The following is a 288,358-nucleotide window of genomic DNA, read 5'->3' on the forward strand; positions in this document are numbered from 1 at the left end:
TTTCTTCCTACTTTCTTTCTGAGTAAAGACTGGTTAAGTTCTAGCTCAATGATTACGGCAGAGCTGTCTAAAGTATCATATGTCCTTTCTACAAGTTAAAGTATTGACTGTATATATGTTTTTAATTTGAATTTTTATTGCATGTCTAACTATTATATGGACATCACAGATAATTTTGAGAAAGTACCAGGAAGTTCATTTCAATGAAGATGAAAAGACCCACAATCCCACTACTCAGAAAAAACCTGTAATATTAATAGTATATATTCTTCTTGAACTTGTTGCACATTAGCATATTAAGGGTTCTGAGCAGAAAAGAAGAGAATAATTTACCTTTGTTTCAAATAATGCTTCCCAAATTCCTTTGACTATGAATCCTTTGATGGTATAATACCTATTAGAAACCTGAAGAACTCAGGATCTAAGGAACATATTTTATGATTGCCACCTTAATGAATGTATCAATGTGCACAATCTTCAGCCATATTAGTAATCCAGAGTTAATCAAATTCAGAAACGTTCACTTTTCTACCTAAACTCACACTGAACTAAAATTGAATAATTTAATGATAAATATTTACTTCAGGTAAGGAACATGCATGGGAACTTTTATTATATGTGACTTGTAACTCAATAAAGCCTTTTTAAAAAAGAAACTAATAAGCTTGTGTTTCATGAAAACTGAGAAGTAGAATTACTCGAGGAATGCAAGATCAGAGCAAAGGAAGGATAGTTTTAAGGAATACTTTATTCTGGCAAAAGTGACTCACTATTCCCAAAAGGCAGGCTACATCTTCAGTTCCATAATGTCTCCCCAGATTGATATGATACATTTCTACCTCTTCCACCTTATCCTTTCAAACGTGCTGGCAATGCTTATAAATTAATCTGTTTAAGTCCTCCTGTAGTACTAAAGAGTGAATGCATATTCCGGAATAGAAGTGAACAGCAGCAGCCATAGTCTGAAAGAGTCCACTGTAAGTACAACATTTATTTTAAATTTCATGCTTTCCCTAGCAAATACATGTAAGAAAGAATTTTTTAAATGCAAAGAGTAAAAATATTAATTCCCAATAAAGAACAGTCTTAATTTCACAAAGGAATAACTGACAGGTAAAAAATTTTACCTATTTACCTGTGATTTCATATGCCTTAAAACACATCAAATATATCTTGCTTGAGAAGTAAAGCTCAAAACTAAATACCTCCCTTCTATTCTTATTATCGATTTCTAGAAGCAAAAGTTGGCAAGGTTGATAAATGCTAAATCAGAATCATACTCCAAGCATGCCTCCTAGGCTTGACATATGAAAAGATGATAGCATTTGCTGCCACAGACAGATTATACCAACTAAATGAATAACAATAGCTACTTTTAGTTTGTTTTATCTCCTGGTTCTCTGAGACATTTTTATCACCTACACAAAACAAATCTAAATAGAGATGATACTTTTTTAATACATAAGCTATTTATTAAACTATTATACTATTTAAAGCATTATTCTTCGAAGAGGCCATGAAATTACACCTTTCAAAATTTTTAGGTAAAACTCGTCAAGGGTAAGCAATTTTTTTAATGGCATGTACAATTTAGCAGCAAGAGAACATTTCTATAGAGACTTGCAGTTGGTTCAGACTCAGTTTCTGCTCATGCTATGCAGAGCATCCACGATGCTTTTATTATACTCTGCAATCTGCTTGGACACATTCTTCATAATCGACCGGTAATCACTCTCTTGACTCTTGGTTGCTATGACTAAGTACATGAGTTAAGAGGAACAATATCAATACAAATATTAATCTAATTCTGTCATGTGGAAAAGACCCAAATTACACTAGTATTTTTCTTACTGAAAACTGAAGATGGCACAAAAAAGCACAATTAGAATAGTTTCAAACAGTATTTTAACAGATTAAGCATCAAACCTAGAAGGTCTAACCCTAAAAGGCCAGGCCAAACTTGTTTCAAAAAAGGTCACCTATGGTATACAAACATTTTTAGAGTTAATATGTTATTCATCTCAATCTGGTCATAGAACAATTCAATGTTCAGAAGAACCACATTCTTTAGAGTACCACACAGAATTTCAGGCAAGTTTCTAGACGTCACTCTGCTTCAAAATCACCTACTTTGTGTCAGAGAAAACCAGAGTTCTGGACTTTAACCAATTGTGAATACAAATCTGCTTTTAAAATAAATTGCACGACCACTGGGAATAGAACCTTTAGCATCTCATCTGGAGGAAAGCTGGGTCCAAGCTGCCCTGAGAGGATGTTCAGTAGCATCCTAGAGAACCTATGCAACCAATGAGTTAGAATCTAGTTCTCTAATCAGAGTTGCTCTTGAATAGGTCAAAGAAGGGACTAGGAGACCACCTTTGGGGAAACGCTTCTTACACTCCACAACACCTGTTGTCAGTTGCTGCTTCCATCTATGATTACACAAAAAGATGAGCAAAAAGACTGAATGTAAGTACTATCTTGATAGAAATAAGATAGGACATAAGTACTATCTTGGTAGATGAGATTGAAGGTCAAATTTCTCATGACATTTCTTGGTTATCTCTCCCTTTGCTTCCCAGATATCTAAGGTACAGCATTATAAATAACAACAAATGACCATACATACACACATATACATATATATGGTTATATGTAATTCTCCCAACAAGTCTATGAGAAGGAAATATTAGCTGTATTTGAGATGATAACATTGCAGTTTAAACAGTTAAGTAAACTGTCCATAAACTATACGTAGTAGCATCAATATTTAAAATTAGATCTCCTGACTCTAAAATCTGAGTACTTAGTCACTATGCCACAATGTGGCTTTGTATGGTCTGCCTTCTATTAGTTACACACACACACACACACACACACGCACACACTATTGTAGAATGGAAACTGTCTTATTCATTTCCCACAGTTTAGCCAGTATTTTGTACATATTAGGTATTTTATGTTGAACTGAATATTATTTCAGTCTTTAAAGAAATTCCTAGAAAAAAAAAAACCCCTCAGTCAAGTCCATTTGCAGTTTTTTAAAGGATACATTCTTTCATCACAAAATTATTTTGCTCATGGTGTTGCCACTTCCTCTCCAAATTTGTGAGCTAAAAACACAAAAGAAAAATGTTCACCAGTGCCCATATTCAAAACAATTATACACTCCTTTGAGATATAAGAAAAAAACCCTCAATTTTAAATCTTTTCAACTCCTGCATTTTACAGAGATAAAGCCATGACAGACAAGAAATTTAGAAAAAGTTAAACAACAGTAAATATAATACTAAATAGAACGTTGAATTCAACAAGTTTACTCTGTTTACTTTAATTGGAACATATTTATTATACCAATGAACATACCAACTGAAAGACAATTTATATTTCCCTTCCCTAAAAGAACTTTAAAAAGAAGAATGGGACATGATAAGAATCTCTCCTTGAAATCTGAAGGTCTAATGCCATGAAAGTACTACATATTCTAACACTGTCAAAGGTTCAGCTATATAGGAGAAACTTCCTTATTTCCAGGGCTAAATTTCCTGTCTAATTTCACAAGCTGTGATAAGAGCAGAGCTGCAGTGTAAAGATTATAAGAGGGCTGGTAAAAAGCTGGCATTCTTACAATAATTTCTGCATCAACAGGAAGCTAATGTGGATATTATATTGACGGTTGCTTCCTCCAAAGACAATTTTACTGTTATAGAATTAAATTGTTTTTCTGATTTAATTAACCTTGCAACTCTGGGTTATGGTCTTTTTAAGATGCACATAGTTTTTTTCCTAAGCAAAGGAAAGTCTGAAAAATGAAACATTAAAATAATGTTCTGCCTGGATATTTCCAAGAAGTAATAATCATTTAAAAAAATCTGATAACTGAAACAGCATTCATATTTCTTCCTAAACTCAAGTTAAAATTATTTTCAGGGCATAAGTTCAGTATCAGAGTAGCATCTATCCCATTGTTTCCTCCAAGGAGATGAATCTAGATATTAGGATGAGTCATAACTAATTATATGAACTGTATGTGCTGTGAGTTAATGCTACGAAATCAGATCTAGCTTCCCCTGATAGAACCTTGAAGTTCAGATGGACTTAAGGAAGTAGTCAGCACTTTTGGACAATAAATCTCAAATAACCTTTTGCAAAGTCAAGTACCAAATTTTCCCTCTTTGTTTCATATAAAGGGGTGGCCTTCTTATTTTGCAGCAAACCTCTTAAGTGCTACATGAATAATGCTATAAAAGCAACTCTATGTCACATGGTCAAATTCCTTCTATACCATACATTTATTTATTTCAGTGATGTATTTAAACTTTGCCTTTAAACCCCCAAGGATGTCAAGAAGCACAAATCTCTTTTCTTCCTACAACTTCTTTTAAGTCTATCATGAGTTCTTTATACTATGCTTTGTATAACCCTGAAACATGTGACTTGCAAATATTTTCTCCCAAACTGCAAACTGCTTTTTCATTTTGTTGATTGTTTCATTTGCTGTGCAGAAACTTTTTAGTCTGATGTGGACCATTTATTTATTTTTGCCTTGGTTGCTTGTGCTTTTTGGTGTTAAAATAAAAACCTGTTGCCAAGACTAACGTCAAGGAGCTTTTTCCCTATGTTTTCTTCTAGGAGTTTTGCAGTTTGTTCCAATATAAATATGTTTAAATGATATCAAATAAATAACCACTCAAAAAAGGTCTGTTATGCCATGTTATTTATAGATGTCAAAGCCAGTTTTTAAGAAAATAACTTCAAAAAATAGGGAGACCAGGATTTGATTCAAACAACTGGGATTCATAAAAGGCAACCCATAATACAGAGAAGCATTATGAATTATGGTTTATGTTACAAATTCCTGTAGATGGGGTTAAGAATAAGATTAGCACTTAATGTGGGAATAAACAAGGTAGCCACGGACTGGCTCTAAGAAACTGTGTTTATCAAATGTTTTTCTCTTTAAATCATCTATTCAGTGAAAGAAGAGGGCCGAAATCCATATGAAGTATCAATGCTCTTTCCTATGAACCATAAGACAATGGCCTCATTAACTTTTTCTTAGGTTTACTTCTCCAGTATCCATTCCAACTCTAAACAGACAAGGATAAATTTGTTATTTACAAGACTATAAATAGGCTTATATATTATAAAGCAGAGACAGAGTAATTGACTAATAAATTTGAAACATGTAAATTAGTGATTTCTAAGTTTGTGGCAAACTCTGATGAGAGTCCATCCCTTTTATGAAGAATATAAGGTTTATCTTTTTTTAAAAGGTACATACAAAAAAAAAAAAAGGTACATACATACAAAGAAACAGCTGACATCCTAAAAATATCAAAAAAAGAGCTTGAAAACATTTAAGTAAGAAAAGAAATGCTTAAAGACTGTATGCATAGAATGATTTCATTATTTGTAAGAACAATATAATTAAGGATGTATAACTGCAAAGGAAAAAAGTTAACAGGATATTATACCAAAATGTTAATGACGGCTGTCTATCATGATCATGTTACCACATGAAGAAAAAATTTAATGCATTTAGCATTAATAAATCATAGCTGCAAATTGTTAACATAGACTAATTTGATGTGAGAATAACCAACCTTTATCAGACCATAATAACTGATTTTGTATATGACACGCATGCTTCATTTAATCCACCAAAAAATACTTATTGAACACTTATCATGTGCCAACCACTAACACAGTGCTGGGGAGAAAGTGAGGGACAGAGACTAGGCTTCTGCCCTTCAATCTGGAAGACCTCAGACCTTGTTGAGGTAATTATCAGCAGGATGTGTGATATTGAAAAAGGGTTTGCCTTTGCAACCTGAGTAAATCATCAGAAATGTAAATAAAGAAATTAAAGAATAGGACTGCTCTTCATAGCATTATTTGAACAGTTTTAAAATGAGAAATAATCAAAATGTCTTAACAGTTTAGAACTGAGTAAATCATGCTATAAAATTATGCTATATCCAAAGAGTCAAATATTATATAGAATCATATTTTTAAAAATTTACTGACAAGGGAAAGTATAGGTAATAATGAAAAACAAGTTTCCAAATAATAGGTACAATATAGTACCATTTCTATAAATATACAGAAATAATGTACACTTATGTATATGTATAAAGTGAATGTATTCATACCACATACATATAGACTAGAAATATCTATCCACATATGCATAAAGTCATCTCTTCTGGGTGGTGGGATACTAGTCATTATGGCTCATTTTCATTATCTGTGGCACTGATGTATTAGCAATGTTTCTGCATTTAAAACACTTTACTTTTGATATTTTTAAAAGCTATTATCATAATGGCTGTGTCCAGAATAGTGCCAAGCCTAGAGCTGGCCTTCAATATAGGTTTATAGAAGGCAGGAAAGCAGGAGTAAACTCATTCTGAGTGGAGACTGTACAGAATCTAGCTATCTTCAAAGCCAGAAAATCTGGTAGGTAAACAAAGCCGAATAAAAAAAAGGAATGGGTTGCTTTGAGGGTGAAAATACACATTAACAGGACATGCCAGATAATCTAAAACTAGAAACGAATTTCAGTCCTTTCTCCTTTTTTACCTGAGAATGTGTCTCGTTTTCTTGCAGCTGTGTTTTTAGTGTCTCACATTCTGTGTTTAGTTTCTCCATTACTTTTTTAAAGGCATTTCTGCGAGTTGATAATACTGTTCTCTCCTGATGTAACTTCTAGATAGATCCAAATGGAAGTAAACAAAAGGCTTTAGCAGGTATCTAGTAAATCAATAAAAATAGCATTTGACTTAAATAATATCAATAATATTCTAATAAAATCCTACCAAGGCTAGAAAACCTGTTTGTAAAAATATCCTTCTAACTATAATAAGCTAAATTGTGTTTGTGTTGTTTAGTCCCTAAGTTGTGTTCAACTCTCGCAACCCCATAAACTGTAGCCCACAAGGCTTCCCTGTCCATGGGATTTCCAGGCAAGAATACTGGAGTGGGTTGCCATTTCCTTCTCCAGGGGATCTTCCTGACCCAGGGATCAAACCTGAGTCTGGTGGGTCCTGACCGGTGGATTCTTTAAGCCGAGTCACTGAGGAAGTTCATAATAAGCCACATTAATATTAACAATATAAATAATAACTTATCAGGGCTGCCTTATGTGTTTGTACTCCACCAGATTTACTTTAAATTAATGTAAATAGCAATGAAAAGCCACTGAGAAGTCTTAAGTAGAGAAATATCCTAATCAAATTTGCATTTAACAAAGTTTATATTTGTTGAAGGGCTTCCCAGGTAGTGAAGTGGAAAAGAACCTGCCTGCCAATGCAGGAGATGAAAGAGATGCAACTTTGATCTCTGGGTTGGGAAGATCCCCTGGAGTAGGAAATGGCAACCTGCTACAGTATCTTACCTAGAAAATTGCATAGACAGAGGAGCCTGATGGTCTATAATCCATGGGGTCTCAGAGAGTCAGTAATGACTGAGGACACAATTATTATATTTGTTGAAGCACTCTATCCCTTGCTTTTCAATTTTTGTCTTTTGTTTTGAAACTTAAATCACTCTAAATTCCTACTTTGTATGTTAAACATTTTTATTTTTTCCTTATAAATCAAGTAATCAACTGAAAATAAACTTACAAAGTTTTAAAAACACATATATTATTAAATTTAATCAAGAAAAACAATTTGAATTACAATTTCATAGCATTGTTACCATTTACCTTTTTCTTTTCTTCACCTGATGATTTTAAAGCTGCCAAATCATTGTATGTCTCCAGATCAGTTATCATTTGCTTAATTTTGTTTTTTAGAGACTGTTGTTCCTCAGTCATTTTACTTTCCAGAAGCTCCATTTTTTGTAGATCCAACTGTAGCCTCTGACTATCTGAAATGCAGGAAAATTCAAATGCCATACTTAGTCGAAACTTTAGTTCTTTCCCGAAAGGAAATAAAATCACTAAAAATCATGGTTTACAAGAGTGTCTGCACCAAAAACATGTTCATTGTAACCATTAAGACAATATAAAATTTTTAAAAATTACTCACCCCCTAGGTAACCAACATAACCTGATATGTATTAATCACATTTGTGTCCATACTCATATAAACATAAAGAACACATATAGTTCTTTTTCTTACTTCATAATTAACATATAAGATCAATACTCATTATTTTTAGTATGTGCATGACATATATACACAGTTATGTGGGGGAAAAAAGCAAGTTATGAAACATTATGAGCAATATTTTATAATTACATATACAGTCAGCTCTCATTATTTGTGCTAGTTATATTCTGTAAAATCACTGTACACAGAGTTAGCAAGCATTTAACTCCTACAGGAAATACAGAGTTAGTTTCTGTGAGCCTCTGACAATATTTTTATCAAGAAACTAACATAACTTTGTTTTATGTATATTTCTCTTAAAATATACTTTATTTAATATATATTATTAATTTGTTAAGACTGAACTAAAGGTCAACCACGTAGAGGCATAGCTCTACGAAGGTTGTTCTAACAGACACATTTTCACTGTAAGGCATATCACAGCCTTCCGCTTAGAAACACTTGTCAACACTTCAGCACTATTCTTGGGGGCCATTTTAAAAAGCAAAAGCATGAACAAAAATACATAAAAATGTGATTTTAAAAAGTGACATTAAATAATGTACCATGAAAAGAATGCTTTTAAGTATGTGAACTAAAGCAAGAGGCATGGTGTTGCCTTATTCAACCTCCACTGAGAACTTGAGCATTCAAATTTTTCACCTCTGCATGTGTTCACAAAGGACCATGAAAGTACTACACATATGAATTTGGGGTTAAAAATTAATTTTAGTGAGAAAGTAAATTTACAAATACAGAATCCATGAATAATGATGACTGCACGTGTGTGTGTGTGTGTGTGTGTGTGTGTGTGGGTGGGTGTGGGTGTGTGGTGTGTAACTCTATGGCTGATTCATATCAATGTATGACAAAACCCACTGAAATGTTGTGAAGTAATTAGCCTCCAACTGAAAAAAAAAAAAAAAAAGAATTAAAAAAAAAAGAAAAAAAAAAAGCATTGAGCATCTACTATGTGCCAGGAGCTGATGGAAATCAAGAAAGACACTGTTTTCACTCAAGAAGCTATATTCTAGGGGTTAAATTAGAAAATAAAAGAAGCATTTACAATAAACTGGATAACTACTATGAAAAGATTACAGGATACAGGATACTTTTTACTATAAAAAGATAAAGGATATTGGTCAAAAGAATTCTCTACAGCTATGCCTTATAACTGTTGCCTTAAGCATCAGGAATCAGCCACACAAAGGAAAAAGTGAGTTTCCAGAGAAAATAATCATTATGTGCAAAAATGTCTAGAGGTAAGAAAGTATAGTATTTCTGAGCAAATAACAGATGTTTGGTATGCCTAGAACTCACAGTTTGAAATGGTTGGTGGTAGGAGATAAAATGGAAAAGTTGAAGGATCAGTTCATGAAGGGCTTAAGTCAAGATAGGGAACTGGGACTTTATGCTAAGGGCTATGGCAAGTCATCAATGAGTTTCAAATGAGAGAGTGACATGGTTAAATTTTAGAAAGTTCATTCTGGTTGCCACATGGACAGTGAATTGAAACAGCATAACTATGTGCAAGAAGACCAGTTGATTCAGTGATCTAGGCAAGAAATCTTATGCTGCTGAGAATTTGTTTTTTCATTAAACAATATTTATTAAATGCTTTCTATGTGCCAGGCAAATAGAAAGGCATGGAGGATATAGCAATGAACAAAGAACTTATAGTTCAGTGGAATAAGGCTATACATATGTTTGATAAAATATACAATTAGTGAAAGTGAAAGTCAACTCAGTTGTGTCCGACTCTTTGCGACCCCAAAGACTATACAGTTCATGGAATTCTCCAGGCCAGAATCCTGGATCGGGTAGCCTTTCCCTTCTCTAGAGGATCTTCCCAACCCAGGGATCGAACCCAGGTCTCCTGCATTGCAGGTGGATTCTTTACCAGCTGAGCCACAGGGGAAGCCCAAGAATACTGGAGTGGATAGCCTATCCCTTCTCCAGGGGAGCTTCCTGACCCAGGAATCGAACTGGGGTCTCCTGCCAGATAAAAATAATTGAAGAAACAAAGCAGAAGAGATCTGGAGGGACTAAGAAACATGAGGGATTTGGGATTAACAAACAGGCAATCGACCAAATACAGTGGTTGAGTGAGAGAAGTCAGTGCAGAATCCGATTTCCAACTTGAATAAATGAGTATACGGGAGGGTAGGCAGAAAGAGACACAAATTTTTGTCTGTAGGAGGGAGAGATGATACACTGAAGGTGATTTAGGATTTGTTGAGTTTGAGAAACCTCAAAAACATCCAAATAAAGATAAGTAAATATGCCCATATAGAGAAATACGGGTTGAAAGCCCAGAGAAAAATGTGAGATCAGAAGATAGTTTCTAAAACCACCAGCATAGACATGGCACCTGAAGCTATGGGAGTGGTTGAAATCATCAAGAGAAAAGGATTCATGACTGCACTTACAAAAATACCAAATTTTAAAAGGCTAAACATGAAGGATCCATATAGAATAAGAAGTGACCAAAGAAATAAAAGAAAAATCACAAGTCATGGGGAAAAAACATTTCAAGAATAAAGGAGTGGTTTGTAGTGCAGAATATTAGAGATTTTTTTTTTTTAAGATAGCAAAATATGTGTTGCATTTACTGACCAGGAGAACCTGGGTATATATCCCCTGAGAATAGATTTTTATAGAAAGAAATGGAACCAAGAATGAGATGATTTTAATAAATCTAGCTGTGAAACCTTTGAGAGAGAGGAATAGCTGGGCAGAGAACACTTGGGAAATGCTTTTTTTCCCCCAAGATGTGATAAAATACAGAAAAAAGACTAAAAGGATACCAAAATTTTAATAGTAATAAACTTTTGATAGTAGGATTATATTTTTAATTTTTATTTATGCTTGCTTATATCTCCTAAATCCTCTATAATGACTATGAATTACATTTATAACCAGAAAACTGTATTTTAAAAACTTCCATCTCATAGAATTAAATATTAATAATACCAACCTTCTCTATTTCAGAGACTTAACTTTGCGATGTTGGCTTTAAAAGTCTCTTTTTTAAAGGGAAAAGAAAGGTATAAAAGGAAACCAATATTACTGAGAACCTGGAACATGCCTGGCTTTATATATTATCTGATTTACTTTTCATAACAGCCCTGAGATGAGTTGGAGGGGGTAAATGTTATTATATAAGGAAACTACTGAAGGCAAAAGGAGAAAGGGGAGATAGAGGATGAGATGATTAGATAGCATCACCATCAATGGACATGAATTTGAGCAAATTCCTGGAGATATTGGAGGACAGGGGAGCCTGGCATGCTACAGTCCCTTGGGATGCAAAGAGTCATACATGAGTTAGCTACTGAATAAGAACAAAAAGCTTAGATAGGTAACTGCCCAAGGTCAACAACCAGTCAAGCTTTGGTGCTGAGTGATACTATCATCATCTTTATGAAATATTCATTTTTAAGATAAAAGATATCACTTTATGACCCAAAACGCCTGTATGAGCTACAGTGAGCTATGGAAACAGCAACAGTAATACCTGATTAATTTGCTATTTCAGGCTTCTTTCCCCAGGCATCATCCATTGTTCTGGAAATCTTATTCCAGCTAACTCAAAAACAGATACCAAAATGGAAGTGAAATATATGTCCTGTATATCAAGATGAAGAAACCTGAATTCAAACCTGCCTTAGCCAGTTTCCTCTCTCCTGTACTGCCAGAGACTGGCATGGGAATAATCTGATACATACTGTAGTTACTTATTTGCAGAGGCATACAGTGATACAGTTTCATTTTAGAATATTTTATCTTTCAGCTCAGTTCAGTTCAGTCACTCAGTCGTGTCCGACTCTTTGCGACTCCATGAATCGCAGCACGCCAGGCCTCCCTGTCCATCACCAGAGTTTACTCAAACCCATGTCCATTGAGTCGGTGATGCCATGCAGCCATCTCATCCTCTGTCGGCCCCTTCTCCTCCTGCCCCCAATCCCTCCCAGCATCAGGGTCTTTTCCAATAAGTCAACTCTTCACAGGAGGTGGCCAAATACTGGAGTTTCAACTTTAGCATCCATCCTTCCAGTGAACACCCAGGACTGATCTCCTTTAGGATGGACTGATTGGATCTCCTTGCAGTCCAAGGGACTCTCAAGAGTCTTCTCCAACACCACAGTTCAAAAGCATCAATTTTTCGGCGCTCAGCTTTCTTCACAGTCCAACTCTCACATCCATACATGACCACTGGAAAAACCATAGCCTTGACCAGACAGACCTTTGTTGGCAAAGTAATGTCTCTGCTTTTTAATATGCTATCTAGGTTGGTCATAACTTTCCTTCCAAGGAGCAAGCATCTTTTAATTTCATGGCTGCAATCTACAGTGATTTTGGAGCCCAAGAAAATAAAGTCTGACACTTGTTTCCACTGTCTCCCCATCTACTTTCCATGAAGTGATGGGACCAGATGCCATGATCTTAGTTTTCTGAATGTTGAGCTTTAAGCCAACTTTTTCACCCTCCTCTTTCACTTTCATCAAGAGGCTTTTTAGTTCCTCTTCACTTTCTGCCATAAGGGTGGTGTCATCTGCATATCTGAGGTTAACCTTGATATTGATATTTCTCCCAGCAATCTTGATTCCAGCTTGTGCTTCATCCAGCCCGGCTTTCTCATGATGTACTCTGCACATAAGTTAAACAAGCAGGGTGACAATATACAGCCTTGATGTACTCCTTTTCCTGTTGGGAACCAGTCTGTTGGTCCATGTCCAGTTCTAACTGTTGCTTCCTGACCTGCATACAGGTTTCTCAAGAGGCAGGTCAGGTGGTCTGGTATTCCCATCTCTTTCAGAATTTTCCACAGTTTATTGTGATCCACACAGTCGAAGGCTTTGGCATAGTCAATAAAGCAGAAATAGATGTTTTTCTGGCACTCTTGCTTTTTCGATGATCTAGCGGATGTTGGCAATTTGATCTCTAGTTCCTCTGCCTTTTCTAAAACCAGCTTGAACATCTGGAAGTTCATCTTTACTTTTGCTCTATTTTAAAGTAGGGATATGAATACCCCCCAAAAATATAGTGGTATTTCAGAGCTGTTGTTTAGTCGCTCAGTCGTGTCCGACTTTTTGCAGCCCTATGGACTGCAGCATGCCAGACTTCCCTGTCCTTCACCATCTCCCAGAGTTTGCTAAAACTCATGTCCACTGAGTTGGTGATGCCATCCAACCATCTCGTCCTCTGTTGTCCCCTTTTCCTGCCTTCAATCTTTCCCAGCATCAGGGTCTTTTCCAGTGAGTTGGCTCTTCGTATGAAGTGGCCAAAGAACTGGAGCTTCAGCTTCAGCATCAGTCCTTCCAATGAATATTCAGGACTGATTTCCTTTAGGATTGACTGTTTTCATCTCCTTGCAGTCCAAGGGACTCTCAAGAGTCTTCTCCAACACCACAGCTCAAAAGCATCAATCCTTCAGCACTCAGCCTTCTTTATGATCCAACTCTCACATCCATACATGACTACTGGAAAAACCATAGCTTTAACTAGACGGACCTTTGTCAGTAATGTCTCTGCTTTTTAATACACTATAGTATAGGTTTGTCATAGCTTTTCTTCCAAGGAGCAAGTTTAATTTCACGGCTAGAGTCACCATCTGCAGTGATTTTGGAGCCCAAGAAAATAGTCTGTCACTGTTTCCACTGTTTCCCCATCTATTTGACATGAAGTGATGAGACTGAATGCCATGATCTGTGTTTTTTGAATGTTGAGTTTTAAGCCAGCTTTTCCTCTCTCCTCTTTCACCTTCAAGAGGCTCTTTAGTTCCTCTTCTCTTTGTGCCATAAGGGTGGTGTCATCTGCATATTCGAGGCTACTGAAATTTCTCCTGGCAATCTTGATTCCAGCTTGTCCTTCATCCAGCCTGGCATTTCACATGGTGTACTCTGCATAGAAGTTAAATAAGCAGGATGACAATATACAGTCTTGACATACTCCTTTTCCAATTTGGAGTCAGTAAGTTGTTCCATGTCTGGTTCTAAATATTGCCTCTTGACCTGCAAACAGTTTCTTAGGAAGTAGGCAAGGTGGTCTGGTATTCCCATTTCTTGAAGAATTTTTCAGTTGTGATCCACACAGTCAAAGGCTTTAGCATACGGAATGAAGCAGAAGTAGATGTTTTTCTAGAATTCTCTTACTTTTTCTATGACCCAACAGATATTAGCAATTTGATCTCTGGTTCCTCTGCCTTTTCTAAATCCAGCCTGTACATCTGGAAGTTCTCAGTTCATGTACTGTTGAAGCCTAGCTTATAGAATTTTGACCATTACTTTGCCAGCATGTGAAATGAATGCAATTGTGCAGTAGTTTGAACATTCTTCGGCACTGCCCTTCCTTGGGATTGGTATTTCAGAATGTCAAAAGCCAAACACAACATCTTTCTAAAAATAATTATATTTAGGGACAGAAGATTTTTATATTAAAAGTAACATATTTCAGAGTAAAATACAAAATTCAGAATGACTGAGAAGTATCATTCCCTGTATATACATATTATTTTTCTCTGGCTCCTTTTATTTTTTACTCTTTATTGTTGCATTTCAGCAGTCATGAAATGCAACTTACGTGAGTAGTTTTTATATTAACTCTGTTTGGGGTTTGAAGAGCTTCTTCACTTCAGTTCAGTTCAGTTGCTCTGTCGTGTCCAACTCTTTGCGATCCCATGAACCGCAGAATGTCAGGCCTCCCTGTCCATCACCAACTCCTGGAATTTACCCAAAACTCATGTCCATTGAGTCGGTGATGCCATCCAACCATCTCATCCTCTATCGTCCCCTTCTTCTCCTGCCCTCAATCTTTCCCAGCATCAGGGTCTTTTCAGATGAGTCAGCTCTTCGCATCAAGTGGCCAAAGTATTGGAGTTTCAGCTTCAACATCAGTCCTTCCAATGAACACCCAGGACTGATTTCCTTTAGGATGGACCAGTTGGGTCTCCTTGCAGTCCAAGGGACTCTCAAGAGTCTTCTCCAACACCACAGTTCAAAAGCATCAATTCTTCTGCACTCAGCTTTCTTTATAGTCCAACTCTCACATCCATACATGACTACTGGAAAAACCATAGCCTTGACTACATGGACCATTGTTGACAAAGTAATATCTCTGCTTTTTAATGTGCTATATAGGTTGGTCATAACTTTCCTTCCAGGGAGTAAGCGTCTTTTAATTTCATGGCTGCAATCACCATCTGCAGTGATTTTGGAGCCCAAAAAAATAAAGTCTGACACTGTTTCCACTGTTTCCCCATCTATTTCCCATGAAGTGATGGGACCAGATGCCATGATCTTAGTTTTCTGAATGTTAAGCTTTAAGTCAACTTTTTCACTCTCCTCTTTCACTTTCATCAAGAGGCTTTTTAGTTTCTCTTCACTTTCTGCCATAAGGGTGGTGTCATCTGCATATCTGAAGTTATTGATATTTCTCCTGGCAATCTTGATTCCAACTTGTGCTTCTTCTAGCCCAGCGTTTCTCATGATGTACTCTGCACATAAGCTAAATAAGCAGGGTGACAATATACAGCCTTGACGTACTCCTTTTCCTATTTGGAACCAGTCTGTTGTTCCATGTCCAGTTCTAATTGTTGCTTCCTGATCTAGGTCTGTAAAATTTTTTTCATCAAATTCAGAAAAATTTCAGCCATTATTCCAACTACCTTTTCTCCCCCATTTTCTGTCCCTTTCTTCTTTCTGGGACTCCAAATACATGTAAGTTAGACTGCTTAAAATTGTTGCACAGATCATGTAGGCTCTACTCTTTCTTTTTTCTTATTCAGGTTAGTTAATTTCTATTTATTTATCTTTTAAGTTCACTGATTCTCTTTTCCTATTGTCTTCTATATTCTGTTATGATCAGTAAATTTTTCATTTTAGTTATATTTTCAACTCTAGAATTTGCAGTTGGTTTCTTTTTTTTGTTATATTCATTTCTCTGTGGGATTCTCCATCTGTTCATTTATTATGATTTTATTTTCCTTCAAGCCCTTAAATATGCTTGTAACTTTTAAAGTCCTTTTCATTTTAATATCTGGATTATATCAGGTTTAGTATATAGTGACTGCTTTTCCTCTTGACTCACACTTTCTTCTTTCTCTACATTACTAAATTTTTATGGTATAATGGACATTTTAAATGATGTTAGAGACTCCATATTCTGCTCCTTTGACGACTGTTGATTTATATTATAAATGAACAATTAACTTTTCCGAACTAAATAAAACTCTAAACTTTTCTCCTTTGGAGTGCATCGCATCTGAAATCTCTGTATTCAGTTCTTTCAAATTCTGCTTCTTCCTAGGTCCCATAAAGTCCACTCTATGCATATACATTTCAGTAGCCAGGTAAGTATCTGGTTAGTGTTTATACACAGATTTTTGGCACTTCTTACCAGGATATCTCTCTTATACAGGGCAGGCAATGGGTAAGTAAGTTGGTTTTTTCATGTAAGATTTATCCAAATTTCCTTGGAATTAATTTTTATTATCTATACAGATTCCCTAATAGAAAAATCAAATACAAAGCTGCTATTAAACCTTTCTCTACTACCTAAAAAATCAGAAAGATTAAAATATACCTGGAAGGTGACATAATAATAAAAATATGTTCAAGAACTAAGTGACTGATAGCTTATTATTATGACAAAATCACATAGGATATTAAATATCAAACAGTAAAAAAAAAAAAAAAAGCTTCAGAAGACACTGATTTAAGAAATAAGAAAGAAGGTTGTTACCAACCAAATTTGTCCTAAGTTGGTATAATTAAATGTGAACATTTCCTCTGTTCCTTTAAAGAATCTAAAGGCTCAACAATATTGACATTATAAGATATACATGGACTTAAGTGTTGTTGAGAGGCCTTTTGTTTTGTTGGATTCATATTTCTACTAGGGTTGGAAATAGTTAAGATGAGAATCAAAGCAATGAATCAAAGTCACTGAGGCTTATGGTGTTTCAATGCTCCAAATAGGAAATGTACTTTGCATATTTTGACTGTTCAGTAAAAAGCTACATAAATCTAACTACAAGTTTAATTTAAAGATATATTAGGGAAATACATTTAAAAACTACATATATTGCTCTTCCTAGAGAAAGGGAGAAAATGGCTGGTTGGTATAAAGTTTATCTTCCTTTAACAGCAGGTCCCCATGAAAAGCTAAAACCTTCTCCAAGAGAAGAGACAGGAAGAGGATGCAGACTAGTTCCTTCTGATATGCTATGAAGTTGAAAAGTTTACCAAGCAGTGTGTACATAGTAGCAAAATCTCAGAAGGAGCCACTTTGACCTGGGGAAATGTTCCTGAAATATTCTGCCATCAGTGCATTTGTTTATTCTCTGGAGTTTCCTTTCCAAAAATATAAATAAAAACTATTGCTGACAGGTTCCTTGCCTCTTCACTCATGCAGTTTATCAGTGTTTCTTAATCATTTTTTTCCATTGTTGTCCCCCAAAGGAACTGTTTGTAGACTACTGTTTTCTCAGTCACCTCCATGAAGTTTTTATATTATAGATGTGCATCTGTTTATGTACAACGACCCTCTGGAGGAACACAAACCATTATAAAATTAGTGTCTAAAATTTTTTTTCACCCTCCTCCCAAGAAGTAATTTTCCCCCTGGGGAGTGATTTTCCCCATTAAGAAACATAGAGTACACTAAGAAAATTAGGTAGGTGAGTTTCAATCATAAGTTCAAGGGCCAAAGGAAGGCAGTTCACAAAAAGGGGATGTAAAATTCATTATCTCTGAAAGATGAATCAAAATATTCTAAACCTCTTACGGTGATATCCAGATAGAAGTTTCTTATGGGGGATGGTGTTAAGAAACTATAAGAAAAACAATGTATATGCATGGCTTAAATGAACACTTGAAAACACCTGAGGACAGTACTGCTCTATTAATGTCTAGAATGGATAACCAACAAGGACCTACCGCACAGCACATGGAACGCTGCTCAGAGTCTGTGGCAGCCTGGGTGGGAGAGGGGTTTGGGGGAGAATGGATACACGTACCTGTATGGCTGAGTTCCTTCTCTGTTCACCTGAAACTACCACACCATTGTTAACTGGCTACACCCCAATACAAAATAAGTTTTTTAAAAAACGTAACTGAGCACAGAAAATGAAATTGATTGTAGGGGTCAGATAATTCAAGCGTTAAAAGGGAAAATTTCAGTAAAATCCTTATCAGAGTAATAAACTGAATTTTTATCTCCACTGAAACTCGTTCTCATTTTTTTATTAACTAGGCTTTTCAAAGACATATAAATACAAAATAGAAAAATATAAAAGGAATATAAGGTTCTGATTATTGAATTCATTTGCTAGTTCAGATATTTACCCTTTAAAAATGTATGTTTCTTATACAAAGATAGCTTAAAGGGGGCAAAAACTTGTTGAATTAATACTGAACTTAGACAATGAAAAATTTTAAACTATGGCCTAAAACACAAAAGAGAAGTTTCTTAGATGAAATAATTAAACATAAAATACTTCAGCTTATAGAAAAAAGAAAGTAAAGTTGTAACAATATTCATAGTTGTATACATCCAAAATAGTTGAAAAGACAATTGTGAAGAGAGATTTGCACACTCATGTTCACTGAAGTATGATTCACAATAGCCTCGAGGTAGAAACAACTTGAATGACAACAAATGAATGAATGAGGAAAACGTGGCAGCTACCACACACACAGCTCAGAACATTTCTCAGCCTTCAAAAAAAGGAAACCTGTCACATGTCACAACATAGATGAACTCTGAGAAACATCATGGTAAGTGAACTACACCAGTAACAAAAAGTCACATATTGCATGATACCATTTGTAAGAGGTGCTTAACATAATCACAGAATGTAGACTATGGTTAGCTGGGGCTCAGGAGGAGGAGGAAATGGGGAGCTGCTGTTCAATGGGTATAAATACCACTTTTGCAAGATGAATATGTTCAGATATCTGTCACATAACAATGTACAGATAATTTACTATACTGTACACTTACAGATGTACTTACTCTTAGGACGGTAAATTTTATGTGCTTTTTACACTGGGTTAAACAAAATATATTATTAACAATCACCTGTCCCTTTTTTGCTTTGAAATGTAAATCATATATGTGGCTAGCATCACATTTCTTGCCGACAGTGCTGCTCTAATCTCATGTTAGTCATAATGATTCAAACTAATTATAATGAAAACATTGCCACCTGCAGGACCTCTCCTAATTACCCAAGACCAGAGGGATACCAGCCCTGTGTACCTCCATTGCTCTTTATGCTTATATCAAAGTACAGTTTCATAATATTTCAATTGTTTGTCATTCTACCAGATTGAAAAGCTTCTTGAAGAAATAGACTGGATTTTTTAAAAAAATCTCTGTTGCTATTGTTCAGTTGCTCAGTTGGGTCTGACTCTTTGCAACCCCACGGTCTGCAGAATTCCAGACTTCCCTGTCCTTCACTACTTCCCGGAATTTGCTCAAACTCATGTCCATTGAGTTGGTGATACCATCGAACCATCTCATCCTCTGTCATCCCCTTCTCCTCCTGCTTTTAACACCAGCATCAGGATATTTTTCAATAACTTGGCCCTTCACATCAGGTGGCCAAAGAACTGGAGCTTCAGCTTCACCATCAGTCCTTCCAGTGAATACTGAGGGTTGATTTCCTTTAGGACTGACTGATTTGATCTCCTTGTTGTCCAAGGAACTCATTAGTCTTCTCCAGCACTACACTTCAAAGGCATTGATTCTTTGGCACTCTGCCTTTTTTATTGTCCAGCTCTCACACATCCATACATGACTACCGAAAAAGCCATAGCTTTGAATAGACAGACCTTAGTTGGCAAAGTAGTCTCTGCTTTTTAACACTCTGTCTGGGTTCAGTTCAGTTCAGTTCAGTTGCTCAGTTGTGTCCGACTCTTTGAGACCCCATGAATCGCAGCACGCCAGGCCTCCCTGTCCATCACCAACTCCCGGACTCTACTCAAACTCATGTCCATCGAGTTGGTGATGCCATCCGCCATCTCATCCTCTATCATCCCCTTCTCCTCCTGCCCCCAATCCCTCCCAGCAACAGGGTCTTTTCCAATGAGTCAACTCTTCACAGGAGGTGGCCAAATATTGAGTTTCAGCTTCAGCGTGAGTCCTTCCAATGAATACTCAGGACTGACCTCCTCTATGATGGACTGGTTGGATCTCCTTGCAGTCCAAGGGACTCTCAAGAGTCTTCTCCAACACCACAGTTCAAAAGCATCAATTTTTCGGAGCTCAGTTTTCTTCACAGTCCAACTCTCACATCCATACATGACTACTGGAAACCATAGCCTTGACTTTTGTTGACCTTTGTTGGCAAAGTAATGTCTCTGCCTTTTAATATGCTGTCTACGTTGGTCATAACTTTCCTTCCAAGGAATAAGCATCTTTTAATTTCATGGCTGCAATCACCATCTGCAGTGATTTTGGAGCCCAAAAAAATAAAGTCTGACACTGTTTCCACTGTTTCCCCATCTATTTCCCATGAAGTGATGGGACCAGATGCCATGATCTTAGTTTTCTGAATGTTGAGCTTTGAACCAACTTTTTCACCCTCCTCTTTCACTTTCATCAAGAGGCTCTTTAGTTCCTCTTCACTTTCTGCCATAAGGGTGGTGTCATTTGCATATCTGAGGTTATTGATATTTCTCCCAGCAATCTTGATTCCAGCTTGTGCTTCTTCCAGCCCAGCGTTTTTCATGATGTATGCTGCATATAAGTTAAATAAGCAGGGTGACAATATACAGCCTTGACGTACTCCTTTTCCTATTTGGAACCAGTCTGTTGGTCCATGTCCAGTTCTAACTGTTGCTTCCTGATCTGCACATAGGTTTCTCAAGAGGCATGTCAGGTGGTCTGGTATGCCATTACTTTCAGAATTTTCCACAGTTTATTGTGATCCACATAGTCAAAGGCTTTGGCATAGTTAGTAAAGCAGAAATAGATGTTTTTCTGGAACTCTCTTGCTTTTTCGATGATCCAGAGGACGTTGGCAATTTGATCTCTGGTTCCTCTGCCTTTTCTAAAACCAGCTTGAACATCTGGAAGTTAACGGTTCATGTATTGCTGAAGCCTGGCTTGGAGAATTTTGAGCATTACTTTACTAGCATGTGAGATGAGTGCAGCTGTGTGGCAGTTTGAGCATTCTTTGGCATTGCCTTTCTTTGGGATTGGAATGAAAACTGACCTTTTCTAGTCCCGTGGCCACTGCTGACTTTTCCAAATTTGCTGCCATATTGAGTGCAGCACTTTCACAGCATCATCTTTCAGGATTTGAAATAGCTCAGTGGGAATTCCATCACATCCACTAGCTTTGTTCGTAGTGATGCTTTCTAAGGCCCACTTTACTTTGCACGCCAGGATGTCTGGCTCTAGGTGAGTGAACACACCATTGTGATTATCTGGGTCATGAAGATCTTTTTTGTACAGTTCTTCTGTGGATTCTTGCCACCTCTTCTTAATATCTTCTGCTTCTGTTAGGTCCATACCATTTCTGTCCTTTATCGAACCCATCTTTGCATGAAATGTTCCCTTGGTATCTCTAATTTTCTTGAAGAAATCTCTAGTCTTTCCCATTCTATTGTTTTCCTCTATTTCTTTGCATTGATCACTGAGGAAGGCTTTCTTATCTCTCCTTGCTATTCTTTGGAATGCTGCATTCACCTGGGAATATCTTTCCTTTTCTCCTTTGCTTTTTGCTTCTCTTCTTTTCACAGCTATTTGTAAGGCCTCCTCAGACAACCATTTTGCCTTTTTGCATTTCTTTTCCATGGGGATGGTCTTGATCCCTGTCTCCTGTACAATGTCACGAACCTCCGTCCATAGTTCATCAGGCACTCTATCAGATCTAGTCCCTTAAATCTATTTCTCACTTCCACTGTATAGTCATAAGGGATTTGATTTAGGTCTTAACTGAATGGTCTAGTCGTTTTCCCTGCTTTCTTCAATTTAAGTCTGAATTTGGCAATAAGGAGTTCATGATGTGAGCCACAATCAGCTCCTGGTCTTGTTTTTGCTGACTGTATACAGTTTCTCCATCTTTGGCTGCAACAAATATAATCAATCTGATTTTGGTGTTGACCATCTGGTGATGTCCATGTGTAGAGTCTTCCCTTCTGTTGTTGGAAGAGGGTGTTTGCTATGACCAGTGCGTTCTCTTGGCAAAACTCTATTAGCCTTTGCCCTGCTTCATTCTGTACTCCAAGACCAAATTTGCCTGTTACTGCAGGTGTTTCTTGACTTCCTACTTTTGCATTCCAGTCCCCTATATTGAAAAGGACATCTTTTTGGGTGGTAGTTCTAAAAGGTCTTGTAGGTCTTCATAGAACCATTCAACTTCAGCTTCTTCAGCGTTACTGGTTGGGGCATAGGCTTGGATTACCGTGATATTGAATGGTTTGCCTCGGAAACGAACAGAGATCATTCTGTCGTTTTTGAGATTGCATCCAAGTACTGCATTTTGGACTGTTTTGTTGACCATGATGGCTACTCCATTTCTTCTAAGGGATTCCTGCCCACAGTAGTAGATATAATGGTCATCTGAGTTACATTCACCCATTCCTGTCCATTTTAGTTTGCTGATTCCTAGAATGTTGACATTCACTCTTGCCATCTCCTGTTTGACCACTTCCAATTTGCTTTGATTCATGGACCTAACACTCCAGGTTCCTATGTAATATTGCTCTTTACAGCATCAGACCTTGCTTCTATCACCAGTCACATTCACAACTGGGTATTGTTTTTGCTTTGGCTCCATCCCTTCATTCTTTCTGGAGTTATTTCTCCACTGATCTCTAGTAGCATATTGGGCACCTTCAACCTGTGGCGTTCCTCTTTCAGTGTCCTATCATTTTGCCTTTTCATACTGTTCATGGGGTTCTCAAGGAAAGAATACTGAAGTGGTTTGCCATTCCCTTCTCCAGTGGATTAGGAGATTAACTCTGTCTGGGTTAGTCATAGCTTTTCTTCCAAGGAGCAACTGTCTTTTAATCAAATGGTTGCAGTTGCCATCCACAATGATTTTAGAGCCCAAGAGAATAAAGTCTATCACTGTTTCCATTGTTTCCCCATCTATGTGACATGAAGTGATGGGACCAAATGCCATGATCTTCATCTTTTGAAAGTTGAGTGTTAAGCCAGCTTTTTCCCTCTCCTCTTTTACCTTCAACAAGAGGTTCTTTAGTTCCCCTTCGCTCTCTGTCATTAGAGTGGTGTCATCTGCATATCTGAGATTATTGATATTTCTCCCTGCAATCTTGATTCCAGCGTGTGCTTCATCCAGCCTGGCATTTCGCATGATGTACTTTGCATAATAGTTAAATAAGCAGGGTGACAATATACACCCTTGACGTACTCCTTTCCCAATTTAGAACCAGTCTGTTGCTCCACGTCAAGTTCTAACTATTGCTTCTTGACCTGCATACAGGTTTCTTAGGAGGCAGGTAAGGTAGTTTGGTATTCCCATCTCTTTAAGAATATTTCATAGTTTGTTGTGATCCACACAGTCAATGGCTTTAGCATATTAATGAAGAAGTAGATGTCTTTCTGGAATTCTCCTGCTTTTCCTGTGCTGTGCTGTGCTGAGTCATTCAGTTGTGTCTGACTCTTTGTGACCCCATGGACCATAGCCCACCAGGCTCCTCTGTCCATGGGGATTCTCCAGGCAAGAATACTGGAATGGATGCCATGCCCTCCTCCAGGGGATCTTCCCAACCCAGGGATTGAACCCAGGTCTCCTACATTGCAGGTGGATGCTTTACCGTCTGAGCGACCAGAAAAGTCCATGCATATGGAGTGGGTAGACTATCCCTTTTTCAGGGATCTTCCCGAGCCAGGAATGGAATCAGGGTCTTCTGCATTTGAACCAATGGATGTTGGCAATTTGATCTCTGGTTCCTCTGCCTTTTCTAAATCCAGCTTGAACATCTGGAATTTCTTAATTCACATAATTTTGAAGCCTAGCCTGAAGGATTTTGAGCATTACCTTGCTGCCATGTGAATTAATGCAATTGTGCAGTAGTTTGAACATTTTTTGGCATTGCCCTTCTTTGGGATTGGAATGAAAAGTGACCTTTTCCAGTCCTGTGGCCACTGCTGAGTTTTCCAAATTTGCTCACCTAGATAAGCACGATGGTCTTATCACTCACCGAGAGCCAGACATCCGGAGTGTGAAGTCAAACAAAGCTAGTAGAGGTGAAGAAATTCCAGCTGAGACATTTCAAGTCCTAAAAATCTCTGTATACCGAAATTATAGCAAAGGCACAGAGAAAATATTCAATAAATGTTAAATGAATGAGAATATGCCAATGAATTACTATGAAGTGGATACAAAACGTCACACAAAATTCTGAGCCTATGAATGACTGCAGCAATAGGCAATCATAAATTATATCCTCAGTCTTTAAAAAAAATCAAAGAGAATAAGAGATTTTTAAAGTTTCAATTTGTTACAGAAAAAAAAGGACATTAAAATCTAGTGTTTTCTCACCTGAAGTCAGATTCCTAGCTGTACTCTGTGATTTCTGCATTTCAGTAGATTTAAAATTGAGATCATCCTGCATCATCTTCAGCTCTTGATTGGTGATAGAGGATATCTGTTTCATACGATTTATATTCTGTATTTGCAGAGACATAAAAGTGGAAAAAATTCCATTGATTTAACTTTCCAAGAAAACTCTTAAAAATTCTGCTAAAGGACTGGATGTTTTGAAAGGGAGTTCTTTTTTGAAATACATCATTCATTACATATATATATTTTATAAAAGAATACATGATATTCAAAGTCAGATTTCTCAGTAAGGAGAGGTTAAACTAAAATTCAGAATTGTTTCTTTTATATTTGCTTTATTTCACTGTAGAAAGATTCAACTATACTATTATAGGAACTAACTGGATTTTTCAAACACTTAGGATGTTGAGAAGAGATCGTGTATTTCCCTCCTATGGTGCCACACAGCAGGGGCTGCTCAGTGAACATTTCTGAGGAATCGAGATAGCCATCAGGTCCCGTGCTCTTACACAACCGCGAATATCTGCGGTCTCTGAGTTGCATTTATAAGGAACCACAGTAAAAACAGTGAGGCAGTAAGATCAGCACATGGCACTTACTCGACTACTGTGCTCCAAAAGCGAAACAATGTTGGCTTCTATCTGTGCCTTCCTTTCCAGTTCCTGGTTCTTAGATTCCTCAAAAGTCTCAATAAAAGCTGTCGAGTGAAAAATATGATGAAAGGCTACTGTTGATACAACCTCTGATTTGTAGGCCTGAGGTGTACTTTTTAGAAGTTCAAAGCAAATTTTTAACTATCACTTTAATTTTTTAACCCAAGGGTAATTAAATTACTCAATAAGAACATTTCTACATACTTTCAAACTTTTAAAGTTTAACTAGTATGATCTTAATACAAGTACACTAAATATTTATAAATGCAGGCTCAGAAGCAACAGTTGATAAGATGGAGATAAGAAAAATTCCTATGGTTTTACACTACGATCTCATTGATACAGCTGCAATTATTAACATCTATAATTAGCCACTAACTTTACTTCTGAAAATACTACTATACCTTTTTTACCTGAAAACTGAGCATTTTCGTTGTAATGCCAAAATAGTCTCAATTAAATAAGTTTAGTGATTTATTCAGATTATAAATAGATATTCTAAGAAATCATTCTTTTCCTTCTCTAATATAGAATTAGTATATAATTTGCTCTTATTTACATTCTTAAAATGTTTCTATGGATCTTCCAAAAATTAACTTAATATAATTTTACTATTTGCATGAAACAACAAATTAATTTTGAGGTAGTTTTTGGTACTTGTTGAGATTTTTAAAGTAGTCTTGGGATATTGTTAAACCAGAGTTGGCCATTACTGATTCATAACATGATTCTATGAAGGTAACAACTGACATCAGACTTACAAAAATGTCAAATTATAGAAAAATGATAATTTAAAAGAGACTAGTAATCATTAATATAGTCAATTTTTATAAACTTTTGAATGTACAACATAAGTTAAAGTGAACATCTATTTACAAAGTTAAAATTCAGATTTTTTTTTTTTTAAGTGAATGAGAAGCCACCAGCCCAGGTGGGATGCATGAGACAAGTGCTCAGGGCTGGTGCACTGGGACAACCCAGAGGGATGGGATGGGGAGGGAGGTGGGAGGGGGGATCGGGATGGGGAACACATGTAAATCCATGACTGATTCATGTCAATGTATGGCAAAAATCACTACAACATTGTAAAGTAATTAGCCTCCAACTAATAAAAATAAATGGAAAAAAAAAAGTGAATGAGAAGCCACAACAGAAGTTTCAGTTAGTGACAGAACCAAGAAACAAAATCAGAGATGAGGGCTAATACATAATGAGATAAGTATTATGAAAAGCATAAAAAAGGTGAAAGATATTAAAGGTAAAGCATGTAAAGGAGAACATCCAATGTTCAATCAACGAGTGCTCTATAGACTCTCTATACAGATATCAACATAAATATTAGCTTTAGAATCTATCCCTAACATACAGTCATACACATATATACACATGTACAAAATCTTTCTATAATTCTCTACCCATCCCTGACATATGCTAGATATTTAGTAATACTTCAAGTCAAATGCTTTGAATGTACACACTTATGCACTTATTATTAGTCACTGCATCTTCCCAAAGTGAGATCTCTGATTTAGTATAAATGAACAACTATCTGAGAATATAACATTTTCACATCTATAAGATTATCACTTACTGTCCATATTTTCCTCCCTCTTTTTTAGCTCCTTGTACTTCTGATTCATTTCACCTATAAGCAATAAAAGAAAACAACATTAATTTTAAAAACTCCAGTTACAGTACTCAAAATTAGAAATATCTCTTAGGTTCTTAGTCACTGACAATGCCATTAGTCACTACATATTCAGTGTTTAATATTAATGTTCAATTAGGTGAGATTCATTTAAATTGATTTTATTTTAAAAGTTATATATGTATATGCTTGACTACTTGGTAAAAAACAATCTCCTTACTGGAAAGAACTGAAAAGGTCTCCAAAGTTTCCCTATTTTAGTTCCAATTTCAACCGACACATGAACACACTGGTGATGGGAAATATATGCTCCCACGAAAGTTTATTTCATCTCTGAATAGCTCACAACAGCAAACAAAATAGCAGGGTTAGATTCCTCACAGAACTTAAAGTCTAAAGATTTAACAATTAAAATGTACTAAATGCTATTAGATGAAAGTAAAGGATATAACAGCAGTACACAGCAAAGACAATCTAGTTTGGAGATTCAGGAAATTTTTCTCTAAAGAAGTAGTATTTAACATGTGTGCATTATAAAGAAAGGATGAATAGGAGTTACTGGGTCAAAATATAGAAGAAGTTCAAAATGAAAGCATTATAAGTACTGAAATTTGAAAGTGAGGATGAATATGGTAGCACAAAGAACTGAAAGAGAATATGAAGGGGAAAAGTGGTCCAAAGATGAGGTAGGAGCGGGTGGGATGAACTGCGAGGGTAGCATTGACATATATATATACCACCAAGTGTAAAACAGATATCCAGCGGGAAACTGCTGCACGGTACCGGAGAGCTCAGCTCGGTGCTCTATGATGACCAAGAGGGGTGGGACGGGGGAGGTGAGAGGGAGCCCCAAGAGCGGGGGGGAACATGTGTATACTTACAGCTGGTTCACACTGCTATACGGGAGAAACTAACACAACATTGTAAAGCAATTATACTCCCATTTAAAAAAAAGATGAGGTAGGTTATGAGAGACCTTATATGGCATATGTTATAAAAGTTTGGATTTTCTCCTAAGGACACTGGTAAGATTACTGAAGAATTTTAAGCAGAGGAATAAAATTATCGATTTGCATTTCTAAAAAAATATTTCTGATCAGGAGAATAAAAGAGAAGATTGGAGACAATAAGACCAGTTAGGAGGCTGTCACAATGATCTAGTTGACAGATGAAGACTGACTGGTGGCAATTAGGATGTAAGGCACAGACTTTTTTTTTTTTTGAGACATTTAAGAGCTAGAGTAAATTGACTGTGATGAGGGTTGGAGATGGAGAACTCAGGTATGACTCCCAGGTTTCTGTCTTGGGCAACAGAGGACATTGTCGTATTAGTTACTGAAAGAAAGAAAAAAGTAAGTTGAGGAAGAAGTTGCTTGAAGTAATTCTAGACAAGTTGCATTTAATATATGTGAAAGACATGATTAAAAGGGCAAAAATCCAAGGCCCAAACACAAGGATGAAATCTGACACTTTATAGCTGCATAAAGGGATCATTAGTAAAACTATATCATGATTATTTTAGAAAAACAGGATTTTTAGTAAAACAAAAATTGAGATTCGGAGGTCCAGGGCTATTTTCCTTAACTAGTGAGATGGCTGCAGTTCTGTGCTCCCAGGATCCCAGGTAGAGAAAATAGAATAAATTTGTGCTTGCTCCAATCTTTAGTTTCTTCATTAAAGTCATTTGGTTCTTAGCATTCTGGAGAAGCTAAGGAAGTTTACTAAGATGATGCCCAGCAAAGATGGAGAGAATAAAAGATTTCTAAGGGGGCTCCTGGTAAGAAGCTGACATTTAGAATGACTTTCAGAAGAAGGATTCAAAGAGAATGGGGGAGTCAACAGTTAAAATGTTCAGAGGTTAAAAACCCACTGGTCAGCCTGTGTTCTATATAGCCTCCTATTAAATATACGGTTTTGCCAGGTGCCAACTAAAACAGCAATAACGCTAGGGAGTGAAGTAGATAGAGTAGAACCCCTAATTACATGGCAGCTATGGATTTCCACTTGTATACTTGCTTGGGTAGGAAGTGGGTTACCAGTATATAAAGGTGATGACGAAGTCAGAGACCCAAGTCAGCAGACAGCTTTTCTGCTTCCAGGTCTGAAAACACTTTCCCTAAATTCGTTAAGGATAGCCCTTACACAGGAAAAAAAAACTTGTCAAGGCCCCCACAACAGTGTGTGTGTGTGTATGTGTGTGTGTGTGTTAGTCAGTCGGTTGTGTCTGAGTCTTTGTGACCCCATGGACTGTAGCCTGCCAGGCTCCTCTGCCCATGAATTCTCCAGGCAGGAATACTAGAGTAGAGTAGGTAGGTGGCTATTCCCTTCTCAAGGGGATCTTCCTGACTCAGGGATTGAACCAGGTCTCCTGCATTGCAGGCAGATTCTTTGCCATCTTAGCTAGCACGGAAGCCCACAACAGTACTCGTAGTAAAAAGCTGAAAGCAACTGAATAAGGATAGTAAACACCCAGAGGTCATGAATTGCCAGCCGGGGAATACTCAGAACCAGTGGGAAACATTTGGTTCAATCTGACTAAGGCTTTGGATGCATTAACGTTAGTGAACTACTACTCAGTTCAGATGAACATCAGTGGTCTCAGCATACTGATGCAGCATGATTAGTTTCATAAGGGGAAGAGGAGGGATCTTTTTAACTTTTAATAATAAAGTTTGCGTATGATTAAAGTTTTTAAAAAGTACATTGTAGATGGATTAAGATTAGTCTTAAAATGATGTTACCATTCAGTTATTTGTAACATTAGTTTTTGGACAAGAAACACACACAGAACATGAACTTATTATAGCATACATGATCTGGAATATCCTCACAGCAAGCTGATACGCATGCATGTTAAATAACATGTGCGAAGTAGCAGAAAAGTTAGTATCGGCTAAATTGGTCATGGCCTAGGTTTCTAAGCAAGTCCTAGTGCTTGTGTGGCTGTGTGAGAAGTTGTCCTCTTGGGAGATTGGTCAGGCATTAAGGGATTAAAAAAGAAGGCCTGCATCACAGGCTTTACAGGAATTTAATGACCATTTTATCTTTCCTCTTCTAAACTTAAGAGAATTTTCTACACAGGATGTTTTCAGTTCCTCAATCTTGCTGTTAGACCTCAAGACACATAATCAGGCTTATCCTCCTGCCACTTAAATGAAACTGTTCACAGAAAGATGATGATTCCTCAATTATCAAATCTAACAGGCAGCTTTGAGTTATTTTACTCTTCAATATCCGATACTACTGATACATCTTCCTTCTTCCAATTCTTTCCCCCTCGTGTTTTGCTGCTTGCAGAGGCGGCTTTTCTGGTTTTTCTTACTTTCAGATCTTTCCTTCTCTGTCTCTCTTCACAGATTTCCCTTTCTTCATTTAAATTCCAGATTCTTCTCTTAGTTGACTTCTAATGCTACGTTCTTTCCTTTTCTCCTTTGCCTTTCGCTTAAGTAACAGACAAAGGAGAAAAGGAAAGATATACCCATTTGAATGCAGACTTCTAAAGAATCGCAAGGAGAGCCAAGAGTCTTCCTCAGTGATCGATGAAAAGAAATAGAGGAAAACAACAGAATGGGAAAGACTAGAAATCTCTTCAAGAAAATTAGATACCAAGGGAACATTTCGTGCAAAGATGGGCACAATAAAGGACAGAAATGGTATGGACCTAACAGAAGCAGAAGATATTAAGAAGAGGTGGTAAGAATACACAGAAGAACTACATAAAAAAGATCTTCATGACCCAGATAATCACGATGGTGTGATCACTCATCTAGAGCCAGACATCCTGGAATGAGAAGTCAAGTGGGCCTTAGGATGCATCACTAAGAACAAAGCTAGTGGATGTGATGGAATTCCCACTGAGCTATTTCAAATCCTAAAAGATGATGCTGTGAAAGTGCTGTACTCAGTATGCCAGCAAATTTGGAAAACTCAGCAGTGGCCAGAGGACTGGAAAAGGTCAGTTTTCATTCCAATCCCAAAGAAAGGCAATGCCAAAGAATGCTCAAAGTACCGCAAAGTTCCCCTCATCTCACACACCAGCAAGGTAATACTCAAAATTCTCCAAGCCAGGCTTCAACAGTATGTGAACCATGAACTTCCAGATGTTCAAGCTGGTTTTAGAAAAGGCAGAGGAACCAGAGACCAAATGGCCAACATCCGTTGGATCGTCAAAAAAGCAAGAGAGTTCCAGAAAAACATCTATTTCTGCTTTATTGACAATGCCAAAGCCTTTGACTGTGTGGTTCACAACAAACTGTGCAAAATTCTTCAAGAGACGGGACTACCAGACCACCTGACCTGCCTCCTGAGAAATCTGTATGCAGGTCAAAAAGCAACAGTTAGAACTGGTCATGGAACAACAGACTGGTTCCAAATCGGGAAAGGAGTACATCAAAGCTATATATTGTCACCCTACTTATTTAACTTATATGCAGAGTACATCATGAGAAATGCTGGACTGGATGAAGCACAAGCTGGAATCAAGACTGCCGGGAGAAATATCCATAATCTTAGATATGCAAATGACACCACTGTTATGGCAGAAAGTGAAGAAGAACTAAAAAGCCTCTTGAGGAAAGTGAAAGAGGAGAGTGAAAACGTTGGCTTAAAGCTCAACATTCAGAAAACTAAGATCATGGCATCTGGTCCCATCACTTCATGGCAAATAGATGGGGAAACAGTGGAAACAGTGTCAGACTTCATTTTTTTGGGCTCCAGAATCACTGCAGATGGTGACTACAGCCATGAAATTAAAAGACGCTTGCTCCTTGGAAGAAAAGTTATGACCAATCTCCACAGCATATTAAAAAGCACAGATGTTACTTTATCAACAAAGGTCCATCTAGTCAAGGCTATTGTTTTTCTAGTAGTCATGTATGGATGTGAGAGTTGGACTACAATGAAAGCTAACTAAGCACTGAAGAATTTAAGCTTTTGAACTGTGGTGTTGGAGAAGACTCTTGAGAGTCCCTTGGACAGCAAGGAGATCCAACCAGTATATCCTAAAGGAGATCAGTCCTGAATATTTATTGGAAGGACTGACACTAAAGCTGAAACTCTAATACTTTGGCCACCTGATATGAAGAACTGACTCACTGGAAAAGACCCTGATGCTGGGAAAGATTTAGTGCAGGAGAAGAAGGGGACGACAAGAGGATGAGATGGTTGGATGGCATCACTGACTCAATGGACATGAGTTTGAGTAAACTCCGGGAGTTGGTGTTGGACAGGGAGGCCGGGCATGTTACAGTCCATGGACATGAGCAACTGAACTGAACTGGAGGCTACATTATATCCACAGAAATCCCACTCATTCTTGTGGTTGAAGAACTCTTTAATTTGTCTTCTTCCTAACTTTCAGATTGTTTTATCCAATTATTTATTAGATATATTCTTGTGGATACGTCTTAGGACATCCTAACACAGCATGTATGCATGCATGCTAAGTCACTTCAGTCATTTCCAACTCTTTGCAACCCTATGGACTATAGCCCGCCAGGCTCCTCTGTCCATGGGATTCTTTAGGCAAGAATACTGGAATGGGTTGCCATGCCCTTCTCCTCAGGATCTTTGCAACTCAGGGATTGAACCCATGTCTCCTGTGTTGGCAGGCAGATTCTTTACTCCTGAGCCATTCCACGGTTAAATGCATCAGTCTTCCCCCTCAAAGTCTGTACCCCTCTCTATTCCCTACTATGTTTGAAAGCCCTTCACCATCATCATCATGCAAGTCAGAAACCTGGGCGATTCCTACCTCCTACTCCCCTCAATCCCATGCTCCAAGTTACCAAAAGATGGAGCTGAAAGATATATCTGGTCAATGTCTCTGGCTATACAGCTGGTCAGCTGCATTAGATAAGACAGAACCCCTATATATCTTAGCAGATTCCCAAGTTTCATAAAACCTCCTCCCCCATATCATTGCAGCTAAAAAGAAGAGATCAGAGCCCTAGTGAACTTCTCTGTTTTGTAATTTCTCAGTTGGTGGGTTAATATCTGCGCTTCTCATGAGAGGCAAAGTGCAGACATGGGTAGTCCTAAAGTAGGGAAAAACACAGAGCTTGTTTTACCCCAGGAAAAAGGTATCTGCCCTTAGATCTCCTATTACAGAAGAGAACAAGAGCACAGATGAGGGAAGCTAATTGGCTATCACACTGGAGGTGTAAAAAAAGCAGGCCAGCAAAAGGGTCTAATGAAGAGACCAAAGGAGAGGGAAAGAACACACTCATAAAATGAGCGTTATTTCAGAGCTACTCTCAAACTCTGAGTATTTGATGTGACCTTGGAGAAGGGTCTGATCACCATTTTCCAGAATACGTAGCTACCCCAATCTTCTCTCCAGTGTACAACAAAGCATGTGGTAGTGACTCCCTGGTCACAAGGCCCCCAAGTCAGCAGACTTACTGATTTTAGAGAAAAAGCAGCAGAGAGCAAATAAAATTAATGCAGAAGGGCAAAAATTAACCCTGAAGGACTTTTGCTGGGAGGACTTTTTCCTTTCTAGCACTTGGGATCCTTCTGAGGCAAGCTAAACCTCCCAGTACTGTCGATATTCAGTACCATCAAGTGTTCCTTATTTAGCATGGTTTCAGCCCCCTTATCATCTGTTCATTCTGCTCTTAGTGAATTCCAATCCTTTATTCCTTTTAAAGTATGATGCCAAGAAACAGGATTCCAAGCAGACTATCACTTCTCATAGTCTATATATTCATCTTTTGTTAATGCAAAAGGATTAGGATTCCAGCTGTTCTGGAGGCTATATCACATGAATTCACATTGAGCTGTTATCTAAATCCCCTTTAACATTTTCACATATTTTAGTAAGCTACAGCACTTCCTTCTCCCCAACTCCTGCTTCAATTTTAATTAGTTTTGTAGTCCTATTAAACTTCATCTTTTTATATCATCTCTCACCATTTTGTGTATCACTATAGCAGTAAGAAACTAATATATCAAATACTACTAAACTGGTAGGTTAAAATGAGTACATATAAGTTTGTTCTAAACTAACTTTTGGCTTCAGTTCAGTTCAGTTAAGTCACTCAGTTGTGTCCAACTCTTGGCGACCCCATGGACTGCAGCACGCCAGGCCTCCCTGTCCATCACCAATTCCCGGAGTTTACTCAAACTCATGTCCACTGAGTCGGTGATGACATCCAACCACTTCATCCTCTGTCGTCCCTTCTACTCCCGCCTTTAATCTTTCCCAGCATCAGGGTCTTTCCCAACGAGTCAGTTCTTCGCATAAAGAGGCCAAAGTATTGGAGTTTCAGGTTCAGCATCAGTCCTTCCAATGAACATTCAGGACTGATTTCCTTTAGGATGGACTGGTTGGATCTCCTTGCTGTCCAAGGGACTCTCAAGAGTCTTCTCCAACACCACAGTTCAAAAGTTTCAATTCTTCGGCGCTCAGCTTTCATTATAGTCCAACTCTCACATCCATACATGACTACTGGAAAAACCATAGCCTTGTCTAGACATGCCTCTGTTGACAAAGTAACATCTCTTCTTTTTAACATGCTGTCTAGGTTGGTCATAACTTTTCTTCCAAGGAGTAAGAGTCTTTTAATTTCATGGCTGCAGTCACCATCTGCAGTGATTTTGGAGCCCCCCAAAATAAAGTCTGTCACTGTTTCCACTGTTTCCCCATCTATTTGCCATGAAGTGATGGGACCGGATGCCATGATCTTCGTTTTCTGAATGTTGAACTTTAAGCCAACTTTTTCACTCTCCTCTTTTACTTTCAAGCTTCACCCAATTTATCAATCGTACATTCTCTACAAAATGTTTTAAATTTTTCCAAGAAAGTTTCTTTACAGCTATGCAGACAAAGCCTGGTAATTCTATCTACTAGATGGCATTTAAAATATATACAATAAAAATCCTCTAAATATGTAAAAGTTAAATTATTGCCTAAAGTCTCACCATTTCTAAAGAAAAGAGAAAGGACCATTTTAAAAAGTTTGTTTCAACAGAGCAATGTCAATAAAATCATATGGTCTAATGAGTAATCCTTGGCATGTATACTAAAAACCATGTTAAGTTCTTAATTATTTCCTAAAGCAGTGGTTATCAAACCTTAGCATGCATCAGAATCATCAGGAGGGTTTGCTGAAACAAACTGCTAAACCGTATTCTCAAGGTTTCATGTTTAGTAGTTTTGGGGTAGAATCCAGGAAGTTTCATTTCTAACAAGTTTCAGATGATGTTAATGTGCCTGGTCTGAAGATAACACCACTATACTAATGAATAAGTTTAACCAGTCTCCAAATTGAACACCAAGAAATGACTCATTCTTCACTGAATGTGTATTGAGAAACTAAAGAATAACAGCATAAAGATGTCATTTGAAATCTCAGATACCAGATGGTAAGCTGAAGACGTTATCCTGTATGTTCCAGAGAAAATACTAATGGGAAAATTCTTTCCAAATATGTTTTGAGAAAATCTCCATGACAGTTATTCAAGTTTCAGTTTATAAATTAATAGCATTAATACTACCAACCAATAACTAACATTTATGCACAATTTTAAAACTGCATGCTATTCTGAGTCATACACATACACACTCACACACTGTTCATTTAATCCTCATAGTAACCCTAAGAGGAAGGTAGGTACTGTTATTATCTCCCTTTAAAGACGAGGAAACAAAGGTATAGAAGGTCAAATAGCACCATTAAGATCAGCCAGTAAAATAGAACAGCCCAGATTTGAATCCTGGCATTCTGGTTGTAGAACCTATGCTCTAAAACAAAACTATTCTGTCTTCATAAATTCTATTTTACATGACAAAATCATAGAATAAAAGCTTCTAACCTGGGCCTTGGAACTATGAGTAGGAAGAAGTAGCCTACAGATAAACCAAAGGGTTGTATTTTATGTTTTCACTATTCTTTTTTTTGGGCACTCACTAGACATTTAATGGTTGTTTTTCTTTACTGTTCTTGAAAGCGGTATATAAATCATGGAGTAAATTGAAATGAATTCATTTGAAATTTAAGACAGTAATCTTATAATCTTATAGCATTTTATTATGACACATATTTATCACATTAGAGCTGTTAGATATTTAGATGTCTGTGATATACTGTATCAATTACCACATGATAGTTCGTTTAATCAATCTCTGGGAAAATATCATACTCTCAAATTGAAGGAATAATTTATAGTTAGTGACGATGTCCAAAAATCCTTCTTGGGGAGATACTGTGACTGTACTTTGTAAACTGCGTTCCTTAAGCCCAGTCTGAGTATGTAGATGTCTAGAAAATTAGCCCCACCTTGTGGATCATCATAGTAATACAGATTCAGGCCTTGGAGAACACTGAATTGTCAGAGAGTTATGTATTATCTTGACTGACAAAAACTAATAACTAGCTGGTGAGGAAACACCTTTACACACTGCTGGTGGTTGTATAAAATGGTACAACCTTTTCTGGAAAGAAATTTTGAAAAATAATAAAAACTGTATACATAAATAACATTCTATTCAAAATTTCACTTCTAGAAATTTAGCCTATAGAAATAAACAAATTAACAAAAATATATGTATCAAGAGGAAATTTTCAAGGTTATTTACTGCAGCATTATTCTTGGTAGTGAAAAATTAGAAACAACCTAATGTCAATCAATGTAGGGGCTTCCTTGGAGGCTCAGTAGTAAAGAATCCTCCTGCCAGTGCTGGAGACCTGGGTTCAATCCCTAAGTTGGGAAGATCGCCTAGAGAAGGAAACGGCAACCCATTCTAGTACTCTTGCTTGGAAAATCCCAGGGACAGAGGAGCCTGGCGGGCCACAGACCATGGGGTTGCAAAGAGCTGGACACGACTTGGCAACTAAACAACAACAACAAATGTCAATGTGGATATAGCTAATGATATTTAACAACCATATCAACATGATCACAGCTAATAGTTTTTGTAAGCACAAAGTTAAAAGACTCAAGCTCAGAACAACTTTATAGTATCACTTAATTAAATACGTAAAATATATACATACAATTATATATATGTGTGCTGTGTATAGAAAAAAAGTCTAAAAGGCTATGCTATAAACAATGATTACCTCTGAAGTACGAGTGTGAGGAGAAAAGCAATAAAGGATGAGTATGAAGAGAAAGGAGATGGCTTTTTACTTTATACACTTTGGTACTGCTTAAATTTTCCCCATGATAGTATATACCAGATTTGTATTTAAAAAGTATACAATTAAAAAAAAAAAAAAAAGTATACAATTAAAAAATAAGTTATTTGGAGTCTTTAAAATAACTTGAACTAGTTTAAGGAAAATTTTTAAAAAGCGGGAATGGGTATCCTTGTAGATGCTGGTTGATAATTGCACAGTTAATGAAAACACATGAGAATGGTCTTTTGAGGCAAAACATACACACCCACAAACCAGTAAAATGAAGAACATTCAAGATGATTAAAACTCATTAAAAATTCTGGATAAATTTATAACTTGTGATTTTTTTATAAAGGTTGAATGTGCATATCTAACCCCTTGCCCCACCCCACCCCCAAACTCCTCTAAAATGACAGTAAAAAGAATTTTTAAAGGTCAAACTCGTGGCAATGAGGAATATAGGAAAGGAAACAATAATAATAAAGATCCCCTGGAGGAGGGCATGGCAACCCACTCCAGTATTCTTGCCTGGAAAATCCCATGGACAGAGTAGCCTGGCGGGCTACAGTCTATAGGGTCTCAAACAGTCAGGCAATGTAACTTTAAGCAAATTATAACTTTAAGGACTTAAAAATGCCTAAAATGATGAATTTAAAGAAGCTGTAGGATTACAGGACCACCATTAATACCTAGCAGAGAACATAACTATACCTAAACCAATATCAAAAGATGCCTTTATATTTAGAATGAATTATGCAAACCTTTAAAAAGTTTATTTGAAAATCAAAAGGTTGGAGGAGTACTAACAAAGTCAGACATGAACAAACACATTTATGGTTTAAATGCTATCTTAACCAGAACCCCTACAAGGCAAAAGGTAGCCACGCTGGATTATATATAGATGCCATACATGGAAGAAACCAGGTAACATCTAAGAAATTAATAAAATGGGTCAGAAGGAATGAAGCTGGGGCAGAGATGAGTATGGACCAGAGAGTCAACCTGATAATCCTCCACATCTTAAGGAGCAGATTATCCACAGTCTTGAGCTAAGGGACTCCTGAGAATGCACACATAGAATCCACCTCTTTATTGAAAATCATAAACTGCGAAGGTAGGAATCCTCTAGAAGGTAATAAAACTGTTGCTAATTAATCAAGCTCTCTCTGCGTATAAGAGTGTATTCGTATATCTTCAGAACTAGAGGGCCAGACTTCCCTGGTGGTCCAGTGGTTAAGAATCTACCTGCCAAAAAAAAAAAAAGAATCTACCTGCCAATGCAGGGGACATAGGTTCGATCCCTGATCTGGGAAGATGCCATATGCTGCAGAGCAACTGAGCCTGTGCATCACAGCTACATAAACTCTCGTACCCAGAGCCCACAGCCAACAAAAAGAGAAGCCACCACAAGGAGAAGGCCCCATGCCACAACTAGAGCATAGCCCCACTTGCTGCAATTACAGAGAGCCCACACACGGTAATGATGACCCAGTGCAGAAGGAAAAAAAGATTAACTTCTTAAAAGAGAACTGCAGGGCCCAAAGAAGTGACTAGAGGCCAATTATCACCTTTAATTGACTCTACAAATCTTTCCCTTCTAAAATACAGGACTGAAAATTCCCTCGTGGTCCAGTGGTTAGGACTCTGTGCTCTCACTGTGGCAGGCTGGGGTTCAATCCTTGGTTGGGGAACTCAAATCCTACAATCTGCAAGGTGTGGCAAAAAATTAATAATAATTTTAAAATATTTAAATAAAATAAGGACTGTTTGATTCATTCCACAAAGATTTATGGAACGCTTATTTTCCCAGGCACTGTGTTGATGAAAGAGGAAACAAGATGCAGTCCCTGTCCTGGAGGACACACAGCCTAAGAGAAAGACAAATATCTAAGTAGAAAGTGGTAGTCATACGGTCAATGCGTTTATGCCATGTGCTCTGATAACAGAGGGGGCCATTCACTTAGCCCAGCCCAGAAGCAGGTCAGGGAGGGAAGTCAGGGTTAATTACACTGGACATGAAAGGATACCTGAGCTAGATCTTAAAAGATGAGAAGTTAGGGAGATAAATAACAGGGAAAAGAACATTCAAAATAAGGGAACAAATAACAGGAACAAAGGATTGAAGGTGAAACAATACTTTGATATATGGTAAAGGGGGTGAGGTGTGAGGTACCACTGGTATAATAGATTATTATTATTATTACTAGAATGTAAGCATAGAGATGACGAGAGATAGAAAAGGAGATTGACAATGTACAGGCCAGATTACGGAAGAACTAGAATGCCATACAAAGATTCTTAAATTTTATCTTGTAGGTCATTGAGAACCACTGTTCAGTAGGAGAATGACAGAAAATCACATTTCACAAAGTCAGTCTGGCATACTGTGGTGGATGAATCTGAGAGGAAGCAAGAATGGAGGTGGAAAGACCAGTTAGACTATCGCAGTAGTTCAGGCAAGAAACAATGAGATCCTTAACTAACAAAAATCCCTATGCTGTTCACAATATTCAAGGATGATCACAAGGTAGTAGTAGAACAGCAAACTAATCCATTGATAAATATATATATATATATATATACACACATATATATATATGAACACATAATACTTATATATTACATATATTCTTATATTTACATATATAAATATGGGCTTCCCAGGTGGCACAGTGGTAAAGAGTCCATCTGCCAATTCAGGAGACACCAGAAACACAGATTTGATCCCTCAGTTGGGAAGATCTCCTTAGTAGGAAATGGCAACCAACTCCAGTATTCTTGCCTGGAAATTCTATGGAAAGAGAAGCCTGGCCGACTATAGTCCATGGGGTCACAAAGAGTTGGACATGACTGAGCAACTGAGCATGCACGTACACACAGAGACACGTGTGTGTGTGTGTGTGTGTGTATAAAATAAAAAAGCATATGTATATATACTTTTTTGCTACTATTACATTACAGATTGCATCTTTCTACATCAATCAAAAAGGACAGGGAATCCCTTGGTGGCCCAGTGGTTGCGTCTCTGTGCTTCCACTGCAAGGGAGACAGGTTCGATCCCTGATTGAGGAACTGGATACTGTAAGCCACACAGCATGGCAAGAAAGGACAAAGAATTTTTGAAAAATAATGTTCAAAAACTAAAAGGAGAAAAGAAGCTACAATTCAAAGCATTCTATTTATTTTAGAACTGGGATTCCCTGATGGCTCAGATGGTATAAGAGTCTGCCTGCAATGCGGGAGACCTGGTTCAATCCCTGGGTTGGGAAGATCCCCTGGAGAAGAACAGAGGAACTTTTAGAACTAGCAATTAATAAATTTAAATTTAGAAGGTGGAATATTATTTAAAATGTATCCTATAAAGTATCTGAAATCAAGAACATTACCAATTTCTCAGAAATCTGCAATACTAGATCTATATAAATTAAAAGCAATAAAATAATTTAATAGAGAAAATAACATGACCTTAGTGAACCTACCTTGCCATGTGTACCATTTAATATTCATAAACCTTAGTGAGGTAGGACCATTATATTTATTTTGCAAATGAGAGAATGAAAGCTCAGATAAGTTTACTTTCCTAATAATCAGGGCTTAAAGTCTGTCTGTTTTTAGAGATCTCATTGACATGTAGCCACATATAAATAAGACTGTAAGCATTTCACAAGAATATTTTCATTTCACAAATATGGCACTTCGTATCAGAAAGCCAAGATTAGGTTTGGGCAATAAAACTAAGACTTTGGGGCCAAAGAGAACTTGGCATATATCTAGACTCTACCCGTTATTAGTTGTGAGAATATGAGTAATTTCTCTGAGCTTCAACAAGTATAAAAGAGGTTAACGAGGCTTCAAAGGGTTTCTGTAAAGATCACAAAGTAACCAGTCCAGATAAGTAATCAACAGTCGCTAACACTATTACTCATAAGTCAAGAAAAAGTATAAATAAAACTAATAGACTGCATTAAAGTTGAAATAAAATATTTAGGAAAAGTACCCCCGTTTCCCCTGCTATAAATGTTTCTTCAGCCATTATTGTTGTTGCAGTCGCTAAGTCTTGGCCGACTCTGAGACTCCATGAACTGCAGCATGGCAGGAGGAGAAGTTTGCTCAGATTCATGTCCATTGAGTCAGTGACGCTATCTAACCGTCTCATGCTTTGCTCCTCCAAAGGATGAAGGAACATCCTTGCATCCCCTCTTTCTCCTCTTACTTTCTCAGCATCAAGGTCTTTTCTGCTCTTTGCATCAGGTGGCCAAAGTATTAGAGTTTCAGCTTTAACATCAGTTCTTCCAGTGAATATCCAGGGTTGATTTCCTTTAGGACTGACTAAATCAATCAGTGCAAGGAGTCCCTTGGACTCCTTGTAGTCCAAGGGACTCTCAACAATCTTCTCCAGCACCACAATTCAAAAGCATCAATTCCTTGGTGCTGACCCTTCTTTACAGTCCAACTTTCATATCCATACATGACTACTGGAAAAGCCACAGCTTTGATTATATGGACCTTTGTCGGAAAAGTGATGTCTCTGCTTTTTAATATGCTGTCTGGGTTTGTCACAGCTTTCCTTCAAAGGAGCAAGCATCTTTAAATTTCATGGCTGCAGTCACCATCTGCAGTTGATTCTAGAGCCCAAGAAAAGAAAATATGCTACTGCTTCCACTTTTTACCCTTTTATTTGGGGCTCGATGCCAAAGATCTTCATTTTTTGAATGTTGAGTTTCAAGCCAGCTTTTTCACTCTTCTCTTTCATCAGTTCATCAAGATGAAAGGCTTTCAAGCCTTTCATCAAGGGGCTCTTTAGTTCTTCACTTTCTGCCATTAGAGTGCTATCATTTGTACATCTGAGATTGTTGATATTTCTTCTAGCAATCTTGATTCCAGCTTGTGATTCATTCAGTGTGGCATTTTGAATGATGCACTCTGCATATGAGTTAAATAAGCAGGGTGATAATATACAGCCTTGACATACTCCTTTTTCAATTTTGAATCAATCTGTTGTTCCACGTCTGGTTCTAACTGTGCTTCTTGACCCATAAACAGGTTTCTCAGGAGACAGATAAGGTGGTCTGGTACTCCCATCTCTTGAAGAATTTTCCACAATTTGTTGTGATCCACACAGTCAAAGGCTTTAGCATAGTCAATAAAGCAGAAGTAGATATTTTTCTGGAATTCCCTTGCTTTCTCTACGATCCAACGGATGTTGGCTATTTGATCTCTGGTTCCTCTGCTTTTTCTAAACCCAGCTTGTACATCTGGAAGCTCAGTTCATGTACTGCTGAAGTCTACCTTGAAGATTTGAGCATAACCTTGCTAGCATGTGAAATGAGCACAAAATGTGAAAGTGAAGTCATTCAGTCGTGTCTGACTTTTTGCGACTCCATGGACTATACAGCCCATGGAATTCTCTGGACCAGAAATCTGGAGTGGGCAGCCCTCCCCTTCTCCAGGGGATCTTTTCAGCCCAGGGATCGAACCCAGGTCTCCCGCACTGCAGGCAGATTCTTTACCAGCTGAGGCACAAGGGAAGCCCAAGAATACTGGAGTGGGTAGCCTATCCCTTCTCCAGCGGATCTTCCCAGCCCAGGAATCCAACCGGCGTCTCCTGCACTGCAAGTGGATTCTTTACCAACTGAGCTATCACAGAAGTCCCAACTGTATGCTTAATTGTACAGTTTAAGATTCTTTGGCACTGCCCTTCTTTGGGACTGGAATGAAAACTGACCTTTTCCAGTCCTGTGGCCACTTCTGAGTTTTCCAAATTTGCTGACATATTTAGTGCAGCACTTTAACAGTAATGGGCTTCCCTTGTGGCTCAGCTGGTAAAGAATCCACCCGCAATGCGGGAGACCTGGGTTTGATCTCTGGGTTGGGAAGATGCCCTGGAGAAGGGAAAGGCTACCCACTCCAGTATTCTAGTCTGGAGCATTCCGTGGACCGTGTAGTCCATGGGGTTGCAAAGAGTCAGACATGACTGAGCGACTTTCACTTTCATTTGAACAGTAACATCTTTTAGGATTTTAAATAGCTCAGCTGGAACTCCATCACTTCCAGTAACTTTGTTAATAGTAATGCTTTTGAAGGCCCACTTGACTTCACACTCCAGGATGTCCAGTTCTAGGTGAGTGATCACATCATCATGTTTATCCAGGTCATTAAGACCTTTTTTGTATAGTTGTTCTGTGTATTTTTGCCACTTCTTCTTAATCTCTTCTGCTCTACTAGGTATATTATTTACAATACCATACCTAACTCTTAAGAATATATAGTCGTGTTGATAATCCAATTAACATATTAACTGGTTTGCAGTTAATATGTGATTAAAGTGCCACAGCAACCCACATTCCCCCTTTATTAGAGAGAAGTTGGTTAGAAATCTGTAATGCCCAAAGTCTTCCCCCAAACACACACACACTGTAGCTCCCAAATTCGTACCACAGCATTTCCACCCCAAGAGCTCTGGTTCTTGCCTTGGCTCTTCAAAGGCCACTGCTAGGGAAAGGTGACAGAGAACTGGAATAATCAGTATTTGCCACCTCATTACTGGGCCCTCTGGGGAATAACTGCCTGTACCTTTTGTGACATTTAAGACTTGATCTTCACTCCCCCACAACTCTAGCCCATGTAGAAGAAGTATAACTTAGAATCTGTGAGCAACTTTAACCCATTTTACTTGATTAAAAAAAAAAAAAAAACTTCTTGGCAAAACAGAATAAATTCTTGTTATTATACAACCATTTTAATTACACAAAAGCTTTTAGCTGGCTTTAATTCAATACTAACTATATTTATTATTGTAGTAGTTTAGCACTTTAGCAGTTAAACTTAGTGATATCACAAAGAATTAAATAATAAACCCCAGGCAAAGAGTCTCTGAGACCCTAGTACTATATAAATACTGCTATGTATCTATTTTTTAGTCTATTATTATATATCATAAAAATATAAAAAAATTACCTTGGTGTTCTTCTAAATCCATGTCAAGTTGTCTAATTTCTTCACTAAATTGATTTATTTTTTCTTTTATATCTGTTAACCTGTTGAAAATATTATTTAATTAATCTATGGCAGATAATTTTGCCAATCAATAAAACATTTAGTGATGATATTACAAAATCTTTAATCTTTTCTAATCTGCAGAAATAATATTGATAAAAATATGCTTTATTCTGAGGACAATACTATAAATTTTGAGAGAAAAATATTTTTTCATGATTCATCTTTAGAGTACAAGTGTATTCTGAGAACGTCAGCTTGCCTGACTTCAACAGCAGGCACTTCCCCAAAGTTCTTTTGAATTTTACCTGTGATACTAAGAAAATAAAAAATCTTTAGCAACCTTCTTTATGTAGGTTTGTATAAACTAAACTAAGTCAGCAAGTTTGTCTTAAAAGTTGGAAAATAACAGCAAATTTACCATTGAGAGCAGATTATATGGGTTAAAATTTTCACAAAAGCAGTTGTACTTATTACAAAACTATAGTAGTCATTAGAAAAAAAACGAAGATCATAGCATCTGCTCCCATCACTTCATGACAAATAGAAGGGGAAAAAAATGTAAGCACTGTCAGATTTTCTTTCCCTGGGCTCCAAAATCACTGCAGATGGTGACTGCAGCCATGGAATTTAAAGACGTTTACTCCTTGGAAGGAAAGCTGTGACAAACCTAGAGAGCGCATTAAAAAGCAGAGATGTCACTTAGCTGACAAAGGTCCGTATAGTCAAAGCTATGATTTTTCCAGTAGTCATGTACAAATATGAGTTGGACCATGGACCATAAAATAGGTTGAGCACCAAAGAACTGATGTTTTTGAATTGTGGTGCCAGAGAAGACTCTTGGGAGTCCCCTGGACTGCAAGGAGATTCAACCAGTCAACCCTAAGGGAAATCAATCCTGAATATTCTTTGGAAGAACTTATGCGGAACCTAAAACTCCAGTACTCCGGCCGCCTGACGTGAAGAGCAGACTCACTGGAAAAGGCCCTGATGCTGAGAAAGATCAAAGGCATATGGAGAAAAGAGGAAGCAGAGTATGAGATGGTTACATAGAATCACCGACTCAATGGACATGAATTTGAGCAAACTCCAGGAGATAATGAAGGACAGAGAGCCTGGTGTGCTACAGCCCATGGTGCTGCAAAGAGTTGGACATGATTAGTGACTGAACAATAACAACAAATAGTAATCAAGACAGTATGGTACTGGAATAAGGAAAGACATATATAGCCATGGAATAGAATTGTTTTGAGTCTAGAAAAAGGACTATATCTATATACATTGATTTTTGACAAAGGTGCCAAAACAGTTTAACAGAGAAAGAACATTAAACAACATTTGTTGAAAGAATATTTCAACAAATGGTACTGGGACAGCTGGAAATGCATATGGAAAAGAATACAACTGGACTCCTACCTCATACCATTCACAAAAGTTAATGAATCACAGATCTAAACATAAGAACTGCACTATAAAACAGTTAAATAAAAATAAAACATAAGCATAAGTCTTTGTGAACTTGAATTAGGCACTGGTTTCTTAGATATGACACCAAAAGCACAAGCAAAAAAAGAAAACAACCAACCAGATACCATCAAAATTTAAAACTTCTGTGTTTCAACGAACACCATAATGTAAATAAAAAGAAAATCAACATAATGGAAGAAAAATTTTGCAAGTCATTGATCTGATGAGAGAGTCTATTTAGAATATATAAAGAACTCTTACAATTCACTAATAAGACCATAAGTGGACTCCTTTGACAGTCCAGTGGTTAAGACTGCACTTCCAATGGAAGGGACTCTAGTTCAATCCTTGGTCAGGGAACTAATATCCCACATGGCACAGTCAAAAATAAATTAATAACCCAATTTAAAATTGGGAGCACTTCCCTGGTGGCCCAGTGGTTAAGAATTTACCTGTCAATGTTGGGGACATGGGTTCAATCCCCAGTATGGGAACTAAGATCCCACATGCCATGGGGCAACTAAGTCCATGAGCCACAACTACTGAGCTTCCACACCCTAGAGACTGTGCTCCACAGCAAGAGAAGTCACTGTAAGGCTAAGCCCATGCACTGCACCTACAGAGCAGCTCCCGCTCTCCACAACTAGAGAAAGTCAGCATACAGCAACAAAGGGCCCATGTGCTGTAAGAAAGACCCAACGCAGTCAAAACACAAAATTTATAAAACTGAATGGAAAAAAAATGGGCAAAGAATGTGAACAGATATTTTTCCAAAGAATATATACATATGACGAATAAGTGCATGAAAAAAGGTTCAACATCATTCGTCATCAGGAAAATGCAAATCAATGAGATACCACTTCACACACACTATAATGGCTATAATCAAAAAGAAAAGGTAATAACAAGTGTTGATGAAGTCATGGAGAAACTGGAATACTTAGTCACTGATGGTGAAAATAAAAAATGGTTTAGCAGCATTAGAAAATAGTCTGGCACCTCCTCAAAAAGTTAAATATAGAGTTATTGTATGAATCAGCACGCCTAGGTAAATACCACTCTTGGTAAATACACAAGACAAGCAAAAATATATGTCCACACAAAAATTTGTAAGTGAATGTTCATACCAGCATGATCCATCATAGCCAAAAGACAGAAACAATCCAAATGTCTATCAATTAATGAATGGATAAATAAATATGGTATATCCATGCAATGGGGTATTATGTGGCATTTAAAAGAAATGATATAATGATACATACTACAACATAGATGAACCTTGGAAATATTCAGTTCAGTCACCCAGTCGTGACTGCAACACGCCAGGCCTCCCTGTCCATCACCAACTCCCGGAGTTTACTCAAATCCATGTCCATTGAGTCAGTGATGCCATTCAGCCATCTCATCCTCTGTCATCCCCTTCTCCTCCTACCCTCAATCTTTCTCAGCATCAGGGTCTTTTCAAATGAGTCAGTTCTTCACATAAGGTGACCAAAATATTGGGAGTTTCAGCTTCAGCATCAGTCCTTCCAATGAGTATTCAGGACTGATTTCCTTTAAGATGGACTGGTTGGCTATCCTTGCTGTCCAAGGGACTCTCAAGAGTCTTCTCCAACCTACTGTTCAAAAGCAACAATTCTTTGGTGCTCAGCTTTCTTTATAATCCAACTCTCACATCCATACCTGACTACTGGAAAAACCATAGCTTTGACTAGACAGACTTTTGTTGGCAAAGTAATGTCTCTGCTTTTAAATATGCTGTCTAGGTTAGTTATAGGGCTTCCCTGGTGGCTAAGAGGGTAAAGCGTCTGCCTGTAATGTGGGAGACCTGGGTTCGATCCCTAGGTCAGGAAGATCCCCTAGAGAAGCAAATGGCAACCCACTCCAGTATTCTTGCCTGGAGAATCCATGGACGGAGGAGCTGGTAGGCTATAGTCCACGGGGTCACAGAGTCAGACACGACTGAGCAACGTCACTTTCTTTCCTTTTCTTCCTTTCTAGGTTGGTTGTAACTTTTCTTCCAAGGAGCTAGTGTCTTTTAATTTCATGGCTGCAATCACCATCTGCAGTGATTTTGGAGCCCCCAAATATAAAGTCTGACACTGTTTCCACTGTTTCCCCATCTATTTCCCATGAAGTGATGGGACCAGATGTCATGATCTTAGTTTCTGAATGATGAGCTTTAAGCCAACTTTTTCACTCTCCTCTTTCACTTTCCTCAACAGGCACTTTAGTTCTTCTTCACTTTCTGCCATAAGGGTGGTGTCATTTGCTTATCTGAGATTATGGATATTTCTCCTAGCAATCTTGATTCTAGCTTGTGCTTCATCCAGTCTGGCATTTCTCATGATGTACTCTGCATATAAGTTAAATTTAGCAAGGTGACAATATACAGCCTTGACATACTCCTTTCCCGATTTGGAACCAGTCTGTTGTTCCATGACCAGTTCTAACTGTTGCTTCCTGACCTGCATACAGATTTCTCAAGAGGCAGGTCAGGTGGTCTGGTATTCCCATCTCTTGAAGAATTTTGCACAGTTTGTTTTGATCCACACAGTCAAAGGCTTTGGCACTGTCAATAAAGCAGAAATAGATGTTTTTCTGGAACTCTCTTGCTTTTTCCACGGTCCAACGGATGTTGGCCATTTGGTCTCTGGTTCCTCTGCCTTTTCAAAATCCAGCTTGAACATCTGGAAGTTCATGGTTCACATACTGTTGAAGCCTGGCTTGGAGAATTTTGAGCATTACTTTGCTAGCATGTGAGATGAGGGGAACTTTGCGGTACTTTGAACATTCTTTGGCATTGCCTTTCTTTGGGATTGGAATGAAAACGGACCTTTTCCAGTCCTGTGGCCACTGCTGAGTTTTCCAAATTTGCTGGTATACCGAGTGCAGCACTTTCACAGCATCATCTTTCAGGATTTGAAATAGCTCAACTGGAACTCCATCACCTCCACTAGCTTTGTTTGCAGTGATGCTTCCTAAGGCCCACTTGACTACACATTCCAGGATGTCTGGCTCTAGATGAATGATCACACCATCGTGATTATCTGGGTCATGAGGATCTTTTTTGTACAGTTCTTCTGTGTATTCTTGCCACCTCTTCTTAATATCTTCTGCTTCTGTTAGGTCCATACCATTTCTGCCCTTTATTGAGCTCATCTTTGCAAGAAATGTTCCCTTGGTATCTCTAATTTTCTTGAAGAAATCTCTAGTGTTTCCCATTCTATTGTTTTCCTCTATTTCTTTGCACTGATCACTGAGGAAGGCTTTCTTATCTCTTCTTACGATCTTTGGAAGTCTGCACTCAAATGGGTATATCTTTCCTTTTCTCCTTTGCCTTTTGCTTCTCTTCTCTTCATAGCTATTTGTAAGGCCTCCTCAGACAACCATTTTGCCTTTTTGCATTTTTTTTTCCTTGGGGATGGTCTTGATCCCTGTCTCCTGTACAATGTCACGAACCTCTGTCCATAGTTCTTCAGGCACTGTGTCTATCAGATCTAATCCCTTGAATCTATTTGTCACTTCCACTGTATAATCCTAAGGGATTTGATTTAGGTCATACCTGAATGGTCTAGTGGTTTTCCCTGCTTTCTTCAATTTAAGTCTGAATTTGGCTTAAAGAGTTCATGATTTGAGCCACAGTCAGCTCCTGGTCTTGTTTTTGCTGACTGCATAGAGCTTGTCTATCTTTGGCTGCAAAGAATATAATCAATCTGATTTCGATATTGACCATCTGGTGATGTCCATGTGTAGAGTCTTCCCTTCTAGGAAGAGGGTGTTTGCTATGACCAGTGTGTTCTCTTGGTAAAATTCTATTAGCCTCTGCCCTGCTTCATTGTGTACTCCAAGGCCAAATTTGCCTGTTACTCAAGGTATTTCTTGACTTCCTACTTTTGCATTCCAGGCCCCTATAATGAAAAGGTCATCTTTTTTGGGTGAGTTTTAGAAGGTCTTGTAAGTCTTCAAAGAACCATTCAACTTCAGCTTCTTCAGCAATACTGCTTGGGGCATAGACTTGGATTACTGTGATCCTGAATGGTTTGCCTTGGAAAGGAACAGAGATTATTCTGTTGTTTTTGAGATTGCATCCAAGCACTACATTTCGGACTCTTCTGTTGACTATGATGGCTACTCCATTTCTTCTAAGAAATTCTTGCCCACAGTAGTACATATAATGGTCATCTGAGTCAAATTCACCCATTCCAGTCCATTTTAATTCACTGATTCCTAAAATGTCGATGTTCACTCTTGCCATCTCGTTTGACCAGTTCCAATTTGCCTGGATTCATGGACCTAACATTCCAGGATCCTATGCAATATTGTTCTTTAGAGCTTCGGACTTTACTTCCACCACCAGTCACATCCACAACTAGGTGTTGTTTTTGCTTTGGCTCCATCTCTTCATTCTTTCTGGAGTTATTTCTCCACTGATCTCGAGTAGTATACTGGACACCTACCGACCTGAGGAGTTCCTCTTTCAGTATCCTTTCTTTTTGCCTTTTCATACTGTTCATGGGGTTCTCAAGGCACAAATACTGAAGTGGTTTGCCATTCCTTTCTCCAGTGGACCACATTCTGTCAGAACTCTCCACCATGACACATCTGTTCTAGGTGGCCCTACGTGGCAGGGCTCATAGTTTCATTGAGTTAGACAAGGCTGTGGTCCATGTGTTCAGATTGGATAGTTTTCTGTGATTATGGTTTTCTGCCCTCTGATGGAGAAGGATAAGAGGTTTATGGGAGAGACTGACTGAGGGGGAAACTGGGTCTTGTTCAGATGGGTGGGGCCATTCTCAGTAAATCTTTAATCCAATTTTCTGTTGAAGGGCAGGGCTGTGTTCCCTCCATGTTATTTTTGACCTGAGGCCAAAATATGGTGGAGGTAATGAAGATAATGGTGACCTCCTTCAAAAGGTCCCAGGCACTTGCACTGGTACACTCAGTGACCCCAACCATAATGGAAACATTATGCTAAGTGTAAGAATCCAGCCACATAGGACTATACATTGTATGCTCTCATTTATATGAAATGTCCAGAACATGCTAACCTATAGAGACATAAAGCAGAATGGTTGCCTAGGGCTGGGAATTGGGGATGAGAGGTGTGAAGGAATATGTGTTCTTAGTGGGGTGACTGAAGTGTTTGAAAATTGACTGAGGTGGTGGTTACACAATTCTGTGAATATACTAAAAACCTCTGAATTGTACACTTTAAATATGTGAATTGTATAGTATGTATTACATCACAATAAAGCTGTTTTTAAAAAGTAATTATACTATGTAATGGCTCCTAACTAAACATTCAAAGAATTATTTAAAGCTATAAATAAAACAGAAAGCTGCACTGTCACTATGAACCACTGAAAAAAAAGACTAACAATATGCATCTCTTATACGCTTAGACTACAATTTAAAAGATGAGAAATGAATGTAAAATGTCCTAATGTAAATGTACTTACTGCCGCTCCATGCTGGCTATTTCCTGATTATCTTCTTTAACCTATAAATGTATAAAGAGAAAACAGAATTTAAAGAACTGTTCATTGTTGGGCCATCTTAAAGAGATTTTCCTTCTAAGGCATGTACTAAAATGTCAAATCTAGTCTCTTTCTTTTAACTAATTTCTTAAAATTCAACCTTTTAAGTTAAAAGGAACATCACTGGGGAACTAGTCACAGATTTTTCTTTCCTCCTCAAAGGAAGAGTGGTGACTGATATATCCATACCTATCCAACAAAGCACAATGAAATTAATACATTTTCAGGACCGAATCAGTTTAAATAAATATCTAGGATGCTTGAGCCTGTCTCCCTACCCCTGGCTCCCCCTGTTACCTACTCCCATGCCACACACAAAGTAGGGTTGCCAGATTTAGCAAACCCCATTACATTTCAATTTCAGAAAAACAATGAGTACCTTTTGTGGTATGTATATACTATGCAGTATTTGGAAGACACTTATCATCTTTACGTATATATTTATTCTGAAAGATTATTCATTGCTTATCTGAAATTCAAATTTAACTTAATCATTCTATATTTTATTTAGCAATTCTATCCTGGGATCACTCTTTAGTCCCCTGCCTTCAATGATCTCTTTCCAAAGAGTTTCAGAGATTCTAGATTATAATACCTTTATAGAATGATTCTTAATACTTAAATAGCTCCTGTGTGCTAAGTCACTTCATTTGTGTCTGACTCTTTGTGACCCTATGGACTTAGCTCACCAAGCTCCACTGTCCATAGGATTCTCCAAGCAAGAATATGGAGAGGGTTGCCATGACTTCTTCCAGGGGATCTTCCCAACCCAGGGATCGAACCTGCACCTCTTGTGTCTCCTACACTGGCAGGCAGGTTCTTTACCACTAATGCCACCTGGGAAGCCTGAGGTGATCCTTACTGTTCTTGCAAACCCATTGGATTCAATCTAAGACCACAAAGGAGTCCCATTTACAGGTTATTCACTCGATCTGTTTCCCAAATATATAGGCTCCTAAGGGCTGTATGTTTAGGGTGTTTTAGCCTATAATTTAACAGGCTAAATTAAAGCCAGCCTTGGGGCAGTAAGAAAACTACTGAACACATGTGATACAACATGCTGACATACTATGATCTCACAGGACATTCTAAATTCATTCACTTTCATCAAGGCACTGATAGAAATAACCACACAAAGTCATCAGCCTTGGGGCACTTAATTTTCTACATATGAGGCCTAAAGCAAATAATGTAATACACTTTCAGTAAGATTGTCTAATTATTTACTGACCAATAAGAAGAGTTTTTCTTGTAAGGAACCAAAACATGAAAAAATGATCAAATATGTATGAAGACCATAGAAAATTAGGATTTAAGTAAAAAAAATAAAAAGTCTCTATGTTAGAAATTACTTTTATCTAGATTTTCTTGGTCAAGCAGTTCATATTAATTTAGGTGGAGTCTGCTTTTCACTGTTTTGTTTTTTAAATAAGCTTACTGGCTTTCTGTTCAATGCATATGCCTTAAATAAAACAAATGGATACATTTACCAAATCCTGACATTTTAAAATAAGTATGTTTGTTTTTCCTACCTGCTTGAGCAATCTCTCTCTTTCTTCCATTGGAGATCCCATATTTTTGTCTTCTGCAATCATCTGATCTCGATGGGACTCCAACTCATAAAGTTTTTCATGTAGCAATACAGCCTCCTGTTTAACCTGGGAGTGTGCTATTTCCTAAAGAGAATTAAAAAAAATAATTTTAGTATTTTATCAAAAACTATTCAAATAGTTTCAGTTTATAACTAAGGACAAATTTAAACTACCAGCTTCCTTAAATAGAGATATCAAGTATCTAGAGTACTCAAGAATGCTACAAATTCTAAATACTGAAGAATAAAAATAAATCCCTATATACGTTTGTAAGCTATTCAGTCTAAGATTCACAAGAAGTGGTAGCTTTAGTTTTAGTTTTTAAATATAAGACCTAAACAAAGATACAGACATCTCTACCAGTGGGAAGATAATAAAGAAAACGAAACGATAATATGTATAACTTGAACCACAAAACTCAATTCAAAGTCCAAAGAACTGATCTCTAGAGGGAAGATATTTTCCCCTAAATAGATCATATATATGCTTTCCTACAATGTTAAAGGTTGAATTATATCCCCCCAAAAATATACGTTGAAGATCTAATCTCCAGCACCTATGAACGTGACTTAATTTGAAATGCAGTCTGTGCAGATTTAATTAAATTCTGATATCTTGAGGTCATTAAGGTGAACCTTAATCCAGTATAACTGCTGTCTTTATTGGAAAAGATAAAAACAGATACATGAAGATAAAAACAGAGATACATACACACACACACACAAACAGAGATACATGAGGAGAATGCCATTTGATGACACCAGCAAAGAATAGATACAGATACAAGTTAAGAAGCAAATACCAAGGATTGACAGCCAGCACCAGAAGCTAGGAATAGGCAAGGAAGGATTCTACCTAGTGTTCCAGAGGAAGCAAGTCTCTGCTGATACTTTGATTTTAAGACCTTTAGCCTCGAGAAGTATTAGAATATTTTTTCTGTTGTTTTATGTCACTCAGTTTGTAATACTTTATTACAGCAGCACTAGAAAACTAGTAGAAATGAGTAGTAAAATTATCATGTATTCACCACTGTTCTACTGTTCATAAAGAGAAAGTAAGGGATAGGATAATTTCAAAAGAAAATAAAAAGAGCTAGGGGTGTTAGTGGCGATTATAATGAAAATGACATTTGAAGCTACTATTTATTGAGCATGTACTCTGTGGTGGGCACTATACTTCAAATTCTTTATATACCTTATATATATACTTTATACATAAGTATATGTACTTATGTATAAAGTATAGACTTTATACTTCATATTCTCTTAACACTCAAAGCAACTCTGTTAAGACAGTACCATTAATTCTGTTTTACAGATGTGAAAACTGATTATCTGAGATCTAAAGAATTTTTCTAACAAAAATAAAAGTTAATGCTGATATCTGAAACCAGGCCCACAGCTCTAACAAGATTTTTAAGAGGGAAGAGCTCCTCCTTTTTGAAAGCAAAAGAGAAAGAATAATAAAAAAAGGAAAAAGTGAACAAGAGGAAATGTCTGAAAGTCCATAGGCAAAGGGTTATATACACAGCTTAAGTATTAGGTTGGTACAGAAGTAACTGCGGTTTTGGACCATGAATTTTAAATCATTATAACTAAGCTCAAACACATCTTTATTAATGAAAATAGGAACAACACATTTTTGCTAATGAGAAAAAGGTTTATTCCTGTAGCATAAAAATTCGTGCTTCAGGATTCAACTAGCTCTTGGAAAGCATTTTCTGCCTCCTAATGGTCGTGGAAGCATTTTCCCTATAAAAAGTTGTTGAAATGCTTGAAGAAGTGGTAGTCGGTTGGTGAAAGGTCAGGTGAATATGGTGCATGAGGCAAAACTACATAGTCCAAATTGTTCAATTTTTGAAGCATTGGTTGTGCAACATGGGGTCGGGCATTGTCATGGCAAAGAATTGGGTCCTTTATGTTGAATCCTTTCTCGATTCAGAAAGCTGTAGAGGATCAAATGGGCTGCAGACCACCAAACAGTGACTAAGATCTTTTTACGGTGTAAGGTTGGTTTGGGGAAGTGCTTTGAAGCTTCTTCTCAGTCCTACCACTGAACTGGTTGTCACCAGTTGTCACATAAAATTCACTTTTCATTGCATGTCACAATCCAATCAAGAAATAGCTCATTGTTGTTGTGTAGAATAAGAGAAGACAACACTTCAGGATGATGATTTTTTGATTTTTGGTCAGTTCACAAGGCACTCACTTATCAAACTTTTTCACGTTTCCAATTTGCTTCAAATGCTGAATGACTGTAGAATGGTTGATGCTGAGTTCTTAGGCAGTTTCTTGTGTAGATGTAAGAGGATCAGCTATGATGATAGGTCTCAATTGGTTGTTGTCAATTTCCAATGGCTGGCCACTGCACTCCTCATCTTCAAGGCTCTTATCTTCTTGGCAAAACTTCTTGAATCACCACTGCACTGTATGTCTGTTAGCAATTCCTGGGTCAAATGCAATGCTGATGTTGTGAGCTGTGTCTGCTGCTTTATGACCCATTTTGAACTCGAATTAAAAAATCCCTCCAATTTGCTTTTTGTCTAACATCATTTCTATATTCTAAAATAAATACAAAATAAATAGCAAGCAATAAGTCATTAGCAAGAAAACATGAAGTGAGAAATATGCATTAAAATGATGTATAACAAAAAAAATAAATGATGTATAATATAATCACATTTAAGAACATAATCCAATATCAAATGGCAAATTTCAACAATTCAAAGCCACAATTACTTTTGTACCAACTTAACAATATATTAGCTTTACATGAAAAGTCATGATAATAAAACATCAATAGAAAAAAATGCAGACATTTTGAGGTATCCCTCTTCACAGTATCTTCCCCTTCCATTTTACTTAACCACTTATAGACATGTTCAAATTTCATCTTGATAAAACCATTCCTGAAGACTCAAGCTCATGTTGATCCTTCACCTGATTCTTTTCACACCCCTATGAACTGAATCAACAATACTTAGCACAGTAGTGAGCATACAGCAGATATTAAATAAATACTCATTGACTGATATTTGACATAATGTTGTTTTAAAGAACAAGTCCACCACCGTCCACCAAAAAACCCACAAAGGAATCCAGCTAAGGTTAAATAGAATTAGGATTTACATTTTCTTCGTTTGAGAATATTGTAACATTTCTTTAAATTCATGCAGTTTTAGGCATATATGTACTAATGCCAAAAAGAGTGAAATAAAAAATTTACTTCAAAAAAGAAATAAAAGGAATCCAGATCAGAAAAGAAGAAGTAAAGCTCTCACTGTTTGCAGATGACATTATACTATACATAGAAAACCCTAAAGATACTATCAGAAAATTACTAGAGCTAGCCAGTGAATTTAGCAAAGCCACAGGATACAAAATCAATACATAGAAATCACTTGTATTCCTATATACTAACAATGAAAAACCAGAAATAAAAATTAAGGAATTCACTATTGCAACAAAAACATATAAAATATCTAGGAATAAACCTATCTAAGGAGGCAAAAATAACTGTATACAGAAAATTATAAGACACTGGTGAAAGAAATCAAAGACAACATAAACAGATGGAGAGATATTCCATGTTCCTGGGTAGGAAGAATCAATATTGTGAAAATGACTATACTACCAAATGCAGTCTACAGATTCAATGCAATCCCTATCAAATTACCAATGGCATCTTTACATAACTAGAAAAAAAAATTTCACATTTCATATGGAAACACAACCCCAAATGCCCAAAGCAGCCTTGAGAAAGAAGAATGGAGCTGGAGGAATCAACCTTCCTGACTTCAGATTATACTACAAAGCTACAGTCATCAATACAGTATGGTACTGGCACAAAAACAGAAACACAGGCCAATGGAACAAGATAGAAAGACCAGAAATAAACCCATGCACCTATGGGTACCTTAATTTTGACAAAGGAGGCAAGAATATACTTTTGTATATATTTGTATATTTTGTATATATTTTGTCAAGAATATATTTTTGACAATGGGGCAAAGATAGCCTCTTCAAAAGTGGTGCTGGGAAAACTGTACAGCTACATATAAAAGAATGAAGTTAGAACACTTCCTAACATCATACAGAAAGATAAACTCAAAATGGATTAAAGACCTAAATGTAAGACCGGAAACCATAAAACTCCTAGAGGGAAACATAGGCAGAACACTTGATGACATAAATCAAAGCAAGATCCTCTATGACCCACCTCTGAGAGTAATGGAAATAAAAACAAAAGTAAACAAGTGGGATTTGGTTAAATTTAAAAGCTTTTGCACAGCAAAGGAAACTATAAGCAAGGTGCAAAGACAACCCACAGAATGGGAGAAAATAATAGCAAATGAAACAACTGACAAAGGATTAATTTCCAAAATACACGAGCAGCTCATACAACTCAACACCAGAAAAACAAACAACCCAATCAAAAAGTGGGGAAAAGACCTAAACAGACATTTCTCTAAAGAAGACATACAGATGGCTAACAAACACATGAAAAGATGCTCAATATCACTCATTATTAAGAGAAATGCAAATCAAAACTACAATGAAATATCATCTCACACTGATCAGAATGGCCATCATCAAAAAGTCTACAAACAGTAAGTGCTGGAGAGGGTATAGAGAAAAGGGAACCCTCTGGAGAAAAGAGGGTTCCCTTTTCTCCAAACCCTCTTGCACTGTTGGTAGGAATGTAAATTGATACAGCCACTATGGAAGATGGTATGGAAATTCCTTAAAAAACTAGGAATAAAACTACCACATGACCCAGGATTCCCACTCCCAGGCATATACCCCGAGGAAACCAAAACTGAAAAAGACACAGGTACCCCAATGTTCACTGCAGCACTATTTAATATAGCTAGAACATGCAAGCAACCTAGATATCCATTGACAGATGAATGGATAAAGAAGTTGTGGTACATATACACAATGGAATATTACTCAGTCATGAAATGGAACACATTTGAGTCAGTTCTAATGAGGTGGATGCACCTAGAGCCTATTTACAGAGTGAAGTAAGTCAGAAAGAGAAAGATAAATATCATATACTCTAACGCATATACAGAATCTAGAAAGATGGTACCGAAGAATTTATTTGCAGGGCAGCAATGAAGAAACAGACTTATGGACACAGGGAGAGGGAAGGAGAGGGTGAGATGTATGGAGAGAGTAACATGGACACTTATATTACCGTATGTAAAATAGATAGCCAATGAGAGTTTGCTGTATGTCTCAGGGAACTCAAACAGGGACTCTGTATCAACCTAGAGGGGTGGGATGGGGAGGGAGATAGGAGGTTCAAGAGGGAGGGGACATATGTATACTTATGGCTGATTCATGTTGAGGTTTGACAGAAAACAACAAAATTCTGTAAAGCAATTATCCTTCAATTAAAAAGTAAATTAATTTAAAAAAAAACAAGTCCCCCCGCAAAAACCTCACAAAGGAAATCTAGTTAAACAGAATTAGGATTTACTTTTTCTTCATTTGAGAATATTGTACATTTCTTTAAATTCATGTAATTTTAGGCATATATATACTAATACCAAAGAAGAGTGGCATCAATACAAACACAAAAAGGAAGGTTATACCTTACACCTTTCTGTGGAAACTGAATCTGCCAATGAAATAAGACCCAACTCTCTCCTACAAACCCTAAAAAAAAGATGGTGATGAATTTGAGAACTGGCTATATTAACACTAAATGCAGTCCTTATTTCTTGAAGCATATTCTTATTACCATAGAGATAAAAGAAAATAAAAATTATGTGTATCCACATATAGACAACTGGACAGGGAAAATCATCTTAATATTTTTAAGCAAATTATTTTTTCAATAACAAACTTCCAAAAGAAGGATTACAAAACATTCATGTTTATTTCTTTTGCAAGGTAGGTGACAGCAATCTTGTCAATGTACAATTGTTACTAGCCCTATCATCATGATAGCTACCTGAATACAGAAGAAATCAAGAAAGGCAGGTCAGATTTGATAGACAGACAGTGGGAAGGTAGTTGGCAGAAAAAGAGTACATTGGTCAAGAAATAAAGATACTCCACCTTTTGTATAAATAAATGAAAAATTAAAATAAGATAATTTTAAATTATTAAACTAGCAAAAATGCAAATGATGGATTGATAATGCATGCTGTTAATGAATATACGGGGAAATACACACTTTCACACATTGGGATTAGGAGTATAAAATGAAACAAGCTTTTCAGAAGGCAATTTGGCAATGTCACATTTTAGAAGTTTGTAACTTTTTACCCAATGTGAGAAATTTATCTTAAGATATAGTAACTCAGCAAAAAATGTATATTTTTACTACAACATTGTTTTATAATCTCAAAAAACTATGAAAAACCTAGTCATCTAAAAGGCTGTGCTATACATAATCATACAATGTAGTACAGTGCAGTAATTTCAAATAATGAGGGAGATATCTTAAGAGCTGATGTGAACAGACATTTGAGAGAGAATGTTAGATTAAAAAAAAGAAAAGTTGCAGACAGCATATCCAATGTACATCCGACTTGAGGTTTTTCTCAGCAGTAAAACAAAGACAGGATTATAGGATTATTGTGAAGGTAAAATGACAATGCTGGTGACACATATAAAGAGCTCAAAAAAGCACATAATAAGCACTCAGCAAATATAAGAGAAACTCTGTCTAAAAAGAAAGAAAAGAAATAGGCATTTTTACATTCATCTTATTTAATATTTTATAACAAATATGTTTTGTGAACTTTAAAATGCTTTAGATAAATAATAAACCAAATGTGAGTTTTTACATCTTTAACGAACTGACCTCCCCTTCTTCATTTGTTTTTAGTCTCTTGTTCACATGTTTTTAAATTACCATTAGATTTTGTGTGCCTCAGCAGGCACCCTGATTTTTGTACAGGTAGGTACTCAATAACTGAATCTGCCATGATGTGCTAAGTCGCGTCAGTCATTTCCCGACTCTTTGAGACCCTTTGGACTGCAGCCTGCCAGCCTCCTCTGTCCATGGGTTCTCCAGGCAAAAACACTGGAGTGGGTTTCCATGCCAACTGAATCTACTTTTTTACTAAACTAGGATAGTTGAAGTCCTGAATGGGAAAAAAATATATTATACCCCTGTTAGTAAACTACTAATATATACCTGAATGAGTTCCATTAATACACTCAACTGAATTACCTTTTGTAGCTGAGTAATATGAAAACTTTTACTTCATTTTATACTTACAGATTCCAAGCTCTCTTTTTTCATATTCAGTGAATCTAGCTGTTGCTGAAGTGTATCTAATTTCTAAGAAGAAGGGAAAAAAGCACATATATATGCAAATTATATTAAGAATAATTTATTTATCAACATTTCAAATATATGTGTTGAAGTAACTTTTGTAAACATTTTCAGCCCATATCTTATAATTTGACTAGAATTTGTTAACTTTATTTCCATTTTGCCAATTTATTTCATTATTAAAACCTTACCATGATCTATCTTTTAAATGCTTCATCAATTTTTAAAAAGGGAGCCAGAACTTTTCAGTGAATCATCACTGTGTTCTGAGAATATCAAATATCAGAAGACTTTAAATTAATGATGTTACTGTTTAAAGTTATAATTTTTATTTGACTTTTTAACCATGTTTCCATATTTTTTGACCATTTTCTCTTAAGGCCAAGACCTATAGCAATTTACATGGCTCACTCTTAGGGATAAGACCCTTCAACTGTTTACCATTGACTCTTGAACATAACAGGTTTGAACTGCATGGGTCCACTGACATTCAGATTTTTTTTCAAGAAATATGTACTACTCAGTCCAAAGATAGTTGAATCCGTGGATGTGAAACCTCAGACACTGAGGGCAAACTATACGTTATACACAGGTTTTAAACTGCACAGGGGTTGCCGTGCCTAATACCCAAGTTGTTCAAGGGCCAACTAGACCCATTCAAAAACCCCTGTGCAATATTAGCTATACTTTGATACTATTTCAGCATTTTAATAACACTCTTTCATCAATGTTTTACCATGTTTCATAATGTGTCTGAAATAAAAAGTTAAATTGTCAATAAAGGATTATCTGAGAAACTAAAACTACATTCACTGGTATTTGTTGGGACGAATTCTCTTTTAATTGCTTGCTTAAGGAAAATCTAGGCATGAAAGGGCAATAATACCTTGCAAATCTGAGTCACCATTATGTCTGAATGCTGAGAGCAGTCTCAGTAACCCCTCAGTGGGCATCCAAATTGCTTACCATAATTAGGGGACAACAGCTGTTCAAAATGAGGACATAGCAAGTAAAAGGTGTTTATTAGGAAGCAAGGAAAGGAAAGAAAGTAAATATCCATATGGCTCTGTTGTATATGGCCTTTTAATGTTTTCATTAAAAGCTCATTAAAAAACAAGTGCTTCATGTACTGATATCTTTATGATATGCAAAAATGAATGATGCATAGAACTGAATAATATAGTAAAAGTTATGTCACTATACAACATAAGAAAACAAAGTTTTCTAGATGAGTGTTTCCCAAATTTAAAGATTTGTATAAATCATCTTGTTAAAATAAAGACTCTGATCAGTAAGTGTAGTCAAGCTCTCAGGGGATGCCAATCCTGCCCACTTTCAGAACATATTTTCAGTAGTAAGATTGCTGTAGCCCAGCACAGAGTAGTAGCTAGTATTACCTGCAATAATTTCTCATTTGTGGTTTTCATTTCTATATACTTGTCTTGTTTTTCAGGAGACATATTTTTGATTATACCCTCTGCTGCTTGTTTTCCCTGTTCAATTTCTTCTTCTACACTTCTAATTTGTTTTTCCTTCCTGAAATCAAAAGTATGCAATATTCCTCTTACTATATTGAAGAGAAAATCAATTAACTTTACTCAGTCTCAATTACATAGGACACTTATAAGTTATTCAACCACAGTTTGTGATAACTCCTTTGCTGGTGGTGTTTAGTTGCATAGTTGTGTCTGACTCTTTTGCAATGCCATGGACTGCAGCCTGCCAGACTCCTCTGTCCATGGGATTTCCCAGACAAGAATACCAGGGTTGCCATTATCTTTCTCAGGGGATCTTCTCAACCCAGGGATTGAACCCATGTCTCCTGCACTGCAGAAAGACAAGACTCTTCATCACTGAGCCACCAGAGAAGTGCACACAGATGAACACAGAAATTTGGCCCCATCAACACAGACTTTTTTAGCATCCTTCTCTTCTCAATCCCCAAATCCTTCTATTTTCTTATTCTTCACTCTACTTTCTTGTAAGAAAATACAAAGTTTATCACAGAAAATCCTTAAAGTCTTATATATATATATATCAGAATGCATTTGTACTTCTTGTTATCATATCCTCAAGGTTTACAAGAAAGTTAAATTTTAAAATAGTGGTTTTCAAGTATCTTTTAGCTATAGAATTCTTTGATATCTTTGAAATCTTGTATGGAAGTTTACCAAATCATTTAAAAGTAACACAGCTCTGATTACACTGCAGGGTAAGAAAATCAACAGTGCAATCTGATTTTAAAAGTTCATGGCTTTAGATGAATATATTTTCTTTAAATTCTTCTTTATCTACTGCTTTAATTAAAATTGGTATTTCAAAATTATCAACTTCTTTAACACTGTAAAATAATCAGCTAACTTCCTTGAGAATATAATAGGAACATCACAAGCCTAATTATATAAGTAGTAGTATGATATTAATTACAAACAATAACCATCTTTATCAAATAATCACAAAAAGTACCAGTGATGTGCACTTACTACCTATGCAAGATCAATTATACATAGGGTAGAGAAAAATTCTGAAAAAAATAGAGGTAGGATGCTAGTTATCATCTAAATACTTCAAGATTACATATAAAAAGCTTGCTTGAAAATAAATTGTTTCAATATCATAAATTTCTACTTTAAGTTTAAAATATAATTATTCTATTCAATCTCTTTCAAATACAAATACAAACTTTGACAGTTTTCACAATCACTAGCTAAGCCTCATAGATCCAAATATCTATCCTCCACACACTTTACACACTCATGCCCTAATACCTTAATAAAATAATCTAAACTCAGAAATTCTCCTATAGACAGAATCTCATAATAACCAAATAAAAGATAACCATAATGAAACAGACAACCTGGAATTTCTATTTATTTTTGTCTCATTGCTAAACAGAAGTAATGTCTTCACTTTGAACCTCAATTACTGTGGCATAATAAATGTGTATGCTGCTGCTACAATTTACATGGGTATATCTCAGATATGCAGATGATACCACCCTTATGGCAGAAAGTGAAGAGGAACTAAAGAGCCTCTTGATGAAAGTGAAAGAGGAGAGTGAAAAAGCTGGCTCAAAGCTCAACATTCAGAAAACTAAGATCATGGCATCTGGTCCCATCACTTCATGGCAAATAGATGGGGACACAGTGTATGCAGTGTCAGACTTTATTTTTCTGGGCTCCAAAATCACTGCAGATGGTGATTGCAGCCATGAAATTAAAAGACGCTTACTCCTTGGAAGGAAAGTGATGACCAACCTAGACAGCATATTAAAAAGCAGAAACATTACTTTGCCAACAAAGGTCCGTCTAGTCAAGGCTATGGTTTTTCCAGTGGTCATGTATGGATGTGAGTGAGAGCTGGACTGTGAAGAAGGCTGAGCACCGAAGAATTGATGCTTTTGAACTGTGGTGTTGGAGAAGACTCTTGAGAGTCCCTTGGACTGCAAGGAGATCCAACCTAAACAGATCCAACTAGTCCATCCTAAAGGAGATCAGTCTTGGGTGTTCATTGGAAGGACTGATGCTGAAGCTGAAACTCCAATACTTTGGCCACCTCATGCAAAGAGTTGACTCACTGAAAAAAGACCCTGCACCCTGATCCTGGGAGGGATTGGGGGCAGGAGGAGAAGGGGATGACAGAGGATGAGATGGCTGGATGGCATCACAGATTTGATGGACATGAGTTTCAGTAAGCTCCAGGAGTTGGTGATGAACAGGAAGGCCTGGCGTGCTGCGATTCATGGGGTCGCAAAGAGTCGGACATGACTGAGCGACTGAACTGAACTGAACTGATGCACTCACAGAAATTTCAAACATAAAAGAACATCTATTTCAATCTCTTTGTTTCACAGATTAGGGATACTGAGTTAAATCTGTTAGAACTAACTCATTCTGAACCCCATATTACTTACTACCAACAATGAATTTTAACTATGTTTTTATCTGATAGATCTACTACAATTAGATGGGAACGAATGTTATAAAGTATTCCATTTTACACAGGGGAAGTTACACAAGGAAGCACAAGGAAGGTACGGATTCTTTGAGGGCCACATAATGGCCAAGGGGTGGGTCTTTTGATGCTTTGAGCAGTCTGCTCCTGTTACAACTTGGCAGTAAAACCACCAATGATGGTGTTATAAAATGAGTAAACAACAAAGGTGAAGCTCACTGGAATACAAAACTTGGTGCAATCTTTTCAACTTGAGTCTTTCAAAATATAAAATACCTTTAGGACTAACATTTAAATAACTTTAGCAATGCATCTTTCAAATTATGCATTCTCAATATTATATACTTTAACTCACAGGTAAATTTGTTAATATTTAAATTTCTCAAGAGAAATTAAGAAACACAAAGATTAAGCTAAAGCCACCTTACTTGTTACACTAAAAAAAGTCAAAGATGACTTTAAGAAATTATTCTTAGAGTCAATCTTTTGCTAAGGAAATCTAGCTTGTTTTTTTCTTCCACCTGTTCAGTGAGTACAAAGGTTAAGACAAAGTGAAATAAATCACATGATATGCTTTTTTTTTAATGGTGTAGAAGAAAGACAGCAGATTCCTTACACACCAGTCTCAGAGACAAAAGAAAAAAGGAAAGGTAAGATCCTATATATTTATAGGTTTGGTGATTGTTGTTGAATTTTTAAAAATCATATTTAAGCTTGTTAAGTCTACATAAAAATCTTTATCCTTAATAAGTGATGAAAGAGCAGAAAATATAATTGTATATTCATGACAGCTATCTTAGAAATACAAACCTGGGCACGGCCAAAAAATCTTTTCCAAATAGAGTAATAACGTAAAGCAAAGTAATTTGGGGGGAGGAAGATTTCATCTGGCCAATCAAATTTATAAGATCTTTTAATTTTGAAGTATATTAATCACAGAGCAATCGGAAGTGACATTAACCTAAAAACAAATTTATAAGATGAAAAAAGACTGGATAATAGGTGATAATTGTTAAAACTGGGTGACGATTCTTTTCCTGAGAAGTTTTTTCCTTGAAATTTTCCATTATAAAACTTTTTAAATTTGAAAAAAAAAAATAGAAAGTTAGTTCTATGATATTACAAGAGAAAAGTTAACTGTGAGTTATTAATACCTTACTATAAATACATTGAATTCTGGTATAAATATCTAAAATATTTAATGGAAAAACTGTATTACAGTATACACACTTTATTTAACCAAGCCAAAATAACAGCAGTGTCTTTTTATTTCAGAGAATATAACAGTCATATAAAGCACATGATCAAAAACTCAGAAATTCTCACTTGAAACTGTGCTAAGAAGAATACTGTTTCTTTCTCAATATATACCATTTCCTTTTGTGTGAATCTCTTTTCCTATAATATAGGGTATAGGCTATATAAAAGAACATTTAATCTTGTAAAACAATTTTTTTAAAAAAACCTGATATTCCATTTGTTCTCTATTTTTTAATCACTAAACTCAAACCAAAATATCATTTCAAAATAAATTTCAAATTGAGAAAAAAATCTAAAGTGAGAAAAAAGTAATAATAACTTTTCCTCTTAAATCAACTTTTTAAATAGGGTAAACTGACTCAAGAATAATTTCTGCTATCAGCTATTTATTTCATCAATTTGATTTCTTCAAGATAGCCATTGTGTCTGTTTAAGGATTTGTTAGCAAATGTTTCTGTCTAAGGATTTGTCTATGTAGTGTTGTGACAGTCAACATCAATCCCCTTTATCAATCTTTTCCCTCTCAAAAGATGTACAAATACAAGAAAAGCTCCATGGCTAGTGTGGCTCAATCAATGCATTTCATAGCTTTAGACCTACTAATGCTTTAGATTTTTTGACTGTTTTCTTGAACAAAATCTACCTTAAGCTCTGAATATGTGTCTTTTCTAACTCTAAAATTTATCAAATATAAATTAAAAAAGATTCCTTTTCTAACCCTTATGATTTTATCCATTTAAGCATAATAGTATAAAGTAGCTGATAAATATAATAAATACTTGACAATCCTCTGTCTCCATTTCCACAGTCTCACAATCCTACCTGATCTCCAATACCTTTTCTAGCTGCTTCTATTTTGTGTCAACCCTTTTCTTTATAGATTATCTGCTTCCTTTATTCATCCTTATCCTGTTTATCTCTTTAAAAAAAAAGGAACTTCTCCCTTACCTCTATATTACTCACAAGGGCATCCTACAAAAACATCAGTAAGAATTTCACTACACCACTGAGAAATACCAAAACAAACCACTGAGGAGGTTGCACACTAACTCCAAGAGATCACTAAACATGGGTACGTACCTTTTATACACGATTCAGGGATCCCCTTTTGTGGGCAGTGGTCTGGCATAAGTGATAGCTTGAAATCATTTCTGGCTCTAAAAGGGATGTTATTATGATCTACATTCAAATTGCAAAATCTAGGAGAACAGTGGCTTTCTCTTATAATTTTGATTTAGCCATGGAAAGAAAGAAATTGGAAAGGGAATTAACATAAACGGATCAGTGAGGAAGGCAATGAGGAAGTTAATTAGAATACACCAGTATTGACATAACAATAAATTTCTCATTGCCAGTGCGGCAACACACTTTAGTAACTTGAAATGAACCTTGTTAACAGTAGTTTCTTACTCCCTGCTTTGAAGGAATAAACTGCCCTAAAAAATCGTAAGCAACTGATTATACTAAGTGCTATAAGAAGGCTCAAAAGACTAAATTTTTAAAAATCACTAAGGATGATAATAACATAACATATTCATACCCTTTCAAACAGCTCATTTGCAGCAGTTTCTTTTTAATATTAATTAACTAATAGATAATTTTAAAATTAATTTTTATTGGAGTATAGTTGCTTTATGCAGAAGTGTCTAACATTGATTTTAAGAAAACAAATAAAAATAAGAAACATTAAGGTCATGAATAAAATGGCTAAATGGAAAGTATTTAGTGAGAAGAATTACTGAAATAAATGAAATTTCTAGTTAGGGCATGTTGAATGTACCCAGTAACATTGACTCCTGTTCAAAAACCCTACTAAAATGAAAATAAAAGGTAATATGGCGTACAGAAACTTATAATGACAAAATGAATAGAAGAGGAAACAGCAATAAAATCTAGAAACTAGAAAGCTAAAAGTTAAGTGGAAACTGACTAGGAAATCAAAATTTTCTGAAGCCAGCAGTGGGGAAAGCTGAGAAGCTACTTGTTTTATGCTGCAGAACCCCTAGATGGCTCAGAGATTGGCAGCACCAGGAATTCTGGAAGTAGAAAAGGAGAGAGGCTGAAACAGCTGAAAGTCTTTCTCCCAGACACTGCCCAGTCAGGTAAAGTCCCCCTACTACCTAAGCAAAAAATGAGGGTTTTTTTTTTTATGCTGGGGAGAATAAAACTAATGAAATCTGGGCATAAGTGACTACAGGGATGTTATGTCAAAAGCAGGGAAAATAACATTAAATACTAATTACTGAGCTAAACCCAACTTTTTCACCACTCAGCTCTCAGAACGCTGGCCACTTGGTGTCACCTTTTCAGGCAGTAGATCAGGAGTCATTTTGAGGAATCTAAGCAGCCCAAAAGGAACAATCTAAAGATAATGATGTTAGGGATGCCCCAAGAAAACAGCGTATTAAGGTCACTCCATAGTAAGGTCTAAAGTTGGGTAAGAGCTGGGAAGTCTCTGGAGGTCAAACAGTTAGGACTCTGCCCTTCTACACCAGGGGGCATGGTGTTCAATCCCTGCTCAGGGGGCCAAAGAACCAAAACATAAAACAGGAGCAATACTGCAACAAATCCAATAAGACTTTAAAAATGGTCCACATCAAGAAAATATTTTTTTAAAAAAGAACCATATAAATGCAGTTTCCAATCAGTTTTTTCATTTCCCATTCTTATATGTAAGTCATAAACCAAATATTAACAGATATGGGAAGTTTAAAAGAAATCCTCTAATAAAATGGATACTTATCAAAAGAAACTGGAAAAACATGACCTTAAGACACAAAGACTTTTCTTTTTTTTTTTTTGACACAAAGACTTTTCAAGGGGAAAAAAACCAAGAGATACAACAAGAAGAAACAAGAAAATATATTCCTATGACAGTATATTACAAAAGAAATTTTCAGAGAATTAAAAAGAGCTCTGAGAATTAAGAAGATAACAGGAAAGAGAAAACTTTAATAGAAGAGTTTGAAGATAAAGTTCCAGAGAGCAGAGCAAAAACACACAGAGATGAAATGCAGACGAATAAACATAAAAGATTAGAAAATCATACAAGGAGATCCAATTCCTTTTAGAATTAAAGGAGTTCTAGAAAGGGAAGTAAGATTTTTTTAAATGGGAAGAAAATTATCAATATCATCAATGAAATAATTCAGAAAGATTCCCACTGTTTTCCAATTGAAACCACCCACCAATTACCTATTTCATAGACTTTCACAAAATAGACTCTCACAAAGGATCATGAAATTTCAGAACAGCCACATTAAGGCTATATTGTACAGCACAGAGAATACAGCCAATGTTTTAATACTAACTATCAGTGCAGTATAATCTTTAAAAATTCTGAATCACTATACAATATACCTCTAACTTCTATAATATTGTTCAGCAACATACTTCAGAAAAACATCTTTGAGGTTAAGAAGTGGCAAGTTACATAAAAGGATAAAGAATTAGAATGGCACAGCATCTCATTTCTTAACAGTAACACAGTCATGGTTGGTTGAATCCACAGAAGTAAAACCTGTGAATACAAAATCAGGCCCTTTGTAATGTATATTCATTACATTACACCATTTTATATAAGGAACTTGAACATCTACAGATTTGGTATCTGCAGGGGCTTCTAGAAACCAATCCCCTGCAGATACCAAGGGATAATTGTACTAGAAATCCAAAGACAACGGAGCAATGCCATCAACCATTTGAGGGAAAATAATTTCCTACTTAGAATTCTAAGAATTCTAAGAAATCCTACTTAAAATTTCTAGCCAAAATATCTTTCAAGGTCTAAAAAGTATTTCCTCCTATGGACCTTCTCAGGAAGCTACTACAGGAAACTCCATGGAAAAAAGGCAGTAATCCAAGACAAGGCATTCTAGAAAACAGGAATCCAATAACAAGGGCAAAAGAGAATCTCTACAATGAAGATAGAAGGAGAGTGAAGGTCAACAACTCCATAGAGGGCCTAGTGATCAGCTCATCCGTATCAGAGCATGGCAGCAGGCTCTAGCAAAGACTTTTTCAAGCAAATGAAATAGATTAAAATATCTAATATACATAAACTATTGAGAGATTTGCTAAGAGTGTTTGAGTATAAATTAATGGGGGAAAAAACCCTAAGCACAGGAAAAGAAAACAAACACAATTAACTAAAGAAAAACGTATGCAGGAACAGAATAATAATCCTGTTAACAGGGCTCAGTCTTTGACAGTTTTATACATTCCTGAAGTACAAACTGAGTTATATAAACTGCAGCTGCTGCTGCTAAGTCGTTTCACAGTCGTCTAACCACAATACAATTGACTATGTTTGGAAAGTGAAGAGACACTAGATATATATTTGATGCACTGAAGATAAGGAAAGTGAAGAGATAGTAGATATATATTTGATGCACTGAAGATGAAGGTAATGAGTTATTTGAAAGCAAGCTGAGGACTCTCATCTCCCAAAATGTTAAGTCAAAGGATAATATGAATAGATAATGCCTAAAGTCGAAAAGTCAAGAAGTAGCAATATGAGTATATACTTAAAGATATATTAATATATACATACGTAAGTATATATATCCTTCTAGACTTTCTTTTGTGCATATATATTAAAATTTTAAAATGCACAACCACTTCAGTTGGTTTAAAGTTCCTCTCAATAGATCTAGGAACTAAAGAGATATCCTGAAAATTACTGTCGTTCATTCTCTCCAGGAGCATTTCAGTTTCTAAGATCAGAGTGCAGGGAGGGTGAAGGGATCTTTACTTGTTTCCTATTTTACATATTTTAAGAAAAAATAGACTTAAAAGGAGTAAAAAGGAAATCAAAATGTCCTCAAAAGACTAATGTTCTAGTCTCCTAACGAGATGTAAATACTCTCTTTTCCATCAGGTTAGCAGTATGAAAACCAGGAGCATCGCAACCTTGTTTTGGCTGCTCTCCACGCTATTACTAGCAGAAGAAAACCAGACTTCTAAAACAGTAAGTTTTTACAATCAAAGCAGTGAAAATATTTTCAAAGGTACACTATGTGTAAATTTAAATTGTAAAATGTTGAAGGCCTTAAAAACAAAAAAAAATCAAACTATCAAAATAAACTCTTTAGTTAGTAGGGTATATTCAAAACATGTGATCTCTGAGCCAGATTGTAAGTGGACAAAAGCAGTCTTCATTTTATAAAAAACTAAGTTCTTTAAAAGCAAGAAATAATATAAAATTTCACTGTAAGATCAGAGATTAGTTATGACATAAAAACACTTTAAAATGTACAAAACTTCTTTAAAAACCACATATTTATGAGGGAAATTGTTGTTGTTACATTATTATTATTATTACTATCAGGGGACATTTCAACTGCAAAAACAGTCAAAACAAGAACTATTTCTTTGGATCTATATCCACATAGGCTAAGCACTTCTCGTCGGCTGACTTTAACACATGGCTCAATTTCTATTACAAGATATTTTCTTTTAAAATACCAAAGTTTGAGTTGTTAACCCTATACAGTTATATACCGAATATTGTTTTTTAATTATTTAATAATCTTAGATGTAATGTTGGTAGCTCTACTGATTTTTTAAAATTATATATTTTTACATTATTTTCTCACTATAAACATCAATCTTGCATACTAAAATACTAAATAAATTAACAGAATTATTTACCATTTATTGCCACATAATAAATGGTAATATATCAATATTCTTTCAATAATAATTATTTACTAACTGTTGGAAGATACTTATATGACATCAGAATTGCCTTAATCTTCAACACTCCATCCCAATTTTTAAAAGGAGTATTTGCTTTACCTTTTTACATATTTTAACATCAAAGTCTTAGATAGTAGACTTTTTTCCTAAAAAAATTTCTTTCCAATGTCTAATTGCCTAGATATGAAAATTTGGGAAATTCTGTCAATATTTTTCCTTATTAATGCATTTCTAATTTTCTCTTTTTTAGGAAGTCAAATGTAATTCTAGTGCAAAGAATTATTCTTGGATTCCAGCAAATATCAATAAAAATGTTACTATACTTGACCTCAGTTATAATCAAATTACTCTAAATATTACAGACACAAGAGTTCTACAGACATATTTTTTACTCACTGAGCTCTATTTGATTGAGAACAAAGTCAATATCCTACTCAATAATTCTTTCAGTAACCTGTCCAATCTAGAAATTTTAAATATCTGTAGAAATTCCATCGACACAATTCAACAGGGTGCCTTTACAGGATTACATAAACTGAAAAAGTTATATCTCTGCCAAAACAAAATAGTTCAACTGAATCCTGATACACTTTTGCCTCTTAAAAACCTGATACTATTGAATTTGCATGGCAATTTGATAAGCTATTTTGATGTACCACAACTGTTTCATCTGGAATTCATAATTTTGTATGGAAATCCATGGAACTGCTCCTGTAGTCTACTGAACTTGCAAAACTGGTTGAAGACATCGAATGTGACACTAGGTAAGCATTCATAATTTAAATTAGTTAAAACCAAAATGATTGATTTTGGCTTGTTCCACCCTAGAAGTGTCTCTCATTTCAAGTCTTAAAGCAAAGGAAACTATTCCTGTTTAATGGAAACAGGAGAAACACTGAAAAGCAATTGCTGAATACAAGCTCTCCCTCTGCCTCTCCAGAAAAAAAGAAATAAGAGAATAAGCTTGAATGTTCTACATATGTAAGACGAAACTGTCACTCTGCATACTGTTTGCAGTTTCAACACATAAGACTAATTTTTTTTACTGTCTTTTTAATTTGTTTTTAATTGGAGGATGATTGCTTTACAATATTGTGTTGGCTTCTGCCATACAACAAGGTGAATCATCCACAAATACACATATGTCCCCTCCCTCCTGAACCTCCCCCTACCCCCCATTCCATCCCACCCTCTAGGCTGTCACAGAGCACCAGGCTGAGCCCCCTGTGCCCACACAGCAGCCTCCCACTGGCTATCTACTTTACATTACTCCTTGGGAGGAAAGTGATGACCAACCTAGACAGCATATTAAAAAGCAAAGACATTACTTTGCCAACAAAGGTCCGTCTAGTCAAGGCTATGGTTTTTCCAGTGGTCATGTATGGATGTGAGAGTTGGACTGTGAAGAAAGCTGAGTGCCAAAGAATTGATGCTTTTGAACTGTGGTGTTGGAGAAGACTCTTGAGAGTCCCTTCGACTGCAAGGAGATCCAACCAGTCCATCCTAAAGGAGATCACTCCTGGGTGTTCATTGGAAGGACTGATGCTGAAGCTGAAACTCCAATACTTTGGCCACCTCATGCGAAGAGCTGACTCATTGGAAAAGACCCTGATGCTGGGAGGGATTGGGGGCAGGTGGAGAAGGGGACAACAGAGGATGAGATGGCTGGATGGCATCACCGACTCAATGGGCATGAGTTTCAGTAAACTCCGGGAGTTGGTGATGGACAGGGAGGCCCGGCACGCTGCGATTTATGGGCTCACAAAGAGTCGGACACGACTGAGCAACTGAACTGAACTGAGTGTACATATGTCAATGCTGCTCTCTCAATTTGTCCCCCACTCTCCTTCCCCTGCTATGTCTAAAGTCTGTTCTCTATGTATACGTCTCTATTTCTACCCTGAAAATACCATTTTTCTAGATTCTGCATATATGCGTTAATATGCAAAATCTGTTTTCCTCTTTCTGACTTACTTCACTCTGTATAATAAGCTCTAGGTTCATCCACCTCACTAGAACTGACTCAAATGCATTCCATTTTATGGCTGAATGATATTCCATTATATATATATGTACCACAATTTCTTTATCCATTCATCTGCCAATGGACATCTAGCTTGTTTCCTAAATATTGTAATTTTTAAAAGTACTTCTTTTCTAAGGATATCCTGTCAGAGAGTAGGTGGAAGTAGGTACCCTACTTTCTAAACTACATACCATGTTCCAGATGCTCACCACAATCTAAATCACAACATCTTTACTTTACTAACACAGACAAACTGAACAATACACAAGAACTGCACTTAAACTGTATCTATAAAATAACTTAATAGACAGAAAGAGGCATCTTTCTTCATTTTGTTGCTAGCTTCTTTCTTATACCTTTAATGACAGATATGTCAAAAAATTATAAGATTTTTTATTCCAGGTAAAAAATTATAAGATGTTTAACCATAATATTTATTAACCATAATAATCTTATTTTCCATAATAAATCTTATTTTTTCTAATCTACTAGAAAATGAGAGCATCACCATGTGTAGTTATCCAGATATCCTGAAGTGCTACAACATCAAAACAGTGCCTTACAAGGCTGAATGTTACTCAAAATTTCCTTCATCTATAACTGAAGACCTTCACATTCATTTTCAGTCCATTTGCAATTCAACATTTAATAACTCTTTGAACAACTTGACAAGAAATTCAGGTACTGTATTTGTTTTGAATATTAATATTGCTGAGGATAGCATACTAAATAAACTGAGAGAGTTCTCATTTTTCTCATTTTAAATTTCTTGAAACAGTGTAAAAGAACAATTCCTCCACTCAAGAAAAGATTAACAAAATATTGGGTTTCTTAAGTAGGCTCTGCTAGTTATCAGTCAAATGCCATTATGCAAATTATTTAACTTCTCTGAGCCTTGGTATTAACTAGTTAAGTCACAATACTTAACAAGTATAAATCAATAATGTTTCTGAGTGAATGGATAAACAATGCAAAGACAGGTAGTTATTTTGAAAAAAGGTATTCTTGCACCACAATATGAAATATATTTACTGCAGTTTTAGTAACTTTTGCTTAAGTAAGATCATGTATATTTACTTCTAATACCAATACTGGGGAGTTATTAGGATATGTAATTATGATTATTTTATTTTTGTCAATTTAACAAAATTCCTCTCCCACCCTTTCTTTCTCGTTATTCCATTTAAGAAAATGAATCTCATGGAAAAAGCTGGGCTTTTCTTGTCGGTGTTGTCATCACTGTAGTGATGACTTCACTCCTCATTTCAGTTGCTATCAAATGTCCAGTATGGTATAATTTTCTGCTTAGTTACAATCATCATCGTCTGGAAGAGCATGAAGCAGAAACCTATGAAGACGGTTTTACTGGAAATCCAAGCTCTCCTTCACAGATACCAGACACAAACTCTGAAGAAACTACAGTAATATTTGAACAACTACATTCTTTTGTGGTAGATGATGATGGGTTTATTGAAGACAAATATATAGATACTCATGAATTACGTGAAGAAAATTAATTTCTTTCAATGTCTGATTTTTAAAAAAATGTTACCAACTCACTCACATTTTAGGCATGGAAATTTTGATCAATGGTATACTGAACTACGACCAGTAGACCATCATATTAATTGCAACACATAAATATCATAAAATTACACTCCTCTCATTGACTCAAATACAGTAACTGCCACTCCTTGGTACCTAACAGTTAAAATACTAGCATTACTATTATTAGCAGTATATATGAGACCCAAAATAATAGTAGGAAAAAAAATCTACATTATTCTTTAATTAAAGTGAACAGATTCTCATATTAGCCAGATATTTGATGTAACACCTATTAAAGTTTTACTGATCGGAATCAGTAAAGAAATAAAGATTTTGGAATTTTATCATGAGCTGAAGTGAAGAAAAGAGATAGCTTAAACTGACAACACATTAAGATTGATTTTATGCCCACAGAATGAATTCATGAAATTGGAAAATGCTTTTTAAATCTTTTTAAATGCTTCCTGAATTGGCACAACAAATTTCTGAAAATTTAGCAGCAATTTAAAGCACAGGCACAACGTCTGGGCACAATCTCTTGATTTCAGTTATGAAGAAAGATTGTCATCAAAATAAATGACTGTTGCAACTGAATAATACAGTAACTTCCAAAGTGGAAATTATCTATGCATCTTGTTTTAAAAAATACCTATTCTGCTCCTTTGGAGGACATTTTTATTCAAGTGATTCTGTTCTGGAGCTGAGGAATCTTCAGTTGGCCTATGGTTAGTTCTTTGGGATGCTGTAGGCAGAGCAATGTTTCCAAACTTGTTTTCTAGAACATTAACTTCCAGAGAGACATTCAGAAGTATTTACAGGATGGAGGATTAAAAGGTACATGGTCAAAGTGATAGTTGCTCAGTTGTGTCCAACTCTTTGTGACCTATGGACTATGCTGTCCATGGAACTCTCCAGGCCAGAATACTGAAGTGGGTAGCCGTTCCTTCTCCAGGGGATCTTCCCAACCCAGGGATCGATCCCAGGTCTCCCTCATTGCAGGTGGAAACTACTATAGAATTATGAGAAAATACTGGGTTTAAACAAAGTCAAACAAGCTTCTTTACTATAGGACTTATAGTAAGGAAGGACTTCTTTGCTACCCAAGACTTTACTAAGCTAAACTGCTTTCTGCTCTTCAAGAGCATAATATTAAGAATTTGCCAGATTTCCTGACAACAAAACCTTTTCTTTGATGCATGGCTACTAACAGATCATAGCACAATAATGGTCCAAAGAACACTGGCTTTGAAACTATTACAAGAAAAGTCTAAAGTGAATTATTTGCTAATTCTTTATCATCAACTGGCTACAATCATAATTTTAACAAGTTAATGTAAATAGTAGCACTAAAAACTGTAAAAAAAAAATCCATCATTTTTACTTTTCATATGTGGGGTAATTTAGTATACAGTATTTTATCTATATATATTAGAAAAAATTTCTAAAACACTGAAATATATTTACAGATTAAATAATATGGTGTTTTAGATTTTCTTCATTATACAAGGAAGAGAACAGCATCCAGTGGTGTAGATGGAGCAGGGTTGGATAAAAGTTGATGGAGATGGGTGCTTAGGAGTATGTTATTTTATTTTTGTGTATGTTCAAATTTCTCTATAACATAAAGTTTCAAAAATGTGTATAACTGATAGTTGCTTAGAAAAAAGAGACTAAAAATAATGTAGATGTATATTATTTTCTAACAATAGTCATTTTTAAGGTTATATAAATAGTAAATTCTGTTCAAATGTCTACCGAGGAAAATAAAAATTGTTTAGGATGATATACTCTGTGAAATAAAATAACTGACTCATTTGTAATGCATATCTGCTTGTATTTATAGGAACATGTTTTCAATAAAGGATATAAATGCTTTATGTGTGGTATTTCCTGATAACATAAATTATATAAATGTTATAATTTTAAATCTCAATTATAAGAGTGAGATAACTATATAAACATAAGGCATCTTTTTCTACATAACCTATCATTTTACAAAATGTTATTTCCTAATTTAAGAAGCAAATGTTCATATTTTATAAATATAGTAAAAATGAAATATAACTATGAAAAATAGCAAAGACTACAACAAATCTCTTATATTCAAAAGACTCTTATAATTATGTATATTTTTAAAAGATAAATGATTTTGGCTAATACAAAACTAAAAAAGTATAGACATTAGAAATGGAAGAAAATCATTAGTTCAAGCAGGTGTGTAAAACTGAATTAAAGCCAGGTACCATAGTAACATATTGAGCCTATATACTACAACCACTTTATTATAAGTAGGTGTTCCATAGTAAAACATAGGGTCCCATGCCACAGTAAATGGTGGCACTAAAGGAGAAGAGAAAGAAAACACAGGTTTTTTATACCTGCTTTCTCAAGGTATGGCATTTCCTGCTCCCTTTAAATGTACAGGATAACACAAGGTATATTCTTGCATTATTAAGATGTCGGCCATCTGATTAACACATGAAATAAATCTATCCTCCTGGTATATATAAAAATAAACTTTATAAAAATAATTTGTCTTTAATTTAAAATTCCTCTTAAAGGGTCAAGTGACCCTATCTCACTCAGCCTTAGTTACCAACTATAGATTATTAAGTTTCGAAACTGCTAACATTTTCAGGACAAAGTACCATATTTTAAGACCATTTTCCTTAATCAAAGAACCTAATAGACATAGAAATTTACATCATCATTAACTTTATAATCTGTGAGTTATCTTTTTGGATAATATATCTATAAAACACGCACATGTAACATTTACAAATCTGACCAGTGCATCACATAGGTTTGTAGATAAATGCGAAAATAAATGAGGACTAAATGTTCTAATGCTCTCTTGGAGTTGAAGCTTCAATACTTTGGCCACCTGATGTGAAGAACTGACTCACTAGAAAAGACCCTGATGCTGGGAAAGATTGAAGGCAGGAGGGGAAGGAGACGACAGAGGATGAGATGGTTGGATGGCATCACCGACTTGATGGACATGAGTTTGAGCAAGCTCCAGGAGTTGGTGATAGACAGGGAGGCCTGGTGTGCTGCAGTCCATGGGGTCGCAAAGAGTCAGACATGACTGAGCGACTGAACTGAACTGAAATGTTCTAAACTATATAAGGTTCTCAATGGGTTATAGTTTATTATATCTTATTTTTTAGACACCAAAGAAAGTATTTTATATGTAGTAAATGATGAATATTTGTTAACTGGTCTAAAACCAGAGCAACAAAAAGGAAGTTTTCAAGTATGTGTCTGGTTACCATGAATATGGGATTTTCTTTGTAAAAGGGAAGAGACTTTCAGTATATTTGTAATTTAAGATAGCACTTTATAGGAGCATCAAATGATAGACAGGGGAAGGAGAGTTCTTTGTTTTTAATGAAAAGAAAATTCTTCCTTTACCTTTCAAATAATTCATCTTTATATTTTAACATCCTATTTTTCATCAAGTATTTACTGTACATGTGGAGGTAATATGACAGTATTTTTGATGTTATAGAATTTTGGTAATTTGGGTTAATTATTATCCTTGCTCTCAAGGAAATTAATATTGATAAGTTTATGGAACAAAATGTGTACAGTTTGTACAAAATAGTTCATCTTCTGTTTGCGCTGCTTTAGACAATAATTAAGGTCAAAAAGTCAATAAAGAATAATTACGTTAACTACTGATAATGTCTGAATATTTGTGTCCCTCCAACATTCATATGTTGAAATCCTAACCACCAAAGGTAATGGTGTAAAGGCTGGGAGGTGATTAGGTCATGAGGGTAGAGTCCTCATGAATGGGATTAGTAAGTACCCCTTAAAAGAGATCCCAAAGAGCTTCCTAGCTCTGTCTACCATGTGATGATATCACAAGAAGGTATGAACCAGTAAGAGGGCCTTCATCAGAACAGGACTATACTGCTGCCTTGATCTTGGACATCCCAGCCTTCAGAACCCTGAGCAATACATTCCTGTTGTTTATAAGTTACCAAGTCTATGATATTTTGTTACAGTGGCCCAGATGGACTAAGGTCACTATATTACTTCCACTTATCTTTGTAGGCATTACTATCACTGCCACATTTACCTTATCATCAAAGTCAAAGTTACTTGGGAGCTTCCTGGGTGGCTCAGTAGTAAAGAATCTGCCTGCCAATGCAGGAGACCTGGGTTCAGTCCCTGATTTGCGAAGATCCCACATACCACAGAGCAAATAAGCCCATGCACCACAACTATTGACCCTGTGCTCTAGAGCCCAAGAGCAACAATTACTGAGCCCAAGAGCCACGACTACTGAAGCCTGCATTCCATAGAGCCTGTGTTCCCCAATAAGAGAACCCACCACATGAGAAGCACAACTAGAGAGCAGCCCCCATTTGCTGCAACTGGACAAAAGTTCACACAGCAACAAAGACTCAGTACAGCCAAAAATAAATAAAATTATTGAAAAAAAAAGATTTAAAAACCAAAGTTACTTGGTATTTGGTCTTTGACTAGGTTATATATATAAAGATGCACATACAATCTACATTTATAAAGTAGATTACTAATATAACAATTATCAATTAGTAAGTGAGTAATAAAATAATATAAATAGCCCATGGAATAATAAAGTGCATCTCATTAGACTGGGGCTTAAATCCCATAATTTGAATTAGTTAAGAAGTTCAAGTTAAAATTGCAAATGGTAGAGATGTTCTTATCCACCTTAGATTTAAAACTCAGACAGGTAGAAATTTTATCTAAATGAAGACAACAGATACATTAACAATGCAGTCTGTATTGCAAATATTCAACTTTTTAAAATTAAAAAATGCAACAGGGAAAAACAATGAAGAAAACTATAAAGAAATAAATGGTTCAGAAGTTAAACTACCTATACAGGTCACTTATAAATCTGTTTGACTTCTAAATGGATTGTACTCACGCTTGTCTTTCGGTAAATATAATATCCATACTTTGTGTTTCTCGATCATTTTGAGCTTTAAGCTGAAAAAAGAGTTAACTGAAAGTTAGTGATAAAAAATTACCATTAAGCCAAACTATCTATTTAAAGGTCATTCTGATTATGAATCAATTAGAGATTATAAAAATAATCCTAATGCCACAGGCAAAGTTTTAAAAAATGCATATGCTTAACAAACCACTACCAACACCAAACACAAAGAAACACTCTTTTTCACAGGCATTATAATCTCACACCAAAAATATTCATTGTTTACTGACTGTCAAGTAATCTAACGTAAACTTTACTTATATAAACAGAATTTCAAGATTTCATTAAATGTTCAATAGTTGATTAGTAATATGTCAAATCTAGACCCAACACAAGTTTTATTCTTAAATCATTCAGGATTTTACCTGAGTACTCCTATTTGACTCAACCTGCGCATAGTCAGTCTAGACTTTGGACCTATCTCTCATAACTAAAAAAACATTAAGTTTTCATTTTTTATATTTGGCATTAAAAATACAGATTTTAAATTGAGAATTCTCCTGTGTTTTAAAGTTAAGAAGTTATATGACGCAGCAATCCCACACCTGGGCATACACACCGAGGAAACTAGATCTGAAAGAGACACGTGCACCCCAATATTCATCGCAGCACTGTTTACAATTGCCAGGACATGGAAGCAACCTAGAGGCCTATCAGCAGACAAATGGATAAGGAAGCTGTGGTACATATACACCATGGAATATTACTCAGCCATTAAAAAGAATTCATTTGAATCAGTTCTAATGAGATGGATGAAACTGGAGCCCATTATACAGAGTGAAATAAGCCAGAAAGGTAAAGACCATTACAGTATACTAACACATATATATGGAATTTAGAAAGGTGGTAATGATAACCCTATATGCAAAACAGAAAAAGAGACACAGATGTACAGAACAGACTTTTGGACTCTGTGGGAGAAGGCGAGGGTGGGATGGTTCGAGAGGACAGCATCGAAACATGTATATTATCTAGGGTGAAACAGATCACCAGCCCAGGTTGGATGCATGAGACAAGTGCTCAGGCCTGGTGCACTGGGAAGACTCAGAGGGATGGGGTGAGGAGGGAGGTGGGAGAGGGGATTGGGATGGGGAACACATGTAAATCCATGGCTGATTCATGTCAATGTATGGCAAAAACCACTACATTACTGTAAAGTAATTAGCCTCCAACTAATAAAAATAAATGAAAAAAAAATAATCAAGTTAAGAACTTCACTACATTATTATTGCTTTTGTGCTTATTTGCTCAGTCGTGTCCAACTCTGTGATCCCATGGACTGTAGCCCACCAGGCTACACTGTCCATGGGGACTCGCCAGGGAAGAATATAGAGTGGATTGCCATGCCCTCCTCCAGGGGATCTTCCCAACCCAGGGATCGAACCCAGGTCTCCCACATCGCCAGCGGGTTCTTTACCAGCTGAGCTGCCAGGGAAGCCCCAAAATTTAGAAGAGTCATTTTATAAATCCTATGCTTTTATATTCTTTGAATAAATAAATGATAAACTATATAAATTTTATTTATTTTCTTCCAAATATTTATAATCAATTAAGCTAGCTATTATCATTATTTTCTACCAAATACTCATTAAGAACATTGAATACAATTTCTCATTTACTAATCAAAAGTACTGTTATGTCTGGCATCATATGGTAACTATTCATTTTCTCCTTTTCTAATACAATTCTTCACTGAGTACTCAGCTCCATGTGCACAAATATTAAACCAGAAGTACTGCAAACTAATTTACATACAAGGATATATGGATGGGACTCCCTAACTAATACTGAATGAGAGACCAGTTCAAACACAGCCTTGCAGAAAGACACTAAATCATCCACTTGAGAGAGTCAACCAACAGGAAGAAATTGTAAAAGAGCAACTAAGGGAACTTAAATATAACAGTAGTATTTAGGATCAGAGTAATACCTATCTTCATGGTACATAAGGTTTTATCAAGTTACTTCCAGATATAAATGCTTTATTTTAGAGGCTATACAGATCAACTGCTTATAAATTTTCTTACCATGTTGTAATCATTCATTACTTCTTCCATTTCAGTATTGGTATTAAGTTTATCTGCCAACTAAAATCAAGAGTACAAAAAAAACATTCTATTAGTCTTCATAAATTCTTTCTATAATCTATAATATAGGTATTCAATCTTACAAATAAATAGTTATTTAAGTATTACTACTTCCAAGACAAAACAAATATTGAGCTACTTAAATAAGTACATTCTATGCATTAGGGCAATCAACAAACTACATTTTTTGGAAGGAAACGTAAGCAGTAAAGAACTATTCTTTCTGCAGATAATAGCTCAAGAGTGTTGCCTTCTCTGAAAAGATGTCTAAGCTTATAAAGAAGGATGTTGAAAAGACAAAATCTGGGGGAAGATCTTTCTCCTTCTTTTACCCAAGGGGAAGAAATGTTAATGGATTTACAAATTTACACCACTGAAAATGTAAAATGATTTAGTCTTTTAAAAATTATAAAAAAATTAAATTGAAAAAAAATCAACAGGGCATGGCACAAACAGAACACTTCAAACAGAAGCATACTTCAAAAAGTCAGGCAAAGGACATGGAAGCAACCTAGATGCCCATCAGCAGACGAATGGATAAAGAAGCTGTGGTACATATACACCATGGAATATTACTCAGCCATTAAAAAGAATTCATTTGAATCAGTTCTAATGAGATGGATGAAACTGGAGCCCATTATACAGAGTGAAATAAGCCAGAAAGGTAAAGACCATTACAGTATACTAACACATATATATGGAATTTAGAAAGGTGGTAATGATAACCCTATATGCAAAACAGAAAAAGAGACACAGATGTACAGAACAGACTTTTGGACTCTGTGGGAGAAGGCGAGGGTGGGATGGTTCGAGAGGACAGCATCGAAACATGTATATTATCTAGGGTGAAACAGATTACCAGCCCAGGTTGGATGCATGAGACAAGTGCTCAGGCCTGGTGCACTGGGATGACCCAGAGGGATGGGGTGGGGAGGGAGGTGGGAGGGGGGATCGGGATGGGGAATACATGTAAATCCATGGCTGATTCATGTCAATGTATGACAAAAACCACTACAATATTGTAAAGTAATTAGCCTCCAACTAATAAAAATAAATGAAAAAAAAAAAAAGTCAGGCAAAAAAAAAGTTAGACAGTGACAGCAACAGCAAACATATTTATCGATTTACCTTGTGCCAAACCTTGTTCTGAGTCTATTATATGCATTGTTTCACTTAATTATCACAAGTACACTATGAAGTAGATATTATTATCCACTTTTTGCAGATACAAAAATTTAGCAAGTTGTCAAAGCAGAATTTGAACAGGAAGGCTACTAAAAGCAAACTATCTGGATGTAATTGACTCTAAAAGACTAAACTTTCCTAATGTAATATATATTACTATACATAACATTTTCTATTGTGATATGGATAAGTGCTTTTGTTATTGTTATTGTTCAGTTGCTAAGTTGTGTCTGACTCTCTGCGACTCCATGGACTGTAGAATGCCAGGATTCCCTGGCATTTACCATCTCCCACAGTTTGCTCCAACTCATGTACATTGAGTCGGTGATGCCATGCAACCATCTCATCCTGTCATCCCCTTCTCCTCCTGCCTTCAATCTTTCCCAGCATCAGGGTCTTTTCCAATGAGTCAGTCTTCGCATCTGGTGGCCCAAGTGTCGGAGCTTCAGCTTTAGTATCAGTCCTTCCAATGAATATTCAGAGTTCATTTCCTTTAGAATTGAATGGTTTCATCTCCCTGCTATCCAAGGGACTCTCAAGAGTCTTCTCCAGCACAACAGTTCAAAAGCATCAGTTCTTCAGTGCTCCACCTTCTTTATGCTCCAACTCTCACATCCATTTATGACTACTGGAAAAACCACAGCTTTGACTACAAGGACCTTTGTTGGCAAGGTTATGCCTCTGCTTTTTAATACACTGTCTAGGTTGGTCATAGCTTTTCTTCCAAGGAGCAAGTGTCTTTTAATTTCATGGATGCAGTCACCATCTGCAGTGATTTTGGAGCCCCCAAAAATAAAGTCTGTCACTATTTCCATTATTCCTCCATCTATTTGCCATGAAGTGATGGGACCAGATGCCATGATCTTAGCTTTTTGTATAATAATGCTAATAAGATCTAATATTTACTGAAAACTTACTCTGTGTTAGATAACTGGCTAACTGTGATTATACTAGATGCCCTATTGTGACAGAAGACAAAACACTGCATTTTGAATGAAATGGAAGGATAAAGGCAAGCTTGATACTAAGTAACTAAATTTTTAAAACATCATGATGACAACACTCTGTAGAAAGATAAAAGTATTTTTAAAGCAGTGACATTGCTAATACTCAATACATTTTATCTACTCTAAAAAATATTATTTTTAAATTGTTAGGGAAAAAAGTATGCATGTTCTGTATTTTTAAGTGTTTTTCTTTTAAAGCTGGAAGAACACCTATTAATCTGTAAAGCCAAAATATTTCTCGGGAGGCAAAGTAGGGAGAAAGCAAATATATACTTTAATCTCTACACTTGCTATGGTTTCAATCTTTTTCACTATGTATGTATTCATGCATTATTTGGTATACAGCATTTTCTAAAGTGGTAAAAAGCAATGAAAATATTCAAAAGAAATTCTCTCAGAAAAGACCAAATACCATGTTGTAGTCTGCTAGTTGTCCTTGAAACTCTTTTATTTCAACAGCTAGAGTCTCAGCTCTGTAAATATAAAATACATTCATAAATACATAAATAGGCAGATGAACATTATGAATATTATGTTTAACTACAAATGTAGTACTAAAATTCTGAAACATATTACATCAAATGTTATTCATAATAAAAATATACCTTGCATACTTTAACTGCAAAATTACTCACCTCTTTTCATATGACAAATATACTGAATTCTCTTGATTGTACATTTCTATTTCTTTCTGAAGTTTATTGATTTCTGTTGTAAGTTCACTTATTTTACTTCTAATGGAAAGAAATAAAGAAATTAGTAATACTTCCAATCCAGAAAAGTCTTTCTAGTTAAACAAAATAAACTTTTCATAAATGTGTAACAATATAAATGGTTTTGTGAAATTTCACTAAAAAAAGAAAAACAATTTAAGCAGCTTATTTGATTAAGGTGGTATACTCCAACTGAGAAATTGATAAAAGTTCTTTATTCATTAAAAAAGATGAAACAGTATTAGAATGGAAACCTGGGCAAACTGGTACAATCTACAGACAGAAGCAGACACCTAACTGTCACTCTCACAGTTCTTGCTACCCTCTAGGATAGGATTTTTCAAGAGCAGCACTATGGACATTTTAGGTCTTTGAATAATACTTAAAACAATACTTTCTGTGCACTGTAAGATGCTTAACCATCTCTCTGGTATGGATGCCAATGGCACATCCCCCAAATCCAGTTATGACAACAAAAAATGAGTCTAAAAATTGCCAAATATTCCTTAAGGGGGCAAAATCAATGCCAGTTGAGAACCACTGTTCTTCACTCAATTAACATAAATAGATAATTGTAATTTTTAGTAAAGAAGTACAAAACTTGGAGAAGAGAGGCAATGTGATGGTGAGAAATAGCTCTATCACCTTACCTTCTTTTGATTAAAAGGTGACTATATATCAACACTGATGGCCTCACCCTCATTCTTACTGATGTCGGCTTTGAGGACAGATGGGAGAAAACCTTCCCTTCTCTTACTAACTTCTAGGAGTTTGAGGATCAAAAGGACTCAAGTAACCGAACAGGAAAAGAATTAAGAAGGACTAAAAGAAAGAAAACAGAGATTTCAGGATACAATAGAAGGATACATTAAATAGAATGCAAGTAATTGGAAAAGACCCTGATGCTAGGAGGGATTGGGGGCAGGAGGAGAAGGGGATGACAGAGGATGAGATGGTTGGATGGCATCACCGCCTCAATGGACATGAGTTTGAGTAAACTCCGGGAGGTGGTGATGGACAGGGAAGCCTGGTGTGCTGCGATTCATGGGTTCACAAAGAGTCGGACACGACCGAGCGACTGAACTAAACTGAAGAAAGAAAGAAGACACAGAGGATGAACCAACCAGAAAATAAAGTAAAATGGAAAAATAGAGATAGGCTAGATAGGCAGAGAAAAAAGTAGGTATAGAAAGAGAAAAGAGTTCTTAATTTAGAGCTGCATACTTAAGAGATATATAACAAACTTATGAATTAAATAAAATTAGGCCACATGTATAGCAACTGACTAAATATATACTTATGTAAAACTCTGTAGTAATTATTATAAATAAGTATATATATTTTATGGATAAGGAAATGGCAACGCCCTCCAGCATTCTCGCCAGGAGAATCCCATGGACAGAGGAGCCTGGTGGGCTACATACAATCCAAGGGATCGCAGAGTCAGACACGACTAAAGCAATTTAGCAGGCACTAGCAGGCACGCATATATATTTTATCATTCATACACCTATCTATGAAGAATATATTTCAGAATAATTAGTGAAAGAAGCATAAAATATTCTTCTCATTAGATGAAAAATAGTGAACTGGAAATATATAGCTCACATACATTCTAATACATAAAATTTAACATCTCAGCCTAACTATACCACCACCATTTGTGATGACATCTATTTAGAGCCAGATTAACCATAAATTATGTCAGAACACAAAATAATCTTAACAATTAACAGATACCTAATTATCTCAGTAAGTACTATAATTAAAACTTCATGATCATTCATAGAAAAAAAAAGTATATAACATACCGAAGAAGTCCAAGATAGTAAGATTTGTCTAAAATTTGCCTCTGGGGACCTAAAAAAAATTTTTAGGTATTAGTGTTCAGTTTGAAAATGCCACCACATTAGCAAATCCAAAGCGCAACCAGAATTACACTCAACAATTCTCTAACAGCCCTCCCAGTAAGTCTAAAAATCTGAAAGAAGCAATGAAATAGAAAAGAGAACTAATATCTTAGCATCATGACATAATGGAAGCCTGAATTAAGACCACAAAGATGGGACTAGAGGTTGGGCTGTTAAGAGAGTGGATTCAAAGAACCAACAAAAACATTGGACTCTACTGGTTAGGGTCACTGAATGGAAACTGGGCCTAACGGGGTCTAGAACAGGACTAACCAAGAGAACGTTCTGCTACAATGGAAATATTCTATAGCAGCACTGTCCAATAAAGTAGCTACATGGGAATACTGACCACTTGAAACATGGCTGGTGGTATGTGAAAAGAAGAGAAGCGAAAAGCAAAGGAGAAAAAGAAAGATACACCCATCTGAATGCAGAGTTCCAAAGAATAGCAAGAAAAGATAAGAAAGCCCTCCTCATGATCAATGCAAAGAAATAGAGGAAAACAATAGAATGGGAAAGACTAGAGATCTCTTCAAGAAAATTAGAGATACCAAGGAAACATTTCATGCAAAGATGGGCTCAATAAAGAACAGAAATGGTATGAACCTAACAGAAGCAGAAGATATTAGGAAGAGGTGGCAAGAATACACCGAAGAACTATACAAAAAAGATCTTCCTGACCCAGATAATCACAATGGTGTGATCACTCACACTCACCTAGAGCTGGACATCCTGGAACGTGAAGTCAGGTGGGCCTTAGGAAGCATCACTAAGAACAAAGCTAGTGGAGGTGATGGAATTCCAGCTGAGCTATTTCAAATCCTAAAAGATAATGCTGTGAAAGTGCTGCACTCAATATGCCAGCTCATTTGGAAAACTCAGCAGTGGCCACAGGACTGGAAAAGGTCAGTTTCCATTCCAATACCTAAGAAAGGCAATCCCAAAGAATGCTCAAACTACTGCACAATTGCACTCATCTCACACGCTAGTAAAGTAATGCTCAAAATTCTCCAAGCCAGGCTTCAGCAACATGTGAACCATGAACTTCCAGATGTTCAAGCTGGTTTTAGAAAAGGCAGAGGAACCAGAGATCAAATTGCCAACATCCACTGGATCACTGAAAAAGCAAGAGAGTTCTAGAAAAACATCTATTTCTGCTTTATTGACTATGCCAAAGCCTTTGACTGTGTGGATCACAACAAACTGTGCAAAATTCTAAAAGAGATGGGAATACCAGACCACCTGGCCTGCCTCTTGAGAAACCTGTATACAGGTCAGGAAGCAACAGTTAGAACTGGACATGGAACAACAGACTGGTTCCAAATAGGAAAAGGAGTATGTCAATGCCATATATTGTCACCCTGCTTATTTAACTTATATGCAGAGTACATCATGAGAAACACTGGGCTGGAGGAAGCACAAGCTGGAATCAAGATCGCCGGGAGAAGTATCAATAACCTCAGATATGTAGATGACACCACCCTTATGGCAGAAAGTGAAGAACTAAAGAGCCTCTTGATGAAAGTGAAAGAAGAAAGTGAAAAAGTTGGCTTAAGGCTCAACATTCAGAAAACTAAGATCATGGCATCCAGTCCTATCACTTCATGGCAAATAGATGGGGAAAACAGTGGAAACAGTGGCTGACCTTATTTTTCTGGGCTCCAAAATCACTGCAGATGGTGATTGCAGCCATGAAATTAAAAGACACTTGCTCCTTGGAAGAAAAGTTATGACCAAACTAGACAGCATGTTAAAAAGCAGAGACATTACTTTGCCAACAAAGGTCCATCTACTCAAGGCTATGGTTTTTCAAGTAGTCATGTATGGATGTGAGAGTTGGACTACAAAGAAAGCTGAGCGCAGAAGAATTAATGCTTTTGAACTGTGGTGTTGGAGAAGACTCTTGAGAGTCCCTTGGACTGCAAGGAGATCCAACCGGTCCATCCTAAAGGAGATCAGTCCTGAATATTCATTGGAAGGACTGATGTTGAAGCTGAAACTCCAATACTTTGGCCACCTGATGCGGAGAGCTGACTCATTTGAAAAGACCCTGATGCTTAGAAAGATTGAGGGCAGGAGGAGAAGGGAATGACAGAGGATGAGATGGTTGGATGGCATGATGACACAATGGACATGGGTTTGGGTGAACTCCAGGAGTTAGTGATGGACAGGGAGGCTGTGATTTATGGGCTCACAAAGAGTTGGACACGACTGAGCGACTGAACTGAACTGGTAAAATACTTTTATTTTAATTAATTTTAATTAATTTAAATAATCACAAATATTTGTATTTGTAAAAATACAAACAATTTATATTACAAATACAAATAGCTATTGGCTATCACAATGGACAGTGTAGGTTTTGACTATAAATTTCTCAATCTAGGCCAGAGATTATGATTTTATATAATTTTTCAGAGACTTTTCAGGAACACAATCTTACATTTCAGTAGGACTAAAAAAGCCCATAGGTTAAATGTCCCAAACCTTGAGAGAGGTGAAGTGCCCTGCATGGCATGAGGAAAAGGCTAGGAAATATTGACTGAAATCCATGCTGAGAAGAGGGAGAGAATGTCTCACTAGAATGGGAAATGAGGCACTGGAACAGGTAACAGCAAAATCACAGCAGATAGTGGTACATGCTGGTAACAGAACTTTTCACATAAGGCTTTGAACTATATTTGTAGAAAATGACTATTTTCTTAAATAATACCTAAATACTATTTAAGTATTATTAAAGTATTATTAAATAATACTTAAATTATTAAATAATACTTAATATTTAAGTATTAAATATTAAATAATACTGGTTATTATTTAAATAATACTGGTTATTATTTAATCTTATTTAATCTTAAATAATTAAATAATATTTAATTATTAAATAGTTAATAATACTGATTCTGTTTTAAAGGAGAAATTAATACAGTAATAAAATTTGATGAATTCTCTTAGAATTGCACCTTTAAGGTTTCTGCCCTTAAGGTTTTTAAATAAGAAATATTAAACACATAAATGATTCTGTGAATACACTTTTAAAGACTAAACAACTACAAAATTTTGAGTCATTTTCCTCTATAGCACTGATAATTATTAAGCAAGTATTTCTAAACTACTGATTTTTTTTCATCCTTTGGCCACCCTGCATGGCACATGGGATCTTATTCAACCAGGGATCAAATCTGTGGCCCCTGCACCAGAAGTGCAGAGTCTTAACTACTGAACCACCAAGGAAGTCCAATAACCAACTGGTTTTTAATATTTAGTGAACTAAGTTGTATCATAAGTAAGAAAATTAAGTTTGCTGAAAGGTAGGATATATTATATTATAGAAATCGGTATATCACCTTATAACTAATTTCATGCTAGTATGTTCATCCCTGATAAGTCATTTGCACATATACATAAAATTTAAAAACTCAACATGAAACAGTTCCCTATGTTTTGATTTATATATATATAATAGACCAACTTTTTGAATCAAAACATATAGTGTTATTATTATTATGCATTTCTAAACACATAGAGAGATAAGGAGAGATGTAGTATAAATCTGCATGTTAGCCTCACTTCCTTACTTAAGCATTATAATGGAATAATAATTATTACCAAAAGTAACACTTCTGGTCTCACTTCTCATAAATATACAAATACCTACCATTGTCATTTTGATATGAAAACCAAAAAAAACTATTTCAGAATATTTCTATATGGTACTAGAAATCTAATTTTCATTTCTGAGTTTTCCTTCAAATTTCTTCAAAGAAATTATAGCAAAGTTCACCAACAAGGACCTATTTGCTCTATAGCATAGAAAACTATACTCGATATTTTATAATAACCAAAAGGGAAAAGAATTTGAAAAGAAATATACATGTATATGTAAATCAACTATACTTCAATTTTAAAAAGTTATAGCAAAGTTCACCAGAAAAATGATTAAAATAGCTCATACATGTATATAACTCCATAGTTCACAATGAATTCTCATATTCATTCTCTTATTTAACCCTTAAAATTTTTGAATCAAGGAGTAAGAACTGAGAAAGATAGCCTTTCACTGTATAATTCTGATTTAGCAATACACTGTAATAGCTCCCAGGTGGCGCTAGTGGTAAAGAACCTGCCTGCCAACACACAATGTAAGAGATGAGGGTTCCATCTCCAACATCTTGGGTCAAGAAGATCCCCTGAAGAAGGGAAGGGCAAGCCACTCCAGTATTCTTGCCTGGAAAATCCCATGGACAGAAGAACCTGGAGGGCTACAGTCCATGTGGTTGCAGAGTCAGACATGACTGAAGTGACGCAGCACTAATATACTGTAATACTTCTTATATACAATATGCTCATCTTCTTAAAATAGATACCTTTCATACCAGTTTTCATTCCACTCAAACCTTGTTGTGTTACAGGACGATCAGCAACTCTGATTTGAGAAGACAGAACTCCTCCTGTCCCTATGGGACCACCACGAGAGCCTGGTCTTCCTGTTCCAGGTGGCATCTAAATGACAAGATTCAGTTTCAATAAAATAGAGAAATACTGTGCCTCTAATATTAACATTATATGAAGAATATTAAAAATAAAACTGATTCTATATAATATGTAAAATTTTCCTTACATTTTTAAATGTTTGAAATAGTACATAAAATTAATATCTAAAATTAATGATAAGTAATATTTTTCTTTAAAATGTAAAATTCTATGTGTTAGACATATTTATACCACTTCTAAACTGTAAAGGAGCAAAATGTCCACATATTTGTCCTTATTTAACAACAGGACTAATGGTGAAGCTGAAACTCCAATATTTGGGTCATCTGATGTGAAAAACCAACTAATTGAAAAGTGTCTGATGCTGGGTAAGAGTGAGGGCAGAGGGAGAAGAGAACATCAGAAGATGAGGTGGCTGGATGGCATCACCAATCAATGGACATGAACCTGGGCAAATTTTGGGAGATGGTGAGTTTATACAATATACTTGCCTACATTTTCCGCTAATACATTTATGATTTCATTTTTTAATATAAAATTTTGAAAATATCTAGGACTCTGTGTGAGGGTGGGATTTGGTTTATAAAAACAAATGGTTTACCAATTATTCAGCAGTACTGAATACTTCATGCTTTCCTACTAATTTGAAATGCAACCTTCATCACTAATTAAATTCTTCTTGCCTAATTCCATTTCTGGTCTATTCCATTTCACTTGGTTTTGGCACCAATATGCTATACCCCTAAATTGTTGTAGCTTTAAAATAAATTTCAATATTAGTATGAATACACATCGTCTCTTAACATTAGTCTTTTAAACATTCTCCCACATTGATACAGTTGTGTCCAACTCTTTATAACCCCATAGGCTATACAGCCTGTGGAATTCTCCAGGCCAGAATACTGGAGTGGGTAGTCTTTCCCTTCTCCAGGACATCTTCCCAACCCAGGGGTTGAACAAAGGTCTCCCATATTGCAGGTGGATTCTTTACCAGATGATCCACCAGGGAATCCCAAGAATACTGGAGTGGGTAGCCTATCCCTTCTCCAGCAGATCTTCCCAACCCAGGAATCGAACCAGGGTCTTCCGCATTGCAGGCAGATTCTTTACCAATTGAGCTACCAGCGAAGCTCTTTATACTTCTAGACATTTAAAAAAAAACCAAACACATATAATAGTATGCTTATAGCATAAAGAAAAACAAAGAAGAATCTCTATTTATTATAGACAGGCTTTTCAAATTCTACCAGGATATACACATAATAGTTCAACAATTTGTTTTAAACTTACACCAGTTGCCACTCGAATATTTCCTGACGGGGGTCGTATTCCAGAAGGAGGCCTTCCTGTCAATCCAATCCCACCTCGAGAAACAGGGCGAACTGCTGAAGGTTTGTGATTACTGGCCATTATTTGCTCAGTTTAACCACTGCTTGGAAACAAGAATAATTTAATTCTACTTTGATACCTCCTGTAGCAAGACAGGAGTGAACCACATACCCTTTCAAACATTTAATCCACTGTGACTTTTCTTGCAAATTGATATTGTAGGTACCACCATGTACAAGGTTAAGCCTGCTTTAATTTTGTTCAGATTTGACATAACTGTTCCATTCAGAAGCATGGAATCATTTATTATAACATGCCCTCCTCATTTCCCTACTATCTTATCAAAATGCAAGTCCCTCTACTTACCTTTCTCTCCTGGGCTCTCATTCATACTCTAGTTAACTAAAGTTTTCTCTCTCCTTACAAAACCAGTATCTTTCTTCTCTGACAATTTTTATCTGTGCTTTCTGGTCTATAGTAAATTCCGTTATATTCTCAACCCTGTTATAAATACTTCCTTGTACTCGTCAACTTAACAGGATCCTGTCTTCTGAAAATACTTTTGGTAGTGAAGGCTGTCTTAGCTTCTTGTCCAAGGCAGAAGGAATACATGGCACTCTCCTTGCTCCACAATGTAATTGGCAAACGTTATTCTTCAAAGTTTAAAAAAAGTAATAAACAACATGATTCTCTTCCATTGAGGACCAAATAATGCAACTATATTGCCTTGGATCTTTTCTGGTTGCTTTTATATAGGAGCCACCTAATCTCTCCCCCATATTTACTAAAGTCTTGTGTATCTTGTTCAGTCTCTTCATTCTAGTACCATCAACAACCTGGATGATTTCCATATGGATACTGGATTCAATATGTAACATTCTAGCTTCACAGTTCCATGACCCAAATCCCAGCAACCATTTCAATTCTAATTCATGGCCACGGCCAGAGCTGGAGCTTATCATCTGGAATTGCTTCATCTCAAATATCTTAATGAGATACTTTATTCTCTGGCCTTAATCTCCTCTCCTTCTACCTTTTTCTCACCTTTATTCTCACAAAAGACTTTGATGCTGGGAAAGATTGAGGGCAGGAGGAGAAGGGGATGACAGAAGATGAGATGGTTGGATGGCATCACCGACTCCATGGACATGGGTTTGGGTAGACTCCGACAGTTGGTAATGGGCAGGGACACCTGGCGTGCTGCGGTTCATGGGGTCACAAAGAGTCGGACACGACTGAGCGACTGAACTGAACACCTCCCCTTAAACTATTCCCTTTATTCATTCTCTCCTAGTTTATCAGCCCCCTCCTGTACTCAGCAGAATAAAATATCATTCAAAATTTTGACTATTTAAAATAGCATTTTAAAATTATGGTCATAATCTATTAGTAGCTTATAAAAACAACTTAGAGGGTTATGACCAATTTGAGTTAAATATGAAATAAAACAGAAGATATAAGAGGTTTCACTGCACATGGGAAGGGTACTGTTTCATTAAATTTTTGTTTCAGTTACATTTGTGTAAATTTACACATATGTGTATACGGGTCTATAATGTAAGATATATGTCCTATTATGCATAATGTTCAAAAGAGTTTTAAAGATTCTGAACTAGAGAGAGAATATGGAGAAAAAGAGTACCTAAGACTCTGGCCTGAGGAATGTAAATATATACAGGTTGCACAGAAGAGGGAAAGCTTGTATAAGAGACTGAAAACAAAGACTAAGAAAGCTAACAGAAAAGCCAGGAGTGTGTGTCAGAGATGCCAAAAGGCAAGAATGGTCAGCCATGACATTTTCTTCTGGGAATTCAAGTAAGATGAACACTGAAATGTCCACTGAAATCCCCACTGAAGAAGCCATTAGTGACCATGATGGTCATTTTCAAGGATTCCTTTTCTTCTCAACATTAAATTACTGTCTCATGAGCACCATCAACTAATTTACATCCTTGAACACTTCTTCAACCCACTTCACAAATCAGAAACTATTCTCTACATTCAACCTGGACTGCGGAACACCATTGATGGAAATCTCACAGCTGTATAGACTGGAGAACTGCAAAGTCATAGTCACCAAATTTAGATGGATCTTCATATCTCTGAAATTATTTTATTTATCCTTGATAAGCTACTCTGTCCTTGATGATTGCGATTCTTAACAACTTTTCTACTCCTACCTCTCTCAGCAGATGACTCAATTTCATAATTACGAAAATTAAGATATGAAAACCATCATATTTGGAGCAAATCAACTTACCTATATAAATGCTGCCTTCCAATCTCAACAGCCATGACTTCTCTCATTCAAGATCAATCTCTATTCCGATTTATCCTCTTAATCCCACCCCTCTGGGACATTAGCTTCCCTCTTCTTGCCAAACTCCTTCTCCCTAACCCCTGCCCCAAGCTCCTTCGGAGCATTATCCAGCTCCTGAGAAGGGGACAACAGAGGAAGAGATGGTTGGACGGCATCACCGACTCGACGGACTTGAGTTTGAGCAGGCTCCAGGAGTTGGTGATGGACAGGGAAACCTGGTGTGCTGCTGTCCATAGGATCGCAAAGAGTCGCACACGACTGAACAACTGAACTGACTGACTGACTGACTATGTCTAAACTTCTTCCTTTCTTTGAGTCTGTTGTCATGTTCCATTCTTTCCTAACCCTAAAAACTAATTTCTTGATCCTGAAACCACCTTTAATTCTGTCGTATATATTCTTTTTCTACACAGGCAAATTCTAAAATATCGCGACCATCTCCGGGATACTCCCCTCTTCTGTTTCTACTCTTTCAGTCTCCTTCATCTTATTCTACCTGCCCCTATTGTCGCATTTCTCAAGATATGAACCAGCCTATTTTTCTTTTTCCTCTCTACCATCTCATTGATCCACCTCATCTATACTCAGGGTTTGAGTGATTTAAGCTGATGACTCACAATACTGAATCTCTAGTCCTGACTCCTCACACTCTCTCTGAGGTGTTTATATCCAAATAATTTACTTGCCATTTTTACTTCAATATAGTATCAACATTTCAAAACAAATGAAATGTAAACTCACTGTCATCTCTCCTGAATTTATTCTTCCCCCTGGAATACCTCCTAATCACACAAGCCAGAAATTTAGTCCTTGATTTCTCCCTCTCCCTCATTTCCCATGGCTAACCACATAATCCTACTTTTATTCCTAAATGTTTAAAATATAACTTCCTCTCCATTGCTATAGTACTGTTCAGAGCCTCATGGACTCAAGTAGATTATTATATTGGCCTCCTGACTTGTCCCTTGTGTAACACACAACTTGCCTGTTATACTCCCTAGGAATCCATCAACCACCAGTTCATAACCACCCTGCTGCTGCTGCTGCTGCTGCTAAGTCGCTTCAGTCATGTCCGACTCTGTGCGACCCTACAGACAGCAGCCCACCAGGCTTCCCCGTCCGTGGGATTCTCCAGGCAAGAATACTGGAGTGGGTTGCCATTTCCTTCTCCAGTGCATGAAAGGGAAAAGTGAAAGTGAAGTCGCTCAGTCGTGTCCGACTCTTAGCGACTCCATGGACTGCAGCCCACCAGGCTCCTCCATCCATGGGATTTTCCAGGCAAGAGTACTGGAGTGGGTTGCCATTGCCTTCATCGAATAACCACCCTAACCTTCTTCAATTTGAATTTACAGGGCTGTCTGAACTGCTACTATGCATCTGTACACATATCTATCCCAGGACCTATCACACCAATCTGCTTAAATACTTCTCCACCTTGAAGGCAAGACCTGGATCTTATTCATTTTTACATCCCCAGCATTAATCTCAGTGCCAGGCAAAAACTTTTTTTTTGGTACCTTCTGAATTTCCTTCCACATGAAGGCACTGCCACCTACAAAATCCAGCTACAAAAATTTACTAAATTATCAAAAAGAAAACAAATCACTTCTTAAACCAAAATGGCTTCTCAGTTTCTGTAGCCCCTGCCCAGTACTTCTCTGGGTTTCCCTGGCATTATTCATGATCAATCCTGGAATGGTTTCTCTCCTCTCCATAATATTTTGTTTTCATTTAATTCTAATTAGGCTGATGACTCACAAATCAGTATCTACAGTTCTGTCCTTAAAACTGGACACCAATTCTGAGTTTTCAACTACTGGGGGGGAGGTGGATTTCTATTCAGATATCCCATTATTACTTTATATTTAATATGTTCACAGCAGACTTAGAATCATCCCATTCCAACTAGCTCCGTGATTCTATTTTCTGGCCATTTTGAACTCTTCGGACAAAGTAACAGAATTATTACTATTATTTCAAATGGAAAAGTAAGTTTTATAAAACGACTTTTTCAAAGGCAGACGAGGTCTATGGTCCAAACAGTTTCTACCAGGGACTTCCCTAGCAGTCCACTGGTTAACTCTCTGTGCTTCCACTACAGGGGGCACCAGTTCCATCCCTGGTGTTGGAACTAAGGCAGTGGCAAGGGAAAAGAAAACAAAACAAAACGGTTTTCTCTCAGAGAAAGTTAAGACAATAAACCTTCCTTTATTCAGCAAAAATAGTTGGGGTTACTCTAGCTTTCCTGAAAACTTTAAGAAAATGGACAATACATAGAATTCCACCCCATTTTCTTTGCCACTGCTTTATTACAGGGGGAAAAAATTTAGTTAACATTTGATCAGTTCCACAGGGTAAAATACAAGGGAGGAGCACTAGTAACAAACAGGCCACTAACTCCGGGGTTAGTCTTTCAAATATTCGCATCATCTAAGGGGTTATTCACACAACCAGAGAGGTCCCAGAAAGACTAGGGATACTAACGGAGCTCCGACAGTTACCAGCCGTACACCCTAAGGGCGTGTTTTTTTACTGTAGTCTGGCGAGAGCTCCAGCTTGCAGTCTTTGTGACGATTTCAGATACTGAAATACCTGACTCCTAATTATTATCCCAATCATTATCCTCCCCAAACCAACCATTTTAATATATTTTGAAGAAGTGGAAAGTTGCTAAGTCCCTTCTGCTATGACCAACAGACAGACAGCTATTATTACTTCGAGTAAAACTCAGCCCACAGTTAATTTTCTGAGGCGCTCGGGTCGTTCCCTCTGGTCCCCTGGCAGGTCTGCTTAGGGGACTGTGTGAGAAAATCTTGTCTCATGTTCTGCAGGACTAAAAATTGGCCTTCCTTAGCCCGGCGTCGGGCTGGAGGAGAACTCCTAAGAGCCGGGTTTATTTTGTTTGAAGCGCATCAGCATCGTCCAAGCTAAGACAACCAGTAACGGAGGCAAGGAAAAAGTTGGGACCGGGGATTTCTCACCTCAGCCGGCGCTGAGGGGTGCGAAAGGAGCGAGGTCGCACCACCCAGGGGCACTCGAACTTCTTGCGAGCCCTCCACCACCGCGTAGCCCACCGGTAGGGCCCGCGAACCCGCTCCCTAACTGGAAAGGCCGCGCTCACCTTCGTGCAGCTTTCCTAGGCCCTCAAAGCCTAATCTCTGGTAGCCGCGAGCCTTTTCGTCGCCCGGCAACAGGGGGCGGGGTGCCTCCATTGGATTGGCCAATCCTCGGCCTCCGCTCAGTGACGCGAGAGTGAAATGTTCTCGCGATATTTGACGGCTAACTTTCGTTTCCTCGGTAGATCCGAGCTTTTCTGGAGGAGATGGAAAACGGCGTTTTGGCTAGGAATGAATATTTTATTTGGAAACTGATTTGCTTTCTAATCAGAATAATCTCTCTGATTGTGTACCTGACGTGAACTCACTCTAGCGAGTTTTATTATATCGCTGTGTAACGTCATTTGTACTCCGTCAGACTTTTTAATGAGAATTATTTCAAGTTATTCCGTGGTAGGCAGCATTCGTGGTACAGTCTTTACTTCTAATTAGCGGTAGTTTCCTTTTCATTAGAAGAAAGGAACGCAACACATATGATACAGCATTAAGTCTCGATGCGATTCTGGTAGCATGTTCTCACTTCATTGAAGGCTTTTATACCTTTAGGCTTCCTTTCACAGTGATTCTGCGAGGAGGGCTGAATTTAAAGCGAATTGGCTTAAAAGAATTATTTTATTTTCAATTTTTTTTAATTAAGAAAAATGAGAACTACGTCGTCTCAAATCCTACTTCTCTAATAAAAGGAACTTTAAGTTTGTTTTTTTCCAATTTTCCTATAGTCAGCTTAAATGTGACGGGAGCTCTAATTTTATATGTGTGTGTGTGTATATATATATAACTTTTAACATTTTCACACTTTCCATCTTGCATACATTACGTCCAGGTTTACTGTTGTATGCCTACCTTCAAGTAGGTTAAAATCTGTGCAATACAAAATGAAATAATGTTCTGTGACTGAGTTCTCAAAGTTTGTAAAGCATTTTCGTGTAATTACTCCACTTGAGATCAACATATTTGTAGTGGTCATTTGTTGTCTTTAGGGTCACTTTAGTGAAAGGAAGTAGAATTTGCCATCCCAAACTATGCCACGTTGGTAAAAGGCTTATTTTGAGTGGAAGGCAATTGAAAAGATGTAGATACAAGAAAAGCTCTCCATTCCACTACTTGCGTAAAAACAGAACATAAATTTTCAAAGTCTCCTCTTCTTGCTTCTTAAACAGGAAGGCCAAAAGTTAATCATTGGAGACCTTTATCAGCCTGGAGACGGCACCAGAGGAATCTACTAAAAACAATTAACCAGCCTTTACTGTTAGTTTCCCATCTAATTGCCTTCCCATAATGCTACCTCTAAAGAGTCCTTTTACCACTTGTGTAGAAACTTATCGTTCCTTTGTTAAGATGCTGTATAAGCCCAAACTTTAGTCACCGAGCTACTCATCTCTGAATTTCTTTGTATATATAATACATGTAACAACAACAACAAAAACAAAGAACGTTTTTAATCTTCTTAATCTTTTACTACAGAGCCCCAGCAGAAACGGTAGAAAGAAAAACCTTCAACTTCTAACGTCCAACTATTTTATATGGTCTCATAGAGAAGCTACTGACGTGCCTTTTCCGTCGGTGTTTTCAGACATAAGGGAGACCCAACATTTGCCATTTGTATAGAGCTGTGACAGTTTGAGAGAAAATCTTAAAAAACAAAACTTTCTCTAAAGTACCAAGAACCCAGTTTAGTATTCTCAGAATTTAAGGCAAGTGATTGTCTCCAATTTAGTCCCAAGATCTCTCGTCTTAGATTTAAAAAAAAACAAAAACAAACAAACAAAAAAACCTCAGGAGACTACGCCGAGTTTGGGGAAATCGGAGTAAGATTGCTCCCAAGACAACACGTGAAGCGAACTCAATTAGCCAGGCGGACCAAAATTTAAAATACCCGGATTTGGCGCTCCTGGGACTCACGCCCCGCTTACGCGTGGCATTGTGGGATTTGTAGTTCGGACCATATCCGGTATCGAAATAAAAAGCTCAGCCAGGGCTCGGAGAGGATTCAGGCTCAGAAAAGAACCAGATTCGGGCGCCCAGACAGAGAGGCCGGCGGTGGTATTTCTTCCTCGCTGGCGGTCCAAGCGACCGTCGCCTCCGCGTTGGCCTCAGCAGTCAGGACGCACACACTCTGCGTCATGGCGGGCTGAGGCCGATGATGAATTCCGGTGTGCATGTCAGGGTTGCTGTGTCACTCGGCCCGCTCGGCGCGCCCCTTCCCTGCCGCCCTTCCGCACCGGCCCTTGGGCTCTTCCGGGCCCGGCGTCCCTCACCTGCAGGCGCTCTCCAGCCGCCCGCCCGGCCTCTCCGACTGACCAATCTCGCGCCGTGCCCCGGCCCCGGGCGCCGGACCCACCAGGGCCATGGCGAGCGGCGCCTGCAGGTACCGGCTGAGCTGCTCGCTCTCGGGCCACGAGCTGGACGTGAGGGGCCTGGTATGCTGCCTCTATCCACCGGGGGCTTTTGTGTCCGTGTCCCGAGATCGCACCACCCGCCTCTGGGTCCCAGACAGGTGAGCGCCCCGAGTCCCGTTAGCCCCCACTTGTGCTGCAAGCTTCCTGCGGAGTCCAGGAAGAGAGTGCCCCCTCCCTGCCCTCTTCCCTCTCTTTCTGGCCTTCCCTGCGATCCGCGCTCCCTCCCATTTCTGAGGTAGCTGGCACTCTGGGTACGCCGTGTAAGAAACCTGTGAGATTTATGTGAAAAGAGTGCTGGGTTAAGGGAACAGAGACCTACTTTCTTGCCCTAACTTGACCACTAAAAAAGTGAGTGACCTTGGATGAGCCTTTTATTTTTTGTGGCTTCAGTTTGTGAACGATGATTTTCCCGTGTTTTCTATTTGAAAATTTTTTGATGCCAGGTGCACCCTCATTAATGAGGTAGTGTAAAAGCATCTGGCATGTGATTGAAGTAAATCCTCTTCTTTACTGAGAATTTGCTCTGTAGTCTTCCCTCAAATTTGAGAATTAAGGTTCTCAAAAATTGTATTGCAGGAAGGTGCCTTGGCTCCTCTCCACGTTATCCAATTCAGAGTTTCTTAGTCCCAGTTAGGTGATGGACTTGAGTGGAGGGGAGAAAACTCCTCAACTGTTTTATGGATGTGGGGAGAGGGTGTTTTCTTGAGAGAAAGCCCACTGCCTTCAAAAGATTTTCAAGAGATTAATCAAGTTCAAGGGTTTAGCCCTGATTTAGCTGGTTGTAACAGGAAATGCTTCAACAGTACCTGGACCGTGAACTTCCAGATGTTCAAGCTGGTTTTAGCAAAGGCAGAGGAACCAGAGATCAAATGGCCAACATCCACTGGATCATTGAAAAAGCAAGAGAGTTCCAGAAAAACATCTACTTCTGCTTTATTAACTATGCCAAAGCCTTTGACTTTGTGGATCACAACAAACTGTGGAAAATTCTGAAAGAGATGGGAATACCAGCATACCTGACTTGCCTCCTGAGAAGTCTGTATGCAGGTCAGAAGCAACAGTTAAAACTGGACATGGAACAACAGACTGGTTCCAAATAGGAAAAGAAGTACCGCAAGGCTGTATTTTGTCACCCTGCTTATTTAACTTAGACGCAGAGTACATCATGCGAAATGCCAGGTTGGATGAAGCACAAGCTGGAATCAGCATTGCCAGGAGAAATATCAATAACCTCAGATACGCAGATGACACCACACTTACGCAGAAAGTGAAGAAGAACTGAAGAGCCTCATGATGAAAGTGAAAGAGGAGAGTGAAAAAGTTGGCTCAAAGCTCAACATTCAGAAAACTAAGATCATGGCATCTGGTTCCATCACTTCATGGCAAATAGATGGGAAAACAATGAAAACAGTGAGAGACTTTATTTTGGGGGGCTCCAAAATCACTGCAGATGGTGACTGCAGCCATGAAATTAAAAGACGCTTCCTCCTTGGAAGAAAAGTTAACGACCAACCTAGACAGCATATCAAAAAGCAGATACATTACTTTGCCAGCAAAGGTCCATCTAGTCAAAGCTGTGGTTTTTCCAGTAGTCATGTATGCATGTGAGAGTATTGGACTATAAAGAAAGCTGAGTGCCGAAGAATTGATGCTTTTGAACTGTGGTGTTGGAGAACTCTTGAGAGTTCCTTGGACTGCAAGGAGATCCAACCAGTCCATCCTAAAGGAAATCAGTCCTGGGTGTTCATTGGAAGGAATGATGCTGAAGCTGAAACTCCAGTACTTTGGCCACTTGATACGAAGAGCCAACTCACTGGAAAAGACCCTGATGCTGGGAGGGATTGGGGGCAGGAGGAGAAGGGGACGACAGGATGAGATGGTTGGATGGCATCACCAACTCAATGGACATGAGTTTGAGTATGCTTCAGGAGTTGGTGGTAGACAGGGAAGCCTGGAGTGCTGTGGTCCATGGGGTTGCAAAGAGTCGGACACAACTGAGTGAACTGAACTGAACAGGAAATTTGAGACCTAGAAGGCAGATTTCTTTTTAGAAAGGGAAAAATTAGATGAGTTAGTTTATGTAGTAATTCTCACATCAGATATTTCACTCAATGAAACCATACATTTTCATCCATAAATTCAGATGATCACTATTTATTGAGAGCCTCCATTTTGTTTGTGATCCTGAAGAAGAATAAAAAGACAAGTTTCCTATGTTTATATATCTTAGCTACAGTCTGGGCGAGAAGATGGATGAAGAAAACAACCAAATAATTACACTTTGGCATGTGTACTGTGAAGAAAACAAATAAAGAGTTGAGTGGAGAGAGATGCTAAAGAAGGAGGCCTCTCTGAGGAAGGTGTTTTGGGTTTTTATTTCTTCTTAAAAAGCACTGAGCTGGAGGTAGTCAAGGGAATGAGGAATGGAAGTGAGTCAATTGGAAGAGTACTGTAGGCAGTAGGAAGAGCAGACACAGCTCTGGACTGAATAGGAGAATAGTCCCTGTGTTCTGGGGGGAATGAGCTGTGAAGTGCAGGCAGATCTTAGAGGCTGGCAGAAGCCAGGACATGCCTGGTAGAGGGCTGAGGAAAGGAGTTAGTAGGTAGAAGCCCCCAAAGAGTTTCATCAGGGAGCAGCATGATTTGATTTACCTGTGGAGAACTTTCTGCTAGCTTCATGTGGAGAATGAATTGCAAAGGGATGAATGTGGAAGGAGATCTGTTTAGAGGCTTTTGCAGTCCTGCAGCCAAGAAAAATTAGGGATTTATAGAGCAAACTCCTTTATTTAGCTGGATCAGGTCTACTCTAACTGTTCGAGATTTATGATATTCCAAACCGCTTGGTAACACTGATATGTAACTTCTTGTGTATTTGAGTACAAATTACTGACTAAACTTCTGCATTTAACGTTGAATTCAGTAGAAGCACATGCCCAGTAGGTTAACAATGCCGCAATAAGGAGTCATTAAAGAATGCTTGTTGTATTAGTTGAAATCTGTTGAATAGCTGAATCCTTAAACTTTCACATGTTTTATAGGACTGTGCTCGATTGCTGAGAGCTTAAATCACTGGATCACAAAAACATGAGGAACTTTGAGCTGAAGTGATCTTCTCTTTAATAACTAGTTCTTCTCACTCAATTCATATTGTCTTTTGGTTTTGTTTTTTAGAATTTATGTGGTTTTCAACTAACACTGAGTATTTCCAGGCACAGGGCTCAAAAGTGGGATTGGTGTGATAAGGTGGTTTTCCTCTCGGTTCCAACTGCTATGGTAGAGCATCTCATAGTCACTCTTTAGGCAGCAGAACTAGTGTCTCAGCCATACCTTTAGTGTCATGAAAAGTGTCCTCAAGGCTAACATCCTGACAATTTCTGTTTATTTCATAGGATATTAATGAAATTAGTAAAGTGCAATAAAACGTTTGGAGCCAGCGAGTACACATTTTCGTTTTCTCATGTGCATTGTTGATAGGGTTCTGGATTAGGGCGGATAATGTAGGGATGGACTGGTAAAGAAGGGGAACGTTAGTTTCAAGGAGGCAAAATAATTCTAGTGTGGACTAAATCAGATACCTCATCTTTCACAAGGACCCTCTGAAAACCCAGAAAGCCTCCAGGCCTTCTGAAGGTGCTTCAGATTGGAGACTTTATTTTTCGGTTGTACATTGACCTGAACCAGTCAACATGCCATTATTGCAGATGGCTCCAAGCCTCTGGAAGCCCACCTCACAGTAAACTGGATTTCCCAAGTCTATCACACCAATGATTGCTTTGCCTTTTAAAAACTATCCATGTTTGAAAGACTCCAACTTCAGATTCCGCCTCATTCATTAAATCTTCCCTGACCATGCCAAGGCTGGAGTAACTTCTCCCTCATGCTTACTCAGCACTTGGGTCCTTAGTCAGGTGGAGTTTATTAAGAAATTAGAGCCATTACTTTCTACCCTCCAAGCCACAATTCCCTTTTCTTGGAGGCAAAATTTTCATGTCTTTTAATGGCTTATTTTTAAATTTTTCTTCCATATTTGTATATAAAGTGCTGTACTGCTGTTTCTTTAAACATTTGTTTAGTTCTCTGTTTTAGTGTTTTCTGTTAGTTCTTATCAGGGAATATGAAAATATAGCTATAGCTCTCTCTTCTGCTTTCTGCCAACCCACCTCAAATAGGCATCCTTTCTATGTCCTGACCCTCATAGTTTAATTTTAGACTAAATCAGTATTTTGTGACTGTACAGAATCTGTCTACACCTGAGGTGTGGAATAAACTATGGTAGCTTTTCCTCATCAATTTTATGATTTCCTTGTAGTTAATAATTGTCTTTTTTTGTTGTTTTTTTTTTAAATTTTCTATGAATGTATCACTAATTCAACTTTATATTGTTTGCTAATCGTCTAAATCTCCTTTCAAGACCTCTAGACACATTGGATATTCTACAGTTTCTCTTTCTCAGCTAATCGTCTGCCTCTGGTGCACAACTAATCCTGGGATCTTCTTTCACTGTCCTCTTAAGAAGCCATTTTTGGACTCTTCTGTTGGGTTTCTTCTATCAGTTATCCTTAAACTTTCTTGGTTTTCTTCCTTGACAACTTATTAGAACACATCCTCCAGGAGCTTCCTGAAATACAGTGCAGTGATAGTGTATTAAGACCTACATTTGGAAAATGATTTTATCTTGCCTAGCTACTTGAATAATAGTTTAAAAGTTTGTAGCATTGTAATTTCCAAATAATTTTTCTTCAGAATTTTGAAGCCATTATTCCATTGTACTCATTGTGTTACAGTAAGTCTGAAGTCATTGTGACTCTTGACCTATTATTTTTTTCTCTCTGGAAGACAGTCTACATTCATTCATTTTTCAGGTTCATTAAATGTGGCCTCTGAATGTGAAAACTCATATCCATAAGTTCTGGAACATTTTCTTAAATTCTTTGGTTTCATTGTCTCCATTTTCTCCCACTTCTTTTGTGGAACTTTTTATTCATATATTGAACTTGTTCCTAAATTGCTTTTTTATTTCTCTCTGTGTATCTCTTTTTTTCTCTCTCTCTATTATACTTTCTCAGAAATTGCCTTGACTTTTTGTGAAATTATGTTTTTGTTTCATGGTTGCAATATCTTATATCTCTAAGGATGCTAATGCTGATTTTTTTTTTTTTAAGTTATTTTCTCCCTGAGTGATCTGTTTCCTCTAAATTGGTTATTTCCCCTCCCTGTTGGTTTTGGTCGGTATATTACCCCCAAATGTCTAGTAATTCTTATTCTGTGCTTAGTATTAGGGTGTGTGTGTGTTCAGTTGTGTCGACTCTGTGACCCGGTGGATCATAGCCCTCCAGGCTCTTCTGCCCATGGGATTCTCCAGGGAAGAATACTGGAATGCGTTGTCATTTCCTCTTCCAGGGGATCTTGCTGACCCAGGTCTTCTGCATCACAGGTGGATTTTTCACCCATGTGCCACCATACCCCAAGGCTCAACTGTGGCTTGTGTCACCACCCTCTCCTTCCAGCCAAAGACTTTTCTGCAGAAAAAACTTCAGGCTTTTGCTGGGTACAAGGGGCAGTTTTGTGTTTTGTTTTTTTCCTTGATGCTGTATGCATTTTTTTTTCTCTCCCCACTGATTCAAGAAGTACTTAGTGATTACCATGTAGAATACTGTGCTGCAAACTTAGGAAGATGAAAAGAAGAACCAAGTCTGGATTCTGCCAAGAGCTTCACAGAACACTGCACACAAACATTGATACTAGAGCGTGCTAAGGGACACGTTTAGATAGATTTAGTACTTTGTATAATACAGACTTTTAGAGACGTCTTATCTTTTACATTTCTTTAGACTTACTGATAAAATGGTTTCTGAAACCACATTTTGAAAAAAACCACACCAAAATAGACAAGTTAAAAATAGCTCCTACTACATGTGTATACCTATGGCCAATTCATGTTAATGTATGGCAGAAACACCACAATATCACCATAAGGTAATTATCCTCTAATTTAAAATAAAATATTTAAAAAAGAAAAGATTTGGAGAAAAAAAAGAGTAACTACTACCAAATACCTTCCTTTGAAGATTTTTTGAAATGATTCCACTTGTGACTCTGAAGACTTTCAACTAGCTTTCCTAATTCTAGTTCCTACCTTTTTTTGTCCCCATTTCCTAGAGATACATAGTGGTGCTCATTCTTGAGCCTTTTGAGGGTTCATTGGTAAATTGGGCCTCTTACTTTCCCTGTTCCTGCTTAGAACTCATTTTATTCAAGTATCCTAAGGCTGTTACTACATTTCTGTCAGTTTTCGGTATTCAATGTTATAATTGTTCCTTTTTTTTCTTATTCTCTCTGACCTTGTGGGTTTAATGCCTTTCTTAAAATAAACATAGATAGAAACAAAATATGCATTATACAAAACAATATGTATTGTTGTAATGGTGTTTGGAAAAGGAATGAATATAGACAAGTGTGTGTGCAGTATTTATCTAGGACTCTTCCCTCTTTATGTACACTTGTGTTATCTCCTTTAGCTGGACCACAAACTCCTTGATTTAACTTGAGTCAGAAACATAATTCTTTAATTCCCCTCAGCAGCTAATTTATTGCCTTCCGCATGGTATATATATCTGTTGTTTGTCTTGTTATGTAAGGCAGTGATGCCAAGTGAATGATATGTAAAACAACTTGGTAATTATTCTAATCAGTTATTATTATCCTGTGTCCCTAGAGCAGTCATTTATATATCCCTGTATTAGTCCCTTTAGTTCACATATTGAATGTGATAGTCTAGCTACTTAAATACACACACCATACTAATGGATACTAAGTTAATGTTTCATAGTATGAAAAGGTCCTCAGTGGTTTTAGGCTTATAGATAGTAGATTCCATTATCCCAGTTGCATGAATGTTTCACTTCACTCGAGATTCCTTAGGGTAACAACGGCTGATAAGTAGAAATAAAGTAAGGGGACCAATGTATATCTTGTTAACTGTCATGTCTTTCCAGTCCTAACAGGGGTTTTACAGAAATGCACTGTATGAGTGGCCACTCCAATTTTGTCTCTTGTGTATGCATCATACCTTCAAGTGACGTGTACCCTCATGGACTAATCGCCACTGGAGGAAATGACCACAATATTTGCATTTTTTCTCTTGAGAGTCCAGCACCACTTTATGTACTAAAAGGTCACAAAAACACTGGTGAGTGTAACACTTTGGCATTTTTATGTTTGAATAAGTGTCATCTTTTTTAAGATAAAATTCTTATTGTCTGCTTTCCCTAGTTTTTTAATTATTATTTTTACCTATCACTGTGGCTTGATACAGAAAACCTTTTGAATCATCATTGTTCTATAAATTCTGTTACAGACTTACTGTTATAAGTAAGGGCTGACATACCTATATATGTAAAAAGCAAAGATTTCATTTATAAAAGAAAGAGATTATAGTTTTATATGCTTTGTAATTTTTCTTCTTCAACTTTCTTTTGCAAGGAATTCACTTACTCAGGAAAACTGAGAGCACTTCCTTTATCTTTGGACTGTTATTTCTGTATTTGTGCAGCAAATCAAGTCCCAGAAGGAATGTATGTAGGGAGTCTGGTATCATTATTTGAGAGTATTTAATGCTTTTGAATGGTGTTTTCTGTGATTTGTATATATTTCTGATTCTGTTGTATTCCTGGACTTGTGTTTGCTTAACAGCTCTTTGTTATAAAATGATAGTTAATCAATGCAGTATGCGTACTTTCTGTTGTTGCTGGAATAGTTTGGGATATCTGTAAGCAAATAGTATGGCCCATAAGTATTCTAAACTTAATTCCTTTAAGGAGTTTGCAAAATGCTTTGTGTGTAGGTATGGAAAATCTTCAATACAGAGTGACACAGATTTTTTTTAAACTTTTTAAAGGAGATCTTCTAATGTATTTAAAGTAGAGACAACATATTTTAAGGGAAATACTATAATGATCTCTTCCACCCATGTATTTGCATAGCTTTAAGGATTATCAACACCTGGCCTATTTGGTTTCTACTTCTGCCCCTTCCACAACATTATTTTAAAGGAAATTTCCAATATACTATTTCATTTGTAAATTGTTCAATATGTAGCACTATAATAGGGTTTGGCAAACTTTGTCTGTGCAGGGCAAGATAGTAAATATTTTAGGATTTGCAGGCCATGCAGTCACTTTCATAACTGCTCACCTCTGCTGTTACGTGGAAAAGCAGCCATTGACAGTAAATAAATGAGTGAACATGTCTGTGTTTCAGTAAACCTTTATTTATGGACACTGAAATATGCATGTCATATAATTTTCATATGTCAGGAAGTGCCTTTTTTTCCTCTCACCCACTTAAAAATATAAAAACTACTCTTAGTTTGTGCACCATACCAAAAACAGGTGGCCCACAGGCTGTAGCTTGCTGACCCCTCAAAAAAAATAATTTACTCTAACTCTGCCATTATTTCTGGATTTAATACCTAGCGTTTTTGTTAAGAACCTTCCACATCAACTGTTTGGTTACCCTGTGGCACACTCACACAGAAAAGACAGGGTAAATACTTACCTTCTGCCCACCCCCACCTCTTTCAATGGTTTCAGAATGAGTTGATTTCCTAACATCTTGTTTTGTTTTTTGATTCTCAAACTGTCCCAATTGAAAGCCTCTTTAAACAATTGGTTCCTATGACGGCTTCTTTTTGTTTAATTTATTTTTTTATTGAAGGATAATTGTTTTATAGAATTTGTTGTTTTCTGTTAAACCTCAACATAAATCAGTCATAGGTGTATGTATATCCCTTCTCTTTTGAACCTCCCTCCCATGTCCCTTCCCATCCCACTCCTCTAGGTTGATACAGAGCCCCTGTTTGAGTTTCCTGAGCCTAACAGCAAATTCCCGTTGGCTATCTATTTTACATATGGTAATGTAAGCTTCCATGTTACTCTTTCCATACGTCTTACCCTCTCCTCCCCTCTCCCCATGTCCATAAGTCTATTCTCTATGTCTGTTTATCCATTGTTGCCCTGTAAATAAATTCTTCGGTACCATTTTTCTAGATTCCATATATGTGCATTAGAATACAATATTTATCTTTGTCTTTCTGACTCACTTCACTCTGTATAACAGATTCTAGGTTCATCCGCTGCATCAGAACTGACTCAAATGCATTCCTTTTTATGGCTGAGTAATATTCCATTGTGTATATGTACCACAACTTCTTTATCCATTCAGCTGTTGATGGACCTCTAAGTAGCTATTATAAATAGTGCTGCAGTGAACGATGGGATACATGTGACTTTTTCAATTTCGGTTTCCTCAGGGTATGTGCCTAGGAGTGGGATTGCTGGGTCATATGGTGGTTTTATTCCTAGTTTTTTAAGGAATCTCCATACCATCTCCCATAGTGGCTGTATCAATTTACACTCCCACCAACAGTGCAAGAATGTTCCCTTTTCTCCACACCCCTGTGGCTTCTTGATAAGCCCTTACTTTTGGTACTATAGAATGTTCTAGACCTGAAGTCAACAATTTTGCCAAGAACCTTATGTTTTTCTTTTAGTGGGAAGTAGTATTTAGAAACCTCTATTTGAGTTGTGGTCCAGGATTTTTTTTTTAATTAATTTTGTTTTTTAATTACATAAAACATAGTTTATAAAGAAAAATCTGTTTAACACGGTGAGTTCAAAGAAGTCTGTATTGCTTTCTCACACCATCCTTTTCTTATAAGTAATTTTTTGTATTACTCTATTTTCATGTGAAATTTTAATTTATTTTTTAATTGGAGGAAAATTGCATTACAGTGTTGTGTCAGTTTCTGCCATACAGCAACGTGAATCAGCCGTAATTATATATATATATCCCCTCCTTGTAAGTGACTGGTTTTTCATTATTAATAGTTCTGTTCTTTCTGAAAAAAAATAGCAAATATGTATGTATATCTGTATTACCCCTTTCTTAGAAAGAAGGTAACATACTGTATTTAGTTTTCTACCCTGGCTATTTTTACTTCATAATACTGTCCTGAAATACTTTATTGCTATATATAGAAATCTTTGTTCATTTTTACAGTGGCATTATATTGCATTGTGTAGCTATACTAAAGCTATTTTAGCTTATTCAACTGGTCTCCTGTTGATGGATATCTAAGTTTCCAATCTTTTGCTCATGTCTTTTGGTTGGGTTTTGTGTGTGTGTGTGAGTGTAATTTAGGTATGATATCCAGTTCTGGATCAAAGGGTAAATGTATATGTAATTTTATGAGTTATTGCCAAACCCCCTCATTTGGTGTCATAACCTTTATTGCATTTCCAGCAGCAATATTTGAGTCCCTTCTTCCCTTACCAGTCAAATATGTTGTCAGATTTTTAGATTGTTGCCAAAATGATAAGTGAAAAATGACATTTTAGTATGGGGTAATTTGCATCTCTCATTATGGAGGGGGGCATTTTTTAAAATATGGAAGGCTTATTGACATTTTGTCCCCTGAGAGCTATATTCTTGCCCATAAAATATAGGGTTATTGACTATTTTACACTTGATCTTAGCCAAAAGGCCGAGAAGCGATATTGACTATTTTAAAAGTCCTTTATAAATTAGTTATTAACCCTTCAATACAAATTGCAAATATTTTTTCATATCGTTATCTTTCTTTGCTTTATATATGTTCTTGTTCTCCTGCTTTTGTAATTCAAAGGTTTATTTTATGTAATCATATGTATCTTGATTTTGTTAAGGTGTTTCTCATAGAAACCTGTGTAGTAAAAATATTGCTTCATATTTTAAGGGTATGTTTACTGCTTGGTTTATTTCTTCTTTATCATAGGTTATCTTTTATTATTTTGTTAAGTTGCTTGATGATTTGGGGCCAGTGTCATTTCTTTGTTTTTAACTTTTTCTTTTTAGTTTGAAAAATACTACATCAGTGAGTCGGGGATGAAGAAATTAATGATTGACATCCTTATGTCTTGTTGTTTTTTTGTCAGCTTTCTAGCCCAAATTTTATGTTCTAAATGGTAGAGTGGTACTGTTTTTTAGTCAACATATGTATAACACTTTCCAGTTACATTAGTTAACTGGAAAAGCTGAGCCTTTAGGTTCTTTTCCCTGAGCTATTTTCCCAGTTGAAAGCGTTTATTTTCATGGCAACAACCTTAATTTTCTTTGCTTTGAAAATACTTTAAATCCATTTGGAAGTTTTGGTACTGCGCAGGACAGATGGCCGTGTTTCTGAGTTGTACCTGTTATGTAGCTGGATGTCAATTGTCCTTTGGTGCTGAAAGGATTTCTAGGGTTTATATTTTTCATCTGGGCTTGAGAAGCAATTGGCTCTTCCAGCTCTGCAAATCCCTAGGTTTGGATTCTTCATTCCTGCTTGGGAGCCAACCAGTTCTTGATCTCATTCCTTTCTTTTACTACCTAGCCAGATGCGTCCAATAGTAAATGACACCTAACGCTGGAGTCCCATTTTCCAGCCTCTAGTTTATCGTGTCCTGAGTTAATGCCGGTGGCAGCTTTACCAAATGTTCCTTACTGCGTAATAAGGATCATTGGTCTTCTCTTCTGTGTTAGCAATCTCCTCATCGCCTGTCTGTTAAACTAGTCCCATATATTTCAGGTACTTGCTTTAGTGGTGCCTCGCTTTTGCTGCTAGTTCTGACTCCGTAGGTGACGTTGCGGTGACAGACAGCCCCAGTGTCACAGTGGCTTAATGCAGTCAGCTGGCTTTGCTTCTTGCAGCTCCAATGCAGCAGGTATCCAGATGACAAGCTCCAGTGCAGCGTGTGCTTTCACAGATGCTGGAGCAGTGGGGAGGAGCATGGCCTAATTGAGCTCCTGTTCTTAAAGCTTCCACCTGGAAGTGACATGATTTCTGCTTAATTTTTCAATGCCAGAACAAGTCATGTAACATGCCTAAGGCTAAAGGAACTGAAGAAGTTCAGTCTTATAATTTGATTAGAAGGTAAAGAGCAGAAAATATTTTATGAATATCACTAATGGCTACCATGCATATTAAAATCTTTACATGTTCCGTGTGCTTCCTGGAAACCTCCCTCTTGGTACCTTTTAGCTACCTGTTGCATTCATACTCCCTGGGTTAATGTCATCTCCAGATTTCCCTATTTCCTAGATCCCTTGTTTTCATCATTCTTAGCTTACTGTTTATTATAATACAGCTGTTGCAGCTTCCTAAAAAGCTGTAACATGGGGGTTAAATATATTTTGTATTTGCATATTGGAAAATGGCTTTATTCTAGTCTTATATTTGACTGTTAATTTGGCTAGATGTAGAATCCTGTGTTAAATCCATTTAACTTCAGAATTTTGAAGGCATTGCTCTGTTGTCTTTTCATGAATGGTGTTATTTAGAAGTTTGATGCCGTTTCCCCTATCTTTTCTATGGGACACTTCTGGTCCCCTCCCAAACTTTTGGGATCTTCTGTATTTCTAATGTTATGAAATATCACAGTGCATCTCTATATTTCTTAAAGTGCCTTTCACTGGACACTTTAGTAGGTTCATTCAGTCTAGATATCTTGACCTTCACTTTGAGGGAATCTTTCTTGTACTGTTTCTTTGTTTTCTGTCCCAATTTCTCCTCTTTCCCTAGTTACTTCTTTTTGGAATCTCTGTTACTTAGATGTTTGACATTCTAAAATTATTTTCTAACTTTCTTAACTGTCCTTTCCTGTTTTCTATATCTTTGCCTTTTGGGTCCAATTCTCAGACTTTCCCCCCTGGTTTTTTAGTTTGATTCTTCTATTTTTAGCATTTATTTTTCTTGGTGTCTCATTAGTTCTTTTTTTATATAATACCTGTTTGCAAATAATATCAGATTGAAGATTTTTCTTCTGCTTTCTGAAATTGGATTTGTTTCTTATGGATCTCTCAAGCCCTTTCCCCACTTATTTTTCTGTTTCTTTGTTTTGGTTTTTCTCTCATGTGGATGGAGCTTGGTGATTGGTGGTCTTTTTAGAGGTTGAGCTGATGGCCTGACCTTTTAGATGGAAATCCTCTCAAATGTCTGCATCTGGAGTTCTTTAACATTATTCAGTCCTCTAAGAATGCTCCTGCCTCTTGCCTAGGTGGATGGGGATCGATATATGCCTGACTGCTGGTTTTGTGGGAGCAGGTATAGGTACCACATTTTAGGATGGAGACTTTCTGCTTATTCCCCCTGTGTTTCTTGGGGCTCCTTATTCCAGCTGTTTATTACGCCTGGTGACCCGAGTCTAGAAACTCAGCTGCAGTTCCTCCAGAGGATAAACCTCCAGTCTCCTTCCTGCAGTGGGTGAAGATGTACTTTCGTGACACTGTAGGCTGAGAGGAGAGTTCTAGTGTTTCACTGCATTGCATGCAGGCTTTGAATCGCTGTTCTCATTTCTTCGGTTCTCTGCTCAGTCCCGTCCTCTGGAACCTAGTGGACACTAAGTCTCATAGTTTTGTGGACCAGTTACTCTGCTAATCTTTCTGTGTAACCTCTTCCTTTTTGCTAAGTCAGTTACATTGTTTTGTCTTCCTTGTCCTTGTAAATTAAGACCATTTATAGCATTACTGCCGGCAGTCTGCCATTTTAAATCCGAACTCTTGACTTTTTTGTTTCCATATTTTCAGATAATTTTTCATATTTATAATTTTTGGCTTGTACAGTTTTACATCAAGATAAAGCATTTAATTAGCCGTCTCATTACTGTTGAACACTTAGCTTGACTCTATAGTTTTTTTGTCATGTTGACTAGCGTGACCCTAAATAACTATATAGTGTTGCAAAATCTTTTGCATTATTTTTCTGTATAGTTTCTTAGAACTGGAAGGGGTTGTGCAACCCACTTAATCCTGCTCCCTCCTTTTACAGATGAGGAATCTGATGTTAAATAATATGCCTGTGGTCAGACAGCTCCTAAATGGCATGGTTACGACTTGGATCCAGGGGGCCTGGCGCCAGAGTCTGTGCTCTTCTGTATTTCCATTGAGTTAAGCCTTAATTAGCTAAATACCCCCACCTCATAAAGTATATTTAAAATCGTAGTGTTTTAGTAACTGGCAAGATTGAGCATTTTTCTCTATGAAAATATGTTAATTAACCTTTTTTTCCTTTAGTTTGTAGTCTTTCCTCTGGCAAATTTGGGACATTACTTAGTGGCTCATGGGACACCACTGCCAAAGTCTGGCTGAATGACAAATGCATGATGACCTTACAGGTACAGTAGTTCTATGTGAGTATGTGATAAAATAATTAAATATGGTGATTCTGCGGCAACTTAACTTAATACCCATTTTCCTCACAGGGTCATACAGCTGCAGTTTGGGCAGTAAAGATATTACCTGAACAGGGCTTAATGTTAACTGGATCAGCAGACAAGACTATTAAACTGTGGAAAGCTGGAAGATGCGAGAGGACTTTTTCTGGTAAGGTCGCAGTAGACAGCTTTTATAATCTCATTGCTTCATATTTGCATAGATGATTTTTTTTTAAATTTAGAAGTTTTAAAGTGATACTTGAAAAACATCAGTGTATTTCAGCCATGTAATTTGGGTGAGTACAAATTTTCTTACAGTTAATACGTCATATCTTTTTAAAAGCTGTACTGAGATCTGTCATAAGACAACCAGATATGGGCTAATGAATAGCTACTTCATAAGCTATAATATAGCTGTGTGCTTCTGTGTATGTTATTTATGTAATTTTTGGCACTCAGTTATGTTTTGGTTGTCATTTGAACGATTTAGCCTGAAACTTCCAAGCGTAAGTCTTACTAGGGTCAATTGAGTTACCTTCATATGTGAGGACAACCTCACTCATGCTTTTATTAATATTGAAATACATTGTTTAATAATAAGAATTTTCAGGCTTTGTTTATGTTGTACTTTTAGGTGGGTAGTCTTGTAAAACCTCAGCTATTAAATAACTCCTAAAATGAGGAATCGGCTGTCTAATACTAGTACTGATGATTTATTTGTGTGGCACTTAAATTTTTGATGTGATCTTTGTTTGTTTTTCCTTGCTTCTATTTATTCCTTAAAAGTTGATCAATCCTGGATAATACTGCGAGAAGTCCCTTGTGCAGATAAAACTACCTGTAGGTGGAAAATGGACAATGAGTTATAACCAGACATCCCTGTTTCTGCTTCCACACATACACTATATGTGTCAAGTTTTATTAATCTGTTATAGGTAATCTAAATCAGCAAATACTGAGCATGGGAAAGGTTTAGATGTCTGATCTCCTTTATTAGTTTACAAACTTCTGAAAATGTTTTGTCCTTCTAAAAAACATTGTAGCGACATCTACAGTGCCTCAATTAATATTGAAAAAATGAAATCTTATTACGTTTTTAAAAACATTTAATGTCCTTTGAAAGGATTAAATACATACACGTATATATATCTGGTTACACAATTAACACAAGTTTTGATTCAATAAATTCTTGCCCTTTTAAAAAAATCAAGTCCTTAATTTTTATTTTATCATTTTAATGCCTGCATTTATATAAATCAAGAAATATTTCCCTTGGTAAAGCAGCAATGTTTGGCTTTATATGTTTTGGTTGAATCAAAAGAGTAAGAGAAGTGATTATTTGAATCAAAAGAGGTAGGAATAAGAGGCAGGAAACTTGAATTCTTGCTTAACTCTGCCACTAACTTTGTGGTTTTAGATAAATTAATCTCTCTCAACCTATTTCACATTTGAATAAAGTTTATCCTATGATAGATTTTATTTCAAACTCTTAAATAATTGAAATCTTTTTTATAATCCTAGTTTTTCTTTTCTTGGTGCTTTATAAATACTAATGTTAGTATTATGTAGTAAGAAATTGAGGGGCTATTTACTTTGTTATTCATCTGTTATATTTGAGCATTGTGTATGTTATGAATAATAACTCGTGTTACTGGGAAAGAAAAGTTGAAATGAATTCTCAAGTAAAAATCATGGGGGAACTTCCCTGTTGGTCCAGTGGTTAAGACTTCACGCTTCCACCACAGGTGATCAGGTCTGATCCCTGGTTGGGAACTAAGTTGCCGTGTGCTGAGCAGCCAACAAATAAATAAGGGATTTTCTTTTGAAAAAAAAAATCGTGTGGATCAAAATCCTATTTCTGGAGGGTTTTAAGAAATAATGTAGAGAAGATATGATAAATATAAAATAACTTCCTAAGACTGGTGATTAAAAAATACTGCCAAAACTACACTACCAATTTTGGCTACCGTGCTTTTCTATGGGGAAAAAATGTATTTCTCTAACTTGAAAATCAGTTTTAAATATTCACTGGTATGTTCAATAGTGTTAGTAAATTAAAATACATAAAGCCATCAACCAAATGATCCATTTTTGTTGATTTTTATATATATACATATATTTTAATATAGGGCATGAAGACTGTGTAAGAGGCTTGGCAATTTTGAGTGAAACAGAATTTCTCTCCTGTGCAAATGATGCTAGTATTAGAAGGTGGCAAATCACTGGCGAGTGTCTTGAAGTATTTTATGGTCATACAAATTATATTTATAGCATATCTGTCTTTCCAAATTGTAAAGGTAAGATTGTCTTATACTACATATTTAAAATTTTGTGTTGAGTGTTGTTCTGTCCTATCTTGAGATTGGGGAGGTGGTGCAGAGTGCTAATGGTTTAAATCAGTTTTCAGTTTACTAACTATAACTTGAATAATATATTAACTTTATTTCATAAATATATTTTTCCTAAGGAGAAAACTATATGATCATCTTTATATTAATTCAGACTTGATGGTTGTGTTGTAAAAAGTTCTTGGGCATCTGAAGAAAGATTTCACATAATTTATTGGTGTAAAGTATAATAAGATGTGACTATACAAAAATGTAATTTTTTGAACTTGTATATGGTATAAGTGACATATACGTAAAATTTAGAACTATGATTTATAAGTACTTTGGGGTTTAAAAATCAGTATGCCTATTTAGAAAGGTAGTGTATGTAAATGTACTGAATTTTATTTATTCAGGCTAATTTTTCCCGTATTCATTAATTTTAGATTTTGTGACAACAGCAGAAGACAGATCTTTGAGAATCTGGAAACACGGGGAATGTGCTCAAATAATCCGACTTCCAGCTCAGTCTGTCTGGTGCTGCTGTGTGCTGGGCAATGGTGACATTGTGGTTGGTGCGAGGTATTCACATTCTAGTCAATCAATCAATAATATGTGTCTAGGCCTTGGGTAGGGTGCACAGAGGTAAGCCATAGAATTTCAGGTCAACTGGGAGATCACAGGCATATTTATATTACTAAACAAAACAGTAGTAGGTATAACAGCTTTTGCATTAATGATACTTGATATATTACACTAGTATTGTATTACAGGTTGTACAGTTGAAACTTGAAATGAGAGAAATTACAAATTGGTGTGGGCAAACCTTTTGGAGAAGAAATTTGAATTGGGTTTTGAAAGATAATGAATAAAAACAGTAAAGAAAATTTCTGTCAAAAATAGAAGTACAAGTAAAGTGTGGCATGGGACCAGGAGTGGTGTGTGTGGGAGATGAAGGGAAGTGGTGGAGGACCAGTTCTAGGGCGCAGTGGCTGACAATGGGAAGGTGGTAGGGTGGGGCTTAGTCATGAAGAACCTGGAATGCTCGGCATTTGTTAGATTCAGTGCTTGGGGTTAAAGAGTTATAGCTCTTGAGTAAGAAGTGATGAACAGAACTTAAGGAATTACTAAATATGTAGGTTAGATTTAACTAGTGGTGACAGTGGACAGGAAACCAAATTAATAAGCAACTGTAGGAGTGGGATGTAAAGTTACGAAATATTATTACCCCCACAGTATTAATGGATAAAAGACCAAAAAATGAGATAATGCAGAGGGAAAATCAGAAAGGGGATGAAAGGAAAGGATAAAGTTTCAAAGTTTGAATGAGTAGAAGTCCACATTAATAAAAATGTAGAAGTGCGAGAACTGGTCTGGTGAGAAAGGTGATAACCTCCTGGGATCTGTGCTGTTAAGTCACAAATCAGGCACTGGGACTGGATCCCAGTGTAATAGCTGAGATTGCAGATCAAGATTAGCATCAAACTCCCAGAGACCAGGGATAGGGCATCTGAGAGACGAAACAGAAGGGGAGGAGCAGTACTAAAGGCTGAATTTGTGGTACACTGTGGATAGAGAAAAAAAGCCAGTAGCCAAAATCAGAAAAAACAATCCAGATGTTGAAATTCAAACTTGGAAAAAAAAAGATTTTGGAGGCCAATTGTGGTCAGTGTCAGTAAGTACATGAGGGGTTAAGGAATGAAAAGCTAGAAAAGCTTTTGGATTTGCTTTGAAAGATGTTACTAGTGACTTTTTTGACATCACATTTTGATAGAAAATGATAGAAAAAGGTAGTAAGAGGAGACAAAGACTTTTTTGAAGAAATGGATAAAGGAAAGGATCACAGACTACTCTGGCATTGAAGGCAAGAGGAAAGAGAGAGGGACAGCCATAAGAGAATACGGGGTCTACTAAAGCATGTGTCTTTTACTCCTTGGCTGGGTCAGGGTTATGTTGGTTTAGTTATTTTCACCCTAAACTTATTTAAAATTGAAGAAAAATAAATAAAGTGATAACGTTTACTGTTAGTAGAAAGTTAAGTAAGAAAGTTCACTATAGAGCTGAGTGAGATTAATACAGTTGAAAGTGGGTAACTTGCCTCCCTCACCACAAAATTTTGAAAAGAGAAATTACGGAAACCAAGTCATTTTCCCAAGAATAGAATTTGGGCCTGCCATCTAGTCCAGAGGTGAAGTTATTTTTTTTTTCTTTTTTGGGGTAACATTGCTAATTAATGGCATAGCAAGAACAGGCTCCATATGTTTCTAATGAATGGATATCGAGCATCTAGTATTTTCTAAGCCTTATGTTGGGCATTTGAGCCCTTTGTAAGTGAAACAGTTCACCACTCTTCTGTATACTGTAATAACTGTGTAATACTAACTTTGAAAGTGTATACTATATCTGTAGATTTTTGTGATGGTAAATATTTAATTTGGAATTGAAAATTGTGTTAAATATATATCTGTTTGTTCTTTGCCAGTAGCTTTTTTCTTAAAAAGTCTTTTTCCATCCTTTATGTTGCCTTTGGAAAGAGAGTAGTGTGCTGAAATCAGCATAATTCTATATTCAGCAATAAATATGTAGTAACATTTTTCATATTCACATATACAGATTGTTTTTGCTTTGGATCTTTTAAGTGTGATAATGTTAATACATTGTGGTAATGACTTAAAATCAGTTTCTGTTTCATTACAGTGATGGTATTATTAGAGTGTTTACAGAATCAGAGGATCGGACAGCAAGTGCTGAGGAAATCAAGGCTTTTGAAAGAGAACTCTCTCAAGCAACCATTGATTCCAAAACTGGTGACTTAGGGGACATTAATGCTGAGCAACTTCCTGGGAGGGAACATCTGAATGAACCTGGTAAATATTTCAGTGTATCTAGTAGTAAAAAACGGTACCATGTTTGCCTTTTGGAATAATGAATGACAGGAAAAAAAGATTGTTTTGTGAAGTCATTCAGTATTCTCATTGCCAGGTACCAATTTCTGAGAATTTTTATTATGCATAATCACAATGAGAAACCATGTTCTTTTTGCTTCTTCCTTGTAGTTTTAAAGACTTTGAGCTAAGTTCCCCATAAATAGTAATCTTTTTTTTTTTTAAATACTTAGTTCGTATATATGGTAGGTGTTCAGAAGTCACTCATTTAATAACTTTTGGTTGACTTGATTCTCTGAGAGGCTGTATAGACTAAAAAATGAGTTTAAATAAATAATGCAATGTCTGTTTAATGAGTTAGGCGTCATTTGAGCTTAAAAGCAGGATAGTGGTTGTCTCAAATGAAACCTTGTGTTGGATGGATCCATGATCCCTTGGTCCATGGATCCCTGGGGATTCTGAGATCCTTTCAGGATATCCATATGGTCGTAACTAGTTTTGTAATACAAAAATGTTATTTGACTTTTAACACTGTGTTAACATCTGCAGTTACGGTATAAAAACAGTGGTGGGTAAAACTGCTGGCTCCTTAGTACACAGATCGAGGCAGTGGCACCAAACTGTTCAGGTAGTCATGGTGTTCTTCGCTGGCATGCAGTTGTTGTTTTTAAGAAAAAATGCATCTGCTCTTAGGCAGATGAAAAAGCATTAAAAATTGCATTTTGGCCCTTTAGTACATGTCTTTAACGTTCTGGATGACAAGATGTAAAGTACACCTACAGTGTACCAGAGCACCGCATGCCTCCGGGATAAGTACTTCTGCAGTCATTGGAGTTGCAGGCTGAACTTTCCCTTTCTTCATGGAATGCCACTTTTATTTCAAAGAACAGCTGAAGTTATTCAGACTTAGGTATTTGGAAGGCCTTTTTTGGAAAATGAACAAAATGAGCATGTCCCTTTAAGGAAAACAATTGACAGTGTTGCCAAAGATAAAATTCAAACTTCCAACTGAAAATTGAAATTTTCAAAGACTTATAACATCAGTGGTCATATTAACAAATGCGACTTTTTAATATTGAATAATAAAATGTGTAGTCATATGGAAGATCTGCATAGATCAGTGGTTTAATCAGTGTTTTCCAGATGACCAGTTTGTGGTCTAACAGAATCATAAATGAGTAAAAAAATTGTTCAGAGTTTAATGGACCAATGGATTTTATTATAATAGAGCATGACAAGTTCATTGATAGGATTGTAGATTCTAAATTTGTAACCTTTTAGGATCTGCCCTGTAGAATATCCACATTTTTCTGAAAAGGCTATTAGACCAGTCCTGTCTTTTTCAACTGTATTATCTGTGTGACGCGGGATTTTCATAATATGCTTCAACCAAACAACAGATTACAAAGGTTAAATGCAGGGGCAGGTATGATAATCCAGCTGTCTTCCATTAAGAGAAACAGTAAAGAGATTTACAAAAACATACAACAATGCCAGTCTTCTCACTATATTTCTAAAACTAATTTTTCATTAAACTATTACTTATTCAATATGTAATGGATCTATTGGGCTTCCCTGGTGGCTCAGTGGTAAAGAATCTGCCTGCCAGTGCAGGAGGCGTAGGTTCAATCTCTGGATCCAGAAGATCCCCTGGAGAAGGAAATGGCAATCTACTCCAGTACTTTTGCCTAGGAAATCCTATGGACAGAGGAGCCTGCTGGGCTACTGTCCATGGGGTCACAAAAGACTCAGACACGACTTAATGACTGAACAATAACAAAGGGATCAATTACTGTTTTCCATGAAGTAAATATATTTTTTATTCTTCTCATTTCTAATTTCAAATTCAGTAAATCAACTGATACAAAACCCACATTAAAAAAGCTGTTTGGGTTTCTGAAACCAAAGTTTGAATATGGTCATATCATTTCATGTTTTTAATATTCTTACAGTTGTTTGCAAGAATGTAATCTTTCTGTCCATACATATATACACATTCAGTAAATATTTACTAGGTACTTACTGTGTGCCTGGCATTGTTCTAAACTGCAGAATACAGATTCTTTTGTCACAAATGTATATTCTACAGGAGGAGGCAGATAATTAAAAAGTAAGTAGATATACAAGTATGTCAGATAATAAATTCTATGGGAACAGTAAAGCAGGAGTTGAGTTTTAATAAAAAATAGGAGTTATAAATTCAGTGGTCAGGAAATGTAGGATACTTAGGATAGCACTAGTCGCTATAACAGGTAAATCCTAAAATCTTAGTGGCTTAACACAAGACAAGGTTTATTTGTTGTACATTTAGAGTTCAGTTGATGACAGGGTATCTTGGAGTATGTACTCCTCTAAGTCATTCAGGTGCCCAAGCTGAAATCACCATCTTCAGCAGGTGCTTGCAAGGTCCCCTTGGACCTTGAATCTAGACATTCAACCACTAGGTAGGATAAGAGGGGAGGGTAGAAGATGATGGACTAGGTTTGGAACCAGCATATATCACACCCTGAAGCTGAAACTGAAACTCCAATACTTTAGCCACCTGAGGTGAAGAACTGACCCATTGGAAAAGATCCTGATGCTGGGAAAGATTGAAGGCAGGAGGAGAAGGGGAGGACAGAGGATGAGATGGTTGGATGGCATCACCAACTTGATGGACATGAGTTTGAGTAGGCTTGGAGAGTTGGTGATGGACAGGGAAGCCTGGTGTGCTGCAGTCCATGGGGTCACAAAGAGTCGGACACGACTGAGCGACTGAACTGAACTGATATCATACCCACCCAGATTCCACCGACCATTACTCATATGTAATCTCAGGACTCTATTGGAATAGGAGCAGGAATCTCTAGAGGACAGCTAGGTGTCTCTGCCACTGACGGCCTTGTGAGAATGTGACTTTCAGGTAAAGTTCCTAATGAGGCTCAGAGGCAAATCTTGCCAACATCCGTGTGGACAATATAATAATCACAATAAACAGCCAGTGTAATAAGACTCTAGGGGGCTCCAGGGAGTAGGAGGCCCCTCCATCAGTCCAGCTGAGAAATAACGGTGGCCTGTAGGTAGCATTGGGGATGGTGAGAGGAGGTAGTTGTTCTAGCTGTATTTTAGTGATAGAGCTGACGGGATTTGCTGTAGGATTAGAGTTGAGATAAAGGAATCACTCTTCTACTCTTTTTGGCCTGATCAGCTAGAAGAATGGAGAATCATTTACTGAAATGAAGTATTGTCAGAAGACATTTATTAATAAAACTCATTTTACTTTTGATTAGCCAGCTACTTTTTTAGTAGAATCACATCTTTTTAACCATCCTTTATTTAATAGAGTTTCCTTTGAAGCATTATTTTCTTTTTGGCCATTTTCTAGTAGAATTATGCTTTTAAATATTTTGTTTAATAAAAAATTTTATGTATAAACTTTAACATTAAAAATTTTCAATCTAAATGTTTGTAAATTTTACTCTGCCATTCTCTGACTCACACAATTTCTTTTTTAAGGTACTAGAGAAGGACAGACTCGTCTAATCAGAGATGGAGAGAAAGTCGAAGCCTACCAGTGGAGTGTTAATGAAAGGAGGTGGATAAAAATCGGTGATGTTGTTGGGTCCTCTGGTGCTAGTCAGCAAACGTCTGGAAGAGTTTTATATGAAGGGAAAGTATGTCAACTTCTGCTTTCTAATTACCGTTATCTTAAAGCATTTGACAAATTAATGGTTTTGTTTCCCTTTCCCCATGCTAATAAAATTTTCTTTGGTATTTTGACATTTAAAAATACATTTCAATGGGGAGATTCTCTCTCAGTTTTTGACTAGATTTTTTAAAGTATCTTTGCATGCAAAGAGAGCTCCTTTTGTGATGGATGCATTGGCCATGATTTGCCTTTTGGTAGTTGGATGCATAAGCTATTCCCGACCATTTTGGGTTTGGCACTTCTGTGTGACCTTTCATCTCATGCTTCATGCCTAGCTATGTTTAACTCGACAGGCCATGAGGGACCCTGCAGGGCTGTGCTTATAATGCCGGCATGTGTTTTATGAACATGTTTTCAACAGCTAATACCTTTGGCCTTGAGATCAACTAATTGCCAACCAATCTTGGTTTTACAGTTAATGTGTTGTCATAATCCATCCCCTAAGTCTGCCCCAGTGAACTGTCATTCTTACAGCACATGCAGATGGTTGCTATTAATCAGTATCTGCCTAGTAGAAGTTTTAACATTGTGCTTTGGAGAAAGTTTAACACTATCATTATTAAAATAACTCTGTGTTATATATGTCTTTAGTATTTAACAGACAGTAATCATTTATTTCCTTTTGATATTCCCATTTAAGGAATTTGATTATGTTTTCTCAATTGATGTCAATGAAGGTGGACCATCATATAAATTGCCATATAATATCACTGATGATCCCTGGTTAGCTGCATACAACTTCTTACAGAAGAATGATTTGAATCCTATGTTTTTGGATCAGGTCGCTAAATTTATTATTGATAACACAAAAGGTCAAATGTTGGGACTCGGGAACACCAGTTTTTCAGATCCTTTTACAGGTAAGTTAGGGTTTGTATTAAGTCTTATGTATTAATAACTCCCATCAGTGTTGATTATCTTGTGTGTGTATGTTTAAACACCTATTATGATTAACTATTTAAATAAAAAAATAAAAAACAAGATCTACAGCAGGATTTTGCTTCAGATTTATATCTTTGAGCTTCAAACTATATAGTAATTTTGTATTTATAGAAATAATTGTAAATTGTTCTCTTTCAATAATACAGCCACACTGTAAACTAAATAAAATTCAGAAACTAATTCAGCCATTTGAAATGAAAAGAAGCTTGTAAGTTCCTTTATGTTACTACTTCACGTTATTTTGGTGAAATTTATTAAATGGAAATTCTGTTTTCACATGGGGCTAAACTGGTTAGTTATGCATCAAATCTAGAACTGAACTGTGGGTAATTTTAGTTCATGTGTTATTTGTATTCCTCATGTTCATTTTAAGTCACTTGTTTATTACATAGTATACAGTGTTTAAAGTGTTATAAATAGGATTAGGTTTTCATACCAGGAGTATTATAACCCCAGTTGTGTTAGTTTTGAGTCCTCAAGTGGAGTTTAATTCTAGAAGTGTTAGCCTGAGTTCCAAGTCCTGGCAACCGAGGCTGTGGTATGGGAGGAAATACAATTCTCCCTCTTGTCTTAAATATAGGGTCAGCCCTAAATAAAAATTTTTTTTTCTTCTCCACCAGCCCATGAGAAGGCGATGATTGCTTCCAGTTTTATCCCCACCCAACAGACTGCCTCTGTTCTGCCCATCAAATCTGCTCCTTATCTCTACCAATAGCACTGTCCTCCACCCCACTGGCCCAGACTTCGCTTGAACAGCATCCTGGTTCCTGTCATTTCTGACCTCATCTTTCATATGCTGGTGTTCTTCCTTTTTACAAGGATTGCACATTCTGTTCTTGTCTCAGACATTTTTTTTTCTTCTTCCCTTACAGATGCTTCATGCTCCTAAATCATCTTCTCTCCTTCTAGTTCAAAATTCTGTTGTTCATTCACATCATAGAGCTAATCTCAGCTGCATGTTGATTTAAACAGCGGTATCAGACTGAATCACTACAGAACTACAAATAATGAAACCCTCCCAGATGCACTTGACAGAAAAAGGGAAAAGAAAGCTTATATCTGGGTATTTTGCTTGGAATATCAGCCTACAGTACAAAAGAGTACTGTATTGTATAAGCTGTCTTGTGGGATAGATAGAGGACAGATGTTAAAGCAGCTGTCTGTGTCTGGAAATCTAACTGTCTCAGCTTTTTTGCTCTTCTGAAACTCTATCAGCATCCTCAGATATATCTTTGGTAGATGCCTCCAATTATTTCCTTAGAGATCCTAACAAAACCTACTCACACACACCGCCCGTTTGTAAAGGAATAAATGGGAAATCTGCTTCCTTTGTGGCACTCGTCCCCTTTGTAATTTTCTTCTCCAGTAGGTTGTAAGCTTCAGTGGATACAAGCAATCTTGTTCCCTGCTGGATCTCCGCACTGAGTGTACTATTTGACACATGAATTAATGAACCTGGAGGTTCTCTAAAAGATTAACATTTGCTGCCTGTGGTTTTGATAGCAACAGCAGGAGGAATTCCAGTGAATTTGTATAGGAACAGGGACTGATTGTATGGTGTATTATTTAGGTCAGAGACCAACTCCAATTTATCTTTCTATATTTGGATTCCTAGTTATTTTACCATTTAAGTGCAGACGCTAAAATATAATAAAAAGTATTAAAGTTAACAAAAACAAAACTTGGAGAATCACTGAAATTTTAGTTTTTTACTAACCAACTGTAAGACTTCTGACGGTAACTCCTCTTATTCTGTCTTTTGTTGCCTTGCTCTTTTTTCTCCACACTTAGAGTCTTCTGATGTAAGCAGTGTGCTCTTTATGAAAGTCAGAATTTTGACGTGCTTCAGATTTTCCTTTGTTTACATGCACAGGTGGCGGTCGGTATGTTCCAGGCTCTTCATCAGGATCTTCTAACACCCTTCCTGCAGCGGATCCTTTTACAGGTGGGAACCAGTTTTGAGCAATATGTCTTTCTTCCTAAAATACGTAATATTTTGCATTCTGTAGCTTAACATTTTGAAGATATAATCCATTAACTGGTAATTCCCTTATCTGTATTTCCAATTTTATGAATCTCCTTTTTAACTTCTTTTTTTTTTCCTTTTCCTTGAGTACTTTTCTAGCTTTCCCTCCTGACTTTTAATAACATATTATTAAAATTCATCATTTACTCCAGTGGTCCTTCCTGAAAGGAGAGCAGCATCATTAAAAGCCTAGATTTTAGAGTCAGTCAGACCTTGGTTCAAAATCTGGCTCTACCACTTATGAGAAGTTGGCAAGTTACTTAACCTATCTGAGCCTATTTTTTTTATCTGTGAAATTAGATAATAGGGGAATCCACCACCCAAGACACAGCATGAGTGCTGTCACTGGCGAGATGCTACTGATCATGAGCAGAGAAGGCGCCAATGTGAGTCCTGGATGTTGGATGGAGCAGTGCAGTCAAGAAGTTTGCCCAGGCACATTTTGCCTTTAGCATGGAAGGAGACAGTCCACCCAGCTACCCAGGATTAGTCTTCCTAATCTAAGTTATTAATGACCTTCATGAAGCCCTGGAAGTGTTGGTGTAGCTCTTCAAAGTGACTTTATTTACCAAAGGTACGCATGCCTCAGCATCAACACTACTGGAAAAAAAAAATTGGACTTTAATGCAACTGAAGAATCTCTGTTTTCAGAATAGCATTTGATGTATTTTATGATGCTGTTGTTGGACCTTCAGCCAGAGTTCCTGGACAATGTACCAAATTTGGGAAGAGATTCATAGCGTTTATGGTATCTTTTGGTCCTGCAGACTTAGTACTGTGAGCCCCAGAAGTGATACCATATGGCCCTATCTAAACCATAGAAGGGACCCACACACAACCTTGGGTCATATCCTGAAGCTGTGAGCTGCTCTCACTAGGCTTCCCTTCTCCTGAGAATGCACTGGTGGCCCAGATGCAAATAGCTCTACCCTGTGCAGTGTACCAGTGTACTACAAAAACCAACTATCAAGCAAAATGTTGTGATAGCATGATGGCTATTAAGGAAGTCTTTGGTGACCCTGAAAAGGTAGGAAAGATCTGAAGAGTAGATCAGATGATCACTTTCTCTGTCGGCATACTCAGGTACAGTGATGCCCTGAAACTTAGAACAACAGAGTTCCTGAATCTCATTAGCAGCTCTTTTTGGAACAGAAAGACTATTACACCAAGCTTCAAACAGTACCAACAAAGTCAAGAGAACAACTGGGGCCATCGTAACCGGAGCATGTCTCACTGTTGCACAATATCAATAACTCAGAAGATTCACTGATTATGGAGATATGCAAGATAGCATACTAAAAATCCAGGAGAATTCTGAAGTAATAGGTTAACTGATCCACAGTTATCAAAAAGATAGATAACAACATTTCCATATTGAGATGTTATAAAAAATTCTGTAGTACATTTAGCAAAATGCCTGGAATATATTAATAATGTTTAAGCCCTCAATATATGTTAGCTCTTATTATTATTGATGTTGTACCTCCAGTTTTACCAATAGCCCTGGGGCCAGAAGATTTCTGCATCTTGCTTACAACTTAAGGTCAATCTTAATTCTTTTTTTTTTCCCTTATTTATGGAATGCTTGTTTGAGTTAGTTATTGCAAGGTCCCACCCACAAAAATTCTGATACACTACATTAGTGAGGAGGTTAAAAATACGTAAAGTCTGGCCCCTTAGCCAGGAATTCTGATTAAGTGGTCTTTTTAAATTTTTTTAATATTTATTTATTTATTTTTGACTGTGCTGGGTCTTCATTACTGTCCATCGGCGTTTTCTAATTGCAGGGCTGTGGGGGCTCCTCGCTAGTTGCTGTGCGCAGGCGTCTCACTGCAGTGGCTTCTCCTGTTGCAGATCATGCTGGGCTCTAGGGTGTGCGGGGCTCCAGTGATTGTGGCACACGGGCTCAGTAGTTGCAGCAGCTCCCAGGCTCTAGAGTACAGACCCCGTAGTTGTGGTACATGGGCTTAGTGGCTCCATGACATCTTCCTGGACCAGGGATCAAACCGATATCCCCTCCATTGCAGGATGAATTCTTAACCACTGGACCACCAGGGAAGACCCTGATTAAGTCGTCTTGGATGTGGTTTGCTGTCTAGGTAGTTTTGAAAGCTCCCCATTGGTTTCTAAAATGAAGCTAATTTGGAGTACCACTAAGCATTTATGGGCAGGTCCTGGGAATCTGCATATTGAACCAGTGACTTTCATTCAAATTGGTCTGTGCCACATTTGGCACAGTGTAGGACTACATTCTGCCTCATAATGCCTTGGGCAAATTATTCAGCCTTCCTTTTGTGAATTTTTATGAATAACAATGATACCTAATTAATATTTAAATGAATTCCTGCATATAAGATACTTAGCTTGCTAGCCAGCATATTGTGAAAACTCAGCAAATCCACTTACTTTGTGTTCTTCATTATTTTAATGAATGCCATTCACCTCTGTAGTTTTGTTTTTTAGTTTTGTTTGCTTTTTCTGTATCTGTTGCACTGATTATACCAACTCCTGAATGTTAAAATCAGAGGGGCTAGAATAATAAGTAGCTCATCTTCCTTCTTCCCACAAAAGCTGATCCAGGACTCTGAACATCTCCAAATTCTGCTGATTCTCTATACTTGTTTTTCCTGTTTCTTTCTTTCCATTGTCAATAAAGCAGCTACAAGAATTCTCAAATGTGAGACTGGGCTCTTATCATGGAATCTCTGACTGTTACCTAGTTTCTTTTCTGTTTGTCTTATATGCCAGCGAACCCTGTGTCTATATTTCAATAGAATAGTGTCCATGTTTATAATGAAAACTTGTGACTCTCTCTCCAGTCTAATAGCCTTTGTAATTCATTAAACTTCTATAATTATAGTATATAAGGCATGTAATTACTTGAGGATAACTTCTCTGGCTAATTTTATTGGAATCTAACTACATGCCTGATAATATTCTAAGCATTTTGCTGTATTAAATTTACAACCCATTTATTAAGCCAGTTTATTAAGATGTCATTCTGAAAGTGTAACTAATAATGAAAATAATTCATTCTGTGTAAAGAAGGAGCAGTTTGAACTTTAGTATAATGTGCCATTACCCTGTGCTTACTATGAGTATTATTGCATTTTAGGTGGTGGTCGGTATGTACCAGGGTCTGCAAGTATGGGAACTGCCATGGCTGGAGTCGATCCATTTACAGGTACACACTTTTCACTTCCTTTTCTTGTTTTTAGATTTTTAAAGTTCATTAGAACTTTTATGTAATAAAAGTTTAAGAAAATTGGCATCTTCTTCTTGCTGGAAAACATTTTATACAGTAAATCAAGACCAAACACTTTTCGAGTGTTCTCAGAATTGTGTCATTACCTCATGCTGGAATCATCTGGGTAGCTTAGAAAAAGTCCTTCAGCCTCATCCTCAGTGATGCTCACTTGATCTAATGTTGCTCTGGGTTGAGGTCTTAGCAAGGGTAGTTTGATAATTTTCTCATATGCAACCGGGATGGAAAAATGCTGTTCTGTGTTAAGGCTGGTTTCCTCAGTATCCTTACAAAGTCTTAGTTTGTTCCCATCTCTTCCTCTTCATTCTTACATAATGTGTTTAGAATGTTATTTACTGTATTACACATTGAGAGGACTCAGAAAGGAATTTGCTTTTACCATTTAGGCCTGGAATATTTGGCTTTTCCCTGAGCAAGTTTTTTTTTATTCTTAGTATCTAGCATAGACTCCAGCACATCTTACTCGTTCATCATTGTTGAGTATATGCAGGCATTCTTTTTCCCTCTGTATTGACTGCCAGCAAAACGCAGAAGTGAGTTTGTGGTTCACCTCTTGAAAGTTTGAGAGATCTCTTGGCATATATATTTCCCTATTTATTATTTTTTTAAATTTATTTTATTGAAGTGTAGTTGATTTACAGTGTCGTATAACTTCTGCTCTAGAGCAAAGTGATTCAGTTATATATCAATATATATTCTTTTTCATACTCTTTTCCATTATGGTTTATCACCCTAGTGGAAAGTGATTCAGTTATATATCAATATATGTTCTTTTTCATACTCTTTTCCATTATGGTTTATCACCCTAGTGGAATTATTGAATATAATTCTTTTGTATTGAATACGGTTCTCTGTGCTGTTCATTCAGTAGGACCTTGTTGTTTACCCACTCTGTATCATTGTCTGTTTATTATTTTATGAGAAATATAGAGAATATATGTGACATGTTATTGAGCATAATAAAAAGTTCATAAACCCACCACTCTACTTGAGAATTAAGTTGGAATATGATTTTGTAAGCTATTTTTTTCATTGTAAAAGTAACATTGGCTGGCAGTATTGAAGTTTAACATAGTGATTAATTAAGATTAAGGACTCTGGAGTGAGAATGCTTTGATTGAAGTTTCAGTTCCACTACTTTTTATGTGTTTTACCTTGAGCAAGTCATTTTGTTTCTGTCTTTTTCTCATTTGCAAAATTATATCTACTTTCTAGAGTTAAGAGTTTAAAATTACAAAATATATAAAAATAATTTTCTACAAAATAAATGCTTAGTAATCTTAGTTGTGGCTGTTATACTACAAAAGAGTCTTAAATTCACAATATTTCCTCCATTTTTCAGAAATTAAAGTCTTTTAACAATTTTTATATACTGGACCTTTATCTTAGCCATTGTCATCGCTCATCTAGACTAATGAAACAGTGGCCTCTGAATTGGTCTCACAGTGGTCCTCTGTTTATGCCCCTCCCATGATTAAAGCACTATTACAGCTCCCCAGTGACTGCTTTCTCTTGCCTTGCATCACATTCCTTTCTGCCTCTTTTCTGCCATACTGACCTGCTTCAGTGTCTTAAATGTGGCGTGCTGTTTTCTACCTTAAGAGTTTGGTACATGTTGTTCTCTTTTGGAATATTTGCACCTTCTGCATTGCTACTTAGACCACTAATTGTTGTTTGGCTTTTCCCCTCCTTTTTCTTTTTTATTTAATTTTGCTATATAGTATTTACTAAATGACCTTAGTGAAACTTCCTGGACACGCATATATGGCCTCTTGCTAGATTCTCTTCTCTGTCATAAGTTCTCAATGCATCCTGTACTTTTCCTTCAGAGAACTTTTCATTGTGCTTAACTGTTTGGATGATAATTTGATTTGCAATTTCCTTACCACATCTAGACTCTTTAACAATCGGGAGTACAGGCAGTGTCTTTGATCATGTCAAAAATTTTTTATCTTTGGAAGCAATTACAATTAATTTTGTGCACTTAACTCATTCTTCATTTATCTAACTTCCCCCTTTCTACTTCTAATATACTAGAAGATCAAAATGTTTTATTCACATTTTTGCACAATACCTTAATTTTACATCAGAACAAAAACGTTGTATAAATTAAGATTTGAAATGAAAGTAAGACATAAATTAGATTTAAATTATATTTCATTGAATTAGCTTCATTTAACTTTATTTACTGAGTTTTCATCTGGTGGCTATGTTTTGTTCATCATCAGATACAGAGTTAGTGTTACTATAATGGAGATTGAAGAAGTAAATACATATTCCCTTCAGGAACTTATAACTTGGGAGGGATTTATGAAAATGATTGGAGAAAATGACAGTGCCTACTACATCATTTGGAATGAGAAGAGAGATCAATTTCTCCTAGAGAAGGAGAAACTGGAAAGTTTCATAATTGTTTTGTATTCTTTGATCTTTTAAAAACTTTCAGTTTAGATTGAATCTTAAAAATATGAGAGAAGTAGAAAATATGAAATGAAAAGGCTTTGTTTTGCATTTAAGCTCCCTTTCCCAAATCTGAAATTTATTATATGAACAAATACATGCAGTATATAAAATCTTAAAGATTTGTTTTCTTTCTGTTTTTTTTTTTCTGAAGTGGGTTGCTACTGCTTGCACTGAATAGTTATATATCTCTAATTTTGATGACAAAAGTCAGAAAAATCTTGCTTTTGGCCATTCTGAATGATTTTCACCTTCTATTCTGTAAACAGGAAACAGTGCCTACCAATCAGCTGCATCTAAGACAGTGAATATTTATTTTCCTAAAAAAGAGGCTGTCACTTTTGACCAAGCAAACCCTACACAAATATTAGGTAAGTTTATTTTTAAAATTTATTTATTTTTAATTGGAAGATAACTGCTTCACAATGTTGTGTTGGTTTCTGCCATACGTCCACATGCATCAGCCACAGGCATACATGTGACCCCTCCCTCTCGAACCTCCTTCCCGCCTCCCTCCCCATCCCATCCCTCTAGGCTGTCACAGAGCTCCAGGTTCGAGCTCACCGCGTCATACAGCAAATTCCCTCCAGCTGTCTATTTTATGTGTCATAATGTGTATGTTTCAGTGCTACTCTCTCTCTTCATCCTACCCTCTTCTTCCCCCACTGTGCCTCCATTGCTGCCCTGCAAGTAGGTTCATTAGTTCCATCTTTCTAGATTCCATATACATGCATTAGTGTACCCTGATAGCTCAGTTGGTAAAGAATCCACCTGCAATGCAGGAGACCCCGATTCAATTCCTGGGTTGGGAAGATCTGTTGGGGAAGGGATAGGCTACCCACTCTAGTAATCTTGGGCTTCCCTTGTGGCTCAGCTGGTAAAGAATCCACCTGCAGTGCGGGAGACCTGGGTTTGATCCCTGGGTTGGGAAGATCCCCTGGAGAAGGGAAAGGCTTCCCACTCCAGTATTCTGACCTGGAGAATTCAATGGACTGTATAGTCCCTGGGGTTGCAAAGAGTCAGACATGGCTGAGTGACTTTCACTTTCATACAACATTTAAGTAAGTGTGTTTTAATTAAATACTTTTCTCACATATCCACAGATTCTGAGATGCTCTCTCAAGGCTATTTCTCTCCTAAGCATATGCTGGGAACCAGCTGCTTACATGATAGAGATTTATATTTTGGTATTACACAACTGAGTCAACTAAAAATATACAACCTGATAATGGATATTAATACTTTATAAGAAACCTTACACAAATCTAAGTAAATACTTTTTGATGACTTTACTGAAAAAATATTAAAAGGGAAAAATATCAATCCTATCCCCTAAATTCTTACGGTTTTCAGAAAAAAAATAAAACGAATAAGCAAAGCATTTAAAAAGCAAAGATCTTGTCTGTAAATCTGAAACTGCTCAGTTGGCTTTGATTACTTTTTCTGCTAATTTATTTTCCTCCAAACAAAATGACTAGGGTTTTTCTTTTTGTTTGCTTTTGACTAAGAGTATTACTATGTTTGCCACAAAGATTATGGTGAAAGTCTATTGAGATGACGTACATATCTGAATATATGACAGTGGTGTTACTGTTTTGGAGGGGGGTGTTGTTTTGCTTTATTTTTTGTCATTATTTTTCATAACATCTTTATAAAAATCCATAGGTCTTTTCTTAATTGCTTTTTTTAACAATAAAGAAATGTATACACAATTTTAGGCAACTTGTCATTTTTAAACTCTTATAGAGATCTAAAAGATCTCTTACTATTTGCATTCCCTAAATAAGATTTGTTTTAATACTCTGTTAAACAGCTTTTAATGCCAAAGAATAATAAAACAGATCCAAGTTTCCAGTTACAAATGGTAAAAATTTTGAAATTTTAACTTCTTTATTCTTTGAGATAAAGATTTTTGACGAAATAATGTTGGATGACTCAAAGTAACATTAATGATGACACGGATGCTGATATTGAAGTTGCATGTGAAGAGTTTGAAAGAAGTTGTTTCATGAAGTGTGAATATGGCGGGAAAGGCAATATGTCCATTAAACGTGTTTAAATAATGTGATGTCAAATGTACAGATGGAACTAAGTTAGTTAATTAAATACAAATACACATTTAGCTTTTTGACCGGGCTTCCCAGGTGGTGCCAGTGGTAAAGAACCCACCTGCCAATGCAGGAGACACAGGTTCAATTCCTGGGTTGGGAACATCCCCTGGAGGAGGGCATGGCAACAGTATTCTTCCCTGAGAATCCCATGGACACACAAGTCTGGCAGGCTATCTATAGGGTTGCAAAGTGTCAGACACAACTGAAGCAACTTAGCATGCACGCAGCTTTTTGACTATATCATTGGTAGTCATAGAAGTTGATGTTAGTTGGCTAAAAGTTATAAATTTTCTCAGTAAGAAAGTAAGGGATTGACTTACATGTGCTATCTAATACTGCTTTGAAAAGCATTTAAAATGATAACAAATATAGTATACTTAAAAACTTACTCAAAAAGCTTAGAAGATCTTAGAGGATAACAAAGAAATCATCACAGTAACCTTTCTTTTTCTATACTGTACTTAGCTTAAAAATACTCACAGGCCTTATTTTATGGTCTTTGATAATTGCTGTGAAAAATCTTGGCCTCCCCATGGTGTGTGGTAGCGTGTTCTTATTGAAAACGTTGACACTTATATATTGTATGTGGCTAATTACATTTAGAGAATACTGATGGTTTGCATTTGGTTCTAGGCAAACTAAAGGAACTTAATGGAACTGCATCTGAAGAGAAGAAGTTAACTGAGGATGACTTGGTACTTCTTGAAAAGATACTGTCTCTAATATGTAATAATTCTTCAGAAAAACCCACAGCCCAGCAACTTCAGATTTTATGGAAAGCTGTTAACTGGCCTGAAGGTACAAAAATACTTTTAAAAATGTAACCAGGAAGCAGAGAGTATATCTTTTTATTCCTATCCATACTACTGGTGTTTTTAGATTAAATAAAAGTTAAGGTGGTAGTTGAAATTTGCATTGAAAAACACTTAACAGGATTCACTGTACCGCTCTAGTCCATAGTCTTCTCTGGTCATATACCTATGAGAATCTGAAGGTAGTGTGATGATCCCCATACATGGACCATTTTGTACACTCTTCCAGAGCATTTGTGAATCCCCTGCGAGTCATACATGAAACTCTTTGTGACCTGTTAACCATAGGCTACAAACATTTGCTCCAAATATTTTTTCTCTTATTTAATTTACTTAATTCTTTTTTATTCCAAAGTACCATCTTTCCTGTTGTTTTTTCATATGATTGATTTATTGGAGGAAAAAAATCATTTTTCTTGCAGAATGCCCCATATTTTGAATTTGACCGATCACTTAATGTGTCCATCTGTCTCTTGTTTTTAATGTTAGACATAATTAGATTCTGGTTCAATAGTTTTTTTCAGGTGAATATCCTTTATAAATGATGTTGCATACTACCTTTATATCCCAGGGCCCATAATTTCTGCTTTGCTCACTTTCAGTGATAATAAGATTGTTTGGATCATTCATTCTTGTTCAGTCACTCAGTTGTGTCCGACTCTGCAACCCCATCGACTGCAGCACTCTAGGCTTCCCTGTCCTTCACCAGCTCCCAGAGTCCGCTCAAACTCATGCCCATGAGTCAGTGATGCCATCCAGCCATCTCATCCTGTCGTCCCCTTCTCCTCCCGCCTTCAGTCTTTCCCAGCATCAGGGTCTTCTCCAGTGAGCCAGCTCTTCACATCAGCTGGCCAAAGTTTTGGAGCTTCAATCAGCCTCAGCACCTTTCAGTGGTGGCTCAGCTGGTAAAGAATCCGTCTGCAATATGGGAGACCTGGGTTCCGTCCGTGGGTTGGGAAGATCCCCTGAAGAAGGGAATGAGGAGAATACTCCAGTATTCTGGCCTGGAGAATTCCATGGACTATATAGTCCATGAGGTCTCAAAGAGCCAGACACGACTGAGTGACTTTCACTTTCCTTTAGGATTGACTGATTTGATCTCCTTACAGTCCAAGGGACTCTCAAAAGTCTTCTCCAACAGCATGGTTTTAAAGCATCAATTCTTCAATGCTCTGTATGCTCTCAACAGTATGAAAAGAGCATTCATTCACTTGGCGTCTATCCAGTCCCTTAACTGTATCTCTCCACCAACATATATAAGCATCCTATTAGCATTTGTCAGCTAGAATTCTTTTATAAAGAATTTTCCCTCCTCAACTCTTTGGTCTTGTTTTAGGATTTTTTTAAAAGCAAGTTCCCAATACTATTTTTTTCCACAAGTATTTATTGAATACTCACTGTATGTCAAGCTATCTTAATAACCCAGGAGAGTTACCATGTTTTAAAGCAGATGTGATCTTAGAGCAATAATTACAGCCTCTAGAAATATGAAAAATCAGTTAACACAAAATTTAGAAATATATGCAATTTGTAAAGCAGGCATATGATTTTTAACATGTTTAGTTTTTTAACAATAAATTTTTCTTTTTCACAGATATTGTCTTTCCTGCCCTTGACATTCTTCGGCTGTCAATTAAACATCCCAGTGTTAATGAGAACTTCTGCAGTGAAAAAGAAGGGACTCGGTTCAGCAGCCATCTCATCAGTCTTCTGAACCCCAGAGGAAAGCCAGCAAACCAGCTGCTTGCTCTGAGGACTTTTTGCAATTGTTTTGTTGGCCAGGCAGGACAAAAGCTCATGATGTCCCAGAGGGAATCACTGTTGTCCCATGCAATAGAACTGAAATCAGGGAGCAATAAGAACATTCACATTGCTCTGGCTACGTTGACCCTGAACTATTCTGTGTGTTTTCATAAAGACCATAACATTGAAGGGAAAGCTCAGTGCTTGTCAGTAATTAGCACAGTCTTAGAAGTTGTACAAGACCTCGAAGCCACTTTTAGACTTCTTGTGGCTCTTGGGACACTTATCAGTGATGATTCCAACGCTGTACAATTAGCCAAGTCTTTAGGTGTTGATTCTCAAATAAAAAAGTATGCCTCAGTATCAGAACCAGCTAAAGTAAGTGAATGCTGTAGACTTATCCTAAATTTACTGTAACGGTGGGGTAGGGGACTGAGATTGTAATTTGATGAGTGTTTTTTTTTCTTTCACATTTCACATGACTGATTACAGATGATGAAACAAATGCTGTGGATTAAGTAAAATTTCAGATCCTGTAAAGTGGGATAGTGGGGAGAGGGGAAACAAAGGAGAAATAAAATTTTTGCACTGATGAACTGTGAAATTTTCCTGTGTAATGTGGGCAGGTTTTTAAGAGCTTTAGAGATAAATTAAGAATGAGCTATGACCACCAACAACACAACTACAGTGGCAGAATTCCCTTACATGAGCCACCTAGAAGAAAAGGGCTTTTACTTATGCAATCTGCTTTTGCTGTTATACTTGTATACCCCAGATTGTTATTTGTTGGTGGTTGTCTTTTATTTAATTTCCACTCTATTCATTTTCATTGCTTGATTCAATAGCACTGATTGATTTCAAAGTCTTGTTTTAGGACAAATGCTTTAGAATTAAAATTATGTTTGTTATAAATTATCCCATTTGTTGAGAAGATATAAAATAATTTCTTCATTTAAGTCCTTTGTAAATAGAAAGTTTGTTTAATGGCTTATTTTTAGATGAAGTGAAAGCAAGTTACTAATTTGTTAGGTATCAGTTCAGTCAGATGAAGCCCCGAATTGACTACAAGTTTATGATCCAGTTTCTTTTCCCCTTCACTATTTGGGATAACTTCATTATTCCAGTTTGAAAAATAATCTGATTGTTTATTTTTGGTCATTTCTGTATATCAGAGGAAGTTTGGAATGTGTTGAATATTAGGCAGTTGTGCAAGCAAGAGTATATCAAACTGTCATTTGCAAGTCCAGAGACTGTCATGGGGAATTAGTATTTTTGAGCCCCTAAACATGGTCCCAGTACTGTGTTGAACACTTTGATATTTAATTCCCAAATCTCCTTAAATGTAGGATGCTGTTACCTCTGTTTTCAGAAGTAAAGATGGTGGGATGAATCAGGATGGAAAAAAGGAAAAATACATACCATTCTATACTTCGTAGAGAACGAGTTGGGAAGGGGAGCATATCACAAGTTTGTCTATGAACATCCTAGCAACTGATACCAAGTAGGAACCAATCCATTAATTACTAATTTATTGTTTAAGAGGACATCAATTTCTTGAGAGAAGTTTGACTATTCCTAATCTAAAATAATGAGCATTATTGCCAACATTTATGGTATATAGAACCATGAATTTCCTGACTTAATGCCAAATTATAGTCTAAGAAGAACAATTTTTACTCAAGGAAGGAAGCCATTTTAATTGTCTGGATTAATTCAAGGTAAAACTTCTGGCATATCAAAACAGAATGGGTAAAATGTAAATTGAAGGGACATATATTTTGCTAAGTATTAAACTGCCATTTTCTGGTGTGTACCCAGACTTTAAATATTGTTTGCTGGTTCCGTTAGTAACCCATGCTTTGCTTTTTTAGCCTAATCGGGATTTAAGGGGTTAAGTCCAGGTTAAATGACTACATTAATAGTATAACCTGGTTCAGCCTGGTTTGTTTACAATACAGTGCTTTGTTTTTAACATCTTGTTTAGCATGCAATTTTAAGTACAGTTTATCTGCAATATTTTGAAATACTAGGCACCTTTGTATAATGGTAGGATGTAGAGTCTTGGTTAAGAATAGATTACTAAATTACTTTTTCCCATGATTATTTTTTTCTAAACAGAAAAATACACATTCATTGAATAAGACCAACACACATTAAATAAAAATTGGCTATAATTCCACTACCCAGAGAAAACCATTCTTACTTAACATCTTGTGCCACATCAATGGGTATGTAAACATGTTTTATTTTTTAAAAAGGATTGTATGATACACATTGTTCAATAACCTGATTTTTTATCTTAACATTTAGTACACATATTTCCATCTTAATAAATACTATTTTATATCCATGTGCCCATTTCCTATTATCTGACATTGTTTCTAGTTTCCAACTGTTAAGCAATGCTATGCCAATACAAAGTTCATACAAATTCCTTAGGATACATTGTATACTTGGATACAGTGGTGGGTGGGTCAAATCAGTGCACATTTTTTAAACTTTGATAAATGCTGTCAAATCACTTCCAGTGATAAAAGTCTTGTGGTTAATGTCCATATTGCATTAGAAATAGTTGCCTGCAAAAGATATGTTATCTTTGCCTCTAGTTCATAACTATTACAGTCCCTCTAGCATTAGTGTTTTTTTTTTTTTTTTTAGCTGCACTAGATCTTAGTTGTAGCACGCAGGATATTCTCACATTCAGTTCAGTCGCTCAGTTGTGTCCGACTCTTTGCGACCCCATGAATCGCAGCACACCAGGCCTCCCTGACCATCACCAACTCCCGGAGTCTACTCAAACTCATGTCCATCGAGTCGGTGATGCCATCCAGCCATCTCATCCTCTGTCGTCCCCTTCTCCTTCTGCCCCCAATCCCTCCCAACATCAGGGTCTTTTCCAATGAGTCAACTCTTCGCATGAGGTGGCCAAAGTATTGGAGTTTCAGCTTCAGCATCAGTCCTTCCAATGAACACCCAGGACTGATCTCCTTTAGGATGGACTGGTTGGATCTCCTTGCAGTCCAAGGGACTCCCAAGAGTCTTCTCCAACACCACAGTTCAAAAGCATCAATTTTTCGGCGCTCAGCTTTCTTCACAGTCCAACTCTCACATCCATACATGACCACTGGAAAAACCAAAGCCTTGACCAGATGGACCTTTGTTGGCAAAGTAATGTCTCTGCATTTATATGCTATCTAGGTTGGTCATAACTTTCCTTCCAAGGAGTAAGCATCTTTTAATTTCATGAATGCATTCTCTCATTACCTTTTTTAAAAGAATATGTTAGGAAATCCCCTAACATTTGGTCCAGTGGTTAGGACTCCATGCTTCCACTGCAGGGGGACTGGGTTTGATCTAGGGGAACTAAGATTCCACATACTGCATGGTGCAGCCAAAAAAATAAAAATAAACAGGTATGTTGTTATGACTTCATGACTAGCTGAATTTATAAACAATACAAGAACAACAAAAAATTCATGTATCTTGTAATCTTAAATGATTGAAGAGGCATAGCTAAACATTCTTCACAAAGATAATTCTGAAGAAAAGAGTGGGTTGTAACTTCCTTAATAGTTATCGGTTATGATTATTTTGTGAAAAATGATAAACTGTGTAGAGGATTGTGACATAATCATTCTTCTTGGAGGTTTTAAGATAGAAATTAACCAGCTGCCCCTGAGAGTAGGAAATACTGTTCAATCATTTTTAAAATAATTTATAATTCTAATTTCTAGTGCATTCTTCTATAGAAAATGATATAAAGTATCTGTCTGGACTGCTACAACAAAAATACCATAGATTTGGTGACTTCTCACAGTTCTGGAGACTGGGTGGTCCAACATAAAGGTGCTGGCATACTTGGTGTTTGGCAAGCCATCTTCTGGCTCTCATGCTGTCTTTTTCCTGTGTCCTTGCATGGCTGAAGGAGGAGGGAGCTCTCTGAGACCCCTCATTCATGCAACCTCCGCTCTCCAGATCAAATGACCTCCCAAAAGCGCCACCTCCAAATACCATCACATAGGGGATTGTTTCACATATTTCGAGGGGACTAGATCTGATAGAGTGCCTAATGAACTATGGATGGAGGTTCGTGACATTGTACAGGAGACAGGAATCAAGACCATCCCCAAGAAAAAGAAATGCAAAAAAGCAAAATGGCTGTCTGAGGAGGCCTTACAATACCTGTGAAAAGACGGGCAAAAAGCAAAGGAGAAAAGGAAAGATATACCCATTTGAATGCAGAGTTCCAAAGAATAGCAAGGAGAGATAAGAAAGGCTTCCTCATTGATCAATGCAAAGAAATAGAGGAAAACAATAGAATGGGAAGGACTAGAGATCACTTCAAGAAAATTAGAGATACCAAGGGAACATTTCATGCAAAGATGGGCTCAATAAAGGACAGAAATGGTATGGACCTAACAGAAGCAGAAGATATTAAGAAGAGGTGGCATGAATAAACAGAAGAACTGTACGAAAAAGATCTTCACAACCCAGATAATCACGATGGTGTGATCACTCACCTAGAGCCAGACATCCTGGAATGTGAAGTCAAGTGGGCCTTAGGAAGCATCACTACAAACAAAGCTAGTGGAGGTGATGGAATTCCAGTTGAGCTATTTCAAATCCTGAAAGATGACGCTGTGAAAGTGCTGCACTCAATATGCCAGCAAATATGGAAAACTCAGCAGTGGCCACAGGACTGAAAAAGGTCAGTTTTCATTCCAATACCAAAGAAAGGCAATGGCGAATGCTCAAACTACTGCACAATTGCACTCATCTCACACACTAGTAAAGTAATTCTCAAAATTCTCCAAGCCAGGCTTCAGCAATATGTGAACCGTGAACTTCCAGATGTTCAAGCTGGTTTTAGAAAAGGCAGAGGAATCAGAGATCAAATTGCCAACATCTGCTGGATCATTGAAAAAGCAAGAGAGTTCCCAAGAAACATCTACTTCTGCTTTATTGACTATGCCAAAGCCTTTGACTGTGTGGATCACAATAAATTGTGGAAAATTCTGAAAGAGATGGGAATACCAGACCACCTGACCTGCCTCTTGAGAAACCTGTATGCAGGTCAGGAAGCAACAGTTAGAACTGGACATGGACCAACAGACTTGTTCCAAATAGGAAAAGGAGTACATTAAGGCTGTATATTGTCACTCTACTTATTTAACTTGTATGCAGAGAACATCATGATAAACGCTGGGCTGGAGGAAGCACAAGCTGGAATCAAGATTGCCGGGAGATGTATCCATAACCTCAGATATGCAGATGACACCACCCTTATGGCAGAAAGTGAAGAAGAACTAAAGACCCTCTTGAGGAAAGTGAAAGAGGAGAGTGAAAAAGTTGGCTTAAAACTCAACATTCAGAAAACTAAGATCATGGCATCTGGTCCCATCACTTCATGGCAAATAGATGGGGAAACAGTGGTTGACTTTATTTTTCTGGGCTCCAAAATCACTGCAGATGGTGATTTCAGCAATGAAATTAAAAGACGCTTACTCCTTGGAAGCAAAGTTATGACCAACCTAGACAGCATATTAAAAAGCAGAGAAATTACTTTGCCAACAAAGGTCCTTCTAGTCAAGGCTATGGTTTTGCTAGTGGTCATGTATGGATGTGAGAGTTGGAGTGTGAAGAAAGCTGAGCGCCAAAGAATTGATGCTTTTGAACTGTGGTGTTGGAGAAGACTCTTGGGAGTCCCTTGAACTGCAAGGAGATCCAACCAGTCCATCCTAAAGGAGATCAGTCTTGGGTGTTCATTGGAAGGACTGATGCTGAAACTCCAATACTTTGGCACCTGATGAGAAGAGCTGACTCATTGGAAAAGACCCTAATGCTGGGAGGGATTGGGGGCAGGAGGAGAAGGGGACGACAGGATGAGATGGTTGGATGGCATCATCAATTTGATGGACATGGGTTTGGGTGGACTCCGGGAGTTGGTGATGGACAGGGAGGCCTGGCGTGCTGCGATTCATGGGGTCACAAAGAGTCGGGCACGACTGAGCAACTGAACCGAACTGATTCAGTCTATAACACATAGTGTAGTTGTCATTATAAATACAGTTTTGAACACTTATTTTTCCATGTGTTTCAATTTTTTAATGAAAATAAAAGTTAATAGAGTGAACACTCATGGACTTGCCTACTGGTTTCTGCAGTTTCGTTTTCCATATATGCTTTTTCTCTTGATAATACTTTCTTTTGAAATTATTTAAAAAAATAAGTTACAAATAACCCTTATCAACTGAATACTTCATTATGCATCTTATAAGAATAAAAACATTTCAAAGAATATTCTTATTACTACTACATATTTAAAATTAATAATCTCATAATATCTAATATCTGGTCCATATTCAAATTTCCTCATTGTCCTAAGGATGTCTTTTAAATTTTTGTTCTAAAGGCTCTACTCTATTAATAAATAATCAAGCTTTATCTTGTTTTTAGTTATTTGGTTATATAGCTCTTTGGTCTCAGTCTACAGCAGCTTATCTCTTATTTTTTTTTTTAATTTATTTATTGTCTGTGGTGGGTCTTTGTTGCTGACACAAGCGAGCCGGGGCTACTTTCCAGTTGCAGTGTGAGGGCTTGTCTTGTTGCAGAGCATGGGCTCCTAGATGTGTGGATTTCAGCAGTTGCAGCACATGGGCTCATTAATTGCGGCTCATGGGCTTAGTTGCCTCGGGGCAGGTGGGATCTTCCAGGACCAGGGATCTAGCCAGTGTCCCTTGTGGTGCCAGGCAAACTCTTAACCACTGGACCACCCAGGAAGCCCTCCATTTTTTTTTCCTTCTTTTTTAATATAATTAACTTTAAAGTGTGTTGGCCAATCCAGAATGTGATGTACTCCTGTTTTATTTGTAAAAAATGTTATTTTTTAAAAAATTATTTATTTGACTGCACTGAGTCTTAGTTGTGGCTTGTGAGATCCTACCCGGGACCCCTGCACTGGGAACTCAGAAGCTTAGCTACTGGACCACCAGGGAAGTCCCAATTTGTAAAAAAGAAATGATAATAATCTTATAATCCTCTATTCCTCATTAATAAATTACTCCAGTATTTAGTGGCTTAAAATAACACACATTTGTTTTCTCAAATTTTCTGTGAGTGAAGAATCCTGCCACAACTTGGCTAGCTCCTCTGCTGCTTTATTTCACATGAGGCTTCAATCAAGGAGCCCACCAAGGCTGGGGTCTCATCTGAAGGCTGGATTGAGGAATGATGTATGTTTTAAGCTCACTTGCACAGTGTTCAGTTCTTTATAATTAAGGACCTCAATTCCTAGCTGGCTGTTAGCCAGAGGCTGCCATCAGGTTTTTGCCTTGTGGACCCCCCTGACATGGCCAGTCGTTCATGTCTGTTCTTTGCAATGCGGCTCAACTGGTTGGTGAGAGACAGAGTACTAGCAGGACCAACAAGAATCTTTATAATTTAAGCACAGACATGACATCCTCTCAATACCGAGATACTCTACTAGTTGGAAGTAAGTTACTCAAGAAGAGTGGATTACACAAAGCTGTGAATACCAGGGAAAGCGATCTCTGGTGGCCCTCTTCACATTTGCTTGCTACACTTGTTTCCTTAGACAGAAAGCTAAATCCAAAGGCTTGGTTAGATTGAAATTACACTATTGTGGCAAGAATATTGAGAGGTGATGAGTACTTGCTTTTTGCTTGTGTGATTTTTTTTTAACTTGATAGCATCATAACTGAGTTTCCTTAATGATGTCTGCTTCCCTTAACTAAGGCAGGTTAGAAGAATAAAAATGGTACAATTACCATTCTAGTTACCATCTCAACAACAATGGGGGAATATTCTATTTTTTTTAAAGTATTCCTATTCTTAACTATTTTATTTTTCCACTCAGAAAAACAAAATGGTTATCAGATTTTACTTGTTTAGTGTTTAAGTTTAGGATGCTTGCTTTCCAGGGATACTAAGAAAGGCATGATCTTGACTTTGAGGGCAATAAGTGAACCACTCTGGTGCCGGTCACAGAGGAAACTAGCCTTCAGAAGAAAGCAGGTGATGGAAGTTTTAGAGGAGAAAGTTGACTGGCATCCTTCTCTAAAGTTGGCAGGCTGATATTGATCCTAGGCCTAAGATGAAGTTCTGGGACTTAAAACTTGCCCTTGGGTTTGCTGGACACATTATAATCAGTAATAATCACATGGCAATGATATTTTCATTAGATATGCTCCGATAGAGATAATATCATTCTACATTTAAGGCATGTAATATAGCAGTGTTTACTCATTGGTTTGCAACTGAATTTAAAATCAACCAGTTTTCCTTTCCCGGTAAGCGGCCTGAGCTGACCCCTAAAAATGGTGCGCTATTCACTCGACCCAGAAAACCCCACAAAATCATGCAAATCAAGAGGTTGAAATCTTCGTGTTCACTTTAAGAATACTCATGAAACTGCCCAGGCCATAAAGGGTATGCATAGTCGAAAAGCCACCAAGTATCTGAAGGATGTCACTTTAAAGAAGCAATGTGTGCCATTCCATCCTTACAATGGTGGAGTTGGTAGGTGTGCACAGGCCAAACAGTGGGGCTGGACGCAGGGTCGGTGGCCCAAAAAGAGTGCTGAATTTTTACTACACATGCTCAAAAATGCAGAGACTAATGCTGAGCTTAAGGGCTTAGATGTAGATTCTCTGGTCATTGAGCACATCCAAGTGAACAAAGCCCCCAAGATGCGGTGCAGGACTTAGACAGAGCTCACGGTCGGATCAACCCCTACATGAGCTCTCCCTGCCACATTGAGATGATCCTTACTGAAAAAGAACAGATTGTTCCTAAACCAGAAGAGGAGGTTGCACAGAAGAAAAAGATATCCCAGAGGAAACTGAAGAAACAAAACCTTACGGCCCGGGAATAAATGCCACAGAAAATAAATGCAAATAAAAGTAAAAAAAAAAATAAAATAAAATCAACCAGTTGAGCAGCATTGCAAAGAACAGACAAATTTAAGTAAACTGAACAGCATTCATCAAGCAATTACCTTATGCTCATTCCTAAGAGTATCACTATTCCCATGGGGAAAGTACTGCTAGTAATCTTACTTTTACAGGTGAAGATGCTGAAAAAGATCAAGTAAACCTTTATTTGACAAGTCCGTAGTAATAAAACAAGAAAACTATATTTAATAAATTGGCAAAACTGGATATCAGTATGGAGAAAAATCTCAATTTGGAGTAGCCACTTTGCTTGATCATAATAGCTACTGTGATGGTTGGTAGTGGTATGTAATGTTGATACATAGATACAGGTTGATATACAGATACAGGTTGATACTGAAAAAGCTGGTCTGAAACAAGCTCTCAAGTCACATTACTTTCATTCTTGTGTCTTCATAGGGACTAATAAATTCAAGAAATATTTGCTCACATCTACATTATTCAAATTTTCAGTAGTAAAAGCAACCAAGATACAGTGTAATATATATAGCAAGAGTGCTGGCTTTGGAGTTAAAAATCCATATAGTTCAATGACTTTTCCACCACTTACTAATAAGTTAGGGCAAGCTGCTTAAACTAAGTCCCAGTTTACACATCTCTACATTGAGATTTCATAGAATAGAATAATAAGGTATTTGTGTAAAAGCCTAGTAAAATATCTGCTATGTATAATGTGTTGACCAAGCATTCCTTTTAAAGATAACCAAGCAAGCCTACTATCTTCCTAACAATGAAAGTGACTGCTATATACAAAGAATATTCAAAAGGTAAAGAAAAATATTAGATTTTATTGCTATAGGGAGAGAATGTGCCCACGTAGTTGGTGGTGGGGATGGGGGGTGTTGTCCTGATGATATTTTAATAAAAGCAGTTGGTTGGAACTCGAAACACAAATATCCTTATGCTTCTTTATAATACCACAGAAACTCACCATGAAATACAAAGGTCTATCTGTTAGAATATAAAAATAAGTGGCAGTTCAGTGGTTGAGACTCTGTGTTTCCCCTGCAGGGGACAGGGGTTGAGTGGTTGGAGAACTAAGATTCTGCATTCCACACAGCATGGCCAAAAAAAAATTATTTTTTAACTCCACAACTATCCATTCTACAGCTGTGGCACTGAATAGTGACTCATTTGATATCAAATCAGCTGTGAAAATATCTCTTCTAATAACTATCAAAGAAATATTGTGACTGACCCAACATTTCATTCGGCTTTTTCTGCAACATCTTATGGAAAAACACTAACTTTTTGGTCAACCTCACACAAGGAAAGGGGATGTCTAGAAAGAAGGTAAGGTGGTTGGATGCCATCACTGACTCAATGGACATGAGTTTGAGCAAACTCCGGGAGATAGTGAAGGACCCGGAAGCCTGGCATGCTGCAGTCCATGGGGTCGCAAAGAGTCGCTCACAACTGAGTGACTGAACAAGAAGAAAGTATGCATATAAATTAACTATACCCACAGTAATACTGCACAGAAAACAATTACAAAAATTATCAGCATTAATTTAGCCAGGAGTTTGGGGTTTGGCTGATCCTGGGTAGGCTCATTCATGACTCTGCCCTAGCCTGGACCTCACAGCTTAGCTGGGACAGCTGAGCTCTGCTTGTCTCACCTTTCTCCTGGGACCAATGGGCTAGTCTGGTGATGGTGGAAGTACATGCATGACCATCCTAACGGCCCAAGCTTTTGTTGAGATTCTGGTGCCCATCTGCTTAACATCCCCTTAGCTTAAGTGAGTCATACAGCTGATTCCACTCTGCTTGTCTCTAGTTGTGGAAGAAGGACACTATCAAATTACATGGAAAAAGGCATAACTACAGATAGAGGTGAAGACCTGGAGCCATGAATGCAGTTTACCACAGTGGTGATACAGAAAGAAGCTCTGTGTGGATCCACCACTTCTCAATAGAATTTGACAAGCATGGAGTCTCTAGCATGTGTCAGATACTGTATTATATGTTGAGACTACAAAGATATGTAATACTTGGCTTTTGTTTATGAGAACTAACAATATTTTGAAGAAGATACTGAGCAAGAGCCTGCAGTAGTGAGTTTTGGTTGCTCGTAGGGAAAACAGTGGATTACGAAGGAAGAAGCTGCTAATCTTAGCAGGATTCAGAATGGAAACACGGATTCTTTATTGTCTCAGCTACCTGGCAGATGAAAGACAGGCTTCCCAGGTGGTGCCAGTGGTAAAGAACCCGCCTGCCAATTCAGGAGATGCAAGAGACGCGGGTTTGATCCCTGGGTTGGGAAGATTCCCTGGAGGAGGAAATGAAAACCTGCTCTCCAGTATTCTTGCCTGGAAAAATTCATGGACAGAGGAGCGTGGTGGGCTACAGTCCGTGGGGCCGCTGGGAGTCAGACATGATTGAGCAACTAAGCACACGTAAGATAGAGCAAATTTCTCACCTAGTGAATCTTTATAAAATTCCAGAGAAGTACTGATTGCCCCCAGCACTAACGCATCCTATCCCCAGACAACCACTGTGATTCATGCTTACTGAGTTGCTGAAGAGTAGTTACAAAAATGCATATAAATCCCACTCTCTGTCCACCCTACCATGTATTTGTCTTCGGGCAGAAAAACAGTCCTGTGTTTGCTCACAGAGCTTTAAGTTCATAACAATATTTAGTGCTGGGCCTCTTAACTTCTGTAATATTGGGTTGAACCATATGAAACTGCCAACATACAATCAGTTTTGACCTACAACATAGGCAATTCCATCATGAGGCAGGAGATAGATGGGCTCCAGGCTAGACATTCACAACTAGCTTCTTGTTTCCATTTCCTGAGGAAGGAGGCAGGTGAGCTCCAGGCTAGATATTTATAATGAGCCTCCTGCTTGCACTTCGAAGTAGAAATAACAACAGAAACAGGGTAAATGCCAGATTTTGCCTCTTGAAGACATTTTAAGATAACAGTCAAGGCAGGAACAGAGGAGGGCTAAATCCTGTTTGAGTAAAAGATCAAGAGATCATACATTTCCCATCTTTGGAGCAAGGGAGACTTCACACATGCACAGAAAATCTCCCTGGGGTCAAAACGGAGGGGATGACACCCAAGAACAGGTGATAGCAAGGGCTCCACCATAGCCGATTAACAATGTTGTCATAGTTTCCGGTGAACAGCAAAGGGACTCAGCCATACATACACATGTATCCATACGGGCATGTGTGCTCAATCGCTTCACTTGTGTCTGACTCTTTGTGACTTCACAGACTGTAGCCTGACAGGCTCCTCAGTTCATGGGATTCTCCAGGTAAGAACACTGGAATGGATTGCCATGCCCTCCTCCAGGGGATCTTCCTGACCCAGGGATCGAACCCACATCTCCTATATTTCCTGCATTGCAGGCAGATTCTTTAACTGGTGAGCCACCGGAGAAGCCCATAAAAATATCCATTTCCCCCCAAACTCCCAGGATGTCACTTGTTGAGCAGAGTTTCACGGGTTATAGGTCTTTGTCAGTTATCCATTTTAACAATAGCAGTGTGTAATGTCCATCCCAAACTCCCTAACTATCCATTCCCAACATCCTTCCTTCTGGCAACCATAAGTCTGTTCTCTATGAGTCTGTTTCTGTTTTGTAAGTAAGTTCATTTGTATCATTTCTTTTTAGATTCCACATATAAGGGATGCCCTATGATATTTCTCCTTCTCTGTCTGAATTACTTCACTCAGTAGGACAATTTCTAGGGCCATTTTGTTGCAAATGGCATTATTTCATTCTTTTTAATGGTTGAGTAATATTCCATTGAATATGTGTACCAACCACATCTTCTTTATCCATTCCTCTGTTGATGGATATTTAGGTTGCTTCCATGTCTTGGTTATTTTAAACAGTGCTGCAGTGAGCACTGGGGTGCATGTGTTCTTTTGGGTCATGTTTTTCTCCAGATACATGCCCAGGAGTGGGATTGCAGGGTCATATGGTAGCTCCATTTTTAGTGTTGTAAGTAACCTCCATCCTGTTCTCCATAGAAGCTGTAACTGTTTACATTCCCACCATTAGTGTAGGAGGGGTCCCTTCTCTTCACATCCTCTCCACCATTTATTGCTTGTGGATTTTCTGATGATGGTCATTCTGGCTGATGTGAGGTGATAGCTCATGGAGTAATATTTTATTTACTTTTGGTTATGCTGGGTTTTCATTGTTTTGCTTGGACTTTCTCTAGTTGCCATGAGAGAGGGCTACTCTTCACTTAGGCACAGGATTCTCACTGTGGTGATTTATATTGTTGGGGAGCACAGGCTCTAGGGCACACAGGCTCAGTACCTGTGGCGAGCAGGCTCTAGGATGCTCAGGCTTCAGTAGCTGTGTCTTAGTCGCTCTGTGGCATGTATCCAGAGGAGGGATCGAATCCGTTTTCCCTGCAGTGTCAGGCAGGTTTTTATCCATTCTACCACCAGGGAAGCCCTTGATCTCTGATTTTAAAACCAGGTTTGTGTTTAGATCCAAAATCCTACAGGGTAGCCTGCAAAGTTAACAGTCATAAAACTATGATCCATAATCTATTTTCAAAAACTCACTTGTCCCTTTCTTGTCCCTCACGCACTCTATGCAAGAAATACATAATCTCTAGAGGTACTCCCCAAATTTGCTCTCCCACTGCTGCCATCATACACTTCTCTTTTTCTTTTGCACTTTTTGCTTCAAATCCCTTTAAAAAATGGCCTGGGATTCTCTTATTGGTCACCTTCACTCCTAAACTCTTCTTGCTTTCCTCCCCTTCAAAAAACCAAGAACTAGTACAAAACAGCAGTTGATGAGGAAAGAAGGAAAAGAGAAAAGGTAGGAACACTGATATGCCAATAGTATTGTATTCCTGCTCCCCATTCCTCAACAGAAAGAACTAATTTACATTTAAAAGGTCGATATACTTATTTTAGTAGGTAAATGGTTAAACAACATTAGACTATTGAGCATGAGGAAACACCGTTCTAATCAGTGGAACAGTATTCAACATTGTAAGCCAAGAATCCAAGTTAAAACTAATCATATGTTAGAACTTACTTTTATAAAGATTTCAGTGTATCGGTGACATTTTAAATTGCCTCAGCCTTTCTTTTTCAAGCAAACTCGATTACATAAAACAAGAAAAATAACGTGCTGATAACTTTTGATCAATTTCTTTTTGGGGGTACAAAATAATGTAACTTTTTTCTTAAGTTATTTACGGCGGCACTTTTCTGACATGTTCCAGACGGTCAATAACCAAGACACCAGTATTTGACTATTAAATAAACTGAGAAGTGATAAATAAAAGTGCCAAGTGCCTTCAGAAGTGAAAATGAATCATGCCTAGAAAGTAGTGTTAATGGGGAAAAATAAAGAAGCAAGAGACTGCTCTTGTACAATTTCTTAAAACACATTAAACAAAAAATTGTCCATGTGATGATGATAATGAGTTTCTCCTAAATTTGCCTCATTGTTGTCGTGTCAAACAAAAACTGAAAGACAAATGAAATCAGAAGATCAAACAATATACCTTCACCTTCCTGTGTATTGTATACTGACAAAGTTGAAAAACAGTATCAACAAGGCAAAAAGCTACTGTAACGCTCCACCTATGGTTCTTTGTGTACAGAAACATACAACCAGCATCCGGCCGCAGTGCTCACCCGCCCTCAACCTCTACAGCCAACCTCCGCAGTAGGCGGAGGCAGCTTGATCAGCCCCCACCCAGCCTTCAGAAACGACTCTCAACGTTTGCGGCGCGACCGGAAGTGACGTCAAGCTGCGACGCCAGCGCCTGCAGCTTGCCGCTGCGGGAGGCATTTGGTCTATCTGGAGACGGCGTCTCTCACCGGATGGTTGCTAGAGTGGGATCATGACGGGAAAGAAGTCCTCCAGGGAGAAGCGGCGCAAACGAAGCGGTCAGGAGGCGGCGGCGGCCCTCGCGGCGCCGGACCTGGTCCCCGCCGTCGGCAGCAGTGGCAGTGGAAGCACCAGCGGCTGCGGGAGCGCCAGCGGCTGCGGGAGCGTCACCTGCTGTGGGAACACTAGCGTGAGTGGAAGTGTCACCGGCGGCGGGAGCGGCGGCAGCTGCTGGGGTGGCAACAGCGTGGAGCGCGGTGAGCGTCGGAAGCGGAGAAGCACTGACTCATCTTCCAGCGTCGCCGGCTCTCTGCAGCAGGTGCGTGCGCGTCTTTCTCGCCGCTTCTCGAAGCGGCCGCGTTTTCAGAAGGCGGGCGAAGAGCGGGATGTGACTGCGGGATGCGTAGCCTGCTATCGCTCCTGTTAGCGCTGCGGTCCTACAGGATCCGGTGTCTGAAGTGCACGTTCCTAACTTCCCTTGAACCCCACCCTCGCACGACTTGAACTTAAAATTTCTGGCTTTGCTGATCGTCTGACCCATGTTGCCTTTAGCTCCTTCCACTCCTGTGGTCACCTTTCAGGTCAGTTCAGTTCAGTTCAGTCGCTCAGTGGTGTCCGACTCTTTGCGACCCCATGAATCGCAGCACGCCAGGCCTCCCTGTCCATCACCAACTCCCGGAGTTTACTCAAACTCATGTCCATCGCGTTGGTGATGCCATCCAGCCATCTCATCCTCTGTCGTCCCTTCTCCTGCCCCCAATCCCTCCCAGCATCAGGGTCTTTTCCAACGAGTCAACTCTTCACATGAGGTGGCCAGCGTATTGGAGTTTCAGCTTCAGCATCAGTCCTTCCAATGAACACCCAGGACTGATCTCCTTTAGGATGGACTGGTTCGATCTCCTTGCAGGGTGGGCACCTTAGCCTCCCTGAAAGGTTTAGTTCAGGAACTAGCTTTCAGTGCCCTTGCAAGCCCCGCTTTACTTCTCTTCATCTACTTGATACAAGATGAGAAAATTGAGGATCAAAGAGATTAAGGAAGTTTACCCGTAGTTAGCAATTTGTTAATAACACCTACATTCGAATCCAATATGTGATTATAAAAGCCCTCTTTACTGTGGTACATATATACACAATGGAATATTACTCAGCTATTAAAAAGAATGCATTTGAATTGGTTCTAATGAAGTGGATGAAACTGGAGCCTATTATACAGAGCGAAGTAAGTCAGAAAGGAAAACACCAATACAGTATATTAACGCATATATATGAAATTTAGAAAGATGGTAATGATGGCCCTATATGCGAGACAGCAAGAGAGACACAGATATAAAGAACAGACTGTTGGACTCTGTGGGAGAAAGTGAGGGTGGGATGATTTGAGAGAATAGCATTGAAACATGTATATAATCATGTGTGAACTAGAGCACCAGTCCATGTTCGATGCATGAGGCAGGGTGCTCAGGGCAGGTGCACTGGGATGACCCTGAGGGATGGGATTGGGAGGGAGGGTCAGGATGGGGAACACATGTACACCTATGGCTGATTCATGTGAATGTATGGCAAAAACCACCACAGTATTGTGAAGTAATTAGCCTCCAATTAAATAAAAAAACAAAAGAAATAAAACCCCTCTTTATGCCCCTTCAACCTGGCAAAATACTGCCGTTTAAAAAAAAAGGTTTACTCACATTATAAGATGCAGGAAAAGAATAAAAACACACAAAAGACAATTACAGGACTGCATGCTTTAAATACATACAACACAAATGATGGGAAATGGAAGGCTTTCTTTATGCTTCCTCATTAATTGTTTGATACGCAGCCCCTTCATTAACTCGTCAGCCATGATATTTCTTATTTTTTGTTATTTTGCATTATCTAAGGCTTTTTTCTTTTTTTTCAACCTTTTAGTGTAGTGTTGAACACAGGCATTCATAGCAGGCATTCTTTTCCCATTCCTTTTTGTAGTAGAAACAGTTTTTTAAATTTTATACCAGTAAGTCTATTTGTCATAGGTTCTGAAAGATATCTGATCAAGTTAAGAAAATTTTTAATTTCTGGTTTTCTGAGATTTTGTGGAGTTTTATCAGATACCTTTAGGGCATTCTATTGAGGGGTCATACAGTTTTCTTCCTTTAATCTGATAATGTAATTTTATTGATAAATTGAATTGTCCTTGCTTTTTGAGATAAATCCTATTTGATTTGTTGATTTGGTGGTTGTACTTGACTATAATTCAGTATTTTTATTAAATACATTTTGTGTTTATGTTAAGTTAAATCAGGTTATGGTTTTTATTTTTGTAGTTACCCTATTTTGTTTTAGTATTGAGCTATGGATTGAGTTGGGAAAACGTAACAGTTTTTTTTTTTCCCATGTATTCCAGAGTAGTTTATATCTTTCTCTCAAGAGTGTACTTGACTGTTGGACCATACAGCTGTTTGGGTCTGGTGGATTTTTCTAGGGGTAGTGTTTTTTTCCTTAATGCCTCTCATCTTTTTTTCTTCCCCACTTTCTTCGATAATTATAGGTATATTCAGTTTTTCTATTCCTTCTAGATTTAGTTTTGGATCAGTTCAGTTCAGTCAATCAGTTGTATCCTGCTCTTTGTGACCCCGTGGACTGTAGCACACCAGTCTTCCCTTTCCATCACCAACTCCTAGAGCTTGCTCAAACTCATGTCCATCGAGTCGGTGATACCACCCAGCCATCTCATCCTCCGTCATCCCCTTCTCCTCCTGCCTTCAATTTTTCCCAGCGTCAGGGTCTTTTCCAGTGAGTCAGTTCTTTGCTTCATGTGGCCAAAGTTTTGGGGTTTCAGCTTCAACATCGTCTTTTCAATGTATTTTCGGGACTGATTTCCTTCAGTATTGACTGGTTGGAACTCCTTGCAATCCAAGGGACTCTGGAGTCTTCTCCAACACCATAGTTCAAAAGCATCAATTCTTCGGCGCTCAGCTTTCTTTATGGTCCAACTCTCACATGCATACATATTGGAAAAAACATAGCTTTGACTAGGTGGACCTTTGTGGGCAAAGTGATGTCTCTGCTTTTTAATATGCTGTCTAGGTTTGTCATAGCTTTTCTTCTAAGGAGCAAGCATCGTTTGATTTCATTTTTGGATATCACCATTCTTACCTTAAATAGTTTGCATATTTTTAGTACTCTATTATTATGAGAAGACCAGTAGTAAGGACTGTGTAAGCATTTGCATACAGAACTAAACTGTACTTTTATGAGAAGTACTTCATTGGGAAATCTTACAAATAGGATGATGATGTGTGCATTTATAAAATCCATTTTGGTGACAGTATACAAAACAGATTGGCAAGACCTTTGATTAGATGTAGGGAGTCCATTGTATGTGAACTCACTCACTCAGTCATGTCTGACTTTTTGTGGCTGTGGACTGTAGCCCACCAGGCTCTCTGTGCATGGGTTTTTCCAGGCAAGGATACGGCAGTGGTTTGCTATTTCCTATCCCAGGGGAATCTCCTCCATCCAGGGATCGAACCTGCATCTCTTGGCAGGCAGGTTCTTTATCACTCATGCCACCTGGAGGTAATCTAGGCAAAAAGGATGTTGCGTTGGATCAGTATTCTGGCAGTAGACTTGAGAGACTGGATAGATTTGGAAAATAGGAGGCAAAGTTGATTGAATTATCTTAAATTACTTGCCTGCTTTGAATATGATTGGATATTTAACAGTTTTAAAAATGACAGTAGCTTCTGGTAAGCAGTGGTACTTAATTATATATGTGATTTGTAACATTTTGCTGCTATCTTGTTTCTTTTTAAGAATTAAGAAGAATGACCATACATACAAAAAATTCTTGGGTGAATGGTCTACTGGAGGAGTATCGTATTCTTCAGAAGTCTGAAATTGTAGAAGATTATTCAGTATTGAGTATATTTCCATTTGTGTGTTGTAAGATATTATTATTTCTTCACTTTTTATCAATTTGCTGATAATTACAGCCTGGAGAGTAATGTCAAAGAATACTGAGTAATTAAATAGTCTTTTCTGTGGTTTTAAATAACTGATTTATGCAACCAAAGAATTTGGAGATGTTTAATAAAGATTTTATTAAATGATGTATGACTTTATAGATGTATTTTTATTGTTTAATGGTTCTTTATGTCTTTTAATTTTAGGAGACCAAATATCTTTTGCCACCTCTGGAAAAAGAGTTATTCTTGGCAGAGCACAGTGACCTTGAAGAAGGTGGATTAGACCTGACTGTGGCATTAAAACCAGTTAGTTTCTATATATCAGACAAAAAAGAAATGCTTCGGCAATGTTTCTGTATCATAGGAGAGAAGAAGTTACAGAAGATGCTTCCTGATGTGTTAAAGGTACTTCATGACATACATTAGCAGGTTCCCCACTATATAGAAATATACAAAAACTTTCTTTGTAGCAGTCATTTTACTTAATGGAAATTATAATTGTATGTTTTCAACTAAGCTACTTCAAAAAGATAAAGGGATTTTGCAGAACCATAATGGCTTTGTGTATTGAAAAATTTGCCAGAAAGAAATGGGACACTTTACTGTATTTAGGTAAGGAATTTTTTGACCTTCTGGGAATAATTCTATTAAATATTGGCAATTTAAGTAACTAGGTTAGACATACACTGATTCTTTTCTTTTGCTTTAAGAAGTAGTATACTGCTGTGTAACAGTATGTAATAAAAGGAAGAAAGTGAAAGTGTTAGTCACTCTCATGTTAGACTCTTTGTGACCCCATGCACTGTAGACCACCAGGCTCCTCTCTCCATGGAATTCTCCAGGCAAGAGTACTGGAGTGGGTTGCCATTTCCTTCTCCAGGGGATCTTCCCGATCCAGGGATTGAACCCCGGGTCTTCCACGTTGCAGTCAGACTCTGCCAACTGAGTCACCAGGGAAGACCACAGTGTGCAATGATAGTTGATAATAGCCTGTATTTCATTAAATTCATAAATGTTTTTCTATGTTTATTTCTGAAAATTACTCAGAAACATATGTGGTGTTGTAATTTTACTGATATGGAAAAAAGACTTGGACAAGTTAAACCCAGCAACATATATATCTAAGATGAATGGAGCCAGGGCTTGAATATGTAAGCCTTTAGTGGTATTAGCCTAACATAAATAGGAGAAGACTATTGAGAGTCCCTTGGACTGCAAGGAGATCCAACCAGTCCATCCTAAAGGAGATCAGTCCTGAATATTCACTGGAAGGACTGATGCTGAAGCTGAAACTCCAATACTTTGGCCACCTGCTAAGAAGAGCTAACTTATTTGAAAAGACCCTGCTGCTGGGAATGATTGAGGGCAGGAGGAGAAGGGGATGACAGAGGATGAGATGGTGGAATGGCATCACCGACTCAACGGACATGGGTTTGGGTGAACTCCGGGAGTTGGTGATGGACAGGGAGGGCTGGCGTGCTGGGGTTCATGGAGTCACAAAGAGTCAGACACAACTGAGCGACTGAACTGAACTGAAATAGGCTGCTGTTAACAATATCTGGGCACCTGACTCACTCTTTAGTTTGTTCTTTCATAGTAAACATTACTTTAATATTCCAATTAAAACTATAAATTATAATGTTTGCTTGTTAGCTGGAAGGTCTTCAGATTTTATCCCATAAAAAAGATTTTTGTGACTTTTCATTGGTTTGACTGCACAACTTTGCTAAGCAAGACTTTTTTTGTTTTTTAAATGCTTGTTGTTTTCTAGTTTACTTTGGTGCTGTATTATATAAATGCATTTTTAAAAATATCATTTTCTTTAGAACTGTTCAATAGAAGAAATTAAAAGACTTTGCCAGGAACAGCTAGAGCTCCTGTCTGAAAAAAGAATTTTGAAGATTCTTGAGGGTAAGAATGCATATTTCTACCTTCTGGTAACTTACTATAGATATTTAATCCTGTATTTAGCATAAATCATGAGGTATTTTTACTTGACTTCAGCTTTATTCTTAGTCATTAACTAATGAATATTTTTACTTCTCTGTATACAAAATTATAGTTTATATCTTAGAATAGCATCTCTGGAATGGACTTGTTGATGTATGTGAGGTTTTTCCAAATCAGTTATATAGGTAAGAACTTTCAAGTTTGTGTGAAAAAAAAAATAAAAATAAAAAAGGTTATCCAAAATTCTATAAAAAATTAATTATTAAGAAGGCAAAGGCTTCTCTTAAGATATTTTTTAGTTTTTTGCTTTCTCATTGCTTCTAATTATCCATTGAATACCATTTCTGCTCTAATAAGAGCCAAATGCAGAGTTAGAATAATTTCTTGCAAATTCCTGACATTTGTCTGTCTGCCTAAAGTAAGACTCTTCTTTGTGATACATTACCTACAGAATTTTGGATTTTTAAGGTGGTTTTTTTTTTTTTTTGACTCTACAAGGATTTTACTATTAGCATTACAAGAGAAGGAACAAAAAAATGGAGACTTTGAATTTCTAGAGATAACGTCTTTTTTTTTTTTTTTTTTTTTTAACCGAGATAACGTCTTTTTAAAATGTAAAATGGTTTAATGGAATTTGTAACTAAGAAAAGATGTGTACATGTGTGTATAGTCTGTAAGTATATATATGTATATATACACATTCTTATTTATATACATTTAGTGCATTTATAGAATAGATAAATAGGATAGATACCTAAAAAGGCATTTTAAATATAATAATTAAAACTGTCATCTTTCAACAACTATCCGGTTTCTTAATCTGTCACTTTATAGATGAAACCTTCTGTATAATGATAAGTTGCTCTGACTTTTTGTCTTATAAGTGTGTTTTCATTTTTTTTTTTTAATGTCATTCACCAGGTGACAATGGTATGGACTCTGAAATGGAAGAAGAAGCAGATGACGGCTCTAAGATGGTATCTGATTTAGTTAATCAGTAAGTTAAAAGCATTTATTGTAATTTCAGAATTGCTTTATCATCTCTGGTGATTTCTTACCTCAAGAATGTGATTGTTTTTCTGTGTTATAGTTATATAAAGAGGTTCAACAATGTTGGATTGATTTTTTTACTTGTAGTGATTGGTCTTTTTGATTTGTGAGGATGGAATTAATTGCTTTGAGGATTAAGATAATTTTATTAAACTGCTACTCAGAAACAGGACTATAACAGTGCCAACACTGAAGCAGAATCACATCTCTCACTTGGAATTTGAATATATATACTACTACTGATACCCACTGTTTATTAAGTACTTACTATAACAAACATGTTAATAGTTTAGAAGACTTTATCTCACTGAATTCTCCTACATACCTCTTAATGTTTGGTGATAATAGCATCTTTTCATGGATCAGAGAGTAAGCTGGTTCATTTGATATCAGTTCAGTCGCTCAGTGGTGTCCAATTCTTTGCGACCCTATGGACTGCAGCATGCCAGGTTTCCCTGTCCATCACCAACTCCAGGAGCTTGCTCAAACTCATGTCCATCAAGTTGGTGATGCTATCCAACCACCTCATCCTCTGTCGTCCCCTTCTCTTGCCTTCAGTCTTGCCCAGCATCAGGGTCTTTTCCAATGAGTCAGTTCTTTGTTTAATATAGGTACATTTAATTTGACTATTGTGATGGTGAAAAATAGCTGAGTTTTGGAATGCCAACTAATTAAGAAATGACATGCTAATTTTCTAGGCTATTCTGCTCTGCCATGGGCTTATTAAACTTTCACCCACTAATTTTATCATCTGTTCTGATTTTTTACTAAAATATTTTTTTTTGGTCATCAGCAAAGACTGACTTGTATCTCTGTTTGCAAAGTTTGGCTGTAGGCAGTAGCCCAAATAAAAACATAACCAGAGATAGTAACATAAATCAGTAGCACATATTTAAACTGAAACCTGAGTATATTTTCATTTCTAATACAGTGCTATTGGGTAAGTATCACTGGAAAAAGACAATTTAATTTCATATTATAACTATAGAGAGAGCATCAGCTACTTATACTGAAGCACTGAAAAATCATTGTATCTTGGCTGCCTCATAATCAGTAGATTTTTGGTCATCACATTCATCTTGCCTCAGAATGTCATAGGATGGTTTATACTTACCCACAAAATATAAAATGTACACATTTCTACAGTCTTGCTATTGACTTTTTTTCAAAATATGTAGCTTTAAAATGCTTATATGTATGCTCATCTAATTTAGCTAGTTTAAGCCTGTCACTTTTTAGTTTTACATTTTAGTTTCTTAAATAATCTATATTAATCATCTTGTTTCTTGATGCTTTTTACAGAGCATCAACTTTTGCTTGATTACTTTTATTTTGCCTTTGTTTAAATGTGTTTATTTTTCCAATTTTTGAGGTGTTTTCAAGGTTAAGTCCTTTATTGTTCACACCTGAACACTAATGCTGCTTTTCTACTGTTAGAAGCCATTTAATGGATATCTAATTAGATTAGAAATTTGTTTCTTTTTTAAAAATTGCAACAAAGTACAGTATTTGACTTCTGAACTTTTCTAATGAAAAAAAAGGTGATTAGATTCAAAGTGACTATTGTGAAGAACTGAGTTTTACAATGTTACCATGAGATAGGTCATGTTAGCCTTTAAATGCTGCAGTGAGTAGGTTAAGCAATCACATATATTACCCAAAATTGTCATAGTAGCCACTTGTGGACCTGATAAGTGTCAGATCATTGAGATTCTTTTGAGTTATTTGAGTATATAGGCTTTAAAAAAAATCATATTTGTAAGCTACAGGATGCCAAATAAATAATAATATCAAGAGCATTGTATGCCAGACACTGTTCTAATCACTGTACTTGCCTTCATTCACTCATTGGGTTTGTACACTAGCCTTGTGAGGTGGGTGGTATTAGTATTATCATTTTACAGATGACAGATAAGGTCTAGAAAGATTTGTGTGCCTGAGATCACACAAATGAATGTGGAAGTAGAAGGAGTGTTAGTTATGAAGAGACTTTAAGTATTCATGTAACTGGACCTGGCTTTAAAACACTTAACCTTCTCTAAAATCACTTTGTACATGTGTAAAATATGGGTAATACTTGGCCCCAATAGGATAATTGGGATTAAATGGTAGTGGAGTGGTAAAGAATCCACCTGCCTAGTGCCGGAGATGACCCGCTAGAGTAGGAAATGGCAATGTGCCTCAGTATTCTTGCCGGGAGAATTCCATGAACAGAGGAGCCTGGCGGGCCATGATCCATGTGGTCACAAAGAGTCAGACATGGCTGAGCAACACTAATGTGACTTGGTTTGTTATTTAAAAATTTTTTTTTACTATTTTGTTACGAATCTTAATTATGAATAGGGAGATACACTGCACTGTGAAACAGTGAAGGTGGGACAGGGAAATAATGTGGGAAAATGTTGGCCTTAGCCCACATTGCTGACTTGACAGTTTGCTGCTTGCTTTGTGCTCAGAGGTCAGTTCAGTCCTGTTAATTTCTGTTGAGTTGAACTGAACCTGGCGGGCACGCTCATATAAACTTCATTCCAGTGCTTCAGCAGAGGGTTGCTAGTTAACATGTTTGGTACTTGGTGCTGAAAAGTTTCATGTTTTTTATTACCTGCTGGTTTTTTACTCTAACAGATAACAGTAGTCTGACCTTTTTGGATGCTGAGGGAACAGTTATGAGTAGGCAAGAACCTTCAAGGAATTCTGCAATTTGGGAGAGGAAAATAAGGCTGAATACATTGAATAGGTAGCTTCTGTGGAACACAGGATTAATAGGCAATAGGAAAGGAAACCTTAGCAAAGTAATGATAACTTGCAAAGAAGTAGAGTTAGAACACAAATGTAGTTTCAGGAACTAAAACAATTCTGAATTCCTAAATTTAGGAGACAAACAACAGATTAGCCATGACTGGAGGTTAGCTACATCATTGTGCTAAGAAATTAAATTGAATAAATAAATACAGAATAGTAGAGAGAAACCACACAGAGAAAGTGTAAATCCTTATGTATAACTCATGGTTACCTGGAAGACAGTTTTAGACCTATCTTGAACATACTAGAAATCCCGGAAAGAGAAACAAATAGCTAGAAAAGAATTGAAGAAATGATAGAAGTAACATTTTTTATTTAAAGACCTAAGACTGTAAGGACAAGGATAACGATCTGGTTATGAGTTGAATTGTGTCCCTCCAAAATTCATATATGGAAGTCCCTAACCCTTAGCACTTCAGAACATAACCTTATTTGGAGATTAGGTCTTTAAAGAGGTGATTTGTTTGTTGTTTAGTCCCTGAGCCATCTCTCATTCTTTTCCGACCCCATGGTCTATACAGCTCGCCACGCTCCTCTGTCCATGGGATTCTCCAGGCAAGAACATGGGAATGGGTTTCCATTTCCTTTTCCAGGGGATCTTCCCCACCCAAGGACTGAACCTGCGTCTCCTGCTTGGCAGGCAAATTCTTTACCACTGAGCCACCTGGGAGGCCCAAAGAGGTGATTCAGTCAGTCCAGTCTGACTGGTGTCCTTATAAGACAAGGGAATTTGAGAGCCCTGAGAGACACCAGGGCCGGGCAGACACAGAGCAGAGCCGTGTGGACGCTGTCTGCAAGTCAGGGAGAGGCCACAGAGGAAGCCAAACCTGCAGATACCTTGATCTTCAACCTCCACCTTGCAGAACTGTGAGAAATACATTTTTATTGCTTAAGCCAGCCAGTCTTGGTATTTTGTTATGACAGCTCTAGCAGACAAATACAAACTTATATGTATATGTGTGTACTTGTGTAAATTTCCTGGTGCAATTTTCCCCCCGAACTTTTTATTTTGGAAAACTTCCAACTTATATTTTGGAGAACTTTAAACTTATGTAAAATTGAATAGAATTATATGATGAACATCTGTATACTTTCTGCCTAGATTCAGCAACAGTAAGATCTTGCCAGTTTTGCTTTCTCTCTCCTTATATTTCTCTTTTTCACCAGGAACCATTTGTATTAGGTCGCTGGAGCTGCCAGAGCAGAGTACCATAGCCTGGCTGGGTTAAACAGCAGAAGCTTATTTCCTCACCATTCTGGAGGAAAGTCCAGGATTAGGGAACTGACAGGGCTCTTTTCTCTGCGGCCTCTCCCTTTGACTTGTATATGGCCACCCTGTTGCTGCCTTTTCACTTGGTTGACTTCCCTTGTGTGTCTCCCTGTTGTCTCTCTCTGTGTGCTATTCTCCCCTTAAAAGGTCACCAGTCATGCTGGATTAGGGCCCACCATTATGGCCTTCAGTCCATTAGGTTCAGTCGCTCAGTCGTGTCCGACTCTTTGCGACCCCGTGGACTGCAACATGCCAGGCTCTCCTGTCCATCACCAATTCCTGGAGCTTGCTCAAACTTAGGTCCATCGAGTCGGTGATGTCATCCAACCATCTCTTCCTCTGTCGTCCCCTTCTCCTGCCTTCAGTCTTTCCCAGCATCAGGGTCTTTTCTTTTCTTTTTTTTTTTTTTAGGGTCTTTTCTAAGGAGTCAGTTGTTTGCATCAGGTGGCCAAAGTATTGGAGTCTCAGCTTTAGCATCAGTCCTTCCAATGAATATTCAGGACTAATTTCCTTTAGGATTGACTGGTTTGATCTCATTGCAGTCTGAGGGACTCTCAAGAGTGTTCTCCAACACCATAGTTCAGAAGCATCAGTTCTTCAGCGCTCAGCTGTCTTTATGGTCCAACTCTCATATGCATACATGACTACTGGAAAAACCATAGCTTTGACTAGACAGACCATTGTTGGCAAAGTAACGTCTCTGCTTTTTAATATGCGGTCTAGGTTTGTTATAACATTTCTTCTAAGGAGCAAGTGTCTTTTAATTTCATGGCTGCAGTCACCATCTGCAGTGATTTTGGAGCCCAAGAAAATAAAGTCTGTCACTGTTTCCACTGTTTCCACATCTATTTGTGATGAAGTGATGAGACCGGATGCCATGATCTTCATTTTTTGAATGTTGAGTTTTAAGCCAGCTTTTTCATTCTCCTCTTTCACTTTCATCAAGAGGCTCTTTAGTTTTTCTTCGCTTTCTGCCATAAGGTTGGTGGTATCTGCATGTCTGAGGTTATTGGACTTATTTTAACTTAAATTAGCTTTTAAAGGCCCTATTTCTAAAATGGTCACATTCTCAGGTACTGGAGTTAGGGTTTCACATACGAATTTTTTGTGAGCAAATAGTTCAGTTCATAACCTATCAAAAACTAAGTTGCAGATGTCATAACATTTCATGCCTAAACAATTCAGTGTGCACTTCTTAAAAATAAGACCAGTCATCACTCTTCAGAAATAATCAGTATTTCAAGTAGTATCATTTAATGCATTGTTCATACAAAATTTCCCCAATTGCTAAAATAAATTTATAGCATCTTTATTGATTCTGATCCAGAATCCAGTGGAATTCATGTGTTATGTTTGACTGTTAGTATTACAAAGTTGAGTTTTCTTTTTGTTTATTTCTGGGTTTGTTGTTTTTTTGTTTTAATTTTGGCTGTGCTGTCTTTGTTCCGTCACATGGGCTTTCTCTAATTGTGGCACACAGACTTCTCTTGTTGTGGTACACAGGCTCTAGAGCATGTGGGCTCAGTAGTTCCAGGTGCATGGGGCACTCTGGTTGTGGTACACCTGCTTAGTTGCCCTGCGACATGTGGGATTTTAGTTCTCAGATCAGGGATTGAACCCACGCCCCCTGCATTGCAAGGTGGGTTCTTAATCAATGGACCACCAGGAAAGTCTGAAAGCTGAGTTTAAAGAGAAGATACAGATAGAAGAGATAAAAGCTTAATGAATAGTCCAAGAACTTAGTTCACATCTTAAAGGAACTTAAAAAATAACAAATCAAAAGGAAGTAGAAAGAATAACAGAGGTAAACGTTAAAACTAAAGACATAGAAAATAGAAGGATAAATTTGTAAACTTGATTTTTGTAAAGGCAAGAAAATAAGATGAATTCTTCTTAGATCTGATTAAGGAAATAAGTGGAGAGCAATTAAAATCGAGATTAGTGAGGAAGGAAGAGTCATGCATTTTATGAGTTTGAAAGAATAGTGAGAAACCACATGCAGCATTGTATAAACAAATTTGAAGCTAGCAAATGGATATTCTATCAAAATACACATTAACCAAATTAACTTCTTCCTAAAGTGGAAAACCTGAAGAGATTAACAAACAAGAAATTAGAAAGGTAAAGAGATCTGTTGAAAAAGACAAGGTGAATCCACAGCATTACTTAAAATATTCAATACTTGTTACGTGTTTATAGCTAATAAAATGTTCAATAATGTTATCTGTTATAATTTCAAATAGGTTACACCTGTGCTATTTAAATTAGTCCAAGCCCTAGAAAAAGATGAAAAGATCTTCAATTTACTTTATGACTTCTCCATAGTTTTAATATTCCAAATCTCATACATAGTGTCAAAAAAAATGTGGGGGGATTATAGGCCTTCTCACTTGTGACTATAGATGCAAAAATTGTAAGTACAACATTAGCATATAGAATCCAGCAGTGTATTAGTGAATAATTATACTACTGACCAGGTAGGATTTACTCTGGGAATTTATAGCAGACTTAATTAGAAAGTCTTTTAGTGTAATTCATTTCAATAAATTAAAGGAGAAAAGTTCAGATAAGTAGATGCTGAAAATGCCTTTGATAATACCCAGCAGTCATTTCTAATATAAGCTATAGGTGAAAGAGATATAGAAAACTATTCAGATACAGTAATGACCCTTTGACCAGACTTAACCACCCACTTGGTGAACTAAAATGAGGAATCAGACAAGACCGTTCGTTTTCAACATTTCTTGAAGGTTCAAGCAAATGCAGTTAGACTAGAAAAAAACAAAAAGCCACACATATGCAACGTGAGTGGTAGAAAGTAATTAACTGGTCAAAGGCAGCTAAAAAGATGGGATGATGGAAGCCCAGAGATTGGGGTGATGTACTCTGAAGATGGAGAAAGGAGCGAAAAGCCAAGAATGCAGGTAATCTTAAGCTGGAAAAGACAAGGAGATGAAACCTCCAGAAGAAATGCGGCACTATCTATGCCTTGATTCTAGTGTCCCAAGACTCACTTGGGATTTCTGACCTGAGAACTACAAGGTAATGTAAGGTATGTTGTGTTAAGCCACTATTGCCTCTGTAATTTGTAACAGAGGCAATAGAAAACTAATGCAAGGTACTTGACATAAAACCAGAGTTACAGATTGTTGCCTATAGCCATAGAGATATTTTGCTCAAAATTTAAATATTTAAAGTTTCAGATGGTTTCCAGCTTTTAAAAATCAGGTGATAGTTCACCAAAATTTTGATTTTTGAATTGCTTAGAAATCAGATCAGCTTTTCCTCAGGGGGGACAAAAAACAAAAAATTAGAGCTAAGTGTAGGTACTTTCTTTTTGCGTGGCATGTGTGTGTTTCACTGTGCCACATAGTACTACATTTGCCTGTGTGTTTAATGTACAGAATGTCTAGAAAAGGAAGCTCTGGTTCAAGGGAAAATACATAAAGGCCAAAGGTTTGCCTTGGAACCAGTTCTGTCAGTTTTTCAGGGTCTTATCAACTGGGACATATACCTTTACCTTTTTATCCCAGTTTTGATGAACACAAAGAACTTTAAATAGATCTGGATAAAGCAGTCTTTATTATTAAAAGCACATGGAAATTTTGATGTTTTCTTTTAATGAGCAACTTATGTGCTTTTGTTATAGTGCTTATGGCAAAGGAGATAGTATTAAGGATTCTTAGGATTGTCTAAGAAGCTGTAAAATGACCTTTCAATATGAGGTATATATGTGTATGGTATTTAATATGCTTTATGTGAATTAATTTTTTCATAAACCATTACAGTTTGAAAATACAGTACACACAGATGTTTATGCACAATTTTATTTTTTTTATTTTTTATTTTTTTCATTTATTTTTATTAGTTGGAGGCTAATTACTTTACAATATTGTAGTGGTTTTTGCCATACATTGACATGAATCAGCCATGGATTTACATGTGTTCCCCATCCTGATCCCCCCTCCCGCCTCCCTCCCCATCCCATCCCTCTGGGTCTTCCCAGTGCACCAGCCCTGAGCACTTGTCTCATGCATCCAACCTGGACTGGCGATCTGTTTCACACTTGATAATATACATGTTTTGATGCGGTTCTCTCAGATCATCCCACCCTCTCCTTCTCCCATAGAGTCCAAAAGTCTGTTCTATATATCTGTGTCTCTTTTTCTGTCTTACATATAGGGTTATCGTTACCATCTTTTTAAGTTCCATATATATGCATTAGTATATGGTATTGGTGTTTATCTTTCTGGCTTACTTAACTCTGTATAGTGGGCTCCAGTTTCATCCACCTCATTAGAACGGATTCAAATGTATTCTTATTAATGGCTGAGTAATATTCCATTGTATGCACAATTTTAAAAAATTTAAAATTATATTTTCAGTTTTATATGATTTATATGTTTATAAAACAAACAGCTTTATATGTTTGTTGTATTCTAAGGTCAGCTTTCAAATACATGTTTTTTCCCCCAAACTCTTTTGATTTCTGTTGCTTTTTGAAATTTTGATTGCTTAGTCATACTTAGTTTACAATAGTTCTCTTTCTTTCTTTTTTTACAATAGTTCTTTTTTACTTTCAAAAGTAACAAAAAAATAGTAGTTATAAGAAATTTTTGACAGTGCACTACTTAAAACTTGAAATTAGTGTTAACTTATAACAATTTTAATAGAAATGAAATGTAGTAACTAAGAAGATAGGATATTTATAGTTTCTAAATACCTTCATTTTTAGAAAGGTGAGGGTTGCGATTGTCACTTTTGTTCACCTTAGGTAAATAAGTGAGCAATTTTATGTTGTATTGAGATGGTGTAAAACCTTAGCATGTATAATTTTGCAGTATTTTAAAACTTAGATATCGTGACAAGAGTTGTGTATGCTACCAGTTGCAGGTTGCTTACCAAGAACATCTGTTTTAAGTAAATAAGATAATATGCCTGCATGTGGAGTGCTATCTTCATTTGGAAAAGAAGAAGCTTTATTGTAGCCCAAGTAGCACTAAAAATGAGAACAGGTATTAGCTTGGCATATACTGTGAGATGATTGCACTAAAGAATATGTTTGTAATGAAATTTAAGTCTTGAATAGTGCAATAAAATAACCAGGATTGTGGTTTCACATAAAAATAAAAATACAAGCACTTTAGGGAAATCTTAGCAATGTTTTAGTATTGTTCTCATAAATACTTTTATGAATTTTAAATTAATATGCTTTCAGTGAATGATATTGAGGGAAATGTCAGTGGAAATGAAGCTGTATTTCTCTATGGATAATAAGCAATATTGAGATACTATCCCAGTTCTGGAAGGCAGAGAAGTTTAGAAACCCAGCTTCTCAAACTTAAAATATACCACAGAGTAGATTCGCCAGGAGTGTTCTGGAACTCTAGTCACTGCTCCTTAGCACAGGATGGGCATATTCTGAACTTCAGTTACTGAATTCTAGTTCTGGATTCTTAACTTTTTGGAAAAATAATATACTCCTAAACAGGTCTTAGGTAGGAGATTTTCCATAATACGTATAAGTTGAACAACAACTAGAGTTGTGTTTATGACCACTCTTGTATTGTGGACCTGATAGTGATATGTGGTAGAACTCTGATAATGTTTGTTGGTTGAATAAAAAAAACATTTATTTTTCTTCTGTTTTTGGTAAGGGGAAAGCATCCATGCCCTTTTTGATGAAGTATAGCTGTCTTGTGGGTTCAGCTCACTGTCATTAGAGTACTCAGAGTTCGATTTGTTCCAATTCACGTCTCTTGTATTCCTTGAATGTGTATGTATAAGTAACTTTCAAAGGGGCAGTAGTACTCAGCCAAATGCTGAACTATCAACAAGTGTCAATAAAACTGAACTCATTGGGAATAAAAGACTGTTGCTTCATAAACTGCTATTATTAAGCTTCAATGGAATAAAGTATTTGAATAAAGTTTATAGTGCTCTGAAAGTGAAAGTGAAAGTTGCTCAGTCGTGTTGGACTCTTTGCAACCCCATGGACTGTACATGGAATTCTCCAGGTCAGAATACTGGAGTGGGTAGCCTTTCCCTTCTCCAGGGGATCTTCCCAACCCAGAGATAGAACCCAGGTCTTCCGCATTGCAGGCAGATTCTTTATTGTCTGAGGCACCAAGGAAGCCCACAATGCTCTGGAGCATTGAATTAATGGGCAGCATGAATCTACAGTACATGATTAAGTAAGCATTTTTATCAGTGGATACAAAAAAGGCATCAAGTAAACCCAAGACCAAGCCTTGTTAGGAATAATACCTTCAGAAATTGATCTGTGACTCATCAAACTCACATGACCCACTCTGGAATGTATGAAGTTGTTTTGTAACAGTTATTTAACTATTTATTTGTTTATTTAACTCATGAAAAATTTCAGTGTACAATGAACCTTGAATACCTATCATACAGTATGTTTCCTCCCATATTATTGGAAACCTCCTCCTTTCAACTTCTGCCAGTTTGATAACTTTGAAACAAATCTTGATCCAGTTCTTTTTAAATATTTAGCAGATGGGCACCTCTCTGAAATCTTTATACATATTCCTTGGAATGGGAAGGCCTGAGCTTCTCAGAGGTCTTAGATAGGCTTGAGTTGTAACTGTGTTTTCCGTTAGAGAATTTTGAGGGTCTTTGGAAGCATTTTCTGATTTTGTAACTGTCTACACATAAAAAAATTGTATTCTTTGTGTTACAGAAACCTAATTTTTAAACTATATTTGTTCTTTTTTCATCAGTCATTTTAGTGCCTCGTCTTGGTGCTTAAGCACTGGATTAGATGTAAACAAGTAGTTTTCCTATTCTCTGCTCTTTCCTTATCACTTTTTAAAAAAATTTAAGATTTTCTTAATCGCTTACCTAATTCTTTGTATTAATAGTCTTTTCCATTTCACTTGAAAAATAAATCCACTGATGTTCAGTACACTAAACTGGTTTGTTAATGCCTGTTCTTTATGCCAGTACACTTTTCCCACCATTTGAAGGTTTTACTTACCAAGAGTCACTTGTATTTATTTCCAATACAATTACTGTAATTTTATAATATGGTTACATATAAAAACTGATGAAATAGCAGTATGAAAAGATTAGTTGATCACATTGAATGCTTTGGGAAAACTCAAAGTACAGTTGTTGTTAGCTGTGGGATAACAGCAGTAAAAGTTTGGGTGGCACTGTGTGTGTATATATGTATAAAGGGTTATCTTTTTCTGCACTCAGGAGTTTTCTGTTTTAAATAAGCCAGAAGTAGAGATGTAGACAATGGCTTATGTGAGTAGGGTGAGCCTGAGCTCTTCTTTGGATTCTTATCCAGAGATTGGTGAATGAAGATTCATTCCTGTTTTATGTCAACCTAAGATGCTTGAATTATATATGTAACTTTTAAGTGTTTCCCTTTGTTAAGTTTTTCTTTTCCAGTAAAGTGATACCACCTGAGTTAGAAAAAAGTGATTTCACTGTATTAGATTGTTTTTACTTTTTTATTATGAGAAGTGTCATCTATCTAGAAAAGTAGAGAGACTAGTATAATGAAACCCCCAAATAACTATTGCCTAGATGTAACAGTTATTACCACTTTTCATATTTGTTTCATCTGTTTTCTTGAAGCACTATAAAGTAAATTGATTCTAAATGTTTATGTTTGAAATTTCAGAGAATAAGTACATTTTCCCACATAGCCATGTGTCTTGTGTCTGTTATTTAACAGCTTGTTTATTCAAATGGTAAATACATGCACATGTACATAGTATGATTTTTAAAAGTATATAGTGAAAATTAGTCTCACTCTTTTTTCTATTTCCCATTCTGAGTGCCTTCCTATAGGCAACCACAATAAACAAGTTCCTTGTGTATCCTCCCTGAGATATTCTGTACATTTACAAATGTATAAGTGTATATATATTTTTTCTTCTCACACAAATTGTAGTGTACTGTGCAAACTGTTCTGTACCTTTTTCCATTAAATATTTTCCATTTAATAGTATGCCTTTTCTTGCATTTTGTTTTACTTAGTGCATATAAGGCTTCCTGTATGTGTGTGTGTGTATGTATGTGTGTGTATACATACACACATATATATACACATACATGTATATATGTATACACACATGCATCTGTGTACTATTCCATTGTTGGATATAGCAAAAGTTTGTCAATGGACATTTAAGTGTTTACTATCTTTTGTTACTGCATATAGTATGAATATATCTGTATGTAAGTAATCATGTTTTTCAGTGATTATATAAATACCTGTAAATTAATTGTTGGATTAGATGTTTGGGCATTTGAAACTTTAATAGGTAACTGCCATAATTGACTTTCACAGAGTTTAAACTAACCTATATCTGTCCCCACAAATGTGGGGTATATGTTTTCATATACTTTAGCTAATGATGTTATCTGACATTTTGATGGTTGTTCATCTGTTAGGTAAAGAAAGGGTATCTTACTGGAAGGCAGGTATGCTCACCACTATACCACCAACACTGCACTGGGAATTTTAAGCTATAATCTCGTGAAGTGAAGTGAGAAGTGAAGTGAAAGTCATTCAGTTGTGTCCGACTGTTTGTGACCCCGTGGACTATACAGTCCATGGAATTCTCCAGGCCAGAATACTGGAGTGGGTAGCCTTTCCCTTCTCCAGGGGATCTTCCCAGCCCAGGGATTGAACCCAGGTGTCCCACATTGCAGGCAGATTCTTTACCAGCTGAGCCACAAGGGAAGCCCAAGAATACTGGAGTGGGTAGCCTATCCCTTCTCTGGGGGATCTTCCTGACCCAGGAATCGAACCCAGGTCTCCTGCATTGTAGGCAGATTCTTTACCAATTAAGCTATGAATGAAGTTGACTGTCTTTCTGTATGTTACAGAGCTGTTTGAACTTCCTTTTCCTATGAGTTCTTTTGTCATTTTTTTACCTTTTGTGTGTATGTGGGTAGAGGGTTTTGGTCTTTTTAATCGTCCATTGTTTGTGATATGGGTTCCAATTGTTTGTTGTTGTTGTTTTTTTTTTTTCTGCTTGTGTTGCTTTACTTTGCTTATAAGCTTTTATTTATTTATTTATTTATTTTTGCACATGTATAAGTATTTCAGGTTTATATAGTCTGATTTTATCAAGCTTTTTTAGTTTTGGGGTTTTATATTTAGAAAAGGCCTCTCCATTTTGAAATTATAGATTTTTCATACTTTCTTCTGGTACTTTATGGTTTCTTAAAATGTTGAAATCTTTGATTCATTTGGGATTTATTATTGGTTACCAGTTGTTATTGCTCTTGTTTGTCTTTTCATTGAAAATTTCCACTGTAACATAATAATTCCATCTTGGTTTAATAGCATATCTTAGTTTTACCAGTAGAAATAAGTATTTTCCTGTGAAGCTTGGGGTCAAATTTTGAATGAAAACTGACTTGATACTTTGAGATACAGATAATGACTACATACAATTTTTAGTGTTACCACTTGGAGAACTATATCTTTACGTAGGAGAAAGTCTACATAAATGTAAAAAATGAAGGTTCTCGAGTTAAACTAAACCTGCATTTTTAACAGCAGACCTCCACACCTTACTATATCTGACTTATGGCAAGTTACTTAACCTTTCTGAGCCTGAATTACTTTGTTTGGACAATAGGGGTAACATCAGTACCTACTCATATGATTGTGATGATGATTAAATCAGAAAAAATTATAAAGTGCTTAAAATAGTACTTGTTGAGAAGCAGTGAAAAAATGTTGCTGTATTTGCTCTGGAATTTTTAACTTTGAATTTGTAACAATCACAATTCTTAAAATTCCACTTTACATTGATGAGTACTGGGGATTCCCTTCCCCAAATTCTTTTTATGAAACCCTAAAGAAAGCAAAATAACTCATTGTTATTTTTAACTATTATTTTTTACTGTTACTGTGTTTTTAAAAAATTTATTACTTACAAGTTTCTAGCTTTTTCATTTATTACAAAAATAGTTTAAGAGAAAACTATTTTAAAGCATAGAAGGATTTTTTTTCTCCCACAAATGTGATCAATTTGTTAAATTGCCAATACGCTATGCTCAGTTATTTATTTATTTATTTGTATAGTCCAGGTCTTTGTTTTCTTTACACCCATCATTATGCTCAGTTAAACTCAGTATGTATTCTAAAGAGCATTGATTACCTGTACCCTACTTATGTCCTTTTAAATTGTTATTAGGCTGTGATCTTTAGGCAGGCTATCAAAATAATAGGATAAATTTTTCAGAAAACCGTCACAGAAAATACTACTAATCATTGACAATATTGTGACTTAAAACTTGGATAGGACTCCAAATTTAATGTTAGTAGAATGTTTGCATAGCCTACTTGTACCCCTTTAAATAAAGCACTTACAAAGTGATCTCATACAACTTAAAAATGGAAAGTCTTGAAAGCAGGAGTATAGGGATAGAAGAAAGAGGAGAACCTCTGTTTCCTTTAGTCACTTTTGTATGGAATAGAGCCCCCCGTTTAGAGAGTTGCCTTATTTACAAAGACTTGTAATTGTAGAGAGGCAATTTATAGAACAAATTCTTAGAGAATCGTGGATCAGAGAAACTGGAGTGTGGTAACTGATTTTTAGAATTACATTATTTGGGGAACAGAAATGGAAACAAGGGTTGAATTTTGCTATCTTGAGTAATGACCTTGCTGAGGGAAACATTAGAGGTGTGGATTAATTTGCTGTTTGGAAAAGGCCCTTTGAGAAAAATAGTTTTGCTCCATTCCATGGTGTTCGAGGGTTACATTTGAGCACTATGTGATTTCATTTTTGTGAACTTGTTCTAAGACTTGGCAGTACCGTAATTTGAAAAATATTAAAAGTGTAATTTAGAACAAAATTCATTAAAAAAAAATTATATAGTTATGTGGGTTTGGACAAGTTTATCAACCACCGCAGCCACAGTAAGACCCCTTCCATCACACTCAGAATTCTCCCCATGGCTCTTTGTAGTCCACTCGTTCTCCTGTCTCCAGCCCTTGACAACCACTGATCTGATTTTTGTCCTTATACTAGTTCTTTTTCCAGAATGTCATATGGATCAGTACAGTATATAGCCTTTTGAGCCTGGCTTCTTTTACTTGGCATAATGCAATTGAGATTTGCTTGCGTTGCTGTGTGCATCAGTAGTTCCTTCCTTTTCCTTGGTGAGTAGTTGGTATTCTGCAATGTGGATGTACCGTAGTTTGTTATCCTTTCTCCAGCTGAGGCCATATAGTAGGCAGCAAAATGACTCTCTGGTCTTTAGAACCTGAGAATGTCTTTTGCATACTGACAAAAGGGATTTTGCAGATTTGGTTAAGGTTAAGGACTTTGAGATGGGGAGATTATTCTGAATTATGCAGGTTATCCCAGTTATCTTCCCATTGAGTAATTTAAAGGGAAAGAAGAGTAGGTCAAAGAGATGTGCCTGAGGGGACCTTGTGACTGGAAGCTGGCAACCAGCCAGGCAGCAGGGACTTTGGTCCTCGCATATCAGGGAACTGACTGCCCAAATGAGCAGGGAGTGAATTCTCACCTAGAGCCTCCAGAAAGGAAGGCAGTCTGTAGGGACTTTGATTTGAGTGCAGTGAGACCCCGCCCAGACTTCTGACCTACAGAGCTTTGGTATACATTTATGTTATTTTAAACTATTGACCATGTATGTATGTGTTAGATCTGTTTCTGGACTCTCTTCTGTTTCATTAATCTAGATGTTTATCCTTTCTCTAACACCATTACTGTCCTAATTACTGTAGCCTTTTAGTCTTGAATATGATAGTGTGCATCCTTAAACTTTGTTATTTTTTTTCAAAATTGTTTTGGATACTCTAGTTTCTGCCTGTGTCTCATTTTTAATAGTACAAAACTCCTTAGTTGGTAGACTGGCTTCCTTCAGCCTCTATTTTACTCCTAGGATAGTGGAAAGAACCAAGGGTTATACCTATCGCTAGGCTAGTTTGCCTGATTGTTAGCTGATTTTTGCCAGAACGGGAAGAATCCTTCTGATGCAGTTCTCTTTCTTTTTATCCTTCTGTTGAGGTCTCTTCCCAGTATTTTTCTTTTGGACAAGAGATTGATTTTTTTTTTTTAGAAACATAAACCTTAGTAATTCACAAGTGTGGTTCTTTTTGGATAAGTCCTGCAGATCTCCCCAGTGTATTACTCTGATTTAAAAACAAACTCATTCGAGTTACAAGAAAGAATCCTGCCCAGAACTGTATTGGAGGTAAAAGAAAGAAAGGTGGACTGATGTTGGTTTGAGAACTTAAATTCCAAGGATAGACATAGGGCTTTCTTATAATTCAGGGTCAAGACTGTAAATTAAGCTGCTTTAAGGAGCAGTGCAGATGGTAGAAGAGAATTGGGAAAATTAAAACTCTCTTTCTTTTTTCTTTATGAAAAAGAGTACAAAAAGCATTGCGAGATTCTTAAACTCAAGCCAACCATGTGTTCCTTCCCTCCTTCCTTTACCTCTTCTCCAGTTGTTACAAAATTCTGACATGGTTTTAAAGTGTTTGAAATATTTAAATGTCATTTAAATATAAATTGGAATTCCTCTAGTTTTCCTACCTCTGACAGTATGTTTTATCATCTGGGGGTGACATTTTTTATTTTCCTAAAGCTGGAAATAAGATGTATGTACACATAATTTTCTTATACTTTAAGACATTTCTTATTTTGTTTCTATCTTGCCTTTTATATTCTTTAGTGAAAATCTTTAAATTGTATTACAGAACTCTGAATGTGTATGGTAGTTTTAGTTGTAAATCTGTGTCTGGAATTTTTTTCAGCTTCAGATGATACTGATGTAAAAGCATCTAGCTTTTCACTTTTCAGCCACAAGGCGGTGTACTGCCTCTACTGTCTGCAGTTGTTTTTTTTTTTTTTTGGTGACTTTCTTCAACAGCCAGATCAAATCCAACTTAAGAAAAAAGGAACATTATAAAAGTTCACTTTGGGCAGTAAAAGAAACTATTTATGACAGCAGATAGTTTTATAGAGGGGTCTAGTTTTATCTGAAGGTGATTCAAGGAACTTTCACAGAGAAAATAAAAAATAAAATTAAGAAAATTCATAAAATAATTCATTTCATTGCTTTATTAATTTTTACTTGGAAAAACTTAAAGAGTTATTAAAATGTTGCAGGAATAAGAATAATAATATAAGAAGTATATTTATATATGCTTTACCTAGATTTATCTGTTATTAATATTTTATCCCATTGCACATACTCTGTTTATATACTTGTGTATTTCCTTCTGAAACATTTAAGGCTGAGTAACATACATCATGGCATTTTACCTCTAAATACTACACTGCATTTTTCCTAAGAATAGTGATATTCTTTTTCTTATAACCACAATACATTGTTAACGTCAGTAAATTCAGCTTTAGTAAATTTAACATCAATAAAATAGTTTTGTTGAATCTGCCATCAGTGTTTCCATTTGTCTCTTGACTCAATAATATCCTTTATAATGGTCTTCCACTTTAGTTGAGGCCCTCACATCAGTTGTTACATTTAATTGTCACTGCTCTTCAGCTTCCTTTAACCTGGAATGTTTCCACAGCCTATCTTTGTTTTTTATAACATTGACTTTAACTTCCCTCCCCAGTTTTAATAGAATATTACTCATTCCCACTTTGGCTTTGTCTGATGATTCCTCATTATACAGGTTATACATTCTCAGCTGTAATTTTACATGAGTCATGTTCTGTCTGTTAAGGTCTTGTGTATACCTAAGGTCCTTTTAATGGTGATGTTACTTTATGTTTTTATTCAAGTCATTTTTTAAAAATTAGGTTTGTGTGTTTAGAAGAGAAATAAATGCCATTTAATTTTAAGAGCAAACAAACATTTTCTCTAAAGGAATATACTTAGAAATAAGGTTCCCAGTAGATAAAATCTAATTTGACATAAGGCCTGAGATGGCATATTTTAACTTTATTTTTGCAAAGCTTTTAATGTAGTGTATTGGCATTTAATCTTTCCCTAGACTGCCAGGGAGTCTTGTTGATATCCTCTTTGGGATCTGCTAGTCATTCTGGTGAAAGAATAAAATCAACATTAGACTAAAAGAAATTTAAAAAATTGAGATATCTCAATATTAAATCTCTAAGATGTCACAATTAACACCAGATTAAAATATTTTTATAATCTCTATTTGAGTTTGTACTTGTATTAGTAAAATTTCAGTACCAAAACAAAAGAGCCTAATGTGTTGGCTGGAAAGAAAATTGTAAACTTCTCAAGGAAATAATCACATCTTTATCCTTTAGTTATTTGAGGAATTTATTATTAAGTGAATATAAAGTTTTGTGAATAGGTAACTTTCCTAGATGTTTTTAGTTTGTTAGTCTTAGAGTGTGTATAAACATTCTCAGAAGGTGATAGACACATATTTTAAAGAAAATAGTCATTTTGAGTATTCATAATAGTTAATTTCTTGACTTTCTGAAAAGTATTTGTAACATCAGTATAAAGATGGTACAGTGCTGTCTAAGAAAAAGTATCAGTTGAGCTCTTTTGCAGAACATAGTGGATCAAGAACTTTTTAGTGGCATCTTAAACATAATCAATTTACTTTGATAACATGTATATTACAGATAAAATATGTATTTCCCACATACTGTAAACATCAAAGCATTTGAGGTATGAAATTAGATGACTGTAAAATGATTTGAATGCCAAAGTGCCCATTAAATTTAACAGTTGAACTTGAAAAATTACTGGATTCTTCTGTGAGTTAGGATTTCTCACATTAGCTACCCTGCAGAGTATTGGAAAGGAGAAAAAATTACCTTGATATTCTTCCCAGATTTGCTCTTTGATTTTACAAAGAGGTATACTACTTAAATTGTGGTAGTTTGTAGCTGCTGCTTCTGACACTTGTATACATGTTTCTGTCTCCAGAGTGTACTGAATTGTACCCTGGGACTGAGAAGGATTCATTGTGTCTTTTCAAGTGTATAACTTAATTCTAGGACCTTGAATATTGTTTAAAAAGTTGTTTTTATTTACTTTTCATTCCTCAGACAAGACAGCTGTGTAGATTCTACTTCATCCCTGAGAGAGAACAAGCAACCTGAAGGTTTGGAATCAAAACAAGGTATGGATCACATACTTGACTTTTTCTGAAACATTTGCCTGAAAATGATAAGCATTTTACCAATAATAACATAGTCTTCTAGTTTTCCCTCATTTTATAAGTAGGAAAAGAAAATAATTTATTTGGTCTGAGGTCAAGAGTAAGGAATACATCTTTTGTTTCATGACTCCTTCAGGTGTTGGAGTGGTTCTGCCTTAGTAACTTGTGGGTACAAATGCCACCAGCAAGGTATCATTTTGAAAAGTTTTAATTCAATGATCTGTTATATACTCTTAGCTGCAGGATACTGTGGATATGTTGACTGGGTAACTGTGGGTTTTATGTGAAGGAAAAAAGTTTTATAGGATTATTTTTTCTCTTTTTTTTTCTTGATGTTTTGTCGTTGTTTACTTTCTTCCTTATATATTGTTTTCTACAAATCAGGTAGCTTTTGTAACACTAGTAAAGTGGTATTTGTTACTTATTCAAGGCAGGTAGATCAGTAGGGCTAATCTATTAGATGTCTTTTTGTTTGTTTTTTCCTCATGCCTGGTAGGGAAAATTGAATATAAAAATAAATTTTTATTAGTTCCTCAAAGACTACCTCACATTTTTCCATTTTCCTGATAAAATTACTTCGGAGCCATGAGAGTCTGTTGTGGCCAAAAGGGTTATGTTGTTTATTTCATAGGCAGCTAATCTTTGATGGCTTGGAATAGTTTCTCTAAAACTTTGAGTCATAAGAATTTCCTTGGTAGAGAGATATAGGTCATCAGTTTATTCAGGCAGAATTTCTTCTTTTAAGCTGTGGCCTGTGTTACCAACACTTAATTAAGAAAGGGGGAAAAAAGTTGGTTAATTTTGTGATTCCTTCAGTTCGCATGTAGAGAGAACAAAATCTAAGTTTTCTTTTTTTTTTTTTTTCAAAATCTAAGTTTTCTATAATTCTAACTTATGTATTCTGGCGTGTATATATTTTTCTGGTGATTTTGAGAATTCCAGTGCTTTTCAGAAGTCCTGTTGTGTTAACTTCTTCAATAGCCAGACAAAATTATATCTTTGTATTCTTACTTCTTCTCAGTATATTCTTGCTTCTTTTTAGCCTCCCCACAGGCATAAGCTCAGATTCATAGTTTTATTTATGTTTGTCGTGTATAAATACATGCTAAGCACACATCATTTTCATATAATGTAGTCATAATCATTTAACTCTTGTATCCTGTGTGTGTTTTGACAACACTGATGTTGTTTCTGCCTTTGTTTCTGTTTTTGCATTTAATGAGCAGGTGGTGTAGAGACTGTTACTAGATTATCTGTGGAGAGAAAAATGCCATATAAGGGATGGAAAAGTTCAGAATGGGCAGGTTGATTCTTGTTCCCAGGGAGAAAGGAATGGAGACCCCATTGTACAAATTAGCTAGTGCCGCTGTCTAAGGGGAGGGGTTTTTCTGCTCCCTTGTTCCGGCACCTGGAGCTGTCTTCAGAATTCCCTTTCTGGTGCCAACAGCCTATTTTGCTGTGACTCTTTTTTTTTTTTTTTTTTTTTAAATGGTAACTTCAGTCATTTGAAAATTGGCAATGGAGGCAAAGAAGGAGAGAAAAATAACTCAGTAGCCAGATACCACAAAGCCCAGTTTTTAATGCTCAGGAGCCTTGATAGACACTCTCAGGTTCTCACCGCAGCATCAGAAGCGTCGGGAACACAGTCATCAGTAAGTGACAGCCAGCAGGGGTGAGGAAATGGGAGATCCAAGCCCTGCAGTGCCGTTGTGCAGTACTGTTCATGTGCATACTGTGACTGAATTTTAGACAAAGGCCTATGAAATGGTTAAAATTGTAAATTTTGTTGCATAATGGGATATATTATAAATTATTTAGAAGATTCAGTTACGTGGAACACCTTACAGATGAATGTTAGTAAAGCTGAAATCCGAACCAGAGAGTAAGTAACTTGCTGGGAGTTACCCAAGAAGTTCAGGTACCCCAGGAAACAGAAATGCTGGTAGGCTCAGTAAAGATTGCATTTCTTCTAAATGAACTAATATTGTCTATTTTTAATATGCAGATTTTCAAAATTGATTTATTGTTATCTCTAACTTCTATTTTTGCTCACAGTTGGCTAATAAAAACAGAACATAATTCTCCTTGTGAATGCATTGTCATTTTATTTAATGGCTTGACCATTTAAGAAAATTCATTGACGCTTACTTAGTATTAAAGTAACTGTTGAGTAGACCAAAATATAAAGCAGCATTGAATTTTCTCTTTGCTCTTTCAGGATAAAATAAATCTTAGTATTATGCCCTATTAATAGTATGTGATATTGGCAAGTTATTTAAATTATCTTTTCAGTTTTTTCAGCTTCTGAAATACTCAATATTGAGAAATAGTAACTATGAATTAGGTAAATTGAAATTGGCATTTCTTTGTCTAGTAGTGGTATTATTTATCTTGTTGATAGGAAATTCATTATGAAACTGGCTGTGCTGAAGATGAGTATCAGACTGTACACTAACTTCTGCCTTCACTGAGAAAACATTTAAATGTAAATATAATCCAGTTGATTGATACTGTAGTAAAATAGCATTAGGATTAGTGTTGTAAATCATTTTTAGCAAAAGGGTAGAAGAATGGTTTATATAAATTTTCTAAATTGGTCATTTGTGCTCCAGTTAAAAAAATGCAACTGCTGTTTGTCAAAGATTTATTTTTCAGTTTACATGCTTTACAGTTTCCTCTTTTGCCTTTTTTAAAATTGGGGGATAACTGCTTTGCGGTGTTGTGTTGGTGTCTGCCATATAACAGCATGAATCAGGCATAAGTATACATATATCCCCTCCCTCCTGAACCTCCCACCCGCCCCCCCAGGTGGTCGCAGAGCACCAGGTTGAGCTCCGTATGTCACGCGGCAACTTCCCACTAGCGCTCTGTTTCACGTACGGTAATGTGTGCGGTTCAGTGCTACCCTCTCTAATCATCCCATCCTCGCCTTTTCCTTCTGTGTCCACCAGTCTGTTCTCTGTCTGCCCCTCAAAGTTATTTAATACCTTGAAAATATTTTAAAAATGTAAAACAAATCTTTGCTAATATTGATGAACTCTCATATATTTATCTATGAATAGATAAATTTAAGACATTCAGTAATATTAAAGCAATTTAAATTGTTGCTTTAAAGTTTATAACGAGTATGTGTAATTTTGCAAATTATTCTCCTTTGTGACTGTAAGAATTAAGCTCTTATGTTTGTGTTCCTTCTTGGAAGTTGTTACGAGAATTTTTTTTTAACTCTACATGATTAAATAGCTAAGTTAAAATTGTATATTTAGGATGAAGAGAAGAGTTGAGATTTATAGTAGTTCCTTTAAAATATTTGAAAGGCTGTTATGTAGAAGACTGATTAGGTTTGTTCTAATAGAGAATAAAAGTAGGGCTAGGAGATAAGGTTATTATTAGATATGGTTGGTTCAATTTGTTTATGTCAAAGAGTCAGATGTATCAGAAAATGCATTCTGCTTTCTGATACATCCATATTGCTAAAGGTGTTTTCACACAAGTCACACAAATGGCCACTTGGTGGTGCTGCTGTAGAGAAGATTCAAGTAGTGTTTAAACATTTGGATGTTTGACCTTAATCTTGAAGTTCCTTTCTATCAGATTTTCCAAAGACCAGTGCCTAGTGCAGTGTTGGCACTTGTGAAGATGTTAATAACTGTTTTATTAAATTGTTTAATGGAAGAATAATGAGATATACAGTTTTTTCTCTCTCTCCATGTTTCTGTCAGAGAAAAAGATGCTTGACTTTTAGTCTTTTAAGCCGTTTGATGGTTTCCAAATACATTCATTTGAATACAGTTATAGGTAATATAACCACATGGTATATAAAATGATAAAAATTAATAAGACATTGCATTTTATTCTGCATCTTTTACATCAACTTTCTCATGTGAAAATTATTCTTATCTATTAGATAAAGACATGCAAACAAAAAAAAATGCACACAGACTTTTATTATGATTAGACTCAAGTCTTGTCACTTTTTTTTTAATTAATGTAGTTGCCTCACGCAATTATATTTTGGCCTTCTAATTCAGGAGTTAGTGAATGATAGCTTTAAGAATTTACCTTGTTGAGAGCTTCAAGAATTTGAAAAGTAGACTTTATAGGGAAAAATTGTTCACAGTGGTTAAACCATGTGATGAAATTTAGATACTTTCAGCCTTTCAGACTGCTGGTCAACAAAGTATAATTATACACACTCCCTGAGAATATAAAATGAAAATACTAGAAATTTTAAAGTGAAAAAATACATAAAAACTAATAAATTTAAATTTCTTCCTTTAAAAATTTTCAGTTAAATGTAGTAATTATAATAGTTCATATTAATTATGTATTAATTTATAAGTAAAAAATATATGTAGTGGGACAGGTACTTAAAAATGTTTTCACTGATAGGTTTATGTAAACAATGAAGTTGAGACATGACTCTTTCAGACTGTTATTAAGGATTGATGGTGACCATAAGTGTTCATTTATTACCTCTAAAAAATTAAATGTGATATGAGATTTTTCCATTGTTTAGCAAAGATACTACACAAAAAAACTGTATGAGACTATTTGAATCCTTAAGGTGAAAGTAAATAGAAAAACTCAGTTAATTTTTGTTCTTACTGCTTTTGTTGTTATTGTTCTGAGGTAATACTGCTCTAGGGGAAGCGAAGGTAGGTACAGAGGGGAACTAGAATAAAAAAGAATGAAGAAATGAATTTTCTCTTACAAAGGGGTTGATTTTTGCTGAAAAGAACTTCACAACCATGGAGGAATAAGTACAAGTTATAAAAAACTGCAAAGACAATGAGGAAAGTGTCATCAGAGACTTTTATTGCTCAGTAAAGAAAGAGAGAATGGAGATCATCAGTTAATTAAGTAGCATTTATAGGCCAGAAGGTTTCTGTGAAGAAATCCCTGGATTGGCAAATGAACTCTGCAGAGCCTCTACATTTGAAGCCCACAGTTGCAGGCAGGCATTTAGAGAGCTGAGGGAGGCTGAAAGGAAAGTGTTACAAGGCTGTTGTGGAGTTGAGAGCAGAAAGCATGTGTACACTTGTAGTGCTGGTTTGTTTTCAAAGTTGGCATCTAATTCCTTCCTGCTAGCCCTTGATTATCCCCTTGACTGGCTCTAACAAATAAGTATTCACAGAATGCGGCTTCTCAACACGAGTTAACTTCTTTAAAAGATTTTTGAAAAAACTTGTTCTGGGGAAATGATATCCAATTCAGCAATTGGTGAAGTAAAAAGAGATTGTGGTATAACCATCGGTGTGGCTTAAGAATTTACATCTCTTTTCTCGTTCCTTTGGGCTTTTTCACAAGTTATTACCAGCAGTGACACCAAACATGATCCTCCCTGCTTTTTAATTTGTCTCTTTGTGTGAGTACTAGTTAAATGAAAGGGTGAAAATTACATTTTATATGGCAAATTAGCCCATACTCTTCCTGTACCTTTTGAAGGCCCCCTGTTGAATTTAAATGTGAAACTTTTCTGTACTTCTTTTCTTTTTTTAAAGTAAACTGACAAGGTTTTTGTATGTGTAATGCTCTGTGTGTGTTTTATCGAGAATGAAATTGTGAAGACTTGGATTCAGTATTTTGAGAGAAGTGTTTGTTTCCATGTTTCTTTAAATTTTGCTCATTTTAAGCATTATATCTTGTGGTGCATTTGATAATATCCTAGACACACTGTAAGGAAGTGTGTCTCTCAGCTACTTTGGAGTTCACGTATGCCAAACCTCCTCAGATGTTTGAACCCCCTTTGGATCCTCTGTGCTTTTCGATCATTATGTTCTCATCCGGTTCACTGGAAAAAGTAACCCCTTATGTAGAAGCTCTCCTCCCAAAGGGAAGATAGTAAATACTAGGCTTGAAATCAGATTTTGTCAGCAGGTTCTGAACTTTTTATGTACCTAGCATCCATAGCCTATGATATAATTAGCAGTTTTGGTTGCTGTATCATATAGTTGATAAATAATAAGCTTGTAGTTAATTGATACATAATAAGCTTGTAGTTGTAATTTCAAAAATAACAACTTTATTTTTGAAAAATAATACTTAAAAAATTTTTTGAATGTCTTTAGATTTACAAAAAAATTGAGTAGAAACTACAGAGCTCCTTTTACCTACCAGTTCTTCCAGTTTCCCATATTATCTTACATTAGTGTGGTAAATTTGTTACAATTGGTGCAGCAATATTAATACATTATCACTAACTAAAGTCCATAGTTTACATTAGGGTCCATTCTTTGTGCTATACCTGCTATGAGTTTTGGTAACTTATGATAAGGTATCCACCATGATAGTATCATGTATGATAGTGTCATACAGTATAGTTTCACCTATTCATTCCTTTTTTCTCTCTCTCCCCTAGACTCTTGGCAACCACCCACCTTTTTACTGTCTCTGTAGTTTTGTCTTTTCTGTAATGTCATTCAGCTGAGCTCATATAATACATAGTTTTTGCAGATTGGCTTTTTTCACTTAGCAATACACATTTGAGGTTCTTCTGTGTCTTTTTATGATTTGATAACTTATTTCTTTTACTGTTGAGTAATCTTCCATTGTATGGATGTACTGCAGTTTGCTTATCCTTTCACCTACTGAAGGCCATCTTGCTTCCAGATTTGGCAATCGTGACTAACGCTGTCATAATCATTTGTATGCAGGTTTTTGTGTGGACATAAGTATTCAACTCTGGGCAAATGCCAAATTTAGTTTTGTAAGAAACAGCCCAACTGTCTTTCAAAGCTCTGTACCATTTCACGTTCCCATGAGTGAGAGTTCCTGATGTTTCACATCATTGTTAGCATCTGGTGCCTGCCAGTGTTTTGGATTTTGGCCTTTCTCATGGGTGTCTAGTTTTACTTTGCAGTACCCATTGTAATGGTCTGTGATGTTGAGCATCTTTTCACGTGCTTCTTTGCCATCTGTATCTCTTCTTTGGTAACTTGTCTCTTCAGATCTTTTGCTCATTCAAAAATGTGGTCCTTTGTTTTTTGATAGTTGACTTTTAAGGGTTCTTTATATATTTTGGATACCAGTTTTTATCAAATGTGTTTTGCAAATATTTTCTCACAGTCTTTGGCTTGTTTTTTATTCTCTGAATTTCTATCCACTTTTAATAAATACTTTTTGGGTCTTTGTCTCCCTCATATTATATTTATTTAGGTGGGGTTAAGGGACCTAGAAGATATGTTTCCCTGAACCAGCATTCTAATCTGTGAAGGTTTTGTGGTCATTCTGATTTTGTTAAGATCTGAGAGGTAGTACGAAAGGTTTAAATGCATAGATTTTCAAAATATACTTGGGTTTGAATTTTGGTTCTGCCACGTAAGTTTTATAAACTGGGGCAAGTTACTTAAATTCTCTGTTCCTCAGTTTCCTCATTTGTGAAATGGAGATAATAAATGAATGCCTGTTGTGCTACTTTGGCATAAGGATGAAATGGACTAATACTTGTGAAGTGCTTTAGAGAAATAAAATGTTTTGTACAAAGTAACTGCTCCATAAATATCAGCCACTGTTAAAATATTTCTACCATTATTATCATCTTTAATGTTTTCTGCTGCATTCCCTTAGTATCATCCTGGCTGTCTCTAATGGATAAAAGTGTCACTGTGTCAGATCATAGTCTGCCTTTATGTAACTTCTGTGCACTTGGTCCGTCTGTGTCCTTTGGGTTATGGACAGTGAATTCAATATCTCTCTGAATAGCATCTCTTCAAATTTTAAGGCTGATCCCTTCTTCCTACAAACAACTTGTTGTTTCGTGCTGGGAACCAGGGGTAGAAAGATAAATACAGTGTGGCTTGGCTTCATAAGAACTTAGCTAATCAAGGAAAACAGATGTGTAAATTAAATTTTCATATCTTTTTGTACCTGAACTTACATATTCCCCTTTCTTCCCATTAAAGTGCTTGAACTCTTTATGTTGCTGGAACCAGCCCCTCTATTTGTATAGTGGCCACATCCCTTCTGGGACTTGTAGTTGTTAACTGTCTTTTATCAGGGTCCTACTCTCTAGTGAATCCTTGCCAGCAGCTATTTCTTTGGCCATTGCAGAGTCCTCATCTTGACCTACCAGCCGTGTGTGACACCTTTGATTAGTTCTCGTTCCCTGACACTGTCTTTGTTCTTAGTCACCTTGGCCTTATACTCCCCTCTTTGACTTCTGAAGGCTGAGTGTCTTCGTACTTTTTTCTGCATTCCCAGCTAGTGATCTTACCTAGTTTTAGTACTGATATCTACTAATTTATTTCTTCAATTCAGAACTCTTCCCAACATTTGTACATCCAGCTTACTTAATCGATGTTGAATATGCATCGTAAAAATTAATATGTCCCAGAATAAATTCTAGATCCTTCCCTGACCCTCCACCCCTTGTTTGCTTGCAGAGCAGCAAACAAATAAAACACAAACGTTGAACTCATATTTTTTTGTGGTTGCACCACATGGCCTAAAGGATCTTCTTTCACCAACCAGGAATAGAACCCATGTCCCCTGCAGTGGAAGCTCAGAGTTCTTTTTTTTTTTTTTTTTAATAGCTCAGAGTTCTAAACCCTGGACCACTAGGAAAATCCTGAACTCATTCTTGAGTCCTTTTTTCTCCATCAGCAAAACTTGTCAGCTCTGCTTTCAGAATATTCAAAATCCAGCCAATCCAAACACCTCTTCTTAGCCATATTATTCTGCTGCTGATTCTTAGAGTATCCTGATCCCTCTGTTGCTGTCTATGCGTTTCTATAGTCTTTTTTTCTACACAGCAGTCTGCATGATTGTCTTTAACTGTAAGAATGGTCATGTCACTCTTCTTCACAAAGTCTTCCAAAATCTTTCCATCTCAGAACGAAATCTGAAGTCCTTCCTTCTTTCTGATGACTGGTACCGTATGGTATGATAGGGACAGTGCCACGTGATGTGACCTGTCACCTTCCCCCTAACTCCCTCTCTTCCTTCATCTTGGTTTTCCTCTCCAATAGAAAGCCCACTCTAAGCTCTCTTAAGTCAAGGACTTGCTTTTGCTATTCCATATACCTGTGTGCTCCTCCCCAAGAGAACCATGTGAGTCTCCACAGAGCATTTAGATCCCTGATCAGATGCTACCTGGTCTTTCTAAACTAATCAGCACTGCCATTGTCATAGTTCATAAGTCTCTCAATCTAGAGATTTACTGGGAATTAAAGGCAGGCGTCCTGTACTGCAGTCCTAGAGAAGTCACCTTTTGAAAGACAGAACTATGTTAGTGTATCATGTGTCTAGTTCACAGCATATCTCACAGTACGAATGGAAATCTGTCACCATGACTAGAAGTTTTAATATCTGTCTTGCAGTTTGTTCAGATCTGAGATTTATGCTTGTTCACACCAATGGTATGCTCTTATTTAGGTTAAACTGCTTGTTCTTTAAGATTGTTGTCTAGTTGCTAACTTGTGTCTGACTCTTATTGCGACCTCATGGACTAGCCCGCCAGGCTCCTCTGTCCATAAGATTTCCTAGGTAAGAATACTAGAGTGGGTTGCCATTTTCTTCTGCAGGGAATCTTGCTGACCCTGGGATCAAACCCGCATCTTCTGCATTGCAGGCAGATTATTTACCCTGTGCTACCAGGCTCTCTTTAAGCTCAGACATCTCCAGATTGGTGAGGCCTTTCTTAACCTATTTACGCTTACCTCACTTTTTTTCCTCAGTGCCCTTACTGTAGAATTGATTATCACCTCCTTGATACCACTACTGCCTATTTTATTTACTTCTGTTATAACACTGCCCAATAATTAGTAATAGTTTTTAATTCAGTAAACATTTATGGGTACCTAAATTTAGATACTGTAAAGTAGAGGATTATATCTTAGAATTCTTTCACTGATTGTCTATAGTGGATACTCATACTCTTTTGAATAAGTGGATGGATAGCTGGCTAAAAGAATTCCTTCTTTTCTACCCTGTCCAATGTGTACAAATTCTTAAAAAGAAGTTAAAAGTGAAATAGAATATTAGTTATATTTGTCCTTTAATATTCTACCACCTACCCCAAAAAGTGAGTTGCTTATAAGAATGTTTTTCTTTCTCGTCTTAACAAAACTGAGTTAAATTTTGGTTCATTTCCCTTAGCCTTTAGATTTGTTTATATTACTTGTATAGATTCATATTAGTCTTTTATATTAAGCATTGATCGTGTGCCCTTTATAAAATATGTGGTCCTCATAGAGGTTCTTCTTTTTTTTTCTTTTTTGTCCATTTTTTTTTAATTGGCTTACCTGTATTTTGGTTGTTTGTTTGTTTACCTGTATTTTTTAAAATTAATTATTTTATTGAAGGATAATTGCTTTACAGAATTTTCTTGTTTTCTGTCAAACCTCAACATGAATCAGCCATAGGTATACATGTATCCCCTCCCTTTTGAACCTCCCTCCCATCTCCCTCCCCATCCCACCCCTCTAGGTTGATACAGAGCGCCTGCTTGAGTTTCTTGAGCCATACAGCAAATTCCCGTTGGCTATCTATTTTACATATGGTAACATAAGTTTCCATGTTACTTTTTTCATACATCTCACCCTCTACTCCTCTCTTCCTATGTCTACAAGTCTACTCTCTATGTTTGTTTCTCCATTGCTGCCCTGTGAATAAATTCTTCAGTACCATTTTTCTAGATTCTGTATATATGCATTAGTATATGATATTTGTCTTCCTCTTTCTGACTTACTTCACTCTGTATAGTAGGTTCTAGGTTCATCCACCTCATTAGGACTGACTCAAATACATTCCTTTTAATGGCTGAGTAATATTCCATCGTGTATAGGTACCGCAACTTCTTTATCCATCCATCTGTCAATGGACATCTAGGTTGTTTCCATGTTCTAGCTATTGTAAATAGTGCTTCAGTGAATACTTGGATATATGTGTCTTTTTCAGTTTTGGTTTCCTCAGGGTATATGCCTAGGAGTGGGATTGATGGGTCATATATGGTTTTATTCCTCGTCTTTTGAGAAATCTCCATACCATCTTCCATAGTGGCTGTATCAATTTACATTCTCACCAACAGTGCAAGAGCGTTTCCTTTTCTCCACACCATCTCCAGCATTTATTGTTTGTAGACTTTTTGATGACGGCCATTCTGACTGGTGTGAGGTGATATCTCATTGTAGTGTTGATTTGCATTTCTTTAATAATGAGCAATATTGAGCATCTTTTCATGTGTTTGTTAGCCATCTGTATGTCTTCTTTGCAGAAATGTCTGTTTAGATCTTTTCCCCACTATTTGATTGGGTTGTTTGTTTTTCTAGTATTGAGTTGTATGAGCTACTTGTGTATTTTGGAAATTAATCCTTTGTCAGTTGTTTCATTTGCTATTATTTTCTCACGTTCTGAGGGTTGTCTTTTCATCTTGCTTATAGTTTCCTTTGCTGTGCAGAAGCTTTTAAGTTTAATCAGGTCCCAGTTGTTTACTTTTGTTTTTATTTCCATTACTCTAGAAGGTGGGTCCTAGAGGATCTTGCTTTGATTTATGTCATTGAGTATTCTACCTATGTTTTCCTCTAAGAGTTTTATAGTTTCTGGTCTTACATTTAGGTCTTTAATCCATTTCGAGTTTATCTTTGTGTATGCTGTTAGGAAGTATTCTAATTTCATTCTTTCACATGTAGTTGTCCAGTTTTCCCAGCACCACTTTTGAAGAGGCTGTCATTGCCCCACTGTATATTCTTGCCTCCTTTGTCAACAATAAGGTACCCATAGGTGCATGGGTTTATTTCTGGGCTTTCTGTCTTGTTCCATTGGTCTATATTTCTGTTTTTGTGCCAGTATCATATTCTCTTGATAACTATAGCTTTGCAGTATAATCTGAAATCAGGAAGGTTGATTCCTCCAGCTCCATTCTTCTTTCTCAAGACTGCTTTGGCTATTCAGGGTATTTTGTGTTTCCATATGAATTGTAAAATTTTTTGTTCTAGTTCTGTGAAAAATGTTGTTGGTAATTTGATAGAAATTGCATTGAATCTGTAGATTGTGTTTGGTAGTATAGTCATTTTCACAATATTGATTCTTCCTACTCAGGAACACAGACTATCTCTCCATCTGTTTGTGTCATCTTTGATTTCTTTCATTAGTGTCTTATAATATTCTGTGTACAGTTCTTTTGCCTCCTTAGGTAAGTATATTCCTAGATATTTAATTCTTTTAGTTGTAATGGTGAATGGGATTGATTCCTTAATTTCTTTCTGATATTTTCATTGTTAGTATATAGAAATGCAGGTGATTTCTGTGTATTGATTTTGTATTCTGTGACTTTGCTAAATTCACTGATTAGCTCTAGTAATTTTGTGATACTGTCTTTAGGGTTTTCTATGTATAGTATCTTGTCATCTGCAAACAGTGAGAGCTTTACTACTTCTTTTCTGATCTGGATTCCTTTTATTTCTTTTTCTTTTCTGATTGCTGTAGCTAGGACTTCCAAAACTATGTTGAATAATAATGGTGAAAGTGGACACCCTTGTCTTGTTCCTGATCTTAGGGGGAATGCTTCAGTTTTTCTCCATTGAGAATAATGTTTGCTGTAGGCTTATCACATACGGCCTTTGCTGTGTTGAGGTAGATTCCTCCTATGCCCATTTTTTGAAGAATTTTAATCATGAATGGGTGCTGAATTTTGTTAAAGGCTTTTTCTGCATCTATTGAGATGGTCATGTGGTTTTTATCTTTCAATTTGTTAATATGGTGTATCACATTGATTGATTTGCGTATATTGAAGAATCCTTGCATCCCTGGAATAAACCCAACTTGGTCATGGTGTATGAGCTTTTTGATATATTGCTGAATTCTGTTTGCTAAAATTTTGTTGAGGATTTTCACATCTATGTTCATCAGTGATATTGGCCTGTAGTTTTCTTTTTTTGTATTATCTCTCTCTGGTTTTGGTATCAGGGTGATGGTGGCCTTATAGAAAGAGTTTGGAAGTGTTCCTTCCTCTGCAGTTTTTGGAAAGAGTTTAAGAATGATAGGCATTAGCTCTTCTCTAAATGTTTGATAGAATTCACCTGTGAAGCCATCAGGTCCTGGGCTTTTGTTTTTTAGGAGATTTTTGATCACCGCTTCAATTTCAGTGCTTGTAATTGGGTTGTTCATAATTTCTATTTCCTCTTGTTTCAGTCTTAGAAGATTGAACTTTTCTAAGAATCTATCCATTTCTTTCAGGTTATCCATTTTATTGCCGTATAGTTGTTCATAATAGTCTCATATAATCCTTTGTATTTCTGCATTGTCTGTTGTAACCTCTCCTTTTTCATTTCTAATTTTGCTGAGTTGATTCTTCTCTCTTTTTCTTGATGAGTCTGGCTAAAGGTTTGTCAATTTTGTTTTCTTCTGAAAGAACCAGCTTTTAGTTTTACTAATCTTTATTATTGTTTCTTTCATTTCTTTTTCATTTATTTCTGCTCAGATCTTTATGATTTCTTTCCTTCTATTAATTTTGTTTTTTTGTTTTTCTGTTTCCAGTTGTTTTTAGGTGTAAAGTTAGGTTGTCTATTTGATGTTTTTTTTTGTTTCTTGAGGTAGAATTGTATTGCTATAAACTTCCCTCTTAGGACTGCATTTGCTACATCCCATAGGTTTTGAGTTGTCATGTTTTCACTGTCGTTTGTTTCTAGAAAATTTTTGATTTCCCTTTTGATTCCTTCAGTAACCTGTTGTTTATTTGGAAAGGTATTGTTTAATCTCCATGTGTTTGTGTTTCTTATGGCTTTTTTCTTGTAATTGATATCTAGTCTCATAGCATTGTGGTCGAAGAAGATGCTTGATAGGTTTTAAATTTTCTTAAATTTACTGAGGCTTGATTTGTGATCGAAGATATGGTCTATCCTGGAGAATGTTCCATGTGCACTTGAGAAGAAGGTGTATTCTTCTGCATTTGGATGGAATATCCTGAAGTTATGAATGAGATCCATCTCATCTAATGTATCATTTAAGACTTGTGTTTCCTTATTTTCTCTTTTGATGATCTGTCCATTGCTGTGAGTGGGGTATTAAAGTCTCCTACTATTGTGTTACTGTCAATTTCTCCTTTTTATACTACTGTGTTACTGTCAGTCTCTCCTTTTTCTCTCTGTTTTATGTATTGAGGTGCTCCTGTGTTGGGTGTATAGATATTTACAATTGTTATGTCTTCCTCTTGGATTGATCCCTTGATCATTATGTAGTGTTCTTCCTTATCTCTTGTAATCTTTATTTTAAGGTCTATTTTGTCTGATATGAGGACAAAAGCTGTCTATTTCGTCAGCTTTCTTTTGCTTCCCATTTGCGTGGAATGTATTTTTCCATCCTCTCACTTTCATTCTATATGTGTCTTTAGGTCTGAAGTTCATTTCTTGTAGATGGCATGTATATGGGTCTTGGTTTTGTATCCATTCAGCTAGTCTGTATCTTTTGGTTGGAGCATTTAATCCATTCACATTTAAAGTAATTATTGATATATATGTTCCTATTGCCATTTTCTTAATTGTTTGGGGTTGATTTTGTAGATCTTTTTCTTCTCTTGTATTTCTTGACTATTTAAGTTCCTTTAACATTTGTTGTAAAGCTGGTATGATGGTACTGAATTCTCTTAACTTTTGCTTGTCTGAAAAGCTTTATATTTCTCCATCAATTTTGAATGAGATCCTTGCTGGGTATAGTAATCTTGGTTGTAGATTTTTCTACTTTCAGTACTTTACATACATGCTGCCATTCCCTTCTGGCCTGCAGAGTTTCTGCTGAAAGATCAGCTGTTAAACATACGGGGTTTCCCTTGTATGTTACTTGTTGCTTCTCCCTTGCTGCTCTTAATATTCTTTCTTTGTGTTTAGTCTTTGTTAGTTTGATTAGTATGTGTTTTTCCTTGGGTTTATTCTATATGGGGCTCTTTGTGCCTCTTGGACCTGACCGACTATTTCCTTTTCCATGTTGGGGAAATTTTCAACTATAACCACTTCAGAAGTTTTCTCATACCCTTTCTTTTTCTCTTCTTCTGGGACCCCTAGAATTTGAATGTTGGTGCATTTGATATTGTCTTTAGATCTCTGAGACTATCCTCAGTTCTTCTCATTCATTTACTTTATTCTGCTCCTCAGAAGTTATTTCCACCATTTTATCTTCCAGCTCACTGATTCATTCTTCTGCTTCAGATATTCTGCTATTGATTCCTTTGAGTATTTTTAATTTCAGTAATTGTGTTGTTTGTCTTTGTATGTTTATTCTTTAATTCTTCTAGGACTTTGTTAATTGATTCTTGCATTTTCTCTATTTTGTTTTCAAGGTTTTTGATCATCTTTACTCTCATTATTCTGAATTCTTTTTCAGATAGTTTGAATTTCTGTGTTTCTAGTTTGTTCCTTCATTTGTGTAGTATTTCGCTGCCTTTTCATTATTTTTTTAACTTAATTGTGTTTGAGGTCTCCTTTTCCCAGACTTCAGTGTTGAATTCTTTCTTCCTTTTGGTTTCTATCCTGCTGTGGTTGGTCCAGTGGTTTGTGTAATCTTCATATAGGATGGGGTATGTGCTGAGTTTTTTGTTTGTTTGTTTGTTTTTCCTCTGATGGGCAAGGCTGAGTGAGGTGGTAATCCTGTCTGCTGATGATTGGGTTTGTATTTTTGTTTTGTTTGTTGTTTAGATGAGGTGTACTGCACAGGGTGCAGTAGGTGGTTGGGTGGTTGGGTCTTGTATTCAGGAGGTTTCCATTGTGTGAATTCTCACTATCTGATACTCTGGCAGCCCATTCCAGTATTCTTGCCCGGAGAATCCCAGGGATGGGGGAGCCTGGTGGGCTGCCGTCTATGGGCTCACGCAGAGTCGGACACGACTGAAGCGACTTAGCAGCAGCAGCAGGGTTAGTTCTCTGGTAATCTAGGGTCTTGGAGTCAGTGCTCTCACTCCAAAGACTCAGAGCATGATCTCTGGTCAGGAACGAAGATTGTACAAGTGGTTTGTTATGGCATTAAGTGAGATTAAAACAAATACCCAAAAACGAGAAACCAAAGATGAACCACAGACAAATGGCAGTTACAAAATCAGACAAATAATAATTAAAATAATGGAATATACACATATACATATATACCCATAAGCAAAGCCAAAACAGTCCAACAAAAATAAAGTACAGTAGATTGACCCGGTGAACAAAGGAAATAAAAAATTATATTTACCAGTTAAGAACGAAACTAACTAAAGCACAAACTGGAAAACAGAACTTAAGCAAGGTGCCAAGTGGAGAGTAAAGCAATGAAAACAGAACTAACAAATATGTTGAGAGGAAAGAAAAGAAAGAAAGAGTAGATAAGCAATGTTAAATAGAGGTAGATAAAGAAGATTTATGTATATTAGAGATTAACTGCAAGGGGAAAAGAACAATAGGAAAGGCAAACAATGGAAAAAATGTAGAAGAAATATAATAGCATTAAAAAGTTAAAAGTTAAAATTATAAAAAAGAGAAAAGAAGGAAAAAAAAGAAAAGAAAACGCCACAGAACTACAAAAGCCCAACCTAGAGGCAGAGGTTTATAACAACAATAAAAAGCTTGACTATATATATATATATATACACACACCCATTAGCAAAATCAGAACAGTCCAACAAAAATACAGTAGATTCACCTGGCAAACAAAGGAAACCAAAAATTATATATACCTGTTAAGAATAAAACTAACGTGTAGTCCTAAGATGGCTGAGGAATAGGATGGGGAAACCACTTTCTCCCCCACAAATTCATCAAAAGATCATTTGAATGCTGAGCAACTTCCACAAAACAGCTTCTGAATGCTGGCGGAGGATACAAGGCACCCAGAAAGGCAGCCCATTTCTCTTCAAAATGAGGTAGGACAAAATATAAAAGACTAAAGGAGAGACAAGAATTAGGGATGGAGACCTGTCCTTGGGAGGGAGTCGTGAAGGGGGAGAAGTTTCCAAACAGCAGGAAACCCTCTCACTGGCAGGTATGTGGAGAGTTTTGGAATCTCGGAGGGCAACATAACCGGGAGGAAAAAAAACACAAACCCACAGAATACGCGCCTAATCACAACTCCCAGCGGACAAGTAGCCTAGACGCTCACGTCCGCCACCAGCAAGCAGGGGCTGGACAGGGAGGCACGGGTTGCATGCTTAGGGTAAGGACTGGGCCTGAATGCCTAAGAACAACCTGAGGGAGCTAATGTGAGATAGCAACCCAAATTGTGGGATAGCCAGAGAGAGGAAAAAAAAACAAACTGAACTTTCCCGCGAGAAGCCGTAGCTAAGGCCCAGCCTGGCCCACTCACGGAACAAAGGATTGAGTGAATACCAAAGGAGTGCTAGCCTGCTGCAGACCAGCCTCTCGCCCTGCCGGAGGCAGAGAGGCAGGTGTGGGACAGCCAGAGCCGAAAGGCAGGGGGCAATCTCAGCCCCAGAGATGGGCTTCCACCAGCAAACTGTGAGAACAACAGCAATCTAAACAAAATGAAAAGGCAGAGAAATATTCAACAGGTAAAGGAACATGATAAATGCCCACCAAACCAAACCAAAGAGGAGGACATAGGGAGTCTACCTGGAAAAGAATTCAGAATAATGATAGTAAGAATGATCTAAAATCTTGAAAACAAAATGGAGTTACAGATAGACTAGAGACAAGGATTGAAAGGATGCAAGAAATGTTTACCAAGGACCTAGAAGAAATAAAAAAAGAGTCAATCAATAATGAATAATGCAATACCTGAGATCAAAAGCACTCTAAAGGGAACCAACAGTAGAATAACTGAGGCACAAGACAGGATAAGTGAGGTGGAAGATAGAAGAGACAAGGATTGGAAGGAAATGAAGCAGAGAGGAAAAAATAACTAAACGAGAACAACCTCAGAGACCTCTGGGACAATGTTAAACACCCCAAAATTCAAATCATAGTCCCAGAAAAAGACAAAAAGAAAGGGCATGAGAAAATACTTGAGGATATAATAGTTGAAAACTTCCCTAAAATGGGGAAGGAAATAGCCACCCAAGTCCAAGAAACCCAGAGAGTCCCAAACAGGATAAACCCAAGGCGAAACACCCCAAGATACATATTAATCAAATTAATGAAGGTCAAACACAAAGAGAAAATATTAAAAGCAGCAATGTTCATTGCAGCACTGTTTACAATAGCTAGTACATGGAAGCATAGTAGATGTCGATGGGCAGACAAATGGATAAGAAAGCTGTGGTACATATACACAGTGGAATATTACTCAGCTATTAAAAAGAATGCATTTGAATCAGTTCTAATGAGGTGGATGAAACTGGAGCCTATTAGGAGTGAGGTAAGTCAGAAAGAAAAATACACCAGTACAGTATATTGACGCATATATATGGAATTTAGAAAGGTGGTAACGATGAGCCTATATGCAAGACAGCAAAAGAGACACAGACATAAGGATCAGCCTTTTGGACTGTGTGGGAGAAGGTGAGGGTGGGATGATTTGAGAGAACAGCATTGAAACATGTATATTACCATATGTGAAATAGATCGCCAGTCCAGGTTCGATGCATGAGACAGGGTGCTCAGGATGGGGGACACATGTACACCCATGGCTGATTCATGTCAATGTATGGTAAAAACCACTACAATATTGTAAAGTAATTAGCCTCCAATTAAAATAAAAAAACAAAACAGAACAAAACTAAAACACAAACTGGAAAATAAAACTAAAGCAAGGTGCTAATTGGAGAACAGAGCAATGAAAATAAAAGAAATATGTTATGAGGAAAGAATAGATATGCAGAGTTAAATAGAGACAGATAAAGATTTATATACATTAAAGATTAACTGCAAGGTAAAAAGCAGTAGGAAAAGCAAACAAAGGAATAAATGTAGAAAAAATAGTAGGTTTAAAGAAGTAAAATTAAAAAACAGAGAAGAGACAAAAAAAAAAAAAAAGAAAACTCCACAGAACTGCAAAAGCATAGAGGAAGAGGTTTATTACAACTATAAAAAATGTGAGGAAAAAAAAAGATCAAAGGCATAATTAGATTTCATTGTACCAATAAAATCAATAACTACAATAGAGAGGAAAAAATAAAAGGAAAAAAAATTCCAGAAGAATCTACAGAACAAGTTGAAACATAAGAATAATAAATGTTTTTCTTGAGTCACTGCTGTCAGAGTCTTTTCCCTTACTGGGAGGCCTAGCCCACCTCACCTCCCTAGGATGCTCTCCAACACTATGCTATCTCTGGACCTGCTGTGGGAGCAGCTTAGATTCTAATCTGGTCCTCCTCCTCTGTGTTCTTGCCTCCAATGTCCACAGCTATGAGAACTAGCACGTTTTCTTTTGTGGGAGCTCTCAGTGTCCTTTAATATATTCCATAGACAGAGGGTCTGCCTAGTTGATTGTGTGCATTTAATCTGCAGCTTGTACAGCTGGTGGGAAGGCTTTGGGTCTTCTTCCTTAGACACCCTGCCCCTGGGTTTCAATTGTGGTTTTATTTCCACCTCTGCATGTGGGTCATCCACTGGGGTTTGCTCCTGAGGCTGCCCTGGAGGACTTGGGTTTGCTCCTGTGAGGGCCAGGGGTGGAGGTGGTGCAGCTGTTTGGGTCACATGGGTTCTGGCAGCAGCAGGTACTCAGGGGAGTTATTGGCTCGGGCAGCAGGAAATATAGTGCTCTTCAAGGGTATGGCAGCCAGTATTGGCCAATATGCTGCAGTATTCTTATCTGGAGAACCCCCCTGACAGAGAAGCCTGGCAGGCCACAGTCGACAGGGTCGCAAAGTGTTGGACATCACCAAAGCGACCCTGTGCACATAGATGCAAGACTTTTTTGCCTGTGGCAGCTCTGCCCCAATGAGAGTTGAGTGTGAAGGTGGCGCAGCGGCTTGGCTTGCGGGGACCCTGGCAGCGCCAAGTGTGCGGGGACATTGACTGCCTCCTGCGCAGGAGTTACGGCCCCATCAGAGTCTTCTTTCAAGCCTTTTGTAGCTGGCCATCAGAAGGCCTCTTTGGCCAGTCTTTCTCCATTGCTCCACCCGTGCAGGCACTTAGAGGACTCCCTTGCCCGGAGTCCTTCTCTATTGTTTGGTGTGTCAGGCACATAGAGGGACCCCCCCTGGCTGAGGTCCTGCCCTGTAGATCCGCGCATCGGGCACTTAAAGGGGCACCCTCGGTGGGGTCCTACTCTGCAGTTCAGTGCCTCAGGTGTTCCAAGGGCCAGCCTTTCTCTCCTTCAGCTGCAGATGCTGTGGGGAGGGAGAACTTGTGGTGCTGGCTCCACCCCCTACGCGTGACTCAGCAGTATCGCCTTGCTTCCATGGCCGCCTGGCGTTCCTCCACTGGCATTTCCCACCACAATCTCCTCCCTCACATCCCTTCTATCTGTCTGTCCACAGTCAAGAGCAGCCCTCGCCCTGAGGTTGCTCCACAATCTCTAAACTCCAGCTCCCAGCTGCTGCCCCTTCCAGGGAACCTGCATCCCTGTCCGGGGTATGTATGGCTGCGGCAAGGACTGTCTGATTCTCATTCCGTTTAAGCTGCCACAGATCAGCTGTTTCACTCTCAGCCTTAAATGTTTCTCCTCTGACTCAGACAATTGCCCTGATGTGGGGAGCAGACCCCTGCTTCAGTTCCCCCACCTGCGGAGGGCAAGTCCAGTCCTACTAACACTCCTGTTTTCCCCCTAGTTCCTTTGTCCTACTGAGTTTTGTGTGGTTCTATATATTCTTTTCCGCTGGTCAGGTCCTCCTGTCTGTTCTCTGCTGGTGTTCTGCATGCACGTCTGTGTCTGAAGGTGTGTTCCTGATGTATCCATGGAGAGAGATGTGCTCTGTGTCCACCTACTCCTCCTCCATCTTGTTCCCCTTAAAAATTTTTAAATGTGGGCTGGAATCCATATTTTAGAGTTCCTTCTCTGCAGAAACCTCAGCTCTACTTTCCCCTGCTTTTCTGAGCTTCCTCCAGGAAACTTTTTCAGGCAATGGGAAGAGTGGGAATTGAGGTTCTTCTGCAGCTTGTATTTCTTTGGATAATTCCACATTTGGATAATTAATGTTTGGATAAAGTTTATTTTTTAGCATCTTTTTACACTCTTTAACTATCCTTACCCATGAGATTATACCTTTTCTCCAACCATTCTGAAAACATTCAGGGCACTTTTTACTACATTATCCACCTTCAGTACCAGAGTTATTTTTCCAAAGACTCTAACTACTTACTTTATGGAAAGAATAAGGGTGAAACTGACAGGTTTGTTATTTTTCATGCTTCTTTAATGAAAGTGTTTTTAGTTTTAGGGTAGGATTTCTATTTCTTTTTTTTATGAAATACACTACCACTATTTTTGCCATACTGATAATGATTGGCTGCTTTCTACATGACTATATATAATAGATACCTTTACATTATCTACAATTAGAATCAATATTTTGCTTAGTTGTGTCCGACTCTCTGAGACCCCGTGGACTATACAGTCCTTGGAATTCTCCAGGCCAGAACACTAGCTGTTCCCTTCTCCAGGGGATCTTCCCAGCCCAGGGATTGAATCCAGGTCTCCCAGCATTGCAGGCAGATTCTTTACCAGATGAGCCATAGGGAAGCACATATAAAAGATAACTTCACATTATCTAAAATTAGAATCAAGTTTTTAGTATCTCTTTCTAAACTTTAACAAACTAAACAATTTTTTTTTTAATTTTTTATTAGTTGGAGGCTAATTACTTCACAACATTTCAGTGGGTTTTGTCATACATTGATATGAATCAGCCATAGATTTACACGTATTCCCCATCCTGATTCCCCCTCCCACCTCCCTCTCCACCCGATTCCTCTGGGTCTTCCCAGTGCACCAGGCCCGAGCACTTGTCTCATGCATCCCACCTGGGCTGGGGATCTGTTTCACCATAGATAGTATACATGCTGTTCTTTTGAAATATCCCACCCTCACATTCTCCCACAGAGTTCAATAGTCTGTTCTGTATTTCTGTGTCTCTTTTTCTGTTTTGCATATAGGGTTATCGTTACCATCTTTCTAAATTCCATATATATGCTTTAGTATGCTGTAATGTTCTTTATCTTTCTGGCTTACTTCGCTCTGTATAAGGGGCTCCAGTTTCATCCATCTCATTAGGACTGGTTCAAATGAATTCTTTTTAATGGCTGAGTAATATTCCATGGTGTATATGTACCACAGCTTCCTTATCCATTCATCTGCTGATGGGCATCTAGGTTGCTTCCATGTCCTGGCTATTATAAACAGTGCTGCGATGAACATTGGGGTGCACGTGTCTCTTTCAGATCTGGTTTCCTCAGTGTGTATGCCCAGAAGTGGGATTGCTGGGTCATATGGCAGTTCTATTTCCAGTTTTTTAAGAAATCTCCACACTGTTTTCCATAGCGGCTGTACTAGTTTGCATTCCCACCAACAGTGTAAGAGGGTTCCCTTTTCTCCACACCCTCTCCAGCATTTATTGCTTGTAGACTTTTGGATAGCAGCCATCCTGACTGGCGTGTAATGGTACCTCATTGTGGTTTTGATTTGCATTTCTCTAATAATGAGTGATGTTGAGCATCTTTTCATGTGTTTGTTAGCCATCTGTATGTCTTCTTTGGAGAAATGTCTGTTTAGTTCTTTGGCCCATTTTTGAATTGGGTCATTTATTTTTCTGGAATTGAGCTTCAGGAGTTGCTTGTATATTTTTGAGATTAATCCTTTGTCTGTTTCTTCATTTGCTATTATTTTCTCCCAATCTGAGGGCTGTCTTTTCACCTTACTTATAGTTTCCTTTGTAGTGCAAAAGCTTTTAAGTTTCATTAGGTCCCATTTGTTTACAAACTAAACAATTTAAACAGACTAAAGCAGTGCTGCAGAAACAGCAGATTGTGAATAGATGATGAGTTTGAGCATACCTTCCTTGGATAGGCAGCTTGTAAAGTGTTGAGATGTTACTAGCAGAGAATGCTTGAGTGTGATGCCCTTTTATATTTGTAATTTCCAACAAATCCTGGGGGAGAACAGTTGCCTGATTTTAAGCATCAGTGCTTGGAAATATGCTATTCGGTCTTCTTTTTAACCCTTTTGTATGTTTTCATAATTTCCTAGATTTTGAGATCAAACTTTTATTCTATTACAAGTCTGTCTAATCAAACGGTAGGAGAAATGATGAATCATATTTAAAAATATGTTCTTCCTACTTACTTTTAGATTACTAGAGGAAAGATAGGCACTCTCACATTAACCTGTTGTACCCCAGTGCGACCCCAAAATAACCACTACGTGATCCATTGTAAAAGGTCGGCAGGACATCCCTGTTGTGCATTTTGTCCTGGATTGGTGATGTCTTCAGAGGCAGTAATTTTGAATACTACCCTTTTCTGTATTCTCATATGTGCATTTTATTCTGTTAGACTCAGCATGTACTGAGTTTAGATCTAATACTTTATATCTTTGTCCACCCTGTCCCTCACACTTGGAGTTCCTCCCCTGTCCTTATCACTTGTTAGGCTTTAAGACCTACTTCATAATACATGTCTGTAAGATCTCCTTTACTTTTCACCATTGCCTTATGTACTCTGAATTTCTGTTATACTTCATATTGCACAATTCATCACTTTAAAGTGTGATATTCATATTTTAAGCATATACAAGCACCATGAAGGCAAAAGTTGTGTCTTAAATCCTGCCACACACACACAGTACCTGTGGCATTTTGTAAATACTGCTTCTGTGGCCTTTACAGCTCATATGTCATAGTACTGAGTGGATACTTATTTATTCTTGGAGTAATCTCTGGATTTGTGGTTCTATTTTTTTTTAAGTTATTTTTAATTGGAGGATAATTGCTTTACAATGTTGTGTTGGCATTTGCTGTACAGCAGTGTGAATCAGCTGCAAGTATACGTATATCCTTTCTTTCTTGAAGACTGGATTTGTGGTTCTTAAAAGTTAGGTTTACAGGCTATTAGGCAGTCACTTATCCAGAAGTTCAATGGGCAGTTCAAGGGTTTGGTAGAATACTAGACAGTTTTTCTGTACTAAATTGTTTGCATTTTCTTCTTTATGAAAATAATTGATTAATTTTGAATATCATGGTTAACATTGATGCAGTTAAACTTAAGTCAGTAGTTTAAAACACTGCCTGAAAGTCTGTTAGTTTTGCTAAGAGAAGGATTGAAAGTTTCTCCGAAAAGATTATTCTTACGTATTAAGAGAACAATTCTGTTTCTTTTTCAGAAAGGAATGTTTTGGCTTCTTGAATAGGCTGAAGCTCACTAAAAATGTTGAAAGTTATCAAGCTGAATTTCTACAGTTAGACTATATTAAAAATGTGTTCTTTATAACTTAAAATGTTTTAAAACCAAAGTTATGTGTAGTCTAAGAAAAGAAGGAAATCCATGGAGGCACAGCACTGCTGTCCAATATATCATCGGCTTTTTTACTAATGAGATTCCAGCAGATTGATAATGCCAGAGGCCTTGGAGAGTTAAGATTCTAGAAGGAAAGCTGGTAAAATGTGTTGTTCTAAATGGCATAACCACTAAACATGAATAACTTAAAGTCAGATGAGAAAAACTTATTAAAAGAGAAAACAAAGTAAAAAGCTCAACCCTTCTAGTAACCAGCTCTGTTTGCTTGATAGGAATATTGGATTTCAATACTCTCAGTTTCTTCTCCAGTACACACACACACACACACACACACACACACACACACACACACACACACACACACACACACACACACACACACACACACACACACACACACACACACACACGACTTAGCGACTCAAAAAAAAAATGTACATATACATTTTAAAACCTGATGTTTGGTTCCTAAATAAGAATCAACTTAAAAACCTTTTTTAGAAATTTTCAAGCATAAATAGAAAATAAAGTAGGAATTTTAACTCCCATATACTCAGCTGCATCTTCAGTAATTACCTGCAGTGTCTAATCTTTTTTCATCCATATTCCTACCTGCTTCCTACCTGCTATATTATTTTAAAGCAAATCCTATATCTTTTCAGTTCATTTGTAAATATTTTAGTAACAGTGTATCTCTTAAAGATAAGAGCTCAGTTTTTAAACATAATCAGAATACCTTAAAAGTAGCATTTCTTAAGTATCAGATAATATTCAGAAAGTGTTCAAATTTAACCTAGTCGTTCATTGGTAGACATTGTGATATTAAGATTGACCTGTTGGGTCAGGTGTTATCAGCCTTGCATTAATGGTTTTGTGCTATACTTATTCACTCAGTCATATCCGACTCTTTGCAACCCCATGGACTGTAGCCCACCAGGCTCCTCTGTCCAGGGGGATTCTCCAGGCAAGAATATTGGAGTGAATTGCCATGCCCTCCTCCAGGGGTCTTCCCAGCCCAGGATTGAACCCAGGTCTCCCGCATAGCAGGCAGGTTCTTAACCAGCTGAGCTACCAGGAAAGCTCCATTAATGGTTTTAGTAGCTATTTAGTATTGTCTTTTTCCATTATTTCATTAGGGGTTACAGAACAGTAATAATGTAATTTTAATCTTGAGATAGCCAACGTTCAAATTTCTCTAATTGTCTTATAGTATTTTTTATTTTAAATTTATTTTTTAATAATTTGAAGTTATCTTTATTTTATCCTTATTCTTTTTAAAATTTATTTATTTTTTAATTGAAGGATAATTGCTTTACAGAATTTTGTTGGTTTCTGCCAAACATCAACATGAATCAGCCATAGGTATACAAACTATGTAAGAATCAGTATCCAAATAAGGTCTCTACATTGCAATTGGATAATATTCAGCCTCTTTTTAATCCGTGTGGTCCCTCTTTTCTCCTTCTCTCTGTAGTTTATTTCTTGAAGAATCGGGATTGTTAGATTCTCCATTTGAATTTGCTGATTGCATCTCAGTGTTTCATTTAACATTGTTTTTCTGTAAATAGATAATTAGAAATAGAGTCTTGAATCAGATTCATGTTCAGTTTTTTTAACAGGAATATTTAGAAGCAATGTTGTGTCCTTCAGGCACACAGTATATAGGTCTTCCATTTTTTTGTGAGCACATTGTAGCCTTTGCAGTCTGTTGTCCACAATGGCTGTTAAGAATGTGCTTGATTTCTTAAACCTATCTTTTCTTGGAAATCTGTTTCTTTTCCGCCTCTGGGAATTTTTAAGATTTTTTTTTTTTTAACCCTTGAGTTCTGATATTTCACAGGATGTGTCTTAGGTGTTATGCTCCTGGGAGACCCTTTGAGTGTGAAGGCCTTCTTCATTTCATATCAATTTTCTTCTCTTATTTCTTCATTTTCCTTCTTCATTCCCTCTCTTCTTGCTTTCCAACTTGTTCTGTTGCTTTAAGTTTCTGCTCAGCTGTTACTGTATCAGATCAAAATGCTGACTGTATGAAAGCATTCTGCTGCTGTCTTTATTTTTTAATTGGAGTCTAATCGCTTTACAATGTTGTGTAGTTTCTGCTGTACAATGAAATGAATCAGGTATGAGTATACTTATATCCCGTCCCTCCTGACCTTCCTTTCACGCCGACTCCCACCCCTGTCCCACCCCCTAGGCCGTCAGAGAGCACTGAACTGAGCTCCCTGTGCGATACCGCAGGCACTCACTAGGTACACGTGCTAGTGTGCATACGTCAGTTCTGGTCTCCTCATTTGCCCACCCTCCCCTATCTGCTGTGTCCACATGTCCATCCTCTATGTCTGCGTCTCTTTTCCTGCCCTGCAAGTAGATTCATCTGAACTGTTTTTCTAGATTCCACGTATACGCGTTAATAACGGCATTTACGTGTCTATTTACGCCTTAGTTCCCTTTGTATGACAGGCTCTAGGTCCATCCATATCTCTACAAATGACTCAGTTTCGTTCCTTTTTATGGCCGAGTAATATTCCATTGTATATATATACCACATCTTCTTTATCCAGTCATCTGTTTATGGACATTTAGGTTGCTTCCATGTCCTAGCCGTTGTAAATTTTGCTGCAGTGAATATTGGGGTATGTGTGTCTTTTTGAATTATGGTTTTCTCAGGGTATATATTGCTGGATCGTATGGTAGTTCTATATTTAGTTTTAAAAGGAGCCACCATACTGTTCTTTATAGTGGCTGTTTTGATTTGCATTTCTTCAGTACTTAGTGGTGTTGAGGCACCACTTTTCATGTGCCTCTTGCCTTTCATGTGCTTTTCACATCTTTTCATGTGCCTCTTGGTCATCCTTGTCTTCTTTGGAGAAATGTCCATTTAGCTCCACTGCCTTTTTGATTGAGTGTGTGTGTGTGATATTGAGCTGCATATGCTGCTTTATTATTTCCATAGTACCTGATGTTGATTTATAATGTCTTTCGAATGACTTAATGGTAAGGCAGGGACTTTTTAAAATTCACTGCTGTTTTCTCAGTGTTTAAAACAATGTCTTATACATAGTAGGTGCTCAGTAGTTGTTGAAATAATTAGGTTGTTGGACTTGTGGGTCATCCCCATTTCTTGACTTCTATTGTGTATTTTAAATATATTTTTATTTCTTTTGTACATTTTGAAAGTTTTTTTAAGTCTGTATTGAATTTGTTATAATATTGCTTCTGATTTATGTGACTTGGTGGGGGGGGGCGGGCAGGAAGCATGTGGGATTTTAGCTCCCTGACCCAGGATTGAAGCCACACCCTCTGCATTGGAAGGTGAAGTCCCAACTACTGGACCGCCAGGGGAGTCCCTGAAAGTTTTATTTTTTTAAAAATGTTATCTTCCAATAATCATTGACTGTTTGCTCTTGATAATTGTAATGTTAAATTTTAGTATTTCTTTTCTCTGGTCATTTTTCATTGCATCCTGTACTTGTTTTATAGTTGCAGATCTACTTCAGGCTCCATAAGGATACTGACTAGACTTCCCAGCCCCTCGTTCTCCTCTAGTAGAATATCTTTTGATCTCCACCTTTTCTTTGTCTTCCTTTGTTCATCTTGGTCCTTCATTTATTTTAGTTTTTCTAGTAGCCAGTTTGGGCTTCTTCAGTAACTGTTTAGTTATATTTTGCTACCAGATCTCTTTAATGTAAGTACATGGGGTAGGCCTCCCAGTAGAGTGCTTGGGCCTGTGGCAAGGAAGGGGAGGATAAGAAAGTTTCATTTGGCTCAGCTATTCAGAGTGAGTTTAATTTTCTCACTCTTTGTTCCAAAGCCATCTCTTCCTTACTTCCAAGACTCTGAGAGGGAATTACAACTTCCTGTGGTGTCTTTGGCTATGGCTTTGCTTTGCTTTTATTTTTGTGTCAATTTCATACTACTTACTTAGGCTTTATAAAACTCCAGCAAAATTTCTTTCTAGATGATACCCTATCTTGTTATCTAATATTATAGTTTCTTTAAAAAATTCTTACAAGATTGTATTCTTAGAAATGGTTGAAGAAATATATATGTTCATAGAGGGGAACTGGGAAACTCATTTTCTTATCTTCCTCTTCTATTTGTACTCCCCTCTCTGGAAGGAAGCCATTATTAACAACTCTTTAGGTTACTTTTTTGACTTAACAGTATGTCTTGATCATTTTTGCATCTTGTCAGTTTATTATTTTTTTTCAGCAGATAGGTGAAATTCCTTTTTTTAAAACTAATGAGTAAAAAGTAATATCTTAATGTTTTAATTTGTATTTCCCTGATTAGAAATTATGTTGAGTATTTTTCATATATTTACTGAACTTTTGTATTTCATACTCTGTGAAATGCTAGATCCATTCCTATCCTTACTTGTGTTTTTACTTGTTTCTAACAATACCCAGACATTGTATATATTTTTACATTTGTTTTCTTAAAAATTGTATTTTGCTAATATTTTCTTATAAGTTTGCCCTGTCTTATAATTTTATCTGTAGTCTATATTTTCTTTCTCAGAAGTCTCACATTTTTTTAGCTTTATTTGTTGATTTTTTTTTTTCCCTTTGTGGAGTCTCTGTCTTGTGCTTTCCTTAGGAAGGACTGATGTTTGTTAGTTTCACCCTCAGTTAATTTACAATTTTTAGCTATTATTTTAAAGTATCTGCTCTTCTGTCAACTTCAGTGGATCCTTGATGGGGAAGGGAATTAGATATGTGTGCTCAATTTGCCATCTTTAGCAGAAATTCAGACAGATATTTAATTATTCCCTGTACTAGGGTTTGTCTCTTGGCTTAATTTAATAACTCATTATCAAAAAGTTTCACAGGCATGTAGTCACTCATAACATTAGATACGGTTTCATTTTATGCATTAAAAGTATTCTGATAAGTTGAATTATTTGCACATGGACTATTACAGGCCCTATCAAGGTTTAAACATGCTAGCATAACTTAAAAGTCTTTTTTATTCTTATTACTCAAAATGTTTAAAAACTCTTCTAATTTTACTTTCATTGGGTAATTAAAACTTATTATAACAGAAAGCAAATCTAAAACAAAATATTTCCTTTATCAAGCTTAGGGAATCTCTGTAGCTCTCAAGCATTGAAAATTGCTATAGATGATAATAAAAATACAAGTATTATATTTTAGCTTTTTGTATTGTGTTGTATGTTCCCTTTTTAAAATACTGAAACTCCATTAAATTTTAAAGTGATTGGGTCTTTAATAGTTATAATTTTTCTCCTTGTCAGTAAAATATGTAAAGAGTGGTAGGTGTTCTATTTAGTTGCCAAATATTTTCCCTTTATGGTTTTATCCCATGTTTGTGTTGTTGTTGTTGTTCAATTGCAGAGTCCTGCCTGGCTGTTTGTGACCCTATGGACTGCAGCACTCCAGGCTTCCCCGTCCTTCACTATCTCCCAGAGTTTGCTTAAACTCATGTCCATTGAGGGCTTCCCTGATAGCTCAGTTAGTAAAGAATCTGCCTGCAATGTGGGAGACCTGGGTTTGATCCCTGGGTTGGGAAGATCCCCTGGAGAAGGGTAAGGCTACCCACTCCAGTTTCCTGGCCTAGAGAATTCCATGCACTGTATAGTCCATGGGGTCGCAAAGAGTCAGTACAGAGTTTGACTAGGGTATGATTCAAGTTGGTAGGAAAGAAGATAGCAGGAAAACAAAAGAAAAGTTGAACATACACAGATCAGAAGAAAATGGAATAGAATTTATATTTGTGAGTAGTTGGCTACGGGATTAACCATAATAGATGAATGCTTAATAAGTCCTTGAACTCTTTATTGCTTTTTCATTGAAAAATATCAATATTTTAACTCTTTGTCTTCCTCTAACTTTTGCTTAGCCAAGTTCTTAAACTCTTTTGTCCTTTCCCTTAGGTTATTTGGTTCATTTCTTCAATTATATTGCTTTTCTCTAAAATTCTCTAAATGGTATTTAGTATTTTAGGGGCCACCCATATTACTAGATTATATAAAGGAGCAGAATTAATGTAGTTAATTCTGTAATGTCTCTTGTTTCTTTGTATATATATATTTAAAGTATTTTAATCTTTATATATTTAAAAGTATTTTTATTTATTTGGCTGTGTGCCAATTCTTAGTTTTTATTTATTTGACCATGCTGGGCCTTAGTTGCAGAATGTAGGATCTTGTTCCCTGACCAGGATCGAACCTAGTTCCCCTGCATTGACAACATGGGGTTTTAGCCACTGGACCACCAGGGAAGTCCCTCTTTGTGTATATTTTAAAGTCACTTTGTTTTACTTTTAAAAACTTTAACTTTATTGGAGTGTAGTGGGTTTATGGTTGTTTTAGTTTCAGGTGTGCAGCAGAATTGGCTCAGTTATGAATGTGTTTACATATATTCATTCTTTTTTAGATTCTTTTTCATTTAGGTTATCACAGAATGTTGGGTAGAGTTTCCTCTGCTACACAGTAGGTCCTTGTTGGTTATCTGTCTTATATATGGTAGTGTATGTGTGTTCATTACAAGGTCCTGAATTATCTCTCCCCTCCAGGTTTTCCCTTGGGAAACAAGCAGGTAACCATCTGCTTGTTTTGATGTATGTAAGTCTTTTTCTGTTTTGTAGGTCAGTTCATTTGTATCTTTTTAAAAAAAATTAGATTCCACATATGAGTGATAACATATGATATTTATCTTTCTCTCTCTGACTTACTTCACATTAGTATGATAATCTCTAGGTCCATCCAGTCAGTTCAGTTCATTTGCTCAGTCGTGTCTGACTGCAGCCCCATGGACTGCAGCACATCAGGCCTCCCTGTCCATCGCCAGCTCCTGGAGTTTACTCAAATTCATGTCCTTTGAGTCTGTGATGCCATCTAGACATCTCATCCTCTGTCATCCCCTTCTCCTTCTGCCTTCAATCTTTCCCAGCATCAGGGTCTTTTCAAATGATTCAGTTCTTCACATCAGGTGGCCAAAGTATTGGAGCTTCAGCTTCAGCATCAGTGAATATTCAGGACTGATTTCTTTAGGATGGACTGGTTGGATCTCCTTGCAGTCCAAGAGACTCTCAAGAGTCTTCTCCAGCACCAGAGTTCAAAAGCATCAATTCTTTGGCGCTTAGCTTTCTTTATAATCCAACTCTCACATTCCATGCATGACTACTGGAAAAACCATACTTTGACGAGACAGACCTTTGTTGGTAAAGTGATGTCTCTGCTTTTTAATATGCTGTCTAGGTTGGTCATAACTTTTCTTCCAAGGAGCAAGCATCTTTTAATTTCATGGCTGAAGTCACCATCTGCAGTGATTTTGGTGCTCCCCAAAATAAAGTCTGTCACTGTTTCCACTGTTTCCCTACTATTTGCCATGAAGTGATGGGACCAGATGCCATGATCTTAGTTTTCTGAATGTTGAGTTTTAAGCCAACTCTTTCACTCTCCTCTTTCACTTTCATCAAGAGGCTCTTTAGTTCTTTTTCGCTTTCTGCCATAAGTGTGGTATCATCTGCATATCTGAGGTTATTGATATTTCTCCTGGCAATCTTGATTCCACTTGTGCTTCCTCCAGCCCAGCATTTCTCATGATGTACTCTGCATATAAGTTAAATAAGCAGGGAGACAATATATAGCCTTGATGTATTCTTTTCCCAATTTGGAACCACTCTGTTGTTCCATGACCAGTTCTAACTGCAGGTCTAAGTTGACCTGCATACAGATTTCTCAAGAGGCAGGTCAGGTGGTCTGATATTCCCATCTCTTGAAGAATTTTTCATAGTTTGTAGTCGTCCACACAGTCAAAGGCTTTGGTGTAGTCAATAAAGCAGAAGTATATGTTTTTCTGAAACTCTTTTGCTTTTTCAATGATCCAACAGATGTTGGCAATTTGATCTCTAGTTTCTCTGCCTTTTCTAAATCCAGCTTGAACATCTGGAAGTTCATGGTTCATGTACTATTGAAACCTGGCTTGGAGACTGTTGAGCATTACTTTACTAGCGTGTGAGATGAGTACAATTGTGTGTTAGTTTGAGCATTTTTTGGCATTGCCTTTCTTTGGGATTAGAATGAAAACTGATCTTTTCCAGTCCTGTGGCCACTGCTGAGTTTTCCAAATTTGCTGGCATATTGAGTGCAGCACTTTCACAGCATCATCTTTAAGGCTTTGAAATAGCTCAACTGGAATTCCATCACCTCCACTAGCTTTGTTCATTGTGATGCTTCCTAAGGCCCGCTTGACTTCACATTCCAGGATGACTGGCTCTAGGTGAGTGATCACACCATCGTGATTATCTGGGTCGTGAAGATCTTTTTTGTACAGTTCTTCTGTGTATTCTTGCCACCTCTTAGTTTCTTCTGCTTTTGTTAGGTCCATTACCATTTCTGTCCTTTATTGAGCCCATTTTTGCATGAAATATTCCCTTGGTATCTCTAATTTTGTTGAAGTGATCTCTAGTCTTTCCCATTCTATTGTTTTCCTCTATTTCTTTGCACTGGTCACTGAGGAAGTCTTTCTTATCTCTTCTTGCTATTCTTTGGAAGTATGCATTCAAATAGGTATATCTTTTCTTTTCTCCTTTGCCTTTCGCTTCTGTTCTATTCACAGCTATTTGTAAGGCCTCCTCAGACAGCCATTTTGCCTTTTTGCATTTCTTTTCCTTGGGGTTGGTCTTGATCCCTGCCTCCTGTACAATGAAATGAACCTCCGTCCATAGTTCATCAGGCAATGTGTCTGTCAGATCTAATCCCTTGAATCTATTTGTCACTTCCACTGTATAATCGTTAAGGAAAACAGTTTAAAATATTGCCATTTTATATCTTTTTGTATAGACAGCTTACTGTGTAAAATTAGGCTTTTGGGACATCCTAAGACAATATACCTTAATTTTTACAGGAGAGCACCTCTGAGAAGGTAAGGGATTTTCCCAAAATCATACGATTAAAAGCAGAGTAAGGGTTAGAATTTAGGTATTCCAACTTTGAGACTCTCCCTTTCTCCCCAGTCATCCATTCCATTCTGCTCTTCATTCATTATCAGGCAACATCTTCTAGTCTGAAAAACCAAATCACGTTTTTCTAAAAGCTTATATTTTAAAATCTTTTAAACAGGCTGCATATTTTCACTCAAAATCAGTGACTTAGAGATTTAGAATTCTAGAGTAAAGCCTGTTAGGCATGAAAATTAACTTTTAGACTATGAACAACCTAGTGGCACTTTTTTTGTTAAATTTGTTTTGTCTCACATTAGAATACTTAGATGTAAAGCATTATTTATACAAAAGACTATTCATTTTTTTCTGTAGCTATTTGGAAATATTTTTTGCTCTGGAAAGATATATAAAATATTCTTTGGCATTAAATGATTAAAATTGGAACTTTTTTTTTACAAGTTCTATTTGTCGACACATAATTTGTTAGTTCATTTTCTACTTTAACTTTGGAATGGGAGTAGTTTTTGAATAATTAGGATGTAGGAGAATCAGTTAAGGTCAGTAAATCATTTATTTTAAAATCCATGGAGCTGAATTTTTATACGTTATATTATCAGAATTTTCCATCTGTCAGTCTATGTTTTGTAAATGTTTTCCCCACCACAGGAAAATTAACAAAGCTAACAATTGAGGGATCATTACTTTCTTTTTAAAAGATGTATCAGGAATTTAAAATATAAATAAATCGGCGGTATAGAGGAGCACTCAAAGTTGTAACTAACTTGTGGACTTAAGTAATGGTCCAAGACCATAGAGGTTGAGGGCTACAATCTGTGTTTATATGCACGGTCTTAGCATCAGTTACAGAAGTCTTATAACAAATGCATTTTTAAAAATTATAGCTTTATAATTTTATTTATAAAAATTTTTATATTTTATATAAAATTTATATATTATATATAAATGTATAAATTTATAAAATTTATATAAAATTATTTATAAAATTTTAAATTTATAAAATTTATATATATAATTTATATAAAATATTTATAAATTTTTATAATTAAAAAAATTATAGCTTACTAACTTACTAATTAAAATCCTCTTGATGAAAGTTATTTTATCTTAGAAAGTAGCCTTAGGCATTCTCCTTTAATTTATTAATTTAGAACAAAGTGTTTGAAAAAGCATATGAAAAGCTTTGGAATGGTGTCCAGCTTACTGATGATATTTTTCTGTTTTTATAGTTTATAAGGCCGAGTACTTTAAACTCCTTTTTGAATGGAATTTTACTTCAGTAATAAGTAGTATTCTGTCCAAAGGGTGTCAACATTTTGTAATGTCAAGGCTTCACTGTGGTCTAAAGTGGTACAACATTTTAACTTGGAAAGTTGGTCAGGGACATCCATATGATGGTATACATTTCCCAATGCTTCCATGTTCTACTAAACTGGGATGAAAAATACATTAAGATTTACATTAAACTAGATGTTTTCAAAGTTGATGGGGGAATTCCCTGGCAGTCCGGTGGTTAGGACTCAGTGCTTTTACTGCCAGGGCCTGAATTTGATCCCTGGTCAGAAAATTAAAATTCTTCAGGTGAAAAAAAAAAAGGTTGAGGAGTCAGGGGAAAAGGGTTTGGGATGGGGCTATGGAATTTGGGACTCCAGGGTGGCAGGTGGGGGAGGTCAAAGCAGCCCTTACATTATAAATAGAAGGGAGATTTTGATCGGAACCTTTAGGTCACATGATTCTTTCCCTTTTTTTGTGTGTGTTACAGGCAAAGGGGAAGATAGCGATGTACTCAGTATAAATGCAGACGCTTATGACAGCGACATAGAAGGCCCCTGTAATGAAGAAGCAGCTGCTCCTGAGGTCCCAGAAATTACAGTCCAGAGTGAAGCTGGTCAGATAGATGACCTGGAGAAAGACATTGAGAAAAGCGTGAACGAGATTCTGGGACTTGCAGAGTCGAGCCCAAAGGAGCCCAAAGCCGCCACCCTGACTGTTCCTCCGCCGGAAGATGTTCAGCCTTCGGCGCAGCAGCTGGAGCTGCTCGAACTTGAAATGAGGGCCAGAGCCATTAAAGCCCTGATGAAAGCTGGTGATATAAAAAAGCCAGCCTAGTTTATTTAAGCTGTGTCTAAATATTGGATGTGTTTGAGCAATGCCACACCATATCATTTTGTATCTAAAGTTTATTTGGTGTCTTACCTGATATTTCTCATATAACTCTTACTAGATAAACTCATCTTAGGTCTAAAATACATGTTGTTGTTGTTGTTACTTTTGTATTATGTAGTTGTTTTTTGAATTCATGACACATATCATTGGGTAATCTAGATACTTTGTTAGATGAGTATTTAGTATATCTGCAAATTAATATCTGAAAAGCCATTAGCTAAAAAGAGTCATGATATTTTTTTCCTTTATTTTGAAATATTTTGGCATCAAACCAAAAAGTTTATGAAAGATTGATCAAGCATGTTGCCTTCAGGCTACCTATATTTTGCAATAGAATATTAAATTATTGCTTCTAGGTATATTAACAATTTAAGTTGGGTTATGTTTATATGCACTTTTAAAATATGTACCATTTTGAAGATGCCTTTTATGGGTATAGACTTAGTAAAAACTGAACAACATTTTTGTTACAAGACAGAGATCCAAAATGGCTGAGCAAAGCTTTTTTATAAAAAAGGGGAAAAAAGGACTTAGTTTAAAGCATTTTTTAACAACGTCGAATTAATTGTCCAACTGTAATTCCAGCAAGCAAGCCGTTCTAACAGGTATTTGATACTGTTGAACTCTTAGTTCAGTTTTTTTCCTTCAATGAAAAGGGCACACATTTTCATTTACATTCCAGGCAGTTAGGAGAAGGAGACTATTTTATTGTACAGGCTTTCATCTGATGTTTTTGCTTGAAAATCTTATGTGCTATAATTCCATGAATTAAAAATCATTAAGACTATCATTCTGGATCTGAGGACTTTTGATAGATTTCCAAAAATGAATTTAACTTCAGGAAGTTTTGATAAGTGGATGTAATAATTAATCTAATTTTGTATAGTTTTTGTAAATAGATTAACATCCTGCCACAATTATGAATGCTTTCTGTCCCATCACTAATTGTAGTTGTTTGATACCAAAATAAATGTAGGTAGAGACTCTTAACTTAAAATAAATTTTTTTTTGTAAAATATAAATCTGAAACTGTTGTTTTTGTATTTGCTAACAAATATAGTATATTTATAAGGCATGTTCTGTAAGTGTTGTGTGAGGATTTTCCTTATACACGAAAGAACTTAGAGGGATTGTGTCTTTTTAGCTGGCTTAATTATATATAAATTTTAGAGGATCTCTTTTGGAAATAGTACTTGGGCTTCCCTGATAGCTCAGTTGGTAATCTGCCTACAATGCAGGAGACCCCAGCTCGATCCTGGGTGGGGAAGATCCGCTGGAGAAGGGATAGGCTACCCACTCCAGTATTCTTGGACTTCCCTTGTGATGCAGCTGATAAAGAATCTGCCTGCAATGTGGAAAACCTGGGTTTAATCCCTGGGTTGGAAAGATCCACTGGAGAAGGGAAAGGCTACCCATTCCAGTATTCTGGCCCAGAGAATTCCATGGATTGTATAGTCCATAGTGTCACAAACAGTCAGACACAACTGACTGACTTTCACTTTCTTTTTCACTTATGGAAATAGTATATATGAAACACTGGAGTAGCAGTTACAAATTCATTTTTGTTGTTCCTGAACATGCCTTTAAATAATCCTGTCATTTCTTTTTTCTTGCTGAATCTTTGTAATGAAGCACAGAGGCCTGTATCATTTGAAATGCTTCTCTTAGGCTGATAAACCTGGGTATGATTTAAATAGTTCTCACAGTTACTGCTTCAAGATGAAAAAAATCAGTTTCTATTTCCACTTACACTAAAAGTTAAAATGATAACAAAGTAGTGCAGAATAAACTTTATTGCTCCTTACTAATTATAAAATGCAGTAGATGACATTTGTGTGATCAAACATAGAGGAGAAGAAAGAGGTCTGAGTGCTTTGTAGCTGATTAAAGTCACCACCTTCATGAAGCATTGTGTGCCTGCTCTATTCACTTTGCAGAATGCTTTAGAGTACATTTGACTAGAGTGGGTGTATGTGAGGAAGAATGAGTTGAACAAATTAGGCTACTTAGATTACTACCTTGGAAAATCAACTCTTTTTTTTTTTTTTTAAATGTTAAAAGACATGAGAGGTTTTTGCAAATGAGTGGCTTTAGAGAATAGGAATAAGGTTATTTTAGAAATGCCTAAGTAATGGGTAAACACCATATATTGATCTAATGCTGTCATTTAATCATCAGCTCACAGGTATTTATTGACTCCCTCTAAGGTGTTTAGTCTTGTTCAGAATCTTAAACTGTTACGGTGTAGGAATGTTATGGTGTAGATTTTAGCATGGAATAGACTGATTAATAAACATGAGTGCTGCTTCATTTTATGCCTAATTCTTCCATTTTGCCAATGTAAAAAAAGAAAATTAGTTCATGTTTAATTAGTGACTAAGAGGAAAAAAAATGGCAGTCTAATTTTTCATCCAAAGTCAGGTAATACTGATATTTGACTAGGAACTTTACCTAAATCTTAAATGATTGGTGGTATCTGGTATAATGGGTCCTTTGCAGTAGGCCTTGGCCCACTTTTTGATGTTCCTACTAATCCACGTGCTCAAGATATATCCTGAAAACCTATCCCTGAATGACCAGTGTAATATACTAATTATGAAAAATCACCTAAGCCTCCCAAATCCTTTTGTTGAACGCCATCAATTCCTTAAAACTATAGGGCAATATATCTTTTCCTTATAAATCTTGTTGCCAAAACCTACTTTCAGGAAATCATTAAATCCTAGGGCATGATTAGCTATCTGAATAAAAGAATCATTTGGACAGTAATACAAACTGCAATAAAACATTTTTCAATGCCATTTCAAGATCGATAAAACAGGAGTGAACCCACAATTTAGGCAAAATATAGATGGCAGCCTGAAGGTTTTAAAAACTATCAGTTTTATGTCATAAAAAGTAGGAAAAGAGTTTGGTTACAGATACTTTCCTTTTGTTGTATCTGTTTGTTTAAAAGACCAACATGCTTTACCTTAAAACTAATAGATATTTTTATATATTTTTATCTTCAAGTAGACTCCCTTTTTAAATAAAAAAAAGTGCTGAGATTCGGTTTCCTTGATATCTAATTATTTAAAAATTATATTTAGTTATTATTTTATCATTTATTTGTGATAAAATGAAAAGGGTATGAGAGTTAAAAACAGAGGTTCTGAATCTTCCCCAGCCAGCTGTGTAACTTTGGATAAGTATCTATTAACAGTTGAGATGAATCATTCACTGATATATAAGGTTCCTTTCTGCTATAACTGGGCTTCCCAGGTGGCTCAGATGATAACGCGTCTGCCTGCAATGTGGGAGACCCGGGTTTGATCCCTGGGTCGGGAAGATTCCCCTGAAGAAGGAAATGGCAACCCACTCCAGTACCCTTGCATGGAAAATCCCATGGACGGAGGAGCCTGGTAGGCTACAGTCCATGGGGTCACAACGAGTCGGACATGACTGAGCAATTTCACCTTCCTTTCCTTTCTGCTATAACATCCTGATTACAATAGAAAATACCATAAAATTTGTAAAACTTACCAAGTATTTTTGCTTCCCAGGTGGCTCTAGTGGCAAAGAGCTTGCCTGCCAATGCAGGAGACTTTGGAGACACAGGTTCAATCCCTGGATCAGGAAGACCCCCTGGAGGAGGGCACGGCAACTCACTCCAGTCTGGAGAATTCTGTGGACAGAGAAGCCTGGCAGGCTATGGTCCATTGGGTCACAAAGAGTTGGACACTACTGAAGCGACTTAGCACATCACAACACCAAGTATTTTGAGTTCAAGTATTTCTTAGGGCTTCCCTTCCCCTTTTCTTTCCCCTTTCCCCTTTCAAAATGAAACAATCTAAACTGTCTTTGTCCCATATAGTTGCTAGATATGAACAATAATCAAGTTTTTTTTTTTTCTTTTACCTAGGCTTTATTGTCAGGGTCACTTGGTAAGTATACTCTCTAGAATTGTTCACTTTGGCTTATAAACTTAGGTTGCTATCTTTAACCTACTGCTTTATTGTATTTCAAAATAATATGTAGATAGTTTTAAATCAAAAAAATTTTTTCCCAAGGCTTATAACGAAAAACAGTACTCCCCTATTCTTTTTGTACCAACTCTTGCTACTGAGAGGTAACCACTTTCAAATCTTTTAGCCTTCTTACAGATTATCTTTGTATTTCTAAGTAAAGTTATTTTTTGCCATTCCTTAATATTTCAGTCTTAGGTTTTATTTATTGATCTCTTTTGGAATATGAAAATTAAGCTATATTCCTTCTCCCTCTTCCCTAAAAATGTACCTTCCTCTCTCATCCTCACAATACAGTGCAGTTATTGGGTTGGCCAAAAAGTTACTTTTGAGTTTTTTCTGTAACATGGAAAATCCCCAACGGACTTTTTGGCCAACCCAATACATGATGGTTTTGGTTAAATTAGCATTCAGCATTTATACTATTTAGACTGTGTAAATATTATTCACAGCTGGGTTGTGTGGTACCTGTCATTAGATTTCCTTTTTTGTTCCAGTTTTTGTTTTTGGCTTTTTGGAATTCTTTTATAATGACCTTATTCCTTCTTTTGCTCAGTGTTCTCTATAGTAGCTTTTAATTATACCCTGACTACCCTCCAGGAGCTTAACTTTGTTAGTAGGTTCAAACATATCATATAATCTTTTTTTTTTCCTTTAAAAACATTCCTTCTGGGACTCCCTGTCCTACGCTACTCTGGATCGGTTGGTCTTCACCTCTCTCATGCTGAGTATCCCATTTGCTGAGTCCTGTCTTTCTTCTTTTGTTTCTTCCTTCAGTTTGGTGATGTACCTCTTCCAATAGCTTCCTGTGAAAAACTGCATGAACGATCAGTTGTTTTGATTCATTGGTGTGACTCAGCATGTCAATTCTATCCATATCCTCAAATGAAGCATTATGTGAGTGTTGGCATTAGGCTGGAAGTCATTGTCCCTTTCATTTTACAGCATTTCATGGTGCCTTTAACTTCAACCCATGGACTGTAGCCTGCCAGGCTCCTCAGTCCATAGAATTTCCCAGGCGAAAATACTGGAGTGGGTTATCATTTTCTTCTCCAAGGGATCTTTCCGACCCAGGGATAGGACCCGCCTCTCTTACGTTGCAGGCGGATTCTTTACTGCTGAGCCACCAGAGAAGCCCTCTTTTAGCTTCCACTGAAGCTACTGAGAAAGTGAAGTGTCAGTTGTGTCCGACTCTGCGATCCCATGGACTGTAGCGCACCAGGTTCCTCTGTTCATGGGAATTCCCAGGCAAGAATACTGGAGTGGTTAGCCATTCCCTTCTCCAGGGAATCTTCCCCACCCAGGGATTGAACCCAGGTCTCCAGCATCACAGGAAGATTCTTTACCATCTGAGGTAATGAGAAGTCATTTGTAATTTTGAACCTTGATATTTAATGTGTGTCCTGCTTGTTTTGACAGCTCTTGGGGTCTTATCTTTATTCCCAATATTCTGAAATTTCTTGATAATGTGTTATAGGATGGATCTTTTTTCATTCTCAAGTTGATCATTGATAGACTCTTTAAAGGGGAAATTCATATCATTCAGTTCTGGGAAATTTTTTAATACTACTTCTTGGATAAGCTCCTTCCCTCTAACTTTTTCTAATCTGTATTTCTAGAACTCCTTTTGTTAAGATGTGGATGTGTGCCCAGTCGTTTCAGACACGTCCAACTCTTTGCAACCCCATGAGCCTTAGCCTGCCAGGCTCCTCTATCCATGGGATTGTCCTGGCAAGAACACTGGAGTGAGTTGCCATTCCCTCCTCCAGGGGATCTTCTCAGCCCAGGGATGGAACCCACGTCTCCTGCAAGTCTTCTGTATTGCTGGCACATTCTTCACCACTGCGCCACTGAGGAAGCTCCCAAGATGTGGCTTATCTAGGCCTAATTTTTAAATTCTTATTTCTCACTGTCTCTTTTCCATCTTCTGCTTTCTCATATATTTTCTCAATATTCTCTTCCAGTTCTTCCATTGATGTAAATTTTTTCTCCTATCATTTTTAACATCTGAAAGATTTTTTCCCCCCCTCTGAATATTCCCTTTTAAAAGTAGTAGTATGTTGCGTCTGTAGAGCCCTGGCCCCACCCTGGTGTCCTGGTGAACTTGCCTGTATCCTGGTGGGCCGTGCAGTCAGAGCGTGAACCTCCTGGCCTAAGTCTTGGAGCAGTGCTGTGTGTGCGATCCTCCTGGAGTGTGGTCAGACAGTCTTGTGAGGAGCCATCACAAGAACATTTTCTTATCTGCCTTTTCTTGAGGGAAGTCCTCTATTTTGTGGATGGATGTCTTGAGGCAGTTTTCCCATCTGCCTCCCTGGTTTCTTGGAGACCTGAGACTATCCCGCCCCACTTAGGGCACAGCTGTAGGCTATAAAGGGAGAAGGCAATGGCATCCCACTCCAGTACTCTTGCCTGGGAAATCCCATGGATGGAGGAGCCTGGTGGGCTGTGGTCCATGGGGTCTCGAAGAGTCGGACACGACTGAGCGCCTTCACTTTCACTTTTCACTTTCATGCACTGGAGAAGGAAATGGCAACCTACTCCAGTATTCTTGCCTGGAGAATTCCATGGACAGAGGAGCCCGGTAGGGTACAGTCTACGGGGTCACAAAGAGTCAGACACGACTGAGCGACTATCACTTTTAGTCTACCCAAGGGCCGTGGCGGCTTGGCACCTTTGACTACTGTGTTTCACTGTGTAAGTAATAAGCTGCCTGAGTCTAAAGAGACTTAACTGTTTTTCTTTAACGGCTAAATCTGTCTGGTCTTGCTTGGCCCTTGTCCTGGCCTTGTGCTTGATGGCTTCATGGGGATGTAACATTTTACCTCTCTGAGGATGTTAATTTTAATTGTTGTTTTCAAGTTTTCTTCTACATTTTGCCTTCTAGTTCCTTCAATTTAAATATCTTTCTTGTTTGTTTTGCTATCTGATGTTTTTTCAAGTTTCCTTAAACCTGTGCTGATGTTTAACTGCTTTCATAAGTTAGACACTAAAAAGCTGATTGGAAGTCCTATTTAGGGAGGAGGCTCGTTAATCGGTGGGATTCGGCTTTTCACGAACGCTCCTGTTTCTGTAGGTTCACCGTGCCCTTGGCTCTGCTTGGTACGCCTGAGTGTGGAATCGCATGCTTGAGCTTTGCCAGTCTTCTGTGGCATTGGTGAACGAATGTTTGCCTATTTGTGAGACCAGCTCTCATATTTTCCTCTTTGCACTGTCTTTGGAGGAAACTGGGATCTTCATTACCAAGCATTACTTGGGTTTCTGCTTAGAATCAAGTTGCTTCTTAGTTTTCTACAGGCCTTTAGGTTGCAACCTTCTTCATCCACAAAGTCAACTCCACTCACTTATTTGTGCTTCAGCTTTCAAAATTTTCTTGTCATTTCGGTGGACTTTCATGAGAGAGCAGTGGCAAATGTGGTGTTCAGTGTCCTTTTAAGCAGATATTACTTGCATTTTTAACTTGTCTTTGCTTTTTTCAACTCTTAAGTCTTTTTTGTTTTTGTTTTTGCTGTGTGAGTTTAGGTTAATTGATTACAGGTGGAAAAGTGTGAAAGAAAGTAGACAAGGGTGAGGGCAGTTTATAATCAGTGATACCTGAGGCTGGCTTATATCCATCATCATGTGTTTTTCTTCCTTCTTTCACTCCAGTAATTTTTGGTAGAGTATGTGTTGGTGTTAGTTATTATGATGATAGTTTCAAATATGCTGTGTATTCTTTTGTCATGTAATTTCACATTCTTTTTACTTTTACAAATATTTGCTTGAATTATTGTAGTATTCTCTTGCCCTTGCTTTTGGTTTTCTTCTGGATTTCTTGTTATTTGTCATGTGTCTTTGTTTATCTTCAATATATGTTATTTCCTAACCTTTTTTTAATCCTCATTTTGAGTTAAAAAATTTTCCCTTTTCACCTATTTCTCTTAGGCATTATCTGTTTATTCACGCCTATGTTTCTTCAGTTTTCATTTTCATTTCTGCAGTGATATTTTCCCTTTTAATTCTTCCCTGAATTCTGTCCCCTCGTAACTAATTCTGATTCATATTTTCTTTTATGACTTGTATTAATATAATTTTCTTAATGACTAATCTCATTTTACAATACAAGGTAATAGTTTTGATATGTACTGTTATTGTCTGGAGGGTTTATTCTGTTCCTTAGTCTTTATCTCTCTGTTGTATTTGTAACACTATAGCATAGGTTTGACCTTGATATGTTTGTCATAGTGAGACTTATTTTTCTGAACTTTCACAAGAAACCTAGTTCAGAATAGCTTTTCTATCTTCATATTCTGTTGTCTATTTTTTGTTCTCTAATGATGTTCAAAATTATGGTGCCTTGTTTTCAGAGAGTTCCTAGATCTGTTCCCCTCTCTTACACATTTTCCTGAGCTTCTCTTTTCCATCTGTTGATTTTCTCTGTCCTGATCACTTTTGATTCTACAACCAAGTGATTCTTTTGAGTGGGCCTCTCTCCTAGAAGGGGGGCTTCCCAGGTGGCTCAGCGGTTAAAAAAAAAACAAAAAACAAAAAAAAGTCTGCCTGCCAGTGCAGAAGACGCAGGATACATGGGTTTGATCCCTGGGCGGGAAAGATCCCCTGGAAGAGGAAATAGTAACCCACTCCAATATTTGTGCCTGGAAACCCCCATGGACAGAGGAGCCTGGTGGGCTACAGTCCATAGGGTCACAGAGTCTGATACGAATAAGCGGCTGAACACACAGGCTCCTAGAAGGGAGCCCTGGCTGGTTCCTTTCCAAAGTGCTTAGGATCTAACTGCTCCTTTGAGACATTATTATCCTCGAACTCACCTGCTGTTATTAGAGGCAAAACCCTCCCACCTTCGCTTGCTGTCTCAAGTTGTCTCACCTGACATCACCTTATTTTGGGCATCTCCTGGCTTCCCTTTATTTTCTCCTTCTGAAGTGCCGATATTATGAAGGTCTTAAGACTTGTCAGTGGTTTGTTCTACTTGCTTATATTTTGAGGTTGTGTCATACCTCTGCTTAGTCTTGTTTTAAATGTTTTCCATGGTTTTTTGTTTTTCTTTTCATTGTTCTGCCTGGTTTTATGTAGAGATGCAAAAACTTTTGCTTTTGTCACCATTTTCTTCCCAGGATACTCCTGTGTTTTTGTTTTAGGATATGTAGGCAGTCTTCATTATATACAAATAACAAAGTACTGTATATCAAGGAGAGCTGATATATATGTAAAATATTTTACTGATTTATTTCAAAGTATTCTTAAAATTATCTTGTTAATTTTGACAAAGTTATTTTTTATTTTAAAACCACAGCTTGTTTGTTATCTTGTTTGGTAGAAGCAGTTGTTAGCTAGAATGTAAAACGCATTTGCACTGCCCCTTAATAGCAAGGGAATTAGCTTTATTAGGTATATTCTTATAGTAGTAATTGTCAGTTGAGAGATTTTTGTTACCCTCTTAAGATTGAAAGTCATTTGTATAAAAATAAAAAGATATGACATTATAGATTAAGAGAACCAATATTCTAATGTGAAATTTGGGGGGAAGAGAATTGAAGTCACTGTGTCGCTTCTAAAAGATAATTTTTTTAATTCTTTGAATAATTAATATTTATTTATATTTACTCTTCTGTATAGCATCTCTGCCTGGCACGTATTTTCTCAGAGTCCAAAAGAGACCTACAAGTTTTAGCAACTGATTTTTTTTCCCCTCTAAATACATTTGGTGTAGGCTTTTAAATAAGATTCTATTTTTAGTATGATATTTAAAATCACTATATTAATGGAAAATTGGTGGTATTGTATATGTTTATCAACCAACCTATTATAACATGATCTCAAAAACCAAAATAACTCTGCTTGAAAAGAGATTCAGAAAGTATCCATTATCATTACGATATAAAATTTTTCTTTTAGTTTAAAAGATATCTTGATGTGGTTGATTGCTACAACACAACTGTTTTGGTAATAGCTTACTTGTGGAATTTTCCTATTAGTAAACTGGAAGAAGAGACTATATCAAGAACACTTAAAGTATCAAATTAAAATCTAATTGTCTTCACTTATTCACAATTATATAACTCTTCATATATATGCCTGCATCAAATATGCAATATATAAAAAGAGAAAAAAATGTTTATTATGTCTATCTTGTTTACAAACAGATTTAAAGTTTAAAATGCTGCACTTTTTATTGAGTTTCATGTTTCAGAGTTCTTTTTTATTAACATTTAAGTGTATGAATGGAATTCTTATTCATTCTGAAGCCTGCAGAAAGGTTTTTGCTGCACTCTGGCTAAACAAACGTCTGCTGTTGTCACATGAGAAAGAGCCAAAGGTGATAACTATGAATGCCATACATTTATGAAACTGTGTAGGACAAATAGTATTCCTTTTTTAAAAAAATTATGTTCATACAATTCACTATTCTCTTTTAAATATACCTTCACATATCATTTTTTCTACCTAATCTTTAGACTCTTGTCAGAAACCGGTGTGAATTTTAACCTCTGATAAAAGGTAGTCTTACATAAATACTTATTGTTTTCTGTGTTGAGTAAATAAAATGAGTCCCTGCCAGTATGGGACATGTTTACCAACATGTGACAACTGAAAGAACTTTGTTTTCGTATTTCCACTTATATATTAAGTTAATTGATTTTTTAAAAATAAAAAGCCTTCTAGTCTTTAGTGAAGGATAAATAATTCATTGGTAGTTTTTTAATCTCCAAAATGAAATATTCGGAGATGCATTGATTTGGAATTCAGAAACTTTTAAATTGTACCTTTTCCTCAAAGTACGTAAATATCGTGAGTTGTCAATCTTAAGCACATTTTATTGTGAATTACTTTGAAATTATTTGTCTTTATTTGCTATCATCAGAAAATGGTTTTGGTAAGAGAAGGAACTTTATATTTAGAATTTATGGATCTAAAAGATGGTTAGGAGACCATGGGCTACAGCTACCCACATTAGCTTGGTTTGTGGGTTTGTTTTCTACCAGCTCCACCTGACCAACGTTTTAGTATACCTCTCTGTCCCTCTTCCCTTTTTTCTTCCACCTTACTATTAATATTAACTCTTTCCTTTGCTCTTTTGTCATTTTCCTGCTCTACATTTTCTTCCTTAACTGATGATCATTTCAGACAGTTTTTTAAATCCTTTGCTGTGTTCTCAACCTATATGTTAAAAGAAAATTCATGTCAAAACTCTGTTTAAAGACTTCCCTGGCAGTCCAGCAGTTAAGACTCTGAGCTTCCATTGCAGCAGGCGTGGGTTTGATCACTAGTCGGGGAACAAAGATCCTATGTGCCATATTAACAAAAAATTTGAAAAGGAAAAAGAAGTATGTTCTAGAAACCTGATTTTCTTTCGGTAATCGAGAATTTTATAATCATAGAGAATCAGAGAAACAATTTTTGACTTGATGGGATATTAAAGATCTAATGCAAAATAGCAACAAATGTCTATTTTTTGTATATGATTTTCAAAAAATTACACTTATGAATTAATGTTTTTCCATTATAAGAAAAGATTAAAGTTTTTGAGCCCATTCCCCACAATCATTTCAGTACCCATGACACTTAAATATTATCTTCCTCCTGTCTTTTCCCACATTTTCAATTTAAATTATCAAAAGTATATGAACACTGGATATTTTTAAGTTCAAAGCTTTATTTTTTTAAAGCTCTGTTTCCTAATTTCTCATCTGCAGCATTAGAACTTTATTGCAGATAACTTGAACAAAAGAGAGAAGTACAGAGAGGAATCTCACTGACTAGATGTAGTCTAGTGGGTGTTTTGCCTTGTTCTCAAATATTCAAAATCTTTGTTTATTGATCAAATTAATAATACACATAAGATACTCAGTATTGTCAAGAGTACATAATTTCCTTGACTTACGATGAGGTTATGTCCTAATAAACCCATTATAATCTGAATATACTGTAAGCTGAAAGTTCACTTATTAATAATACACCTAACCTACTGAACGTCAGAGTTTAATCTCGCCTACTTAAACATGCTCGGAACACTTAGCCTGGCTTACAGTTGGGCAACATCCATCTCACACAAAGCCTATTTTATAAAGTGTTGAATATCTTATGTAATCCTGAATACTGTACTGAGGGTGGAAAACAGAATGGCTGGCTGGGTACAAAATGGTTGTAAAGATATTGGTTGTTTACCCTTATGATCGTGTTACTGACTGGGAACTGTAGCTCCCCACTGCTGCCCAGCATCATGCAAGAGTGTCATCCCACCCATCACTAGCCTGGAAGATCAAAATTCAAACTATGGTTCCTACTAAATGCATGTATTGCTTTCACATCATCATAAAAGTTGAAAAGTCCAAAGTCAAACCGTCGTAAGTTGGGAACTATTTGCATCAGGAGTTAAAGGATAAAAGGCATGCAGTCTGGAGAAAAAAGAGCATTTGTATAAATCGAAGCCACAGAGTTGATATCCTTAAGAAAGAGAACCCTCTTGTACTGTTGGTGGGAATGTAAATTGATAGGAAGAACAGTAAGGAAATTCCTTAAAAAACTAAATGACCTAGCAGTCCCTCTAAGGGGTATGTAGCCTGAGAAAATCATAATTTGAGAAAACATGCACCCCAATGTTCATTGCAACATTATTTACAATAGCCAGGACTGGAAGCAACCTAAATGTCCATTAACAGAGGAATCGATAAAGAAGATGTGGTATCAATACATATATTCAATGGAATATTACTCAGTCATTAAAAGGAACGAAATTGGGTCACTTGTAGAGGTGTGGATGGACCTATAGATTATCATACAAAATGAAGTCAGAGCAAAACAAATATATATCAGAACATACATGTGGAATCTAGAAAAATGGTACAGATGAACCTGTTTGCAGGGCAGGAATAGAGATGCAGCTGTAGAGAACAGACCTGTGGACCCGTGTGGGGATGGGATAAATTGGGAGATAGGGATTGGTGTATATACACTATCATGTGTGAAACAGCTGGTGGGAAGCTCCTGTAGATCCCAGGGAGCTCAGCTTGGTGCTCTGTGATGACCTACAGGAGTGGGATGCGGGGTGGGGTGAGAGGGAGGTCCAAGAGGGAGGGGACGTATGTACACATATAGCTGATTCACAGCATTGTAAAACAACTATACTTCAAGAAATAAATCAGTCTTGAATATTCACTGAAGGACTGATGCGGAAGTTGAAGCTCCAGTATTTTGGCCACCTAGTACAAAGAGCTGACTCATTGGGAAAGACCCTGATGCTGAGAAAGATTGAAGGCAAAAGGAGAAGGGGGCAGCAGGGGATGAGATGGTTAGATGGCATCACCGACTCAATGGCCATGAACTTGCACAAACTCCAGAAGATAGTGAAGGACGGAGTACCTGGCGTGCTGCAATCCATGGGGCCAAAGAGTTGGACACAACTTAGCAACTCAACAACAACAATACTTCAGTAAAAAAAAAAAAAAAAAGATGTAGTACATATAATCGAGAAATTATAAAGTGTCAGTATTGTAGAATGGTGTGTAAAGTGTGGCTGCTAATTCCTAAAGCTCAGAGAATATTGGAGGGGAGCGAGGGAGCTCTGGGGATGTACAGAGAAAGCCCGTCCACTAGGAGAAATGACAACTCACGATGAAAGAAGTGAAAGCGCTCTGGTTATGTGGTCCTTGGAGACCATTTGGTACAGGGCAAATAGTCTCACTCAGGAGGTGTCGTTTGCCCTTAGTATCACTATGGTGTGAAAACTGATGTTTCTAATGATGAATCTGAGTCTATAAGAAATGAAGTTCATGTGGTGGTGGTGGCGAATTTTTGTTGCAAAAATGTGCAAAAAGCAGATGTTTGTGTGTAAAAAGAATACATATTTATGTATTGGGCAGCCAGGCTCCCCTGTCCTTCACTATCTTCTGGAGTTTGCTCAAATTACTGTCCATTGAATAGGTGATGCTATCTTTTCTTGATTTATTGGATAAATGAGGCATTGTCTTTAGGCAACTATTTGAAAACACCCTGTTATGTTCTCTTATATCTGCTTTGAGCCCTAGTTTCAGCCAAACTCTCTTAAGTTTGTCAGAATATATATAGTTTCTGTTCACTGAAACAACAGAATAAAGAAAATGGACTTGTGTATTCCTTCGTGGATGGCCACATAATGTCATTTGAAGCTTGAGACATGGTTTCACTGAAAACTGAAATTAGCCCCAGAACTAGTGGCCTGTGTTTTTTTTCTTTAAAGGTATAAATTCAGTGAGGAACGTAATTAGGAATAACAGGCTTTTATGCCTGGCCGGGGTAGGCGGTACATATGTTTAATATACAGTGCTTGATATTACTCTCTTGGCAGACTCTCTAAATATCATGCTTTTCCATGGCAACATGTGCCCCCATATGTCTGGTATTTGATATAAGTAAGATTTTTAAAAAGTGATTGTAGTTAAATGATGAGAACTCTGTGATATGGTCAAAGTGAAATATCGCATACTGTGTATGTAACAAGTATGAATATATAATCTATCTGAAATGTATCAAGTCAAGAAATCCAACTTTTTAATAGCTGTGAGTTTGCTGTCTCTAGCTTCCTGGCAATTCAGTGCTTGTTGCAAGGTACACTTTCTCTGAGGGCCTTGTTTTAAATTTTTGTTTTTGTATTACCCTGAAAGGAGAGCTTCCAAGTTATGTTTCCATATCCAGACCCTGTAAATGTTTAAATTTAACTAGTCAAAGCAATGAGTAAGTCTTTCTTTTGTTGCAGGATGTTTAATAAACAATGCCTGAGTAAAATAATAGAAACACATTTAAACTGTTTTTTTAATGTTCTAATTTTGTGTCTTTTTTAAAAAAGAGATGTGAGTGGGGAAAAAAGAGAACTTAAGATTTTTGTATTTAATTGAACTAACAGCATGTGCTGACAAGTCATAAATAACGGCAGTCTAAAGTGACTAAATAAATTGGTTTGCACAACAGTGATTTATCTTCTGTCTTTCATTGCCATCAGACTAAGAGACAGCTTCTTTTTGTCAGCCTATAGGAAAAATACTTGATAGTATAACAATCCTGTTTCTACACCTGTGATAGAAGCTCATTATCTTCTATAGAAGTTGCATGTTAAAATATTTAAATGCAATAATTAAGTCTACATTTGGTCGTTCATGTACCTAAAACTTTGTAATACTCTAGTTGCTCAGTCTTTGTAGAGATTTGTAATCTTTTTATAGGATCATTTCCTCTTAATTTTTTTCTTTGACTCATGGATTACTGATTAATAGATATATGTTTTTTGCATGCGTGCATGCTAAGTCACTTCAGCCGTGTCTGACTCTGTGCAACCCCATGGACTGTAGCCCTCCAGGCTCCTCTGTCCAAGGGATTCTCCAGGCAAGAATCCTGGAGTGGGTTGCCATGCCCTCCTCCAGGGGATCTTACCTATTCAGAGACAGAACCCAAGTCTCTGGCATCTCCTGCATTGCAGGGATATTGTTTACCGCTGAGGCACCAGGGAAGCTCGAATGTTACTTAGGATCCTAATATTAGGAGATTTTTGAAATCTTTCTGTTACTGATTTTTAACTTAATTCTACTTGGTCATAGCACATATTTTGCATGACTTGTCTCCTTTTAAATTTATTGGGATTTGTAATATGGCCTAAAGTAGGGTCTATGTTGGTAAGTATTCCTTGATCACTGAAAAAGAAGGCATGTTCTGCTGTTGTCTGGTGGGGTGTTATATAAATGTCAACTGCATCAGGTTGGTTAATAGTGTTCTTCAAATCTTCCATGTTCTTACTGATTTTCTGTGTGTACTTTTTACTTACCAAGAAAGGACATATTAGTTTTATATTGCCACATAACAAATCACCACAAATTGGGCTTAATGTTAATGTATAGTAGTAAAGTGTCAGGAATACTGGAGTGGGTTTCCATTTCCCACTCCAGAGGTTTTTCCCAACCCAGGGATCAAACCCATGTCCCTTGTATCTCCTCATTGCACATGGATTCTTTACCAACTGAGCTACCAGGGAAGCCCATGGTGTATCTTATCCTACCTTTTAATCTACTTCTGTCTTTAAATTGTAATTCTTGTAGGCTGCATATGGTTGGGTCTTAATTTTTTTATCCAATGTTGCAATCTCTGCCTTTTATTTATTTTTTGAAATTTCTTCATATTCATTTTTTATGAATAGTATTTGTACACAGCATATCATATGTAACCCTATCTCTCAGCTTTTATGTATCTTCTATAATAATATATTTCTATCATTTCTTTTATTTTGATGGTTTTGTTGATATATAATTCACATACCATAAAGGTTACTGTTTTAAAATGTACAGTTCAGAGGTTTTTACAAAGCTATGCATTCGTGTTGTTGTTTTAATTTAGTTGCTGAGTTGTGTTCAAATCTTTTGTAACCCCATGGACTGTAGCCCACCAGGCTCCTCTGTCCATGATATTTCCCAGGCAAGAATATTGGAGTGGATTGTCATTTCCTTCTCCAGGGGATCCTCCCAATGCAGGGACTGAACCCATGTCTCTTATATTGGCAGGTAGATTCTTCACCACTGAACTCCCAGGGAAGCCCATTTATCAATACTATGTGATTCTAGAATATTTTCATCACCCCTTCCAAAGAAACTTTTTACCTATTAACAGTCTCTCCACGCCCACCTTCTCCAAGCCCCTGGCAAACATTAATAAACTCTTCCATGTAGAATTTGCCTATTCTGGACATTTCTTCTCAATAGAATCTTGCAATAGGTGACTTTTAGTATCTGGCTTGTTTTCAAGATCCATCCATATTGTAGCAGAGGCCATACTTGTTTCTTTTTTATGGTTAAATAGTTTCTCATTGCATTAGCATATCACATTTTGTTTATTCATTCATTAGTTGGTTCATTATTGGGTTATTTCCAGTTTTTTTGGCTATTGTGAATAATGCTTCTATAAACATTCATGTACAAGTTTTTGTGTAGGCAAATGTTTTCATTTTGGTTTTCTTGGCTATATACCTAAGAGTAGAATTACTATATCATATAGTAACTCCGTGTTTAACTTTTCAAGGAATTCACAAAAGTTTTCTGAATGGCTAGACCATTTGACTTTCCTACCAGCAATATATCAGGGTTCCAGTTCCCTTCAATACCTGCTATTGTCTGTCTTATTTAGTATTTGGAAGATGTTGCGTCATTGTGGTCTCATTTGCTTGTTTCCAGTGAGATATCTCCTGTCCTTATTATCCCTCTGTATAACATGTCTTTCTCTGAGTGCTTTTTACTGGTTTCTTTATTACTAATTTTGAGCAATTTGATTACCATGTGGTTGTGTGTAGTTTTCTTCATGTTTCGTGTGCTTAGAGTCATTGTTGTTCTTGGATTTGTGAGTTTATTATTCTCATCACATCTGGAAAATTTTCAACCATTATTACTTTGAACAATTATTATTTATTTTTCAAAATAATTATTATTTATTATTACCATTATTACTTCAAATAATTTTTTTTATTTCCCTCTTTTTCTTTGGAGGGACTTCCTTTGCATGTATGTGGTATACTTAAAATTTTTTTTTATCATAGCTCACTGCTGCTCCATTCATTTTTAAAAATTCTCTTTTCTGTCTTCCAGATTCAGCAATCTTTTTTCTGTAGTTTCTAACCTGCTGTTAATCCCATAGAATGTATTTCTCATATTTTCCATTGTAATTTTAAATTTAGTCAGCTTAATTTCCATCTTTTAAATATTTTTCATATCTTTGCTTGTTATTTTGAACATACAGAAAATAGAATGGCTTTTTAAAAGCACTCATCTCCTTTTTCTGTGTCAGTTCTTGGTTAGTTTCAATTGATAAATTTTTCTCCTAATGATGGGTCCCATTTTCTAGTTTCTGTACAGGCTTGGCAATTTTTTAGTTGAATACCAGGCAATATGACTTTTACCTTGTTGGGTGCTGGATATTTTCATTCAATGTAAATGGCCTTGAGCCTTTTTCCTGGGGCACAGTTAAGTTATTGTAAACAGTTTGTTCCTTTCCATTCTTGCTTTTAAGATTTGTTAAGCCCAACTGGAACATGCTGATTATAGGAGTAATTAGTCCCCCTTGCTGCAGAAAAGCCCGCTCATGTACTTAGTCAAGTGCCCTGCAGGTCATGAGGTTTTCCAGCCTGGCTTTTGTGAACAAGCACTGCTCTTGGCTTCGTGTAGATGCTGAGCACCATCACCTCGTGTGCGGAAGGTGGTTCTTCTCTCGGCCTCAGCAGTTTCCTCCCCTGCATTTCCTGCTCAGTCTCAGCGGAGGGACTGGGGAGGCCTCTGCCCTTCCTCAGAGCTCTGTGCCACCCTCTCGTCTCTCGTTCAGTTTGTCTCCGGTGTAGATTTGGCTTTGGCTAGTTTATTCTGATTTCTGTTCCTTAGGGTGTTTCCCCTTTTTATTAAAAAAGTGATATTTAAATAAATATGTATACATACATATATAAATACATTTTTTTGGATGTTCTGAGTCTTGGCTGAAGCACATGGGTTCTTTTTTTTTCCCCTTTTTAAGTTGTGGCACGTGGTATCTCTTAGTTGTGGCAGGTGGGATATAGTTCCCTGGCCAGGTTTCCACAGCATGTAGTCTTGGCCACTGGACCACCAGGGAAGCCGCAGGTTGTTTCTGTAATCTTAATAAATCTGAAGGCAGATCTTAAGCCTTATCTCTCCACCTCTCTTTACCCCTATTTTCCTCTATTTCCTTGCCTTATATAGCAAAGAACTGTTTTTTTTTTTTTAAACATCCGGAATAAATTTTAATAAAACTATTAAAATGATTATTAATGCTATTTCAGCACATGCTACATGGATCATGAAGATATTAATAGCTTTTCTGTATTAGTTTGCTATACAGCAGCCAGAACAAAGTACCACAGATTGGGTACCTTAAACAACAGAAATGTATTTTCTCAGAATTCTGAAACTAGAAGTCTGAGACCGAAGAATTGTCTTTCCATATGACATAGTGTCTGATTCTGCAGGCCTACTCACTTCTGTGTTTCGTAGAAGCAGAGAGGTAAAATATTAATTTGTTTAGCCGTATTTTGTTACTTACATAGGTCCTTGCCTATGTAAGATTATTATTGCAACTTTCAACTGGTCACCCTCATTTCCTTTATCAGTGTGAGTTATAACTTAGATTGTCATTTCCCCCTCTTAACTGTTTTCTCAAGAGGAGATAATTGATACTGCTAGTGGTTTTTTTTTTGTGTGTGTATGTGTGTGCTGCACAACTTATGGGGTCTTAGTTCCCTGACCGGGGATTGAACCTGGGACCTTGGTAGTAAAAGCATGGAGTCCTGATCACTGGCCTGCCAGGGAATTCCCTACTGCTCATACAGTTTTTAAAACAATCTCTTTTAAGCCTTCTTTATTTGCAATAAAATAATTGTATTGTCATCTGTTTTTCTTAGTATTATAGGTAATGAATTTTAAAAAGAGTTGACATGATGGTAACTTTAAGCCCTTATTAAAGTGGCAAAGAAGAATTATTGGGGAATAAATGTACAATTCTATGAACAACTGTTTTCTGGCTGTAAAAAAAAAAAAAGGTTTACTTGTATAATGTTTAAATAATGCAAAGGCAGATGGTTAATAACTCCTATCTGCAGCCATAAAAGTAAAATAAGTTTGTTTAAAACAATTCTTTTTATCAAATGGACATGTGGGCAATTAATCTGTTGCTGTCTTTCCATTGAGAGCAAATTTAAAATGGTATAAAAGTATTCATAAACAATTTCTCAGTCATGGACCAGTTTCTTGTTTTGCTAGTCTTTGGTACTTCTCTGTTCTTGTTGGAAATGCTGAAGTTTTGAAATACTTCAGTAAAAAATGGGGCAGCGGGTGGGGGGGGGACCTCTCTTTTATCCAGGAATATGTTGTGTGGCAGATCATTGAGTCAGCAGTTATTTTGACTTTCCCTGAAAGAGATAAAGTTCGTAAGAATTCATTATATATGTGTTTTGCCACTGAGTGAGCAAGAAAAATACATACCCATCAGTGCTGACTGGTTGGTAATTTCTGAAACATGATGCCACAGTCCTCATAAATAACAGAGTAACAGAATCAAGGAGAATTTGGCAGAGATCAATCTCTAGATGGATGAGTTAGGCTGTAAGCAAATAGCTACTCAACGTCTCTTGACTTATAAGAATGCTGTGTGGGCTTTCTAATTCAGACCCTTGGATTTCAGTGAGTCCCAGGGATTTTTACAGACCAACAAAGACTAACAGGTCGGCAACTGAGCATTGGTGTGTGGAGGTATATTGTAATTTCAGTGGGAGACACCCTGTGCAGCTTCTAGAAACTCTACTGTTTAACTTGCTATCATGGAAATTTGCCATGACTGTTGAATTTGTCTCTGATGTCTTGAGATGAGAAAATATAGATGTCATCAGTGAAAACCTCATCAGAGCTGTGAAAACCTGCTAATAAAATATTTGTGTGGCCTAGTGGTTTTATTTTTGGTGTATTTTATGAGGCTGGGTTATGCAGGCTCTTAGAGATTATCTATTTATCTATGTGTCAATTACCTTGTATAAAAGTATAACCTTGATAGCTAAAGACATTTCCTGGTCTTGCTGTGTTTCTCTAGTAACTATGCTACAGGGACTATAAAGTTGTAGTTGTTTGATAGGTATGTTGCCTAACAGCCCCTGTTTCCCTGTTTGGAACCTGGAAACATTCCCTGGCTCTATAAATGAACAAAGGGATGATCTAAAAGCAAGTGAATATGATTTGAACTTTCAAGTGAGATGTGGACCCACGTAATCCTTTACACATCTCTGCAAATGAGGAACGAGAAGGCAGGAGAGGCCTGGAAGTGGTCCCGAAGGTGCCATCAGCTGTTATCTCAGGCTTTTGGCAGGTATAAGCACGAAGGGTGGTTAGAAGTTTGAAACAGATGTAAAAAATTATGTCACATTTTAAATAACCTTCATATACAGTGCTTGCTTCATTGCATTGCTTCTTACTGCCTTTTTACATTTGGACAGACTTTTTGTTTGTTTGTTTCACTATGGCACTTGGCAAGGACAAAATTGCTGTATGGGGAATGTTAACTATTTGGGATGGATAGCCTTAGACACAGCTGTGAAACAGGCCAGGTGCCTTTCTGCCAACCCACTCCCTCTTTTGAAGTGTCCTTCCTACTGAAGGGATTCATGCCGTCATTGCTGCCCGGGCCCCAACGAGGAAAGAAACCCCATCAAACAAAGACAGTGTGGACCTCAAATGTCACTGCTCTGAGTGTGGGTAATATATGAAGAGAAAACCCAGGGAAATGGCAACTCTAGCAATAAACGTAATGGTGATAATAATAATGTTAATGAGTTACCTGTGTGTCAGGCACTGTGCAAAGTACTTTATATACATTGTCTTCCATCATGAAACAGTGGGGAGTGATAGTTCTCCCCACTTCTTAGATGCCATGTCCAAAACAACCCAGGAAAATAGAGCCAAGTTTCATTTTTCTGATGCCAAAGCCAGATTCTTTTCTTTGTCCTATGGTTTTCCACTATGAATGGCTGATAACTGGACTTTTGCACATCATAATGGGACATCATTTTAGGATAGGGATCTTAACTACCTCCAGTTATGGAGAGACAAAGTTACTTCTGGAACCAGAGACTCTTTCACACACCATACAAGTGTTTTTGTGGCTCCAAGGATCTGAATAGATTAAAACGTATGAGGGAGCTAGAAGCCAAGAAAATAAACAAAGCCTTGATGGTGACAGGAGGTTTTGTCTGATTATCGGAGTACCATCCTGGGAAATTGTGGCACCCACGAACCATCAACTACTTTACCCCTGTTTGTTCCTAAATGCCACTGGTGCCCTTCTGTGAATGTCAGGCGAAGCAGCATCTCCTCACTTGAGTAGTTGCACGCAATGGGTAAGAGCATCATTAATCATTGATAGAGGCATTTTACATTTTTGAGCTATGTTCCAACAGCATAGAAGTGACTAATCGTAGATGGCGCATGAAGAGAGTGCCAAATGGGCATTTTTATTTAATGGGAATAGTAAGGGCAGACAATTGGTAGCTGTAGATACATCTCTATTTTTAGTCAGTGCTCTATTTTATGTGGGACTTCCCAGGTGGCTCAGTGGAAAAGAATCCACCTGTCAATGCAGGAGATGCAGGGTTGGGAAGATCCCCTGGAGGAGAAAATGGCAACTCACTCCAGTATTCTTGCCTGGAGAATCTGATGGACAGAGGAGCCTGGTGGGCTACAGTCCATGCGGTTGCAAAGAGTCAGACACAACTAAGCCACTAACACTCTCTCTTTCTTTCTTTCTTATGCCAGCCAGACTGGGTACTTCTAATCAGTTAAACAGGCAAAGAGCCCTGCTTTGTGGAGCTTAATAAAGTTAAGCTTGTTTGTGTGTGTCTTCAGTTCAGTTCAGTTGTTCAATCATGTCCTACTCTTTGTGACCCCGTGGACTGCAGCACGCCAGGCTTCCCTGTCCATCACCAACTCCCAGAGTTTGCTCAGACTCATGTTCATCGAGTCAGTAATGCCATCCAACCATCTCATCTTCTGTCGTCCCCTTCTGCCTTCAATCTTTCCCAGTGTTAGGGTCTTTTCCAAGGAGTCAGTTCTTCGTATCAGGTGGCCAAAGTATTGAAGTTTCAGCTTCAGCATCAGTCCTTCCAATGAATATTCAGGACTGATTTCCTTTAGGATGGACTGGTTGGATCTCCTTGCTGTCCAAGGGACTCTCAAGAGTCTTCTCCAACACCACAGTTCAAAAGCATCAATTCTTCGGTGCTCAGCTTTCTTTATAGTCCAACTCTCACACCCATACACAACTACTGGAAAAATCATAACTTCGACTAGATGGAACTTGTAGGTAAAGTAATGTCTCTGCTTCTTAATATGCTATCTAGGTTGGTCATAGCTTTTCTTCCAAGGAGCAAGCATCTTTTAATTTCATGGCTGCAGTTTCCATCTGCAGTGATTTTGGAGACCAAGAAAATAAAATCTCTCACTGTTTCCCTTGTTCCCCATCAATTTGCCATGAAGTGATGGGACCGGATGCCATGATCTTAATTTTCTGAATGTTGAGTTTTAAGCCAATTTCTTCACTTTCTTCTTTCACTTTCATCAAGAGGTTCTTTAGTTCTTTTCCACTTTCTGCTGTAAGGGTGGTGTCATCTGCATATCTGAGGTTATTGATATTTCTCCTGGCAATCTTGATTTCAGCTTGTGCTTCATCCAGCCTGGCATTTCGCATGATGTACTCTACATTTAAGTTAAATAAGCAGAGTGACAATATATAGCTTTGGTGTACTTCTTTCCCGATTTGGAACCAGTCTGTTGTTCCATGTTCAGTTCTAACTGTTGCTTCTTGACCTGCATACAGATTTCTTAGGAGGCAGGTAAGGTGGTCTGGTATTCCCATCTCTTGAAGAATTTTTCATAGTTTGTTGTGATGCACACAGTCAAAAACTTTGGTGTAGTCATTAAAGCAGAAGTAGATGTTTTTCTGAAACTCTCTTGCTTTTTCAATGATCCAACGGATGTTGGTAATTTGATCTCTAGTTCCTCTACCTTTTCTAAATCCAGCTTGAAAATATGTAGGTTCATGGTTCACGTACTGTAGAAGTCTGACTTGTAGAATTTTGAGCATTACTTTGCTAGCTTGTGTCTTTAGGACTTGAAAAAATAAGCCTTTTTCTATAATTATAATTTGAAACTTAATAAATGACCAAATAAGAAGTTAGTGTTGTGTGTATTGTAGTTCATATTTATGTTGTTTCATGTTTTCTAGCATTTTGATGTGAAAATTTTCAAGCAAGTAGCAACATTGTAAGAATTTTGCTGTGGGACACCCTCATACCCAGCTGCTAGATTCTACTATTAGCATTACTGGACTTGCTTTATTACATAGTTATCAATGCATTAACCCATCTTATTATTTGTGATTACTTCAAAGTAAATCAAAGACATCAGTATACTTCCCCTAAATACTTTAGAGGCATATTATTAATATTAGCATTTAAAATCTACAGTGAAATGCACCATCTTAAGAGTATGTTCATTGCATTTTGACAAACATATATACACATATAAGCTATCAAGACACAGAACACAGAAAGTTCTCTCACTCCTATTCCTAGTGAATCTCTCCTCCAAGGCCCAGTGGTAACCCCTGTTCTGAATGTTTTCCACTGTAGATTAGTTTTATTTTATGGCATCATGTCAATGAGATTATATGACGTATACTCTTTGGTGTACAAGACTTCTTTCAGTGCATAATATTCGTGAGAGTTACCCATATTCTTTCATGTGTCAGTCATTTGTTCTTTTGTGTTGCTAGTTTCATTGCTCACCACCATGTAAGCATCTAGTTTTCTGTTGATGGGCGCTATGAACCTTTCTAGTTATTGGCAGTATGAGTAAAGCCACTGTAAACGTCACAAGTATTTTTTGTGAATGTGTCAATTTTCATTTATATTGGATAAGTGCCTCAGTGGAAGTGCTGACTGTAGGGTGCATATATGCTTCGTTTCAGAAGAAGCTCCCCGACTGGTTCCCAGCACAGTCGTGTCAGTTACCCTTCCGTGGACAGCGTTGATTCAGGAGCTCCGTCCCCACTTCCACTGATGGCTGGTGTCAGTTTCTTTGACTGTAGCCATTCCGGTGGGTGTGTAGTCTTGTCTCCTTGTGGTTTTAATTTGCATTTTTGGAGAACAAGTGAGGTTGAGCATTTCTTTCATGTGCTTATTGGCCCTTCAGGCATATGTACTTTTGATTCTTCAAATCTTTTGCCCATTTTTAGTTAGTTGTCTGTCTTCTATTGTTGAAGTGCCATGGTTCTTTGTATACCCTGGATAATAATCCTTTGTCAGATATACGTTCTGCCAGTGTTTCCTCCAAGTCTGTGGATTGCCTGTTCATTTTCTGAATGGTGTTTTTTGATGAGCAAAAGTTTTTAATTTTGATGAAGTCTGTTTTTGTCTTCTTTTATGGTTATTGCTTTGTGTAAACTAAGAAATCTTGACTCATGAGTCATGAACATATTCTCCAATACTCTCTTGTAGAAGCTTTATAATTTTAGCTTTTATGTTTAGGATATTTATTTCACCTTTTCACTAATTTTAACAATTTTTAAGAATGGACCTCCTAAACTGTCTAAAATAACATCCAGTTAAATTTTATTTTATATATAAACAAATAAATGAAACGTATTCAATGTCAAGGAAAGGGAAATTTGCCCTTCTGCCCCTTGAGTTCTTCTGGCTGGACTAATAATAAAATTGACACAAGACAGATTCATAGGAGGAATAAATTTTAACTCATGCCCACGGAGGTCTTATAGACATGAGACCTAAGAAGTGACAACAAAGAAACAATATATATTTTTTTAAATTGAAGTATAGTTGATTTATAATGCTGTGTTAGTTTCAGGCATACAGCAAAGTGATGCAGTTACATATATTTTGTCAGATTAGTTTCTAGCATATGTTATTATGAGATATTGCATTTACTTCCCTGTGCTACATGGTAAATCTTCGTTGCTTATCTATTTTATGTATAATAGTGTGTACCTTTTAATCCACACTCCTCATTATCCTTCCTCACTCCCTTTGCTTTTTGGTAACTTTAAGTTTGTTTTCTATGTCTGTGAGTCCATTCTGTTTTATAAATAAATTCATTTGTATTATCTTTTTATATTCCATATATAAGTGATGCAGTATAATATTTGTCTTTTTCTGTCTGATTTATTTCACTTGGTATGATATTCTCCAGGTCCATCCATGTTACTGCCAATGACAGTATTTCATTCTTTTGTATGGCTGAGTAACATTACATTTTATAAATATACCTCATCTTCTTTATCCATTCATTGATTGATGGACACTTAGGTTGCTTCCATGTCTTGGTTATTGTATGCAGGGCTGCTATGAGCATTGAGGTGCATGTATCTTTTTGAATTAGTGTTTTTATGTTTTTTGGACATATGCCCAGGAGTTAGATCACTGGATCATATGACAAGTCTATTTTCAATTTTTTAAGGAACCTCTGTACTGTTTTCCATCGTAGCAACTCCAATTTACATTCTCTTCATTGGAACAGGAGGGTTCCCTTTTCTTCACACCCTCTCTAGCAGTTACTATTTGTAGATTTTTTGATGATGGCCATTCTGACCTGTGTGAGGTAATGCTTCATTATGGTTTTGATTCACATTTCTCTAATAATTCCTGGTGTTGAGCACCTTTCAGGTGCCTGTTGGCCATCTGTATGTCTTCTTTGTAGAAATGTCTATTTAGTTCTTCTGCCCATTTTTTGATTGTTTTTTTTTTTGGATATTGAGTTGTATGAGCTGTCAAAGAAACAATTAATGAGGAATTGACAGGATAAAGAAACTTAGATTTGGCACCTGTAATTTGTAAAGAATTTGGGTTTGGGGTAGTAAATAAAAAAAGTAACAGGAGGCTTCCTGGCTATAATTCTCTGTCTCCGCTGTAAGGCTGTCTTACTTTCAGATGCAGGATAAATGCACTATTTTTTTGGCTGTGCTGGATTCTCATTGCAGCATGCAGGCTCTCTAGTTGTGGCCCGTACGCTTAGTTGCCATGTGGCACATGGCATCTTAGTTCCCCGAGCAGGGATTGAACCCATGTCCCCTGCATCAGAAGGTGGATTCTTAACCACAGGGCCGCCAGATAAGTCCCTGGGAGTGCACTTTTCACATGAGAGATTTATTTCCTGCTTTTCAGAGAGACGGAAGAGGGTCAGAATTTTCCTCTTGGGTTCACTGCTTCTGAAGCAGCTTCAATTAAAAATAATTAATATGCCATTGTAGCATATTCTGGGGTGGCCCACCCTCAGCCCCAGCATCATGTTACAAGAAACCTATTACAATGTCTTTCCAGAGAAAACATGTGTAAATATGGGATCATTGAAAAGATCAGACTATCCATATATGTGCTTTGCTTTCAAGCATTATCATTTAGGAATAATAGAGGATTCTCTAATTAAAGAGCAAACTAGACCTAAAGAGGTATTTTACAAAGTTATGTTAGTTTCTAAAGCAATTATACTCCAATAAAAAATAATAATCAGAAAAATGATGGCTGAAGGAGGTGGTCCATTAGGGAGGGGCTTGAAAAAGTTTATTAAGATTATTATAATGATTTGATTATTGTCTAATTTTTTAAATAATGAAATAAATCAGGTATGAAAGTAAAAAATAATAGAGGTGTTTTCAATATATGATTGTTCAGTTAAGAGAAAAGAGACTGTTCTGTGCATTTATAAGAGCTTCCCAGTGGCTCAGCAGTAATTTGCCCACAATACAGGAGCTGCAGGAGACTTGGATGTTCTCCAGGTTCAGGGTTTGATCCATGGGTGGAGAAGATTCCCTGGAGGAGGGCATGACAACCCATTCCAGTACTATTGCCTGGAAAATCCCATGGAAAGAGGAACCTGGTGGGTTACAATCCATAGGGTCACAAAGAGTTGGACACGACTCAAGTGACTTAGCATGCATGCAGGCATGCGTTTATACGTAGCAGCTGGGGAGGTGTGGGGGAAGATTGAGGGTCGGGGGAGACAGAAATAGCACTCACACTCTAGGCTTTGTCGGCTCACACGGAATTTGGGAGGAAAGTGGGAGCAGAAAGCACATCCTCCTTGATGTCACGGCCTAGAGGAGCTTACTCCTCCTGTTCCCAGCTGTCCTCACGACGGGTTCTTTCCTGTCTCACACATTCAGCCCTGAGAGTCAGGTGATGCCTCCGGCCACCCTGCTCCAGGCAGCGTGTCAGCCGAGTTCCTTTACAAGGCCTGGCTCCCAGCTGCTACCTGGTGGAGGAATCTGACACGCTGACAAATGAACAGGCCATCCGATATCCTATCCAACAGAGGGCAGTGGCTCACTGAAGCTCTCACATAACATTTGCTCTGAAAATAGATTTTTCTGAAACTTTCCACTTAAATAGCTGTGGATTAACTTTCAGTGAGGCCAACCTAGTGGGAACTAAGCAGAGCATGTAACCCCAACCCCAGACGGTTGGGCAGCCACATGTGGTCACAGTTCTGCCTTAATTCGCTGCTGATTACTTCCTTTGAAATTTACAACCAGATTCTAAACTGTTCACCTTTCAACATCTGGAAATGCTGAGAGCATTTGGTCCTTTGTTCATCTTGTTTAAGTACACCCGGGTTGGGTAAGACTGTATTTGCCAAAGCAGAGTAGACATCGCTGAAAGATTAGCCTTGGTACTTCTGAAATGCTCTTCTAACCTAGACAAGCCATAGAAGGTTAGTGATTGTGTTTCTATGCAATCCTATTAGTGATAGCATTCCATATGATGCTGCCTCCCCCCAAAGCTTTTTTTATGAAGTTAAAAAAGTTTCTAATGTAAAGATTGTATTATCAACAAATGCTAGTTTGAAAGAATCAAATAGGATTTCGAAGATTACCCTTCTTTAACAATGCCTTAAATTTTTATCTCCTTATCCATTCCGTTGCTTTCTTTCTCAAGACATTATGGTTTATTGTGTCTCCACTAGGTGCCTTGCATGTGATTTACACAGTGAATGGCCCTGCTTTTGGAGCAAGTTAATGATATAATATCCCCATTTATATTCAGAGCAGTCAACACTTTCTAGCTCTCAGAATAATAAAAGCACCTGCATTTAATATACATGGAAGAATGGGAAGGCAAATAGCAGATAAGGCACAATCAGGTAAGTGTAATCAGATAAAATATCACAATATTATAGTAGATCAGCATCTGGTAATGACTTGAATTTTGAAAGACTGACAGACAGCATGGCCTAAAGCAGCCAGGCATACCTCATTCAGAGCACCTCTTCCCAGGGCTGATTGCTCCTCTCCTGTGTTTTCTGGCAGATTAAGCAGGTAGGGTTTCTTACTTTAACTCTTCTAGAACTGTATTGTGCTACTGGAAAAACACTGGCAGCATTCCTCTCAGAACCCAGATCAGAAACAAAAACAAATGATGTAGCTAAAATAAAACCTGGCATCTCCCAGCAGTTATCTCAAATTGATCCAAATCAATTTTATTAAAAAAAAAATAAAGCTTGCGGTGATAGGCAGAGCTTTCATTTCCATCTCTGTACTTGCCTGCACGGTGTTGACATTTTATTCTTTTTTTTTTTTTTTTTAAGCAAGTGAAAACTTAGTTTTTTAGAAACTTACTTGTCTCTGGGAACTTTTGCAGTTTTGATCCTTGGCAGCTAGTAAACCTAGCTCTAGACCTAGTAAACCAAGGTCTCTTTTGACCTTGGAGGAGTCTTAATGTAACAGAACCATAAGGAGTCAAATAGAAAGCTTGAAAAACTGAACAAACCTGGTTGGTATAGGAGAATTTAGCAGTTTTCTTCTCCTTTAAAAAAAATTTTTTTTAAACGAAGTATAGGGAGGTCGTGAAGGACAGGGGAGCCTGGAATGCTATAGTTCATAGGGTCGCAGAGAGTCAGACATGGCTTAGGTGATTTGCAATGTGTGTTAGTTACTGCTGTACATCAAAGGGATTCAGTCATATGCACATATATATACATATATTCCTTTATTTAAAATAGTCTTTTCCTTAAGTTACTCTTTGTTAGAAGCCAGCAATTTCTTCAGTTAACTCACTGCAGCTTACCGGGTACCATGGAGACAAGGGGGAATGTACTAGGGGGTGGGGATGACGGCAGAGGGCTCTTTAGCCTACAGTTAGCCCGAGGGGTGGCTCTCTGGTCGGAGGATCAGGAAGTGCCTTTGGTCATGTGTGCATGCATGCTAAGTCACTTCAGTCCTGTCTGACTGTTTGCAACCCCATGGATTGTAGACTGCCAGGCTCCTCTGTCCGTGGGATTTTCCAGGCAAATATACTGAAGTGGGTTGACATGCCTTCCTTCAGGGAATCTTCCCCAAGAATTCAACCCGTGTCTCATGTTTCCTGCATTGGTAGGTGGGTTCTTTACCACTAGCGCCACCTGGGAAGCCTGTATTTTGTCATACCTGCTGTAATTTGACTAGACCTTGAATGTAGGAAATGGCATTAGCTGCCCCATCATTTGAGAAGGGCTGTATTCAGCCTCTTGCTCCTCAGTTCTTATATGTTTGATTGCTGTCTTCAGGGTGAGGGCCCTGGGCACTGGCCAAGAGATGTCTATTTCAATGAAAGTTCATAAAATATGAGTACAAAGGAGAGGAAACCATTGTTGCATTTAGAACAACCAGTTTTTATGGAAATCACTCTTTCCAAAGTGTCTCTGTCTCTTTACCTGGTTTAGGCAGCTTGGGCTGTGATAACATGGACGCAGAAAGGAATTATTTTACAACTCCAGAGGCTGTAAGTCTGATAAGGGTGTTGGCATGGTTGGCTTCTGGTGAGGTCTCCCTTCTTGACTTGCAGACCGTGGCCATCTTCATGTGTGCTCACTCGACCTCATCTCTAAGCACCTACAGGGAGAGAAAGAGTGGCTCTCCAGTGTCTCTTTTTATAATGACACCAATCCCATCCTGAAGGCCCTACCCTCATGACTTCATCGAAACCTGTTTACTTCTCAAAGGCCCCATCTCCAAATACCAGCACATTAGGGGTGAGGGCATCACCACACGAACCTGGTGTATCCCAGATCGCAGCATCCCAGATCGTAGCATCATCCAATTGTATCACTGTGGCAAAGTTACTAAGGCTGAGACAAAGAGAGCCATTGTGTGGCCAACAAGGCTGGCGTGAAGGGTGTGAGTAGTTTAGTCCTCGATGGAGCAAATGTCAATGAAGTAGGGCCCTTGATGACAGTACTCTTCATTCTTTCTTTCACATACACTCATACCCACACTCATTCATTCCTGCCATACCCACTTTTGACCCTGGTGAAAGAGAAAGTACACGTGTCAGGAATGAAATGGGAAAGCCACAACTTCAGGATATTTATGGTGTCAACATTCTCTTGCCTTGTCCATCACACTTTCCACCCTTGAAGAAATATGGACTGATCACTGATTTCAGAATGATAAATGAACCCATTCGGGAGCCTCACTCACACAAGAGTTTTCAATTATATTTTGCATGTGGAGGATGGAGAAAGAACTAATTTTTCAGATGTCTGTTGACAGGAGTAGAAAATAAAAAGGAGTTTTTGGAGAATCATGGGTTGATTTTAACACCCTATTTTCAGAACATCCCAGTCTATATAATGTTTTCTTTCTCATAATTCAATATTCAGTGCTTTGGGGAGGTAGGCTGAGATTTACATTTTACGACTGAAAAACTATGAGCTGCTTCAGGGTCATGAGAAGAGACCTGGGTTGTCAATTTAAACCTGAGCTGTACAATATTGAAGATGGAAAACACCTCCCTCAACTGTTTGTTTGAGTTGGTTGTTGTTTGTTTTGCATTTTAGTTGTGGCTCGAGTGGACAAGCAAAGCATTCTGTTGTTATTTTAACTTGTCATTTAATGAGTCTGGACCATGAAAAGCCACGACCATGTCAAAGAAGAGACATATCACTACCTGATCTGTGATAGAGACAACCTGAGACAAAGCCCAACTGAGGCTATTTCATCCTCTGAATTGAAAACCTTTCTATTTCTGCTTGAAGCCACATTAAGGGGTATTCTGTAACTAGTGATGGTGATATTGCAACCAGGAAAATTCTTCTCTGGTTCTACCTATGTCCCTCACCCTTTCATTGGAGCCATGGTCCTGGAGAGCCAGGTTACTGCAGTAAGTAACATAGTTGTCTGAAGTATGGCGTGAGCAGTGATCCATCCTGAGGGTTTTGATGTTGTTGTGCTATATGTATGTTTCCCTTTGTTAAGTACACATCCCAAATCTAAACTTGGTACATTTCAACAATTATTGAATAGAAAAGATTAGATCTTCATGCTTGTTAATTCTTAGGAACTCATTTAGCTTTATGCTTCAGCTTTCTCATTTCAAGAGCAGAAACATATTATTTTTATGCCACATTTCATAATCTACTCATTTCTTAGCTAAATTCTCCAGGTATTTTCCAGAAGACTTTCTTTCCTTCTATGATGGGCGCACAACAATTGTTAAATAAATTGTTGCTATCAAGACATTAAAAAATACATATATAAATAGATTTCTAAGGAACAAGTGTGGATAGTTAGATATGACAAATTGTTAAATATCAAAAACGACTAGTGGAGAAAAACCATCTGAAAAAAATGGTAACAGCTGAGTAATGAGTGTTCTGATTAACATATTCTACAAATCTATCAATACTATGGCTCAGCATGTCCTTGTTACTCTCTGAAATTAATAATGACAGATACCAAGACCCTATTAATATTTTAATAGTCTAATAGGTCCAGACAAGCATGCAGCAGAGAAGAATGCAAATCTGTGGTCAGGGTTGCCGAGCAATCTCGAGAGAGAGTCTGCTAGGTAGGAGAGCTAAGTCCTCGTAAAGCTTTCTTGACTTCTCCCTGGGTTCATTCTCATCTCAGGACCTGGTTTCAGAAAATGTACTCAGTTTGAACAGAAGGATGTATTAGTACAAGGCAAAACCTGCAGAATATTTAGCAAACCTTTTGCCCACAATGTATTTTAAGAAATACTAATGTTCATGTCAGTAAGTACCCTTAAATGCTCTGTCATCTGAAAACTGGGGGAACTCTTATAAAGAATACACATACATAGGTTTGAAGAAATAGGTTTTCTCTGATTCTAGCACTAGAAATCTCCTTGTTCTCATCATCTCCAAGTTCATCTTTAGTAGAAATGATAAAATGTGCTAAATTATTGAGAGATACTTGGAAGAATAAAATTGAATGAAACAAAAGAAAATGTGTCTTTTCTTTCCTTCCTCCTAAAATACGTGTGTTTTAAAATAAGTTATTAAATAATAAGTGTAAAGTACCCGTGGTGGTGCCCAGCACAAAGGAAGTACACATTTAGCAGTGTTGGTTTTCTGCTTTTTTTTTTGCTTCTAAGTGGTCCATTTCCCCAAGAACCTTTGCTTCACCTTCCTGTGTGACCTGCATTTTATTTTGCAACTCTCATGAAATTTTCTTTGAAGTAGACTTTGGATCATAGGCTATATTGAAAGTTCTCCCTTGTAATCATATGTCTCTGTAATTTGATGCCCATTGATGTCATTTTTTGGAGAAGGAGGGTCTGCCTATTGAGGGTTGTCAACACTGGATAGTTTCGAAGCATTGTTCATTGAGAGCCATACAGGTCCACAGAGGAGAGACCAAATATTTCTCAGTTGGAATTTCTATTCTAAATACCACAATGGATCTCAAGGGGGAGAGTAAAGGTGAGGGTGGAAGGAAGCCAGAAGAAAAGGGGCCAGATTCCAGAAAAAAATAATAAAAAAGTTTTTGCCAGGAAGCCAAAATCTGCACACCCAAGGACTCACACCCCGAGATGTAGGTTTGGTGGCAGCTGCTGAAATCTGTCCAAGACCAGAATTAAATCTGTTCTTGGAGTCTTCTTATACTTCAGCTGGCCGTGACTCCCTTTGAATCACCTGATTATACTTAGGACTCAGAGACAAGAAATACGTTCTTCTCTCTCCCTTTCTTTCATACTTTCTTACAACTTAAAAAGAGGTTGGTTTTTACTTTGGTCCTAACTCTGCTGCTGGTTTGCCTGACTGATTTTTCTCACTACAAGTCCCACCCAACTCTGACTCCTATGTATGCTTGCTGTATTTTCTGGTCATTTTCACAGTTTGGGTCCTTATCTCCTTTCACTAAGCTACTGTGCTAGGCCACCTTCTATGTCCTTGCCTTTAAAAAAAAAATTATTTATTTGGCAGCTCTGGGTCTTAGTTGTAGCACGTGTGATCTTTAGTTGAGGCATGTGGTATCTAGTTCTCCAACTAGGGATCGAACCCAAGCCCCCTGCACTTGGAGTCCAGAGTCTTAGCTACTGGACCATCAGGGAAGTCCCTTGTCCCTGCCTTTCGACTTCATTCATTCATGCTCAGGGCCTCCTCCAGCAATACCTGCAATGAAGTTTTCTCTTCCTTCTCTCCCTTCTCAGTCTAATGACCTCCGCTTTCCTCGTTTCCATAGCACATTGAGCATCGCAACCTGTCCCTGCAGGATTATGCTTCCATGCATGCATGCTTGCCTTCTTCACTGGATTGTCAGCTCCTTGGCAACAAGGCCTGTGCCCTTCATTCCTATATGCCTGCTACCTAGTAGGTGCCGATGGAAATTTTGCTGAACATCCAATACATTCTCTTTGGTTTCATGCAACAAAATAATCTGAAGTTAGTAGGAAGTTTTTGACCTGTAGGATATTAATGAAGAGAATAAGTGCTTGTATTTTATTATTTGTTGAAGACATGGAAAGCTATGTATGTTTAATAAATCTGGGAAAAAGATTGACTTGGTGAGGTTATGGAACAAACCATTCTGGGGACTGGCATGATGGCGTACAAGTGCACTGGTCTCAGGTTCATAAGCCAGCATCCTAGCCGTAGCTTTGCCAGAGAATCTTGCCATTGTCTCCCGAGGCTTCTCTTTCCTGGATATAATTTTCTCATCTTGTAAAATGGAGAGACAGGATGAGGCAATTTTCTAAAAATTCCAGGTCATTTAAGCTCTGAAAATCTGTCATTTATCATCATAATCACAGTTAGGGATTGCTTGTTAGTACCAAGAAGTCGCATCTCTCTAGCCCCATATAGAGGCAGTTAAACATTTCTTGCACCTTATTCAGACTTGGGGTCCTTTAGGTACTTTTTCTTCATTCCCTCCTTTCCTTCTCCTTCCTCTAGAACCACAGTTTTGCTTGGAAGCTGCAGGGTAGTTTGAATGTGGTGTTACATGGTTCTCCTGTTCTTCCTGTAGGGTAGACTTTTTTTTACCTCTCGTGGCCTCCTTTGCCTCATTACACTAGCCCCTCAGACAAGCTTTGGCCCCTCTCCAGCTCACCCTTACCTCCACCTGGTTCAGATAAAATTTTAAAACCTCCTTGAATTTTGCCCTACCTTCATTTAAAAAATTTCTTTTTAATGATTTTTTGGTCGTCCCTCATGGCATGCAGGATCTTGGTTCTCCAACCAGGGATTGAAGCCGCACCCCGGCAGTGGAAGGGCAGAGTGTTAATTGCTGGACTGCCAGGCAAGTCCTGTCTTCATTTTTTGTGTGAAAGCCATGCCACCATGAAAATCCATGGCCATCCATCCTCAGGCCCCCTCCTTTTCTCCTGTTTGTTTACAGACCTCTCCCCAGAATGTCAAAAACTCTGGCATATTTTTATTATGACAATAGTAGTAAGCATTATTTACAGAATGCTTGCTAAACAATAGTAGTAAGTATTGTTTACAGCGTGTTTACTACATGCCAAGTATTATGGTAGATACTTGCTTACATCTCTAATCCTTGTAGCATCCCTAAAGGAAAGATGTGGGGGGTGTGTGTGTGTGTGTGTGTGTGCTCAGTCATGTCCACCTCTTTGCAACCTCATGGGCTATAACCCCTGCCAGGCTTCTCTGTCCCTGGGATTCTCCAGGCAAGAATACTGGAGTGGGTTGAGACGCCCTTCTCCAGGGGATCTTCCTGACCCAGGGACTGAACCTACATCTCCTGTTTCTTCTGCACTGGCAGGCAGATTCATTACCACCGGCACTACCTGGGATTTAGTAAAGGGCAATTATTTTATATCAATTTTAGAGATGAGAAAACTGATTCTCAGATAATTTAAATTGTCCATATTTGTCTAACTCCAAAGCCACTGCTCTCTCCACTGCATCAGGTTACATTTCAGCATATGTAGCTCCACATCAGTTTTTTTGTTCTTTTGTTCATGTCAGTTTTTTGTTTCAGAAACAATATTATATCACCGAAAAGAAAAACATTTCATCACTTTATGACATACCAACTTGATATTTTGTTTTTCTTTTACACTTGTCTATTCTTTGTTTATATTCACACATATGTGAAAGAGTTGTGATTGTAATGTGAATGTAGTCCTTATTCTAAAACTAATAATTCCATAACCATTTTCTTTGTTGCTCGCTTCTGTATTGTCATCTTAATGGCTGTCTAATTTTCATCAGATTGGTTTATCAAAGATTAAGCATTTTTTTCTCCTATAGAACATTTAGATTATTTCCATTTTGCACTGCATTAAATTATGTTGTAATGATACTTAAGTACTTTTTTAGATCAGTGATAATGCATTGGCTTTTAAAATCTTTTTTTGTCATGAAAACTGAAATATTCATAAGAGACCAGAAGGGACCTGCATCTACCAATCACTAGCTTCAAGAGTAATCAACATTTTCCCCATCTTGTTTAATCTACTCCCCCACTTTTTTCTTGAGAACATTAAAGAAAATTTCATTTGTAAGCTTATCATTTCACTTGTAAATACTTCAGGATAGATTTATAACCGATAAAGACTTTTCCCTAATGTCATCTAATACTCAGTCTAGTTTAAATTTCCCTGGTTATCACAAGTGACTTTTAATATTTGGTTTGTATAAATTAGGAGCCAAATATGGTCTACAAGTTGCAACTGGTTATTGCATCTTTAAAGTTTTTATTAATTCTAAGTAGTATATACATATTTTTTAATGGTATCAATTTATTGGAGAAACCATGTGAGAAGTCCTATAGAGTGTCCCACATTCTGAGGCTGAGATGATCTTATGGTTCGTTTAATTTGTTTCTCTATCTACCACCGAAGTCTCTTGGTATCTGAAAGTTATTGGTTCCAGCCTTCCCCACAGATACCCATGAATGTTCTAGTCCCTTACATAAAAAGGCATAGTATTTGCATATAATCTATGCATACTTATCTCTCATACACTTTAAGTTTTCTCTAGATTACTTGTCATACCTAACACAATGTCAATACTATATAAATAGTTTCTAGCCATGGCAAGTTTAAGTTTTGTTTCTTGGAATTATCTGGAAAAAAAAGTTTTTTCAAATATTTTCCATCAGCGTTTGCTCAAATCCACAGATGGGGAGCCTGCGGATTTGGAGGGCCAGCAGTATATTGGCTTAAACTGGTATTTAGATGTTGAGAGCCTGATAAGACTGTGACTCAATCTTTAAGAAAAACTACTTTGCAAATAAGGTCCTTTTCAATTTGAGGTCAGACTCAGCATACTTCTCAGAACATTTTGTCGGATCAGAGGGTCTTTTCTATCTTGTTCTGTTAGGAAGCCTCTTGTACAGGCAGTGTGTTGAAGGGAAATGCCACCTTTTGTCTCACATGCAGGGAGCTAGATCCCTGCTAATCTTAGCTTATTCTGCTCTGGGTACTGGACCCAGTGTTAACATTAACCAATTTCATTTTAGCCACTTCAACCTTGGTAGAAAACTAGGAGTTACCTGAAATAGTTTTGAAAGTTGTTAGAAGCCCAAGAAAAACCTGGGTTTGAAAGAGGAATAATTGAGAGATGGGAGCTTCCTTGAGGGCTCAGTGGTGAAGAATCTGCCTACAGTGCAAGAGACACCAGTTTGATCCCTGGGTTGCGAAGATCCCCTGGAGAAGGCAACGGCCACCTGCTCCAGTCCTCTGGCCTGGGAAATCCCATGGACAGATGAGCCTGGTGGGCTACAGTCCATGGGGTCAGAAAGAGTCAGACACAACTGAGCATGCACCTACCCAATTAAGAAATGACGAAGGATGGTTCAGTGTTTGACAATGAATGTTCCATTCACAGGTTAAGTTCCAGGAGATTGGGCATGGCCATCGTAATGATATGCCTTTGCAGGTTAGACAAGGCCTGAGACACACACCTGTTTTTCTGCTTCTATACTTGGGCTTAGGTAGTTTAAACAAATTTTCTTTTCTTTAGAGTGTGAATGTTGAATGCCATCATAAAGTAGTAAGTTCTTACGAGTCTAGTTCCATTATCCTGAATCCCTGGGCACAATGGGGAAGCCATGGCTAGAGCAGGGGGTTGTGGCACATCCCTATCTCGCAATAGTAGTTTAGATGCGGGCTCTGCGGCAGCTCTTCAGGGCCATGGGATGCCTCCTATCCCACCGAACAGAGCAGAGAGATGTCCAGGATTGGGAGAAGAAAAGCCGTTCTCCTTCCTCCCTGGTCCCAGCCACCCGCAGCACATATGTGGCTCTCCCTTCAGGCCACGAGGCAAAGTCAGATCTTCCGCATCCCGGTTTGCCTGACTGTTCCAGCCCACTTCATCTTCACACTCTACACACTCATACTCCGCAGGTGAAACCCAGCATTCCTGGGCAAGAAGACACGCATTCCCACTGCAGCCTTCTCTGCTGGATTACCTGCAATGGAAAAGGCGAGGTTCAGGTGCTATTACATTTTTCACATGTGTGCCAGAGGTGGTTATGCTCTTGTGTTAATGGGAACAGGGGTGGAAAAGCTCATAACAATAGCTTCAGAGAGAGGAGGATTGTGAAGCAGTTTATTTAACAGGGTGACTTTTCTTTGGGGACTAAATTCAAGTATCTGAATTTTTTTTTTATCTCATAGGATAGGTTACGGAATAGCAACTTTGTATTTTAACTTTGAGCTCTAACTTTCCTCATTCTTTCAGTTTCTGGGTGCTCATTTGTTTTCTTTATTACCATTGGCGACCTCACTGGAAGGAGTCAGAAATTGCGACTATGAAAATAGAAAAAAAATAAAAAGACTCAACATTAGATTGTCTCATCCTATATACCTCTGTTTAAAATTATATTCAGCAACTTGGTCTTTTCCCAGTTTAGACTTAAAGTGTTAAACATTTTTCCTCTTTATGTATCTTAAGAAATGGTTTTGGCTTGTATTAGGTGTTACCGAGAATCATTACTCTTCTGTTTTTTCATAATTGTCCCCAGGTATACTTCTTAGGCCACAGTAAGCAGTTTTTTCTTTTTCATTTAAATATTATGATATTTAGAGGTTTTTAAATTGGCACTGTGGCAAACTGAACTATTTGCCTCATTTGTTCTTTGATCATATGACTCATATTATTCTTTCGATAATCCTATAATGTGTGTGCAGCAAGTATATAGGTAATATATATGCAGGATGTTGTGTAAATATGAGTAATGTGTATGCAATTGAATATTGAACTCCCATAAATGAGAGGAAAGATCAGTGCCTGACTTCTTTTGGTTTTGAATAAGTGATGTAAGGAATAGAAATGAAATTGAAGGAGGATGTTGCTTCAGGCTGTAGTTTATACAAATAACTAATTTAAAAGATCTCTTTCAGGGACTTCCCTGGCGGTCCAGTGGTTAAGACTTCACCTTCCAATGCAGGAGACCTAAGATCCCACAGGCCTCACAGCCAAAAAACGGAAACACAAAACAGAAACAATATTGTATCAAATTCAATAAAGACTTTAGAAGTGGTCTACATAAAAAAGTTCTTAAAAAGAGTTTCTTTCAATATTGTGGTCTAGTATTTCTAAGAGTAGCAAGACCTAAACTAGTAGGTGTAATATTTTACAAGGCTAGCCAGTAATTGGGCTTCCCTGGTAGCTCAGCCGATAAAGAATCTGCCTGCAATGCGGGAGATCCGGGTTTGATCCCTGGGTCAGGAAGATCCTCTGGAGAAGGGAATGCAACCTACTCCGGTACTCTTGCCTGGATAATCCCATGGACAGAGGAGCCTAGTGCTCTGCAGTCCATGGGGTCACAAAGAGTCAGACACCACTGAGCGATGGACAAGAGCAGCCAGTAATTAGTTAAGCATACTCAAAAGTCAGGAACCAGTGTATACGAGTCTGTACTCAGTGGAGTAGTTAAGCATACTCAAAAGTCAGGAACCAATGTATAAGAATCTGTACTCGGTGGAAGGCAACAGTGTCATGGCTAAGGATCAACCTTAGAACTTTATAGCTAAAGGAGAATGTAAGAAATCCTACCGTTTCATTCTCTTTCCTTGTAACTGAAGCCCTTGAGTTTTTCTTAAATCACCTGGCTACTTAGTTGTGAAATTAGTTAAGTTTTCCCCCAGTCGCTGGGCTTGTTTTAGTCAACACTAGAGTAGGAATGACCTTAAGAACTTTTCTTTTGAATTTTTTAAGCCTTTCTATTATGAATTATTTCTCATTTTTATACTAAATGTTACTTTGGCATTCAGCATTGTGACTTATTATTATTTGGGAAATACTAGACAAATCACTGTTAAGTTCTCCCAGTACGATGCCAACTGTGAATCCTTTTGCAGCCACTCTAAAACTGTAAAAACAGTGGCTAACTCCATCATGCTGTTTTGCCTGACTGTTCATAAGCATCTAAAATATGTATGTTCACCAGTGCAGGGAGGACAAAAATGAGTCAAGTAGCAAATTAAGAATGTTGTTAATCATTTCCAAAGTCAACGACCAATCTTTCGCCCCTGAGGCTCCCAGAGGGAAAATATAAATAAGGCCGCACCTAAAATGGAGAATCAGTTTCTGACTTGAGACCTGGTATGAATTTAATTCTTTGCTAGAAAAGGAAAGTATCCCTTCCATTCCTCCTCTCTGCACTTATCTGAATTTTGTCTTTTCCTTTAAGTGTCTTCCATTTATTTAATTATTTTGTTTGTTTTTCAAACCACTATTGAGGTATTGACATACAAGAAGCTATACACATTTAATGTATATAACTTGATGGGTCTGGAAATGAGTATATACTTGTGAAACCATCACTGTGATCTGTGCCTTAAACCTACCATCACCTCCAAAAATTTTCTGCTGCTCTCTTTACTTTTTTAAAGATATATTTAATTCTTATCTCCTGACACTCTACATTTGAAAAGGATCTTTCTGTAATCCATGGACACCAGTTGCTTTCTGTTTTATAGTGTTAATTTGCCATATCCTAGGCATTCCCTGTATGTATTACCTAGCAGTGATCGGTCTACATTCATTTCCTTCTATTGCATAAGTAGTTCTGACTTTTAAGCAAATTAAGGAGTAAATTTCTGTATATATGGATGAAGCTAAAATGAAAAGAATCTTAACTATCAGACATGAATCAAATATGCTATACAGACTAATCCATTATTTGAGTATATCTGAAACAGCATGAATTAATCTTAATCATGTTTATTCTTTAAAAAATATCAACAGTTAAAAATTGCATATCTTATTATTAAAAATGGTTTTGGAGCTGAGATGTAATCTCCTAAATGAAGGAATAAAAATAAGAGCAGGATGATCCAACTAACCATTTTTCTTCCTGAAACTTGAAATAAATGAAGATCAAGAAATGTTAGACATCTTTAAATAAATCAGAGGTCTTATGACATTTCTAATATTTTATTAACAAAATTTTGATTTGATTTATCTATTTAAAATAACTAGCAAGGTATTCTCTAAGTGCTGAAACATAAATTACAAACACGAAACCTTGATTTATGTTAATGGTAGATCATATGCAAGACATGCCAAGTTATCACAGACTGCAATATTCCTTTAGTCAGAGGACGGAATCACAGAAAAGTAGTGAAGAAAGTGCTGCCTTAGGCTCCGTTTGTTGATTTATAGAAGATGGCTGTCTTCTAAGAAATGATATAAACTTGACGACGTGAACTTTCACTTTTATTCCAGACACCTCCAGGTTTTGGTGAAATCTGCTCGACAGTTCCGAGTGCCTCTGTGTCTCTATGATGAATCAGAAACATTCAGATCTCTGAGAAGGATGGCATAGAAGCATTAAAAAAAGATTCTGCATAGGTAAATATTGAATCTGTCTGATTGCTTACAGAATGTTAAGATTTGCATATTTCTCCTCCATTTCTGTGACCTTTTATGACACTCACTGGCAATTCCCAATTCTGTGTCAATTCAAAATATGTCCTCTGTATCCTGTATCTGAGCTGTTAAGCATCACCAGAGAGAAATCACATGGTTTGGCAAATTGGCGCAAGTACACATTTTTGTTGTCCAGCCTTTATTTTTCTCATGCACCATCTCTTTGTTTGGACTTCCCTGTTGGCTTAGTGGTAAAGAATCTGCCTGCCGATGCAGGAGAAGTGGGTTTGATCCCTGGGTTGGGAAGATTCCCTGGAAAAGAAAATGGCAACCTACTCCAGTATTCCTGTCTGTGAAATCCCAATAACACAGGAGTCTGGCAGGCTTAGCAACCATGGGGTTGCTACGAGTTGGACATGATTTAGTGATTCTGTTCTTCATATGGCTGTCTTCCTCCAATTCTTAAGGTCTCACCTTCAATGTAACTGCCTCAGAGAATCTTTCCCTGATCTTTCTACCAAAGTGGGTCCCCATTCATCTTGGGCCTGTTCATTTATTTCGTGATACTTTGTACCCTTTAGAATTCTTTATTTAGTGTTTGCCTGACTTTTTGTTTGTCTCCACAGTTAATTTCTTTTGTGTAGGGACCTCATCTATTTTATTAATTACAGTGGTATAGTGCTTCCTGGCCCACAGTAGGCACTCAGGAAGAATTTTTGTACAAATAAAGTATAAGGTTGCTTTTAGAAAAGCATTTCATAATTTAAAAAATAAAGTTTGGAAAGCATTGTTTTAAATGATTGTGACCACAAGCCCAAGAGATAGCCTTACAGATGTCAAGTTGCATATGCCTTTCAAGTCAACATCTTAGATCTGGTTAAATATTTAAACAGATTCTTGGGCTCTGAATTCAGAACACATAACTGTTGCTAGGGCTTCCCATGTGGCTCAATGGTAAATAACCCACATGACAATGCAGGAGACTCAAGAGACTCTGGTTCTATCCCTGGGTTGGGAAGATTCCCCTGGAGAAGGGGATTGCAACCGACTCCAGTATTCTTGCCGGAATAATCCTAAGGACAGAGGATCCTGGTGGGCTACAGTCCATGCAGCCACAAAGAGTTGGACATGATTGAGCGCAGCATAGCACACAGCAGTCGCTAAGTCTTTGTATCCGTGGTTTTCACCTCCCTCTGTGTGCAGATGCGCACAGGCTGTGCTGTTGACACGTGTGATGTGGACACACCCAGTTGTGTGTAGTTTCCAGAGCCCCAACTGTTCATGCACATCTTTCTTCTCCGCTTAAGCAACCATATTGGGAGTGACTGAGTGTGAATATAAGGCTATTAGAAGGATTATCTTGAATCTGCTCTAAAGTTGTTAAGGAACAAAAGATAAACCAATGATAATTTTGGAGTTTAAAAAAAAAATGACGAATGACTTGCTACACCCCTCACAAGTAATCAAGATACATCGATGTGATTTTTTTAATTGGTACCACTTTTGATATCTTACTATTTATGAAGTAAGCAACAGACTTTATTCAGATTCCATGTTTTTTCCATTTGTATCCCTTTTATGTTCCAGGATCCAATCTGCTGAGATACCATATTTCATTTAGCATTATGTATTTTAATAATGGGTAAGATATAAAAGTAAGAGGGAAAGTACTTTACCCATATTCAGATATCACTGCTGTTAATATTTTGATATAGCCTTTTCCTGAAACACATGCATAAACACATACCACATACATTTTAGGATCAGATTGCATACCTATTTTTGTACCCTACTTTTACCATTTAACAAATCATGAAGATTACTCTATATTATTAAATTAGTATTTGAAATATATTTGATGTGTGCATAGTTTTTATCACATGAATGTGTGCACAGTTGCTTAGTTGTGTCCGACTCTTTGAGGCCCTATGGAGTGTAGCCCACCAGGCTCCTCTGTCCATGGGATTCTTCAGGAAAGAATAGTAGAGTGGGTTGTCACTTCCTACTCCAGGGGAATCTTGCCGACCCAGGGATCAAACCTGCGTCTCCTGAGTGTCCTGCATTGGCATGCGGATTCTTTACCACTAGTGCCACCTAAGAAACCCATTATGTGGGTATAGTTTGTTAACATTACCAAATTATTTAATTTTTTTTTAAATAGAAGAAAATTGGGATGTAACATTATATCATCACCAGATGATCAAACGCTTGTTTCCGCTTTTCCTCTTACAAACGACACTGTGATGATTTCCAGTGCACTTGAGCTCTAGGCAGTTTTTGTATTTCTGCAGGCTGATCATGAGGAAGAATATATAAAGTGAAAATCTGTGGAGTTTCCCCTTTTATTATATTTTTAAATTCAAGAGCTGAGATCTCTAAGTTAAAGATGAAATCTCCCTCTGCTCCAGTAGACTTACTTCCCTGAGGAAAAGAAAGTATCATGAGGTCTCTGGCTTTAACCCAAGCCTGTGCCACTGAAATTATTAGTGGTATTTCCAGAAACCATGTAAAAATGCAGCTTCAATCCCCAGCTTTTCAGAAGTGGTCAGAGTTCCAGTGAGTTCTCAGGAAGACTATTACACTTACACTTACTTCCCTGAGGAAAAGAAAGTATCATGAGGTCTCTGGCTTTAACCCAAGCCTGTGCCACTGAAATTATTAGTGGTATTTCCAGAAACCATGTAAAAATGCAGCTTCAATCCCCAGCTTTTCAGAAGTGGTCAGAGTTCCAGTGAGTTCTCAGGAAGACTATTACAGCCCCATTGTCTTTGATTTGTGGCCAAGGGTGGCATTGGTTGGGCATATCCTGTTCTTGTGGTTAACCGTTTTTATTTTTAGGATTTTGCTACTCCTTTGTCACTGAGGAGTCAGATTCATTACAAAGTAACAGACATCAACATTGGGGAAAAGGATCCTCTGATTGTCCTTGTCCTCAAGAACAGATAATTTATCTCTTCCTAGGACACTAAGTCTTGTAGGGACAAACTCCTGAGATGGCTGTTGTTGGCCTTGAGAGCATCCAGGAAACATTTTGGGACCCCCCCGGCTCCTGAAGCCACCAGCTACAGTGGCTTGGCTAGTCACCTGGAGCTCAGCTCATGTTGGGTCTTACTACTGCCAGGGAACAGAGCATGGATAATGGAAAAAGTGTGGTGCTGAAGCTAGTCAGGCCTGGGCTCAGATCCTAGTAGGCAGGATTCAGTCCCTATTAGGGACTCCTACTTTAAGCAAGTAAATGAACCCCTCTGGACCTGAGCTTTCTCAACTGCGAGCATCAGATGGCTACACAGGCAGTTGTAGGGTTTGATTCAGATGTGAAAATGTCTGGTACAGTGCCTGGCATACGGGGTGCCATCACTTGTGCCAAAGCTTGTTAAATGAAGGGGTGGATGAAGCACTCACAGAGCCAGCTGAATGCTCTGTTTTTAAAATAGGGATGTGGCCATTTGTGATAAAAAGTGTAAGAAATATTAGTGGAAGTGTTAGTCACTCAGTCGTGTCCGACTCTTTGTGATCCCATGGACTGTAGCCTGCTAGGCTCCTCCGTCCATGGAAATCTCCAGGCAAGAATTCTGGAGTCGGTAGCCATTCCCTTCTCCAGGGGATCTTTATGGCCAAGGAATCAAACCTGGGTCTCCTCCATTGCAGGCAGATTCTTTACCATCTGAGCCACCAGGGAAGTCCAAGAAATATCAGTGCAATGAGTTAAATGTCAAATTCATTTATTCTGAGGGTGGAAGATAACATACACCTGTTACCATAGAAGGAATTTATTGACAGGACACTCAGGTTCTGAAATCTGAAGTGAAGACAATCTATCTTGGGATGGGTTGGAGCCAGGCAATGTCAGAGACCTAAGAAGCAGGAAATTATGGATCTTTTTTCTAGAATACTGATGTCTGTAATTCTCCTCTTTAGTGACCTGCCCTCAGATGGATCAACCCTGGCCAGGAAGGCAGGGTCATGTGGTCCAGGCATGACTACAGGGGGCTCCTCCTCTGTATCAGGGGCAATTCCTAGGATAAGGGACTAGTAAACTACACACATTTAGAGTGTACAAATTGATACATTTTATCTATCGAGGAAACTATCACAATGAGGAAAATAATGAATACATCCATCATCCTTGGACATTCCTTGTGCCCGGTGTGTTCCTTCCCTCCTACCCCTCCACGGCTTTCTACCTGTCCCAAGGCAATCACTGATTTGCCTCTGTCACTATAGATTAATTTGCACTTTGTAGAATTGCAATATGTAAATCCTATATGTGGGATCATACAGGGCTTCCTGGGTGGTGCTAGTGGTCAAGAACATGCCTGCTAATGCAGGATACGTAAGAGACACAGGTCAGGAAGATCCCCTGGAGAAGGAAATGGCAATCCACTACAATATTCTTGCCTGGAGAATCCCATGGACAGAGGAGCCTGGTGGGCTATGGTCCTTAGGGCTGCAGGATCATACAACACATACTCTTTCTTGTCTGATTTCTTTCACTCAGCATAATTATTTTGAGATTTATCATATTATAAGCAGGTATCAGTACTTCTTTCCTTTTTGGTAATGTTCCATCATATGGCTATGCCACAGTTTGTTTATCTATTTACTTCCTTATGGACATTTGGGCTGTTTTTAGTTTTGACCTGTTACCAATAAGGGTGCTATGAAAACTCACACACAAATCATTGGACACACATTTTCATTTCTCTTGGGTTAAACTCTCATTGTGGAAAGGCTGGGTCCTATTGTAGGTGCATATTTAACTTTTTTGGAAACTGCCCAGCAATTTTCCAAAGTGGTTCTACCATTTTGGATTCTCACCAGCAATGCATAAGAGTTCCAGATGTTCTGTGTTCTCACCTACTCTTGGTATGTATCCAGAATTTATTTTCAAAAAAACTCTCAAAAATTAATGCTAAGACGACCAACAACCCAAGTTTTTAAAAAATGTGTAAATATTTTTTTTTGTGTGTGTGTGTGTGTAAACATTTTTGACAGATGATTTTCCAAAGAAGATATAGTTCTTAGAGAAATTAGTGATTAGAGAAATAAAAACTGAAACCATACAGACATGCTTATTTAAGTGGCAAATGTTAGAAAGGAGCTTAACTTTTACATTACTGTGATATCCATTTTGTAGATGAGAAAACCAAGACTCAGGGAATTATGTAACTTGACCAGGTTAACCAGTTATTAAGTGGTGGAGTTTGAATTTGAACTCAGATATGCTAATCCCTGCTTAAAGCTGATTCGATTCAAACAATGGTCCTTTGAAGGAGGCTTTAAAAGTCAAGGTTGGAAACGGGAACTCACTTCTTACTAAGGAATAGTTTCCATTTCTTCTCCTGATGAGATAGCCTGTCGTGGTCAGTGGATGTTATGCAGCTTCAAGTTTGGGCATCTATTCTGCCTGAAGGATAAAATTTACACTTTACCAACATCCGGCTTTGTCCTCACATCTCTTGAGAGAAGTATTCAAAGAGTGGCATGCCCATCAAAACTTCATCAATCCAACAGAGACATAGGCTTGCTGAACCATGATGATTAACACTGAGTTTTCTGGGTCAGAGAAATGTGAATTTGAATCACAGATCTGCTATTTCTTAACAATGTGATTCTGGACAAGTTGCTAAACATGTTGAGTTTGGTTTCTTCATTTATGAACTAGGAATGATACTGACCTGATAATGTTTTAAGGATTAGAGGAGCTGATATACATAGGTTCCCACAATATCCTGCAATTAATAATTCTCAAAACACTGTTACCATATCATAATAATAACACACAGGCACACTAAGACCAGGTATGTTAAGCTTCTCACTCACTGCAAAGCCTAAATGAAACACTAATTCATCACTACCTCACTTCTTGTTTCCCTGCAGGGGCTTGCTCCTTTATTTAGAAAATGCTAATCCACCACCAGATGATTACATTAATTCTATAAGGAGCCTTAATTCTATGAGGATTCTTAAGAAGTCAGTGAAATACTTTTCTCTTAGTCATCAATGTTAGACAGAGTTTTTGGAGGGCTTATCTATGGCTGCTCTTGGATACTTGGCAGAGTGTCTGCGTGAAGTTTTTAGAGTTCAATTATAAGATATACAGGGATCACATGGCATACAGAAATCAAACAAAATGTAATCAAGAGCTGTACACCACACCGTTACCCAGGCTAAGATAACCAAAGCCCAGCTTCAGTTCTGTGTGGCTTAAAAACTTTATCAGGCATGCACACTCCTTCCTTCATCCTTTACTAGCCCTAACTCCACCAGTGCTTTTTCCAGCCCCTGGACATGCTACTTTAGCTACCAATGAAATGCCTTCCTCTGTCCTACTGATTTTTTTTTTTTTTTGAAACACAATCAATGTTTTCAGTTAGTACTTGGGGACCACAGTGAAGCTCCCTCCAAGCACTTGGATGTAAGATGAGGAGGAGAGACAAACCAGTTTCTCTCTGGATGCCTCCAGCAACTTTCTCTCAGGTTGTCCAGTAATGAGCTGGCCTGGCAGAGAGAGCCAGAAGTTGTACTGGTTAGCGCCAATGCAGAGCTGCGAACTTCCCAGAGGATGGACATGGAGAAAAGAATGTTTTCTCACACTGGGAAGGTTGTGCCTCGTGTTCAGAGCAACAAGGCTGGGTGATCTTGGTCCCCTCCCAGCTGTCAGTGTAGGAGGTGGCTGGGTGTCCGGGGTTTTCTCTCTCCGGGAGTGCAGCTTAAATTGTCTCCAATTGTGTCCACTTACGCAGGAGAGACAGCTTAAGCCATGTGATGGTGGGACACTCGGGGGCTGCCTACATCTTGCTTCTTGAGCCCAGATGTTGACAATTTCTTCTGTATGTCATTGTGGTATTTGACCCTAGATCTTTTGCAACAGAATAATAATACTTTTTTTTCATAAATTGATTTAAACACAAGCACATAACACTCAAAAGAGAAGATACTGAAATTCAACTCCAAGGCCTGAAAAATATGGCCATAACTCATCTATTTAATTGTTTTATTCCTTTTTAAAAATTATGGTAAAATACACATAACATAAAACTTTTCATTTTTACTATTTTTGAGTTCCAGGGCATTAAGTACATTCATACTGTACAACTATTATCATCATCCATCTCCAGAATTCTCTTCATCATGCAAAACTGAAATTCTTTACCCATTAAACAGTAATTCCACATCACCCTCAACACACTTGCAGTCCCTGGAAACCATGATTCTACTTTGTGTATCTTTGAATTTGACTAACTCTAGGCACCTCATACAAGTGAAATCACATGGTATTTGCCCTTTTCCCTTGTTCATTCTTAAGGTGCTTTCATGGAAGTTAGCCAGTCACTTTCTAGAACCTTTGGCAAGGAAATTCCTAGGATTGCATAAATCCCACTGTATATCTTAATGCTATTAAGCAATCCCAAAGAAAGGCAATGCCAAAGAATGTTAAAACTACCACACAGTTCTACTCATTTCACACGCTAGCAAAGTAATGCTCAAAATTCTCCAAGCCAGGCTTCAACAATATGTGAACCCTGAACTCCCAGATGGTCAAGCTGGATTTAGAACAGGCAGAGGAACCAAAGATCAAATTGCCTACATCTGCTGGATCATCGAAAAAGCAAGAGAGTTCCAGAAAAACATTCACTTATGCTTTATTGAGTACACCAAAGCCTTTGACTGTGTGGATCACAACAAACTGTGGAAAATTCTTCAAGAGACAGGAAAAACAGACCACCTGACCTGCCTCCTGAGAAATATGTATGCAGGTCAAGAAGCAACAGTTAGAACTGGACATGGAACAACAAACTGGTTCCAAACAGGGAAAGGAGTTCATCAAGGTTGTATATTGTCACCCTGCTTATTTAACTTACATGCAGAGTACATCATGAGAAATGCCAGGCTGGATGAAGCACAAGCTGGAATCAAGATTGCCAGGAGAAATATCAATAACCTCAGATATACAGATGACACCACCCTTATGGAAGAAAGTGAAGAAAAACTAAAGAGCCTCTTGAAAGTGAAGAAGAGAGTGAAATAGTAGGCTTAAAACTCAACATTCAGAAAACTAAGATCATGGCATCTGGTCCCATCACTTCATGGCAAGTAGATAGGGAAGCAATGGAAAGAGTGAGAGACTTTATTTTTGGGGGGCTCCAAAATCACTGCAGATGGCAACTGCAGCCATGAAACTAAAAGATACTTGCTCCTTGGATGGAAAGCTGTGATCAACATAGACAGCATATTAAAAAGCAGAGACATTACTTTGCTAACAAAGGTCCGTCTAGTCAAAGCTATAGTTTTTCCAGTAGTCATGCATGGATATGAGAGTTGGACTATAAAGAAAGCTGAGCACCGAAGAATTGATGCTTTTGAACTGTGGTGTTGGAGAAGAGTCTTGAGAGTCCCTTGGACAGCAAGGAGATCCAAGCAGTTAATCTTAAAGGAAATCAGTTCTGAAAATTCATTGGAAGGACTGATGCTGAAGCTGAAACTCCAATACTTTGGCTATCTGATACAAAGAACTGACTCCTTGGAAAAGAACAGAGGATGAGATGGTTGGATGGCATCACTGACTCAATGGACATGAGTTTGAGCAAGCTCCGGGAGTTGATGATGGACAGGGAAGCCTGGCGTGCTGCAGTCCATGGGGTCACAAAGAGTCAGACACAACTGAATGGCTGAACTGAACTGATTAAGCATGTGTATTTCTGAATTTCTTCTGATCCCAGGTTTACAAAGCAACTGTCTGATCACAGTATGTCTTTCTACAGTAGTATCATGAAGCTGTCTCTCAAGCATTTAGCCCATCCTGTTAACACTGTGTAGATTGTAGTGTAGATTGACTATCTCTTAGCTCTAGAGATTGGCTGTAAACCTATTTTCACAAAGCCACATTCTTTGCCATAGTAATTGATTTGGGGACAAAAACTGATCTAGGCCTAAACCAATCTTCCACCTATAGTGACTAGTTCATGGACAGGTACTTGGCTAATTTATTTCAATTGAAGTAAAGTTTAGGACCTTTATCTGATGGTTGGGCAAAAAGATGCCAATTCTTTTACTGAAGTTGAATAGAAAAATGCATATCATCTTATTGCTGCTGAGAGTGATGGGAAGAAGTCCTAGGAAGGTGCCAATATGATCGAAACTAGAGCCTGTATATTGAAAAACATTTAATTCTTGGTGATAACCTTGCTGGATCCCTTACCTGGAGTACTTACAACCTCAGACCTTTTGATTTATATGAGTGAATAAATTCTCTTCATTGTTTAACCCGATTTGGGATGGATTTCTTCCTATTGCTTGTTTTTAAGTACATTCTAATGGCTTCTCATGGAGATCTGTGAGCAGAATCAGACAACAGTTAAATAGACTCTGTGTATTCCCTTTGATACTAATTTCTCTTTATGAAAAAATACACTTGTATTCTGGTTTTATACAGTAATTTCTTTAGCTTGTTTAATATAATATGGATTCATTCTGAGGATCCTGACAAAATTTAGTTTTTGTCACTATCATACTAGGAATCATGGTCCACTTTCAAGATAGTGAATATCATTCTGTGCAGGCATCTTGGAAAAAGATCTTAGTGACCATGCATGGTCTGCCTGGAAGGCACTCCTTGACATTGAGTTTCTGTTTCATTCCTTTAAATTTCTGTCAGTTCAGTTCAGTTCAGCCACTCAGTCATGTCCCACTCTTTGTGACCCCATGGACTGCAGCATGCCAGGCTTCCCTGTCCATCACCAACTCCAAGAGTTTACTCAAACTCATGTCCATCAAGTCGGTGATGCCATCCAACCATCTCATCCTCTGTCATTCCCTTCTCCTCCTACCTTCAGTCTTTCCCAGCATCAGGGTCTTTTCCAATGAGTCAGTTCTTCACATCAGGTGGCCAAAGTATTGGAGTTTCAGCTTCAGCATCAGTCCTTCCAATGAATATTCAGAACTGATTTCCTTTGGATAGAGTGGTTGGATCTCCTTGCAGTCCAGGGGACTTTCAAGAGTCTTCTCCAACACCACAGTTCAAAGGTATCAAGTCTTCAGTGCTCAGCTTTCTTTATAGTCCAACTCTGATGTTCATAAATGACTACTGGAAAAACTATAGCTTTGACTAGACGGACCTTTGTTGGCAAAGTAATGTCTTTGCTTTTTAATATGCTATCTATGTTGATCACAGCTTTCCATCCAAGGAGCAAGCGTCTTTTAATTTCATAGCTGCAGGTGCCATCTGCAGTGATTTTGGAGCCCCCCAAAATAAAATCTCTCATTCTTTCCATTGCTCTTCCATCTGTTTGCCATGAAGTGATGGGACCAGATGCCATGATCCTAGTTTTCTGAATGTTGAGTTTTAAGCCTACTATTTCACTCTCCTCTTTCACTTTTCTTCAAGAGGCTCTTTAGTTTTTCTTCGCTTTCTGCCATAAGGGTGGCTGCAGACTTTCTGTGTAAAAGGGGTCAGAGAGCTCATCTCAGTTCCATCCCATTTCCATTTCCCTTTCCCTTTCAGGAGGGGGAATGACCTTGAAGGAGGGAGAACTGTACTCTGATAGAAAAGCCTGGGCTACAGCCCAGCTCCACCGCCCAGGCGCAGAGGACAGCCCTCTGATATCTCTGGAATGATTTAGCTTTATTGCCTATTGTCTCTTTCTTCAAATTGCCTTCAGGATGAATGTCCCAGCCAGAACCCATATAGAGGACAGCAGCTTCCCCAGTACTTCCTGAGGTGCGGACACTCTCCCCAGATGAAACATCTTTCAAATTGACCATTAGTGGAGGCTGTATTTTGCACCTTTCGAATGAGGAAACTACACTGCTTTAGAAGTTCTGCACTCTGGCTCAGGCAGTGAATTAGATGAGGGATACAGGCTGGGGTGCTTTCCTACTGGGCATAATACCCAATTTATTTTCATTTACACTAATTTCTCTACATCACTGACTGCATGAGACATTAAACCGTTCAATGCAAGCAATTCCCCATTGTTTGACACAAACAGAAATGTTTAGTGAATAATAATTTTTAAAAATGAGCCTATGGATGCAACCAAAATGTAAAATTGTGAGAACATGTTAATCAGCTTTTCACATTGCGAAGAGCTTGACTTTCTTTCTTTGTCTGTCCCTTTTCCTCCCTCTCTCCCGTCCTTCCTCGGCTTCCCTCCCTTTCTTCATTTTCTTTCTCCTTTTCTAAGTTTTCTTTGAAAAGACAAAGTGAATACACATAAGAAAATAGAGATGTGTAGTTATTGATAGCACAATGAACAGAATCCATGGATGTGAAAGCCTTTTTTTCTGGAGGATTCCAAGATGCAAAAATTTTAAAAAATCTCCCTTCAGCTCTATGGATAGAGCAGTTTAGATGCTGGTTTGAAACGGGATTTTAATTTATGCATCTCACTCTCAATATCAATTACATCTACCTAATGTCTTCCTGGTCTCATTAGCCTGTTCGAGAGTCAGTTTAGGATAAAGAGAGATGGTGCTACTGGAGAGTCATATTAGCATCTCATTCTCAAACTTCCAGGAAACTTGGGACTTCCTTGAGTAAGAGTGGAGCTTAGCCTCCATCCAAATGGATGGACCTTACCCTCCATAGTTTTATCCCCATCTCCTACCTTTGTTTGCTGTTAAGAGAGATCTGGGTTGGAATCCAGGCTCTGTCCTTCATGCGTAGAATGACTGGGCAAAATGACTTTCGTGTCTCTGGTCTTCAGTTTCCTTATCTGCAAAAACGGGCAACAAAGACCTGTTTTCCACGGTTATTTCCAATACTCTGGTAGTATAAGCTCAAGTATATTAAAATAAATATACAAAAGAGACTGGGAGGAAAAAATAGAATGTTCAAAGTGGGTGTTTATTTTTCTTTCTTTGTCTTGCACCTTTCAATTTTCTATATAGGCAAGCATTTTCTTTTTTTTTTAAATGTATTTTATTCAAGTTTGTTTGATTTACAGTGTTATGTTATTTTCTCCCGTATAAAAAGTGATTCATATGTGTGTGTATATATATTATATATATATATATAATTTTTCATTATGACTTATCACAGAATATTGAATACAGTTCCATGTGTCACAAATCAGTATTCTTTCTTTAAAACTTTTTATTTTGTATCAGAGTAGAGCTGATTAGCAAACAATGTTGTGATAGTTTCAGGAACAGCAAAGGGACTTAGCCGTATATATACGTGTATCCATTCTCTCCCAAACTCCCCTCCCAATCATTATATTTCAATAGGAAAATTATGACTTACAAAAACATGTCTTTTTTGTTCAAGATCATATGGATTGCAATAATATCTACTGAATCCCTGTTTACTTTTCCTCTGCTCCCTAAAATCTACCTTCTCTCTTATTCTTTTGAAAGGAAAGCAGATGTGGTGTGTATTAGTTTCCAATTGCTACTGTAACAAATTACTGCATACTTAGTGGCTTAAACCACACAAATTTATTCTCTGGCGGTTTTGGAGGTCAGGAATCTGCAGTGAATCTTAGGGGTCTGAAATCAGGATGTGGGCAGGGCTGGCTCTTTTAGGGCTGTGAAGGTGGAATTTGCTTCTTTGCCTTTCTCAGCTTCTGGTGCCTGCCCAAATTCCTTGCTTTGTGGCTCCTCCTTTCACTTTTTTTTTAAAGTAATAAAGTATTTTTATTTTTTACTTATTCTATTTTTTAATTTAATCTTTATTTTATATTATAGTTGATTTACAGTGTTGTGTTGGTTTCAGGTATACAGCCAAGTGATTCAGTTGTACATATATTACAAATCCATTCTTTTTCAGATCCTTTTCCCATGTAGGTCATTAGAGAATACTGGCTAGAGATCCCTGTGCTATACAGTAGGTCCTTGGTGATTATCTATTCTATATATGCATGCATACTCAGATGCTCAGTTGTGTCCAACTCTTTGTGACCCTACGGACTGTAGCTTGCCAGGCTCTTCCGTGCATGGGATTTTCCAGGTAAGAATACTGATGTGGGTTTCCATTTCTTTGTTTCCAGGGATCTTCCTGAGCCAGGGATTGAACTTGTGTCTCCTATTTCTCCTGCATTGCAGGCAGATTCTTTACGCTTGAAACACTGAGGAATGTATATGTTAATTCCAAACTCATTCATCCCTTCCCTCACCTTTCCCTTTGGTAATCTTAAGTTTGTTTTCAAAGTCTGTGACTCTACTATACTTGTATCATTTTTTTTTTTAGATTCCAGTTATAAGTGATATGATATTTGTCTGTCTGCTATATATACAATGAAATATGGCATGTATGTGTGCTGAGTTGCTTCGGTTGGTCTAGCTCTTTATGATCCTATAGATTGTAGCCTACCAGGCTCCTCCATCCATGGGATTCTCCAGGCAAGAACACTGGAGTAGGTGACATGCCCCACTCCAGGGGATCTTCCTGACCCAGATATCAAATCCGCATCTCTTATGTCTCCTGCATTGGCAGGTGGGTTCTTTTTTTTTTTTTTTTTTGGCAGGTGGGTTCTTTACTCCTTCATAAAAAAGAATGAAGCAATGCCATTTGCAGCAACATGGATGGACCTAGAGATTATCATACTAAGTGAAGTAAAGCCTTCCTTCACTTTCAAAGCTCATCACACCAGTCTCTTCCTTTGTTGTCCTGTAAGGACCCTTGTAATTACAGATATAATTGCATAATTCAGCACAGTCTCCCATCTCAAGATTCTTATTCATCTCTGCAAGGTTCTTTTTGCTGTATATGGAGATCTTTCATGAGAGGCCATTATTAACCCCAACACATGGGACTTTTATGTGTAAGAGGTGATGAACTGAACAAAAACTGGGAAAAACAACAATAAAATTTCTGATAATGTAAAATAACAAGCTATGTACTTTATACAGAATATCTGTTCAAGCCTTCCAGATCATAGCTGTACTGGATCAAATGTACTGGCAGGAAATACAAGGCATTTGAGTCTAGTGTAAATGTAGAAGCTGATGTGTTCTGTTAAAAAACTCAAATCATGACACACAACAATGAAAAATGATCAAGTCCTTTCTCCCTAGATCTCTAAAAGGCCAGAAATTCAGTCTATTATTCTTACTATTCTTTGAAATGTCAATTCTTACTAGTAAAAGGCACTAGAAAGACTCCTATCAGGGACTATTCCTTGATTCAAAAGCAGCCTGTTTTCTACAGCTTGGGACCAAGAGATGGCAAGGATAACTTTTTTTTAAAAAAGCAAAAAAGGTTCAGATGATTATTTTTTGTTGCAAAAATGCCACAGGTTATTAAACTAACATCAGGAATGGATATAATCAGAGCTCATCTATTATTAATGAGGTTCTGCCTTAATGTGATCATTGTAGAAGTATGCCTTATACCTAGAAGCTATCATCTAACATAATAACAACCTGAAATAATGAGTTGCCAGCATGATATTTTTCTTCTGTGAAGGGTTATACCTATAGGGTTGCTTTTTCCTTTTCTTATAACAACAACAATAATAATAAACTGCAGCAGGTTAGACAGAGACAGGTGTTAAGTTTTATTTGTAATATAGCAGTAACTGCTTATCATCTTTACAGTTAAGATAGGCTACAGAGCCAACACAAAAATGTTTTGAAAACCATATTATTAAGACTTATAATGATGATCCCAGAGTCAGAACAACTCATGTAACTTTCTTTAATGTCTACTATGTGTGTGTGTGAGAAAGAAAGAAAGAGAAATCCAAGATATGATTATACTTATAGGTTAATTTACTAGGAAATTAAAAACTATTTTTGCTTGTACACAAGTCTTTTAACTGAAATCCCTTTCCTTCTCTAGGGCATGAGGCTCAGAAAAGACATAAATTAAGCCCCTGTGAACAGAAGCTGAGGCAGACCGCATCCTGAATAGTTGAGCTTCCTTTATAGTGGTTATTACAAATGGTTGTGCTGAGGCTTGCTCACAAAAATCCTATTTAATCCTTAATGCAGTTGAATTCTATGGGGTGCAGTTACCTGGAGACCAGATTAGGCAAACTCAAGTGTCAGGAAGGAGAGTGAATGCAGAAATAAGGCGATAAGACCCAAGTATTCGAGCACGTCAAAATCAAAAACAGCGAAATCAGTGGAGGAAGAAGCTCGAAGTTGGCTGATTAAGACCTTCATGTCTCCAATGGCTGTTCCATTAATTCCCTGCTCCCTCTCTTCCGGGCTGGACTCCACTTCTTCAGTCTGCTGGCTTCCAGCTCTGCAGTGTGGCTTTTGCTCTCCTGGCCTGGTTTCAGGGCGGGGTGTCTCAGAAGTATTGGTCAGACTTGATCTTGGTCTCGTCAATGCTGTGGCCCCTGGAGGCCCTCCCCTCCTCTTTTTTCCTCGGCACCAGGCTTTCCTGGTTCTTTTCTTGCCCCTTCCCCCACTGTGCTCAATTGGCTCCTGTGCCTCCGTCGACTCTTGAAACAAGGTCATCCTCCATGTTCTTTCCCCGTCTATACTGATGACTCCTGAGTCTACATCACTAGCTCTGTCCCTGCTAATGAGATTCACACTTGAATTTCCATCCCCTTGCCTCCTGGGTCAAACATGAAGGTTCCAGCAGCTTCTCAAACTGTACAAGTCCAGGTTTTCTCAGTAGCATCTGTTCTCTCTCCGTCTTCTGCCCTCACCTCCTCTGTCCTCACTGACTCTTGGATAAAAGGCCTCACCTTCTCTGACTCCTTCAGCCTGGAAATATCTTTGTCTCTTTTATTTCTTTTTTTGCCAGTTTCTCTTATTCCCAGGTTTTGCACTTTCTTGTTTGACCAGAGGACTTGTGTCTCCCCTCCTTTCTGGTCCTGCTACCATTGCCCTGATGCTTATATTAATAGTAACCTCTTGGCTCATCTGTCTGCTTCCATACTAGCCTTTGTTGTGCTGCTGAAACTAACTTCTCAAAATGCCCATGATACTGCTTGTCATAACTCTTCATATAATAGTTGCTCAATAAAAAATAATAGTTGCTCAATAAATGCTACCTTATTACTTTCTCAGCTTCAGTGACTTTATCTGACTATTAGTAGATAACTCTACAATCTGGCTTTCCTCTGATGTTTATTATGCCTCTAAGAAATAAAGGATGGGGTTTCCATTTGACTTTTGCCTGTTATTGTTATTTTAAAATTTCCGATTTATTTTAGAAAAGTAGAAGTCACCCCAGAGAGTGTGTGTATCAGAATGTAGCTATATAGGTTGACATATATATCGTACCATGTATAGAACAGATAGCTAGTGGGAAGCTGCCGTAAAGTACTGGAAGCTCAGCTCATTGCTCTGTGATAACTTAGATGGCTGGGCTGGGGGTTGGGGAGTGGGCTGAGAGGCAGGTCCATCCATATCCTCTCCCTGTGGCTGATTCACTTTGTTGTATAGCAGAAACTACCAACATTGTAAAGCAATTATAGTCCAGTAAAAAGATTGGAGGAAAAAACAGATAGGAGGCTGGATTTGACCTGGGGGCCATAATTTGCGGACCCAGGATTTAGTACAGGAAAAGATTTTATTGAAAGGCCTAATCTGTGGCTGAATGGGAGTTTTCAGAGCCTGTTTAAAATGACCCCACGGAGCCTGTAGAAAGCAGCTTGAGACTTTTGCAAAGTGGGTGCAGTGGGCCCCAGCAACATCCTGTAAGAGGGCATTGCTACAGACAGGGCCGGCTTACCTCTGTGAAGCGGGGTGTGGTCGCAGGCCACTGGGGGCGGACCTAGCCTGTGTGAGAGACTCCTGTTTGCTTCGAACTTCCCAGAAGGTCTAGCTGTGATTTAAATTGGGAAGGAGAACGGCTAAGCTGGCAGCTACGCTGTGCTTTTTTGCTGTTGTCAAGCATGAGTTAAGTAGGTTTCAAACCCTTCCTAATGTGCTTTTCTCATTTAATTTTGTGGCTGCATAAACTTTCATAGCAAATAATGAGTTAAGGCTGCAGCCCAAATGTTATGGACTCTATGTATCTGGAGAGCCTGTGAGTGCAGCTCTGCATTCTAATGGCTGCTTAACCAGACGCCGCCTGGGCAGAGCAAGCTTGCTTTGGCTTGAAGATGGATTCTGCAGAATGCAAGGGGACCCCACCAGAGAGCCCCTTGGCCTCACTGCTGCCCTCCCCTCTCAACAGAAGTGTTTTTTTTTCCCCAAGACTTGACAGCTGTTCCTCTTGGGTCAGAATGAATTTGTCCCTGAGCTAGAATTCTGACTGTGTCTGTCTTGATTTGAGCGTTGAAGGATAAATTCTCACCTAGGAATCCTGTTTTCAGCATCCACACTTGATGCTCCCATTTGTCCCAGGAAATCAACATCGACTACCTATTCTCCAGCCCGTCTGCTGGGATGGCATGGTGCCCGATTCCTGGCAGGGTGGGTATAATCCAAAGGGTTGGGATTTCAGGGCATTGTGTTTGGAGGGACGGATATGAGAGGCGGGGAGGGCGGTGGGCTTTGAAGCACAGGGGCTGCAGGCAATGGCTTTTTTCTTGCCTTGTCCTCACTTTCAGGCCCCTGGCCCCTCATAGCAGTTGACTCTGATTTTTTGCCCCTCTAGGGATCCTGCCTTTTAGAAAACCTGAGGCAGAGAACTGCACATGTGTATGGGAGATGCTGAATGTTGGAATCTCGTTTCACAAACATCTAGAGGCCTCATCACCCAAAATAAAACAGAGTGAAGCTGGCAACGCAGACTCAGTATTTCTGGAGGTAGATGGTGGGATTGTCGTTGCTGTTCAGTTGCTAAGTCATGTCCAGCTGTCTGCAACCCCAGGGACTGCAGCCTGCCAGGCTTCCCCGTCCTTCTCTATCTCTCGGCGTTTGCTCCAACTCGTGTCCACTGAGTCAGTGATGCCATCCAACCTTCTATAGGTGATTTTTATTTTTCATTTTTTTATTGTATGATCATGTTTATTTGTGAAATCCAAAAACAGAATAAATTCATAGCAAACAAAAATCATGCATGCTTGTGCTACCCAGAGGCAGAGAATTGGTGGGAGGAAATGCAGGATGGAGGTGATCAAAAAGTATAAACATCCAGCTATAAGATGACTACAAAACCTGTAATGCTCAACAGAAATATACCACGACAGCAAATAATCAAGTTATCATATGAACTAAGAAACTGAATAGACATTTATTGAAAGAAGAAATACAAACGACTGATAGGCACATGACAAGTTACTCAACATTACAAAAGATATAATGTACAGGATGACCAAAGTTAGCACAGCTGGAGGAGATGTGTTTCTTTTTTATTATCTGCTTTTATATATTTCTACAATAGATTAAGTGGATGATAATAAAAAAGCAAAGTAAGACAAAAAAGAGCCACAGAATATAGGTATAAGAGAAGACTTTCCTAAAAGACCTAACCTCTGACTGATGAAAAATTTCTCAGCCCTCTGTAAAGTGTCAATCAACTGGTGCTCATGAAGATCAAGCTAGGATGTCAGAACCGCAGATGAAGCACCTGGAAGCAGAGAAGATGGAGTAGTGGCTGGAGCAGGGGAGGATGCGGTGTTGGTTCTGAAAGCGCTGGGCAGGAGGCGAATGAGAGCAGAGTCAGACCTTCAGAAGAGAATTAGCATCTGTGCTATATTCCTGAGATGACTTCAGCTTCCCTCACTGGGTTGCAAAGAGTTGGAGACAACTGAGCTTGCACACACCCACTTGCCACAACTAGAGAAAAAGTCCATGCAGCAGAGAAGACCCAACATGGCCAAAAATAAATACATAAATAAAATGTGTCTAGCCTTCCCTGGAGGAGTTGATGGCTCCCTTTTCTGACTCCACAGGCTGCTATGGAGGAGGAGTTTTTTCACTGTAGGTCTGATTCATTCAAATAGTCCAGTTCCTCTCTTTCTAGAAGGTACATGTGTTCTTTGAAAAAGGTAACCATCTCCCCAGGGCTTAGAAGGCAACCTAGTGTATGGGATCCTCAGAATAAATCTCTTCCTTCCCCTAGTCAGAAACCTTTTGTTCCCCCACCACTCTAGTTTATTTATTTATTTTGTAATAAAATAGATAGAATGGTTGTGAGAGTTGAGCCGTAAACAAAGCTGAATGATGAAGAATTGATGCTCTTGAACTGTGATGTTGGAGAAGACTCTTGAGAGTCACTTGGACTGCAAAGAGATCCAACCAGTCCATCCTAAAGGAAATCAGTCCCGAATATTCACTGGAAGGACTGATGCTGAAGCTGAAACTTCAATACTTTGGCCACATGATGTAAAGAGAACCGACTCATTGGAAAAGACCCTGATGCTGGGAAAGATTGAAGGCAGGAGAAGAAGGGGACAACAGAGGACGAGATGGTTGGATGGCATCACTGACTTGATGGACATGAGTTTGAGCCAGCTCCGGAAATGGTGAAAGACAGGGACGCCTGGTGTGCTGCAGTCCATGGAGCCGAAAAGAGTAGGACACAACCGAGTGACTGAACTGAATTGAGATAGAACATAAAATTTACCATCTTGGGACTTCACTGGCAGTCCAGTGGTTGAGACTTTGCCTTCCAATGCAGGGGATGTGGGTTCAATCCCTTGTTGGGGAGCTAAGATTCCACTTGCCCCACAGCCAAAATAAGAAAAAACCCATAAAACAGAAGCAACATTGTAACAAATTCAATAAGTATTTTTATTTTTATTTTTTTATTTTTTTTCCAATAAGTATTTTTAAATGATCACCATTAAAAAAATTTTTTTAATGAATAAAATTTCTCATCATTTGAAAAAGGTGTACAGTTTGCGGCATTAAATGCATTCACACTGTTGGACATTTGTCACCACCATTCAACTCCAGAATGCTTTCACCTTCCCCACCTGAAACTGCATACCCGTTAAATGCTAACTCTTCATTTTTCCTCCTCCCAGCCTCAGGCATCTACCCTCACCTTTCTACCTTCTGTTCCTGTGAGTTTGACTAGTCTAGATACCTCGTCTGAGTGTAACTATGCAATATTTGTCCTTCTGTGACTGGCTTATTTCACTTTGCATAATGTCCTCAAGTTTCATCCACGTTGTAATGCATATCACAATGTCCTTTCTTTTTTTCCTCAAAGCTTATTTATTTTATTTTGGCTGTGGTGGGTCTCTGTTGCTGTGTGTGGGCTTCTCCTTGCAGCGGCTTCTCTTGCTGAGGAGCACAGACTCCCGGCGTGAGGGCTTCCATAGTTGTGGCTCAGGAGCTTAGTTGCCTCTCGATATGTTGGGTCTTCCCAGACCAGGGACCAAACCTGTGTTCCCTGCATTGACAAGCAGACTCTTTTTTTTAAAATTAATTTATTTTTTTAATTGAAGGATAATTGCTTTACAGAACTGTGTTGGTTTCTGTCAAGCATGACCATGAACCAGCCACAGGTATACATATGTCCCCTCCCTCTTGAACCTGCCTCCCACCTCCCATCCCATCCCACCCCTGTAGGTTGTTACTGAGCCCCAATTTGAGTGCCCTGAGTCATATTGCAAGTTCCCATTGGCTATCTATTTTACATATGGTAATGTAAGTTTCCATGTTACTCTCTGGACAGGCAGATTCTTAACCCCTGGACCACCAGAGAAGCCCTGTCCTTCCTTTATTAAGGCTGAATGATACTCTATTGTATGTATGGCCACATTTTGTTCATTCATTCCTCTGTTGAGCGACACTTGAGTTGCTTCCCCCTTTTGGCTATTGTGAATAATGCTGCTGTGAACATCGATGTTCACCTGTTCGAGTGACTGATTTCATTTCTTTTGGGATATATACCCAGAAGTGGAATTACTCAGAAAACTACTCTTGAAAGTATGGCTGGACCCTGGCATGCGGTGGATGTAAAAGGGGTTAAAGGTCCAGGTGTGCTTGGAAGGCTACCTACCACAGATTCACCTACTGAATCAGAGTCCTTCTGGGAGCTGGGCTAGGAATCTGTATTTTTAATAAGTACTCTGGATGATCTGATGACCAACTGGGTTTGAGGAATCACAGAACTCCACTATGTCACCCCTCCTACCCATGGGGATCCTGTGAAATCTTTGGATACTTTCCTTGAAGATAGAACATGGCATGTGAAGAGGGATCATTAATTCCCACAAAAGGAAAAAGAATGGTGAACCAAATTATATTTAATAGGGTTATTCTGTTTTCAGGGGAAACAAAAGTTCCCAAACCTCACCTGAAGCACATTGTGAGATCACTACCTTTACCCTGTGAAGTTGTTGATTTGATAAATCTACCTGCAGATCTATTGTGATTCTAGTGACCATTTATTGTACCAAAGAGTATATTCCTGACTGTATTTTGGAAGTACTGCTTTTAATTTCCTCTAGATCTTGCAAGACACGTATTCAACCTTCTGTTTTACAAATGAGGACACAAAGACATTCAGGGCTTAAGAAAGTTGCTTTCAGCCACATGTAATATATGTCTGCAATGTAATGTAATGTAATGTATGCAATGACATATGTATGCAATGCAATGTAATGTATGTCTGCAATGACATATCAGAAATTTAGGGTCTAAAGGAATTTCAACCCAGATTCATTTAGAGACTGAGAGGCGAAGTGTCCAGCGGGGGACACGTGCCCTGGATCAGTTAGGTCCCTAACTGATACTCTCGTGTCTCTGTGGTGACTCACTCCCTTGAGATTCTTTCGTACTTCCTCCCAGCTAGGCTGTGAGCTTCTTATAGGTATAACCTTATCTTATCTGCTGGTATCTAGTATAAGGCTAGACCCATAGCAGCAGGTGACTGAGTGGATGGGAATAACAGAGCAGATAAAATAAGAAATCTCTGACAGGGAGAATGACCCCCTCAAGTGGTATACTTTGTTTCTATGACTGCAAATGGAAAGAGTTGTTCCTATTAATTAATCTATGTAGTGGGGAAAGTACATGGGCTATAGAGCACCAAAGACTTGGATTTTAACATCATTTCATTGTTTATTACTGAAGGGGATCAGAGTTGCCATCCCTAAACATACCACTTTGGCATTTATTTATTTATTTTTTCATTTTTTTATTAGTTGGAGGCTAATTACTTCACAACATTTCAGTGGGTTTTGTCATACATTGATATGAATCAGCCATAGATTTACACGTATTCCCCATCTTGAGGGTTATTTTGAGTTGAAAGCAGTTGTGAGAATGAACAGATGCAGGAAGAGTTCTCTGCCCTCTCTTAATGGTTAAAAGCCAGTTAATGTCTTTGTGAAAGTTTTGTGAATGTCCCTTTGTGAAAGTTTTCCCTTCTTACTATTACCAAGAGGAGAAGGGCCCTCTTATTATTAGAGATGGAAAGTCAACACTGAGACAGGTGTGCATAAACAGACTATATGAAAATAACCCTTATTTTTCATTAGTTCCCTCATATATTTCCTAGTAACTTCCCCAACATTAATATCCCTTGAAACCTAAACTGCCTTTCTTTTGTTAAAATGTTATGCAAGCCCCACAGACTAACCTCTTCTTTGAGTTTCACTTCTTTTCTGGGAACCCCTGTGCATATAAGTATTAATAAAAATCATATGTCTTTTCTTCTGTTAATCAAGCTTCTGTTAGTTTAATTTGCAGGCCCCAACACAATTACATAGGAGGACAGAGGAAAAAATTGTTTTTCCTGTTATTGCTTTGAAATCAGGGCAATTTGTTAAACTCTTAACCTCAGGGTCCTCATGTGCAAAATGGAGAGATTAATATCTACCTCAAAGATTTATTAGGAATAGAAAGTAAAAGCACCCTTCATAGAGACTAACACATACTGACACAATAAATATTAGAATTTTTTCCAACTTTCCTCCTAAGAGGAAGTATACCAATCTCAAAAGGTTGGTTCATCAGTCACAGGGGCATGCATTGCCAATGCAACTGGGGCAACTGGAGGTTGAAGTTAGGGTCAGATTTTTGGACCAGAAAATGTGTCTCTTTATATCAACTCAAGAGTCCAGTTAAACACCCATGTTCATTGCAACATTATTCATAGTAGCCAAAGGTGGAAACAACTCAGTGTCTGTCCACAGAAGAATGAATGAACAAGATGTGGTATACACATACAATAGAGTATTATTCAGCCTTGAAAAGGAAGAAAATTCTGAAACGTAACATGGATGAACCTCGAGGACATTATGCCAAGTGAAATAAACTAGTCACAAAAGACAAATACTGTATGGTCTCGCTAAAATGAGGGATCTATAGACTACCTAGAGTAGTCAAACTCATAGAGTAAAACAGTTTGCTAGAGGCTGAGGGTGGGCAAGAATGCAGACTTGTTTAATGAGTCTAGTTTCAGTTTTGCCAGGTGAAAGAATTCTGGAGATTGGTTGCACAACAATGTGAATATGCTCAACACTGCTGAACTGTACATTTAAAAATAAAGATGGTAAATTTTATATTATTTTACCACAATTAAGATTTAAAAATCAGAAAAAGAATCCGGGATCAATGAATGATATTTTATTCCAGAAACATATAAAGTCACACTTTTTTCTTTCTGAATCCAACCTGAGAACTTGAGGCCATTTCTTTGCAGGCAGAACTCCATCCATGTTGCAACAGGTGAGGAATAGCTTCATAATTTTCAGACTAGCAGACTTTCTCTGCTAATGTCTCACTAATCATCATGGAGACTTAGCATTGAACCATAATTATTATCAGTTAATTAGACCTTAAAATGTATTTTTGATAACACCTCTGGCATTTAATTATGTAACTGGTAACTTATGAAAGTTATTAAGGGGATACACGACTACAGTAAAGTATAATTAGATCTCATTTTTGTTTCTTGATATTGTATTGATTGTGATAACAGTTTTGTAGTTTTTACAGCTTATATGGAAACGGTCACATTAAATTGATAGTCTATAAAAATGCACATTTCAACACATATTTCAAAAGCTTATTAAAAAGAGAGAGGCTTTGGGAAAAGGAAAAGTGGATATCATTCTCGATACTATTTAACAAAAGTTTACAATAAATGACTTGTCTGCTTTCAAGGCCACTTTTTTGCCTAAAAACAAATAACATTCAAGAATTTATGTCATAATATCAACTCTTACTGTTGGGAAACAGAAAAACAGTACTCAACTTTTTCCAATGTTGTGAAAGTAACAAATATGTTCTCCCAAAAGCTGTGTGCACATCTGCTCATATTGTACATGAGGAAATGTTCAGTGAATCTTTTTGTAAAAGGAAGACTCACTTTTTAGCATAATGTACTTAATTTTCTCTCTGTAGGAGAACTCTATGTCAGTTAGAAACCAGTTTGTTTAGTTGGATTGACTGGTAGATTCTAAGCTCCTTGAGTGCAACATTTTATCTTGTAAAAATCTTAACATCATTTATAACTATTAATGTGGTAGTTCACATATAGTAGGTATTTGTTCAGCTTTCTTGAGGTATAATCAACTAATAAAATTATAAGATATTCCTGGTGCACTGGGAAGACTCAGAGGGATTAGGTAGAGAGAGAGGTGGGAGGGGGGATCGGGATGGGGAATACAAAAAAAAAAAAAGAAGAGTTGACTCGTTGGAAAAGACCCTGATCCTGGGAGGGATTGGGGGCAGGAGGAGAAGGGGATGACAGAGGATGAGATGGCTGGATGGCATCACCGACTCGATCATTTGAGTAAACTCTGGGAGTTTGTGATAGACAGGGAGGCCTGGCGTGCTGTGATTCATGGGGTCGCCAAGAGTCGGACACGACTGAGCAACTGAACTGAACTGAACTGATGGGTGTTGGTGATGGACAGGGAAGCCTGACAAGCTGCAGTTCATGGGGCTGCAAAGAGTCAGACATGACTGAGTGACTGAACTGAAATGAAACAGAAGTAGACTTGCTACTTCAGCTCCAATCAAACAACTAGTGAAGAAAACATACAACATTTTGGAGAAAAACATAATTTTTGACTTTGTCATAAGATCGTGTTTAGCCAAATAAAAAATAATATGCTTTGGAAATTGACCCTTGATACCAAGGATTCTACTTTTTGTCTCCTTTATGTATCTAATGGGCTTCCCTGTTGTTTCAGCGGTAAACAACCCACCTGCCTATGCAAGAGACATGAGTTTGTTTCCTGGGTCAGAAAGATGCCCTGTAGAAAAAACTGGCAACCTACTTCAGTATTCTTGCTTGGGAAATCCCATGGACAGAGGATTCTGACAGGCTACAGTCCTTGGGGAGAGTTGGACATGACTTAGTGCATAAACAACATATATATCTAATAATTTGCTTACTGAGGATACCACGACCTTTCTTCTCAAGGTTAAATGTTTTGACTCAAAATTACCTTTCTAATAAAATTTCAGTTTAATTAGAAAAAAAAATAAAGTATATATGATGTGATGTGGTATACATTGTGAAAGATTTCTTCCCATCTAGCTAATTAACACATTCATCTCCTCATGTACATTTAAGTCTTACTTTCAACAAATTTCAATGATACAATAGTGTTTTAACTATAATCACCATGTTATCCATTAGTTTCTCAAATATTATTCCCCTTACAGCTGAAAATTTGTACAGTTTTAACAACCTCTCCCTATTTTCCCCACTCCCCAGCCCCTGGCTACCACTTTTCTACTTTGCTTCCTATGAGTTTGACTATTTGTTTAGATTCCTCATACAAGTGATAGCATGTGTATTCATCTTTCTCTGTCTGGCTTATTTCATGCATAATGCCCTCGAGTTCCATCCATGTTGTCTCACATAGCAGGCTTTCCTTCTTTCTCACGGCTGTATAATTACTCGCTTGCATACATACACCACATCTTTTTTATAGTGTCATCTCTTGCTGGACACTTAGGTTGTTTCCATATCTTGGCTGTTGTGAATAATACTGCAGTGAGTGCGGGAGTGCAGATAATCTCTTCCAGATTCTGTCTTCATTTCCTTTCATTTCCTAACCAGCAGTAGGATTGCTGAATCATATGGCTTGTGAATATTCATGGCCTGTTGAGTGGGAGAGCTTGGAGAAAATGAAAGAAACTCTGCTTTTTTGTGCTTTTTCTCCAAACTGGGGACAACAAAATATGCCTTAGGAAAACTAGTAAAGATTCTGATGTGGAAAGGATACCCAGAGCCTGAAGAATTGATGGCTAGTTAGTCACAGAGGAGATTGAGGGATATAAAAGGAATAATGACACATAATAGGTAAGGAAACTCTGGTAGTAGGGTCCGGTGTAGGTGGGAAATCTAAGCTATACGAAACAGATCCAGATTTGAATTTATACAACTAATCTTAGACAAATAGATGAATTGATTAATAAAGTTTTCACTCCATGTCCTGCTTTGTAATAAAAATGTAATAAATTAGCTGGAATTTTGGGTACCATTTGAAGTGTAACATAGATGAAGAAGCTTTTTGCTCAAAGTCACAAAGAATAAAAGAAATCATTGTTTGAAATCACAAGTGTGATGCATCAGTCATTAACTGCAAGTTTTTGTAGACACAATTCTCATTTTTCAATTCAGATTAAATGAGAAGATTTCAAAAACATATTTTGATAACTTAGTTTTGCTGCTCACAGGATAGTGGCTGCCTTGGTATCTTCCTTTTGCTAAATAGCAGCTCATTGGTCATAAACCATCTAAGGAACAGAGAAAGAAAACACTAGCCGTCTTTCCTTTCTAAATATGAACTTTCTTATCAGTTCCGAACAGCTTCAATATTTGTGTAAACTAATTTCTGGTTTCTTTTCTTGAAATGAGTGATCCTTGTATAGAAAGAAAGGATGCAGACGTCAACTTGTTTTCTCAAAGAGCTGTGTCATAAGATGTAGGGCTTAGTGGGAAAGAAAGCTACACCAGTCCAGAGAAAGGGAGCACCTAGACACACAGAGAAAACAGATTAATGATGACTCAAGGGGACAAAGGGCTTCCCAGGTGGCGATAGTGGTGAAGAATCTGCCTGCCAAGGCAGGAGATGCAAGAGACTTGGGTTTGATCCCTGGGTTGGGAAGATCCCCTGGAGGAGGAAAAATGAAAACCCACTCCAGTATTCTTGCCTAAAAAAATCTATGGACAAAAGGAGCCTAGTGGGTTACAGTCCATGGGGTCGCAAAGTCAGACACAACTGAGCATGCGCACACACACACACACACATACATGCACGCACGCACGCTCACACAGGGGACGGAAGAGGGGAAGAGTACATTGGGAATTTGGGATTAACAGATACACACTACTATCTATAAAGTAGATAAACAACAAGGACCTATTATATAGCACAGGGAACTATAATCAATATCTTGTAATAACCTATAATAAATATCTGAAAAAACATATCTAACTGAATCACTTTTCTGTATACTTGAATCATTATAAGTCAGCTATACTTACGAGGGTGAGGGGTGGGGAGAGACTCGCTGTGTAGTCTTCGGCAGTCTATTTAGTATCTCAGACTAGCCTTACTTGTAAAGTTGGGCAATGGGTTGTTGTTAGGGTAAGAGAAAATATTTGGAAAGCATGTGCCCTTTGATTGGTGCTTAATAAGTGCTAGCTAATTTTCCTCTTATAATTGTAAGGAGCTTAGATGCAGATTGCAACGCCACTGAAAGGTAAACCAATCAATTAACCAAAGAGGAACACAAAAATAGAAGTAAAACCAGTGAAACAAAACCATTTAACACACGGAAGCTGTAGATGAGCTTTGGGGAAAGAGCAGTTGTATTTACCCGAAGCAGCTTCAATCTATTTTGTTTGGGGAAGAATGGAGTGAGATCAGGAAAAGGACTTGGAAGAGAGTAGGGGGCTAATAACAGTACTCAACTCATAGAGTTATTGCAGGGATTAAATGAGGTGATATTTGTGATGTACCATGCATGGTACTTGGCACAAAATAATTGCTTAATGATCAGAGAGAAAAGTGTCTATTCAGGCCAAACATATATTTTATAGATGAAAAAAAGTCAGGCTCAGGAGAATTAGGTAACTTTAAGTTTGCATCAAAAATCACCGTAACACACTCCATAATTAACTTACTATATTTATTCAGTAAATAAGTCATGTTTCTGAGAAACTATTCTATTCATAATGCTTAGCGTCTGGGAGTGCTCAGATGCTCAGCTGTGTCTAACTCTTTACAGTCCCATGGATCGTAGCCCACCAGGCTTCTCTGTCTATGGACTTCTCCAGGTAAGAATACTGGAGTGGGTTGCCATCCCCTTTTTCCAGGGGATCTTCCTGACCCAGCAATCGAACCCACATCTCTTACAGTCCGTCTCTTGGCAAGTAGATTCTATACCACTCGGGCCACCTGGGAAATCCAATGTATGGGAACCCTGAATAATAATGGAATGATAGTGCTTTAGATAGTATTTACGAGTTTATCGAGGCAGAAGTAATGGAATTAGATTGTATCACTATCATTATCCTCTTAGGAAACCTGGCTGCTGACACCTGGTGCTGGTGGTTTGGAAGTCTTGAACTTCATGGAAGTTCTGCCCATTGTCTAGATTTAAGTCAAGTGTTGGTAAGAAATTAAACAAGAACCCTTCAAACCAAACACCCATGCTCGTGATCTGGATGTGAAGTTACTATAATACAAGCCAGAGACCATCTAAGCATACCAATGGTAGCAGAATGACTTTACCTTTTAATAGAATGTAATCCATTTCTGAGAAACCATTGCAGGCAATTTGGCACAATTGAACTTTGTCTTTAACCTTTTACTGTGATTTATGTGATTAGGCTACTGGAGGAAGTGGCTTTCAACAGCATGATTAAAGCACTTTGAGGAAATAATTTCTGTCTCAAGAACCTTGCGTACATTTTTGTTTTCAAGAGTTTGTCCTTTCTCATTAAAAGGAGAGACAGGAAATGGAGAAATATTGACTTTTAAACGTTGTGCTGGGCAGAAAAGAAAGATCACAAACAACAGAGTCAGAGCCAGGGTGTTGGTATTTGCAGACCTGTATGGCGTGGTTTCCTGCCTCAGCTTTCCCCAGATTTGAGAATTTCATCCATCTACATGGGAGTTGTGTTTTTCCTAAATTTAGGAGACTCACCAACTTTTAAATGTTACCAAGCAGGGGCTTGTTTAAAAACAAACAAACAACACATGATTAGCTAAGAAGTGATTTTATAAAAGGACATTTAATACCAGAAAAATAAGACGAACATAATTGTGTAACAACAGGCAATTTTATCCATTTTGTGGCATCCGTCTTTGGTTTTCTTATTTTTTCCGGAAGTGAAATTGGGTCATGGATCAGATTTAGAGTTCCCTATTCAGAGGAACTGCTCAGATCCAGTTCAGACTAATTTTAGGCCAGGAATTTTCAACTCTCCTTCTGCATTTGCCTCTGTGCCTCATGTTAGGTTCAGAGCTTTCCAAAGTCTTAAAAATCAATGGAGTTTATAGACAATATGTGTTGTTCCACATTTTGGGGGGTAGGGTGGAATGTTACAAGAATTCAGCTAAGAGCAGTGAGATTTTCAAGTCCCAGGATTCTGAGTCATCATTCTGAGCTCTGCTTGTCCTTTGCCATTTTCTTTTGAGAAATAGGATTTTGTGCCCTTGTCCCACAGTACTTTACATCTCAACAAAAAAGGAAAAGATGTATTCTTTCTGGAGAGAGTAGGTTGTGGGCGACCTATCTCAGTTCACTGGCTTGCTGAACAGTGATTAACATTTAAAATGTATGCAAACTTGACTCCTAATTAAAGTCCACTAATATAAGACTTTGAACCTGTTTACTGCCTTTGGAAATAATCACAAATGCTGGCTGCTTATCATGCAAAAGTCATTATGGTAAATGACCAACTCCCCCACCTTCTCTCTTCCATCAGTTGCGAAAGTGATTCTCCATTATAGGGATCTGCAAATGGTGCACATTGTAGAATTGGATGCCTCCTAGTAGTTGTAATTGTTAATGCAAATTATCTCAGTTATTGGAAGAATAAAATTTGTAGAGTTCTTGCCAAGTGTGAATTTGCAAACACGTATACCAGATTTGCAGACAGAGAACACCAGTGCTGATCTAAATGAGCATCAGGAACTCTTGGCAGCATGTATGGCTGAGTCCCTTCACTGTTAACCTGAAACTACCACAACATTGCTAATGGGCCATCAGTTCAGTTCAGTTCAGTTCAGCTCAGTAGCTCAGTCGTGTCTGACTCTTTGCGACCCCAAGAATCGCAGCACCCCAGGCCTCCCTATCCATCACCAACTCCCGGAGTTTACTCAAACTCCTGTCCATTGAGTCGGTGATGCCATCCAGCCATCTCATCCTCTGTCGTCCCCTTCTCCTCCTGCCCTCAATCTTTCCCAGCATCAGGGTCTTTTCAAATGAGTCAGCTCTTCGCATGAGCTGGCCAAAGTATTGGAGTTTCAGCTTCGGCATCAGTCCTTCCAATGAACACCCAGGACTGCTATACCCCAATACAAAATGTTTTTGGTCTAAAAAAATACAATTAAATTAAAAGTAAAAGAACTCTTGATGGCAATTAGAACGTGGCAGTAATGAAGGATGCGTGACCATTTTCCTGTTCTTTATTCTCATACCCTTTTGGTCATTCTTTTTGGGAGGGTGGATGTGAAACACAAGAAGGAATCATGAAAAAGTGATGAAATTCAAAAGAGGTTGGAGGACCAGAAATATTCAGGCACCAGGTATTAGTTTCAGGTTGAAGAATTAAAGTCAATTTATTTGCCAAAGATGGGGATAGAAGCCAAGTAAAATCAGACTCAGCCTCAGAAGAGAAAAAAATGAAAACCAACATGAAAGCCAACATTAGTTGTGCGTTTTCTATCTGACAGAGATTCCAGTAGGCAAATTACCCATTTTCTTACTTGACCTGTATGTTTGCTTCATATCAGCACCAGGTTGTACTGAATATTATTTTATGGTTGAAGAAACTGGGGTTCAGAAAGGTTGTTTGCATGAGGATGGTTCTAATGACTCAAAGCCTAGCTTCAACTCTAAATCTGACTTGAAAATTCATGGACTTTGCCACCTTCAAGTTGCCTCTTAAAATTACTCAAAAATGCACCCTTGAAAATAAACCTTGGAAACATGATTCCCGAGTTGTAGTTTCACTTTTATGTTCACCTGGACTTCAGTGACACAAAGGCAGTGTGGTTACTATAGCTGTTTTTCTCAGAATCTATTTCTGGCAGGACCATGCACTTGGTCCTAGTATGAAACATGATAGAACCTGTGGTTACACAAGAAGCTTTGGGGAGCTCTTCTGTGCGCTTTATCAAGTCCTCTCCCCACACCCCATGGTAGATGTGGGGTGCATAAGTTAGCGTTTACTTGCTCTAAGCAAATACTGAAATGTAGTCAGCAAAGGAAATCATCTTTACCTTTTGGAAATGATTCATTTTATAGAGACATTGAAGGAATGAAAGTTATTTCTTTGAAGATTTATGAACAGAAAAAGTGATGATGAGCTATGAAGGAATACATTTTCCCCTCTATTTTTATCCCTCTCTCTTGTCTGGCATGCTAAGGTCATTTCAGTCGTGTTTAGCTCTTTGTGACTCCATGGACTGTAGCCCATCAGGCTCCTCTGTCCATGGGAGTGGGTTGCCATTTCCTCCTCTAGGAGATCTTTCTGACCCAGGGATCAAACCCACACCTCTTAAGTCTCCTGCATTGGCATGCTGGTTCTTTACCATTAAGCTACCAAGGAAGCCCTTCTGGGTCTGGCAGGATTTCTCAAATATTTGTGAGGCTCAGGACACAGGTACAAATGAAAGCCTAGATATCACATGTCTAAACATTTTAAATTTAAAATCAAACCACTATGTTCTATAATCCAACTTTATAAATATGCCTTTTTTATTATGACATGGAAGACCAGGTTCATGTCCAGACTTCTTGGACTCCACTCTGGTGTGTGAGCACAGGAAGAGCGGTCCTAGTTCCTAAACTGAAGCCCACCCATTTCTCTTCCCCTGCTCACATCTCCCTGCATCGTAAGAGGCCCCAGAAGCACTCATGGGTACATCCCAGGCTAAATGTCCAAGCAGCAGCCACTGTTACCCTCTCTCTAGTCACCTCTCAGTTCTAGGGCTGTATATCCTGGGAGTGCAGTCTATGCTTTGGAGAACAGATCTGGGGAAGAAAGCATACTGGGCCCAGTAGCAATTTGGTGGAAATTTGGGCGGGGGATTTAGGGTCTCTGGAACCCAGAGGTAAGGTTTTGAGTGGGTGTATCTTCTTGGCCATTACCTGCCTGCCAATGCAGGCGGTGTAAGAGATGCGGGTTCGATCCCTGGGTCAGAAGATCCCCTGGAGAAGGGCATGGCAACCCACTCCAGTATTCTTGCCTGGAGAATCCCATGGACATAGGAGTGAGGAATACGGAGCAAGGCTATAGCCCATGGGGTCGCAAAGAGTCGGACATGACTGAAGTGACTTAGCATGCACACATCTTCCTCACCTCATGGGAAGGGTTATAAGTGGAGAAGATTCTGGAGTGGGGCCTTCTGACCTGGGACCCAGGTTTGAGTGGCTGGTTTTAGCGCCGCTACTGTCTCTATTGTCCACAGTGATGTGGGAGAGAAGGGCAGCCTGTGAGTGCGAGACAAGAATGCAATTTGTTACAGGGCAAATAATCTTCAATATTAAAACACGTTTTAATTCATTTTTAACAGACCAATTCTTCAGTATTAAAACCATTTCAGTTTACAGGTTTCTTAGAAAATAAAACTGGCTAGTATTCCTCTAACTAATACAACCACAGAGGTTCTTTGCACTTGCATGAAGTGGAAAGGTCACCAACTAGCTTTTTCAGACCTTCTATCTTGTTTGCAGAAGACTCTGTCAGGGAAAAAAATTGTTGATGCGTGTATCCAACAACTTTAATCTTGAGGTTATTGGAAGAAAATGAGCACAGAATTCATAAAGGCCATTTTCAGAGTTACTTTTCTGATTCCGGTTGCATTCTAATTAATATCATGGAGTGTTAGCACGCTAAGTAAGGAGCAATTATTAGCTATCAGATTCTGGGTTTGGGAGAGAAATGATGGTATATTGTGCATAATTTTTGCATCATTAAAAATTAAATCCCATAAGCATAATGACTCAAACATCAGGCCCTGACAGTATCTGCAGATGATAAACTATGGTATGTAAAAAAACAATTTACTAGGTAATGGTGCAATATTTTCTGTATTTAGACAGCATTTCCCCCCAAAGGCAAAATGATGCTTTATATCAAATTATTTCTAGGCAGAAGATAGAGGAGACTCTGCCTTGGGCCCGCTGGTGTAATAAACTACACTCCAGTAAAAAAAAAAAAAAAAAAAAAAAAGATAGCAAAAGAATAAGGATATATAAGACAGACTATTGGATAGAAAACTTTCACCTTTTTCCTATTTTATAGAAGGTGATTTAGCAAGAAGAACTTGGATTTTTGTTGTCAAATCGATCCAGGTTTGAATCTCCAGTTCACAACGTTACTAACCTTGTGAACCTGAGCCTGTTTCTTCATCCCACACTTCAGTGAAGCTCCAGTTGCACCAACTGTCAAAACACTCACCTTACCTTATAGAGTTTTTGGGCAATTGAATGAGATCACATAGTTAAAAAGTAGTTCACACTGGGTCCAAGGCATAAGTAGAGAGTAAGTAGACATTAATTCACTTCCTCCTATTTTCTGTGTTGTTGAGCTCTTTCTCTGAGGACAGCACCTTCAAATAAGAATCTGTTGCTATGGTAGAAACTCAAGCACATGGGATGAATGACAACAGAGAGCAAAAATTGATGACTGCATCTTTATTTTATATCTAGTACTTTGTACTTCTTAGTCCTCGTCTCCCATTTTGTCTTTCCCTCTCCCCTTTCCCCGATGGTCACCACTAGCTGTTCTTTGTATCTGTGAATACAGCACTGGGAATATAGCCAATATTTTATAGTAACTTTATTTTTTAAAGTTTATTTTTGGCTGTACTGGGTCTTCATTGCTTCCTGCAGGCTTTC

At 37.4% G+C, this 288,358-nt stretch overlaps 4 protein-coding genes and 1 pseudogene across 11 annotated transcripts; 4 read left to right on the plus strand and 1 right to left on the minus strand.

Annotated features, from left to right (window-relative positions):
* Positions 1–725: 725 nt before the first annotated feature.
* IFT74 (intraflagellar transport 74) lies at positions 726–97,692 on the minus strand. 5 transcript variants are annotated; one of them, XM_043890975.1, is made up of 20 exons: positions 97,612–97,692; positions 92,132–92,270; positions 90,715–90,850; positions 86,249–86,297; positions 84,360–84,458; positions 84,137–84,197; positions 81,473–81,532; positions 79,377–79,438; positions 61,359–61,497; positions 59,905–59,967; positions 52,603–52,746; positions 50,993–51,033; positions 44,025–44,104; positions 26,887–26,940; positions 25,242–25,339; positions 24,622–24,748; positions 7,712–7,875; positions 6,586–6,711; positions 3,053–3,113; positions 726–1,756 (listed from the first exon to the last, which is right to left on the minus strand). In XM_043890975.1, exons 2-20 carry the CDS (start codon positions 92,249–92,251, stop codon positions 1,638–1,640), a joined length of 1,803 nt encoding a protein of 600 aa, XP_043746910.1. In that variant the 5' UTR covers positions 92,252–92,270; positions 97,612–97,692; the 3' UTR covers positions 726–1,637. The 5 variants fall into 5 exon arrangements, 4 of the variants coding, with proteins under 4 accessions (XP_043746910.1, XP_043746909.1, XP_043746911.1 ...); XM_043890974.1 differs by having other exon boundaries at positions 97,472–97,692; XM_043890976.1 differs by lacking the exon at positions 6,586–6,711 and having other exon boundaries at positions 97,472–97,669.
* Positions 64,527–74,418, plus strand: LRRC19 (leucine rich repeat containing 19). Of its 2 annotated transcripts, none has more exons than XM_043890978.1 (5): positions 64,527–64,565; positions 70,055–70,144; positions 71,126–71,639; positions 73,394–73,582; positions 74,090–74,418. In XM_043890978.1, exons 2-5 carry the CDS (start codon positions 70,064–70,066, stop codon positions 74,416–74,418), a joined length of 1,113 nt encoding a protein of 370 aa, XP_043746913.1. In that variant the 5' UTR covers positions 64,527–64,565; positions 70,055–70,063. The 2 variants fall into 2 exon arrangements, with proteins under 2 accessions (XP_043746913.1, XP_043746914.1); XM_043890979.1 differs by lacking the exon at positions 64,527–64,565 and adding an exon at positions 67,173–67,277.
* Positions 97,693–99,594: 1,902 nt separating the features above from the next.
* Positions 99,595–137,085, plus strand: PLAA (phospholipase A2 activating protein). 3 transcript variants are annotated; one of them, XM_043891021.1, is made up of 14 exons: positions 99,596–100,103; positions 107,001–107,194; positions 114,094–114,194; positions 114,282–114,402; positions 116,363–116,530; positions 117,007–117,142; positions 119,258–119,427; positions 122,941–123,098; positions 123,774–123,993; positions 125,949–126,020; positions 129,217–129,285; positions 132,096–132,197; positions 134,571–134,735; positions 136,344–137,085. In XM_043891021.1, exons 1-14 carry the CDS (start codon positions 99,955–99,957, stop codon positions 136,907–136,909), a joined length of 2,391 nt encoding a protein of 796 aa, XP_043746956.1. In that variant the 5' UTR covers positions 99,596–99,954; the 3' UTR covers positions 136,910–137,085. The 3 variants fall into 3 exon arrangements, with proteins under 3 accessions (XP_043746957.1, XP_043746956.1, XP_043746958.1); XM_043891022.1 differs by lacking the exon at positions 125,949–126,020 and having other exon boundaries at positions 99,595–100,103; XM_043891023.1 differs by lacking the exon at positions 107,001–107,194 and having other exon boundaries at positions 99,970–100,103.
* A 7,743-nt stretch (positions 137,086–144,828) lies between these two features.
* Positions 144,829–145,403, plus strand: LOC122686148 (annotated as a pseudogene).
* Positions 145,404–151,183: 5,780 nt separating this feature from the next.
* On the plus strand, positions 151,184–213,890 carry CAAP1 (caspase activity and apoptosis inhibitor 1). Its single transcript, XM_043891198.1, has 6 exons — positions 151,184–151,612; positions 155,448–155,648; positions 157,070–157,154; positions 158,115–158,190; positions 177,351–177,424; positions 212,465–213,890. The coding sequence occupies exons 1-6, from the start codon at positions 151,307–151,309 to the stop codon at positions 212,809–212,811; spliced, it is 1,089 nt and encodes a 362-aa protein (XP_043747133.1). The 5' UTR covers positions 151,184–151,306; the 3' UTR covers positions 212,812–213,890.
* The last annotated feature ends 74,468 nt before the right edge of the window (positions 213,891–288,358 follow it).

Source organism: Cervus elaphus, chromosome 29, assembly GCF_910594005.1.
Source record: "Cervus elaphus chromosome 29, mCerEla1.1, whole genome shotgun sequence".
Lineage (NCBI taxonomy): Eukaryota > Metazoa > Chordata > Mammalia > Artiodactyla > Cervidae > Cervus > Cervus elaphus.

Coding starts and splice junctions, on each gene's coding strand:
- LRRC19 (XM_043890978.1), top strand. CDS start 70,064: ATGAAAACCAGGAGCATCGCAACCTTGTTTTGGCTGCTCTCCACGCTA. Junction 70,145..71,125: donor AAAACCAGACTTCTAAAACA/GTAAGTTTTTAC, acceptor TCTCTTTTTTAG/GAAGTCAAATGTAATTCTAG. Junction 71,640..73,393: donor GACATCGAATGTGACACTAG/GTAAGCATTCAT, acceptor CTAATCTACTAG/AAAATGAGAGCATCACCATG.
- IFT74 (XM_043890975.1), bottom strand. CDS start 92,251: ATGGCCAGTAATCACAAACCTTCAGCAGTTCGCCCTGTTTCTCGAGGT. Junction 7,876..24,621: donor AGCTAGGAATCTGACTTCAG/GTGAGAAAACAC, acceptor CCTGCATTTCAG/ATAGTCAGAGGCTACAGTTG. Junction 3,114..6,585: donor AAAACGAGACACATTCTCAG/GTAAAAAAGGAG, acceptor TTGTGTTTTTAG/CTCACAAATTTGGAGAGGAA.
- PLAA (XM_043891021.1), top strand. CDS start 99,955: ATGGCGAGCGGCGCCTGCAGGTACCGGCTGAGCTGCTCGCTCTCGGGC. Junction 123,994..125,948: donor TTTTTCAGATCCTTTTACAG/GTAAGTTAGGGT, acceptor TTACATGCACAG/GTGGCGGTCGGTATGTTCCA. Junction 129,286..132,095: donor TGGAGTCGATCCATTTACAG/GTACACACTTTT, acceptor TTCTGTAAACAG/GAAACAGTGCCTACCAATCA.
- CAAP1 (XM_043891198.1), top strand. CDS start 151,307: ATGACGGGAAAGAAGTCCTCCAGGGAGAAGCGGCGCAAACGAAGCGGT. Junction 157,155..158,114: donor AATTTTGAAGATTCTTGAGG/GTAAGAATGCAT, acceptor GTCATTCACCAG/GTGACAATGGTATGGACTCT. Junction 177,425..212,464: donor AGGTTTGGAATCAAAACAAG/GTATGGATCACA, acceptor TGTGTGTTACAG/GCAAAGGGGAAGATAGCGAT.